This window comes from Anastrepha ludens, chromosome 3, assembly GCF_028408465.1.
Source record: "Anastrepha ludens isolate Willacy chromosome 3, idAnaLude1.1, whole genome shotgun sequence".
Classification (NCBI taxonomy): Eukaryota; Metazoa; Arthropoda; class Insecta; order Diptera; family Tephritidae; genus Anastrepha; species Anastrepha ludens.
Genome location: NC_071499.1, coordinates 47,163,587 through 47,451,944, shown reverse-complemented (window position 1 = coordinate 47,451,944; position 288,358 = coordinate 47,163,587). Strand labels below are relative to the sequence as shown.

The 288,358-nt window shown below is 37.3% G+C and overlaps 4 protein-coding genes and 2 long non-coding RNA genes across 14 annotated transcripts in view; 3 read left to right on the top strand and 3 right to left on the bottom strand.

Annotated features, from left to right (window-relative positions):
- LOC128857891 (mucin-5AC) overlaps positions 1-104,753 on the bottom strand; it is a 141,986-nt gene extending 37,233 nt beyond the window's left edge. Inside the window, exons 1-3 of one of the 7 annotated variants that reach the window (XM_054093707.1) lie at positions 103,218-104,752; positions 75,694-75,776; positions 12,943-13,023 (exon numbers count right to left, since the gene is read on the bottom strand). The gene's annotated coding sequence lies outside the window, so the exon portion shown is untranslated. Of the gene's footprint in view, positions 1-12,938; positions 13,024-75,693; positions 75,777-103,217 lie in introns of all 7 variants that reach the window. The other 6 variants (XM_054093708.1, XM_054093705.1, XM_054093706.1 and 3 more) reach the window with 6 other exon arrangements.
- A 2,845-nt stretch (positions 104,754-107,598) lies between these two features.
- On the top strand, positions 107,599-109,277 carry LOC128856415 (GATOR complex protein NPRL2). The gene is made up of 5 exons (XM_054091714.1): positions 107,599-107,826; positions 107,881-108,132; positions 108,195-108,315; positions 108,386-108,522; positions 108,595-109,277. Exons 1-5 carry the CDS (start codon positions 107,716-107,718, stop codon positions 109,150-109,152), a joined length of 1,179 nt encoding a protein of 392 aa, XP_053947689.1. The 5' UTR covers positions 107,599-107,715; the 3' UTR covers positions 109,153-109,277.
- A 4,079-nt stretch (positions 109,278-113,356) lies between these two features.
- On the top strand, positions 113,357-176,153 carry LOC128857886 (uncharacterized). Of its 3 annotated transcripts, none has more exons than XM_054093701.1 (9): positions 113,357-114,488; positions 149,757-150,568; positions 162,905-165,235; positions 165,315-165,538; positions 165,606-166,246; positions 166,323-166,424; positions 166,499-166,633; positions 166,706-167,229; positions 169,911-176,153. In XM_054093701.1, the coding sequence occupies exons 2-9, from the start codon at positions 149,763-149,765 to the stop codon at positions 170,044-170,046; spliced, it is 4,899 nt and encodes a 1,632-aa protein (XP_053949676.1). In that variant the 5' UTR covers positions 113,357-114,488; positions 149,757-149,762; the 3' UTR covers positions 170,047-176,153. The 3 variants fall into 3 exon arrangements, with proteins under 3 accessions (XP_053949676.1, XP_053949674.1, XP_053949675.1); XM_054093699.1 differs by having other exon boundaries at positions 149,757-150,829; XM_054093700.1 differs by lacking the exon at positions 113,357-114,488 and adding an exon at positions 143,499-143,781 and having other exon boundaries at positions 149,757-150,829.
- LOC128857888 (mucin-2) lies at positions 175,638-268,455 on the bottom strand. Its single transcript, XM_054093702.1, has 7 exons — positions 268,169-268,455; positions 221,231-222,472; positions 220,870-221,105; positions 194,444-194,570; positions 183,892-184,058; positions 176,669-177,039; positions 175,638-176,593 (listed from the first exon to the last, which is right to left on the bottom strand). Exons 2-7 carry the CDS (start codon positions 222,222-222,224, stop codon positions 176,419-176,421), a joined length of 2,070 nt encoding a protein of 689 aa, XP_053949677.1. The 5' UTR covers positions 222,225-222,472; positions 268,169-268,455; the 3' UTR covers positions 175,638-176,418.
- On the bottom strand, positions 202,638-203,371 carry LOC128857890 (uncharacterized). Its single transcript, XR_008453956.1, has 2 exons — positions 203,320-203,371; positions 202,638-203,248 (listed from the first exon to the last, which is right to left on the bottom strand). It is a non-coding gene; the product is annotated as an uncharacterized LOC128857890 (long non-coding RNA).
- LOC128857889 (uncharacterized) lies at positions 260,915-261,660 on the top strand. Its single transcript, XR_008453955.1, has 3 exons — positions 260,915-261,268; positions 261,337-261,490; positions 261,556-261,660. It is a non-coding gene; the product is annotated as an uncharacterized LOC128857889 (long non-coding RNA).
- Positions 268,456-288,358: the final 19,903 nt, after the last annotated feature.

Below are 288,358 nucleotides of genomic sequence, written 5' to 3'. Positions count from 1 at the left end.
ATGTAGTTTTCAGGATATCGCTAAATAACGGTTATTGGTTTAAAAACCCAGGTAGATGATAAAAATGGCTGAAAACGGGAGAATACGTTAAGCGTTGTGAATAGGTAATGTATGAAATGAAAGCTAATTGTTAAAGGTAATTAAATTTGCCATCTTTTTTTCTTTTATTTATTTATGTTTATTTGTTTATTTAATATCCAACAACAATTTTTGGCTATATTTCAACATTGAAGCTAAAATTTAAATTAAAAGTTAAAAGTAAACATTTTTTCCGATATTTACAAAGTTGAATAACAATTTTTTTTTTTTCAAATATATCGAAATGTTCAATTTATATGCATTGCAAAAAAAAAGGTTTGGAATTTTTTTTACTCATTTCTTAAGCCTAATACTCAAATATTGAAAAAATTTAAGTTATAAATAAAAAAAATCTCCAACAGACAAAACAGTTCTTCGCAAACGAATAAAAATACTGATTTTTGCATTGGCGATAAAGAGTTAGTACCAAAAAAAATTTATAAAAATTGGTTTTTAAAAGGTGCAAAATCTTATAGTAAACATTTTTCGAACTGTTGGTGAAAATAAAAATTGTTTTGTTCAATTATTTTTGATGGAGCACAAATCGAAAAATGCAAAACAACATAACTCTGAACCTGCATTTGGAGCTTTTCACTAAACAATGTTTTACGACCTGGTTGACATGATTCAGAAAAATCTATTGGTTCATTTCGGGCTAAAATTTTTACGCGTATCGTCGACTTAACATCACAGCGCAAAAATGAAAATATTGGGAAATCAAGTTTGAAAGTTTACTGCTCCCGTAAGATTAGAAGGTTCGGTTTTTGATATTACCCTATTTTGCTAGAGTATACTTTTTGATACTATTTCTCCCGTTTTTTTTTTGTGCAGAGGTCAACGAAATGCAAAAATTTAATTTTATGTTCCAGCTTGAGGTTTCCGAGTGTATTTCTGGCATGAAGAAACTTCTCATAAAAAAGTAACTGGCGCTTGGAGGCGGCATAAAACTGAAGATCTTCCATTTAGGAGAAAAAATCGAGACGCACACCACAAATCGGAAAAGAAGCTAGGCCATATACTCAAGCAAAGGGTATAGGTGCCAATTACACGATCTTTGATGCAAGTGAAATGGTTTCTATTTATTGATACCAATAAATTGAGCCTTAACACATTGAGTGACAAGCGAATTCGACGAGGACCCAAGCTGGTTTTTTGTTATTAAGTAGTGAAAAAGTAGTACAAGCAGGCGCAAATTTAATCATGGAGTTTTGTTTTTAAATAACTTTTTACTAAATAAAAACAAAAATTATTTTAACTGATGGAACCCTTTATTGTGACCTTTACGCGCTCCATTGTTTGTCTGTTTATTTACTGCAGCTGTCTAGTTCACAAGTGTAAAGTATTATTGACGTACGACGGCATTTACAAAAATTAGAAACCTTCTCCAGTGTATCCTCGCTCTGGGTAACCATTGCAACCTAACTTAACCGACAGGATGATTAATTTTGCGCCATCTTGTATACACTGATTTTGAGTGAGCCTCTCATCTGCTTTGTTGTATTTTATAACTACATACTTTTATGTGTCGCATATTTTTGTAAGACAAAGTTGGCCCTGTATACTGAACTGGAATCATAGATTATTTGTAAAGCAGAGTTAGCAAAAGTTTCTAATCGGAGTTTTTTGAGTGACCTTTGGCTTGGCAGCAACAAGGCTTGAAAAAAATAATAATTTGTGTCCACTGGTAATATAAATCGTGGTGTTGCCTGATCTCCCATCGGGCGCGTCCCAGGTGGTGGATAGCTAGCATCATAATAGTGGCCTTCCCAGCTGGGTTAGGTTCCAACACTCGTGTGATGACTCAAAGTTGGCATAGAATCAGGGTGCCATCCGCGAACCAAACTGGCTAGGGAGGAGTCTCGAACAAAAACCGAAAAGGTAATTGAAAACGATGGATTAATTACTTCAGGTGGAACCACACAAGTGGCAATCCACCCACTTCGGCGGCAGGGGCATGGATTCTGGAGGCCCCAATCATTACCCAAGTCTCTCAGCTCTATAAGCGAGAGCGCATCCTGGAGAAGACGGGGATTGATATCGCAATGTCCTCTTCTTCAGAGACGGAAAAACGTTTCCCGGTTTCGGAGGGCCTGAGTTGTGAGGCTGCTTCGGTGGCGGCACGACCACCCAAAGAAGCCGGGAAATCGAAGAGCGTGGCAAGAAGTGAAAGGAGAAAGCGGCGGGCAAGGCTCATGCGGGAGAAATCCTCATGCGGCTCTGTTGGCTCTTCTGCGTCTGTGTCCTCCAAAAGGCCTCGATCGGCGTAAGTCACACCAATAGAAGCCAACAGGTCCTCGGTGGGCACTGGCGCTCCCAAATTGTCTTGCTCTCGACGTTAGCGGAGGAAGACGGTGGCTGAAAGTAGCACACATCTCTGCCCTGAGGCTGGTGCTTCTATCCTCGCCACGACCTCACAAGGTACGAGCGTGATATCGGCGCCAGTCAATGTGGCCAGCGAGGGTTCTGCTGAGCCGCGGTCTAACCGCCGCCTCGACAACAAGTCCAACACAGCTGTCTGCCCGGCGAAAATTTCGTCAGTGGAGGATGGCGAGCTGGTTGGACTAATGACGGGCCACTTTCTTTGGGCGCAGCACATAGAAAGGGTGGACATCTCAGGCAGTGTACTCTGCCCAGCTTGTGAAGAGGAGGTTGAGAGGACGGACGACTTCGTTTCCACGGCAGTCGGCTCTCTGTTACCGAAACGACTCGGATTTATATCCGGCCAAGGATTGCCACTCCAGCAGCATTCCCCGTATGTAAGTATGAGGGATGTTTATACTGCTACAACAACAACAACTTCCTGTGGGTCTGCCCCGCCTTCGCTCGATCAAGTTTGAGGCCTTTGGCATTGATGTGCTAAGAAGTGACCACCATGGCTCCTTGGTACCACAAGATCTACTCAGATTTCTTCGGAGATTGCGTGGATTTGAAGAAAATTAAAAGGGAATCCAAGTGTAGTACAATGGACTTAATGAATGTCTGAGTGCTGCACTTGCTAGTTGTCCCGACAAAAAAAGAGAATATACATACATCGAACTATTACAATTTTTTCAAATTGAAATTTATGAAGTCTATTTTCCACGCTCACTTCTCAAAGCTTAGTTGTACACTGTATTAGATTTACTTTGCGATTACATTTAAACTGCTGACCAGTCACTTGTCCTAGCCATTCACCCAACTTAGATAACCATCGTATATCCATTTGCACCCAGCATGTGTGCCCATATGTATGTATGTATGTGTATGTATGTCTGCTTGAAATACGTTACGTAGTTGTCTCTTTTCGTAATTACCTTTACTGTTCTTCCGTCGACAGTTTGGCGGCAGTAGAAAATGTCAGACAGTTTAATTATTTTTTCAGCTGCAAAAAAAGAGCAACAAAACAGAAGCGAAAAAAAATTGAGCGTTGGGAAACTTTTCATTTTAATATCACTCGTAATGCTGTGCCGATTGGTAGTTTTAAGAGTGTAAGGTGTTGATTGTGCAGTTTATTAATACACTGATATTGCGCTATTCAACGGCAGTCAGTCACAGAAGTCAGGTTGTCTGCTTTATATTGATTGTTTTCGTAGGTTGTATTTATCTAGCAAAGCGGGGGGGACTTTAATTAAATTCTTCGTACATAAGCGTATAAACAAAAGTGCATAATATCACGACAGTGAGAGAGATACATACATATCTACAAATATATAATTAAATTAACTGTTGTCTAATTTTTTCATTCTGCAATTCATGAAAGCTTTGCCGTTCTCTTAAATGGGGCTTATCCGGGTGATTGCATGCAAATCGTGTGAACAGTTACTTACTTTAGCTGTGGAATAATTACATTAATTAATTCAATGAACTGAATTAGTAAATATTTAATTGAACATTTGGAAACTGAGTAATTGATGATTGGCTTAAAAAGCGGATATTAAATGTACAAGGTGGCGCAAAATTAACCATCCAATCACTTTTGTTTTTGAAGAACTTTTGTACCAATTTCAAAAAAATGATTTTAAGTAAAGACCTCTCCTGACCTTTACGCGCTCCACTGCTTGTCTATTTCTATACTGCAGCTGTTCAGTTCACAAGCGTCAAATATGATTGACGTACGAAGCCATTTTGAACTACATTTTTGACAGGATATGAAACATAAATGCCGACTTCACTTAAGTGCCAAGAAGGAATATTAGCTTTTTTTTAGATTAAGGGGACCGTCTAGTTAGCACTTTCAAAAAATCAATTTTTTTTTTTTTTTTTTAATTTTCGAAAGTATATGATGAAATGGAGAGTGCAGAAGGTGTTCCCTACGGCGCAGGCATTGCTGATTGAGTCGAGGTAAGATTTTTTTTCAATTTTATATTAAAAAAAACTTTAAACGCGTTTTTCTCAAAACAACGTTTTAAAAACGGTACCAAGGAGTTTACAAAAACTGTTCAACCGATTCTTTTGAAATTTAAACCACATAATCTACACATACTAAACGAGGTAGTCCACCTATAAAATATTAAAATTTTGCATTGTTACTAATTGTTTATTTAAAAAAACAGCGAAAAAAAAGTGCATTTTTTTCAATTTTTGTCCGTCATTTTGATATTTTTCGGTAAATATTGATTTTTATAGGTGGGTTAACTAGTACTTGTTATACTGAATCTAACCCACTTTGATTTTTTTGTTTCAGACTAGCCGTTCCCGAAATCTGCTTGGTATGTTTTGCACTTCGATTTTAAGGTGTTTACGCGTGGCCACCATTTTGTACATTAAAATGCAATAAAATGAATAAAAAATTTTTTTTTACACAATTTAAGACTTTATTTATTATATCTGATAATATCTATATCTGTATCTTTCATTACATACTCAAAAATAATTCTCAAAAATAGCTTTTTTTAAAGATTTCTATTTAAGATTTTTCCAAAGGATGAGAATGCAGAACTCTTATTTAGTGATTCACTTTAAACCCGGCGATTTCAGCTATTGACAATTATGATAATTTACTGATGGATATCCTGTTTATAGATTTGTCAAATGTCTGCATATTTTAGGGTTTCTCATTGGCCCCTACTCTACTGACAGTGAAGAGCGGTTCAGATCCATTATATTATTAGAAGTAGAAGTGCTTTGGTATCATCAAAGTGACATGACACGTCGTACAGTGTGTGAGATAATCAATTTAGTGCAGAAAACATTCTATGAACGCATACTTTCAAGTGATGACCCTGTTAATTTTGATCTTTATTTTGATCTCGAAGGTCGTGTAAGATCACACCAATAGGCTATTTTTTGTTATTTTTTGTGGCTATATGTAGTATGGAGCGGTGATCATATGAGCGACAATCGGAATTCTTGCGGTACAATAATTTTTGAATCTTTTTAAATCCAACAAATGTTGGGAATGAGGAACAAATTTGGTAAAAATTAAAAAGTAGAGCTTCCAATCAAATGCCTGTGGGAAAAATTATGAGGATAATCACACCGGAATGCAGCCAAACTTATAGTCTTACCAGCAATATACATGGAGCAACAGCCAAGTGACGCCCTAAGTTGATTGATTTCAGTTCTGTTCGGTTTTTGTTAGGTTGCTACATCTGTGTTTCACATTCTTTACGCATTTAGGAGTCTTCTAGGTGTCTTCGATTTTTTACAGTTTTAAAAATGGATTTGAATTTGCAACAATGAGTTTGTATTAAATTTTGCATTAAAAATGTATTCAACGGCACGAAAACTTTAGAAATGTTGGAAAACAAGTGATCGTGAGTCCTCCAAGGATGATGAACGTAGTGGCAGGACGTCGACAGAGATAGAGATAGTTAGTCCTGTGAGAATTTTCCAGATTCTTTGACAAATTTGTAAATATCCTCCAGTTTTAGAGAACGAATAATACTCATTCTCATGACATCGGAACCCAATACTCGTAGTCGCGCTCTAGCAAAGGCAGGACACTCACAGAGAAAGTGCTCAGTGCTATCCGCCTCCTCCAAGCACGACAGGCATACCGGGTCCTCGATGATTCCAATGGTGGCCATATGCTGACCCCATGGGTTGTGTCCTGTAATGATGCCGACCATCAACCGAATGTCTTTCCTTCTAAGTTTTAGTAGAAAGTTTGACAGTTTTCTGTTCGGACTCGTCACAAAACACTTTGCAGTTCTGCAGCGTTCTAGACCGGACCATCGCTCTTTATGTAGATTGCCTACATAATCGTTGATCCAGTTCTTGATTCCTGCGGGACTGATTCCGATTATTGGCTCTGGCCCCTGTGGAGGCACCGCTGATCCACGGTTGGCCAATTCGTCGGCAATTTCGTTTCCTTGAACACCGGAGTGTCCTGGAACCCATATAAGTACAAGCCTGTTCTGTTTTGCGACAGAATTAAGCTTCTTCTTACATTCTTGAACAATCTTTGAGGTTTGCTTCAAGTTCTCCAGGGCCTTCAATGCAGCCTGACTGCCACTGAAGACTCCAATCTGTTTCCCGCTCCATCTCCTCTCGATTATCCATTCGGCTACTTTTAGGATGGCAAAAACTTCTGTTTGGAAGACAGTTGCCATTCCCCCCATAGCGTAGTGATACTTATTACTATCGTTTAAGTACCATCCGGCTCCAGACCCTATTTCAGTCTTGGACCCATCGATAAAGAAAATATCCGTCAAACCTCCCTGCATGCCTCCTGGATTGCTCCATTGCTCACGCAATGGAAATCTGACATCAAATTTCCTTCCGAATGAAACTGTGGGTATCAGGTCATCTTTAGGTGCCAAAAACAGTGGATACTGCTCCGACAGCAACTTAAAGATTTCTCTGTGTCCCGAAGCTCCATCTTCGTGCCAGAAACCATATTTATGGAGTCTACACATAGCTTTTATTGCTTCCTGTTGTATCTTAAGATCCAGGGGGAGCAAATCAAGCATAGCATTTAGGGCATCTCCAGAGGTTGTACTCATGGCACCCGTGATGCATAAACATACACTTCTTTGCAGCGTGTATAGTTCCCGGATTGTGGACTTAACCATGCTCCGTCGCCACCAGACCACAGAAGCGTAAGTGATGATTGGTCTGATAAGTGCCGTGTATATCCATAGGACCACAGCAGGTTTCAGACCCCAAGTTTTGCCAAAGGCTCTACGGCATTGCTGAAAAATCTTCAATGCACGATTCACCTTCAGTGAAACGTGTGTCTCCCAAGTCAGCTTCTTATCCAAGATTACTCCTAGATATTTAACTTCGTTGGAAAGACCAAGTGTCACACCTTTCAGTGTTGGAAGACTGAGTCCATCCAATTTCCGTTTTCTCGTAAGCAAGACTATAGTTGTTTTGTTCGGATTAACGGAAAGACCTTGTCTCATGCACCAATCACCGATTTTGTCAAGAATCCTCTGCACTTTCGTGCAAAGCCTCCTTAAGGATTTATCCGATGTTAGCGCACAGACGTCGTCCGCATATGTTTGGACGTGAAAGCCGAGTTCCTGCATCTCCACTAATAGGGAGTCTACGACGAAGCACCACAGCAGCGGAGAAAGACCACCTCAATGGGGACATCTGTGCTTGGCCCTGACTGTGATTTGCTCGTCATCGCTCCCACCAGCGGTTAACAGCCTCTCAGAGAGCATGGAGTATATCCATTTTATAATGGCTTGATTAACTCCGTGTCGTTCGGCAGAAGAACATATCGAGTCGAAAGTGGCATTATCAAAAGCCCCCTCAATGTCCACGAACACGCCCATTGTGTATTCGTCAGCTTCCAGCCCAGCTTCAATCTTGCTAACAAGATCGTGTAAGGCTGATTCACATGATTTTCCACTCTGGTAAGCGTGTTGATTTCTACTAAGTGGACTTCTCGGCAATACCCCCACTCGAATATGTTTCTCCACCACTCGTTCCAGACTTTTCAACATGAACGATGTCAAACTGATTGGTCTGAAACTTTTTGCTAGGGAATAGTCATCTTTTCCTGGTTTCGGAATAAATACTACTCTTACGCGTCGCCATTGGGATGGTATATAACCAAATGCAAGAGAGGCTGTGAAGATCCTTTTCAGGGCCTCAATCAGCCTGTCTCCTCCTTTTTTAAGCATTGCTGGATATATTCCGTCAGGTCCAGGGGACTTAAAGCTCTCAAAGGAAGATAAGGAAAACCTTATCGATTCCCTTGTCACTATCCGAATGGTAGTCACGCACAAACCCATTCGGCTACGGCGTCCGCCAAACAAATAGAAACAAAAATAGATAATAATCGCAAATTAACCAGCAAAGAAGTTGAACATTGTTTCTGGATCCATTCAGGACATTATAGTTAATGATTTGGATTTGCATTGCAAAGTTGGTCCCAAAGTATATTACCTGAATTTCATGCAGAAAGGGGACCGCGTTGATATCGCCAAAGACATGATTTTCAAGGCTGTATCCGCCCCAGCTTTCTCTAAACGCATCATTACTGGAAACGAGACGTGGGTTTATGAGTACGGCAATCTAAACATCAGTTAATCATCAATTAATCAATACCATAGAACTACGTCGTTTTCAGTTGAAAAAGAGATCGATGCTTTACAACGTTGCAATTACACGGTAATGTATTCCCAAAATTGTTGCCAGAAGGTCAGACATTTAATAAGGGCTATTATTTGGGCGTTATGAGACGTTTAGGTGAAGCAATTCTTCAAAAAAGAAAGAATTTTTCGGGAAAAACTCTTGGATTTCAGACCAAAATAACACACCATCGTACGGTGCCATCAGTACCCGGGAATTTTGGACCAAGAACGAAACGAATACCATCCAATAGCCATCGAATTCACCTGATGTGGCTGCCTTCGATTTTTTTCTGCTTGATCGATTCAAAAAACCACTACGGGGAACGCAATTTAACAGCGGAAAGGAAGTACATAATGGAAAAATCGAAAATGGCTCTGATGGGCTGTACCGAAAATATAGCTGGGCAGCTCGACAGATGGATCAAACGCTGGCATAAATGACTTGCAGTTGATATCACTTTTGAGGAATAAACTTTTTTTTGAATTTTCTGAATATATTCCGGGAAGTTTTTAATCAAGGGTATTCTCTGTATCAACATTAAAACAGAGAATAGTAAACAGCTAGTACAGACTCGCATGTGTACTGCAACACTGTGTTGGAGAGGCGTGTTCCGCTGTTCATGCTATCGAGGAACCTTGCAAGAATTTTGTCTACTCGCGAGCATTGCAATTATTTTCAGTTATTCACATTTTCAAATTTGTAGGACCTGGGGCTAAAGTTAAATTTTTCAGTCCAGTTTTATTATATCAAAATAAAAAATTGTTTTTTTTTAAATATTTTTCTGGTTATCTAAATCAATGTTATTTAGTTTTTAGGTTAGAATTTCATTTTTTAGCCGTATAAACTTTCGTGGGATTTTTTTATAAATAGTACTAAAAATTTTTAATTCGATGAAACCGAAAGCAAACATTTTAATCACAACCAAAAATTTAAATGTACTTAAACCACTGCATGACCGTTATATGAGGTGTGTTCAAAAAGTATCGCGAATTTTGAATTTTCGCTGGTTACGTATATTCGAATTTCGCTTTTTTTGTGGCGATATGTTGGTACTTATACCTCTCACTCATGCCGATGAGTTCGGCCATTTTGAATGTTCAGTTAATTGTGGACAGCGGCTTTGCTTGACGTGTTTCGAAGACGAGCCGATTTTTTCCTATGTATTCAAAAAGATGGATCAAAAACCTGTATCAAGTTTTGTGTGAAAACGAAATTAAGTTCTGAATGTTGACTGTGTCATACGGAGAACCTACTTTGGACCAAAGCAACGTTTATCGGTGGTACAAAATGTTCTCAGAAGGCCAAGAAGATATGAAGGACGAAAAGCGTGCCGGACGCCCGAGCACTTCAAAAACAGACGAGAAAATTGATGAAGTGAAGAAAATGGTATTGGCCAATCGTCGAATCACCGTTAGAAAAGTTACTGAGGACCTAGGCAATGATTTTGGCATGAGACGGGTCGCCGCAAAATTCGTACCAAAACTGCTCAATTTCGACCACACGCAGCATCGCATGAACATTACTAATGAGATGTTGGACTATCCGCGACGACCCAAATTTGCTCCAGAGGGTCATAACTGGTGACGAATTGTGAGCTTATGGTTATGACGTGGAACCCAAAGCTCAATCATCTCAATGGAAGCTGACGCACGAACCCAGACCGAAAAAAGCGCGCCAAGTCAGTCGGTCGAATGTAAAAGTTTTGCTTACCGTTTTCTTCGATTGCAGGGGCGTTGTGCATCATGAGTTCTTGCCACAGGGTAAAACGGTAAATAAGGAATATTACCTGCAAGTTATGCGCAATTTGCGCAAAGTAATCCGCCAGAAACGTCCGGATTTGTGGAAGAACAAAAATTGGCTTCTGCATCGCGATAACGCACCTGCTCAAACATCGTTGCTTGTGCGCGACTTTTTGGCCAAAAACAACACACTAATGATGCCACAGCCACCGTATTCTCCTGGCCTGGCTCCCTGTGACTTTTTCTTGTTCCCGAAACTGAAGAGGCCCATGACAGGTCGACGCTACGCTACGATTGACGAGATAAAGACGGCATTGAAGGAGGAGCCGAACAATATAAGGAAACGATTTTTTGAAGTGCTTCGAAGATTGGCAAAAACGTTGGCACAAATGCATAATATCTCATGGGGATTACTTTGAAGGGGACAAAATAGATATTAATGAATAAATAACTAATTTTTGAAAAAACACAATATTCGCAAACACACCTCGTACAAGATACTCCTAACATCCTTGTTCAGAAATTGGCGCAGCCCAATTGGACATGCTTTAAGGGGTTATACGCAGTTATGAAGCAAATAAAAGACGGGTTGTCAAGGATTTATCCTGAAGAAACTTCAGAATATTTTAATTTGAAAATTTTTGGCGGTTATAAAAGCATCCTTCAAGAACGTAACAAAATTTTTTATTTATGAAAATGTTGATTATAGAGCGCGCTGCAGGCGATTTCTGGAACCTCCTTTAAAAAAAGACGATTTACGGTGTACATCGTAACTCAGGATTGGATTATCTGAAATCAAAAAACCAAACAAATTTTGTTAATACAATATATTAGATTATCTAGTAATAAATCGTTCGGCTAATCAAAATAGTGAATTTTCACAAAATGGCAGCTTTTAAAAGAAATGATTTCGATTTTTCCGTTAAAATTTGGCCGTAAATTGATTATAAAATGGAAAATAAGTATCAGATTTACAAAAGGAACGATTAATTACTAGAAAATGTATCTTTAAAGATTGAGTTAAAACGGTTGACCGATCAAACAAGCCATTTTCGAGATATCGTGTACACCGACTTGAAAAATGCCGTTTTGAAAAAAACACGTTTAAAGTTTCAATACCTACCTTAAAACGTGCCGAGGCATCTCTACATATTTAGGTATAACTCCGAAAGTATTGCTTAGATCTACTTCAAATTTCGCGCGTATACTTTTGAATATATGTACATTACAAAAATGCAATAAAAAAATCGATTTTTTTGAAAGTCATTACTGCGTATAACCCCTTAAACCGTAGTATATTATGATATTGTAAAAATAATAATTTTGTGTAATTTGTAATAACCAAGAATTATAAAAAATTGTTTTATATTTTTTTTATAATTATTTTTAAATTTTATAAATAATTTTAATTTATAAATAATTTTAAATTTTTTATAATTTTATTTTTATATTAATTTTTTTTTTTTGAATTGTGATGGTAAGCAACAAGCACCATTTTTATTTCCATATTATTATGCTAATGTGTGGGGATAAAATCACTAATCTCCTCGAATTTTTTCCTCCCCCGTCACTCATCACGACCAAAATTGGAGTGTAATAACCTGTAATGTATGTATGTATGTATGTATGCATATAAGAGATGTTTCCATGCCACACAAATTCTATTGTTTGCTTTGCAAGAAAAATACCGAAAAGTGCCGAAAGCAATTACGCCATCACACTTAACTCAAATGACCTTACTTTATTTTACAGCAATGCGTAAAAACAAAAAAAAAAGAAACAATGAATGAATGAGAAGAATAAGAAACGGAAAAAACTATCAGCTTCATTAAAGAGGGTCCGCAATAGCCGTAAAAATATGTACCCACACAAGTACAATGAACACAAAGAATAGCAGAGAAGTAATCATGCAACGCCTCCATCAAAAAATAAGAATGAAAACACAAAAGATTGTCAGAATACTAAGCCACAAACCGAAATCTTGGAGTCTGCCAGTCGGCAAAAGAATCGTCGTACTGTAAATCACTACATACTTACATATTTGAATAATAAACTTTGCATATTCCCAACCACCTTGCATTGTGTACCCTATGCATTCATGCTTTTTATACGCACTCTCTTGCATTCGCATTGTGAACCTCTTGCAAAAAAAAAAAACAAAATAGTAACGATTTTGCAATACGCAAAATGCTAACAATGAGGAACACCCAAGTTACTCATACGCCGCGTCAGCTTCAATGCAAAAAAGAAACCAAACCCTAGCCAAACGACCGCTCATTGTTTGGTATTGCGACTACATATTTCTTTTACGGAATTAAGCAATATGCCACGCCATTAGTAATTTCTAATGCTTTTATGAGGCTCATACAGCGGTGTTGGTAACATTGTTTACTAGCCCATATGCAAATACTTGTATGTATTACGTGCGATTACGCTAACGAAAGGACAGGAAGTAACTGAGGTAGAAAAACAATGGTTTCTATTTGTTTTATTTGCCGCTATTTGCATGATGGCGTGAAACTCATAATTTTTCAGTTTTCACGCTAATGACTTATATTTAGTGCGTATGCTTGCTTAGGTGTTAATTTGCATGCATATGCAAATACTTACTTACTTCTAACGAGGTGTGGATGTAAAAACAATAGCGATTCACTTGTGACAACAGCCAAGTTGATTGTGTGGAGGTGACATTAATCTGCAAGAAAGAGTAAACAAACGATGAAAACAACTGTGCTAGTAAAAGTAAATTAATACATGATTTTACTACTAATTTTCTAATACTTGTAATCGCGAAAGAATTGACTAATTGTGATACTTTTTTGGATGGATAGATTTCGAGGTAGCTCTAGAAGCAGTGCACGAAACGAGTGATATAATTCGAAGCGTTCGAGATAGCTCTAGCTCAACTGTTATGAGTGGTCTTAATTGAATTCTTTCCGAAGGTTATCCGTATGACCAGAACCATAAGCCCTTTTTTGAAAAGCTGTCTATTGAGTTATCTGTCTATTATTATTGGGCCATAGCCATAATACACTGCGGTCTCTGAAGTGGTATATTGTGCTTAGCCGCAAGCCTAAAATTTAAGCCTTCTGATGAATCTGAGTACCTCCTCAAATTTTGTGTTCCATACCACAAAATGATTTGGAGTCGCGCCAGTTAATTGAACGAATAAAATTTAAGCCTTCTGATGAATCTGAGTACCTCCTCAAATTTTGTGTTCCATACCACAAAAGGTGTTGGAGTCGCGCCAACTAATTGAACGATTCTTTGTCACATTCGCAGCGAATAGACTCTGGACTTTCATCATCCAGTTGGCAAAAATATCATACGCTTGTTTCTACTAATTTTAGTTTGCTGAAATGATAACGAAAAGAAAAGTGTCTCGTTTAGTATACAGTGAGAGCTCGTAAGCCCTCTTTATCCAGATTTAGGAGCATATTCGATGATCTTCTGGAGGGGAGCATAAACTGTTCAGCCTGCCTCTATCTTGTAGTCCCCATTCAGTCTCATATGGATTCCCTGTCCTCCCTGACTTTGACAAAATTTCTTTATGTGAGTGATATTAACCTGCTATCTAGTAAGACCGTCTACAGACGGTCATCATAAAACCCTCCTTGGTTTTATATGGAATTTTCTTTTTCGTGTGAGCCGGCATGGCTGACTTGAAACGGCTATGACGGAACCATTCTAAATCATTTATAGTGTTCATTTGTTTCATTTTGATGTTTATCGTCAGTTTAGTAATGGCCGTGGTTGAAAAAATTACAGTTGAAAAATTTCATCTTTTCGTTTGTGAAAAAGTGGCCAAGCATTGCAGAAATTTCTTCAAAAATTCAAAACAGGTATGCTTCTTCATCACAGTGAAATAATCATTCACATTCAATTTTAAATGTTACCTAGCATTACAGGTATACGATGAAATGAACAATAAAAACTTCCTCTTATTGTATTGAATTTAAAATTATATTAGTTTGCTTTAATTTCCGTGTAGACGGTCTACCTTTTTTGTTACCTGGCGAGTGAATGTAAAATAGACTCCAAATTCGTTTTTAGCGTACTAAAATTAACGTCATATGAATTTTACATAGTTTGTTGACGATTGTTTATAGTCTGCTGGATAGAGGGTTAAGTTGGAATCATCTTAGATTGTACTTTTCAGTTTTCCTGCTTTCGAAAGATTAAGCTTCAGACATCTTATAACATGCTTTGAACTAATAAACTTTTAGCTAACTACTCTGCGCTATCGCTCTTAGATATTAACCTCAAATCATACAGCGTCTCGTGAGTGTCACTCACTCCTAGTTCTTTTTCATTTAATAGTACCACAATCAGCGAATACTTTGTTGACAACCCAAGTGGAATAGAACATGACTAGGGCTAGTCGAAATTTCCAAGCACTCAGGCAGTGTTGTCCATTCTGTCTAAGATGACGAGAAAAGATTTTAAGTACAGGCAAAGAACAAGTAAGTGAGAATTCATTGCATTTATTGCAATTTTTCGAATTTTTTTTTTTTTAATCTTAGCAGTTTTTCGAGGGAAAGCGAATGTTGTAGTTCATCCATACTTGAGTATGAGTCCAACGACCTACCATCCATACTCAAGAACTGGGTTATAAGCCATACTTGACAGTGGCAGAGAAAATATTCTCTACTATCCTCATTATCCAGACAAGATGTCGTCCGCATGGGCTGTGCTTCGTAAGTAGTTCTAGCAGCGCTCGTATCTCACCCCTCTCACCCTCTTTGCAGAAATTTTACTACATTTTGCGTAACCTTTTCAGGAAACCCTTGCTTGTGCTATATGTAGATGTCAGTGCTGCATCAACGGCTCTCCAAGTGATTCCCTGTTCTTTAGGGGCCACTATCTATCCTAAACCATCCCAACGAGGTATTACAATTAACAATAGCATTCAAGTAATAATGATGCTTGAAAAGTCAAAGCAAAAATAGAGCTAATACAAGTATTTACTACGCAGTTCCATCCATTCCCATACTTTGCGCATTTCCAAAGCTCTCGCAAAGCTAAATTGTTTTCATAGCTATGCACGCAGAGTTCAGCTAATTTTTAATAAAATTAACCGTGAATGCTGTGAAAGTGAATTTTCCCATAAGAGTACATTGCCGGTATATCGCAGCGCAAATGACAGCGCAATTATTATCCAATTTAAATGCAAAGCTTGTAGTGAGAATTTTTCAAGATGAATTATTTATTGCGCGCATAAATGCATATAAAATACTATGTATGCACTTTGGATAGGTTCAGCCCCATCTAGGGCAGGTAAGTAACCACAAATGTTTTACAGCAACTTTTAGCGGGGAAAGAACAATTGTTGCTCTAAAACTTACTCATCATTATTTAACGCTAAATGACTTTGAGGTGTAATTAAAGTACAGCCATAATTCTGACTTGCTCACATTTGCTGCGACTAGCTTGCAAAGCAATGATTTACGAATTTGAAACCCAGCTCGCCACGTTGACTAAGCATCTGAGATATGTTTGCATGTAAGTAATTGCTTTCGAGAAAATTGGCTCCCTACCACGTGTTTTGTTGTTTTAAATTATTGTCATCTAATTCGTATGACTGGACAATGCAAAATACTTACATAAGGCCTGTTCTATTCGTCATTTCCCCGCCCCCTATGTTTGAACTCGATTAACTGAACGAAAAATGTTACATGCGAAAGCAACAACAAAGTTATCGAGCAAGATTCGCCGCTAGCGAGTATGGCTACAGCTTATTAGACTCACTTACAAAAGTGCAGGGTGCCACAAATATTTACAAAATTATGTTTAAAAAGAGAATTAGGCAAGTGAAGGAGTGTATGAACTTAGAAGCTAACGGGCTCATGTTTTCCAAAAAAAAACTCAAAGAGTCATGTAACTTTCGTTCTTATATCAGATTTCAGCAAATTTACAAGACTTCTGACGCCTTTAATTTTAAAATTATCGTAAAATTTTATTAAATTTTTTTGCGGTTTGCCAAGCGTACAATTGAGTCTAATAAAAAGTAAGCTACAAAAATTAATAAAAAGAATTTAAATTTTGAGACATTCTAATGGAAAATTTGTATATAGAGTTCTTTATTTATTTTTATAATATACTATTTTTGGAAAGTAGCATAATTTTTTGTTCAAAATTTGTTCGTAATAAATATATGAAAAATAAAATTCTTCAGCAAATGAATAATTTTTTTTTCGAAAACAAATATTTAAACGATATTTTTTAACCTAAAAAACTAACAAAAAATTTAAGAAAATTTAACATTTTAAGTCGTATTCTTAAAAAAATAATTACTATACAGTTTCTAAAAGTGAAATATTTTTGTGCTTTAGAATAAAAAAAAACCTTTTTTGGAAGAAAAATTAATTTTTTTCACATTTTTTCTTTGTAATATTTTTTCTTTATTAAATTTTGAGTTTTATTTTATATGGAAAACTTTCGTATATAGTTTTTATCTTCTTCTACAAACAAATCTATTTTTTTTTGTTGTTCAAAATTTTTAGGATATTTCTTTATATTATTCAGAGGACAAAAATTTTGAACGAAAAATAGTTTTATTCCAAAAAAAAAATTTTTTAAGTTTATTTTGTCTTTAAGATTTATTTTATGTGAAACATTTTGGCTTATAGATTCTTTAAGTGAAATGTCCTCGATGCTTTTTATATTTAATTTTTTTCTTCTTTTTAGGATAAAATATATTATTTTTTGAAAAAAAAAAAATAAAAAGAATTTCGTTTCAAATTTTTGGCATTATTTTCTATAACATTTGGAAAACAAAAGTTTTTTTTAACTATATTTTGTTCAAATAATTAGAAAAACAAATTCTAAAACAATATTCTTTTAGGATAAAATATACCTTTTTGGTAAGAAAATTAATTTTTCTGTTCAAAATTTTAAGTATATTTAATATATTGTAGTATTTGGGAAAGAAATTTTTTTTTCACACATTTTTTAAGTATATTTGTCTTTAAAAATTAACAAACAAAACTTTAAAATACGAAACATTTGTAGACGTATTATGGGGAAATTTTATTACAATATATAGTTTTTTTTTTTAGTAAAATATCTTCGATTATTTTTTATATTGAAAAAAAAATTTTTTTTGTTTATCTTAAAATATAGGTACCATTTTGGAAAACAATATTCATTCTTTTATACAAAATTCTTAGGACTTCTTTTTTTTTGGTTTTGGAAAATCTTTGAAAAAACAACACAATTCTGAAAAATTACACATTTGAGACTTCATGTGGAAAACCTTTTTACATGTTTCTGAGTGAATTATCTTTAGTTTATTTTTTTTCATTTAAATTTTTTTTAAGATAAAATATACAATTTAATATTTTGTTCAACATTTTTGGGTCATTGTTTTTTGTTTTCGGTAGTATTTGGAAAATAAAAATGTTTAACAAAAACGTAATTATTTCCCAAAAAAATGTTTTCAAAAAAGAAAAAAAAATTTACGAAATAAAATTCTAAATAATTAAAAATTGTACGACTTATTCTACTTAAAAAAACTATTTACATAGTTTCTTGAAGTAAAATACTTTTTTTAAATAAAACAAGGACATTTTTTAGATAAAATACACTATTTTTGAAAAACTTAATAGTACAAATTAAACTATAAAAATGTAAATGAATATAAACGTATTTGGGAAATAGTATATTTTTTTTTGATTTTTCAATATTTTAAAGACTTTTTTTTTGTAATACTTTTAAGACATATTTTTTGTAATATTATATTTGTAAAACAAGCATTTTGTTGTTTTTGTTTTAAGAATATTTTATTCTACAAAATTAACGAAAAATTCAAAAAATGTTGAAAAGAACCGAATATATCTCACTTCAAAAAACTATGCAGCAATAAACAATTTCAAAATTATTTAACCCGTTTTCAGAAAAATGTACGCCAATGCGCAAAATATTTGGATCACTTAACATGTAATCGCTTTGTTCCAACTGGCTTCGCAGTAAATCCAAACATCCAAGAACTTATTGATGGTTTTTGACTCTATCACAAAAGGCTCCGACGAAATTCGCTAAGGTCCAATATCTGCTTGAACCGTTTTTCAAAAAAATGTTTCAGTAAAGGACATACAGATTATATTAAAATATATTTATTTGCACCACTCCGCTATTTAGAAATCGCCTAATATATTTACACTACAAATTGGTGCATACATCCATTATTAAGAGTGCGGCCTCTGCTCCAACTCGTATTGCACGACTTGATCTTGTCCTACAAAGTGCGGGCGCTACGATTCTGTGCCCCTTACAAACAACAGATAGTTCTTATGAGTAGCTCTTTCATTACAGAAATGTACTAGGAGGTTTCTATTACAATTCAAAGTTTCCACCCGACTGGTGGGTATGGGCACGAGGTGCCACCAGAAGTCTTTATGTAAATACATGAATCTTAGTTGAAATTTTAATTTTTTTTGAGTCAGCAAGTTACGTGATACACAGATCTAAAAAATACAACTTTTTTTTATATAGAACTGGTTACGATGTATTTGTGTGTACCTACTGCATATTTGTATACGGCAATAGGTATAGCGGACGCTAAATCAAACAATTGAGCTAAGGTCATCACCCTGAACTTTTTGAGAGATTTGGAGTCACTGCTGACTGCCTTTATAAATTTTGAAAAATTGGCATTCCAATTGAAATCAGCGACGCCAAAAACCCCTGAGTAGTAATTTTTATGAGTTTAAATTATAGTAATTTGCAATCCGATTGCCTTAGCTCGATTTTAAAGGGTTAATCACATTTTATTCAAAGTTTTTGATTTTATAACATTTTTTTTTTTTATCTGCTTAGATAGTTTTTTATAGTGTAAGGATCAAGTTTTGAACTGAGTTAAAGTTGAAGTGTGTAGCATGTCAGGTTTTTAAGAAAGAAAGGGATAAAAGCACTCGAAACACATTTTTTATGTACTTTCACCTCCAATTTTTTATACTTCTTTTTATACGTGTTTTTTACCCCAGAATCGTATTCAGCACACGACTCTACATCAGAAACCAGTCTCATATCCACAAAAACAAAAACAAAATCTCGAGCCACTAAGTACTCTTTACCTGCCCCTAAACTCACACAATCACTCTCCCTGAATTTCTCATGTACCAAAACAAATCCACATTTACATAAATGTACATATCCATACATACATACATATGTATGTATGTATGTACGAGTATAAACACTAATTATTTTATTTTTTGTCCTACGTTAGTTTTAATTTAATTCGAATTGTGGCAATAGAAATATTCATTTTGTATTCATCGCAGCAGCCGCATAACTAGCGGCACTGCGGCGAAGTCAATGAAAGTCAAGTTCCCTTATATGAAGATGAACTTGACTTTACGCAAATGAGCTCACTGGTCGAGCTAATCGAACGCTAGTTGTTGGGCAACTAAAAAGCATCTAACTACATTTAATGGAACCAAGCCTCTGTTAATTTATATGCGACTATTTATTTTCAACAAATTTTTATGAGCAGTGGCAGTTTGTCTAACAAATGTAAGTATGATAATTGCACTTATACATATAGATTCTAATAGATTTTCTAACAGCAGACGCTCACTGAATTTTTACGAGATTGCGACAGAAGGTATTACAAATCTATATTTTTATTGCTAAACAGTAAACACCAACTGGAAATGTTTCGAGTGATGCAATAACAGCTGGTATTTTAAAAATGCCCCATTATCTTTTGGATGAAATTTCAGCAAGAGGAGTGAAAGAACGCCCTTCCTTGGGAGTGATAAAATTAAGTTGATTATTTTCGCGTTGCAAGTGCGTATCATTATTTTGGCAATACTGTGAGAAGTCGAGGCTTCCCATACAGACTGTGCTTCCAGAGTTAGTTTCTCGTCTAGTTTGCCGTCTTCAAAACTGAGCGTTTGACGTACTCATTCTAGGCAAGCTGGTGCCTGACTTAGCAAGCTCGTCAACTCTCTCATTTCTCTCTATTCCCTTGTACTCTGGTACCCAGTAAATTGTGACCTGTCTATTTTTCGCAGTGTTCGTCTATTCGTTGCACGCATACCGAGCTAGTTATTACAGGCATTATTGCTTAAATAGCAGCTTGATTGTCGATGCATAGGTTTGTGCGAGTATCGAGAGGAGCAAATTCCAACGCGTATTCAACTGCTTTGGTTACAGCATAGATCTCAGCTTGAAATATGCCACAGTGATTAGGAAGTCTGAAAGACTTAAGGCGATCAAATTGCGGGCAGAAGACAGCCCTTCTTACTCCTCCCGTCATTTCCATCTATCTGTAAACAAATTGTTTGCATGGTAATCGGATTCTAAGCCCTTCTGATAGCCATTCTGTAAATATATGCCTCTGCCAGGCCTATTGCCAAAGTTTACTTGTGGAATAACGTAGTCTGATCTTCCATTTTCCATACAGGACGTATGTTACTATGACCAAAAGCCTTTGTGAAAACGCCTAAATGGTAAATAAAATCACTTTAAAAAAGACTATCTATCGTAAATATATTTTGGTTTATGAATGTCGAGTGCGCCGAATGGTTGCTGAAAATAACGCGGAATTAAAAGATCATATTTTTGAAGAGTTCGAAAAAAATCTGCTGAAACACGCAATAATTTAAATAGATTTGGTATACATTTATAACGCTGTGAATAACTTGGAAAATTCAAAAAATCGATCCGCAATTCTACTTCTAATTTCAACCATAATGAACAGATGCATCAAACGCCGAAGCCATACTAATCTCACGCACGCACAATTAATAAAAAATATGGCACGGCCAATATGCCACATTTGCCGAACTGCTGCCTATTTCATCAATTTCTAATGATTGCCCTCTTCTTCACTATTCGATTTGCCAAATCTAAGTCTATTAGAGCTTCTCAATAAATTGAATGCAGGAAATATTAAACCGATTTCCAAATTTTGTAAAAGAAAAGTTTTAAAACCAATATTAGCAAAAGCAATTTCCCGTCCCGAGAAGAAGTCTTAATTTATAACACTGTGGGATTAGTAATACGAAAAAATGTACTCACATACATTTTTAGCACACACAAGTTCATATACTCACATACATTTTTCGATTTCAAAATCCAAAGCATAGCATTTCTGTCAAATAAGTAAAAATCTAAAAAGTACTACACATAGACAAGTTTTTTTTAACCCACTCATTCAGCTCTCAAATTTATTGTTTCCTCAATTAACTTTACCCGCTTTAGGGCCATGTGTTTACTTTCATTTTTACAATGAAGAGACTTTTAAAAGAGAGTAAATATCTGTTTACAGTTGAGTATCCAAAAATATATTGCACACAGTGTGGTTGCAACGCACCAATTCCGTTTGCAACAACGTGGCTCACCGCAAAATACATAATGTAAAAGATACACAATTTTAAATAATAACAATAATAACGAAGACAGCCTTTAAGCAAATTTTCCAGACAATACGCACTCACTCGTGAGTCACAAAAGGCTATCACTCATTTCAGCCAAGTTTAAGTGTGGAAAAAGACGCAACTTCGTGCTAAGCCATCAACGAAATTCATAGCGTGTGCAAATAAAATAAATGCGTAGAAATTTGATAATGTGAAAACAAAAATCCATTATATCTAAAAACAAAAACGCAACAAAAACCATTTTTAAGAAAAACAAATATCAGCGGCTATAAAAAACTTGAAAAATAGAACAAAAACTGTTCAAGACGAAGACAATGTCATGGCGGTAAATAGGAAGAAGGTTTTCATAAGACTTCCCATTTCTTGTTTATTGATTTTTTTTTTTTTTTTGCGGATAAAATTCATTTTTTTATTGCTTGATTGGGGATAAATTTCTGGTTTACTTGAGCTTGTAATTCTTCTTCTCCTAAACGGATTGATCGATTTCGATACAAAAATGTATTTGTACTTATGACATCACCTGGATGGCTCTTAGTTATGGGTCGACTCCTTAAATGACGCTGGATTCGAAATAAATCAGAAGACGTATTTAAGCATCATTTTGGTTCGCTCTAATGTGAGTACCTTAATTGCATATAAAATATGCCACATTAAAAAAAAAACAACAATGGTTGGATATCTCACTGAGGAGGAGATATTCTGAAAAATGGTATATGTACAGGGTAGCCAATATTCGACGGATCCATCTGGCAACTCTGTATCGTTTGACAGAGACGTTAATGACATACTGCGTTGGAAGCGTCAGTCCAAGCAGATTTTTACCATGGAACAGTACACGCCACGCGAGCGCTCCCAAATTGTTGAAATTTACATTCAACAAAAAAGTCAATTGTGAAAACTCAGCGTGCGTATAAAAAATTAAATAATTTGAAAAGTGCGCCTTCTAAGAACACCATTAAACGTTTGTACGAAAGGTTTGCGATTGGTGATGCTTTTTCTAATCCAAATCAAAACCGACCAAGGCGTCGCCAAGGACATCACAAAATCGCCATTCTCAGCAGTTGGGCATTGCTCGGACCACTTTACAACGAATTATCCGCATTGATTAGCATTTATTTCCGTATAAGATTTAATTGACGCAAAGATTGTTGACTGCGGACAAGCCTCGTCGATTGGAATGGGCCCAAAGAGTCATCGAAATCCGTCGGGTCCGTCGAATATGGGCAACCCTGTATATGGTTCAATTTAAATCGCGTTGAGAATATATATCAGCTGCTGAATTACAACTAATTATTGACACAGGAAAATAGGCCATTTTATATATGAACCGCTAGGTGGCGCTGTAGCCCAGATATTCAGAAAACTCGTAATTGTAGCCTGATTTAGAGCAAATTTACAATCTTTATGAACTTTTGTCGATAATAAAGCCGCTAACTTTCTCTGAGATTCAGTTGTTTTTAGAAATCGTATTTAGCGGATCCGAACAGAGTTTTTTTTTTGCATATTTGCGCTAGTCTTCCTTAAAACTACCGTTATTATTATTATCATATGGCTCCAGAGAGGAAGAAAGGGAAAGGGCCGCAATAAACTGCAATACTTTGCCGATTTCGTCGCCATATCGTCACGATATGTGATTTGTGAAGGGAAAAGTTATGTATAAGTTAGCGCATTGCACACTTGCAAAGCTAAAACAGAGATTTGATGATTCCCTTGAATCACTCCCACGCTACTGGCTGTTCGTAATTAGATCGCACAGCTTACTCCTACGCCTGCCCGTCTTTTGGATTTTGCAAATAAACAAATCTTACAGCGGTCAAGCTGATCATCAATTTACGTACGTGACTTTTGGCAGCTTGAGGAATGCAGCTGAGAATGCATTCGTACCAACATACAAACAAAGCTGCCGGCGCAACTACACCAACACAAACTCAATAGCTACACCGCAAGTAGGGATTTAGGGTAGATTGTAAGAATATAGTTTTTAGTTGAGATTGGAGTTTAATAAAGAACGGTCGAAAGTTGAGATTGGAGTTTAATAAAGAACGGCAAAAATTAGAAAAGTGGCGCCCAACTAGCAGGACAACTGAACCCAACTAGCAGGACAACTGAACCCAACTAGCAGAATAACTGAACCCAACTAGCAGAACAACCGAGCCCAACTAGCAGGACAACTGAACCCAACTAGCAGGACAACTGAACCCAACTAGCAGGACAACTGAACCCAACTAGCAGAATAACTGAACCCAACTAGCAGAACAACCGAGCCCAACTAGCAGAACAACCGAGCCCAACTAGCAGGACAACTGAACCCAACTGGCAGAATAACCGAGCCCAACTAGCAGGACAACTGAACCCAACTGGCAGAACAACTGAATCTAACAACGAAGGATACAATCAACTATTTGTGGAAACGAAGGAAACCTGCACGGCAGAAATGATTGCAATACGTGAAATAATAATACTGTAAGTAATTGTTCGGTTTTGATCCAGTGCAATTAAAGAAAAGTTATATAAAGTTTTTGTAAAGCGAAATACCTTCGGCTCTTTCTTACCTTTTTTTAAAAAAAAAAAAAAGCAAAACAAAATTAACATGAGTGTAACTAGGGAACAGGTAATAGAAATTTTAAGACAACAAAATGAGCAAAATAAAAAAGAATTAAAAGCCCAGTTGGATGAAGTGATGCAAACTCTTCGGCGCTTAGAGCCGCCATCCGCGGAGAGTTACATTCCCGTGGAAATAAATCCAACTGTGGTCGGGGGCAACACAAATATGGATTTAATAAAATCTATACAAGAATTTAAGGGGGATACTGCTTCTTATCCGGCCTGGCGTTCCGCAGCAGAATTCGCCATTGGCTACTACAAAGAGGGTTCAGAGCAATATTATGTTGCCATGGGGATATTTAGAAACAAGATAGTAGGCCCCGCAAATGCAACGCTCGCTTCCTTCTCAACTGTTTTAAATTTTAAAGCTATAATAGCTAGATTGGACAAAGCATACGCGGACAAAAGACCGCTACATGTTTTGGAAACAGAGCTCAGCGTTCTGAGGCAGGGCAGTTTGTCAATCTGCCAATATTATGATACGGTAGACAAGCAATTAACACTCATAACAAATAAAAATATAATGACTCATTCAAACAATACGCAGCTTGCCGCCGCGCTCAATGATAGAGCTAGAGAAAACGCATTAAGAGTTTTTATTTCTGGCCTAAAGCGGCCGTTATGCGACATTCTATTTTCTGCCAATCCTAAAGATTTGCCTTCTGCACTGGCTACTGCCCAGGAGTTAGCGAACAACCGCATGCGTTATGATTTCGCCAGAACATTTGCGGTTAACAACGTAGCAACTACCACTAGCCCAAAATACCACAATAACTATCCTGGCAATCCCCAAATGCTCAAGGACACCCCTACTCCAATGGATGTAGACCGCGGATCCTCCGCATTCCGACGTACAAAACAGTCCAACCAGAGTTATAGAAAGGGAAATGCCGTGGGAGGGCACCCCAAAAGGGATGCTAATCAATACGTGAATAAACGGGAGCACAGAAGGGGAGATTCAGTAAATTCACGGAAGCCGAAAGTGCAACGGACCAACCATTTGGAGACAACCCCAGAGGTGGATCCACAAAAGAAAATTACTGTGGACCGTGACAGTGATTCGGATGTCGAGATCGCTTCCAATTTCGCGATGGAAGACGAGGTTAATTTTTTAGTATAAGGTCGCTCCTACCTTACATTACCAAGAAGGCGTCGGAGGGGCAGGAGCTTAGGTTACTGATTGATACAGGAACTTCAAAAAACTATATCAAAAATTTGAGCTTCCTAAAGGGAATTATCCCTGTGGAGAGACAGTTTACGGTCAAAACTATAAACGGATGTAATCTCATAGAAAAAAAATGTAAGGTTTTCGTTTTGGGGAAAGTCTCAACTTTCTTCATTCTTCCTAATATAAAGGGCTTCGATGGTATAGTGGGATACGATTTCCTTAAGGAGATAGAATCTAAAATTGATACGACATCCGGATACTTATATTACGAGGGTGGTAAGGAAAAATTAAATAACGTCAAATGTGAGCAAGTTAACTCCATATATTTGGACAAGGACTCGGTCCCAGCTCTTGTGAAAAACGAGTTGGACTCTATGATTAAAAAGAATTTTAAGGCCTTTGCCGAACCTAACCGCGCTTTGCCATTTAATACTAAGGTCAAAGCTAAAATTCGTACCACTTCCTCGGAACCAATTTACACCCGATCTTATCCATACCCGGTTTCGGCGGCAGGATTCATTAATAAGGAAATAGAAATACTGTTGAAAGAAGGAATTATCCGAAAATCTAATTCGGCGTATAACTCTCCGGCCCATGTAGTGAATAAAAAAGGCCTGGATGAATATGGTAAACAAAAGCTCCGCATGGTAATCGACTTTCGAAAATTAAACGAAAAAACGATTGCGGATAAATATCCTATACCAGATATTTCTACCATATTGGCAAACCTGGGCAGTTCCAGATTTTTTACTACTTTAGATCTAAAGTCTGGATTCCACCAGATAATCCTTGAGGAGAAGGACCGCGAAAAAACAGCCTTCAGCATTAACAATGGCAAATACGAATTTAATAGATTGCCATTCGGGTTAAAAAATGCGCCCAGTATCTTTCAACGGGCTATTGATGACGTCTTGAGAGGACATTGGCCAAAGTTGCCAAGTTTATATGGATGATATAATCATCTTTTCAAGGGACGAAAAGTCTCATATTCAACATGTCGATAAGGTACTGGGGAAGTTGGAAAGGGCCGGTATGCGAGTTTCAGCAGAAAAGACTAAATTCTTTAAAGATAAGGTTGAGTTTCTTGGCTTTATTGTCTCTCGAAGGGGGATAAAAACATGTCCAAATAAGGTCAAGGACATAATCGACTATAGGAAGCCGGAAACACTTCGAGCAATACGCTCTTTCTTGGGTCTGTCAGGTTATTATAGAAGGTTTATAAGGGATTATGCGTCTATCGTCAAACCATTAACAAAGTATCTTCGGGGGGAGAATGGCCATGTGTCATCCCACAAGTCCAAACACACTAAAATAGTCCTTGATGACGAGGCCATTCAAGCATTTAAAAAGGTAAAAAGCATTTTGGCATCGGAAGATGTTTTGCTGTTTTATCCGGATTATGACAAAACATTCGAACTAACAACAGACGCTTCCTCTAGCGCTTTAGGCGCGGTCCTCTCCCAGAATGGTCGGCCCATTACAATGATTTCAAGAACATTATCAAAAACAGAGGAGAATTATGCAACCAACGAGCGTGAGCTCTTGGCTATAGTGTGGGCCCTTAAAAACCTTCGACATTACTTATACGGTATTAAAGACATCGTAATATTCACAGACCACCAGCCTTTAACTTTCGCTATTTCGAACAAAAATCCTAATACAAAAATGAAGCGATGGCGTGCGTTCATAGAAGAATTTTCGCCTAAATTTGTTTATAAACCCGGCAGAGACAACGTCGTAGCAGACGCTCTGTCCCGTCAGTTTTTGAATAATATGACTGATACAGATGCTACAGCACATAGCGAGTCATCGCTCTCAAACACAATTAAAACTATCCAGTATCCAGTAAACCAATTCAAAAGACAATTCATTTTGACGAAGGGGGATCATTATCACCAAAGTACAAAAATAATTTTTCAGAAAAAAATTCGTTATACTATAAATTACGACACAATAGTAAATTTGTTGCATAATCTTAAGAAACTCGTAAACCCTAGCGTTACAAACGCTCTTTGTTGCGATCTTCCGACACTATCAGAGATCCAGGGACCTCTTGTCGAAGCATTCCCGGGGGTTAAATTTATTCATACAGAAAAATTTGTAATCGATCTAACGAATCCGAACGATCAACAGGAAGCAATAGCAACGGAGCATGCCCGTGCCCATCGATCTCTGTCCGAGAATTTTAAGCAAATTCTATCAGAATACTACTTTCCCGACATGAGGAAAATGCTCAGGTCAGCTGTATCAAATTGCAAGAACTGTCTGGAAAATAAATACCAAAGAAAACCACCAAATCCGGAAATTGGGAAAACTCCAATCCCAGAGCACCCAGGAGAAATTCTCCACTTAGACATTTTAATTACTGGAAAGCAGCTATTCTTAACTGCTGTTGATAGGTTTTCAAAGTTTGCAATTGTTAAACCTGTTATTTCAAGATGTACCATTGATATAAAAGAAGCTTTATTAGAGGTATTAGGTATGTTCCAAAACACTAAAACAATTGTCACAGATAACGAAAGAGCGTTTACTTCAAATTTAATTAGAAACATGCTACGCGATCATTTCTCCATAGAACAGTTTTTCGTACCCACCTTACATAGCGAAAGCAACGGACAGGTCGAAAAGTTTCATTCAACCCTTTTGGAAATAGCCAGATGCGTGAAGGCACAGCAGCAGATAAGCGAGGTTAAAGATCTGATTTTGCTTGCTGCTTACAAGTACAACAGAACAATTCACTCGGTTGTAGATTCGAAACCAATCGAAATTTTGCAGAACTGCCCAGCGGAGAAATTTGGGGAAATTAGAGATAAATTAATAAGAGCCCAGAATTTAGTATTGAATAGATTGAATGAGAAAAGAATAACCAAAACATATCAGCCTGGTGAAAGGGTGTTTCTTCGACGAAATAAGCGATTGGGAAATAAATTTGAGAAGGTGTTCGTGGAAAAAATAGTAGAAAGAGATTTAGGTACAACAGTACAGATAGAAGGCAGGAAAATTCATAAAAGTAATTTACGATAAAATCAATTTCAGATTGCCGCTTGCCCTAGTCTTCGTCACTAGAGCCAATTTAATTGACTACACCTCCTCACAAGTTATCACCATCCCTCGGGGAAATGTGGCTATTTATAATGAATTCATTTACCTCGTGCACGCCACCAACCTAACAGATTATCGCCAGATAGCTTACGAAAGCCGATGGTTCACATCAAAATCAAAAAATCAGGTAGTGAACGAAAATATTTTGAAACAGCAAGGTGAGGAAATACTACACATAATTCGCACTTTGGAAATACCTAAGAGAATTGCAAGGTCAATAGATTTTCTGGGGTCCGCCCTGAAATTTATAGCCGGTACCCCGGACCACGAAGATTTTGAACTGCTCTTGACAAAGGAAAGCATACTAATAGAAAACAACAATAGGCAGATTAGAATTAACTCCGATTTACAAAATAGAATTAACGAAATTACCAACCTAATCAATACACTTCGCGGAAATCAAACGGATTGGATATTAAAAGACGAGGAAACATTGCTCTGTGAAAATTTGGTAAGAAGAAATAACCATATAATCAGCCAACTAAACAGACTAGCACTCTCCATTGTGTTGGCAAAAAGTAATATCATAAATCCACTTATTTTGGATGACGAAGAGATGGATCAAGCGTTCAATTCCGAACAATTACCCTTTAGTTTAAGTAATTTACTTTTAGTATCTAAGGTAAAAATTTTGCAAAGTTCTGATGTTATTTACTATATTCTTAAGGTTCCTAAGGTTACAAATTTCTGTCAATTCCTAAAAATCTATCCTGTAGTCCATAATAATAGTATCGTAAAGCTAGAGACCACGCTTGCGGCAAAATGTAGCGATACGTTTCAACCACTCGAGAACTGCAATGACACTCTGGTAGCTAAAGTGTGCAAACCGGCTCACTCAGATTGCTTGGGTCAGATGCTAAATAATAACACAGCTAATTGTTCATCAGAATCGGCATATCACATACCATCAGTTCAAAAAATAGAAGAGGGCATCATTATTCTTAACAACGTGCAACCAACGACAATATTTGATCAACGAAAATTGGAAATAAGGGGAACGTATCTGCTTCTTTTTCGTGACTCTATCACCATAAATGATACAACTTACGTGGTAAAAAGAGAACCGACTTATATCCAACCACATCCTCCAAAAACCGTATCCATTAATTACTTGGAACACCATACGAGTTTGTCCCTACCATATTTGCACCAAATTTATATCGACAACATCTCTCGCATTCACGAATTGAAGGAGGGTATATCTGTTCATCGTAATTTGTTCTGGACGATTTTTTCTTTTCCTCCATTATTATTGATCGCAATAGCAATTTTTTTCATCCACCGCAGAAACAAATTAGCAAGTAATAAAGTAAAAACTCAGAGGGCAGTAGAGGAAATTTTGGCACGAGTCGAGGACGGCTCGTCTTAAGAGGGGGAGAAGTTAGCGCATTGCACACTTGCAAAGCTAAAACAGAGATTTGATGATTCCCTTGAATCACTCCCACGCTACTGGCTGTTCGTAATTAGATCGCACAGCTTACTCCTACGCCTGCCCGTCTTTTGGATTTTGCAAATAAACAAATCTTACAGCGGTCAAGCTGATCATCAATTTACGTACGTGACTTTTGGCAGCTTGAGGAATGCAGCTGAGAATGCATTCGTACCAACCTACAAACAAAGCTGCCGGCGCAACTACACCAACACAAACTCAATAGCTACACCGCAAGTAGGGATTTAGGGTAGATTGTAAGAATATAGTTTTTAGTTGAGATTGGAGTTTAATAAAGAACGGTCGAAAGTTGAGATTGGAGTTTAATAAAGAACGGCAAAAATTAGAAAAGTTATATATCCAAAGATAGCTGAATAATGTGACGTGTCAGCTCTTGTACCAGGGAGGTTATTACTTTATGAAATTGCACATCCTGAACCGTACCGCCGAGATGTATAAAATTCCGGCAACTTTGCCTTGAAGTTGAAGGGAACCCAATGCATACAGGTACATAGGCTTAGTCACAGAAATCCCATTTCGATCTAGATGAAAAACCCAGTTGAACCCAAGAAGAAGTGTAATTAATTTACTTACAAAGGCATATCAGTGTTTAAATGCGATAGATGAACTTGAAATACTTCAATAATTCATCATTTTATAAGCGCCTGCGGCTCATGGGGCATAGATATATGTTTGATCTAGAAATGGACTCCTCTGTGAAAATTGTAACCGCCAACTAACACTAAAACTAATGAAATGGTCAGTGTTGTCGATCAAATTTTGTACTACTTTTACCTGCATAGCATTTTCATTGATGGCCAAGCGGCTATGAAAGCAATCATGGTTCCTTGAACTAATTCGGAATGCGTTAAACAATACAGATCCAAAATGGATGAACTCTGCGGAAATAGGCAGATCACTGTTCACTGGATATAAGGACACAAAGGAATAGAAAGAAATGATGGAGCCGATGAGCTCGCTAAAGCCCACGCTTGTCAAAATTAACAACGTCAGAAATATACCCATCACTCTCCTTTCTGAAAACGGAACTAAATGAGGAACTAGCTTTGGAAACGCAGTCGATATGGGAGCAATCAGCCTCATACAAAACAGCCAAAATTATGCTAAGGACTTGGAATACGAAAACAACAAGCTTTATTTTATCACTCTCTAGAAAAAATCTGCAAAATATTGGTTGGAGCAATGACGACGGGACACTGTCTCAGCCCACATTACGTAGCCAAAATAAGAATAGTCATAAGCGATGTAACACATGCCATGAGGCGAGTACTAAGGGTCTTTGAAATACCTACTTTATCACTTCACCACTGTGCTGCTCTTTGTAGGGCTCGGCGAATGTGCTTAATATCAACATATTTTTCATCCTTGGAGGATATTGGTAACAAAAGGATGAACGGCTTGTTAAAACTCGCGAAGACGCGCATTAAGAATTACATAAAATAATAGTTCCACTCCAAATACATAGTAACACAATAGACTATAGAGGCCTAAGATCTTTCTAAAGATCAACCATCACTACCTAACCCAACCTACCAGCATAGCCGACTTTATGACACAAATACTACACTGAATGCAGCCACTCATCACAACTGGTTTGTCATTTGTCAATAATTACCAGCTTCACGCTGTATCTCTTCGAAAATTAGTGCCGAAGTTAGCAATCGATAGGCTAAATTCTTTAGATGTTTCGGTTTGTTCCAACAAAGTGCTAATTTCACGAGCAGTATGGCACACCATCTTTCTGGAAGCACTTAGATGATTAGTATTGACAACTGGTACCAAAAAGTCGTGTTCACTTCACTTGCTGTTTGAAAAACGTATGAACCAATTATGCTTCAGGGATGCAGGCCTCAAAGAAAAAGTGACTTTGAAGATGCAATGAAGTCCCGAGTGTTGTGTAAAATTTTTTACTTACTCAAATGGCCAGGAAGCCAAAAATGAGCCTCAGCTATGAATAATTTGGCAGTTGGATGAAATTCAGGTGTATGCCAACATTTTTTCATACAGTTTAAGTAGCGAAACGAGTTGTTGGAAACGGCGTCGAAATGTGACTTCATCAGTCAGACTCATCTCTACCGGGGCGATGACTTTTTTGTACTCTGTAAGTTTGGCCTACAGAAAGCGAATTTTGGAAATAAATTTCCGCGTGTAAGCCTTTGTGTAAATGTTAACCTGAGCATAGTGAACTCTTGTCTTTCAAGGGCAAGATAGCCAAACTGCAATCCAGACACTGGATTGGGCTAGAAAGCAGATAAACTGGCAAGACGAGGATGGTCCATGAATAAAGTTCTTACAGAATCGGTATTCACTCCACTGGCTGCAATCAAGAATATCTTCGAATCGCTGATTGTAGTTAGCAGAACGTTATGGCCCACCTACAACCTCAAACAAACGTCAACATTGATAAACATGGCGCGACGGGACGTCTGGAGACTCATGGCGGTCATACCCGGCTTTTGGACAATCGGGAAACAAGCAGCCAAAATGGGCATTTCTCACAACACACACTGTCACAGGTGTAAACAGCCAGAGAAACAGTAAACAATTTTCTATTACTTTTGTGAATGCCCTGCTCTATGGAAGGACAGAGGGTCGCCCTGGAGAAACCACTGTGCGAGAGTCTTCAACAACTCAACAAACAAACAACTTAATAAGGTTCTTGAACCGCACAGACTGAATATAGTCATGCTGTAAATAATTAAAAAAAATTACTCCCCGCGACAAAAGAATAGCACATCAACATTTTGACTAGATTTGACTACTTTTCCTGTTTTTTTAATATCTGTTATTTTTGTGTAAAAGCATAGCTGATTTTCTAACTAAAACCATAGAAGCCCAATTTTTAAACTCCATGCAAAATTTAGAAGAAATCCTCAAACTTTTCAACCCAATGTCACTGTTCAAACGGAAGTCTTTTTTGCATCGATTCGTTACAGGTGATGAAAAATGGGTGTATTTCTACAATCCCAAGCGTAAACGATCGTATGGTCCGCCCGACCACAAGCCAAAAACAACGGCCAAACCAAATCGCTTCGGCCGTAAGGCCGCTTTTCTGGGATCAGCGTGGTATGATTTGGTACGAGCTATTAAAACCAGGTGAAACAGTTGACGGTGCACAATTGGCCAATTTGAACAGCGCTACAATGATGACAATTGGCCAATTTGAACAGCGCTATACACCGAAAACGCCCAGAATATGCCGATCGGCGTCACAAAGTAATTTTTCTTGATGACAATGTACCGCCACATGCCCCGCCACATTGAACAAGAGCGACCCGGGAATTGGTGGAGACGTACAATTGGGAACCGCTGGTGCATGCGACTTACTCACCAGACTTTCGATTATCATTTGTTTGCAGCGATGGGCCACCCACTTTCCGAGCAGTGCTTCAATTCTCATGAAGAAGCCAAAAAATGGCTCGATGATTGGTTTGCGGCCAAAGACGTCCAATTTATTTTGAAGATTAAATTTGTAACCATTTTTTTGTTAGTAAACGTTTGAAATTGAAAAAAGTCTCATTTCATAGGTATCTACCTAGTAAGGGGAAGTTTAAAGTTGCTGAAGAATTTCGTTAATTTTTTTTTAATTTTTTCTCCCAGACGGTGTTGCATATTTTCCCCATATAAAAATGCATCACATAGAAATTTTTATAATTTTTTTACGAAATTTGAAAATACGATTTATATAGCTTTAGTTAAACAATACAAAAGTAATGAATATTCAAAAAAAAAAAAAAAAATAGTGAAAACTAATAAAAATGTTGATATGCTATCTTTTGTCGCTGGCTGTTAGTCTTAAATTGAAGGCAACTATTCAAGTTTTATATTCGGCTAATAGTTGCCAGATGCTAGTATGTAACGCTTTCGTAACGCAGTGATTGAAACTTTAGAGAATTTCAAAATGCCTTAACAAAATAAATAATCCACTAGCAGATTAGTAACCACAAAAATGAAAAACATCAAATTGAATAACCTCCTCATTTTCGGCAGTCGGTAGATATTTATGAATAAAATGATATGGAATGAAAAGCGCACGCAGCCTAACCAACCAGCGAATGAGCGTCGTTTTGATAAGTGAATGAATGGGCGATAGAGGTGCGCTTGAAACGCATGCAGTCTCAAGTTGCTAGACGCTTGCCAGCAGAGCGTGCGCTCGCCTTTAACTTCCAGCACAACACGAACGATATTGTGTTACGTTGGTGTAACAGCAGATAAGTAAATTTATCTGGCGTGCCGTTACGGCTGTCATGACCAACGCAAAGCGTCTTCTTGCCTGATTAAGGTGTGTTCTCTGCAGACCGATAAATAAATAAATAAAAAACAAAAAAGTAGATATAAAAAAACGCATACATTTTCATTGGAACGAAGAAGAGTAAATGTTGTGGCTACCACGCGTTTTTACGAAGTAGGGCAGAAAGTGAAAACAGACCGCGTAGCAAACACACAAATGAGAACTTTTCTTCATTACATACGTAGATTAGGTTTTTGGGTAATCAAGCTACAATTTTACCAAAACAGACATGCATGTAATTCCTATACTTAGGTTCGACTCCACCCACCCATCGCTCAAGCCCAACAGTGACGACCTTAATTCGCTTTTGATATGTGCGCCAGCGTGAAGAATAAATTGAGTAGAACTTACAACCCACAGTCATACCGATACGTATTTGTGTACCTGCATAAGTATCGCATCTACACACTTAAGCACGTTGATATGTAAATTAGTGTTGTGTGACAATGTTTACAGAAACACCTTTTCAGCATGCAAAGAGGCAGCTAAGCCCAACCTGAGCAACCATCCACATTAACCTATTTCGAGTCGCCGAATATTTTTCTACCTTTTAGTACATTTCGAATGCAAAGCGATTGTACGGACATACGAATATATATTCTTGTGTGTGTGTATTATCTCCCAACTGCATGCGCGACATGTACAGGGTGGTAAAATAAAAGATCTGTATTGTTTTTTGTTAGCCGAAATGTAGGGTCAAATGCTCCTGACGCATATTTGTGTTAAAAGTGTGTAAGATTGGATTATTGATAAACAGTTGAACTGTTTTTTTTTTGCATTTTCGGGCAAATGAACGTAAAAACGAAATGTCCCCTAAATAAATGGTGAACAGCTTAGCAGCCCTGAAATGCGCCCCATTTCTTGCCCGAAATAAAACGTTAAAACTCTTTGTTGTTACTTAGTGCTATTTTCAATTCCTTTTTTTCTTGCACAAAAAAGTCGACCACTAAACGTGACAGTTTTCCCAACCGGATTTTTTTTTCCTGGGCGAATCCAGGTTATTGAAAACACAAATTACGCTCTCTATGTGGCTCTAAACATATCGAGCACCGATAAAAGAAACACTAAATGTGCAGTTTCGGACACGCGCGAGCTACCCCGAGCGAACAAAGAATTACACAGTATACTCATCGAGAAAGATGTGACTGAAGTGACTAAGAGTGTTCAATTAATTGCAAGAATATCGACTTGGCACCCATCTCATAAACTTAACATTTCCGGCACTAACCTGAGCCAATTGTAAGAAAAATAAATTTTCGCATTGGATAGTAAATTTTTGGCAGTCATGAGTTGAATAAAAATTGTCAAGCCGCCAGTACAAATGAAAAATTTTACAGCAACTGCAATCAAGAAGAAGACCAAAGAATTTACGCACAGGGTAGCCCATATAGTAATTGTTTTTTAATCCGATGTTATTTTGACAGTGGCAGCGCTTTTTCGCTGGAAATCTTAATACAAAGTCAATTTCATATTTCCGCAGAACGAAATGAATCGCTTTACTCTTGAACAAAGTTGGAACATTTTTCGACCTTATTTTCAAAGTCAGTGTTAGGTAAACTCCACGATGGGTTTTTTTAAAAGAAATCAAAATCATACTTTTCCCCGAAGCGCATTTTCGTCTAGGCGACTATGTTAACAAGCAAAAATGCCCGATATGCGGATCGAAAAACTATCACGTGATCGTCGAGAAGACGCGAATGCAACCTCAGTATGGTGCGGATTTTGGATTTTTCTTTGGGTACGCCATTTCAGGGTGCACTATAAATGTATGATAAACCATTTTTGTAGCTGAGTATTAATATGGATAGGCGGATATCTGTAGGTGGAAATTGATACGGAAATAGGTATCGTCTTGGACGATCTTTGGTTGCAGAAAGATGGTGCGCCATGCCAGACAGCCAATACCAGAATCGTTCCTCTGCCCGCTAAATTCGATAATCGTTTTACCAGCCATCTCGACGATATCAGTTGACCACCTCGGAGCTGCGACCTCATGTCGTAAGACTATTTTGCTAGATGCCTTGAAAACCGAACTACCCATTACCGATTCAGACAATACGGCAAGCAAGCCATTTGCGAGATAAAGCCAGAAACCTTCTCCAAGATTTTTGAAAACGAGCCTAGCATAAATAATGGGAATGTTTGCTGTCGGATAAACTAATAATATACCGGAAAAGATTGTTTTTCCATAAATTTTTTTGAACAGCTCAAGTTGGCTGTCGAATTTATTCAGAAAAAATATATTTTTTGATCAGACGTATTTTAAATTTGGTCGCCACGAGAGAAAATCAAAAGGCCACGTAATAAAAGATCAAAACAACTTTGAATAATAAGCTTCAGTCAAATCTCCGGATAAAAAATTCAATCGGGATTAAAATATCAGCTATGGAAACAATTTAGATTCGTGCTGTATTCGAAGTTTCTCAATTATTGTTAATATTATTAGCTGAGGATTTAGCACTGCGACGTGGAAGATCAATTGTGTCCGCTTCATAGATACAGAGTAACTCTCTGAGCCCAACTTCTTTAATAAATTTTAGTATTATTCCATTTATTAAAAGATGCCGAAAGATTGGCGTTTGAATAAATATGTAAACAAATAGCAGAAAGAGTTGGAGTCATCTACAATCGTTTCAAATGAGCTTCGAGGAAAAAGAAGTTACAGGTGCTGATGAAGTCAAGTCTACTATTTTTATTCACTCTGAGGAACTTTGTAAAAAATCTGTGCAGATACTGCGAGGACGAAGATGAGGAAGTATCGAGCAGGCATTTGCTGTGCAGTTGTCCCGGTCTAGCCAGAAGTCGACTAAACCAACCAATCATTAGGCTTAGAAAAGAAAAAGAAAAGGAAAAATATAAATATTTAATTTTGTTTTCTTGCTCTACATTTCGGGATTTTTTTTATCTCCCTTCGTGTGCCAACAAACTATGTCGTATTAGGTGATCTGAAAATTTGCAAGTGCTTGTCGGAAGCTTATACATCTGCAGAAAGTTACAATTTTGATTTAACTGCTGGTAAGCGGTTCAAGGCTGTTATTAGTGTCGTTTTTTTATTTTTTGTAACAGGCTCAATCAGGCGCACTCGACATTGTTTTTCATTTAAAGAAAATGCGAAACACCGTCAGCGGAAAAATGTATAAAAAATCAACGGAATTTTTAAGTAACATCAAACTTGCGTTGTTGAATAAAAAAATTGTTGGGCTATAAAACTTCATACCAAACAACTTATAAGAAATTCTAATTAAAGACGTGGAACTCGAATGAAAAGTTTTGGACATTTTTTAAATTTTTGGCAGTGACGTGCAACTTGAATACTGTTCTTGAAACCTGATGTATTTCACCTCTTACTGTCAATCTCCCAACTCAAATACTTCTAACGGTGAAACTTTTAACCCCAACCAGAGGCTGGGCACCTCACGAAGTGGGAAACTTCTGTGGAAGGAAAGGAAACGAAAGAACTGGGTAATCTGGCTTTACCAGAAGAGACTGGTTCTAAGGATGACAACCTCATACCAGTATTCATTGTGGCGAGTCCAGTAAAAGCAATGGCTTGCACAAGACTGGTGTGCTATTGATGATGATGACGATGATAAAACATTAAATTTGGACTTACATGGTTTTTGTTAGATAACACAGGCCGACAAAATTTAACCAACATTCAGACCCAGAAACCAGACTATATATTTCCGAAGGTTTATGATGCGCTGAATCCAAATCTGGCCTCAGAATTGCTCTATTAGTTTGAGTTTTCGAGATATCCTAACCTAAAAGTGCAAAAAACCCCATTTTTGCCCATATTTGAGGTTATGTAGCCTTGCAGATGTTTTCTTCCACCAAAATTAAAGGATGGCATCTTTAAATACAATCCTTCTTTTTTCAAATGGCGTTTTGTTTGCTCAAATATCATTTTTTTTTCGCAGATATAGCGCATTTTGAAATTTTCATGTTTCGAAATTTTCCTACACCTGAAAATCGATTAAGATAACATAGACATGATATATTCGATTACTAATTTTCTTGAATTGAGTCTTATTTTTCTTAAAATTTTGTCTCACACCATAAGTGTGCTGACTCACCACATCCCTACACTATCTAACCTTTGGGTACCGAGTCACACACAGCCCTAACCCCTAGAAACCACCCCTATCATACCGCGAGCAGGCTAACCCACATAACCGCAAGCAGGCTTTCCCACAAACTCCAAATTTGCATACTATTAATCCATATATTTCAGGCCCCCAAACCCAAGAAAATTAGTAAGCGACTATATCATGTCTATGTTATCTTAATCGATTTTCAGGTGTAGGAAAATTTCGAAACATGAAAATTTCAAAATGCGATATCTCTGCGAAAAAAAATGATATTTGAGCAAACAAAACGCCATTTGAAAAAAGAAGGATTGTATTTAAAGATGCCATCCTTTAATTTTGGTGAAAGAAAACATCTGCAAGGCTACATAACCTCAAATATGGGCAAAAATGGGGTTTTTTGCACTTTTAGGTTAGGATATCTCGAAAACTCAAACTAATAATTAATTTTAGTTATCAATCCGAATTTTGCATGGACAGAGAAGCAGATATTAGTTTAAATTATTTCGGATACTTTTCCTTGTAGACTAGTGTAATGGGCTATACTTTTATAAAAAATAATGTGGCGCCATCGTTTTGTCGCGGAGTGTGTACATACATATGTACGTTTATTACCTTCCATAGCGATTGCTCATAAATTTTCAACCTTTCAAGCATGGAATGACATAAACTAATTTTTTGATTAATCAATTTGGGTCACATTACCGACGATTTTCAGTTATTAGTAAAGCAATTTTATGTACTTTTACTTTTATGTATGGAGAGAAAAAAGGAAATAATGTAATTATCATTGCTGCAACAACTCTTAAAATTTTGAAAACAGAGAATAATAGTTTCAGAAATAAATTAGTTTTAAAGTGCAAACTTCAGCTTTTGCAGCCAAATTTGCCTCATTCTCTTTTCTCTTTTTTTTACCTTTCTACGGACGCCAATGTTGACCTTTAACTTGAAAAAATCCACTGCTTTATTCTACTTAACAATAGCAATAAAATATAAAGGATATTTTCTCAACTATACTTGGCAGTATGCCAATTATTTAGAATGAATTATTGGCGACTCAAAGTCTGAAAATGTGTATTGCCAATTTTCCACTAACTACTTGCAAAATATGTACTTAACTGTGTGACAAACAAAGCGCGAATAAGGAGAATGGCAGCAGTAATCCAAATAACAAGTGCACTCTAACTCTTAATAAATTTACTCTTAAATTTATGAGAACCTTGATGTCAAGGTTGTGGATAAGTTTAGCGGATATAAGTGGTGCGCTTTGCAAAAACCAAAAATGCGAAATAAAAAAATAGAAATAAAATAAAAGCAGAAACTTTCGCTTATAGCCGCATTTTCCAAAGCTAATTATGGTTAAGTGAAATGAGCTTCTGAACCCGGGTGAAACTTTTACAAGTAAAATCTACCAACAACAACTGATCGAATTCAGTTGTGTTTTTTAATGCGAAAGTGGCAATACAAGACGATTGACAAGGCATCATCACTCCAAGTAAAATTCAACAAGGCAAAGACAAAAACGCTCAGCTATTTAGAACTTCCCAACAGCCAACAGAATGAGATGCTCGTTCTTCAGCACCTATTTTTATTGAATTCACACGTTTTACGAAGGCAGAAACTTAACATGCTGATGCTGAAAAACCTGGGTCCATTGGATCACAAGGGTATTAAACCTGTTTATGGCCACTCTCATAATGCCTAAAAAAATGGAAAACAGGAAGAGTGGTCCCAGTACTGAAACTTATGAAACCCGCCTCCCAAGCGGAGTCTTATCGCTCGATACCTCTTCATTCCTCAATAATGAAGACTCTTGGAGCACTCTACTCCTACTTTTACACCTGACCCCAACCAATCATGGATTTCGAAGAGTTTACAGCACCACCACAGCCCTCCCTGTCATAAACACCCAATAAGCCGCGGACTTAACTAAAACAACTCCTACGCGAGGACTGTCCTAGTAGCACTGGACCTGAAGAAGGCTTTCGAAACAGTTAGCCACTTCACGCTGCTAAATGGCATTATACAGTCGCCCCTTCCGCCGGTTCTGAAGAGGTTGTCCGCGAACTATTTGAGTGTTCAGCACTCGTCAATCATCGTTCGAGACCAAAACTCGGAAACAGAGGAAGATAAACCAAGTTATTCCGCAGGGCAGAGACCTATCACCCTTGATTTTCAACTTCTACATATCGAAGCCCCCCAACCACCAGAGGGAATCTCCATTCTCTCCTATGCTGACGATTATTCGATAGTGGCGTCGGGCAATGCTATCGATGGCTTGTTTTAGAAAGTAAATGATTACCTCACTTTTTTCATTGCGAAGAATCTCCAACTTTCCTCACTAAAGCCACGACGACCCTCTTTACCACCTGAAGGAAGGAGGTCAAACTACAGCTAAAGGTCATAATCGATGACACTCCAATATGTACAGTAAACAACCCCAAAATGTTGGGCGTCAGTTTCAATAGTCTGCTCTCCTTTTCTACGCACACAACCGCAATTGCTATTACTATCCAAAACCGCAACAAGGTCCTCAAATCGCTTGCCGGCAGTACTTGGGGAAAATAGAAAGAAATGTTGATGGTGACATTTAAAGTAATGGGCCGGCCCGTTCCGAATTATGGTGCGCCTGTCTAGTCGCCTGACACTAGTCATTCGCAATGGATAAAGCTACAGACATGCCAAAATGCAATCAGGACAGACACGGGATGCCTCCTGAGTATTAAAGTATTTTTAGACGCTATTTGTGGTCAGATTCTAAAGTATGACACGTCGAAATTTTATCTCGAGAAGGCAATTCATCTTGTTTCCATATCTCAGTGACAGTAAATTAAAGCTAGCTAAAAATCATTAAACTTGTTCTAAGAAAGCCTTTCGATTTGAAGGCAACTTAGACGTTTTTTTGCAGTCTTCTTACATTTTTCGTCATATCATCGGCTTTTACAGACGATTCTTACAGTATGTGTAGCAAAAAGAAAGTAAAAAAAACGGTAATTATTTTGCGAAAATAATTCAAACTCATGGGTGTACAGCAAAATTTTGCCTTGTAAGATAATACGGAACTTATATCTAATACTTTTATTTAAAAAATTCCGGTTTCATAGTTCGGTATGTACCAGAAGGCATAACTTCAATGGATTTCTCTGCAGAGTATACAGAAAATGCACGCAAACAAATTTACATGAAAAATTCAACAAATACAACTGCACTTGCTTAAGTGTGTTGAAATGTGGCAAGTAGCCGTGTCACTGAGGGGTGCCAAATTCAAGTGAAAAGTGAGTGGTGAGCACCAACACAGTAACCCACTTTTGCTAATTAACTACTACGAAATTTCGTAGGCCCTTCGGTGGCTGTTAAATGTTCAGCAAAAAATATGTATGGCCTTTATTTTATAAATACGTAACACAAATAGTGTGCGTTATGTAAACTGTATGAGAATGCATTAGACACGATTTAAATTGATTTCGATTGCCTTCGTCTTTGCTTTTTAATTCACACTTTATTGCTTCTTTACACAAATTGAACTGAAAGAGTGTACACCAAGGTGGTCCAAGAAATTAAAAGTGAAATTATGCCTATTTTTATATACTTATTATTTTATGTTAAGGAAGCGCCGTTAAAATATTTTTTAAATGAATTGAAGATATTTTTTTAGAGAGTTCAATTTATAACTTAGTGCAAAATGTTTAAACATTCATCCAATTTCCATCAAAATTTCATACTTTTTATCAGAATTTTTAGAAAATTTTTGGCTATACAAGTTTTTAGTCTATTTAGCAGAGGTATTAAAGCTCAACTCCTTGAGGAAAAGTCGCTGTCTGGTGAAATGGGACAGATTAAAGAAACGTCAAACTTGGCTTAATAGGTGCAAGGGCATCAAAGCGGCTGGCCATGAGCCCTTAACGAGCAGGCACAGCCTCCAAGGTGCGCGAGAGTGTTGACTTTATCGGAATTGCAGAAACTAACGAACTCAATCAGTGCCCCTGTTGCTGCAAAGAGGGGTATGCTCTATGTAAAAGCAAAACGGGAAAAGCGCGCTACTCCCAGATAGTGGAGAGGTTGTCCTCGATCCCGGAAGGCGATCCCACGCCTGATGAAACGGCCTCTTTAAAATAAGCCAAAGAGGTTCTCGTCGCGAGCGCCCAAAACAAAGTAGTGAAAAGCGACGAGAAAAACATTCCCCACCCCCTACACTCCTCAATGCCGAGAGAACCGGCCTTTACGAGGCAAAGGTCTCTTGAGAGTACACAGAGTAGATCCAAGAGATCATCTTGTTTCCAAGGGCCTTCAGCCCTCCCATAATCCAGTTAGTACTAGGCAAAGCACTCCAAAGCTTTTAACGAGCACTCCAAGCTTTAAGAGTACCTGACGATGGCAATTATCGACAGGGGGTACTCTGACGCCAACATATCTTCAGATAATAGTAAGTCGATCTTAATAGGTCTCCGTAAAATCTATAAGGATAATCTTACGCGGCACCCTGTCTCGACACCGGTTAACCGAGCTGTCTACAGGACCGTGCGAAGCTTGTACCGTGCATCTTCTGTTCTGTGGGACAACTGTCACCAAGGGCAAAAATTGTAGTTGTTCATAGTGTCGACATCCCAATCTGGATTACAGCTGAACCATTTAAGCCACAAGAAGTGCTACGTTGGTTTTGTTATCAACGAAGCTGCACCCCAGCTATCGCTGACAGTGGTGGAGTAGTTCACTAGGGCTTCAACTCCATTACAATGGTAGTCCTGAAGAAAAATAACCCACCAGAGGTTCAGTCTGCGAACGCCTGCTGAATCAAATACGGCGGAAAGAGATATAATAGTCACCGTCTAGATAAGACCTTCTCCTCCTAACAACTTAGCCTCGAAACCTCCACAAGGCGCATCAGGTGCATTTGAAGATCTGGTCATCTACCAGAGGGCTTATAAGATACCGCGTCGGGCATATAAAGCGATACTTTATCGGCCATGCAGTTTTAAGTAATTATCATTTTTTTAATTTTATCGCCGTTTGCCTAATTTTACTCAGCTCTACAGGTATTATACGAAAATGTTACTGAACCTGTGATACGAGTATGAGAATGAGCCTCCAGGCGTAAGTCCGTCCCTTTACGCAATCATGGAGGTGGCATCGACAGTAATCTATCCTAACCTCTAACCTTCTATGAGCCATTTTGGAATGCAATCCACAAATTTTGGATGGCGTTTAGATCTAGACTCTGTGATGGCTAGTTGTTAACTTGAAAGTTTTGCTCAACCAGCTAGTATTAGACATTCGGTGGCGTATGCTTCGGGTCACCATCTTGCTGGAAAATTATTTCTTTCACAGAATAAGGCCTTATATCAACAAAATATAGCAAATTTGTACGAAAAGTAAGGAAATAATCCTTCTTTTTTATTTTTATTTCAATATTCACTGATGGTTCTGAATTCCAATGAAATGAAATGAAAATTGCGGCACGTAATAAAAAATAACCCCTTACAGAAAAGTAGAAGCAAGACAAATGCAAAGATGCCTCAAAAATGAAGATTCGATTTTCATTGCAGCTCCATGGCTTAGGTTTTTTGGGTATTTTGCCGAGCTCCTCCTCCTATTTGTGGTGCGCGTCTTGATGTTGTTCCACAAATGGAGGGACCTACAGTTTCAAGCCGACTCCGAACGGCAAATATTTTGTATGAGGAGCTTTTTCATGGCAGAAATATACTCGGAGGTTTGCCATTGCCTGCCGAGGGGCGACCGCTATTAAAAAAAAAACGTTTTATTCATTTTGATCTTTCACCGAGATTCGAAACTCTCTGAATTCCGAATGGTCGTCACGTACCAACCCATTCGGCTACGGCGGCCGGCCATGGCTTAGGTTACGTTAAGTTAAATGAGTTCCCATGGAGAGGGCACAAATTTCGTGCATTGTGATACCATTGAGGGAAAAAAGAGGAGAGGCAAGAAAGAAAGGATATGGGTACTCCGCAGCTTACTATTCTTACAATTTTTAAAAAGATTCACTACAGATTAAGGTTGAATACGGGTAAGCTGTGTTTTTCCTACTAAATGTTTCAATATAAGAAAGATAAATTCTGGATAAAAAATTAAACATCCACTCATAAAAAAATGTTATCTCATTTAAAAGTTTAAAGTTTATAAAAAATACTAGACTTGAAGCCGTTATTGCATACATACATATGTATGTATATTCGCCACCAATTTTCTTTTTGCCTCAGGATGATTGAAAACAACTGAAATAACTTCACAACACACTGAGTGAATTTCGAAATTGGGTGATATATTGGAAATTTATTGCTTACAGTAAATGTGAGGAATTTCTATTCGGCTCTAACACGTCCAGTACAATGCATGAAAACATTTTTTTGCCTTTACAATGATTGGTATTAAATTTATCACGCAAAGTGGGCAACGAAAAGCCATAAATAGTTGCTTATTGACTCCGCCATAGAGGCACCAAAAAGCAAAAGTAAAAACAAAAGTTATTTGCACTTGGAGACTTGAAATGCCAAATATTTGTGTTTTTTTTTTTTGTTATATTTTTTATTAATTTTTTTTGCTACTTTTTATAAATTGCTTTCTTATTAATTTGCTGATATTTCGTTGCATTTTTTTTTTGTTTTTTGTTTTTGTGCTGCACCACATGTTGTAAGTAAGCGGAAAAAATGCGAATGCTGATACAGAAAAACAAAGTAATTACTTGTAAAAAATATTATAAAACAAAAGCAAAGCGCGCAAACAGAAAGGTAGCGGAAAATGGAAACCGAAGAATAAGAGGAAAAAATTTCAACAGAAATTGTGTCAAAAAGCTTGACAAGGCTATAAATAACGATCTCGTTGAGCTTACTTACGAGTAGCTTAGCATTGAACTTGCAAAATGTGCTGCCGCTAATTATCGACTGAATTGCGATGGGAAATATGAATCGATAAAGGTCAATGTATCTGCTTATTTATGCATGTACGAATGTGTGTTTAGTCGCAAAAGCGTGTGCATTAATTGTTTGCAAATACCCATTTATGTTTATTGGTATGTACCTATGTACATATACTTGTGCGCTAAGCCACGCGTGAGTGCCATTGCGAACGTGCGCCAACGAGATTCGTGGCGGAATTCACTATGTAAATAAATAAATGCTAAAATAATAAATGAATTTTCGTTTCGAGTTACAAAAGGCTGAATTGCGAAAACTTGTACAGTTTATATTTAATTAAAAAAAAAATTCTAGATTTCCATTTGGAAATTAGGTATTTTCAAGCCACCACATGAGAACACCCCACAAAAAAACGTTGGGACATCAACATTTTGAACCGTTTTGACTATTTCGCTTTTTTTTAATACTCATCATTTTTGTATGAAACTATGGCTCATTGTGCAACAAAATCCATTTAAATTGATTTTTTAAATAGTATACCAAAATTAAAAAAATCACTAACACTTTTCATCCTAACTTCAGTGCTTTGATTTGAATTACTAGAAATATTTTTGGTATGCAGTTTCATAGCTTATTAAATTTAGGTCAAATAAAGTGCAAGTTTCAGGCTGCAAAGAAAGCCTGTAAATTTTTTATAATTATTAATTTGAAACTTCAAGTCGCATTTGCCTAAGCACTTGTCAAGGATGTATGCGTCGGACCACTAATATTACTATGCAGCACTGTTTAATTGACCAAAAGTCATTATCAAATCAAACTTTTGTGTTTTAAATTTTTTTTTTACCAGATGAAAGAAATGATTATGTTTGTTTTTAAGTCATTTCCTTTACAAATATGCACATAATTACACAAACAAGTTATTTCATGTCAAAGCACCATGGAAGTGCATATCACCACCATTGTTACGTATGCATGCAGACTATCGGCAATTGATTATACGTTTACAGACACTAAACAAATGAAAAAAAAAAACGAATAAACCATAGCATATATTTTTTCCTTAATGCCTTTTTTTCTTCTTTAATTAAACGCCACGCTATGTATAATTATTCATAATTATTGAATAACCAACATTGATGGCGGTGAATTAAGGCTGAGACATGCCAACTACTTGAAGAGGTATAAGGCATATTAGTGAATATTTATAAAGGGTGTGCTTTATTGTATTAGTTATGAGCTCTTAAAATGAAAGTGTGTGCTCGTACTTTTAAATCATGGCAGTAATCTTAAAAGTGACTTTATTGCCACACAAAGCAAAGGTGTATCAGAACTGGTTGAATTTTTACCAATTTTTCGCGGAAGTGAATCGATATGTATCGATAAACTCGGCCAAAATCGCGTAAGCGATTATCGCGCCAATTAAGAAGAAGAAGAATCGATATATATTTCATTAGCATCGGCCACAAATAATTACATAATTTTTCTTGACGCTACTCTCTAAATTTGTTCGGTTACCAAGAAGATCAAAAGCCTAATTTTAAAAAATTTTTGTGCTAAATATTAACCCATGCCACCAGGTCTTCGAAACCTACGAAACGCTCAATGCTATTTAATATTTTCTTTCAATTTCTCTTCAGAAATAAAAAGTGTTACCATTTCTTTATGAAAAAAATATCCCTTTTTTGTTGGGACTCTGTAACGCCCGTATTGGGGAAAAAAATTCTGATAACATTAAAAAAAATATTTTTCTAATTTTTTTTTACTTTTGGTATAAATTATTTGTTTTTAGGCCATTTTAATTTTTTTATACTTCTTTACTTATTTATTTAACTAAACAATAAAAAAGCAAGCGATTTCGTTAATTCTCATAGAATGTAATGAATTACAGTGAGTGACTCCAGTAAACAAAGAAATGAGGCCAATAAACAAAGATATGGCAGCATCGTGGATGCAAAATTAAGCTCTCATCGATTGTTTTTTTACCCTGAGAGATCCTTCAGTGTTCGTAAAATTAGCATCACGCGCATAACCTCGATTTTTAAAAACGATTTCTGAAATCTAAAAATGTTTTACAATTCTTCCGGCCGTATTTTTAAAACACATGGCGGCCGCCGTAGCCGAATGGGTTGGTGCGTGACTACCATTCGGAATTCACAGTGAAAACGTAGGTTCGAATCTCGGTAAAACACCAAAATTAAGAAAAACATTTTGGTAATAGCGGTCGTCCCTCGGCAGGATATGGCTAACCACCGAGTGTATTTCTGCCATGAAAAAGCTCCTCATATCTGCCGTTCGGAGTCGGTTTGAAACTGTAGGTCCCTCCATTTGTAGAACAACATCAAGACGCACACCACAAATAGGAGGAGGAGCTTGGCTAAACACCCCAAACAGGGTGTACGCGCCAATTATATATATATATATGTATAATGTTTTTTTCACAAACGAGTTTCAGAAAAATCCAATTGAATTTCAGAAACCAGATATTTATTAAAACAACCAAAATCTATCTTCAAAATCCACAGGCGAATTCCAGAAAACAGCAAAAGTGTCTCAGAATAATCCACTTGTATTTTAGAAAAGCTCAAATGTATTTCAGAAGACCAGAAATGAATTTCAGAAAACAATAAATAAATTTCAGAATGCTCCACTTGTATTTCAAAAAAACACAAATTTATTCCTGAAAACAACAAATTAATTTTAGAATACCCCGACTGTATTTCAAAAAACAAAAATTGATTTCAAATATAAAAACTTAATTCAGAAAACCACAAATAAATTTCAAATTTCAATTACATTTCATTTCAAATGTATTACAAAAAACAAACAAAGCAGAAAATTTCCATTAGATTTCAGAAAAACAAATATTTTTCAGAAAATTCCAATTTCATTTCAGAAAACAACAAATGAATTTCAAATTTGAATTATATCTCCATTTCAAATGTATTTCAAAAAACAAATAAAGCAGAAAATTTCCATTAGATTTCAGAAAAATACAAATATATTTCAGAATAGAACAAATATTTTTCAGAAAACTTTCATTTCAGTAAAGTACAAATTTATTTCAGAAAACAACAAATGAATTTCAGATCACCACCAAATGTATTCGCAAATAAATTTTAAATTTAAATTTTACAAATATGTTTCAGAAAAAAAAAAACAAATGAATTTCAGAAAAGAACAAACGCGTGTCAGGAAACTCCAATTTTATTTCAGAAAAATTTAAATTTACTGTAGAAAAAACCAAATATATTCCAGAAAACTCAAATATACTTAAGAAAATTCCAATTTTATTTGAGAAAACACAAATGTATTATTGAAAACAACAAATGAATTTCAGAAAACCCCAATTTTTTTCTGAAAGACACAAATATATTTTAGAAAGGAACACAAATGTATTTCAGAAAACACTAATTTTATTTCAGAAACATACAAATTTGTTTCAGAAACAAACAAATGTATTTCAGAAAACAACAAATGTATTTCAGACAAATATTTTTACTACACTTTTTCAAGGTATTTTTTATTAGAAATTATGGTGTCGGCTTTTTTTTGTTCCCAATAGTTGTGAAGATATGTATGAAAATTTCGGAAATCTAACGCAAATGAAGTAAATCAGTTATAGGCAGTAGCGTGGAAACTTTTTCTCAAAATATAACAATGAAAAATGCTTTAATAAAAATGGTATGAAAATAGTACTCTGAGTGCATAAAATTTTCTAAATGGCAGTGTATAAAAACCAATCGTTAAATTTCAAATCAAGCCTGTACGAAACACCCTTTACAAATATATACACGAATATAAGCCTGGTTACATAAGTACAAAAATGGGCTCCTCCTTTGCACAAATGGGTTTGCGTGCCCTTCCTACAACTTGGTGGAGGAACGAACAGAGCAAGGAAATTTTCTTATGCTCATATTTACTGTTATTATTATTTTTCCCCCTTTTTTCGAAATTACATTTTATTTTTTTAATTTGTTATTTTTTTAATTTTTTTTTAGTTTGCGGTGCCTGCCTTGCCTAAATGGCAAAATACATTGTAGTGGAAGAAAGTAAAAGTGCATAAAGCATAACCAATAATCTTCCGTGAGCAATGAGCTTCAAGCGAGACAACAATGACAAAAGCAATTTTCAAAGAAATCAGAGCACGTGTTGATTGCTATTTTATACTCGTAATAACTCGAAAGCAAGAAAAAATATATTTTTTATTTTTTAATTTTATTGTACCGAAAAAAAAATTATGTTAACCAAAGCTTAGGAGTCAAACAATTGGCAATTATTAGTCTGTAAAAGCACTCGAACTTCTTTTGAATTGTTTTTCTGGTATTATTTCATTTTCAATGAACGATAATGCCATTTGTTTGCTTCTTTTCTTATGTAAGGGCAGCTTTTGTCACAGCCAAAATATATTTTTGTTGTAAAAAGAAATTTTCGTAATTTTGCTGGTTTTTACTTTTACAACTCGCTCTTTAATATGTCATTTTACTACTTTTTATACGTTTTCCTTTTTATGCCATAGTTTTTCCGCAAAAACGTTACATCACTTTTGTGTTATGCCGGTGACATCTTTAGGCAGAAAAATTACGGAAAATGCGCAAAGTTACTAAAATGTACGAGTGCTTCCAATGCATTATTCACGTAGGTACGTAATCCAATACAGATAATTATAATTAGCGCCGAAGCATCATAATTACAATACATTTTTACACAACGCCAGCAAAAAGTTTCGTAGTTCATTCATACGTTTAGATAATGACAAGTTAATGCTCTAGTCATTAGCTGTTGTTGCATTTGCAGTGGTTTGGTTTTTGTTGGCTTTGTGTGGCTTACTGTACCGCCCCACCGTAGCAATTGGCTACTGTTTTGTAGTCGAACCATTTGACCCTTAATTTGATCTTAATTAGTATATGTAACTAAGAAATAAGGAAGTGGTAGTCAAATATTAGCAGGGAAATTATTTCATCTGCGAATGGATTGTAAAAGTAATACCTTGACTGCAATCAATCCAGTTAGGAGTGACTACATAGATTAGAGTAGGTTATGTTACAGTGGTTCCTACTCTGCATAAGCGCATAGAGCGGTCCACTTAATCCTGGAGGCTGATTGTGATACCATTTGTTTCAGCTCAAGTTTACACCCCTAATTCTCAATGTGATGAAACCACTTCTTCTGTTTAATAAACGATGAAATATTATATTTTGGCTGGATTCTAAATTTTCCAGACTTCCCAAGAAGTAAAGCTAGAGCTCCGAGAGAAGTGGGAGAGAAAGTTATCAACACTCTCTACCTTTTTCTCGCAACAGCTGCAACATAAGTCATTTGGGGGAACCCCATGCGTTTCCTATGTGTTACAATTAGGCAGTATTCGGTGATGGTACAAATGGAGGGTTTGTCGAGGAGAATGAGCTTCCTAATTTGGTGACCATTAATTGTAAGCCAAACCTGTCTAGTTATCTACTGTTTGTCCCATGGTCCATCTGACTGACGTGCAGACTTGCTACAGAGCTTGTTCGAAGATAAGAGCATGCCCAGATACTGGACAGAGTTGACTGATTGAATCAGTACTCAGTGTCTCAGACAACGTTTCGTGATGCACCACTAAGCCAGTTCATTTAGAATAGCTCTACATGAGACTGCTACTTTTTAGGAAGAGTTTTGACCTATTACAGATTTAATGTCGGTTTTATTGTCAGCGTAGTTAGCAATCGGTTGTGCTGTAGCTATTAATTTAGCTTGAAAGACGCTGCAGTAATAAGGCACACAGTACTTCTGAGTGAATGTCTCTGCCGATCCTAGTATTTAGTCTTGAGCTGTCAATGAAGATAGCCACTGATTCCAAGTCAAGATCCTTAAAGTGTTTTTTTAATTCAAGGTCCTTTGAATGTGACAAATCTTTCTGCAACTCTTATGGAAAAGTTATATTCAAAACAAAATTTTAGAGTAATGTCATCCAGCTTCCTTCATATCCCGGAAAGGTTCCTAGAATTCTTGAGTGCACAAATCTGAAATTAGGCATCCATTTTATCTGACTGCATAGCAATAGTCCGAAATTTTTCTTGGGTAGAAAGTCCAATAGAGTCTCAAGAGCAGCGGGGGTAAAAGGCAGCGCTCCTGTAATAATCATTAGTACAGCAACCCTCTATTGTTTTCCTAGTCGAGTGTCCAAGAGCACTATTCCCTATAGAAAGAGAATAAGAAACCTAAATTCCAAATTTGAAATTTCGCCAATATTGTTGATAAAGAGTTTTGCAACAGCTGATAGCATTGCCCTTCATAAGCTGGGAAGATAGCCATAGCCCTTCTGCACAACTGCGGCAACTATTCTGGCGTGGTACTCGTGTGTTTAACCTCACAGTGTGCTTCCCCGACTTACAGTGCCCCGCGTCCTTCAGTGCCTGTACCGAAGCAGTTGCTTGGTATTTGATACTTTACAATCAGGCCATGTCTTTCTGGACATACACAGGTTGGTAATCCCATACATCGTCTACTTACAATGTTGTAATAGTGAGACTGTAGTTCCACCTCTATCCGGCTGAAAGGAACTTCTACTGGTTGCATTTCGATTGAGCTTAAGGGGGATCTAAAGATAGCAAGCTCAAAAGCCTTCTTATTACTCTCGATATCCCTGTTACCTGGAATCCATACTAGAATGATGTCGAGCCAGAGACTGAGCAAGTCGAGTTACTCCTTATACTGCATCACATGCTTGGAAGTTATGCTTTTTGATTTTACCACCTTAATAGGGCACTGACTATCCGTGAGGATTGCCATCTTGTCTTCAGTTTATATGATAATGAAGGTGAATTTGCAAGTATCCCTGGATATTCTGCCTAACATCCGCCATCTTTATCTGGAACACGCATTGACTTGGATAGTTGTGGAGAGTTAGAGTAGAAACTTAGCGCGACGCCACAGCCCATTTTGGACATCAGTGTAGATGTCTACCTACATCAGAATCTCTACAATCTGCTCTAGATGGAAATACCACGGAGAAATCTTTAATGCTGCCCTTTGTACCCTTTCCAATTTTCTCTTGGACATGGGTGTGATACATTCACGTACTAGCAGAAGAGGCTGTGAGCAATTCAACTGCATATAAAATTAATTTTCAACTTTTAATAAATTCTGTTAGGTGTTTGGGCGGACTTCTCCTCCTATTTGTGAAGGGCGTCTTGATGTTTTTCAACAAATTCAGATTTAAATCGACTCTCAATGGCAAATGGTGTTTTATGAGGAGCTTTTTCAAAGCAGAAATACGCTCGAAGGTTTGCCAGTGTCAGTCTCTTCCTGCTATACCCAAAAAAAAGGGAAAAAGTGAAGTTTGAAAAAAGGAGGATTTTTTTAAAGTCCAAGGTTTTTTAAAGAGGAGAACTGGCTCAGGAAGAGTCGGTAAAACTAACTCGAGGAAACATCGCATGAGTCTGCAAAATGCTCCATAACTGCCGCAGACATTAGAAAATACTTCATAGAAGTCGACGGCATAAAAAATGTGTACAAGAACAGCTCTTCATAGAATGTAACAACAAAAAGTGGCCGAAAACGTAGCCATTAGCTAAAACAACTGACTGAAATTTATTGAAGTATATGATTTACGATTAGGCAAGGTGATTTATTCTTTATAACAACAACACAAAGTAGACAAAAGAACTTCAAGCCTCTTACACACAAGCACAACAATACAAATACTTGTGCAGAAGTGTTCAAGGTCAACTTAAATAACAGCTAATACGAAATGCGAGCTATAAAGGAAAAGATATTATATCACACTCGACTGCGAGTAAAAATATGAGAAAAAATGAGAAAAAAATAGAAACATAAAAAACTTATAATGAATTAAAAGCAAATTTTTTATGCTCCTCATAACTGCTTACAAACAACATCGTTAAAGCAATGCACAGGCATGTGAAAGAAAAAAGAAGTAAAACGATCTTATGAGCCACGTTGGTCATTTGATCGCCAGCCTTGGTACGACGTCAAGTTTAGTAGACTAATTATGTGTCGATGCTTTTCGGGGTAACGTAAATTGATAACTAATGCGTTAGCGTATGTAAGAATTCATGCTTTGCTTTCAGTTGTATAAGCATTCAAAATATTAAAGAAAAAATATCAAAAACAAGAAAATGGCACTGAGCTTTTGTTTAGCTAACGAAATTTGTTTAAGTTAACGAATCGCATTGAAACTTTTGCATGTGGACTTTTGGAAAATATTTAAAGGGACTACAGTGTACTCTCTCTTAAGCGGGCCCATAGGAAACTAAAAAAATTGTACTCTTGTGAAAGCGTTCGCTTATGCGAAAAATATAAAAAAAGATAAACTAATTTGTGACTGATCTTTAAAATCTGATCAGTTTTATTTCTAAAACTAGAACAGATACATATAAATACATAAATATTTGGAAAACAAAAATAGACTTCTTATTATGATAGAGAAACACGAGAAATGTTAAAAACGTATTTAATTTGTTATGTAAGGCATTTAAATTCATTTAAAAAGTCTGTAATCCTTTAATCAGACTTCCTTGAACTTAAATACTTTGAAGGTGAATTTGAATATCAGTAAGCAATTCAAGGCCCTTGAGGTCACTGCGATGTATCTGATATAAAGAAAGAACGTTTAGTTTTCTCGTTGCTAAACAGGCCTCTTTATAAGAAGTTAATTGCTCGTTAGTCCCATTTTGTAGTTCATCTTCAGAAAAGTTTACCAGCGAGAGTTGCCCCTTCTTCTTCTTCTTGATTGGCGCGATAACCGCTTAAGCAATTTTGGTCGAGTTTAACAAAGCGCGCCAGTCGTTTCTTTCTCGAGCTAATCGGCGCCAGATGGTACACCAAGTGAAGCCAAGTCCTTCGCACCTGATCTATTCAACACAAAAGAGACCTTCCTATTCCCCTGCTACCACCAGCTGGTAACGCATCGAAATCTTTCAAAGCCGGAGCGTTTCTAATCATTCGAATGCCATGACCCAGTTTACGAGGCCGCTCATCGTGCAAATGTTAAAAAATCTTCCGCAGAATCTTTCTCTCAAAACCCTACAAGGGACGCTTTATCGGATATTGTTATGATCCAAGCTTCTGCGCCATACGTTAGGATGAGCATGATGAGAGACTTACACAGTGTTAGTTTTGTTCGCCGAGAGAGTACTTCGATACTCAATTGCCTACTTAGTTCAAAGTAGCACTTATTGGCAAGAGAGATTCTACGTTGGATTTCAAGGCTGAGATTATTATCGGTGTTAATGCGGGTTCCTAGATGAACGAAGTCTCTTACAACCTCGAAATCATAACTATCAACAGTGACGTTGGTACCGATGCGCGAGTGCGCCGACTATTTGTTTGAAGATAGGAGGTACTTCGTTTCGTCCTCGTTCACCACCAGACCTTTCGCTTTGATTCTTCATCCAGTTTGAAAAAGGCAGAACTGACAGCGCGGTGTTTAAAGCCAATAGCACTTCAGTATATTTTTTGCAGATGTACCAATGAAACGATATATTTTCCTGGTGTTTCATGCATTCTATAATGTGGCTGTAAGAAATAGCAATAAACCCCCCGAATTGACATGTTTTACCTTAAGATTTTTTCCTTATATATTTTTTAATATTAATTATGTTCATTAAAACTCTTTTTCATTCAACAAAAAAAAACTATAATAATTCAAGTTTCAAACTTTATACAAGAATTATATTATAAAAATTCGAAAAATTTTCAACAAAATTTCAAAATTTTTAATCAGAGTTTTCAGAAAAAAATTGAGTATCCAGTTTAGCGACCCATTAAATTAATATATATCCCTATGTTCTATGACAAGTTTTGATTGGTTTTGGTTAAATAAGGTTAGAATTTTCAAAAAATCGTTTTTTTTTAATTTTTTTTTTTTTTTTCTAACGTACTTATGTATATTTAAGAAAACACACAGAAAATTTAATAGGTCTATTTATAAGTTCGTGCGGTTTTACAACAGATGGCGTAACTTGATTATTATTCCATCGATCCACATTTCCAAACATTCATTGGAGAGCTACTGTCGTAAGGCACAAACGTCAGTATAAGTTTTTTATTTGAAGCGTAAACAACAATATTTTTACCACACTTGAAAATGTCGAATTTCGTGCCAAATAATGTGTTTTTGCGGGGAATTCTTCTTCATTATTTTAATATGAAGAAAAAAGCAGCCGAAAGTCATCGTATCTTGGTGGAAGTTTATGGTGAGCATGCTCTATCTGAGCGAACGTGCCAGAAGTGGTTTGCACGCTTTAAAAGTGGTGATTTTGGCTTGGAAGACGAAGAACGCGAGGGTGCGCCGCCAAAGTTCATGGATACCGAATTGGAGGAATTGCTCGATCAAGATCCGGCTCAAACGCAAGAAGAGGTTGCAAAAACTTTGGGAGTTGATCAATCAACCATTTCCAAACGTTTAAAAGCCATGGGAATGATCCGAAAGGTAGGCCATTGGGTGCCGTATGAATTGAAGCCAAGAGACGTTGAACGCCGTTTTATGGCATGCGAACAACTGCTTCAACGGCACAAAAGAAAGGGTTTTTTGCATCGAATTGTGACTGGCGATGAAAAGTGGGTCCATTACGACAATCCAAAACGTCGGGCAACGTATGGATACCCTGGCCATGCTTCAACATCGACGTCGGCGCAGAATATTCATGGCCTGAAGGTTATGCTGTGTATCTGGTGGGACCAGCTGGGTGTTGTGTATTATGAGCTACTGAAACCGAATGAAACGATTACGGGGGATGTCTACCGACGACAATTGATGCGTTTGAGCCGAGCACTGCGAGAAAAACGGCCGCAATACGCCGATAGACACGACAAAGTTATTTTGCAACATGACAATGCTCGGCCACATGTTGCACAAGTGGTCAAAACATACTTAGAAACGCTCAAATGGGATGTCCTACCCCACCCGCCGTATAGTCCAGACCTTGCGCCATCCGATTACTATCTCTTCCGATCGATGCAACATGGCCTGGCTGACCAGCACTTCCGTAATTACGATGAAGTCAAAAAATGGATCGATTCGTGGATTGCGGCAAAACCGACCGAATTTTTCACAAAGGGAATCCGTGAATTGCCAGAAAGATGGGAAAAAGTAGTAGTAAGCGATGGACAATATTTTGAATATTAAATTTGTAACCATTTTACGTCAATAAAGTTTCAAATTTCGAAAAAAAACCGCACGAACTTATTCATAGTCCTATTAATATCGTTACGGTGAATATTTTCGAAGTTACACGCAAATTTGAAATTCGATAAATATTTTTTTATTAACAATTTAAGGCCGAAATTTTGGTCTAAAATCGATTTTTTTTTCTTTTTGAGAAACCGCCGTTTTGTCAAAAAAAATTCATATTACTTATTCCTTCGATTAATGACTAGATTTAGCATTACTTTAACGAAATCTGTTTGGTTTTTTAATTTCAGAGGATCCAGTTCAGAGATATAGTGGTCATCGCAAAACGTCCTTTGTGAGAGGAGCTCCCGTAGATCAGCTGTAGCTCCTTTCCAAATAAATATTTTTACTAATACTGAGTCTTAAAATCCAGTTAAAAGATACAACTGATACAGTGTGTACAATTTTTAGATCAATAAATTTAAGTTTACTAAGCAAAAATTCTGGACAATTCGTTTTTTTCGGCCTTCTAACTGTATATAACCCCTTAAGGGGTAACACCACTGTACACGCGTAAAATATACACGATTTTTAAAGAATTTTTTTGTATAGAAGGAAGGGGAAAACAATCACTCTGATTTGAGAAGTTATTACTCATATACTAAAATACAAAACTACAAAGTTTGATCGAAAAATGTTACAAAATGGCGGCGTTGGAGACATTTTTGTAATGTGGTTTCTCTTGAAGGAGCTCCGCGGCACGCAGCACAGAGGGTGCAAATTTTAATCTGGAACAAAGAAACATTTTTTTTCTTAATCTAGATAAGAATAGCTAGAGAAACACGTAGGGGATTTAAAAAATATTTATTTTTGTGGAACTAGCAAGCATTTAAAGGAAAAAACTCTATTTGGAACTAAAAAAACGGCACTTAAATAATCATAACAATCGTTTAAATTAAAAAAATCCCCTACGCTCTTCTCTTAAGAAGATTATTATACAGACGTAGTGAAAAACCTGATTAAAAATACTTAAGATTGTTTGAGTTATGCTGCGTGCCAATTTCAGGAAACGTGTTTTGAGAAAAACGCGTTTAAAGTTTGGAAATTTGGAGAAGTCGTTAGGTAGCATTCACTAACGCTTGGTTAATAGCTTAAAATATTTATGAAATGAACTTCGGTAATGTATACAAGTTTTTGTTCTGTATTTTAAAAGGTTCAAAGAATTTTTTAAGCTTATAAAAAAAAATCTGTTCTGAAATTTCTACAGTGGTGTTACCCCTTAAGACTTTTTAAATATTTATATTTTAATTTTTATAATTTTTTTAATAAAAATTTTAGCTCTATGTTCCACCCTAGAACCATGGGAAAATATATTTACATATATAAATTTTTGGTATACCGAAGTGCGATTTTGAAGATGCTAGAAATTCTCTTTGATTTTTGATCATTTTTTCCCCCTCAAAGTGTTGCACGTTTTCTCTATGTAACCAACCAATGCAATATTTTTTTATAGAAAATGCGAAATATCCATCGTCTGTGAAAATATTTGTCAAAAATCAAGCAAAATTTTGAGAGACTTCAAAATTTTAAGAGAATCCAAACTCAAATTTTATGGACTATAAAACCGTGTACCCATTTTTTTTTAATTCTGATTAAAACTTTGAATATGTCTAAAACTTTTTTGCTTTCATACATCAAAACTCTTGTCTATATTTATTATTTATTTGCATTGTAGAACGCCCATGTGAAAATAATAGTTATCAAATTACTCTCGAAACTCTTGTTTTCCCCAGACAACATTCCAATATTTCACTAGACACTACGATCTGGCAATCACATGCAATTGTTGTTGCATGCTACAAATGCGGCACTTCCGCACTAAATTTTGCATTCAATTTGCTCTATTAAACAATACGAGTAGAAACTACATTACGACACTCCGGCAATGTAAAGCTGAGGGCGTGGAAAATTAGATGTACATGACGCTGCAGCATCACAAAATTATAAAACAATTCCAAAACAACAGCAACTAATCGTGCTAGTAAAACTAGTAGTCAAAAAAACTGAACAAAAAAGGTATTGGCGCGCCAATTTGTGGCATGCAAATGTTTGCGAGCTGACCACTCGTATTTGAAAAAGTATCTTCTGGGCAATGGAATTTACAGAGTGTGCAAGATGTGTGAAAGAAAAAATATAGAAAAATGTTAGCATGTTTTCAAATAAGTAAGTATGTATGTATGTGTGTTCGAAAATGTTGCGTATTCAGTTCGATGATTTATTGTCGCCGCTGCTGTTCAATGTGAGCGCTCATTAAATTCATTCCGGCCATATATTCGTGCAATAAAGCCATTCAAATAGGTATTTAGCTGCACACACAAATTCCAGCATTCATTCACACAAACATACAGATGGATGTACATCAAACAGCATATCGAATGAATGCCTACAAATATCGTCACACAATACTGTTCGTCGATTGTGTCGCGCCGACAATTTACTTCCGCCGTGCATTATGTGGCAGACACAAGCGAAATGCTCGTTTGTATGTATTTGCGATAAATTGTAGTTGTATGCATGGTGCAAAAACAAAAGCGTGAAAACAAAACCATCAAAGAAATCAGCTAACAACACTCTGAACACATAATCATAACCATTAGATGTATGAATATTTGTAAGCGTATGAAAGGCAAATGACTGGCGCGCCTCCAAACAAACTCAATGCGCCGGTTAATGACTTACTTACACAAGCACACGTTGGTATGTAGGTAGGTAGTGTGGCATGCAGCAACGCCTCTGCTACTTTAACTTTTGGATTCCCAAAAAGTTTACATAAGTATAATTTCCTATTTTTTTTGTTTTTTGCCCATTTTCAGCTAACAACTTAAATACAAAAAGCAAAAACCGAAATGCAAAGAACTTCAGTATTTTTGTTTTTGGTTGCGGAAAATTCAATTAGCAGCCCGAAGATTGACTTTAATTAGCAACTGGGATGAATGAGAATTTTTGAGTATATTTTTGCGGTATGTATGTATGTATGTGTGATTTTCGTTGTGAAGCGTGATGTGAAAAGTAAATAATATAAAGTAGGTATATCAACGCAATGCACTCCACTGGAAATATTTTAGCCACATACTTTGTATTCGTAGGTTAAAGAACTTTCACCCATTGAAATTACAGAATATTTGGACGAAAAATAAATTAAGTTTGGAATATTAATTTCAGTCACATTTGCAAAGCTGCATACACGAGGTGCGGCTAATTAATACAGAAAGGATAGTAAAATTTTTATTTTGATTTCATACTTATTTGCTGCTAAACATCTTTAAATACAGAATCCTCATAATCCCTACATATTTGTTAGACTTTATCTGCCAGCTTCTTCATGCCACTTTCCCTTTAACAACTTTAAGGGGCAGATACCTGTAAAATTTCGAAACAACACATTTTTTTTTTCATAAAATGTTAATATAATCCTTTAAGAATATGTCAAAACATTTTTAGAACGTAAATTGAAGTATTTCTTATGTTATAGATCGTCAACCGTGACGACTCTATTCCATGCATTCGAGCGCTGGGAGAGGTATAGTTACGTTGCTGACTTCAGACGCGTTTTTCTCAAAACCATATTTTTCAAATTGGCGTACACGATAACTCGAACTGTTATTGACCGATTTCCCTGAAATTTTGCACACATTTTTTTATGATACTACTTTCTATGTGTATTTACAATTCGAAAATTTAAAACAAAAAATTTTTTCGTAGCAAAAATAGTAGGAAAATTCGACCCAAAATTCAAAAATGTTGGTATTTTGTATTCAGGTCACTGACGCCGATGCTACAATGCCCGCCGATTGAGAAGCCCCGCTGCGACATTCCTCGATGAATTGAATGTACATTCGCCATTTTAAATGATTAAAATAAAAAAAAAACTTTTATTATTTTAATGTATAAATAAATTGTATGCCAATTTTGAAAAAATATATTGATTTCTTCACTTTAAATAATTTTAATGAAAATTAGGGAAAATATGGCCCTTTACAGGTATCTGTACCCTTAATAGATTCCACTTTAGGAGACGGAAGAAAGTCGCTTAGCGCAAGATGCGCTAAATAAGGCGGATGGTCCAAGAATGGAATTTCGTATAGGTAGGCATATGGTGAGTGTTCTGAAAAAAAAATATAGGAAGACCTGTAATTTCGTACTTCGAAAATCTTCCGAAATGGTTATAGATGATGTTGTTCAACACCAGCAGCGTCACCAGAATTGGTAAGAACCTCTCCGAGCCGTTCGCTACCAAACGAGGTTTCAAACAGGGTGACTCGCTATCGAATGACTTATTTAAGATAATGCTGGAAAAAATCATGCGAACTAAAGGACTTAATGGCTCAGGCGATTTTTTATAAGAGCGTACAATTTCGGACGTATGCCGGCGATGTCAATCACTATCGGCCTTAACAACCGCGCTGTCAGTTCTGCCTTTCCCAAACTGGATAAAGAAGCAAAGCGAAAGGTCTGGTGGTGAAAGAGGACAAAACGAAGTACCTCCTGTCATCAACCAAACAGTTGGCGCACTCATGTATCGGCACAGTAGATAGTTATGATTTCAAGGTTGTCAGAGATTTCGTTTATTTAGGAACCGCAGTGTTAATAATGTCAGCCTTGAAATCCAACGTAGAATCTCTCTTGCCAACAAGTGCTACTTTGGGCTAAGTAGGCAATTGAGTAGTAAAGTCCTCTCGACGACGAACAAAACTAACACTCTACAAGGCTCTCATCATGCCCGTCCTAACGTATGGCGCAGAAGCTTGGACGATGGCAACATCTAATGAGGCGTCCCTTGGAGAATTTGAGAGAAAGATATTCATGAAAGTCATGAAAGTATTCGTTACAATACCAGCAGTAAGTATTCGATACAGATACCAGCTGGTAGTAGCAGAAGAAGAAGAAGACCTCCTCTACGTTGGAAAGATGGAGAAGCAGAAGGGCTTGGCTTCATGAGGTGTGTTCAACTGACGCCAGTTAGCATGAGAAAAAACGACTGGCGCACTTTGTTAAACTCGACCCAAAATCGCTTAAGCGATTATCGCGTCAATCAAGAAGAAAACGAATCACTCGATTTTTACTTTACAATACCAATTGCTTAAAATTATAATTTCGGATTCCTGATTTTTTTCAGGATATTTCAAGATTCAACATTCACGTCATCTCGTCGCTAAAAAATGTACCTAAATCATATCGAAAAATATAAAATTCATTGCAATTAAGGCAGAAGGTCTAATACTGAAATGCCTTGTATGGCTAGAGATCTCTTAGTGCATGTCCAACCACTACGTAAGTGTAGGAAGAACTTTACTGCAGTACTTGAAAAATTTCCGAAATAGTTAGTCAAGCATTTAACCTTTGATTTACAATCCTGAATATTAAGAATTAAAATTTTCGGGATACCGCAATGCTTCGAGAGATTTCGAGTTTCAGCGAATTTCAGCATTTGATTTATTTAGAAAGGAGGTATTCAAATTTAACACGAATTTATAACGGTCCAAGTATTGTAAAATGATCTCTTCCAGGCTTACATATGCATGTGGGTGTGTATGTATGTGTTATGTACACAGACTCTTAACGACTTAGAGATTGTCCTAAAATGTTTGGCTATAAATTTTTATTAGCTATAGAAACTCTTATAGGATTTAAATGGAACAATTCCTTTTAACCCCTAAATGTATGCACGCACACACACAAGCATACCCGTGCATACATACATACATGTCCAAATACACTGAAATATTTTTGCAAACCAAAAGTAATAAATCCCAGTATATACAGAAATAAAAGTTAAAAGCATAAATTTTCGATTGAATTAAGGTTTTATAGATTCGCCATATCTTCCCGATTCCCATACATTTGCTGTGCTATTTTTCGTTCAATTGTCTTGAATTGCTAATGGCTTTTTCATTGTTATTGCAATCGCTGTTACTGTACTGTTGAACTATTTTGTAAGCGTGAAATGGGTCTGCAAATAATGCAACAATGTATCTATGGGGAAAAGTTAATGAATGGCTATGTATATAGTATGTGTGTGTATACACAAAGAGCCACCGCCAGTTGTTGCCTGCAATTTTTGCATTCTGTTTTTGTTGCCTATTTTCTTTTTGTTTTTATTTTTGGTTTTATTACAGTCGCATCTTTTAATGTTGCCTCACCATTAAGTGTTACAATACAAAAGCAGATGCTGAGCAACATGTAGGTCCAGCGTGCGAGCGTATGTATGTATGTATGTATATGCGCGCTTATTACTTCACGCATGCGTACGAGTATTTTCTCATTTGTAACGGCTTGCCACATTGTGTATGAATACTTTGGCTGCTATGATGTTTCAATTATTGAATCATTGGCACACTTTTGATGAATCGATTATGATAATTCGTTCCGATACTGTCGTCAACATGAGCCATGTGCCATATGGACAGGCGAGTGTCTACATAAATGCAACATCGTGTTGTTTGTTGTAATCGTGTGTATGTGTGAGAGAGTATTTGTTATTATCTTTCCGCTGTTTGCTATTTTAATTTTAACAGATTGCGCTATCATTTTTTATCAAATTATTATTCAGTATTGCATTAAGTTGAAATATTTCAGTTGACTTCAATTCACTTGGAAATGTTTGGCCTGTTTGTAATATATATATGTGCGTATGCATAATTGTAAATTTGTATAGTTCTTCGTGCATATATAATATAATTATACCAAAGTGAATAGCATAGGACGGCATTCCATAAATTTTGAATCAATACTCTTTTCCGATGGTTTTTGATGAGCTGAACCCGAATCTGAGCTGAGAAAAGACATTTTAGGAAAACGAAGCAAAATTGACTTTAAAAATTTACAAAATAGTTATAACTAAATCATTCAACCCGAAATAGTTATAGATAAGCACTCCATCTTTAATTTACAATCCCGATTGCACTTATTTATAATTTCGGGATATTTCAAGATTCAGTATTCACGTCATCTTAGCTAAAAAATTTAGCTAGTGCATAGCGAACGATATAGCATTCATAGCGAGTGACATTCAAAATATGGTATCATACATGCTGAAGGACCAGACTTAATTTTTCCGAAGGCTTTTGATTTACTAAATCCGAGTCCGAGCTCAGAAAAAACTTAGTACTTCAAGAGAATATTGGAATATTGTTCTGTGGTTTAGGTTGCTGTGACGAGTCTTGGGTCTACAGAGGTGGCATTGAAATAAACCAATAATCATTTGAAAGTCGCTTCTTAGAAAAGCCGAACCTTCCAAAAAAGTCCAAAGAAAACCAAAAAAACAAAATCGATTCAACAGCAAGTACTTATTTTATTTGGTTGTCGTTATATGATCCACTTCGCATATCTGTCGTCAAGCCAAGCTGCAAATAAGGAACAGAAGTACTAAGACCTTTGAGGTAGATTGTTCGCTGCGAGCTACCTAAATTGTCGCTTCCTACATTTTAGTCGCAACTATTTAACCAAAAGCAAAAAAGCAACCAAAATCCTGACGTGAAGTTCAAATACGTATTCAGCGTGAAGAAATACACAAGAAATACTTTCGATTATTTTTGTAGATGGCGCAAAATTAATCACCCTATCGATAAGGTCATATATATTATTGACACTTAAACCCTCTTTGGATGTTTGGTGAGCTCCATGAGAATATTGCTAAATTTCATGTGTTTGCAAGCAGATGTTTTTTTTTCCTTGAGTCGCCTTTACTTCATGTCTTTACAAGCAGATTTTTTATACATTGTATTGCGCTCCATTAGTTTTTATATGCGTATATGTAATGGTTGTACAGAGTGGCGCAAAATTAATCACCCAACCAGAAGATTTACTTATAATTTATACAAATGGCGTCGTACGTCAATCATATTTGACACGTGTGAACTAAACAGCTTCAGAATATACAGGGATATGAAGTGTTACCTATTCAAAACACCATAACTTTTTGTGTGAAATTAGTTTTTATTGATTTCAAAGACAAAATTGTTCAAGAATGATTACAATTTTAACATATATTCACTTTAGCTCGATATAACCACCTTTTGCCTTGACTATAGCCTTCAAACGGTCAACAAATGAGTTGCATGCTGCACGACAGTGTACTTGAGGTATTTTGGCCCATTCTCGTATAATCGCTTTGTTCAGCGCATCCATACTGGCATATTTTTTAGTTCCCACCTTACTCTCCAAAATGGACTAGATGCAATAGTCCATCGGATTTGCGTCTGGCGAATTCGAAAGCCATTGTTTGGACGAAATGAAGTGTGGAAAATGATTTTTTAACCATTCTTGGTTCACACGAGCTTTATGAGACGGCTCCGAGTCCTGTTGGAACGCCCGTGGTGTACGACCGAAATGTTTGCGTGTCCACGGCTCTAAAGCAGCTTCTAAATCATTTTCCCGATAATAAGGCGCTTACACTTTGACACCGGGCTCGATAAAAACGATTGGAGATCATACATTAGCGGTCACTGCGCCCCAAACCATTACTTTCGATGGGAAATTGCTTCGAGTGGCCATACGTTGGCTCAAATTCTCGCCTGAGCGTTCGGTCAAGTAAACACGATCGTTTTGAGTGTTTATGTACTGCTCAATTGGGTAATTTTTTGCATCAGAAATCACAATGTTAAGAAATTCGCCACGTTCGTGCAAGCGCAACAACTCCTTTGCTCTTTCGCAACGAACTTTTTTTTGCTGGGGTGAAAGATCGTGTGCCTTTTGGAACTTATAAGCCTTGACCTTGAGCTCATTTTTGAATATGCGTCGAATGCTGCCTTGCGATATTTTCAGATCTTTGGCCATTTCTCTTCCACTTCAACGTGGATTTCGTTCAAGTCGAGCCTTCACTTTCCGATTTTCCATTTCTGGCGTTATTGCGTTTTTTTTTGTCCACCTCCATAGCGTTTTGCAATGCAACCAGTATCATTGTAACGTTTTATAGTGCGATACACAAATATTTTATTCACTTTGAGGTGACTGAGCTCACGAACAATGGCTGGTTGTGATTTTCCAGCCACATATAACGCAATCACATTATTACGTTTGAATTCCATCACAGAAAAACAAAATTCAACAAAACTGAGACGCAAATGCTTTTGATGGCTTAAAACAATATATTGAACTGTCATTAGAACAATTTTGACGTTGTTGTCATGAGCTGTTTTACAGATACAAGCAGTGTGAAGTTGGTAACATTTCATATCGTTCTCTCTGTATAAGCAAACAGACAAGCAATGAAGTGCGTAAATGAAGATTTGTAATACTCCACGTATATTTTCTTTGTATTTAGTAAAAAAGTTATTCAAAACTAAAATTGGCTGATTAATTTTGCGCCACCTTGCACATACATATTCAATTACAGAATTATACAATTTTTTAATGACCAAAACCATAAAAGGCAATATAAACAGAAAGTGATGGACTTAAAGACAACTATAAATATAAGTGTAAATAGTTTTTGGCAAAGCGAAAAAAAAAAGATTCATATCTAAGCACATCCACTTAAACATACATAAATGACACTTTAAAGCGCAGTCCAATCAAAATCCAAAAAGAACAGCAAAAATAACTTCATAAATATATCTTTACCTACTTCCACATACATATATCTACACACATAATATACATATATCTTTTTACGTATGCGGACATTAACAGCCAATAGCCAAGATCTTTATGAGCTAAAGCGTGAATGTATTCACATAAAAAATATATTTGTATATTTATCACTTTATTAATGTTTACTATTTTTCGCATACAACTTTATCACTCGTTTGTTTTGATTCTCGACTCATAAATGTGCATACATACTTACATATTTATATGGACATATGTGGGCATGCGAGTTCCTATATTAACGTTTTTCGTTGTATGTGCAGAAGTGTGTTTTCTTAGTCATCTGTGCGTCTGTAACCGCCTAATTGTTTTATAGTAAAGCCACACCGTTGATTCTACAACTGTTTGCCTACGATCAACAGTTGCATTGGAAGATTTTTTAGCCTGCCCATTGCAATTTGAATCGAGGGAAAGGCAAAAATAAAACCAAGTGCAACGGCACTTGTGTACTGGTTACTAAAGCTGTTAATTGTGATTGCACGAGTTGGTAATAACCGCTGTAAAATGCTAAGAAACATGGGCATGAATGTATTTGCGCATTTGTATGTATCATATGTATATGTGTGTATGTATGTATGAACAGGTGCGCATTACGACTTACTTATTTTGTACTTATGCGCTTTTTGCACGGTTATGTTTATAACAAATAATTGTTAATTTCGCGCACGTCACCTTGATTTAAGGTCATAACCAAAAACACTTTAGCCACAACTCACTGTTTATAGACGCATATAGGCCAATATAGATAAATGTGTTAAGCAAATAAGTACTTAGTTACATATTTACTCATAATTCTACGAGTATTAACAACTACTTATCAATACTGACACACAAAAATGTTTAAACTGTTAACATTTTTTTTTTTTTTAATTTGTTTGAGTTGCATGTTAGGTTAGGAAATTTTTGCCGTCGGCTAATCACTTATTTATCCAGTCAACGGTGAAGGTAGAATATACTCCATGCTTTAATTACACCTGTGTTCAAAATAATAGGAGTTGGGTATATTGAGAATTGTTTACAATTATTTTTTTTCTGTGTGAAACTGTGTGAAATTAAAAAAAATCAATAAATTTTCATCAAATTAACTAATTGCTTATAAAAATTTGGTGTATTCTACAACCGTGTGGTATAAATAAATTTTTAGAATTTTTTGAAAAAAAAAACAAATAATTCAATAAATCTTGATCAAAATTTCAAACTTTGACTTGAAATTAAATAAGCTACTAGGTTGTTCAATAAGTATTGTGGTTCGTTAAAAAAAAGTGCGTGTAGCAGTTCAAGGCAGACAAAAAAAGAGAGAGAGAGACCCGAGAGAGAATGAGAGAGAGAGAGAGAGAGAGAAAAAGAATATATATCTAAATAAATTCACAACATTTGCAGAGAATACAAATAGACAAAATTTACAAATAAATTCCCCTTCATCGCTCGACATATTAACAACTCGTACTTTTACGATAATTAGTTGCAGTGCGTGCGGACAAGCCAATGACGATACGACCCGTGTGCGGAGGCCCTAATTGCGTTAATTCCTAAACATTCTTCAAATTGAATCTGCCTTGTGAATACCTAGCAGCGACGTTGAAATAAAATTTGATTCGGCATAAGTGTATTGCTTTTACCTAATAGCACTGCTTACATGCTATTCACAATAGAGCAAGCGCATTCAACTTTGCACTAAACATCAATCGACTTTTTTTTACAGAAGTACACGGGGATAAATTTGTTTCTTTTTCGTAATATTTAAAGGTAAATTAGTTAAAAAATTCTTAATTTACCATTTATGGAGAAAAAAAGAAATACGGTACGCAACGACTTTGGATCTGAGCTTGGACGAAATAATTAAAACCAAAAAGATTGCTCGACCATCAGCAGTTAAGAAATTGTAATATATTTCACCCTGTTCAAGTCTGATCAATCTGAAAATTTTTGTTTAACACTTTTCATTCATTGCAGCAACAATTCAGAAAACCCATGTAAAAGGTTAACATTGCGAAAAACCTTAAATAAGCCGATATTTAAACAGAGCGTTGGGACTGATGCCCGTAATAAAATAATACAAAATATAAACGGTCAAATATCAGACGGTCAACAGCAAATAATCAACCGAAAATGCATGGATTTATGATAGTAAATTACTATAAAATGTATAAGGTATAACTCTCTCTATCCTTTTCCTTTACGTTATATCTTTTTTCTCTCTCGCGGAACGAAAATGCCCAAAACGTTGCATGGCCTTGAAATTTTACTCTCCATTCTCGCTCGTCCATCGACGCCTAAGAAATTTCACTTCAAAAACTTTTGTGTGGTTTGAAATACATTTGAGAGAGATTCCAATTTAGGAATTCCATGCCTCAAGTGAGAATCTGGAAGGGCTGCAAAATACGCATCCGCAGCTGTCATGACCTCATCATTTGATGAAAAACGCTTTCCACGCATGCATGTTTTAGATATGGAAACAGATAGAAGTCGCTAGCGGGCGAATCTGGTGAATACGGTGAAGGCTCCAACGATTCGAACTTTAATTTATGGATTTTAGCCATTGTCAAAATACTCTTGTGACACGGTGCATTGTTCCGATAAAAATAATTTGTTTCTTTTGCAAACTGGGTATTTTTCACAAATTTTTTGCTTCAGCTGGTTTAAAAAATAGTTTCGAATTTTCCACAAAGTTAAAAATTTTAATTTACATGGTTTTCGTTTTAAAATTAACTGTTTTTTTATAACAAAAAATTAGATAACATTTTAAAAAAAAAATCTATCGCAATGCGTTATGCACTCCTATTTATATGAACACAGGTGTACATGTGTTCTACATTGCCATTTGGTGGCTTTGAGCGCTTTGAATGCGTGCAAATAAAATATGATATTAATAATTTAATAATTTTTCAGACATTTCATTGCAAAATAATAAATTCCACTTAGAGTTGGATGTTGAAAACAAATGAGGGATATTCCATGCAAGTTCACATTTGAACTTGATGAGTATTGATATTGATTATTTAATAAGTGGTCATCAAAAATAAGTATGATTATCCTTGAGGCACCTGCATTACTTTGACTAACGTTATTCAGCTGTGCAAATCACTTATAAGCACATACAAGGACATAAAATTAAAACAAAAAAGAATAATAATTCACCAGGTACAATAGCAATAACGAGGCGCAATGGGCGTAATAAAGTTACTCCGAGCTGCCCTTGCGATTTATTATAAATATATTATATTACAAGTACTATTATTATTAACAAACTACAATTCATTTAGCAATATTCTCTTGGAGTGCCGAAGCACTAACGACATTTTGACCAGTTTTTACAATACTATTTTTCTTTGTATGTTCTTTATTTTTTTTTACGAAGTTCAGGCCGCCGCCGTAGCCGAATGGGTTGGTGCGTAGGAAGTGCGTAGGTTCAAATATCCGTGCGTGAAGCATTAAATTGTAGTAAAACTTATATGTAATAGGAATATGAATAAGTTCGTGCGGTTTTACAACAGATGGCGTAACTTGATTATTATTCCATCGATCCACATTTCCAAACATTCATTGGAGAGCTACTGTCGTAAGGCACAAACGTCAGTATAAGTTTTTTATTTGAAGCGTAAACAACAATATTTTTACCACACTTGAAAATGTCGAATTTCGTGCCAAATAATGTGTTTTTGCGGGGAATTCTTCTTCATTATTTTAATATGAAGAAAAAAGCAGCCGAAAGTCATCGTATCTTGGTGGAAGTTTATGGTGAGCATGCTCTATCTGAGCGAACGTGCCAGAAGTGGTTTGCACGCTTTAAAAGTGGTGATTTTGGCTTGGAAGACGAAGAACGCGAGGGTGCGCCGCCAAAGTTCATGGATACCGAATTGGAGGAATTGCTCGATCAAGATCCGGCTCAAACGCAAGAAGAGGTTGCAAAAACTTTGGGAGTTGATCAATCAACCATTTCCAAACGTTTAAAAGCCATGGGAATGATCCGAACGGTAGGCCATTGGGTGCCGTATGAATTGAAGCCAAGAGACGTTGAACGCCGTTTTATGGCATGCGAACAACTGCTTCAACGGCACAAAAGAAAGGGTTTTTTGCATCGAATTGTGACTGGCGATGAAAAGTGGGTCCATTACGACAATCCAAAACGTCGGGCAACGTATGGATACCCTGGCCATGCTTCAACATCGACGTCGGCGCAGAATATTCATGGCCTGAAGGTTATGCTGTGTATCTGGTGGGACCAGCTGGGTGTTGTGTATTATGAGCTACTGAAACCGAATGAAACGATTACGGGGGATGTCTACCGACGACAATTGATGCGTTTGAGCCGAGCACTGCGAGAAAAACGGCCGCAATACGCCGATAGACACGACAAAGTTATTTTGCAACATGACAATGCTCGGCCACATGTTGCACAAGTGGTCAAAACATACTTAGAAACGCTCAAATGGGATGTCCTACCCCACCCGCCGTATAGTCCAGACCTTGCGCCATCCGATTACTATCTCTTCCGATCGATGCAACATGGCCTGGCTGACCAGCACTTCCGTAATTACGATGAAGTCAAAAAATGGATCGATTCGTGGATTGCGGCAAAACCGACCGAATTTTTCACAAAGGGAATCCGTGAATTGCCAGAAAGATGGGAAAAAGTAGTAGTAAGCGATGGACAATATTTTGAATATTAAATTTGTAACCATTTTACGTCAATAAAGTTTCAAATTTCGAAAAAAAACCGCACGAACTTATTCATAGTCCATTAATAACTGCCGCTTCCGGGCTTGCAATGGCAAACCCCGAGTGTATTTCTGCCTTGAAAAAGCTCCTTATAAAACATCATCTGGAGTCGGCATAAAACTGTGGGCTCCTCCCCTTAGGGAAAAAACATCAAGACGCACAACACAAATAAGAGGAGGATGGAGGAGGCAAATAACACAACAAAGGATGCAAAGGATACTTACATACATACAGTAACTCACAGCTTATTTGATGCAGGTAATACTTTTTTAGAAAAAAGAAAATGACTCGATGTGTATTAAATTTAATAAAAAAAAATGTATACGACTTGTAATGAGATATGTATGTACTATTTACCACTGCAGAAAGAACAATAACAAAAACAAAACTTGCTGAAAAAATATAGAAACAAAATGTAGTTTGCTCAACAAAATATGCTCACAGCTTAAATGATGCAGTGTATTTTATATTTTCTTTGAAAATGTAATAACGGTGAAATGTATTATTCCTTATGTAGCGTAGCGTCTTAAATCATTCTCAAAAAAATGTCGTAAAGAAAGTTAAATTTTTTAAAATGCGAAAACGGACCTCACTTGAAAGAAGGGAAGACGCAGAAATTGGGCGCAGAAATTGTTGCTATTAGTTCCTCAACTGTCCAGCACATTATAGAAAGGTTTCGCCACGAAAACACGGTAGAAGATAAGGGCAGATCTGCGCCGAATAAAATATTTACTGATGCAGATAAGAGGTCGATTATTCGCAAAGTTAAAGAAAACCCCGATTTAAGCGCTCTAAAATTAACGAACGAAGTCGAAAAATACTTAGGCAAGATCTGTAACCCTGAAACTACATATTCATAGAGTTCCGCGCAAAGAAAATTTTCATGGAACGGCTGCCCGAAATAAGCCATTGATTAATGCTCGTAATAGAAAACATAGAATAGAATTTTGCAGACAACATTTGAACAAAGACATTTCGTTTTGAAAGTGCGTTCTTTTTGCGGATGAAAGCAAATGTAACCTTTTCAGGTCTGATGGGAAGTCCTGCGTTTGGAGTAAACCAAACACCGCGCTTCAACCATGTAATTTGCGCTCTACAGTTAAACACGGTGGGGGCGGTGTGATGCTATGGGGTTGCATGTCCTATTCAGGCGTCGGAAATTTAACATTTATCGAAGGAAATATGAATAAAGAGATATATCTGGATCTGCCAAAAGATAATTTAGTACAAAGTGCGGACAAAACGAGCATTAGGGTTTCGTTTAGGTTCTACCAAGACAACGATTCTAAGCATACATCTGGTATTGTAAAATCTTGGCTTTTCTGGAACTGCCCACATGTAATACAGACACCTGCACAGAGTCCAGATCTCAATGTTATTGAGAATTTGTGGTTACTGCTGGAAAATAAAATAGGAAACCACAATATTTCTAATGCTTCTGCGCTGAAACGGCCACTACAGGAAGAATTGGATAAAATTTGTTCCGATTATACAGCAAAACTTGTAGAATCTATGAGTTCCCGATTAAAAGCTGTTCTGAATCAAAGGGGATACCCCACTAAGTATTAGCCGTAATCATGAAATCGAAATATTTATGTGTTTATGTTTTTTGAATACTTTTAATTAAGTGCATCATTTAAGCTGTGACCTCAGAACTGTAATTGAATTATTTTAATTTGCCATATCTTTCTTATGAAGGCACATTTTCGTTATTTTTTGTTATTTAACGATAAAAAAATATAAGATTTTTTTTTGTAATGAAAATACCATAAAATATATTTGATATTTTAATAATTTTTTTGGCTGCCTCAAATAAGCTGTGAGTTACTGTATATAACTTAAGCCAACCCTATCTTGTGCTGACCCATCACATTTTATTTGATTTTATCCTCTTCTATTGCTTCGTATCCTACTCTTCTCTTCCTAATTAACCATATTCAATCATATCATCTCTTCTTATGATATTTTATGATATCCTAAGTACACTACGAGTATACTGTCAAACCACGTTGTATCTAACAATTTATAACATAAATATATGTCTTTTCCTATCTCATTCCACTCCAACCTTATCCAATCCTTATCCTATATTGTTTTTACCCATCCCATGTCAAATGCGCAAAAAAGGACTCGTGGCGGTCGGCGTAAAGAAATATTGAAGAAATTCACCCGCGGTGGTACAAAGCACGTCTATGACATCGTAACAGCAGACGCATCTTATATCTATGCACATGAGGTGGAAACGAAACAACAATCGACAGCATAAATGTTTCAAGTCGAGCTTAATCCATGGAAAAGTATTCGCCTAAGAAGAACCTCAAAGCAAATAGTCGCCTGTTTTTTCCGAAAAGCTGGTCATATTGCAACTGTACCACTAAAGAAACTTAAAACAATAAATTCTGAGTGACACACAACCAGTTGTTTGCCAGAAGTTTTCGAAGAATTACGGAAAACCAACCGCCGCAGACGAATGATCATCCTTCATCAAAGCAATGCGAGCTCTCGCGTATCGACTGACACAAGAGAATTTCTGAACACTCAACAGATCAAATTAATGGATAATCCGCCTTGCAATTTCGATTTGACAACTACTGATTTCTTTTTGTTTCTGACCATCAAAAATTAAATGCGAGGTCAACGCATGAAGAAGCTGTTGAAGCTTTTACACAACTCGCTTTGGAGGTGTCCACTTCTGAATGGCAAAGGAGTTTTGAAAATGTGTTCAAGCGAATGCAGATTGTTTTGGGTATTGACTTAGATTAGGTTAGGGTTAGGTTAAATGGCTGCCACCGTTCCTTTTCCTTCAGACAGGAAGAGCTTGAAGCAATGCCAAGTCTCACCGCATTGACACCTAACGGACAGTGTCCGGTGAAGCTACCTACCAAATTCGATAGCTGTGGCTTTGTTAGCCTTAGAAGTTCTCTCGACCAACCCGTGGCCAGAAGGATATCACCACTTTGCACATTTGCGCACTAGCCCAGCGCTCGCTGAGTTGACGCGAGGCCCATCTTTCCAGTAGCAACCTCGGTATTTGTCATTTGCATTATTATTTTACTGTATTTTCATTATTGAGCGAAAAATATGAAAAACAACCTTCTATTAACTTGCCTTTTACAGCTCGTATTAGCAAGTAATAAAAGTAAAACTCAGCGCTAAGTTACACAGTACAGTGTTTACCTACCAGCTGACGAAAAAGTACTCTTACAAGTACATAAAAGTGTTATCTTATCACACAAAAGGTATCGTTTGTTAATATTTTGAAATGAGTTTCGCTAAATTGCACTCTATTATCTTTTGCAATACATTTAATGGGTATGACTCATGGCGCACAGTGATCGAAGTAGCCAATTTAGGGGGATTTAATAAAAAAAAAAAAAAACAATTTGCCGATAACAAAATAAATACTTTTGCAACGCTGTTGAGCGCTATTAACGAACTTGATTAGGTGAGCGCCACACTTTTTAAAAGCTGATGGATAAACTGAGTCGTTAATTGTAGCGTTTTGGTAGTAAATTAGTTTTAAATTGTTTTTTTAGTAGTTTTAAAAGAAAAATTGCAGTTTTTATAATTACAAAAACATTCTTCATATTTATGTATGTAGACGTTATTTAGCTCAAACATACACGGCGGTCATACCTTTTGCCTAAGCTCACTTTTATGTAGCCAGGTTGACAGACTTGCTTTTGTTAGTTACCTTATAAAGACGGGAAATTTAACTGTTTTCAATGAACCCTCAATGCCTGATGTATCTCTGAACTTTGATCGGAATCATGAAATAATGATTATTTCTAATAATATTGTAATAAAAAAAAAAATCAATAAAAAATATCTATTTCAGAGCGAAAAAATAACACTCGAAAAATCAGCTTTATTAAAAACAAAATAAAACACGATTCATGCAGATATGCCGTTGGAGTAAAATGCAAACGATGATGATGCGAGTGGAACCACTTTTCGTCATTTCATTTTCTGCTAACACTGTAATGTATCAGGTCAGTCCATAAGTTCGTGCGAATTTTACCCATAATTTCACTTTTGTACGATTTTTGCATACAAAAAATTATTCGCGGAATATAACGGAACTATTTCTATTTTCTTTGATATATTGGGCATTCAACAAGTGATTTTAATCGCGGATAGAAGAACAGTTCACAGGCACCTGGTTCAGTTGGGAAAGGTTTCAAAGTTGGGAAAATGGGTTCCGCATAGACTTTCCGTCGCCAACCTTCAGCAGAGAGTGAATATGTGTTCTCAGCTGCTGCAACGGCGTGAAAATTAAAGTTTTTTGAACCGTGCCGTTACTGGTGATGAAAAATGGGTCCTTTACAATAATCCTGTTTGCAAACGCCAATGGTTAGATAAAGATGAAACACCATAACCGACCCCTAGAGATGGCCTTCACCCCAAGAAGATTCTCCTGTCTATTTGGTGGGATATGGCCGGTATTGTTTATTATGAACTTCTGGAACCAAACCAGACGATAACTGCTGATTATTATTCCCATCAGCTATCAAACCTGAATGAGGCACTTAACAAAAATCAACCGTCTTTAGAGAATAGACGCGAAGTTTTGTTTCATCACGACAACGCAAGACCTCATACCGCAAGGCAAACATTAGGCAAGCTGAACGTGGTCGGATGGGAGCTCCGGATATTGCACCTTGATATATCACCTTTTCCGTGGACTTCAATCCCATATGAGTAACAGGAACTACTCCTCAAAAGAAGCTATAAAAAGGATATCGAAGCGTATTTTGGCTCCAAGGACAACAAATTTTTTGAGCAGGGAATTAAAAATTTGCCTAAACGTGGGGAAGGCATTGTAAATATTGAAGAGAAATATATTATTGATTAATAAATACTTTAAACATCTGTTTTATTAATTTTAAAACCACCTTTAAAAAGCACACGAACTTATGGACTGACCTGATACACAGTGAAAGAAATCAAATCAAATCGGCCAGTCTACTGATGTCACCTTTAACAGATTTTCCTTGATACCCGTGTACCTGGAATTCCAATACATACAATGAGTTCAGTGAATAACAGAAAAAATCAGCAAATGTATTCTTAGACAAAAAAATTAAAAACTATTTTTGCCTTTCATTTTTTGTCTTTCAGGGAGTGTTTGAATATTTGTCTTAAAATTTATATTATTTTAAAAGCCTTTGAAAATATTCATAGATGTTTTCGAAATCCTAGGAAATACGATGGAGCTCAGAAATTTGCTATTATTATTTTCCGCAAATCCTACAGTCCCTGGTTGCAATTGATGTTCGAAAATATTTAATAATTTGCGGGTATCTTTAATGTGCCTCAACTCTAACGTGCTTGGATATTTAATAATCCAATCGATATTACTTACTTTTATTATTACTTTGTGTCTAGCTGCAACTAGCGCCAGCAGTCAAGCGATTCAACCGACAAAGAACACAAAAACTATGGAAGGTGAACACAAGTCAAAGCCCTCAGCGTAGAGTAACAGAAAAACGTTTAAACGCGACAAGCATCATAATACTTAAACCTCAACTCGAGTATCAACTAGAATGGAAAATAAAACAACAACAACAACAACAATTAAGGCCATGAATCATAAAGATTGTTCGAAGCTTTTGTTGTGCCAGACTTCCAGTGCTACTGATGCTGAGATTGTTAACATTTTTGTTGTTGTTATTATTGGCAGCGGTTGTGTGGTTAATGCTAATGATGAGTAAGACGCCAAAAGAGTGGCAAAAAGCAACAGCAACTTAACCACATACTTACATACATACATACTCCAACATAGATCAGAAAGAAGTCAGTGAGTTGAAGACGACAAACTCTAATGCAGCAGCAACATTGCAAGTGAGGGCAACATCATCGGCAAAATAATATTGTTGCAAACTCAACATCATCTACAATAAACAACATCAACATATCAACAGCAACTTCGACATCGACATCGATACATACTCGTATAGTGTACCTATGTATGTGTGTGCATATAATAAAAAACAAAAAAAAACTACAACAACGAATGCAAGAACAAGCGAACATTATGCCAAGTAGTCGGAGTAGATGGAGGAAACAAGTAACATTTTCCTTGCCGGCGCGTAGCAGAGCAGAACACAAAAAGCGGTTAAACCAGTTTCGGTACGATACACTCACTTTTTTCTGACGACTATGGTAAGTACCTCCATATGTATAGTTGTTTAATGCAGTTACACACATACATACATACCTACATGCATTCCTATGCGCTTGTTGTTTTTGGTTGAGTTTCTTGCCTGATTGTTCTTGTTGCTCTTAAAAGCATTTCTTCCTTTTGTTACTGTCGTTCGAGACGTCATCCGCTTTTGATGCTGCCCGTCCCTACTTTTTTACAGCCTATTACAGTCTCACGAACCAAACAAACGCCATTCTCAAGGAAGACTTAACTTGGCTAAGACACTTCCTTGTTTTGCTACTGAATGCAGTTGGAGGCTGTTGCATTCATCTACATTTCACTGACTGACTTTCCTTTGTTTTCAAGCATAACTTTGTGCTCTTATGTACACTTATGTGTATGTATGTGTTTCTCTTTATGCGAGGGAATGTGTGGCAAGAATGTTGCCCATGTTGTTGAAATGTCTTGGCTGAACTGTTGAGAAACATACTGAAATTTCGCTCCTTAACCCATTTAGAACAGAGGGTTTGGATACTCTGAAAACTGAGCAGCGAGAAATAAAGGAGAAAAAGGGACATCTCCACTCTACTTGGAGCGCATATTTTAAATTTTAAAGGCAACAGCTACTTAGATAGAACATCTCTTAGGAATTTTAGGTGTGGAGTTCTTATGGAATTTACCTTCATAAGTACACCTTTGGCGACCAGCTCGCATGCAAAGAGCTGAATTGAAAAAATATAAAATAAATCCCATATTTTCTTGGCCATCTGGCCGTAGTGACAGATATCTCGTAAATATGAATATTACAAGTGTACCTATTGGTGCAAGGTAAGATTACGAGATATTTAATATTTTAATATTTTTAAGAGACCTTTCGTCAAAAAAAAAAAATACCTCCCATTTATTCTTCGTTTTAGTTCTCAGACTCAGATTTCAAGCCGCATTTCAGCCGCAGAATATCATTCGATAGCCGTAGTAGCTAGTGTGATTACATTAGATTAACCAGTAATTTTAATTATAAAGGGTCGATGTTGAATGTGAACCGCACCTAAACGTCAACGACACCGTTGGACTTCTTTCTTTGGAGTTATTTGAAAGAAAATGTGTACGTCGATAATCCAGCAACAATTCAAGAGCTAAAACATGAGATAATTCGGCACATTAACGGCAAAGAACCTCAATTATGCCTCAGCGTCATCGAAAATTTGGACCATCGAATGGAGGTGCGCCGCGAGGCCGCAGCGGCTATTTGGCCGATATTTTGTTTTACACGGAATTGAGCTGCACCAATATTATCATAACAAACAGAAATGACAATAATTTCCTAAAAACATTGTATTTTATTCAAAATCAACACCGGCCCTTGAAACTTAACCACCCGTTAGATAAGGAACTATTTGCATTTGGTGGTCTTTGGAGGTGTGCCGCCGAGGCCGCGGCGGCCATTTGGGCAATATTTTCTTCCATACGTAATTGAGCCATACAAATATTATCATAATAAAGATAAATGAGAATAATTTAAAAAAAAAAATTGTATTTTATTCTAAACCAACACCGGCCCTTGAAACTTAAGCACCCTTTATTTTAATCAATAAAAATAATAATACTATTTATCCAACAACCGCATAAAAAGGGTTAAGTTTCGTATGTATCTATACAGCATTTGCCGATTGACTCCTTGAATGTAGAGCCAAAGAATTTGCGATCGCTAATTGGTGAAAGGCCTTGCCGCTGACGGTTAGTGAATGTTCCCTTTTACTGAGCGTCACATATGTATATATTTACTATATGTATGTAGTAGTGTATACGTATACTTGTATATAAGTATCAAGCAGCTGAACGGAAACGACCTAAATGAAATAAACTTTTTATATCACAACGCAAATTGATTCAAGACAATGTAATTCTTTTAATTACCTATTAAATCGATAAACAGCTTTCCAGTTGGAAAAAATAGGTGTGTTGCAAAAATCGTGTTAACCATTATGTATATTATAAGTTACTGGTATCTATATGCAAATGCAATTTCTTACATACATACATACATAAAATTCTACTACAATAAGTGCGCTGGAAAACCGCAACCAAATAATTGGCCTAATAACAGTTTAGCCACTGATTGTAAATTAACCGTAATGCCATGGCATTCAGCTGTGTAATTAATATTTTTATTCTTAGATGCATATACAGTGGCGGCCAAAATAATAACATGCAACTACTGGCAAGTTTGGAATTTTAATTGATTTATAAAATTTTTTTTTTTTTTTAAATAGTGTTTATAGTGCGATAAAAGCCACATAACTCCAAATTTCAAGCTTTGCACAAAACTAAAAAAAATTTGTTGTTATAAGGAAATGTATATTAGCTGGTTGGCTAAACTCCTTACAAAATTCAACAAATTTTCGAAAATTTTCAAACCTAGTTCGAATTTTAAGAAAATTCCTGGGTATACAGTTTTATAGCACACTTTATTTTATATAAAATTTGCAAAGTTTCAAGTGTCTCAGAATTTGCGTTGATTTTTTGCAATTCGGTTTTGTTGACGCTGTTGCGCATTTTCGCTTTTTTTTTCATATAAAAAAAATTTTTAGCAACGTCAAACAAAAATTGTCACAAGTGAGTTCAAATTTTGCCGTAGCATCAATTTTAAATTACAAAAACTTGCACTTTTAATATATACAAGGTGGCACAAAACTAACCATCCAATTTTTGTTTTTGAATAAATTTTCACTAAATAGGAAAAATAAAGCGGTTTTGAATGAAGAAAATCTACAATATTTATATTTTTTTAATAAAAATATAGTTAATTTTCGTACAAACCCCATATCAATCCAATTTTCCAACATTTTGTAAATGTATATTATGAAAAAATTCAATAAATTCTCATTAAAATTTCACATTTTAGTGCGTGACTACCATTCAAAAGTGCATAGATTCAAACCGCCGTGAATGAAACACTAAATGATAGAAAAGTCTCAAATAGAGGTCGCCACCCGACCGGCATTGGCAAACCCCAAAGTTTATTCTACCATGAAAAAGCTCCTCATAGAAAGCTATCTGCAGTTCGGCTTAAAACTGTGGGTCCGTCCACTTTTGGAACAACATTAACCTCTAATAGGAGGAGGAACTCGGCCAAACGCCCAATAAGGGATGTAACTCAGAATTTTTAGAAAAAATTCGAGTACACAGTTTTATAGCCCATTGAATTTCGATACAATAAAGAGTAAGTTTTCTCATCCGAGGCTTTGTTTTAGTTTTCATTCGAAGGGGTATTTTACGTGACGGATCCCAAACCCAGCGCACAACCAGATATCCCGGATTGCTTCGCCTTCTCACATTAGCTCACCCTCGAACGCATATTCGGAAGCTGCCCAGAAGATATCATACTTGAGCGAAGCGCGGAAGTTGTGAGCTGTTTGAACCATATGCAGTGCAGAAGAATCGTGCTAGTCACTTGTGTGAACTTCTACATATGGAATCATCCTCCTCTGTAATGAGAAATACGACGACATAGACATTCATAGCGAATAAAGATCCAGTGGTTTCGTTGGTAAGATCATACCATCCGAATGGATACACACGCTCCGGCTCTGAAATTATTCGATGCGGTACCAGCTAGTGGTAGCAGAGGAAGATCAAGGCCTGTTGGAAATATTAGGTGGAGAAGGATTTGGCTACACTTGGTGGATCCCACTGGAGCCGGTCAAAAAGGAGAGAAAAAGTGTAAATTTTAAGTGGCTCAAAAATCGCGTCGGGTTTTCGCAATTTTTTTTCCTCATGCTGTTGTCGGGTGTTTTCTTGTACATAAAAAAATTTGGAGGAAGGGCACAAGACAGCAAAACAAAACTAATTTTATTTTTACAAACAATTCATCTCCAGATTTGATGAATTTAATTCAAATACTATTTTAACTGTTATTAAATTATTCATGCTATAAATGCTGAAATGGCAAGAATAGCTCGAGTTTTTTCATTCTTTCCTACACGAAGAGCTATAGAATGCTAGGCTGGAAAAGTATTGAGACACTAAATAATGGCAAATAGGAGCATACAAAACTAAATGATCTTGCTTCGTATGCTACCACCAAGAAACCAAAAGGAAAATATTAACAAGGGCACTGTGTAATCAATGCCAAAAGCTTATTTGTGTCGAGACAAGGCGAATCTATTAAAATCAGATGAGTTGTTTTTTTCTTTCGCCGTATCCATGTGGCTGTCAGCTCAGACTGAAACAAGGCGAATTCATTATTTGCTTTCTAGTTTCTCAATACTTTGCTTTGACAAACAAACGTACAGAACAGTGTTGTTGGTCTAGTGCCATCGCCTTTAATGAATGCGCCTTGTGTCGAGCACAACAAAAGTCGAACGGAGTGAAAAAATTACTCAGAAATTAAACAAAATAAGTATTTTTACTCATATACACCCGCTATTTATTTATTTATTTATTACTTTATGACAACAAAGCTAAACTCGGACATCGATTCTCCCAAAATATTGCAATACTTACAAATATATGATAAATAGTGCTAGGATTAGGTCGGAAAACGATAAATTTCAACAAAAAAAAAAGAACAGGTTCAAATTTCAGGAGAGAAAACACAATTTTGGTCACTGAAATGAATTAAGTTTTACATGGCCTAAAACTCTATGGGTTATAGCTATCTGAAATATAAAACCTTTACGCATGTATAGAGTGCTCATCCCCTCGTCAACGGATCAGTGTGTGCTCTCGCTTAGTCCAAGCGGAACTTTCTACACCCATATTCCACAAAGGGCAGAGTGGACCGGGGACAATACTTGGGGACAGGGCCTAGTTAACCTGTTCACGGATGGCTCGAGGCTGGACGGTAGGGTTGGAGGAGGAGTATTCTGCAAAGAGCTCTCCATCAAACTCAAATTCACGCTACCGGATCACTGCAGTGTGTTCCAAGCAGAGGTGGCCGCAATTAAAGAAGCAGCTGACTGGCTACTTACTTGCGTAATAACTATTAAGATAGTAACAACGATAGCCAAGCGGCAATTAGGGCCCTAGGCTCTATTGGGGTGCATTCGAAACTGGTCAGGGAATGCCTGGTCTCTCTCTCGATTGCATCAGAATTCTACGATATAAAGATAATTTGGGTACCTGGTCACAGTGACATTGCTGGAAACTGCGAAGCCGACGAGCTGGCCAGACAAGAGACCTGTGAGGTAGTGTGCCCGCGAAAGGAGATAATCGGTATCCCCTTGACAACCTGCGCTATACTCCTGGAAGGATGGGCTTTGCACCAACTCAGCGAGCGCTCGGCAAGTACACAAATGTGTAAGGTCACGAAGTTTTTCTGGCCACGTTTGGATGTGAGGCGTTCGAGGGATTTTCTGAGGATAACAAAATCTCATCTCTCAAATTTCGTGGGCATCCTCACGGGGCACTGTCCGCGGGGTATACATGCCGTGAGACTCGGAATTACTTCGATTCCTTTTTGCGTCAGCTGTATGGAGGAATCATCTCAGCTCCTGCTCCTTAGCTGCCCAGCTCTCGCGGGACTAAAATTCAAGCTTCTTGGTTCTCACTTCTTTTCTGCGCCTGCTGATATAGCAGATCTTGATAACAAAAATCTGATGAACTACATCAACAGCATAAAGAGGTTAACACAACCGCAGACTAGTCACCGTTCTTAGTCCACAAACACTCAATCCTCCCGATCCTTTTCCCTTGCGTCCTTTTTTCCTTCATCTTTTTTCCCCCTCTTGCAATGGTATCACAAAGGATGAACCAAACTTCTTTCGTCCAAGTGGGCCCACTCCCTGGGCAACCATCACTACCGAACCTAACCTATGTATAGAACGCCAAGATGAAGGTTAAAAATTTTAACTAAAAACTTTGAAATTTTTAGAAAAACTTGTTGGTTGATTTTATTTTATTTTCTTAAATTTGCTCAAAACGTTGCAATATGTCGCGCTGCTATTATTTTGTACTATAAATGCATACCTGGCAATATTAACACATAGGTACACAGCAAAGGCCCAAGTTCATATTCGTACTTAAGCACTAAAAGCCTAGACTTCGCACACCTACACATCGAATTTATTTATATCTACGTGTGAATATTCAATAAGTACATATTTATGAGGTATTCAGTATTTAACTGATTTTTAACGAGTATCTGAATTAGTGCATGTCAATCTGACAAGGTGTAAATGATTCAGATTGATAGTGGCGCAAACAGTACACACGCACAGTTGGCTCAGCTACGTACATGTCATAAAACAGTAATGAAAAGCAAAAAAATAAATGCTACTAACTGTAAAAACGATAACTAAGTACCCACTTGGATCCCTCTTTCCGCCTGCCGTAGCCAGCCTACCGACCGGTAGTTACCGTTCATTGTATAATAGGCTGCAATTAATTTTCAGTAATGCATCCGTAGCCATTTATGTATGTAGACCCATATAAGTATACTTCCATATCATGTAGTGGCGTGCATGTGTGTATGTATCCACATACATACAAATGTGTACTCCCCAGAGAAATGCTCTAGGCTTGAAGAAGATCGGGTAAGTGCTGGGGCAATGCTCATTTATTGCTAAGGTGAGTGAGTAAGTGAATGAGCTCAGCTTCTCAAATAACGAGGCTTCTTAACCAGCGCAATTTGTACGAACAACATTTTATAGTTACTCTATGAGGTGCTTACAATTTATTTATTTTATTTACATATGCATACATACATACGTACATAACCACATATTCATTGCTTTTTGTACGCACTCTATGTGATTCATACGAGTACTTGAAGAATAGAAATAAAATAAAAAAATATTGTTTCAAAGTAATTAAAATGGCTTCGACTCATGTAAGCCCGATGGAATATGAATAGTTTAACTAATTCTTTTAGTGATTTTTATTTGAGGAAAATTGTTGACTCACGTGATGAAATGATGACCCGAAAACAAGGAAAAAAATGTTCCTGATGCTACCACTAAATCTTTCCTATTGGTAAATATAATTACTCCCCTACGTATATACCTAATATATATATTTTTTTTATATATTTACTCTGTGGCGCCACCGTTTTCAATTGTACAACTAAATTTGCATAGAAAAAATGCACTGATATAAAATGTTATACAAAACGAACGGCGGTCATCATAGACGAAAGGTTTGGTGCGTTACTGTCCCAGGTTCGAGTCTCCGTTTTAGAAAACGTTTTTTCTAATAGCGGTCGTTCCTCGCCAATCAATGGCAAACTTCCGAGTGTATTTCTGCCATGAAAAAGCTCCTCACAAACAACCATTTGTAGGACTCATGAAAGACCGATGAAGTGTAATGCGGAGGTAGTCATGTCTCCTTGAAAATATTTTGCCATCTACTTGTAATGCTGCGGGGCGATGGCTTGCTGCCTAATGCTATCAAATAGTGAAGTTGTATAGCGAAAGCATTGCTAATAAATTGGGATGGAAGTATTAAGGGGGTATTCTAGTCTAGAAATTTGAAAAAATTGAAAATTTTTTTTTTCAAAATTTTATAGTTTAACTATTCAAAAATATCTCCCTAAAAGGATTTTTCAAAATTCGAATTATTTTCGAAGCTGATGCTTTCCATTTAAATTCAACCGGGCTATTCGGGTCATGTTCTTCGATTTCGATGTAACTCAAATATGTTGTTCTCTGGTCAAAATAATGAGACACGTATTTTTTTGTTCGCCCGAAAAAAATTTTTTTCAAGATTTATCAGCCATTTTGTTTTTCGGCTGAAAATCGATTTTTTCAATTATGTAAGCAAATTTTTTTTTTAAATGATCATAACTTAGTCAAAAATGAACCGATTTTAATGATTTTGGGCTCAAAATGATCGTAATTACTTGCACAAGCGACTTCATGTACAAAGAATAGCAAAAAAATATTTGACAATTTTTTTATTTTGCAAACAAAAAAAAGTGAGAAATTTTTTCGAAATTCAATATTTCAAAAAGTGTATTTTTTTTTTTTTTTAACTTTTTCCAAATTAAGAGGACACCTCAAACTTCAATTGAGCTGAATGCCCAGTAGCTAAAATGAGTTGTTTGTCAGTAATGAATTTTTCAGTAAAAAACCTGTTTTTTCGGCACAAACGTGAACTGCTCGGTAAATATTGACAAAAATAATATCCACACTGATGCTCTTAATGATTTTATTATTAACTATTAAATATTGTGATATCAACTTCTAAATGCGTTTAGAAAAAATTGAATTCTCGCGCTTTTTTTGAACTTCCGCAAGCGTCCTCTAGTGTCCTCTTCGAGTCTGTTTGTATAGTCTCATTGCCTTACAGACTCGATGACATCAAACATAACCTTCGTGTATTGATTGACATCGTAAACTGTGTTTTGATATATATTTTCGAATGTATTTACGTCGACAATAAATAATCCTCAAAGTCGTTGTAACGACTTTATATTGACAACTTTTTCTCAAATGACGTAAACCCTTGTATTTCAGATTCACCTATAATCGATATTGAGATGCCAGCCAACTCATATTTTCAAAAACAAAAATGCAAAGATTTTCAAAGCAATCATAGAAAACATGTTTACGAGAAAACAAAAAATCAATTCAAGAAAGTGGGGAGTATGGCGCAAGAACTGCAATCATTGTTCCCGAATACACCTGTCGACCCTGAAGACAAAATTTGCAATTATTGCTTCTCTAAGTTGCAGGACAAAATTGAACAAAATAAAGCAGAAAAACTACAACCGCAACCATCCGAAGACTTGTTACCATATGTGCTAGCGCAGAACAGTGGCTCGTCGCTATTCAGCAGCAACACATCTGACGTATCGTATGTCCCTCAGGCAGACCCACAAGGCCTAGAGAAATTAAACGCTGAACTTGACATTCATAAATCAACGGTGTCACCTCTGAAAACTTTGAGCGAAGTGGACATTAGGTGTCGTTTAAAGTATGTGGCAAGAAAACACACGGAAATAGCGGAAATACAAAATTCACGGCTTTTATCTAAATTAAAAAAATTGTATGACGTAGCAGAAAATGAAAAATATGAATTGTCGACGTTGGAGGTTCTGGATTGTGAACTTTGTGTAAAATGGTTCGAGAATTTTGGTTCAAGTCTCGAAAATTGTTCGTCATACTTGGAAAAGGTTAGACTGTTGTCAATCGCGCCTATTTGCCAAATTCCTAAGACTCTAGTTCTATCGAAATGGCCTCAGGTTACTGATTATATGCTAAGAAAAGCAAAGAAAATTGTTGATGACAAAGGGAATTATAAATTACCTGATCCATATTTGGGACATTCAATTGATGAAAATGCACGAAAAGTAGCGCTTGACTATTATTTGAATGATGATCTTGACTGCTCCACTCAAAGTCCGAATAAAAATGATACAATTAATGTCTATGAAAATTGTGAAAAAGTTGCGAAGGTAAAACGTTACATGTCTCGTACTATAAATGAAGCGTATCAATTGTTCAAGCGCGACAATCCGGACTTTAAAATCGGCCATTCCAAATTTTACACTCTCCGACCGAAATGGGTTGTCCTTTCACCTATGAAGCAAGTTTGTTTGTGCATTTATTGCACTAATTTTGAATTACTATTAGTGGGCCTGAAGAATTGCTTAAATAGGTATGGTGTCGAAGTTTTGAATTTGCGTAATATCGTCCTTTCTGCCGGAGTCTGTTCAGTAAACAGCGATGCATGCGTATTTAAAGAATGCGATGAATGCCCGGGAGTCAATGGAATAGTCGAAAAAATTACCGATTATTTTCAAGACGAAGTCCAAGAAGACATAACTTTCGCTGTGTGGGAAGGTAATGATCTCATCAAAAAGACAACTTCAATAGAAATCTTTATCAAAACATTGTCTCAATGGACGTTAAAAGTAAATACTCACCTTCAGTGCAAAAAAATTCAACAAAATGGAATAGCACAAGAAAAAGAACTCTCAAAACAAAATGCATCTCATTTAATATTACACATAGATTTTGCGGAAAATTGGTCGGTGATTGTTAAAAATGAAGTACAGTCATACCACTGGAAATCGAAACAAGTTTCTATTTTCACTGCAGTATGCTATTTTGGCCAAAGCACCGAAAGCTATGTCGTCATTAGTGATGATTTAACTCACGATTCAGTGCATGCATTGTTGGCAATTGACAAAATTTTACATGATTTGAAGAAAAGATTTCCAAAAATTATTACGCGGAGTATGACAATAATTTCTGATGGAGCGGCTAGTCATTTTAAGAATCGATTCCAGTTTCATGAATTTAAAACATCGAAGCTTCAAATGAAATGGTTGTTTTCTGCGACAGGACACGGCAAAGGCGCGTGCGATGGCATAGGGGGACTAGTAAAACACTTTGCGACGAGGCACAATTTAAGTGCTGATGAAACACAGTATATTCAATCTGCAGAGACATTCATTGAAATCGTTCAAAACAAAACTCCGAATATAAAACATCTTATTATACCAAATGAAGAATTAGAGAGTTTTCGGATTGTAAAAAAAAACATCTGGAAGAAAGCGCCAGTATACAAAGGTATTCGGGAAACTCATATGTGGAAAAATGAAATTGGAAGAAACAAAAAAAATAAAATGTACATGGCAAGAACTTGTGAACATATGTGGAAAATTGCCAAATAACCGTTATGATTTAGGTAAAGTTGATATTCACGTGATTTAGTAAGTTACATATAAGCGATATTAAAATGTTTCTTGTTTGTAATAGTTTTTCTTTGTACACTTATTGTACGTAAAGTGGAAAATATTCCTTTTCGATGACTTATGTGGATGAAATATTTTTAACAATACAGCATCTCAGAATAAAAAAAACTATAAAACACTTACTGTACTTTGTTATATCACACAATATGAACAGTTCGAGTCGATATTCACCGAGCAGTTCACGTTTGTGCCGAAAAAACAGGTTTTTTACTGAAAAATTCATTACTGACAAACAACTCATTTTAGCTACTGGGCATTCAGCTCAATTGAAGTTTGAGGTGTCCTCTTAATTTGGAAAAAGTTAAAAAAAAAAAAAAAATACACTTTTTGAAATATTGAATTTCGAAAAAATTTCTCACTTTTTTTTGTTTGCAAAATAAAAAAATTGTCAAATATTTTTTTGCTATTCTTTGTACATGAAGTCGCTTGTGCAAGTAATTACGATCATTTTGAGCCCAAAATCATTAAAATCGGTTCATTTTTGACTAAGTTATGATCATTTAAAAAAAAAATTTGCTTACATAATTGAAAATCGATTTTCAGCCGAAAAACAAAATGGCTGATAAATCTTGAAAAAAATTTTTTTCGGGCGAACAAAAAAATACGTGTCTCATTATTTTGACCAGAGAACAACATATTTGAGTTACATCGAAATCGAAGAACATGACCCGAATAGCCCGGTTGAATTTAAATGGAAAGCATCAGCTACAACTATTTTAGTGACGCGACAGCTGGACTGGTTTGAGCGGTCGGCGAACTTTAAACGTGTTTTTCTCACACTTGCCTTTTTTACGGTCGGTGTCCACTGTAGATTCATATCTACTGCACAGATTCTTTTCAAATTTGGTTTTTTTGTTTCTTTACTTTATTCACGAGGTAATGACGTCGAGTTTTTTTTTTTTTTAAATTTTGTCATATTTTAAAACAACAAAGTTTTCAAGTTTTTTTTATGAAAAATCGGTGTTTTGACTTCAAAGCGCTTTAAAAAATTTAAAAAAAAAAAAAAAAAAAAAATTCGACGTTGTTACCTGCGAAACTTTATTAGCTGATGAAATCAATTTGGTTTTTTGATTTTAGTTGATCCAGTAATGAGTTCTGAGGGACACCGCAATAAAACTTTTTTATGAGACGTCCGCGAAGATTCGCTGCCACCAACTCATTTCTTCATAAAAATCAATGAAAATGTCACACAATATTCTTTAAATATGACTTTATAATGAAGTAATTTTAAAATTTTGAATAAATCAACTGTGTCGACAAAAAAAATTTCGAAAAATATGCTTGTTTTACACCGAATTAACCATACTACCCCCTTAATGCGTACCAGGCAATTGTCATTTTTAATGCAATATAAAACTTTTATCGTCGAAGGTTTTCAAACTCAAGTTTTACATATGTATGTGTGCCTCTACCACAGCCACAAAAATATATATCTAAAACTTATTTAAATTAAATCAAAATATATATAAAATGTCTGTTAATCTGCAATAATAACCCAGTTCGAGTAGTTTGAAGCCTTGGAAACATGTTCTTTGGAGCTAAACAAGGAAAACTTAAGGCCGACAATGAAGCAAGGCAATGCCAGCCTGTCAGTCGCCTGCCGACCGGGAGGTTGGCCGAGTATTGTCCAATCCTGGTTAATATACAATTTCCCACATTTGACGACGCTGCTGCCTCAATCACCAGACATTTTTTTCTGCTTGTTTACTCCTCTCGGGAGCATAGGGCCTCAACAAGACATTTGTCTTGCGTTGGTTACGTTAATCCATTTCATTTCTGACAGGGTAGGTGAGTAGCCTACTAACGGGTGATCAATTAAGAGGAGTTTTTTTCATTTGCGTTTTTTTTACAGATCGCGCGCGAGTTGTGGCAAACTGTCATCGTGGATTTGTTGAACAGCGTTTGGCATTTCATCATGGAAAGACTCACACCGCAACAACGTCTACAAATTGTTCAACTGTATTATGAAAATCAGCGTTCTGTGACAAATGTTTTTCGTGCGCTTAGACCGCATTATGGTCAACATAATCGGCCTGCCTTAAACACTATTCGACATACCATCAACAAATTTGAATCCGAAAATTCATTGGTGGATAATTCTCGACCGAATGGACCACGTCCAGCAAGAAGCATTGAGAATATAGCGGCAGTAGCAGAGAGTGTACGTGAAAACCGCGATGAATCGATTCGGCACCGTTCTCAGCAACTTGGACTGTCGTATGGAACAACTTGGTCAATTTTACGGAAGGATCTTCATTTAAAAGCATACAAAATACAGCTCGTACAAGAACTAAAGCCAAATGACCTTCCTGCACGTCACCGTTTTGCTGATTGGGCTCTTGAAAAGATTGAAGAAGATCCGCTGTTTTCGAACAAAATTTTGTTCAGCGATGAGGCGCATTTCTGGCTCAATGGTTACGTAAATAAGCAAAATTCAAGAGCTACCTTTACACCCAGAGAAAACAACGGTCTGGTGTGGTTTATGGGCTGGCGGAATCATCGGTCCATATTTTTTCAAAAATGATGATGGCCGCAACGTAACTGTGAATGGTGTTCGCTACCGTACCATGATATCGGACTTTTTGCTACCTGAAATTGAATCTAATGATCTCTACGACATTTGGTTTCAACAAGACGGAGCCACTTGCCATACAGCTCGTGAAACAATGACCTTATTGAGAAGTCATTTCGGAGAGCAGCTGATTTCACGTTTAGGACCTGTGAGTTGGCCACCAAGATCTTGTGATATCACACCTTTGGACTTTTTTCTTTGGGGATTCGTGAAGTCCAAGGTCTATGCTGATAAACCAGCTACGATTGAAGCTCTGGAAGCCAACATTACGCGTGTTATTCACGACATACCAGTCGAAATGCTCGAACGAGTGATTGAAAATTGGACCTTCAGAATGGACCACCTTAAGCGTAGTTGCGGCCAACATTTGAATGAAGTCATATTCAAAAAGTAAATGTCAAAGAATGTCCTTTCAAATGATAAATAAAGGTTTTGAGCATAAGTTACATTTTTGTTTTTTTTTAACTATTGAAAAAAGCACCTCATGATTGATCACCCGTTACTACCAGTTCTAAACTTAGGAACAACGCCTTCTTACTGCTTGGAGCGCCATCTGTGTTTTACATTTTTCCGCCGGAAGGATCGCACATATGGAGGAGGATTTCGCTAAAGTTGATGGGTCTGCGCTATTACCGCGGTTTCCAGCTTCCTCTTGCTGGCGACATTGATGCAATGTGTAACTGTGTGTTTTTCTTTGTTTTTGCTTGTTTTAGCAGCCACATGCAAATAATGCGCAGACAATTGTGGGGAGTGAGCGTGGAAAGGATAAGTTTGGGTTTGGGGAGTGAGTTTTTGAAAATGTTTTTTGGGATGGAAAATTATTAGAAAGAGGGAAAGTAGGCAAACTTGGAAAAGTGCGTGGACCGCGCTTCACGTGGGATTTGAACCCACAATCTCTGAGATGGCAGGCACTTACGCTAGACTACCGAGGTCACCAGACATTAATGTTATTGAAAATTTGTGGTCTACTCCGGAATATAATATCCGAGAACACCAGATATGTTGCAAAATTGGCCTCAAGCAAGAGCTGAAAAGGCGAGGGATGAATTTTTGCCTGTCTTTACTCGAAAACTGATGCCGTCAATGCCAAATTGCTTAAAGTCTGGACTTCATGCCGAGTATTAAAAGAACTCAAAATTATATTTATAAATAAAATACCAGGCATAACAAATTCAATATCTATTATAGAGAAGAAACAGCTAAGTTGTATGTGTAGTTCTTTTTTTTTTGTGGGCACAGGAGCATCGATATCAAAGCTATTGGGATTCTAAGTAAATCAAATATATGGTGTGCAACTAAGTTTTAAAGAATTAGTAATACTAGTGTCAAATTGTAGTGAGTATTTGTGTAACGAGTTTCATGTGAAAGCGTAATCATTAAGTGTCGTTTCTTAGTTTGTGTCATTTCGTCGAAGTGTAAACAAAAAATTTTTTTATACAAAGACTATGTCAGCTTTTGTGCCTACAAAACTTCATTCGCGGGAAGCATTGCTATTTTGCTTCCATCTGAAGAAAAGTGCAGCGGAAAGTTATCGGATGCTGTGTGAGGCTTACGGTGAGAATGCTCCATCAATTTCAACCTGCGAGTACTGGTTCCGACGATTCAAAAGTCCCGGACCATCGACGCCAAAGCCAAATATCCATGGCAGCAAGGTAATGCTCTGCGTTTGGTGGAACCAGAAGGGAATCGTTTACCACGAACTACTGAAAAGTGGTCAGACGATAAACGGAGCACTCTACAGACAACAACTTATGCGATTCAAGCGAGCAATTGCGGAAAAACGTCCGGAATGGGAAACCAGACATGAGACATTGATCTTTCATCATGACAATGCTCGGCCGCATGTCGCACAAGTGGTCAAAACCTATCTCGATGGTAGTGGATGGGAAGTTCTACCCCACCCGCCTTATAGCCCAGATCTTGCACCATCAGATTACCATTTGTTCCGGTCGATGCAGAATGCCCTTACGGGAGTGCGTTTCACTTCGGTTGAAGGTATCCAAAATTGGCTTGATGAGTTCTTCGCCTCCAAAAGCGAGCAGTTTTATTGGGACGGAATCCATGCATTACCAGAGAAGTGGGAAAAAGTTATAGCTAGTGATGGACAGTATTTTGGATAAAATAGGTTGTACCAATTTTTAACAATAAATTTTTGAAATCGAAAAAAAAACCTTTAAAACTTAGTTGCTCACCCATCTGAAATCTGAATCTCTTCATAGAAATATCTTAACCTTTGGAGCAAAAATTTACGGGGCATGGAGTGCGTGCCCCCGATGTCCACTTCCGAGTAAGTTTGCGAGTATACCTTCCTGTTCTTCTTAATTGGCGCGATACCCGCTTACGCGATTTTGGCCGAGTTTAACAAAGCGCGTCAGTCGTTTCTCTCTCGTGCTAACCGGCGCCAATTGGACACACCAAGTGAAGCCAAGTCCTTCTCCGCGAGATTCTACGTTTGATTTCAAGGCTGACATTGTTATCGGTGTTAATGCGGATTCCCAAATAAACGAAGTCTTTTACAACCTCGAAATCATAGCTGTCTACAGTGACGTGGGTGCCGATACGCGAGTGCGCCGACTGTTTGTTGGATGACAGGAGGTACTTCGTTTTGTCCTCGTTCACCACCAGACCCATTCGCTTTGCATCTTTATCCAGTTTGGAGAAGGCAGATCTAACTAACGAGTATATGGTACAAGTTTGCAGTAATCAACAACCTTCATCTCCGCCTATAATTTGTTCTGCTATCTCTAAAAGTTTTATTTGTTCATAAAGTTAAACAACAAACTACGTTAAATGAGCTTCAGAAAAAATGCTGTTGCACCCGAGCTTAGCCTTCCTTAGTTGCTTTGTTTAGACTCGTCATTTTTCGTGCATTAAATTTAAAAAATTAAAATAGAAACAAATGAATGAAAGGCACTCACTCAGTGTAGAGATATTTACAATTTTTTTTTTTGTATTTATTCATTTGCTTAAATAAAGCTTTAATTTGGTTTTGCAACACATTTCACATAACGTGTTATTGAATTGTTTCTGGATAATTTTAGATTACTCAGCACTGGCTTATGTAAAAGCTTAAAATATGTTTGTAATTGCACTACTTGAAGAAAAGCTAATTAAATAAAAAAATTTAAATGCGCTTTTAAAGCGGAATAAAATGAACTTATGGCGATTTGGGAAAGATTTAGCGTTTCAGACACAAATACATTTTAAATTAAATAAATGGCAAATATTATAGTGACGAGGACGAATAAAGTCACATTTTTCAACTTTTTTCTTGGAAGAATAAAATTAAAAAATCATAACTTATTTTTCCTCTATACAAAAGATACGCAGATACGCTGTCTCAAATAACTATAGCACAGGGTATAATAATAATTTAGTATCTGTAGTGTTCCCAGTGATACAGCAAGTCGTTCCAGCTTTGTGTATATGCAGATGATACACTTATCATGGCGAAAAGCAGGAGTGAATTACAGAGTGCGTTTAAAAAACTAGAAAAAATTGTACGAACTACTGGGCTAAGAATTAATACAGAAGAAATGAAGTTTATAGTCCGGCTTAAGGCATGATGACCTGATGCTCGGTGACTATGCATTCGAGAGTGTGCAAGAATTTACCTATTTGGGTATCGAAATATCAGCCAATGAGGGTATGTCATTGACAATTAATGACAGAGTTTTAGCAGCAAAGAAGTCTTATTACTCGAATTTGAAGCTGCTTAAGTCAAAATTATTATCGCGCGACCAAAAGTTACGATATACAAAACCTTGATCCCCCCTGTGCTTACCTAGGGTTGTGAACAATGGACGCTAAAACCTACTGACATTAATCAGCTAATAGACTTCGAAAGAAAAATTTTGCGAAAAATGTATAAACCAGTAAGACTGCAGAACGGTTCTTATCGAATAAGATATAATCATGAGATGGAACTTTTAGCAAAAAACGAAATTATGATAAGATTTATAAAATCTCATAGTTAAGATGATTTGGACAAGTGTTTAGAATGCCCAAGGAGAGAACATCTCGAAAGGCAGTTGAATTGCGCCCTGTTGGAGGCCGGAGAAGAGGTCGCCCCAGACTGAGATGGCTCGAAGACATTGAAGATGACCTTGCAAAGCTAAACGTGCGGCAGTGGAAGGAAATAGCCTTAGATAGAGACGGGTGGCGAAAGGATGTGAATGAAGCAATGGTTCACCAAGAACTGTGATTCTAAGCAGAAGAAGAAGTGTTCCCAGTGGCCGATACTTTGACCTAAAAGATCTTTTGTGTTCTGCTACATGTTTCAGAAGTAGTATTGAATGGCGTTTCTTCTTCTTCTTCTTAACTGACGCGATAACCGCTTACACGATTATGGCTGAGTTTAACAAAGCGCGCCAGTCGCTTCTTTCTCGTGCTAACCGGCGCCAATCGGACACACCAAGTGAAGCCAAGTCCTTCTTCGACTTGACCTTTCCAACGTAAAAGAGGCCTTTCTCTTCCTCTGCTACCACCACCTGGTACCGCATCTAATACTTTCAGAGCCGGAGCATTTCTATTCATTCGGACGACATGACCTAATAAACGAAGCCACTGGATCTCTATGCGTCTTTATCGTCGTAAAGCTCATACAGCTCATCGTTCCATCGCCTGTGATATTCGCCGTTGCCAACGTGCAAAGGTCCAAAAATCTTACGCAGAATCTTTCTCTCAAACACTCCAAGCGTCACTTCATCGAATGTCATCGTCCAAGCTTCTGCGCCATACGTTAGGACGGGCATGATGAGAGTCTTGTGAATGTTAGTTTTGTTCGTCAAGAGAAGACTTTACTACTCAATTGCCTACTTAGTCCAAAGTAGCACTTGTTGGCAAGAGAGATTCTACGTTGGACTTCCAGGCTGGCATTGTTATAGACCCTTGAATGACCCTACTATTATTACATTTATTACAACAGGTTCTATTTAATCTAGATGTTTCCTGCCTCTGGCTAGGAAGTGGTTGAAAGCCAAATACGTTCAGTGAGTTTTCTGCATTGCGGACAAATTTCAAAATATCTGCAACTGGAGCATTCTTAATTTCATTCGGATCCATTTCACCTCGATTATAGACGTGCAGTCTTGTTTTTGCCAAGACAATACAATTATACCAGATATGGCCTGTGATCTCATCATTCTCCAGGCAGTGTCTACACTTTGTCTCATTGCCAATGTGAATTTTTGAGAGATGGTAATTTAAGTAATAGAGAATTTTTAGAAAACCTGCAATTTTCCTGATGTCTACTTTAAGTAAGTAAAAGTTTTTAGAAGCCTTTTGGCTTCCCAATGGGTAATTCTTAGAGTATTCTCTCAATTATTCATCCTGCATTTAGCTATAGCTCAGGGGCTTATTGTCAAGTTTCGACAATTTGTTTGTCTCTTATTCATTTTTAATATTTTTTTTTTAAAGGATATAGTCAATTTGCCGACAAATACCATATAAATTCAAGTAGCAAAGTTTGCGGAAAATTAAAAAAATTTTAATGTACTCACTTTTATAGCCCTTTGAATGATAAAGCGCAAGTTGGAAGTGGCTCAAAAGTCGCTTTGATTTTTGAAAATTTGTTCTTGTTCAATTTCTCCAGATAACGATTACTTGAATTGTTTTATATAAAAAAAACACCGTCAACAGGAAAATTGAGTCTTTTGAACTAATGTTACTGCCCAAAAAAAAATTTTTCATGCCCTTATTTCTGTGTCGAGCTGCAGGCATTGGTCGGAAGAATATTATATTATATTATATTCGTATTATGAAAGGTCACACATTTCGTGCTGAAAAGAAAAATAGGCTCTCCATTAAGGTGGTCATTGCTTCACACTTCTTCTTTTGGTGATTTGCTTACACTCAAATTTTCTTTTCTTCTTTCTGTCAAAAATCGCAACCTGACCTCCTTCCCAAATAAATTTTCTTTACTTATTTTTCAGCTTAGCGAAATTTACACATAAATTTTTCCAAAACAAAGTTAAATTCTGTTTTTTAACTCGCCTTTTGCTTTACGTAGCTTCTACATCCATAGTAAATTTGCATTTGCGATGCATTTCAGGGACTTAAGCAAATATGAAGCAGACATCTTAAGGACCTGCACTTCACCGATGACATCTTCTCCTCTCTCGCAAGTCACGTTCACACGCACTGTCCGACTGGAGGTCAACATCGACAAAACGAAGGCTGTGAAAGTCAACCATAATAAAACTAAACATATAATGGGTGCCCGGTAGAATTTGTCGAAAGCTCGGCTGCATTATCACGGCATACGGCGGAACAGATGAAGATGTCAACTGCAGGATAAACAAAGCGTGGGTGGCGGTCGGGCGAATGGATACACTATGGGCGAGTTCGCAAATCTCTAGGCGCTCTAAACTGCGAATATACAGCTCATTGTGAAGTAAGGATTGTTGTACGGAAGTGAAGCATAGTTGGTATCTAACACCATCACACGGAGGCTACAATCTTTCATCAACAAGTGCCTCCGCATAATCTGTAGAATATTCTGGCCGAACGCCATCATCAACCACGCGCTGTGGAGATCAACGAATGAGAAACGAATCCTATGGCAAATCAAACGCAGAAAGTGGCGATGGATAGATCACACTCCTGGAAAACCGCCAGATAGCATCACGAGAATGGCATTGGACTGGAGTCCGCAAGGGAGTAGAGGTCATGGTTGGCCAAAAAATATGTGAAGAAGGTCGATATTGCGCGTTCCAGCAGATGCCGATTTTACATAGGACGGTGCAAAAACAACAGCCAATAACAGTGTACTATAGAAGAGCCATCCATTCGAACAGTCCAATTTTTGAATACTTTTTGCAATATATGTAAATAATGAATCCCAATCCCAAAGCCCAAAGAAGCCCAATCAGCAAAAATGCGACCTAGCCGATGGTTACTTAGTTTCAATTCTTCCACGAGCTATATTTTATAGTAAAGGGTTTTTAATAAGAGGTGTTGTTGTGATATTCAAAGAAAAATGCTATTTTTTAATATAAATGATCGGATTTTTATTTCATTATAAAGAGGAAGGTATGCCGTTAATAGTGGAAAATAACATCAGGCAAATGACCACCACGGCCACGCTTACAGGACAATATTCTTTTCATGAAATTTTCCATAACCGAATTGCCAAGTGACTGCCCTGTGTCCTCGATAGCCTCACGAATTCCATCTTTGAGGTCTTGAATCGACCCTGGGCTGTCGGCGTACACCTTCTCTTTCACGTAGCCCCAAATAAAAAAGTCACAAGGTGTTAAGTCACAAGATCTCGGTGGCCAATTGTGATCACCTCTTCGAGAGATAACACGGTCCGGGAACTTTTACCGTAAAAGATCAATGGTTTCGTTGCTTGTGTGGCACATAGCGCCGTCTTGTTGAAAATAAAAGTTGTCCAGAACAATACCATCCAATTCCGGCTATAAATAATCGATAATCATCTCTCGATAGCGCAACCCATTCACCTGTAACACCTGTTATTGGGAAACCCTATAGATATTTACGTAAAGTTTTCCACGTAGTCGAAGGACAAAGGCCAACAAGTTGAGAGGGATGATGAGTCGACATTTCGGCGTCTTCTTTAACACTTAGCTCTATGAACTTAGTGAAGATATAAAGTAAATTTCCAAAATTTAGCGTTGTTGTAGGGTTAAACGATTCATGATGACGTGCCAAACCTTACTGAACAGAAACATACAGTTTGCCATTCTCAGCTGTCAAATCATAGTTATCGATATCGACAGTTCTTATGCAGCAAAAAAAAAAACACCCGATACAAAGCTTAAATATTACTTTGGATTCTCTGATAGCTTTGTTAAGCTTTCGATCAGTTAACTTGCGTGAGGTGATAGGCAAAGCTGCCTCATTTAAATCTTGCAATCTTTGTCTACTAAAGGACAGTCACTAGTCGGATAAATGTAAATCCGAGTCGTTCCGGTAACATAGTCGTGGGAAAGTTCAAAATGTGCTACTTACTTCTGTGAAACGTTAAAAGGGTGAATTTTTTTTCTATAAAAAAGTGGCTGCGCAAAAAATTAATATGGTGTATGAGAAAAATAAGTGAAACTACCTTCTAAAAGAAATCTTATCATTAGAGTTCGGATTTTTATGCAAATTGAATATTTTATTATGATGAGTTTCTACCTAGGTGCGAACTTCATGTGATGTTAAACAAAAATATGCACTTGCATAAGAATCCGATCTCTACTTATCTTTAACAGGTCAGGTCTATTGAAAACTACACTACAAACTTGCCACATTAGTTTGTTGCATGCAGCATATGAATGCGGTAAAAACATCTTAATACATTTTATTTTCTTTGATGCAAAAAGAGGAAATAGGAAGCGACAAAACAGCAAACATTGTAAATACTTTTGCCGGTCAAAATGTTAACAGCAAATACTTAAATATAGAGCAGGTAGAAAATATATAAAAACCCGTAATAAATACATTTTCAACACACAGCGGGTAAGGCGACGTTCGTGCAGTGCACGGAACTGCCACTTGACTATTTCTCTTTGTTTTGTTTTTGTTTTTGCTTTTGTTTTTTGTGCTATGATTTGCTCTCATGCATGTTGTTAATAAGGCAAACGCACTTAAATATATATTTATTCACATTTCGTTCACAAAATACGTATATTATTATCTTTGTATCAACGTAATTATGTGTTCAACAACATTGTTGTAATTCCCAACAGCCCAACAAGAGCCCAACATAATCTCCCAAACGTTTACATGCGGCGTAGAGTTTGTGAAAAGGCGAATGTGCGAATATGCGAACAAAATATTAAATTCGTTAATTACATTGTAATTTCAACAAAATATAGCAAAACGAAAAGTACACCGTAGTTTCTACATCGTTTAAGCCCGTTATTGTGTTATTACGGTTCAATTAATAGTAAAAGTCTCGGTCGCTTAGGCCCACAAAATCGCAAATGAGATGTGAAGTCCCGTCAAATTGGAAAAGTGTTGTAAATTTCAATGTATCGATTTGGGATACTTCGAGGGGAGTACATACTCTACAGGGTGGTCCGAAGCAGCGCGAACCAACGCGCAACGAAGTGAATTGCTATGTGCTTGAATAATAAGGCGAATATCGCCAACTTACTTCCGAAGAGTGTGCTGATGCCACACAGAAAGAAAGAAAGCATTCATTGAAAATTGTTGGTCGTCTTGAGGCATCCGCCACGCCTGCTGTAAGTAGAAAAAAAATTTATGTGAGTTGAGCTTATTTTTTCTGGTGCGTTCCGAGGAAATTTTTGCTTTACCAACTCCACATTTCCCAAACCTGTTTGATGAAAGTTTTCAATGATCAGCAGTTCCCTTGGAACAACTTGTACTGTGGCCTTGATTGTGGCTTCAAAATTATTTTTTCTGATGAAGCAAATTTTTATCTCGGTGCTGTATAACATGGACACATGTTTAGGGTAGGGTACAGTAATTGAAACTCTTCATAAGAGTATGGAGAGACCCATTTAGGCCTGGAGATGCACTGTGATACCACTACTTTGGATTCAACTTCCTCATCTAATTTCCATTGGGGTGAAGCCACTTAGTCTCTCGGCTAAACAATAAAATACTAGCCGATTCCAAGTCTGGCAGACATCAAAAGAAGTAAGAGTTTAAACAGCGATTTCGCATTCTCTCAAAGTCGCATAGTGGGAGAGAAAGTGTTCAAAAACTCTCCATCTTCTTCTCATTCCCGCAGCTGCGACAGAAGTCATTTGAGCGAAACCCCACACTCTTCCCATATGCTGCCATTAGGCAGTGCCCGGTATTTATACTAACTTTTAACACTGGATAAGGATATGGAAGACCGGTCTAGATAGATGGGCGACCTAGTTCTGTGATCATTCCTTACAGGTCTAACCTGTCTGTGAGATAACTATCTCACAAGTGGGCTCCGTGGTCCATTTACTATTGGCTTGCGCGATGTAGACTAAGCAAGTCAGAGCTTGTTTGAGGATGGTTTAAGGGATGGTCACATATTTAGCAATACCTACACACAGCTCTTCCGCGATGCCATTTCCATGGATGTATCTGTGTCCAAAAACCCAGACGACGTTCGTGGTGCTTTGATTAGCCAACTCATTAAGAGCAGCTCTGCATTACATTACTACTTTGGAGGATATAGTATTGCACTATAGAGATTTTATGGCAGCTTGATTGTCCTTGATCGGTTATGCTAAAACAGAAAAGTGCTTAACCTACAACGCAGCCTACTCTATACCTATTAACTCTACTTGCAAAGTATCGCTTAAGTGATCAGGTAGCCGTAGACATCAGTTCAACTGCAGCACATCTGAGTGCAGGCCACTCGCGGCCTTGATTGATTCATTCCGAAAGTTTTCGAAATATTTGCATATACATACAATATTATATTAAGTTGTTGGGAAAGTATTGTATCATAATTGCCGATTTTACATATAGACGGCGTTGACAATTGTTTTGAACAGCTTGTGACTATTTATTTTAATTTTTTCTTTTGACAGTTATTAGCTGTCCATTTTAGCTTGCTTTAGAAAAAAAGTGCGCATAAGTTTGTTTACATTTGGTAATTTGACGTTAATTTTAATATCGAGCTCTCAAAAGAGAATTGACGTCATATTTTACTTTATTATTTCCATAAAGGAAAAAGCGCAAAGAAGTTGGCTAAAAAGTTGCTGATAAAGCCTTAACAGAAAGACAGTGTCGAAATTGGTTTATCAAATTCCGTTCTGGAGATTTTTCACTTAAAGATGAGTCGCGTTCAGGTCGGCCAAGTGATGTCGATGAAGACGTTATCACGGCTTTAATCGAATTGTATCGTCATGTAACTTTGCGTGAGATTGGAGAGAAGTGAAATATACCAAAATCAACCGTTCATGAGCATATAAAGAGTCTTGGACTGGTAAAAAAGCTTAATATTTGGGGACGACATGAATTGAAAGAAATTCATTTAACAAACCGAATCAACGCTTGCATATGCATCCTCAACGCAATGAAGTCGATCCGTTTTTGAAGCGGATTATCACTGGTGATGAAAAATGGATTGTTCACAATAACGTGAATCGAAAACTATCACGGTCCAAGCATGATGAAGCGCCACAAACCACTTCAAAGGCTGATATTCACTAAAATAAGATTATGCTGTCAGTTTGGTGGGACTGTAAGGGTGTGGTATATTTTGAGCTGCCTCAGAGGAATCAAACGATTAATTTGGTTGTCTACTGCCAACAATTGGACAAATTGAATACAGTCATCAACGAGAAGCGACCAGAATTGATCAATCGTATACATAGGTGTCATATTTTATCAGGACAACGCTATACCGCATATATCTTTGATCACTCGCCAAAAACTAAGAGAGCTTGGCTGGGAACTTTTGATGCATCCACCACATAGGCCTGATCTTGCACCGTAAGACTACCATTTGTTTCGGTCTTTGCAGAACTTCTTAAATGATAAAACTTTCGGCAATGACGAGGCTATAAAATCGCACTTGGTTCAGTTTTTTGCAAATAAAGACCAGAAGTTCAATGAGCGCGTAATAATTAATTTTCGGAAAGATGGCAAAAGGTTATCGAATAAAATTGAAAATATATAATTGATTAAAGTTAATTCTAAGTTTTAGTAAAACTGTATTTACTTTTTTTTTTAAAAATCGGCAATTTCTTTGCGGACTTTCTTTCTTGTTTCAAGATATAATCGAAAGAACTCTATCAACATTTCCCTATTTTTTCATGTTTCTACCTCTGAAGATTATTTATTACAAATTTTTTTTAATTACTGCTAAGGTAAAGCTCAGCCTTTTAATTTATAAAACCGGCTCAAAATCTTAAATCGGTCCAAATGGACGGGCAACAATGCCAAAATTGAGCAAAGTTATCAAATTTTTAATGGAACAAGCACCAAAAAACTGGTTTTGTAACAATAAATAAAGACTTTGCGGGTATATGGAAAGTTTAAAAAATGAAAAAGTCATTTTAAAAGTATTTGATATATATATATATTTTTTTTTTTTTTTTTTTTTTGGAAGAAAAAATATGCTCACAAAGTTTATATAGCAAAATATTGAAGAAGACGCGTCGATTCGTCGTCATTTTCAACTTGTTAGCCTTTATCCTTCGACTACGTGGAAATATTTACGAAAGGATCTAGGCTTCAAATACAGACCGTGCAAGAATTGAAGCCAAATGACCATCGTGACCATTTAGATTTATTAGTCAGATTTATTCGTAATAGTAGTCAAAAATTGGGCTGATCAAATGGACAATGTAACTTCTAGCCGTTACGGGCATATGGCGGATATAGTATTCAAAAAATAAATGTCATGAAATTATCTAGTAGATTGTAATAAAAAAATTTATTCCAACAAGATTTCTGTTTTGTATTATTATTATCAATTTGAATGCTGCGATGGGCATCGGGTGAAACCAAACCGGATAAGATAAGCATTAAACACATCAGAGGTAACTGTCGTGTGGCTTCAATAATTGAGAAATAGAGAGAAAATCGCCTGCAAGAAAGAAATTGGTAACACATCTGCTACCATTAATAGGGCGTGGCCGACCCTTTAAATCCGGCCAAACCCTATTAAAAATGATATGCAGCAAAGCGAAGACAACGAAGGGACAATCCAGGACCGAGTAACCTGCAGATGACGTACGAGGAAGTCTGACCCCAACTAAGAAACGATGGCGAGGACGCAGAAGAAGATTATCTATTTTGAATTTTAAATTATCAAGGTCTTAAAAACACCTTTTATATTTGAATAGTAGAACCTTTTTAATATATCGATTTATTTATTTAATGAACCCAGAAACCATCAAAAGGTACTTGTAAGATTAAACGCACAGGAAGCGCCATTGAAAACAAAGAAAACCATAAATGAAATTGCTGCCACAAATAATGGGAATCGACACTCTTTGTGTTTAATCAATATTATATGATAAATTTGCTTGACACACCCTTTACACAGACAATACATGACAGAGACACATTAGAATATAAGAGTATAAGCGCTTAGCTTCACATTTGACTTTCATACTTACAATGCGCTATAATTTCTGGGCTTGGCTCTCAAAATTGCATGTAGCTTCGTATAAGCATTCTTCCTACTGGAATACTGACCGCCTTACTTTCGGTCTGCGAACTGCGAACGCTTTCCAATACACCAGCAGTGTAGAGTCGGGTATCCTGTCGATTTGCGTTGCTATGCACTTACAAATAATTTGCACTAAATTTCACTTTCCCTAAAATACAAAATAAGCGCACAGGCTTACTTGTACGTATTTTTTATTGAAATTCATAGGAGTATATATTTATTACGGTCGTTTCGTACTCTTCACATGCAATTTAATTTTTTTTATTTTATTCGGCACGTGATCTTTTCACTTTCTTTCTTTCTTTCTAGCAGACACCGCCTTTTTGTAGCTCAGTATGTCTGAATTTTCACACTGCGGATACAGAAGAACAACAATGTAATGCAATCCTGATTTTCTTTTATATTTTGTTTTTTTTTTTTTTTGTTTTTTATAAGAATTTACTTTGCTTTATTGATTTTTGCCAGCGCAGTGCATATTCTTTTGAACTGCCCACATTTATTTATACTTCTTGGCTTACAGAGCTCATAAGGCGAAAATCACTACAAAAACCACCCTCCCTTACTTGCACATGCACATACATGTTTATACATGTACGAGCGTGTGTGCAATCAAAATGTAGTATCCCTTGGATACTGAAAAGCGAGCTAACCACATAACATAATACAACGCCAACAACAAACACATACTATATATTTACACCTGTTATGCCACTACCAAGAACAACAACAACAGTTAAGACATATGAATGAAAAACAGTCAACTAAAAACAACAAACACAACAAATGGCACAATAAAAGTGAAGCGAGTGCAATTCGCCTATGACATCGAATGTCAATTGCAGATATCAAGCACACTCACAAGTGTTCAGACATTCGTATATGCGTATGTATGTATAATGCACGACGCACAAATATGCATGCATATGCAGCTACTCAGGGGCAGCCGTGCACAGGTACTTAAGGTCGTCAATTATAACATCTGAAGGCTCGGTGTCACTTGCTAACGTCACTGACTTTGGGTTTGTTGTTATTGCAGAATTTATTGCTATGACTGCTGCTGATAGCTGATACGATAGGTAGAAGTCTGTTGTGTGTGTTGTTGCGGTTTACGTTTAGTATCCCCTAATTAGCATGCATTCGCTGAGGAGGCAATTTGTGTATTTTTCTTTGTCACAATAGTTTTAATTTCAAATTTTCTTTTGCTTGTATAGCTAATCCACCTTAATTTGGTATTTTGTGTGCAAACTTTATTCAGAATATTTCCTTTTAAGCGTATGTATACACAGTAACTGGGCACAGGTGTTTTTGTTATTGTACTGTTTTAACTTTGTGTCTATGTGCGCGCGCTTTTCCACTTCCGTTCATTCAATAGCCGTCGGACACACATTCATATCCGCATTCAACGGTCCGTTCACAACACACTCACTTTATTGAATGTTGGTATTTGGCAGCTCTTCGCGTTTGTTTGAGCAATTTTTTGATATGCGTACGTTCTCTTGCATTGATTTTTAGTTGAGGGAAATTTTTCTGAATGTCAACTGGCAATGCTGCAAGTATGAGTGAGTGCGAAATGCAATACTGCGCTCAGGAGTTGCCAGCATAAATAATTTTTGAATAGGGGAGAATAACAAAATGGGTAAATTATTTTGGCTTCTACTGTATGGATTGAATTGGTTGTTAAGAGCGATCTTTAAGTGGCTATGAATTAGAATAAAAAAATTTAAAAAAAACAAATTTGAAGTATATGAAAACTATTTTTAAATGGAAAAAGGTTGTCATCATTAATAACATGGAAGCATGACTACGACTTTCTACGTGGGATGTATGGCACGAATATAATGCTCGGCACTGGTTTCCAACATTCAGTTGTTGTTCCCTAATTCCAATGAATAATAAATAAAGACAGATTGAAGATAAAAAGAGGTTGTCTATAAAGTCGGTTTACTGACTATAGTTTAACGTGACAATGTCATAAGAAAATACGGATGGAATGGTTGCATTTTTCAAAAGAAAATTTTAATTTTATTCGTATAGAGAAGGAGGTAAATGGAATCGCAATGGAATTGATCAAGTTACATTTACACAAACGTGAAAAATGACGAAACATTTATCAAATTCATGAAAGATATGTTCAATTTCGATTGTGCATCAGACGTTAATAAGTCAACAACACTAAGAGGCACCACCATCGATTTGGCTTTTTCAAGACACTTTACACTCGAAACACTCCCTTTCATTTCCTACTTTTCCTATCATCGTCCTATTCTCAAAAGAGAAATGGTTCATTGCCATGCACAAAGGAAGAAGGCATGTGCAAATAAAAAAATTTGAATTTATATACATATGCGCATATCCATACATACACATGCCCCACAAAGTCTGCGTTCACCCTACAATAACTTTTTAGTGAATGAAACACACAACCTGATTTTATAATTTTTATAAATTTGTACAATATATATAATATTTATATGTTTTTTATATGTTTAAGTTTCAAAAACAAAAATAAATTTCAAGATTCCTCACATAAGTTTTTAGATAACGGTGAAAATGGCTGTAACAAGTAAATAAAGCGGCCATAAAGTCCGCGTTCAGTCTTAAAGTCTAATACGCTGCTTCAGGACTTCACTCAGCCTATTTGGCATTGAACTTACTAGTTTCTCTGTTTCCTCTGCTGTTATCTTCCTCCATTCTGCCTGCATGACACTCCGCAAAACTTCTTTACTAGTAATCACTTGATGACGAATTCTTTTTTCCAATAGATCCCACAAATGCTCAATGGGGTTAAGATCTGGGGACTGTGGCGGTGTTTTAAGCTGTTTTGGGGCGTTGTACAAGAGCCAAAGCTTAACGATCTCAGCTGTCCGCTTCGGGTCGTTATCTTGTTGAAACCAAAATGCTCCTGATAAGCCGAGTTTTTCTTCACTTTGCTTGAAATTCCGTTTTAGTATGTTCAAGTATCCTCATTTATCCATCGTCGAATCAATAAATTCTAACTGACCCACCCCATTTGCCGCCATGCAGCCCCAAACCATAACCCCGCCACCTCCGTGCCTAACCGTGTCAAGAGCAGTTCCAGGTTTTCGCCAAACAATTTGACGGCCTTTTATTCAGAATATACAAAATTTACTTTCGTCTGAAAATATTACTTTTTTCTAGAGGCTTTTTTATGTACTCATTAGCAAACTGAATGCGTTTACGTCTGTTTACAAGAGAAATGAAAGGCTTTCTTCGGGCGACTCCACCATGGTATCCAGCTTGACGTAGAGCTTTTCTGGCAGTTTCAGCGCAAACACTTTTTTTAAATGTTTGATTTATGTTTTCAACTAATTTTGAGGATGTGATCCGGGGGTTAACCTTTGCCAAGTTGATTATAGAACGCTCTTCCCGGGTCGATAATTTTTTCGGACGCCCTGACCTGGGCTTAGATGTAAAAATTCCAGTTTGTCGAAAATTTGTTACAACTCGCTGAATAGAGGAATACGTTCTCCCAATAGATTTTCCAATATTTCGGAAACTTTTTCCGTCTTTCCACATTTTTATAATTATTTTCCTCTCAGAAACGCTTATTTCTTTTCCCTTTCCTTCCATGTTCTTTAATTATCACCTAAGCTTTGTTAACATTCAGTCAGTAATGCGCAATCAAAAATTAATATAAGCAAGGAAAAATATCTTAAAATTAACGGTATCATTAAAATAAACATGCTGAACGCAGACTTTTTGGTGCCACATTTACATGCTGCTGAAATTATTTTCCCGTTGTCTAAAAAGGGAATTGAGGAATCTTGCTATTGCTATTGATATTTGAAATCGGCAAGCTGATTTAGATTCAACGAAAATTTTTTTCACTAATTTATTGCACATTATTGTTTTTGAATAAAAGCACCGAAATGAGCCATTTAAACTCACATGCAAAATTAGTATTTATATTTCTTTTAATTTAGGTAGGTAGGTACGTGAAATGGTTAAAGTGACAGTCTGACACTCCTCAAGTAACAAGCGCCGTAACACTCAAGCGCCGTTTTGATACCATTATGAGGCCTCCAACAGGCAGATATCTACAGCCAGCCAGAGCTGTTCATGTAATGGAGAAGATTGATGGGATTTAAGTTGGCGCACTGCCGCAGTCTGTCGAAGAAAGGAGGCTATAATAAATGGTTGCATGCTAGTGTTAGCCTTGTAAGCAGGACTATAATTATTAATAAATAAATAGTAAACTCTATATATTGCCTCTCCAGGTCTTATTTGAAGCAAAAAATATATCTTTATACAGGCAACCCTGCCCTGATATTTGATGTAACTTGGCCGCACTTATGTGTTTCCAATAACCACTCACAACTGTCAAACGTATTTTGTAAACAAAAACAATTGCAAACAAATCAGAAGGAAAATTAATAAACCAATTTTTAAAAATATACCTTTAAAGCAGCCAAATACGGGCCAAAATGCAAGTTAGCAATCATGACTACTATGAGGGCTGTGGTCGGGAAGGACAAATTCGTTGCATTTTCCTTAGTGAATTCCATGCGACCGCTGGTTGTAAAATCAGCTGCCAGGTGAGTGTTCGTAGAAGATTTCCACAAATTTATTTGCTTATTTCACATCCTCAGGTGCCTGCTGATTATGTGAGTAAAGAAGTATTCGATGCCATCAATGTGTACATCATACCAAAGCCACATCTACAACGTTGTATTCTTACTGTAAATGCGATGGATGTGAAAATCGTTGGCTATCCAGTGGGTATAGAGAATCAGCAGAAATATGCGCGTAATGCCTTCCTTTTTAATCTATGCTTCGTATGCGACTCCTGCTCTCGATCGGTGCAATATGAGCCGGTGGTCAAGAAATTATCAGAGTACTTGGTAAGTTGCATATTTGCTATTAATTATAAAATCTAACTCGTACACGTTTGCTTCCTGCGTAGATAATGATGGAAGAAGAGTCGTGCTTTTTGTCAAGAGAAGGCGATAGCAAGCTGAAGTTGCAAAAGATATTTGAGACTGTAATAAAAGACTTAAACGAAAAGAAAGTTACTACGATAGTGGGTTAGTTAAGCTATTTGCTGGATATATATAATTTTGAAATGCTTTTAATGTGTTTTCTCAACTCAAATAGAAGGCGATACTACTATTTATTTAAAAATAGTTACTCATAAGCCAGACCCGCCTGTCGTAAAAGATCACATGGTGCCTTTACTTTTAGTTGATTTTAAAAATACACCTTTGGACAAATGGGATTTAACTACGCAACAGGTAACGAATATACAAACATACTGAAAATAAAAACATTTGAAAAAAAACAACTTAACTTTTCTATTTTTCAAGATCTTCCCTTACATAAATGGCATCAATCATATTGCACGCATTGCTGCCGAGGCAGATGTGGAAACGAATCTGGTAAAATCCTGCATACAAAATTTAGCCTATTACGGTGTGGTGCATCTACTGCCCATACTCAAATACAGCAATGTCTATATGTGTACACAACACTTGAAGAGTTTAGTAAAAATTCCATCATTAAGCCATGCTTGTCAGAAATATGTGGCGCTAAATCCGGACAAGTCACATCCGTCAATACAAAAAATCTTCCAATTTTACGCTTCAATGATACATGGCGTAACCCTACGTGCCATATGCCAACGTTTGTGTCCACAAAATTACAATATAGATGAAAGGAAATTGGTTATCTTTGGTTTGCAACATAAATTTATACGTTGTATTCACAAATACCCAGTGTTTACTGGCTCTGTGCCGTCAGGTCGACAAAAGATGTACACCGGACTTTCGAGCTTCGATGAGATTTGTTGCAAAACGGGATTGTCGCCATTTAATATTGAAAAGGACATCGATAAGGATACAAATGTGACGGTGATATGGAAGTAAAGGCGCGCAATAGATTTGCTTTAGTTATTAAAGTGAATGGTTCGTTGAAAGGGCATTGAAAATTGATAAAGTTTATTGTTAATTTATGTCTGTATTTTGAAAATTTTATGATTTTTTTTGTTAAATAAATATTAAAAGTATTTTTTTTATAAATTTTTTCTCATGCTACGTAGCTGGGGATGGGCGTTGAAACTTCATTAGATATTTTTCAAAGTAAAAGGTGATCAGAATGAGGTAAGTAGGTGAAATGGTTGCAGTGCCAATCTGGCACTCCTCAAGTAGCACTGAAGCGCCGTTTTGATGCCATTATGAGACCTCCAACAGGTAGATATCTACAGCCAGCCAGAGCTGTTGATATAATGGAGAATATTGACGGGATTTAAGTTGGCGCACTGCCCTAGGCTGTCGAAGAGAGGAGCACCCAGTGATCTTAATCGTCTAGCTGCCAAACCCGGACATGTACAGCGAAAGTGCTCAACTGAATAGCGAACCCTATCGCCACATAATAAACGACTTTTTGATACCGGACATTGAAGCCTATGATCTCCACAACATTTGGTTCCAAAAAGACAGGTCTACTTGCAGAGAGTCCGGTAAACAATGGATTTACTATGTATTCGTTTGAGTAAGCAGTTTATTTTTCGTCTCGCACCAGTGGATTGGCCAACAAGATCGTGTGATACCACATATTGGGACTTTTATTTGCGGGGGTATGGGTTTGTAAAGTCTAAATGCTTCATTGATAAACCAGCGTCGATTGAGGCATTGGAAGTCAACATTACTGAAGTAATTCTTGTTTACGGAAGACCGAATTACAGCGAAGTTGCGGCAAACATTTTTGTATATATTTTATAGCGGTGAGGTAGGATTTAAAACGACTTCGCATTTACAGCGTCCGTCGTCTGCTGCGTCGACTGGTGTGCCACTACAACAATCCCTCCTCTTCCTCTCCCTGGATATTTCCGCTGCCTCGGAACTACGGTAGCATTTCATTGAAGCCAGAGAAGATCCAAGTAGGCGTTCTGATAAAGACTGCCTCTTTTACTCTCCCTGCGTCCAGTGTTGTCAGTTTTGGAGCCAGCATCGGGCTATCGGCTCATCTTCTAATTAGATAGGTAGGCGAAGATTAGCATATTGATAAAGCATCTCTGTAAATTTTTGGCGTGCAGGACTCGCTCTAAGTACGTACCAATAAGTTCCAAATTTTCGCGCTTTCTACCATTTTTTCAATGATTTTGTCTACTCTTAAGGGACTCAGACTGAGTTCAACAGCTTCGCGATCTAATTTCCATCTCTCACATTTCAAGAATGTGAGTTCTGCATCGTCAATAAGATCATCTCCCTAGATGCATTCAGTACTTTTCGTTTTCCCTATTTTGTTTAGATAATTTCGGTTCTTGGGCTTTAACAAGAATCCTGCGGCGACAATTAACTTTAAGTGTGTCTGCCCATACTTCACGTCCGTAGGGGAAAATAGATAACGTTATGTCCATAAGCAGCTTCCGCTTGCTTGCGATGGGGCCTCTCATATTTCAGCAGCGTATTTGGATTTGTGCCCAATGAGCCTGCTTATTGACGAGTCTGATGCCCAAATATTTCAGCATCTTTGAGGTCGTTATGTTCGCTGTGTAAATCGGCATTGGAACTTCTAGAGGTATGCGCACCCTGCCCTGTTTTCCGGGAGCCAAAGGTCGTGCGAGTCGAGCCATGTCTTGATCTTTATCATCGTTTGGGTAAGTTTCCGCCTTGTCGCATCTACTTCACATACAGTAATAACTGCTGCAAAATCATTCGCGTATCCTAAAAGCAAACAATCGTCGGGCATGTCGATGACATGTTATCAAGTGGAAGTGGGAGTCAGTTCGAGCTTTCGCAGCAAAAATCGCAATGAGTTTCCACCATACCGATATTGGGAGCGCAAGACACGGCAGCAGTCAATAATAGCAGCACCTGTCGCGGCATCAGCATTAGGCTGAACGAAGTTGACGGATCGACATCAACCACAGACCCTTGAGTCATTGACTCGCACTCTCGTGCTACTTGACGCAGAACCACAAGGAGACGAGCCTATAGTATGAAAGCTGGTGGGAGAGGTAGCGTTCAAAACGTCTTCGCACTTACAGTGACCGTCCTGTACTGCATTGTGTGGTGTGGCTACAAAAACCTTCCCTCCTCATCTTCCCGGGACTACTTTCTACATTAATTCGGCATAGCCCAGAACGACGTGCATGAAATGGACCTGTTCTATTCACCCACGCCTGGATCCATAATGCCTGCAGCTTCATTCTATAGGCTCGTCTTCTTATGTCTCTGTCCGTGAGGCTTCTCTTTGTTATACTGCGTCGAGGTATATCTTTTTCTTTCGCAATACGCCTTTGACGTATCTTTTAACCGCAATCCAGTTATCCTCTCGACTAAGCGTTTTGCCGATCACATTGGTCGGCGTGATGTCGCCAATCGGCTTCCTCAGTTCACCTTTTTCTCCGAGCCATTTGTCACGTGTGTCCAGGTTCATCACTCGGCGCTTCGCAGAGTATGCACTGGGATTGCTTTCCTTACCCATGTAGTATTGGTATTTCCGGAAGTAACAGTGGCCCGAGAGGAACTGAGTCCTGAAACAGCCCACTTCCCCGAAGTTCCTTAAAACCCATTAACCTATTGTAGAAATCAGCTTCGCCGTCCATCTGCCATTCGATTCAGCGACCTTCAGTGGTGGCGTGTTTTGCCTTAGAATCTCACGCTGATCACAGTATCTCCCCGCTGATCACAAAAACTGCTGCGTCTGAGACAGTGCGGTAGGCTGAAGGGGTTAGGGGTAGTCAGAGGCCCGAAAAATGATGGTTTTCAATAATTTTTTTTTGCTAGTCAGTTGCTTTATTTTACAAAAATAAAAACACAGTATTAATACATCATGTTTCGACTTGACTTTAGCGTTTCTGTTTGTGTGGAGCCCGTTTCTCCAGAAGTCCCTTGCGACAATCATCACAAGTCCTTGGAGATTCATCTAAAATCAATCGAACAAAAGAAATTAGTTTTATTAATAGATAATCTTGTGCCTGATCGGAGCTTTTGTTTCAAAATTAACAATATGGCGGCATCAGGAAATATTATTCAGATTTTAGAGAAAAAACCGATAGTTAATTGTTAAAAGAAAAAATCGAAATTTTTGAAAAAAAATCGTTCAATCAGGCACGTATTTTTTATGAAGCAGTATAAATTTATTGAAAGCGGTCTTTAAGTCACAATGATCACCATTTCAAACACATAGTTTTGAGAAAATCGCATTTAAGGTTTTGCCACCGATCTCCGGAGCGCCCGAGGGCCCTTTGTTAATTGTTAAATAACTCGAAAAGTATTTGTCGGATTCACTTCAAATTTTCACACAATATTTTTAAGATATTGTACTTTAAGAAAATGCAAACAAGAAAATCCAATTTTTTGAAAATTCTGACCACCCCTAACTCCTGAAGCAACTCTGTGTGCCGCTGTTCGCTGTACAGTCTCCAGTGCTTTGCGCTTGGTTTTACAGTAAAGCGAATCCCCCTCCATATGCCGATTTGGAAAATTTAAAACAAATTTTATTCTATTGTAATTACCGAATTTCTGAGTGGTACTTTTATTAATAATTTTGCTAGGAGAACTGTTATTATTATTTTTTTTTTTGTATTAAATTGTTATATTTAAATTTTTTAATTTTTATAAATATTTTTTTAAATTTTTTTTTTATTTATTATTATTATTTCAAATTTTTTCGTTTATTATTAGCATTAATTATTATTAATCTTTTTTATTATTATTTTTTTTTTAATTTTTTTTATATTTTATTATTATGAAAGCAAATTTTATTCTATTGTAATTACCGAATTTCTGTGTGGTACTTTTATTAATAATTTTGCTAGGAGAACTGTTATTATTATTTTTTTTTTGTATTAAATTGTTATATTTAAGTTTTTTTATTTTTTATAATTATTATTTTTTTTTTATTTTATTTATTATTCTTATTTCCAATTTTTTCATATATTATATTAGTATCATTAATTATTATTATTTTTTTATATTTTATTATTATGATTGTTTCATTATTATTATCATTCATTTTCCCTTTGAGTGCAGAATTTCCCCCGCACCAAAAAAGGCAACACTGTCGCTTGTGTGAAACGAGTGGCGATTCACATCGAAAACGCTTGCGATTGGAAGTATCTGCCAGTAAACACTTCTAAGTTGGCGGATCGTAAGGTACGGGTGTTGTGGTTACGGAAGAATCAATGCCGGTTTTAAGGCCTTAATGGACAATAGAGATTTTAAAATGCAAATAAATATAAATTACGATTCGTAAACCAAAACCTAAATGCAAGAATTTTCAAAAAGTTTCTAAATAAATGCAAAAAAAAAACACAAAAGAAGATAATAATTCTTCAAAGTGCAATAAGTGCCGTGTATTTCATGGATATCTTTTAGTTTTGCATTTATTAAAGTATTTGTGAGACGTAAAACGATCGACGGTGCACACAAGCAAACACAACAGCAACCACCACAAGCGCACACATACATGCATACATACTTGTAACAAATATAAATAAATTTTTGTTGGTGTTTTGTTGATAAATCGAATAACCAACTAGCGTCGAGTACGCGCAAGTGTGTGCGTGCGTGCCTTTGGAGCGAAAAATTGTATTGGTGTGAGAGAGCAACTGTGCGACATTGCTGCGTGAATCATCTGTGAGTGACATAGAAACTGCAAATTTAACAAAAGAGAAAATAAATAACCAAAATAAAAATATAACAAACAAATGAAAAACAAAAACAAAATCAACGAGACGAGTTTAAATTTAAAGAAATAAAATAAAAATAAATGTTTAAAAGAAAAACAACACCACCGCTAATAACGGCAACAACAAAACGCACCAACTACAATAATTTTGCAAGAAAACCACAGCGTTGACACACAATTGTTGTTTTATTATTATCATTGTTGTTGTGAAATAAATTAAAAAGCGAAAATATGTCTACATACACACAAACAAGTACTGTTGATGTGTGTTAAAGCGTTGATTTTTAATTTTTTATTTATTTTTAAATAAAAAAGGGTGAAATTTTTTTGTGTATACGGAAATTAACGCGACAAAGAGTGGCCTGAGTTTCTTTCGCCACAGTGCAATTAACGAAAATATGCGAAAAACTGGATGGGATGGATAATATATAATAAGAAAAAGAACAACAACACAAAAACAATAAGGCTGTCTTTCTTCATTGCTGGAAAGTTGAACAATTAACGCTTGTATCTGGACCGAGCCAAGAAGTATTCAAGTTAATGGAGATTTGTGCCATTTAAAAAGGTAAACGAAAGAAAAAAAAGTATTTTGTGTCACAGCAGCGAATGCATAATAAACAAGTTAACAATCGTCACAAGAGTGTAATTACAAGAAACCAGGTGGGGAGTGGGAGTGGGAGTGGGTGCACAAGCTAAATGTTTGCGCCAACATTACTTGGATGGATGAATTTGAAGGGTTAGTTGTTTGTTGCTTCATATGCTATGCCATTCATACATGCATCCATACATACATATGCATACAAGCATTGCTTCTGCTGCTGGCACGTTTCTAACTACTTGATTATGTATTTATGTACAGACATATAAATGCACATACAAGTACTTACATACCTACATACATACATCCATGCATGCATATTTTAATCTTTTTCTGACATTTATCTCGTGTCTTTGTGTGCATTTCAAGCAGCCGTCTGGCGACTTTCTGAAAAGTAAACATCGATCACAAACACACATACACGCACTCATGCGCTCAGAAAAAAACATTAGTTGGAATACTGCAGAGAACCTCATATTGATCAGGTAAATGTCAATACAGACATCTGTGAGTAGAAATGTTAGAAAAATATGCCGCTAAGTAATTTGTGTAGCAGTAAATACAAAGGGAAATGAAATTAAATAGTTAGACGAGTCTTAGAAAACTGTATTGTGAAAGTATCTCCTCACTATCGAGTAGTATCTACTCACTATTATCAAAGAACGCTTGTAGATAAGAAATTGAATATCAATGCGAAAGAAAGGCCGCCAGTACCCATATATTTTTGATACTCAATTGTTTATAATAAATATATATGCAATGAATCAGCGTTATCAGGTAGTTTAATAGCAAATTACTCACTCAAGCTGGTATCTACGTACATATATACGAGATTTTGTTAAAAAAAGTGACTTCAAATTTCACCGGTTAGGCCTCCTTTTGTGTTTTTCTTGTACATTGGTGACCATATCTCCAACATTTATTGACAATCGGGCGGGTTCTGGAATCGCACGGAGATCCACTTGTATGTGAATTACAAAATCTGACAGATTAACAACTTTTTTTCTTGCCAAAACTGCAAAGATGCACGGAACAAAAGATGTTCTCGATCCCAAAGATGAAATAAGACAATTCAGCAGGTGATAAAAAGCCTCTTTGCTGCAAAAACGTACCAATTCTCCTTTTAGTATTTTAGTGATTTGCAGGCTTCTCTCATTGCTAATAGTTCTGCCTGGAACACGCTGGCATAGTCAGCAAGTCGGATTGATTTGGATACGTTGAGCGACTCCGAACAGAGGCCAGCTCCAATACCACAGTTCATCTTAGAACCATCAGTGTATGTAGATTTCAACGTCGGATGTACCAATCACTTTTCCCTTCCTCCATTCAACTCTCGGTGGAAAACGTACCGTAAAGTCTTTCTTGAAGTTAAGGTCGGGAACTGTGTAGTCTGGTTTGTTTTTGAGCAGTGGCAGTCCCTGTAGGAGGATCTTGCTGTGACCGTACGATCTTGTTGTCCAGCTTTCTATATCTCTCAGTCTCACCGCGTTGCAAGTAGCGATCGTTTTTATATGTAAGTCTAATGGTAATAGATGTGTTAGTACATTTTTTTTTTTTTTTTGGCGGTGAGGTTGGGTTAAAAATGTCTTCGCACCACATAGTAACCGTGCTACATCTCCGTTTACGTTCTTGTGCTAGAATATCTATAGGGATGATTCCGCTGATAACTAACACAGCTGCTTCAGATACTGTTCTCTATGAAGAAGCCACTCTGAGAGCGCGGATTGCAGAGTTTTCCGCCGGCACTGCACTTTTATCGAATCTGCCCATATTTCGCATCCGTATAAGAGAATCGAGTTCGTTGTGTCCATTAAAAGTTTTCGCTTGCTCTGCATTGGACCTCCAAGGTTTGCCATGAGCTTACTTAACATGCCGCTTACTTTGACAGATCTTGTGGCTGCATGATTTATGTGCGCCCAGTAAGTTAGTCTTGAGTCTAATTGCACTCCTAGGTATTTTACCATTCTTTTTGTCGATAAAGTGGCATCGAGTGCTTGTATATCTACTTCGAATGGGATATGTGTGTTGGTTAGAAGGATTAGCTCTGTTTTCTCTGTGGCCAGCTTTAATCCATGGTCCTTTAGCCATGTATGAACTCGGATCATCACCTGATTCACCTTCCTTTTGGCTTCGTCAGTGTTTCGAGCGATTATTACAGCTGCGATGTCGTCTGCGTATCCCACTAAGTGCACATTCTCAGGCATCTCAATTCGAAGGATTTCATCGTAGTTTAGGTCCGAGTATTGATCCTTGGACCGCACCTGCTGTTATTTGTTTAGTCTTACATCCTTCTCGCGTTTCGTATGTATAAGAGCATGCGATTGCTTAGATAGCTACAAATAATTTTCAGTAGATTATTCGGGATCTTGAATTTTACCTTTAGGGCTTCAATTACGTCTTCCCAACTTTCGTCAGCATAGTCGAGGTCTTCCAGATGTTCCGTACTAATAGGACTCCAGAGAATTCGTCTTCCGGGGTTTGGTATCAAGGGCGTTATTTATCACTTTATCAAGTACCATTAAAAATAACAGTGGCGAAAATATACAGTCGTGCTTAACTTTTGCTACTGGCTCGATTGGATCGAATAGAGCACCGCCATGCAGAACTTTACATCGGAATATGGAAAACTGAACTAGTCCATATGAGTATCTTATCCGGAACTTCTTAACGTTGGAACGACTCCCATCTGCTTTGATGGCGCAGTCTGTCGAGAGTTTTCTCAAAGTCGATGGAGACAAAGTGAAGAGCTTGTTGCAGTTCGTTTACTTGCTCAGAAGAGAGTCTCGTTTATAAAAGTCATGCTATAATATAACTGTTTTACCTATTTTGAATAAAAAAATAAATTAATAATTGGCGCGCACACCCTCTTTCGGTGTTTGGCCGAGCTCCTCCTCCTATTTGTGGCGTGCGTTTTGTTGTTGTTCCACAAATGGAGGGACCTACAGTTTTAAGCCGACTCCGAACGACCGGAAGCTTTTCCATGGCAGAAATACACTCGGAGGTTTGCCATTGCCTGCCGAGGGGTGACCGCTATTAGAAATTATTTTGAATAATATTCCTTCAAATATGCAATACAAATTAGATTTTTTGTGCAAATTTTAAGGGGACAGATACCTGTAAACGGCCATATTTTCCCTGATTTTCATTAAAATTATTTAAAATGAAGAAGTCAATATATTTTTTTCAAAATTGGGCACAGTTTATTTTAATCATTTAAAATGACGGATGTACACTCAATGTACACTTCCAGGAAGGTCGCAGTAGGGCTTCGCAATAGGGGGGCATTGTAGCATCGGCGTCAGTGACGTGAATACAAAAAACCAAAAAATTTGTTTGTTTATTAATGTCATAATTTCTATATGAGTTAACAATAATAGAAAAAAATGCGAAAAAACGGAATAAAATGCTTAAAAAAATGAATTTTGGGGCGAATTTTCCTACTATTTTTGTTCCGAAAAAACTATTTTTTTGAAAAATTTTCAAATTGTAAATTCATATAGAAAGTAATATCATAAAAAAGATGTGTGCAAAATTTCATGGAGATCGGTCAATAACTTTTCGAGGTATCGTGTACGCCAATTCGAAAAATATGGTTTTGAGAAAAACGCATCTAAATTTTGAATACAACGTAACTATACCTCTCCCAGCGCTCGAACGCAAAGAATAGAGTCGTCACGGTTGACGATCTATAATATAAGAAATACAATTACGTAAATTTACGTTCTAAAATTTTTTTTGCATATTCTTAAAGGATTATATTAACATTTTATGAAAAAACAAAAATATTTTCGAAATTTTACAGGTATCTGTCCGCTTAAGCATAGGGAAACGCGTCAAAGCGAAAATAGAGGAAAAGCAAAGAAATAAGAAAATCAAAACATTGTAAATATGGACGATAGAAAATATCGTGGGTGCAATCGTGTTGACGTGCATGCTGCGTAACACCATCTAAACTGCTTTGAAAACTAAATTAAATCCTAATTTTTTCCTAACTCTTTCGCATATCACCAACACAATGTCAGTTTTTGCTGAACTCTGTCGTAAACAAATCGCTGTCATAACCCCTGTTACGTCAGCAAAACAGCTGATTCCTGATGTACACATCGAACAGTTGGGTTTCCAAAATTCCTAAATGCATTACTATAAAATTATTGATTGGGTATTAACAAATTGTCTGAGAAGTTTAATCGAAAAATTTGAAATCATAGTCCCTAGAGTTGAAATTTTAAAGTCCAAGTCTTCCTGTGTACCATAATTAGTCCGTCCTTCAGTTTACGACAGCATTAAAAAATACCCGTTGCGCACATTTCATTTGACTTCGAAAATATTCAATCAAATTTAACGACATTGAATAAATCACAATATGTAAATTTTTTTTAAACATTTTTTCAGTTTTCTTCTTATTCGTACCAACAAATAAATCAATGTTCATTAAAATGTAAAGCCATCTCCAAAATACTTGGCTCACTAGACACGGAAACGCGTCAAAGTAATCGCAATACATTCCCAAAATCGCTAAACAAACCTGCGGCAAACAATGGACGAATTTCCAACTAAATTTCAGATAACTAACACTTTTCAGCGGCTGAACTGCATTGTGTAAAACAATCACAAATGTCTCCCATGTAACTTCATTGCACCGCAGCCGGCAGAGCAATGCGACTGGCAAACATACAATCACACACACCAGCCCATTTTATTCACTTCCATTTATGTACACCAAAAAACACTCAGAGTGCATGCACACACAGGCAGGTTCACCAGAGCTCTTAACAGCCGAAGCACGACAGTGTGCGAAATGTAGATTAAATGATGTAAAAAATGTGCCGTTAACGGAACAAAAAACAAAAAAAAAATAATAATAATGATAAGAGTGAACATTTGTATGTTTATAGGTGGTGCAGTGATTTCTTTATCAAACTACAAAAATATGTTTTATCGCGTCGCTTATTGGTATTGTTCATACCACCGAGCTCTCAAGGGCGGGACGATGTGAATAGTGTTTTGAATAAACACTGCATTACAGTTGCTGGTGCGCTGCTGGTTACTTAAGTATTGCGGTCGTGCCTATGGTGAATTCATTTAATAACTCCATTGGTTTTGATTGTTTAAAAGCTTTTAGTGGTCGCTGTAGGATTTTCTATAGCAGTCACTCATTCATTGATTTAAAGAGACATTTGTTCGCTTATATGTATAAACACATGTGTATGTATGTATACCTATTATGTGTACGCATATGTGTGTATGCATGTAATACCTATTTGGGACAAACGTATAAACAAATTTGAATTTCAAAGCTAGTCTGCCACCTGCTAATTTGTGACGTAAATTTGTGTCTGGCACTTTTTACACCAACTTTCGTGTGACTATGCAAGGCATGTCTTTTTTTTTAAAGATATTTCACCAATTTTGCCATTTTCATTTCACAAGTAGAAAGTGGCAAATATTTACATTTATTGTCACCGATTATCAGCACGTGTCCGAGAACCATTTCAAGTACTGGGCAATCAATTGATTGTTTAGCTTTTAAGGAAATATTATGAAACGAAGTCAATTAATTAATGACCACAGCGCCAGTTATAAATAGAAAGTAATTAAAAGCTGAACAAAATGCTGGATTTTTTCAGTTTAGTTTGGGCTGCGTTCGCTGCGCTCTTCATGCGGTGTAGACAGAGGCGGAGCAACTCTAGTACAATTTTTAGGGGAAGTGTCTCTCCAAATACACCGCTTAAGTGTTCGAGTTACTTAAACTTTAGGTGCTTTAAATAATTTACATACAAACGAAAGAGATTTCGAAGCAAGGATGATAGATTACAAGGTTCGGCCCTCTGAAGCAAAATGCGATGAATTGCCCAACCGTAGATCAGCGGTTCCCCCACAGGGACCAGAGCCAATAATCGGAATCAGTTCCGCAGGAATCATGAATTGGATCAGCGTTTATGTATGCAATTTACATAAAGAGCGATGGTCTGGTCTAGAACGCTGCAGAACTGCAAAGTGTTTTGTGACAAGTCCAAACAGAAATCTGTCAAATTTTCTACTAAAACTTGGAAAGAAAGACGTTTGGTTGATGGTCGGTATCATTACAGGACACAACCCATGGGGTCAGCATATGACCATCATTGGAATCATTGAGAACCCAGTGTGCTTGTTTTGCTTGGAGGAGACGGATAGCACTGAGCACTTTCTCTGTGAGTGTTCTGCCTTTGCTAGAGCACGGCTACGAGTTTTGGGTTCCGATGTCGTGAGAATGAGTAGGTAATATTCGTTCTCTAAAACTGGAGGATATTTACAAATTTGCCAAAGAATCTGGAAAATTCTCACAGGATTAACTACCTCTGCCTCTGTATCTGTCTCTCTCTCTGTCTCTGTCTCTATTCTTTCCTATCTCTTTCTCTGATACTTTTCTCCTTTTCCCCTTGACTATCTACCCTCTTTCCAGAGCTCTAAATACAATGGTCTTTTTAGCCTGAGTTTTTAGGAGCCACCAAATCTCTTGGTGCTCCTTGGCTCGATCAATTCAAATTTCAAATTTATTTTTCACCCATTTTAATGGCTTACTTACCACATTTCTTGATTTTTTTTGTGTGTTTTAATTGAAAACGGAAAAGGAAAATCAATAATGAAACACCCGTTACATATAAATTCGTTTGCACAGATATAAGAACAATTGAGCCATTGAACATCCGTACATGCTTTCAACTTGATCGATTGACGCCGCGTACACGCCCAATTCAACAAACTTCATCCAGAGGCGACGATGAAAAAAATGCAGTCAGACTGCTTTGCCATAGAGCTCATGTTTTATGTTAACATTTATATATATACATTCAGGTACTTAAAATCATATTACATGAATTCTATAAAAATACACATAAACACAACCACATATACATATGAATGTAGACTTGTAAATGTATAAAAAGCATCGACCCTGCAGGAAAATCTTGAACTATGCAAACTAGTTTCTGCTTCAGCTTACAAGCGTTGACAAATACTCTGGAACCATATCCGGTAAATTACCTTTCGCATTAGGTTGCATTTCATTTTGAAGTACCTGAACGTTCTTGACCGCATCCCTACTACAGGGTTCGGCACTCGAAATGTAACCAATTAAAAAGGCCATAAATTTAGTTTGGAAAATTACTTTTATTCAATTCAAAGTAAAAAATGTGTGAAAATAATACAACATTAAGAATCATCACCTGTAATCAATCACCTGTACCATCGTACCGCTCTCGATGTTTATTGATTGACTTAAAACCTCTTGATAGCAGACGATCTATTCTATCGTGCTCATTTATTATTCGTATCATTTCTGGATCTATTGATTGTCCTTCCCTTTTAAGTAAAATTCAATTTAATATACCCAATATGAGGCTCCGACAGTACGAAACCTTTAAAATTGGCTTCTCGAGAACCAACTATGGGGTGAATGCTCCGATTCCTAGGGCATGTGCAGATTTAAATATGTTTTTCAATTCTTCCGATGCTGATTTTACTAGTAACTACTAAACTATTGTACATTAGCTTAATATAGTCTGTAAGAATGTATCCATTTAAAGACAATAAATAAAGACAATAAAGACAAATTCACTTTCGCTCGATATGACCACCTTTTGCCTTGACTATGACCTTGAGATGGCGCAGAAACGAATCGCAAGCTGTCCGAATGTGACTTCCAGGTATTTTTGCCCACTCGCGAAAAATGGCTTTTCAGCGCCTCGAGACTGGTGAATCTTTTAGTTCGAACCTTACTCTCCAAAATGGCCCAAAGAGAATAATCCATCGGATTTGTGTTTGGTGAATTTGAGAGCCATTATGTGGACGTTATGAAGTTTGGAACGTTGTTTTTTAGTCATTATTGGTTCACTCGAGCCTTGCGAGGCGGTGCCGAGTCCTGTTGAAACGCCCATGATCTGCCACCGAAATGTTTGTCTGCCCATGGCTTCAAAGCAACCTCCAGAATACTTTCCCGATAATATTTTGCATTTACTTTGACGCCAGGTTCGATAAAAACGTTTGCGGAGGTCCCATCTGCGGTTACAGCGGCTCAAACCAAATGACAACCGATGATTCAAATTCTCGGATGAACGGTCGGTCAAATAAACTCTATCGTTTTGGGAGTTTACGAATTGCTCAATTTGAAACATTTTTTCGTCAAATATTTGTCCACTGATTTTGAGTTCTGGATATACAAGTATGCTCTCGAGCAAACTCAATTCGGCGTTTTTGTTGCGATGCTCTTACCAATGGCTTCTTACGTGCCAGTCGACTGGGACGCCCTGCTTCTGGCAATCGAAGCGCAACTGTTCTTTTCGTTATTGGCTCTCCCAGGTGAACAAAAATTTCTTGATGGATGTCAGCAGCACTCTTCTTGGGATCCTGTGTGGACAATCTAACGATCATCCTTTCAATCTGGCTCATAATCTTTCGCGCTTTATGTTTTCTGGAAACGTATTTTGCTGTTTTATACACAGAAAAAGTTTCAGAGCTGTGCATTTATGGTTGCCAACGCATCGTTCTGAAGTAGTTTTCAACGTTCTTAAGAATTTTTCACTCGGAGGTTAGCCATTGCCTGTCGAGGGGCAACCGCTATTAGAAAAAAACTTCTCTAGAATTTCGTATTTCATGAACGAAGTTTCGAGTCCGGGCACTAATGAATGGTAGCCACGTATCAACCTATTGGGCTACGGCGGGCGCTGATATCATTATATATATAATTGGCGCGTACACTCTTCTTGGGTGTTTCGCCGCCCTCCTCTTCCTATTTGTGGTGTGCGTCTTGATGTTGTTCCATATCTGATATCATTAGTCCGAATAAATTTTAACAAAATTCTTTTTTTGCTACAGAAATATCAATTTTTTGACATCTTCGAAACTCATCGTTATATTGGTGGTGGGAGCGGTTCTTAACCGACCTTCAACTTTTCAATGGACCGGCAACTTTCTGCATGCTAGAAGTTTAAGCAAATGAACACAAAGTTACATTAAGAGACACCTTTTTCAAATTTGACTTATTGAATTATTCGTTTCATTCAATTATTTCGTTGGATGGATTTTCAAAGTAAGATCTAATGCGATTTTTGTACTCACACAAAGTTTAATAGACTTTCTTCGCTCCCATGACAGTCGTTACCGTCAGTTTACGCTAACGGAAGGGTCCGGATTTATATCCATCCAAGGACTGTCGCTCCAGCAGCATTCCCTAACCATTTAGGGGGATACAACAACAATTAATATTTCTTAGATTTACGTATTAACACAAAAAAAGGCGGTGTGATGCCTATTTTCCAAAATTTGTATTACTAATTACTGAAATATCACATTTTTTTAACTTTTGAAAATTACATAGCAAGTGAGAGTAGTTACCACCCGATCCAGCTTACTTCCAATCACAAACTCACCAACCAACCTTGAGATATTTAGATATTTAAATTTTTTCTAGAGTTAACGAACAGACAGCGGGGGCCCTCTTCATTTTGCACATATGAAATGAGATTTTTTTTCAATTTCAAACGTTTATTAACAAAAAATTTAATCTTCAAAATAATAGCCATTGCTGGCGACACATTTTTCCCATCTCTCAGGCAATTTGTGGATGCCGCGCCAAAAAAATTGGCCGTCTTTGGGCGCAAACCAATCATCGAGCCATTTTTTGGGTTCTTCGTGAGAATTGAAGCGCTGCTCGGAAAGTGCGTGGCCCATCGATGCAAACAAATGATAAACGGAAGGCGGCAAGTCTGGTGAGTAAGCCGCATGCACCAGCGGTTCCCAATCGCACGTCTCCACCAATTCCTGGGTCGCTCTTGTTCGATGTGGCGGTGCATTGTCACATTGTCAGTTCATGCGGCACCCATCTTCCGACCTTAAAAATCATGCCCATGTCTTTCAAACGTTTGGAAAAGGTTTTTGAGGTCACTCCCAACTGCTCTGCCATCATTTCTTGCGTTTGGCCATCATCTTCATCCAACAATACTTGCAATTCGGCGTCCTCAAACTTTTTCGGTGGCCGGCCACGGTCCACGCTACAATCACCATTTCGGCATTTTTCAAACCACCTGAAGCACTGTTCTCTACTTAGAGCATGTCCACCATTAGCTCCTATAAGCATGTGATGAGCTTGAGAAGCGTTTTTCTTCAATTGATAACAGAAAATCAAGGATGTCGGCAAATCGTAGTTCGAAGGCACGAAATTCGACATTTTTAAGAGCGACAAAAATGCATTGTTGTATGAAACGTAACAGACAATGAACTGAATATTGTTGACAGATGACAGATGACAGACGAAAAAAACAAGATATTTGGGAAGGTTTAAAAATACTCCTAGCGACATCTATGGACTAATAGCTGAAAGTCTCATTTCATAGTTATGTATATTACATATCTATGTTTATATCACCTTATTATGATTCCCTTATGTACCAGTACGCTTCGGTATAAATAGTGTAGACAATTTTTTGTCTTTCTGGGGAATTCAAATAAAAAGTGAAGGGACGTGAAGTAGCCCTGGTTAAAAATTCACCGAAATGGCGCCAGTTCGATACTAAAGAATTTTCCTGCAGGGAAGCACACATTAACACACACATACATAAAAAATATGTGACACGTACATGGATGTATTCATTACTAGCAAATATGGGCTTAATTCCTTTTCAATTTATCTTCGCTGCTATTTTTGCTTTCTTACATCTGAACCTCGGCAGCTGTGAAACGACTTTCAAAACAATCAACTGGCTTAAATTCAATTCCAGCGTTTGTCAAACCGCTACTTTCTTTACTAAAATCATTCCAAGTATCTTCACTAACTGTATTTCATTTTTCTATTTTTTTGATAAACTGAGTCTGAATCACTCCGCCACATTACTGATAATTGACGAGTGGCTTCTTAGACGTCTTCAATTGCGCCCAGTGTCTCTGATTTTCATTTGGTTATTGCATTTATTGCTATCCCGCGTCGAAGCGGGTATGAAAGTGTTTTCACTTTTTATTGGATATACAATAATATTATATTGCACATACATACATACATACATACATATATATATACGTACTTAATTTGTTTTACGTTTAATTTGTATTTGCCATGCCAAACTCTCCTCGCCTACAAAAAAATCCAAATACTCAGGCTTTGGCTTCGGCACCTTACGACGACAAAGCGTATGAAAAATGCTTAAATGATATATTTGAGATTTTTAACTGCAAAATAATATTACTGAATTGATATGTGTAGCTCTTAAGATTAATTAGCTGGTGCACAAACTGTCCAGCCATGCTGTGTAAATCATTTTAGATGATTTAAAAAACTGACGTTAAGGCAAACGAAATGATCATTTTTAATAATTTGCATAATTCAGTCTCCTCACCGAAATCTCTACGAACACAATAAAAATCGGTATAAGAAAATGTAACAAATGCTCCGGCTGTGTTGAGGTCAAAAGTAAGCTTAGTAGGAGAGGAAAAAGTAAAGAGAAAGTACAAAACTCGAGTTAACTGGTTAGAAGCTGTAACCGAATCGCATGGAGTACAGAGGTTCGACAGATCGATATAAATGAAGAGAGTCCGAAAAACTTATTAGAGCACACTTGAGAAACATCAACTTTACCAGAAAGTTCAACTCAACTGACTTCAGAATTTTTCAAAAATTTCATCATTTGGGGGCGGGCATAAGTTGTAGAAGAAGCATCTCTTTGCATTAGTCAGAAATGGTGGTAAGTACTGGGAATATTGACGTCAATCCTATTGGACTTGGTTTTTCTTCCATCCATCAAATTGCCAAAGCGCAGCGCTTGCTTTACTGGACGCTTAGGTATGATATTTTCGTTGGATTTACAGCAACCAAACATAGGTAAAACTCTGAAGCAACGAAGAGACGAGATCGGTGTGAATACCTCTACTATATTTGTAAATATCTGTTGTTTGCTCTATCAAAAGTGAAGGCTATCAGTCGAAGTCTTTATTTGCTTTCACTTATATTAACATGTGTATATGTATGTATGCGCTTATATGTAGTTAATGCAATGCTATATTTAATATTGGTCTTCTTTAAAGATACTCTCAAAGGAAGTGTTTATTGATGTTTTATACAGGGTTGCCCATCAGCTAGCTTCAAAAATGCAATACAAAATACTGTTGATAATTGTCAAATGATTTTTGCTTAAAACCTTTGCAAAGCTTTCGTTTAATTATGACCCGTAGACCTCTGTTCAAAATAACAGAAACGCGGAGTATTACAAAGTTTTAACGACTTTTTTTTTGTATTAAATTTTTCTTATGTTTAAACTTTGTATACAATTCACAATAAAATTAAAAAATTTCGAAATTTCCAAATTTTCAAGTTTTTGTTTTGCTTTAGTCAGTGTTTCTAGAAAACTTTAAAGTGTGCACTTTTGTAGATCATTTAATTTTAGTGTAGTAAAGTGTAAGTTTGAAGTCGTTCAAAAATTGCCTTGATTTTTGACAATTTGTTTTTGGAAACGCTGTTGAGAATTTTCTTCCAAAGTACAAATTTGGAAGGCTTTCATATGGAAAAAAATACAACACCTCAGGTGGAAAAACTTTTCAAAAATCAACGATAACTTTGAGGTATTTGAAACTTGTACTTTATCATACCAGAATGAACGGGCTATAAATCTCCGTACCCAGAGATTTTCTGAAAATTTGTATAAAAAGTTGAAAACTTTGTTTTTTTTTTGAATTTATTAAATATTTGAAATGCCTGCCTCAATCGGCCCTGAAGTAGGCCATCCCGTCATACAAAATGGACAGCACATTTCCGATCATTTTGAAAAACGACGAACAATATTATAATATTAAGTGCCTAATTGCCTGAACTGTCAGCATAAAACCGGTAGTAAATAAAAAAAAATTGCATTTTTCAAAATAAGCTATCGCACTTAGTGTACGAAATAAAGATTTTTGGAAAACTTGAATCTGGCTAAAACCAAAGTGCTGAAAAATAAATTGCTTATAATTCCTCTTTAGCACTTTTCGTTGACCGTAACAATGCTGCCATCTACATTTTCAAAGATGAATGGGCTTACAGTACCGGCCCCGCAAAAATCGCACCAACGATCGCAAACGCAAAATTTATTGGCATCTCTAAAACTGCGCCTAGGTTTTCCGAGCTTCAATTTCGGCAAATTTGCTTGTTAAGGAAGTCGCCGAAATGAAAATGTGCCTCACTAAAAAAATTTGAGTTTGCTACGAAGTACTAACAGAGAAACGATATCGTAGCTCGATTGTCTTTAACTTCTGAGCTAAGTGAAACTTATAAATGAATAAGTCCGGGTACTTAGCAGCAGTTTAGTGCAGCTAATGGCGTTCCATTGAACAAAATTCCTTTCTAAAATACGGCAAAGAAAGGACATGCAGATATTCGAGCGCCAAGATGCGATACTGGGTTTCTGATCTCTTTTTGAACGCAAAATCACAAATGCGAGTACAAGAAAAACTCGCCTGATGTTCCACCCTTTACTTTGAATAGCTGGAGAAACATGTTACATAAACCAAATTTGATAAGACTTAACAAGTGAAGCGTTGAGTGGTGAACAACTCATTGTTCAAGAATACCAACAACTGTATTTATTATATGTAGAGCAAGTACTTCTGGCCTTACATTAGGGTGCATTACTCTCCATACAAAAATTTATTATATACTAAGACTTCCTCCAAAATATTTCGGCAAAATATTCAGACTTATGTGAGTTGAATTGATTTGAAAGTAACTCCAATAATTTCATTATTTTAATTTCTTTGATAACATTTTTTTTGCGGACCTTTTAAGTGAACTTAATTTTTTGGAAAAAAATATTTTCAAAACCTAATCTTATTTATAAAAAATCTCTTTTTTTACATATTTTCAAATCGGTCCAACTCACGTAAGTCTGAATAGGTTTTCGAAATATTTTGGCTGAATTTTAAAATGTAATAAATTTCATAGTTTCTTCGGAAAGCCCGCAAGGCACCCTACCATACATATATACTTAAATGCATCTATAGGTATGCAGATAGGAAAAATTGTGAATTACCCATGAAAGGACTAGCGATTTAGTATCCATTTCATCACTATTTAAAAACAGGGCAGGTAGGTAGGGCAGGTAGAAGTGACAGTCGTTCTTTAAACCTAGGTGACCGTTGCCGATACATTATGATACCACAGTAGCAGTTTGTCTGCTACTCTTCGTTAAACCATTGCGCTTTAAGTGGAAACCCATTGATCTGATCCCTAAGGTCATCAGTGTCGTTTAAGAACAATGAGCCAAAGTATCTAAACCTAATGGCATGCCACGTGGGACAGTAACAGAGATTATGTAGGGACGTTATTCCTTGACCGATTAAGTAGCTCCTTTGAGCGCCTGACGTCCCGTTTTGGCCAAATAATTTCTATAACATTACATGTCAGACTATCAACCCGTCTTGTGATAGCTGAACCACGCAGTTAATGACAACCCGACCAAGGGTTTTAAACGTCGTTGACTGGCGGAGTAAATATAACTTTAGAAGTCTCATTGTTGCCTGCCTAATTAGACAGCTGCCGAATAATTAATATCAATCTGAAATACGCTACAGTGATTAGGAGACGAGCCGAAACTTAAAAAGTTGCTCTACAAAATTTGAAATTGAAATTTGTTGAAATTTATAGAAAGTTTGAAACTTTGCATTAAAAACAAGTGTTGTATTTATAAATTTGCAACGGGGTGTGTATAAGAAGAAATCGTAGGATATGAATAAACAAGGGTTAGCAAGTATAAGGTGGCGCAAGATTAATCACCCTATCGAAAGATTTATAATTTTTCCAAATAGCGTCGCGCGTCCATTATATTTCACACTTGAAACTAGACAGCTGCGCGTAAAGGTCACAATAAAGAGTTCCATAAAGGGTTCCAAGGGTTTAATCGAGATTACCGACGCAGTTAATTTTATTGGGTTGGCAACTAAATACTTGCGGACTTTTTTAGAAAATAAAGTACAATTTTTTCACGGAACTAAATAACTTGCGTGCGTTATATATTGCTTGCAGACCTCCCGGAAGGAAGTTTAGTGTCGCATATAATGCTTTCGATGGTGTGGTTGACATGGCGCCGGTTATCAAAACAGATGCTAGTCTTTGAACCTTGCCCTTCTGAAGCGCATCCATATTACAATACCATAGTAGAGAATTGGCCTATCCACTGCTGTGTAGAGCCAATATATCATTCTGGGTTCCAATCCCCATTTCTTCCCAATAAGCCTTCCGCAGGAGTACATTGCGCTCATAGCTGTGCGTGCTCTGTCTGCGACTGTGAGCCCCCAATTTAGCTTCCTATCTAGTACCAGTCCTAGATATTTTGCCATTTCTGTTACTCTAAGTGGTTTCCCTCCTAGGAATATTTGTTGAAGAGCAGGTGTTTTGTGTTTCCTACTAAACAATATCAGATCCGTTTTTTCTGGATTTACTTCTAGTCCTCGACCTTTATACCAAAGTGATAATCTGTTGAGAGATCTTTGTTGGAGATCACATAATGTTGGAAGGTGATGATTCCCCGAGATTGCCATTACAATATCATCGGCATATGACAATATTTTACCTCCCATTTTTTCAAGTTCTTGTAGAAGATTATTGACAGTTAGGTTCCACAGAAGTGGAGATATTACCCCACCTTGGGGTGTACCCCTGATCTGAAATTTTTTAATGGATGCATCACCCAAATTTGCGCTGATCGTCCAGTTAGCAGTCGTTCTATAAACGAGACTAGTGCACTGCTTACTCCCATTTCCGTAGGGAAGTGGTAATTGCTTCCGGATAAATGTATATTATTGAAGGCCCCCTCGATGTCTAGAAAGGCAGCGAGGGTATATTCTTTGTAGTGAAAAGATTTCTCGACTGTGTGAACTAGCTCATGGAGCCCTGTTTCGACTGATCTGCCTTTGTTGTATGCACGTTGGGAAGGTGATAGTTTGTCGCTAATCCTTCCTTTGATATGCACATCTAGCAACCGCTCTAAAGATTTTAACAAAAAGGATGATAAGCGAATTGGCCTGAAGTTCTTCGGTTTCGTATGTGTGGTTTCCATTCCTTTGGGAATGAATACCACTTTTACTTCTGCCCATTTCTTGGGGATATAGTTAAGACGTATCGCTGCCTCAAAAATTAAGGCGAGTGTAGGTGCAATCATATGTTTTGTGTATTGCGAATCAGAAGGGATGATTCCATCAGGTCCCGGTGATTTGTAAGGTTTGAAGCTGCCAATGGCAAATTTTATGTTATCCTCCGTTATAAAATCTATTGGGGGATTCTCGTAGTGAACTATAGGGTGGGTTCTACTGTCTTCGTTGCAGAGACAATCTGGAAAGTGCGTCTGCATTAGTGAATCTAGTGTTTCTTCACTGCTGGTTGTCCAATTGTCATTCTCTTTCATGAGGTAGCTAGGATGTGACAATGGCAGGTGTGACAATGGGAACATTTTTTTTTTTTTGAAAAATAACAAAATGGCGAACTTTTGAAAAAAGGTATGTTTTCGGGAATTGAAAGGGATGCGTAAAATCCCAAAAATACTAGTTCTCCGGTAAATACGGTCAGCTGAATTGCGCTTACATACATTAACACAAACTTACATAAATTTGTTTTGCTTGAGTACGCGCAAGAATTTATTTTTTTATTGACTGTATGACTAATAACATTCGCTGCCCGATAGGGTTATTCCATTTGTGACTCTCACTGTTGTTGTAACACAATAATTTTCGATATAAGTTGAGGCTTGTAGACACACTTATGGTACATATGAGTGTACATATGTATATACAGTGTATTCTCTCTTAAGCGGACACCTAAGGGACTGAAAAACTTGGCCTCTTATTGGAGGCGTTCGCTTATGAGAAAAGGGTAAAAGAAGTTAAAATAATTTGTGACTGATCTTTAATATTTAATCAGTTTTCTTTCCAAAACCAGAACAGATATACACATAAATATTTGACAAAATAAACAGAGTTTGTAAACAAACGACAAATTTAAAACAAATTTTGTTTTGCAAGGTATTCAAATTCATTTTAAAAAGTCAGAAATTTTAGTTTCGCGAGTTTTTCCTTTAATTTTAATACCTTGATCAAGCAATTCAACGCCTTTGAAGTCGCTGTGATATAAAGAAAGAGCGCTTAGTTTTCTCGTTGCTAAAGAAGCCTTTTTATAGGCAGTGAATTAGTGTGAATCCCATTTTCTATTTCATCTTCAGAAGAGTTGACCAGCGAGAGTTGCCACTTTAGTATTGATATTTTTGGGTTCTTCATCGTTTATGAAGGCTTGATTAACTAAATTAATACAGTTTCGACATGAACGTGAATTTATTTCTGAACTGGATTAATTATGTTAGTGAACTGAGCAACTGCTGATAGTGGAAGCTCATCCTCTGCTGTATGACAGTCCTAACGCCATTGGGGGAGTTTGTTTTCTTATGGTAAAGTCAGCTTCCCCTTAACAATTTTTCACTGTCTATGGACTCACTTCTTCCCACACTTTTTGAATGAAATAAACAACATGTAACAAATTTATTGATTTTGATAACTCCAAGGCAGAATTTTTGAGCTGTCCGCTTATGAGAGAATTAAAATAGTTTTGGTGAGGAGAAAAAGTGTCCGCGTCCTGTTATGTGGGGGTTGTCCACTCAAAAGAAAAAAGTTTAAAAAATCCCTACGTGTTTTTGCGGTACTGAAAAAAATGTACGCTGAAGGGAGGTGGCCGTTTAAAAGAAGTTTCCGTTAGAAGTGTCCGTTAGGAGAGAGTTCACTGTACATAAATTAAATTGAATCGTGGTATAATTAACAAGTAACAATAGCAATTCAATTAAGGCTCTGCGTGGACGATTTGACGTGGCAAAATAGCTGAAACGGAAATGATTCAGATTTTCAGACAAAAAAAAAAAAACAAAAAAAAAATTTTTTTCTTCAATACCTTCCTACTAGGAATATTTCTGCGAACAAATGTTGGCACTAATAATGTTTTGAATTTGGCACTAATAATTTCATAGTCTACTTACACACCACCTTTATTAACACCTTGACCAAAAAGCTCCGGGAATTTTACAAAAAAAATTAAAAAAATTCCCCTTTATTAACACCTTCATCAAAAAGGTCCCGGAATTTTACTCAGAAAATTCAAAATTCAAGTTTATTCCTCAAAAGTGAAAATATCGCCTTCAAAGTACTCACCACCAATCGGAACGAACTTATGGGAGCACTGGATCCAGCTCTCGAAACATTACTGGAACTGTATTTTCGGTATAGCCTACAGAGCTGTCTTCCATATTCCCATTACTGCCTTTCGACTGTTAAAACGCATTGCCCGTAGTGGTTTTTTGGCTCAATCAAAGTGAAAAAAAACCGAAGTGAGCCATAACAGGTGAATTCGATGGCGTTCTTGGACAAAAATTCACAAATTTTGATGGCACTCGCGCGACAGTGCAAAATCGACGAGTGCTTTTCTCACAAATCATTTCTTTTTTGACAAACTGCTTCATATAAACGTCTCACAACGCCAAACAATATTCCCTATTAACTGTCTGATCATCTAGTAAAAATTCTTGGTATTGTACCGTTGTACACCATAAAAACTGCGAGCATCGTTATCTTTTTTGATCGAAAACGGGGTGGTTTATTTGGTCTTGGTTCATTCGGAGCTCTCCTCTCACTCGCCTGATGTTTGGATTGCCGTACTTATAAACCCACGTCTCGTTTCCAGTAATGATGCGTTTGCTGAATTTTGGGTCGGATTTAGCCTTGGAAATCAAGTCTTTGTCAATATTAACGTGGACTCTTTTTTGCATAATCCCTTGTTCCTTTGGGACCAACTTTGCAGCAACGCGATGCAAACGCAAATCATTAACTGCAATGCCCTGAATGGAGCAGTTCAAGTTCTCTGCCAGCTCTCTGTTAGTTAATTTGCGATTATTGATCAACTTTTCTTTCACGTTGTTGATGTTTTCATTAGTTTTCGATATCGACGGCCGGCCACTACATTCGTCATCCTCAATGGACTTACCATCTTTTCTGGATATTTCATGCCACTGCGTTCCTTGGCTGTTTTCTTTAGAACATCATTAGCTAAATAGTTTCGAAACATTTCTAAGGTTTCCGCATCATTGAATCCATTTTTCATGCAAAATTTAATACAAACTCATTGTTGCAAATTTAAATCCATTTTTAAAACTTTAAACAATCGAAAACACGAGCAGTGGTAGTTTTACTCAAGACGACGTAACTTTAACAAATGTCAAGCAATGGCGATATAATTTTGGTAACAATGTTAATGACAGATGTGGCAACCCAAAAAAAAAAAAACTGAACTCAATTCTATTGACTTGGAGTGTCACCTGGCCGTAGGTGAAATGGTTGAAGTGCCAGTCTGGCACTCCTCAAGTAGCACTACCTGGCCGTTGTTCCGGGAACTTTTTGTTCCAGGTGTTACATTCGATTACTTGTTAAAGATTACTCATTTTTTTGAGTATATGTATGCATGTATATGCTTATCTGCATGCTCCACATTGATATAATATTTATATGTATATTGTATGTAGGTCAAGTTATATTCACATATCAAATTCGCGCCAAACATTTAGAGTTTCAATACTGGAAGCTTTGATTTGAAGTATAATCAGTATTTTGAGAATTTGAGCCATTGAGGTCGCAACCTGAAAACATTAATGAGCACAAATTCCAATTTTAATATATAAAACAAAAAACCATGCGGGTATTGAATTGCATTAATCGTTTTGCAAAATATTTCTTTCATGTTAAGACTTACACTTTCAAAAGTAGACCAATTCCACATTTTACGAAAATATGAACGATGTATTGCAATGAAGGCCAAGTAGATAATTCAACTCACAAACTGGTGCCGTTAGTTCAAAAGGCGTGCAAAAAAAAAATCGGCTTAAGAGGACCCGGTGGTGTAGAGCTTGAAAATTTAGGGTATTTTCAGCATTTTTTTTTTACAATAAGAAAATTGAAAAACGAGATTTGAATTTTTTAGGCTTTTTATTTAACTTTTTTTACATATATTACAAAACTCAATATAAAAAAATGTTATTTAATTTTAATAATTTAAAAAATGGCGCTAAAGTTGACGCTCCGGAAAAATTGGACCTGGACGGTGTTGTCCATTTTGGCTCTTCTATTTATGTGAAACACAAAAACCAGAAAAAATGTTAATCAGTATGACTGTAGCTCTGTCCCGTACTAGAATAAAGAAACAAATTTGACAATACGGTGCGGTTTTGAATTTGACACTCTCAAAATCGGCTTTTTTCAGTTTTTTAATAAAAAAAAAAAAACGAAATGATTGGAATTACAATATAATTCTAGCACAGGCGATAGACATTGATGTTTTGAACAACATATTAAAATTTCATTCGACTCGGTTGAATAGTTTTTTTTTTTTTTGGCAACACCAGCCCGAAAAAGTACGAGCTGTGTTAGAAAAGTATTCGACTTTGTTTTTTATTTCTAGCACCAGACAAATTTGAATTACGCGCGCCTGCATAAGCAGACCTGTAACCTTCCTGCACATGTGTGAATTTTTTCCCGCCTGTCGCTAGCGTCAGTTGCTGTCAAGCAGTGTGAACGTAACATAGTATTTAGTGCTCTCGTCGGTTTTTGAATACATCTTGGTGACGTGGAATACTTCTAATGTGACGACTGCTTTTTGGTTTCCGGGTCGTACCCGTACAACCAGGATTCATCATCAGTAATAATGGTGTTCATGAAGCCAGGAACACTGTTTATGGAGTCCAGCATGTCCCGCGAGACTTCAACACGAAGTTCCTTTTGCTCCGCCGTCAGCAGCTTCGGCACAAATTTAGCCGCCACTCTCTTCATGGCCAAATAATCGGTCACAATGGAGTGAGCCGAAAAAGTGCTGATATCTACTTCTTCTGCAATTTATCGGATAGTCACCCGACGGTCCCTCATTACCACAGCGTTCACTTTGGCAATGACATGCTCATTTCGGCATGTTGATGGCCGACCAAAGCGTGGCTCACTCCACCGATATGCGACCGTATTTAAACCGATTGAACCACTCCTTAATCTGTGTGATGCCCATAGCATCGTCCCCGAAAGCCGTCCAAATCTTTCGAGTGGTTTCCACCTGGCCCAGTTTCTGATACAGTAGCGCTGCTTCAATCGTTCCGTCATTTTGCTTGTATTCAAAAACCGACGAGAGCACTAAATACCATGTTACGTTCACACTGCTTGACAGCAACAGACGCTAGTGACAGGCGGGAAAAAATTCACACAAGCCCAGGAAGGTTACATGTATGCTTATGCAGGCGCGCGTAATTCAAATTTGTCAGGTTGATCGAACTAAGGCGACCTAAACTAAGGCGATTCCACAGTAGTTTTGTGTACACGTAATTGTGAGTGGCAAAAGTCCCTGCTGGATTGGGTTCCAACGGCGGACATTAAATATCGAACGACATGTAAAACTACAGGAGTGTCTTTCTGCCTTGAAATTCTTGTCATAATTTGTATATACACACTTATGTATATACCATATACTTGTATGTAAATATGTGTGTATATACATACCTATGTATGCATATAAACGTAGGTCACTTTTTCGTAAGAGGATCGGTCAAAACCTACAACCCCGATTTTCACATTTTCACACCTTTGGTAAGCCTATAGTTAGTAGATGGTTGGAGTGTAACACTAATTTTAGGTGAGTGTTGCCACCTGTTTGCATAATAAAAAAATTAAGTGTGTATTAAAGCATGGGAATAAAAGCAAGTACTTTAGAAGAAAGTTTTATACCAAAAACAATTTTTTGGCAGCGTTGCCACTTGATTTTTATTACAAAAAAGCTATTTTTCACACATTTCTGTTGAATTGTGGTATCAAATATAAAGAGTTTTACAAGCTTTAGTAAAAATGTTTGTGGCTGGAGTTGCCACCTATTTTTTTGTAAATTATGACATTTTTTTCAAGAATTTATTAATTTTAGAAAAAATAGATATATAGACATATGTATACCCATGATGGAAAGAATAATGAGATGGCGCCTATCGTGGTCCCGTTACTTTGCGCTCAGCGAATTTGACAACTAGTTACGTGATTTTAGCTCCAGTATGGCCAGATTACCATTTTCGTAACTTCATTTAGCTTTTTGTTTTTGTTATTTAGTCTCGGAGTTTTTGTTCTTTCTTCATGACATTTTTCTAGCTGTTCTAATTAAAATGTCATATTTATAATTTTGTAAAATATAAATTTTTTAATAATTATTTAAAGAATTCACTCAGTTTTATTTAGCTTTACTTTTTTTTAACATCTGGTGGCATTGCCCGCGATTGCCGGTGTTGTTGGTGTTCTTCTGCTTTCGGCAGTTAAATCTCTCTCTCGCTATTGCAGTGTTGCCTAGCTTTGGATATAAAATCGCACTAAAATGCCCATTCAAAGAAAATAACCCAACAAATTTTTATTGAATCACTTAAAGAACTTTGTATGCGTGACAAATTGTCTTTAAAATGCGCGTTTTTTTAAATAAATGTGTTATGCTTATGTACAAATTAATTTATGAGGTATTTTTGTTAAGCGAGACTCTTTTGTTAAGGGAATGACTTTTTTGCTATATTTGAAGTTATGTAACTAGATAAAGTACTCTCTTTGTAAAAATGTCAGTATGGTTTCTTTAGTATTTTCTGGTATTTTGTTGTTTATTTTTACAATGAATATAACTCTTAATGTCCTATGTCTCACTAAGGATTGATGACCGGAAGAAACGATTACACCTCTATGGTTTTAATTCGCATTCAATAAATTCAAAGGCTATTTAAAATGTGTAAAAAGGTTTTCAATCTTAAGAAGAGTTGAGAGAGGAGCATTTAATATTTTTGCATAACCTTAAATGGAGCCAAAAATTAAATTATTCAAAAAATTCAAATTATCAATTTTTATTAGAGTAAAAAAATTTTCTTTAGCACTAAAATCTTCTCAGAGTGACCTTTTTTAACCTTTTTTTGTTTGATAATATAGTTTGTTTTTTAACTTAAAGTTTCGGTAGCTTTAAATTAAAAAAAAGAAACAAACACGAAACTTAAAAATTTTTGCATTTTGGGTATAAAAAAGCACTAAATTTATTGCGAAGAGCAAATCGTTGGCAATACTGCACAACTCAGCAAACGTGACGTTACGTACGCTCTGATGGGCGCAATCTTCTTTCTATCATTCTTGTGTATACCAATATAAAGTGAAATATAGCTTTATTACCTTAAAAGGCGTTGCCATCTAATTATAAAGAAAAATTTAAATTAATAACAAAATTTAATTAGTGGTTAGGATATAAGTTTGTAGCTAAAAAAATGTGTTTAGAAAAATGAACGAAACTTTAATTAAAATCATTCATGTGTAGTGTTGCCACTTAACTTTTTTAAGGCCCAAATGCTAAATAGTACTACAGAAGGGTATATCGCAAATTAAGTTCTAGAGCATTTTAATTAAAATATATTTTGTGGATGGAGTTGCCACTTATTTTTTTCCATAAAAAATTATTGGAATTGCCTTATAAATTAAAGTATGTACATTAAAATGAAGATCAGTCAACTGAAAATTTTATTACTAATACTCATTGAGTGCTTCCAAATAAATGTGATTTTTGATAGCTCTTTCCCAGTGCTGCCAACTTATGTTTCTTTATACCAGTTGCTTCATCTATTCGCCACTTGCTAACGCATGGCGAATGCGAAACCTCTAATATTTTTATATATTTTTCATTGTTATATTCATATATAACCATTTACAACAATAAATGCATATAAGAAAATATGCGGTAATTCATCTCCATTGTCCTAAATATTATTTCAATTACGTATTGAAAATTCTCTTTGCAAGTGCAGATTTGGATTTCGTTCGATATAATTGATCGTAATGCGAGTTGCCACGACTCGGCAAATCAGCAAATTAAGAGGTGCAGCAGAAATCAGAAATTGCAATGAAGCAGGAAATGTGTATAACTGTATGTATGTATGTATGTATATGTGCAAGTGCATTTTATGAAGCAAATATTCGTACTCGTTGAGCCCTTTTTAATTTATTTGACCGAGCCTAGCGCGCTTGTTGCTGATTTCTGTTCTTGTTCTTGCAAACATGTGCATGTACATACTCAAATGTATGTATGTATGTACATATATGTACATATTTATATTAATTTGTTTGTTTACTGGCTTGTGGATGACTTTTGTTGATAAACAAAATTTGCTGATTTTACAAGTCGAATGAACTCTGGTTGCGAGCAGCGCAGTCAGGCTAGCATAATTCGTAACTATCAATATGTATGTATGTGTATGTACATACATACAAATATGTGAGCGTATAGCGTATTAGGGATGTTAGCTTTGCTAGCTACGTAATATTTGCATTAACCATTTGACGCTCGGAAGTTTTCTTTACACAAAAATGTGACCAAAAATGTCAGAGGTTTTTATTTTGCATTTAAAAAGTTTATATGGTTTAAAAATAAAAATAATTAAATATTAAACAAAATATAGTTTTATTATTTTAATATTACATATATAAAATATAAATAATATAACTAACCCTAGAACACACACCCGGGTACAAATGTATCCACTTCAATTTTGAAGTGTTGTAACTTTTGAACCGCTATACCTCTATACCGCTAACTTCGGATCTAGGAAGATTATTTAGTTTTGAGTTCAAATTCAAAATTTGAACCAGATCGGACCATTGGTTCAGGAGCTACAGCCTTCCAAACACATTATATACGTAAACACACACCCGGGATACGTTTGTACCCCAATAGTAAAAATCCTCATAATAATAAAAAAAAACATTTTTTATATTATTTTTTTATTTGAAAAATTAAAAATATTCATTTCACACACTATATTATTGACTTTTATTATAAAAATGCATCTTATATCTAAGGAAAATCATGGCAAATAGAGCAATTTGTTGATGTGACCGAATGTTCAAGACACATTGGCTTTTTACATTTGGCGCACAGCTTTCTGGTTTTTCTACGGCGTTTTTCCTCTTGTGCGTAACATAAATAACAAGATCCGGACACAGGCGTGCGCGCTGCGGCAGATGTTGATGCTGCTGTTGACGCCATCGATTCCAGCGGTCGGTTGAAATATGCTTCAATAGCAATTTTAGTCGAAAAATTTCGTGTCACTTGACGATTTATGGCTCTGGCTTCAATAATGGGCATACACAATGCTTCAGCCAAGCTGTGCAGGATCTGCTTACGCTTGTTGTTTGTTCTCCAAGGCAACATAGGGTTATTCAAATCGTAGACAATGTAGGCTGCAAGAGCTGTAATGTCCAACATGTTGAAAAACATCGCTAGTGGCCATCGTTTTGTTTGTCTTTGTGTTGGATATTCCGCAAACATTTGGTCCATTCGATCAACACCACCTTTGATACGATTATAATATTCAATTATTTCAGGTTTCCCACTGTCAGCTATTTCAGCATCATTATGCATGGTCGAAAGCAAAATTACTGCTTTATTTTTTTTGGGAACATAAGAGCACATTGTCACATTATTTTTGAAGTCAAATGTCGTTGAACCAATTGTCCTGTTTTTGTTCTGCTTCATTTCTTGAGGAATATATGATTTGTTTTTGCGCAAAGTTCCAACGATCGTGAGTTTCCAGGTGAGAAGCAGTTCTGCAACTGGCAAGGTCGTAAAAAAATTGTCCATTGTAATGTTTCGGCCACTTCCTTGGTATTTGGCAGACAAATCCTTCACCACTCGTTCGCCTTGGTTCGTTTTCCTACCAGTTTCTGCTTGGCCAGTATATATTTGTCCATGCAGTGGATATGCATTTGTGGCATCGCAAATCCACCAAACCTTGACACCATATTTAGCAGGTTTTGACGGTATGTACTGCGTAAACCGTGTACGTCCACGGTAAGGAAATAATTGTTCATCAATCGTCAAGCATGAGCTGGGCTTGTAATGTGCAGCAAGATTATTGTTCATCATCGTCCACAACTCACTGATCGGTGCTGCTTTATCAGTTAGTAAGCGTGTTGCACGAGTGTTTTTATCGTCAAATCTTAGGAACCGCAATATCGAACAGAAACGGTTGACTCCCATTGTGGCGCGATATAAAGGATAGTTTTTGACGCTCCATCAATCTCGAACATGTTCTCCATTGCTATGGTTCGCACCAGTCATAATAAGTATGCCAAAAAATGCATACAGCTCTGTTATTGACACAGGCGTCCATGACTTAGGAGTTGTGTTTGAATGCGCATTGTTGTAAGCATTATAAGTTTCTTTTGCTAACTTATTTGTGTGGCGCATAATTATATCAGCCATTTCAACGTTCATGAAACATTTGAATGTTTGCTCTATTGACAACATTTCAGTGCATCTAGCTGGTCCAGAACGTTCTCTTATAATATTTTGTCTGAGTACCTGACGACTTACATTTGGTTCTTTCATCCACTCAGTACCATCACGTGCAACAAATTTTTCGCCACTAGCAGGTAATTCATTATTTTCTTCTACTTCTTCTTCTTCATCGTCTTCTTCATCATCCTCATAGTCCGCATAATCAGGTAATACTTCTGCGCCACTTTGCGAAACTTCAGCATTGTCATCAGCAATTTCAATGTCATTGAATTGAATTTCTTCTTCATCTTCTGAGTCAAAGTCATAGGGAGCGTCATCGTCACAAATTTCATCAAATAAAGATTGTATATATGATTCTCGCTGTTCCTCAGTTAGCCTGCATAATAAAAAAAATTAGTATATGTTTACATTGTTGCTTATTTTACATTTTTTACCTTCTATATGCTGCACTTGATAAATATTCGTTTCTTCTTGAAGTCATTTCGTATCCAGTTATTTATAGTTTCAGTTATATTTATTTTCACTTCTTACACTTTTGAGCACCAAAACAATAATCAAAATATCAACAGGCAGCATTTATAACAACACCTCGTGTGAAAACAACCCTTACAGCTGCATATAAAATACGAAAACCAGTTATACCAGTGTATTTGCTACCTACGTACCCATACCTTGCCGTACCTTTTTGCACATATCTTTTGAACCAGGTAGAATATTTCAATGAAATAAAAACCAAAATGTGTATTCGTTGTTACTCTACAAGTATATTATTATAAATTATATTATTTTGTTTTGCATTTATCAGGACAACAACAAAAACAAAAATCCACTGTTGCATGTCCTGACTTTATTTGCCCATATCGCTGGAACCAGTAGGAATATTCGAATGAAACAAAAGACAAAATACTTGTTATATATTAAAATATACATTTCAAAAAAAAATCATAGAAATCGGTTGAATAAGCATTAAAAAACCGCAAAATAAGGTCCCGGGTACAAACGTATCCCGGGTGTGTGTTTACGTGGTATTTTCTGGGTGTGTGTTCTAGGGCTAAGAAAAATTAGTAAGTTGATTATGTATGGCATATATAAAAACATGGCTCGAAACATAACCCAACTTCACCACTTTGCGTCATAAAATATAAGAAAATAAACCATAGGCAGAAGCCTATACAAATGACAAGCAGCGATTGGCAAACACGATTCGTTAAGGTGTCGTATTTAACACAAACATGTCGAAACCTGCGAGCACCATTCAAAATCATTAAGCGGTCAAGGCAGTAAAATTACAATTTTTCGGCGAACAAGTTCAGATAGTTTCAGTGCGAACGGAAGATTTCTCTATTCTCTTATCTTCCCTTCTAATTGAAGCAATGACTATTTTATTACGCGCAAATAAAGGGTAGTTAAGTTTCAAGGGCCAGTGTTGATTTTGAATAAAATACAATTTTAGGAAATTATTTCTTTTCTCTTTATTATGATAATATTGGTATGGCTCAATTACGTATGGAACAAAATATGGCCCAAATGGGCGCCGCGGCCTCGGCGGCACACCTCCATCCGATGGTCCAAATTTTCGATGACGCTGCGACATAATTGAGGTTCTATGCCGTTTATGTGCCGAATTATCTCATCCTTTAGCTCTTGAATTGTTGCTGGCTTATTGACGTACACCTTTTCTCTCAAATAACCCCAAAGAAAGAAGTCCAACGGTGTCGTTGACGTTTAGGTGTAGTTCACATTCAACATCGGCCCCTGAAATTTAACCACCCTTTAGTTGCGAATGTTCAGTGAGCCTATGTCTAACTATCAGAATTTGCTCTGTAGCACGAATTCATGTAGCAAAACTTTCGATAAATTTGTTGTCCAGAAATACCGGACTTCCCTAATACTCACTGCAATATGTTTTACACATTTTTATTTTAATTTTTTTGTTTTTTATGTTTTTGTTTTTTTTTTTTAAGTATGTGCATACTACAGAGTTGCATGCATTCATATTTGCTCTTACATTTAGATGACTGAATGCATTTGTTGAGTGTGCTTTTGTTTTCGTTGTTTTCTTTGTTTACTTCTGCTCATTTTTGTTGTGCCAATTCGTATATTAAAATTATGTCGCCAACTTGTTGACATGCAAATGCGAATATTTCTTCACTTGTGCGTTTTTATGTTAATCTTAAATGCCGGACACTTTGCTGTTGCTGTTAATGTTAAGTAATACAAATACATACATATGTATATGTATATATGTATGCACATGTCGTTGAAGGAAGATGTATGTATGTATGCATGCCTGCTTAAATGAGTATTTCTAATGATAGAAGGCATTTAAAGCATGAAATTCGTCATTCCACGTGGCAATCGTTTGGGGAACACTGGCGTGTAATACGAGAATTCGCATCAGGTACATACACATGCATACTTACATACATACATATTATGTATGATCAGCAGTTAAAAATCTTGGTGTACGTTTTATTAAATACTGCCAACGCTTAAATGCTTAAATAAATACATAGTATACATACACACATACATATATGCATACATACATGCATGCATACATTTCTAATGAACTGCGCCTGGCAATGTAAACTATTTAAGAAGTGCTTATTTTTGTCGCCGATTCGCTATAAATGCACACAAATGACACGATGAAAATTTATTTGAAATAAATTTTTAGTTATGCTTTTATTTTTAAGCCAACGAGTTATTCGAGCGTGAAGGGCACGTTTGTGTAGATATGTATGCATGTGTGCATAATACGTACCTACTTACATACATATATTGGGGACTGGAATAAATTCTCGCCGTTTGACGAGAGTCAGTGTTGTTTGGTATGTCTAAATAGTAAAGGTTATAACAACATCTGTGAAAAAGTCAGGACAGTAAATACAGTTAGTAACAGAAGTAAGTATACACCGGACACGTTTTCAATTTTCCCCCAATCGATTCCTTCAAACAACCTAAGTTATAACAAAATTGTGTTTTATTTACATGAGTGAAATACAAAAATCATATTCAATCCAACTAATGACAAAATTTTAAAAAGGAACAAAATATAGCTTTTTATATTAAACTTTATAAAAATTCATGTCTCAAAAGTAAGTATACAGTTCATCATATTATTAATTTGTGAAATCAAAAACATCCTGGTATTCCTGGTATTTGGTAGGATAACCATTAGGCTTTATAATCGCTTTAAGTCGTAAGGGCATTGATTTCACCAAGTTTTCAGTTACAGCTGGTGGTATTTTATTCCATTCCTTTTGAAGTACGTTTTTGGTTGTTTCTTATTTCTATCGGATATGTATTTGCCGATTTAAATGTTCCCATAAGTGTTCGATTTCCATGCTTCACAGTGGCGGTTATATTGTTTGGATCCAATTCCGCGTTAACTTTTCTCCAAACTTTTTCACGGCCATCAGATCCACAGATACTGAATTTACACTTATCAGAAAGTATGACTTAGTTCCAAAACATTTGGCCATATTTTTCATGATCTTTTGCGAATGAAATCCGTTTACTCCGATTGATACTACTCACGAAGGCCTTTTTCCTAACACTGCCCCCATGATAACCAGCACTATGTAAAACCCGGCGAATAGTTTGGGTGCAAAATTGTTTTCCAGTCTCATTTTCAACTTCAGATTTCAATTTGGGGGCACTTATTTTGGGGTTTGTCCTGATTTTCCGTACGACTAAGCTTTTTTCTCTGGGACTTAAGAGCGGCGGACGCCCACAACGCTCTTTATTAGTGGTGCTTCCCGCACTTTTATATTTATTCACAATCTTTTGAACTGTAGCAAAATTCCTATCTATCAAACGACCGATTTCTCGCAATGATTTATGTTTCTTGTGATATTTTATAACCAGGTTTTTTAAATCATCAGAAAGGTCTTTTCCTCTTGGTGCCATTACTAAAAATGTCGCAAAAATTAATACAAAGCGTAGTTCCCTAAATTTTTACACTCACTTTAATTATTTCCTTGTAATAGCATTTACTTTTTTAATCAATACGTAAAAATAAATGTTATGCTAACTGAACAGTCATTTGCTGTATACTAACTTTTGTGACATAAATTTCGCTGGCATCAAAGACAAAGCAAAGCGTGGATAACGGTACGTAAAATTTACAGCTAAATTAAGGCGCATATGAAAGCTTATCCCACTACTCAATTACCATGTGTAAAATATTTTGATTAGATATTAAGGAAAGCGTTAACGTCAAACGATTCCACAAATCAGGCTCAGTAAATATCACATCCTAAAAAATTCCAAGAAAAGCACAAATAGTAAACGTATCAGATAGTTAAGTACTAATAATGTTTTACCAGATTAGTATTTTGTACTATATCCACCACCAAGCCGTCGCTTCATGCTTTCTACAAGCTTGTAGCATCTTGCCTTTGGAATCGAGTACTTCGAGCCTTCTCAACTGTAGCCCACAAATCATCAACATTTTTAAAATTTTTCTTAGCGATTTTGACCTTAACGCCATTCCACAAATTTCCTATTGGATTGAGATCAGCGCTCTGCTCCGGCCAATCCAATACATAAATTTTTTCTCTTCTGAGCGATTGCTTCACTGTCCTTGTTGCAGTATGCTTTGGATCATTGTCCATTTAATGGCATAAACTCAAACAGAAATGGCTCTATTTTATTCTGGAGTATATCCAGATACTGAAATCTATCCATTTTATCAACCACGCCAACAATCGGCTGAACACCATGCCAGGAAGAAGCTCCCCAAACCATAATGCTTCCGCCGCCGTGTTTAATCGTTCTTTTTTGTGAACCTAGGACTTAGCGCTTGATTTTTTGGACGGCGTACAATAGTTTTCCCTACTGGTCCCATCCTATTTATTCGGGTTTCGTCGGGCCAAAGTACGTTTTTCCAAAACTGAATAGATTTTTTTTTTTTGGGCTTTTGCAGAGGCAAGCCGGTGTTTGATATGTTTTTTTGATAGGATAGATTGTTTTCTGCTTATGCGGCCAAACAGCTGGGCTTCGTTAAGTCGCCTTCCTGCAAGCTTTCTGGACACCTGTAGACCACATTCTTAGCTCTAAAAGGTTCTCATCATACCCGTCCTAACGCATGACGCAGAAGCGTGGACGACGACAACATCCGATGAAGCAAAGCTTGGAGTGTTTGAGAGGAATACTCTGCGGTAAATTTTTGGACCTTTGTACGTTGGCGACGGCGAATATCTCAGGCGATGTTACAATAAGTTGTATGAGCTTTACGACGATATAGACATAACGCAGCGAATAAAGATCCAACGGCTACGTTGGCTGGGTCATGTCGTCCGAATGGATACAAATGCTCCGGTTCTGAAAGTATTCGACCAGCTGGTAGTAGCAGGGGAAAAGGAAGGTCTCATCTGCGTTGAAAAGATCAGGTGAAGAAGGACTTAGCTTCAATTGGTGTGTCAAACTGGCGCCGGTTAGTACGAGAAAGAAACGATTGGCGCGCTTTGTTAAACTCGGCCAAAATCGCGTAAGCGGTTATCGCGCCAATTACGAAGAAGAAGAAGTTAGAACGATTCCCCACGAATCTGCCCATTTTTGTTTCTTTTTTACTTCATCCTTAGATATGTGAATCATTCTAATGCTTTCTGACTCTTGTGACTTGAGACACAGAAAAAACTTGAGTTCGACTTCCTTATTATACTAAAAACGTAAAAACACATATCCAAGATCTATACATCTTCTACATACAAACACACATTGGGTATGTCATTTGTTTATCAAAAGAAGAGCAAGTCAACGAATTTCGGGTTCCGATGTGTCATGAGAATGAGTAAAATTCGTTCTCTCAAATTCTCACGGGGCTGGCTATATCTGTCTCTATTCTATCTTATCTCCCTGTCACTTCTCTCCTTTCCTCGTTGACTATCTACTCTTTTACTTTCCAGTGCTTTGGATACAATGGGCTTTTAGCCTGTGCGTTTTAGGAGTTACCATTCTCCCGGCGCTTACTGGCTCGCCTTTTTTAAATTTCAAAAGAATCATCCTTCGAAAAATATTTTGAAATATATATAAAAAGATCTTAATTTCAAATGAAAGACTTAAAATTTTTTATCTTTAACTTTAAATATATTAGATATTTTATTTATTTATTTAATCTTTAATATTTACTACATACATATATTACATTTTTTATTGAAAATATTATCACTCATTACTTACATTTACAAATAGCTTCGCTTTTTATTCTATGCATTTCTGCATTTCTCAATCAATCAAATAATCGACGCCGCGCACGACAATTATGTTTTACCGGCTTCTTGTCGCTATCTGCATACGCTGGGGTTTGCTCCACACTACACTCGTAAGTCGTTAAAAGCGGTGGGGAATCCGGTTGCCCGCCATTCGTGCCCAATTCCAAGCACTCACATTCGTCATCGCTCTCGAAATCAAGTAATTCATTGCGAAATTCCTGATCACTCGATGCTTTAGTTAATTGCAATACAATACAACCCATCACTAGAAACAATAGAGCTAAGCCTGTATTTGGCTGGCGCTCATTGATAAACAGCTCCATTCTTTTGAATTTGGTTCGGCGCTTATGTGTGGATGAGAAATTTTCACAAATTTCGTACGATTGTTACTGAATTATGGATTGCGTAAGTTATAAATACACTTTTACTTTAAAAATCACTGTGCATGTGAGCAACTGAGAAAAGTTAAAGACTAATGAGGAAATTTTGCTTTCACTACGCTATTTAAACAATTTCTTAGCCAGCCGTTCGCTCGCCAGTAACAAGCATAGCAAGCAGGCCTGGCCAGCCGAGAGATGTACGTGATCTGCATACTAGAGAACTGCAATGGGCAGTTCTCTTACTTTAGTTGGAAAAGGGTGTATCCTTTGTAGTTGTTTTGAACTTAATGAAAACTACCTGAATGGAGAGTAAACCACCGTGAGAGTAATAATGGATGTGTTGTTGCAAGAAATCAACAAGAAAGAGAACCGCGTTATGGGGAAAGTTTCCCTGTGAATGAAAAAAAAAAATAAAACACAATAAAATAATACAACAAGAAAATGCATACAAATAATATATAACTATGTCAGCAATCAGCTGATTCTATAGAATTTTATGAGAGCGCGACAGGGGTTCGCGGATGTCACTAATCCTGCATTGTTTCTACCTTTGAAAAATACGGCCTTTGTTTTTGTTATTGTATCACAAATAATACAATGGAAGGGTGTTTTGGTTCTTGGGATACTGACTTTCACGACTATAAAAAATCTATTGTTCTACTTAAATATAAGCAATTAAGTGGGTAATGCCCATATTTTCAGAGAAATGTGTGTTCGAACACAATTTTTTTTTGTGTACTGAATACTTAAGTAATGGTAAAGAGCAGGTGTAAAATTGTTTCAGCGGTGCGGTCGCTATCATCTATTACTTTTAGGTCAACCCCGAGAAACGGGAAATTAGCAAGTTTGATGAATGAAAGAGTATGAATAAAGTAGATGTAAGCAATACTTGGCGTTTACACGGAACAGTTTTGCAAGGACAATAGCAATAAATTCACATTCAGTATCTCATTGTCTTCATTACTACCTACAATTTTTCAAAGAATGTAAATTTGGCAAATCATTTGACTTAATTGGCAAATTCGGCGAAATTTCGTGGTAATTCGTAAAAGAACCGTAGGCGGAGCAAGTAATTTGTACGAAACTAGACTAATGGCGGTTGCTTAAAAGTGAATTGTTTTTCTAACTGCCTGGATACCTAGGCTGTACAAGCAATTTTTCTCTTTTTGGCAGCCTTTCAATTGCCTTCAGAGAATTATCTTGGGTAAACCCGCTATTAGCGGCATTAAATTAAAAATTAATTGTTTTGTTTCACCACGACAACGCAAGACCTCATACCGCAAGGTAAACATAGGCAAGCTGAACGAGCTCGGATGGGAGGTAATGCCGGATCCACCATACTCTCCGGATATTGCACCTTGTGATTATCACCTTTTCCGTGGACTTCAATCCCATATGAGTAACAAGAACTACTTCTCAAAAGAAGCTATAAAAAGGGATATCGAAGCGTATTTTGGAAAGAAAGGAAAAACCATTTTTTGAGCAGGGAATTAAAAATTTGCCTGAACGTTGGGAAGACATTGTAAATAATGAAGGAAAATATACTATTGATTAATAAATACTTTAAAAATTTTTTTATTAATTTTAAAACCAGATTTAAAAAACGCACGAACTTATGGACTGACCTGATAGATCTCGCAAACCGTTGCGGTGAAACTGTTCATCTTTTGAGGCTATCCACGGATCAAGCCATTTTTTGATGTCTTGATATGAATGGAGCTGCTGGTCAGCTAGACCATATGCCATCGATCGGATCAGGTGATAATCGGACGGCGCAATATCTGGAGAATATTCGATTATGGAAAATTTCATGAAAAGGATATTGTCCTGTAAGCGTGGTCGTGGTGGTCATTTGCCTGATGTTATTTTCCACTATTAACGGCATACCTTCCTCTTTATAATGAAATAAACATCCCATCATTTATATTGAAAAATAGAATAGAATAGAATTGAATATCAAAATAACACCCCTTATAGGAAAACCCCTTATTTAACTCATAATACCTGTCCCTCTTCCGAACTTAAACAAATCTAAAGCACGAAATATTTTCATATTACTTTTACTAACACCAACGAAACTTATATAACTCTTAAATATTCTAATTTCTTTCAAAAATAAGGGCATATTTTATGCCATTAGCATCTCTTGTAAATAATACGACTCAAATGTCCTCAATGCACTCACCTCCATACTTACACATCTACAAGCTAACATGCATACAAATGTGTGCCTGTAAATAAGCATTAATTCTAGTGATACCCGTTTCCTCTCTCATTTCAGTGCATCATGGAACAAGAAGACTCTTGCCGACCCGTTCCCGCTCCACGTCGCCTCTATCCCGAGTTGCGCAAACTTGACTATGAAAACGTTACCGTTGAGTTGATTAACAAAAATCTCAACATAAACTCAGAAAACATACACACCATCACCAATTGCACCGAAAAGGTGCCGAATAATAAAATATTTTTCGGCTCACTTTCCGATCAGGAGGACACAAGCAGCGCGCGCAAGTCCATACTCACCGAAACAAATGATCTGTACGGTCCCAATGCAAATGAAGCGGTCGATTCGTCAGCGCCCATCTATTCAACACCAACACCAGCGCCACGCCCACGTAAACCACAAAATACAGATATAGAAAATGCGAACAACATCTACGAGAACACAGAAGTGTTGAGTCGCGCAACGCCACAAACAACTACAACACAAACACTTTACCCCGAGCTACCGCACAATACGGGCGCCATCAGCAAGGAAACCTCACCCAACACATCGACGTCCTCATCACCATTGAATAGTCGTGCAGCGTTGCGCAAGGCCCCCGAATTGCCGCCAAAGTCATATCTCAGTGTGGAACGTGAACGTAGCCAACGCGCCCAGCGCTATTCCATCGGCAGTGAAGTGTCCACCACGAGCAGTTATAATGTGACGATCGCTGGTGGTGGCGGCGTTGGTGGTGGTGGCGGCTTGAATGAGCGCACATTTGGCAACAGCTACACACAAAAATCAGCCTCGAATGCAACACTCAATTCGTCGGTGGAAGATTCAAATGACAGCAGCGATAATGCGAAATTCAAATCACCTTCGCCAGGGTATGTAGGGGATGCGGGGAGCAATTGCAATTTGAACAGCTACGTATTGAATGATGGTAGTGATGTTAGTGTTCGTGATGATGAAAATGATGTTGATATGCAATTTGAAAGTGACGATAGTAGCCGCCGCAACAACGCCTACGACAACAACAAAAAGTTCACTTGCATTGCTGCCAGCAACCAAACGAACGAAAAATGCGCATTCACTGTAATCACCAATGCCCCTGCAACTGCATTTGCGTGCAATCAAACTGAAGACAAGTAAATTTGCAATGAAAATAAAATTTTTGTATTCTAATCGGTAAATAGCATTTTTTGCATGCTTACTGGCGCTAACATTTATATATTTCAATTTATTGGCAATTAATTGGTGTTTGTGTCTAATTTCATGACTGCACACGTATGTATGTATATATGTATTTATGTACGTGCAGCTGTGGTGGCGATAATAGCAGCGCAAAGTTTTGACTATTTGTTCATTTTTAACAACATAATTTTTTTTTTTTGAAAATTAAATTTTACTGCAACAAAAACCATACAACTTAAAGCTTCAAACTTTGTGCAAAAATGAAAAAAAAATTCAAAAAATTTTCCTCAACATTTCAAACTTTTCAATCAGAAACGAGTTGCAGCCCATTAAATTTTGATACAACAGAGTATAATTTTGAGGTAGCTCAAAATTCTCGATGATTTTTGAAAATTTTTTTCTTGGCGCTCTTGTGCATTTTCTTCCTATAAAAAAATTCGAACAGTCGTTTTATGGAAGAAAATGCCTTCCATAAAATACAGGGTTGGCCATATTAAACTGACCCATGTGATTATTAAAAAAATATGGAAAAAGAAACATTTTTTTGTGTTTCATTGTGAAAAACATTTAATTTAGTTCAAGGAGATTCGTTTACATCACTTTTTGAATATGATATCGCGCAAGTGGTCGCCCTTAGCTCGTATAGCGTAATGTGCCCGTTTTTCGGCGTTTTCCATAGTTTTGGCCAGCGTCTCGGCCTATATGGCGGCTATTTCCCGTCGGATATTGGCCTTAAGTGCGCCTAGTGTCTTTGGCTTGTTGACGTAAACCTTAGATTTCAAATAGCCCCAAAGAAAAAAGTCCGGTGGCGTCAAATCCGGTGATCGTGGCCGCCAGTCAAAATCGTCGCTTTTTGATATCAAACGGCCAGGGAACAAAGTCTTCAATAAGTTGACGGTGGCTCGTGCTGTGTGTGGTGGTGCGCCATCTTGCTGAAACCAGAAGTGCTCCATACCATTTTCACGAACAATCGGCATCACAAAATCGGTTATCATGGCCCGATAACGCTCTTGATTGACGGTCAATGGTTGGTGTTGACCATTTTCAAAGAAGAACGGCCCAATGACCATATCAGCGCAAATGCCACACCAGACTGTAACTTTTTGGTCGTGGAGAGGTACCTCTTCAATAATTTGAGGGTTTTCAGTGGCGTAGAAACGGCAATTTTGCTTATTTACGGTTCCGTTCAAGGAGAAATGGGCCTCATCACTCATAATGATTTGATGCCAAAAATCCTCATCAGTTTGGTCCATTCGGACGACAAAATTGGCATATTCCAAGCGACGAGGCTTATCGGCCGGCAACAGTTGTTGATTTAGTTGTATTTTGTACGGGAATATCCCCAAATCCAAACGAATGATACGTCGTAGAGTGGTCCGAGGGATGTCCAACTGAGCAGAACGACGATTACCTGACGTTCGCGGCGATGACTCGATACTGGCTCGTACGGCCGCGATATTTTCGTTAGATCGTCTTGGCCGCTTTTTATTTGGACGTCGGGTATTAGCCACAGTGCCGGAAGACAAAAATCTTTTGTGCATTTGCTTGATTGCGTTCTTTGACGGCGCACTTTTCACTTTATTTTTTTTTCTCCACGCACGTTGCGTTTTTACAATCGAGAAGGAATTTTGAATGTACAGCTGAACAATTTCAGCGCGTTCTATTGGGGTGTACTGTTTCATGGTATACATCTCCTTCGACTGACGCTTCCAACGCGGTATGTCATTAGCTGATCTGAAATTACAGTAAAAAGTTATAGGGTTACTCAATGGGTCAGCTTAATATGGCCAACCCTGTATTATATAAAAAAAAAATATCGAAAATAAAGGCGAATTTGGAGCTACTTTAAACTGGCATATTTTATACTAAAATTGAATGGCGCATAAAACTCTCTTCTTCTTCTTAATTGGCAAAATAACCGCTTACGTGATTTTGGCCGAGTTTAACAAAGCGCGCCAATCCTTTCTTTCTCGTGCTAACCGGCGCCAGTTGGACACTCCAAGTGAAGCCAAGTCCTTCTCCACCTGATCTTTCCAACGCAGAGGAGTTCTTTCTCTTCCTCTGCTACCACCAGCTGATGCCACATCGATCACTTTCAGAGCCGGAGCGTTTATATCCTTTCGGACGACATGACCCAGCCAGCATAGCCGCCGGGTCTATATTCGCTGCGCTATGTCTATGTCGTCGTAAAGCTCATACAGCTCATCGTTCCATCGCCTGCGATATTCGCCGTTGCCAACGTGCAAAGGTCCAAAAATCTTACCCAGAATCTTTCTCTCAAATACTCCAAGCGTCGCTTCATCGAATGTTGTCATCGTCTACGTTTCTGCGCCATACGTTAGGAAGGGCATGATGGGAGCCTTGTAGAGTGTTAGTTTTGTTCGTCGAGAGAGGACTTTACAAAAGTAATGAATGATGTGAATAAATGAACTTCATCAGTTATACTAAAAATAGTGTGGCCCCAAATATTAGGCCTCTCGCTTCGCCAAGACTTAGCAAGTGGCGAATAGATGCAGCAACTGGTACAAATGAAGATATGTCGGCAACAAGTGAAGAGAGCTGCCTTAAATTACATGTGTTGGTAAGGCAGTGCGGGCTAATGAGCTATACCCATACTGACTAGCGGCGAATCTTACTTGATAACTTTGTTGTTGCTTTCGCATGCAAATTTTTATGGTCAAGTTGTTTTTTAGTTACTTGAAATTTGCACTTTGCACTAAAATTTAATGAACTATAAAATTGCATACGCAGAAAAATTCTGAAAGTACCAGTTCAATAGTTGAAAGTTTTAATAAAATTTTCAAAAATTTTTCACAAAGTATTATAAAAGGATTTCTTTCAGCAGATAATTTGTTGTAGTATCTCTCTGCTTTTTCTAAAAGTGGTCGCCCCTCGACTGGCAATGGCAAACCTCCGAGTGTATTTCTGCCATGAAAAAGCTCCTCATATTATATAAACCATTTCGGCTTGGGCCCCTCCATTTGTGGAACAACTTCAAAACGCAAACCACAAATAGGAAGATCCGCTGGGCCAAACTCCCAACAGAAGTATTTTTTTTTTTTTTTTTTATCTCTTCTGTTCACTTTTGTTTGATTGACTGTTGGTCAGTTCCATGGTAAATACATTTTTCATCTCAATTTTATTTACAGAGAAGTAACTCAATCTAACTAAGTCAAGGTTGCAGGCACCGCACTTCCTTAATTCATTCTCTTTTTTTCATTTACTTCCATGGATTTTCATTATTCATGTCGGCAACAAGTGAAGAGAGCTGCCTTAAATTACATGTGTTGGTAAGGCAGTGCGGGCTAATGAGCTATACCCATACTGACTAGCGGCGAATCTTACTTGATAACTTTGTTGTTGCTTTCGCATGCAAATTTTTATGGTCAAGTTAATCGAGCATAGAGATAGCGAGCGGGGAAATGAATAGAAGTGGTATGTTATTTGGAATCATAACAAATCGAAACTACCGTTATTTCGCGCATTGGCTACTCCAAAGTGCGAGCGTATCAACACTTTTGCTGTACGAATTTCCTACTTACAGTTACATTTTTGCTCTCCGTTGTTGATGCAGCAGACAAAGTTGATTCTTTCTTTTTTTTTGATTACGAACGAGGACAAAGTGTATTTTTCATATATTAATAAAGTTTTTCAGAATCTATAATAATGTGTGAAATTTCTTAAAATTATACTTAGAAATGATGGGGTATCAAGATTCATGCTGTACGCTGTACATGGTTTTTGTTGTAGTATAATCTATATTTCCATATAAAAAAAATATAAAAAAAGTCAAAACATTGTAATGCATCGCGCTGCTATGAACACAGGTGTATGTATTGGATTATCCTTAAAAAGCACTTTTAATGAGTTTTAAAGAGGCACATTTTTAGTTTTTATGCACATTAACATATTTTGAACTTGAAAATTTCCTACAAACACACACTTGCATATCCTGCAGTAACCAGGTACTTGTACTCGTAGTTAGAATCAACCAGAAGGGGGTAACTCCACTTGGACACAGGGCTTCAACTACTAACAATGAGGCGAAAAACAAGTTTATAGAGTTTATATATAAGAATTTGGGCGGTCCTTTCAGAATATATCTGTGTTTATGTTCTGAGACTCATATAAGGGTATTTTAAAAGTGACGCCTAGGTGTCAGTAGATCAGCAGAGTCCTAAATGGTACTTTTTTTATGTCATCTTTGACAATATGAAGGTTGATACCGAATTATAATCCATCTCGTGAAGAAATGTACGGCTTTTATATTCGATCCAAACGCTTAAATTCCTGGCTGACTGACCACTCTGTCTACTGAGACAGACATACTTATACATATTTGTGTACAGCTACGATTTCTGCCTGGAATTCAGGGTGGGTGAAAAAGATCGCAACAAAATTTTTCGAAATTATCATCTCTAAGTATTGCGAGTGTCGACTAGACGGATGTCATCGACTATCGATGGTATTGTGAATGTCGAATTGTCGTTGAATTATCGATTACGAACAACTTTTTTTAACTTTCCACAAAGTCTATTCTACTGTCAGTCGACATTCACAATAGGCGTCAAGGATGATATGGTAGATTACCAGGTTTGCTATTTAGCTACGGTGAAAAATAAAATTGTGTGGAAACTTTGACTGCCACGTCTCTTGGGGATCATTTCACATGTATTCACACACTCGTCCATTTAGTCGGTTTTCAGGTATCAACGAGGTGTCATTGGTTGATTTTTTTTTCGTATATCACCAACACAATCACATCTTTGTTTTGTAGACACACCCCCAAGTGACGTCAGCCCATCAGCTGATCCAGTGAAATTCGCTCAGAATCGAATAACGATCTCTCAAAGAGCTGACCTTTGAAATCTTTTCACCAGAAAAGACGTGTACTTTTTTTATTTTTAGTCTATGACATTTATAAATCCATTAAATGCCCACGACTTCTCTGGCAACACAGGCTAAAAAAAAAAAATTCCATGACTTTTTGGCGTAATTCAGGCTCTCAATAATTTACAACACATATGGTTTCATTCTTCAGCTCCGGACTTATTGACACAGACCATCCTTTTCATATAGTGGTAGAGAAAAAAATCCAATGGTGCCCAATCGCAAGTTCTTGACAGCCATTTCACCTCGCTTTGTCGTGAGATAATGCGTGCAGGGATCCTTGTGGTCCAGTTCTGTTGAAATCACATATTGTCAAACTCCATGCAATCTGATGCAGGCCTTAAAAAGTTTGATATCACGTCACGATAATGTTCATCCTTCACAGGATTAGCGTTACCGGCATCATTTTCGAAGAAGCTTGGTCTGATGACTCTGGCATCCCCAAAACCACCCCAAAAAGTGACTTTGAATTACTTGAAATTTGCAATTTATTATACCAAAATATAATAGACTATAGCATATACAATATTTTCTAACAATTTTGATTAAAAAGTGTGAAGTTTTGATGAAAAATTTGCACGTAATTTAAAACTTAGTTTTATATAATTTTTGTAGGAGAATTAAATATGAATACCCATAGAAAAAATTATTAAAACTAACTAGGACACAAACAAATTGTTAAAAGTTACTAATAAATCCCTGGGATATATAAATAGTTTTTCAATGCGTTATACCTTTTAGAATATCGAGGAAAATGTGCCATCAGTAGAGGACAACTTTGGCAGATATTTAGTGCGAGTTTTGACATCCAAACTGCTGCAATTTTATTGCGTAAACTATGTAATAAAAAATATCAATGAACTGACGCAATTACAATAATGGAATTACATAAATTTCACTTGCCTTTCGAATCTATACAAAATAAAACCACATCTGCAGCGATGCCATAGTGGCGCTTATGAGTGAATGTTAAGGCTTGACCTACAAACATTCGCGGTAGCGTTTGAGTGCACCCTGTAGGGAAGTCACTGGTTCGAAGATTCAATACAACAGTGTTCTACAAAGAGACATTAGATCTCATGACTTTATTGTTAATACCTGATTCGAGATATTAATCAATTTCTCTACAATTTTTCGAATTTTCGCAATCTATAATGGCAACTCTGTGTCCCGTGTACATATTTTTCCTAGCGGGTGTATTATGTTTTCGTGCATTTGATATTATGAAGCGCAAATGGTTTCCTCGATAAATGGTACAAATGTTGTAGTGCTCAACGCACGCACTATTTGATTTTTTGGTACAATAAATTTTATCTTTATGATTCAATTTTAATCATAAATGCATATACCCTTGAGCCCAACTAATTATTTTGATCAATTTTGGTTATTTTGTTTTTCATTATTATTTTTTTATGAAAGTTAAGGTGATTATATAAGAAACACCATATGGTGAAATCCAAGTTTCAAGCTTTGTGCAAAATTTATATTATAAGAATTCGACAAATTTTCATCAAAATTTCACACTTTCTATTAAGAATTTTTATAAAACTTTTGAGTATGCAGTTTTGTAGCCCATTGAATTTTGGGTCAAGTTGATGCAAGTGCAAGTTTCAAGTGACTAAAAGATACCGTTAATTTTTGGCAATTTTTTATCGGTGATGCTAGGCTTTTTTTACCATACAAAAAAATTAGAGCACGTATTTGAAAGACTACTTCAAGCTCTGCTCTGGTTCGTCTACCACCACTTGACGCTTTCATCCAAGAAGAGGCCTTGAAGGCCATCTGCAGGCTGAAACACAATGGGAATTGGTACGGCCCCTGTCCGGCATTGGAAACAGAGAAGGCATGGACTTCGATCTAACGATTCTCTCCATGCCCTTTGACTCCATGCCATCAAGAGTCGTACTTAAAAATAGATACAGTGTGGTTCTGCCAGAGATACATTTGTAATCAAACTCTGAAAATGCGCCCGGCAAACACTGTTTTCGCATTTTCACGGATGTCTCCAGGACCGAGCACGGCTCCGGCTCTGGGGTCTACGTGGAGTCCACCAGGACAAAACTGTACTTTGCTCTTGGAATGCATGCATCTGTGTTTCAACCGGAGTTGTAAGCAGTTCTAGAAGCGATGAACTTTTTTGTGGAAAACAGATGGAGAGGCAGATCTATATGTGTCTGCAGCGGCAGCTAAGAATCGCTCATGACCTTAGACAGCCCCCTCAACCACTTCAGGGTAGCCAAGTCCTGTAAATCCAGGTTAAACTATTTCGTTAGACATAATTTCCTGATGCCAACATGGGTCCCGGGACACGTGGGTAAGGAGACCTCTGACTCCTTAGCTAGTATGCGCTCTGAGGCTAACTTCCTTGGTCCATAGCCTGTTCGGCCACTCCCTACTGCAACCATCACAGCCACGGTTAGCAAACGGGTTACTTCAACCCACAAGCGAGCTTCGCAGGCTGAGAGAGGCTGCAGATGGATTAAACTGATGTTACCTGTCATGTCCGACCGACTGTCGCAAATCTTCTTGTCACTAAGTAGAACGGACTGTAGGCGGCTGGTTGGACTGATGAAGGGCCACTTTCTGTGCGTCTGCCCGGTCTTCGCTCGAATCAGGTTTGAGGTCAGTGCCAAAGATATTTTAGATTCCATCGGAGGCCGGATAGATTTAAAGAAAATGAAAAGGAATCCGAGTGCCGTTCAATGCACTTACTTGTGTCTGAGTGCTGTACTTGCTAGTTGTCCCGACAAAACAAAAAGAAAAGTATTTGATAGAAAAGAAGCGATAACTCGGCGAAATTGTGAAAAATCAACGGTGTTTTTTAGTTACTTGAAATTTGCACTTTGCACTAAAATTTAATGAACTATAAAATTGCATACGCAGAAAAATTCTGAAAGTACCAGTTCAATAGTTGAAAGTTTTAATAAAATTTTCAAAAATTTTTCACAAAGTATTATAAAAGGATTTCTTTCAGCAGATAATTTGTTGTAGTATCTCTCTGCTTTTTCTAAAAGTGGTCGCCCCTCGACTGGCAATGGCAAACCTCCGAGTGTATTTCTGCCATGAAAAAGCTCCTCATATTATATAAACCATTTCGGCTTGGGCCCCTCCATTTGTGGAACAACTTCAAAACGCAAACCACAAATAGGAAGATCCGCTGGGCCAAACTCCCAACAGAAGTATTTTTTTTTTTTTTTTTATCTCTTCTGTTCACTTTTGTTTGATTGACTGTTGGTCAGTTCCATGGTAAATACATTTTTCATCTCAATTTTATTTACAGAGAAGTAACTCAATCTAACTAAGTCAAGGTTGCAGGCACCGCACTTCCTTAATTCATTCTCTTTTTTTCATTTACTTCCATGGATTTTCATTAGGCGCATTTCTGATAATAAGAAACACTTTGGCCTCTATTTTAAGTTACAGTTCCCTATTTGAAGTTCAATCGTGGGATTTACTTTTTCAAGTTCTTAGTTGACGTTTCTTAAAATACATTTTGAGCATGTAAGTGTGCTCATGTTTATGTAAGTATGCACATGTGTATACACCCTGTAGGGAAAAGTACTAGTCCCGAAATGGTGCGTTTCTGCTTGCTCATACGATAAATAGTATAAAAAACCACCATATTGAATCTGCTCAGTTTCAGAAAAGGGTTCCATTAATTTGGGAAAAATACTGAATTAAAATTTTGATCATCTCTTTTATGATGATGAATTAAAAAAAATATAAAATATTTTTACGTTTGAAACATTTAGATGTAGATGTAGTCAAATGGTAGCCCTCGTCTTTCCTGCGAGAAGTGCACATAGAAAGGAAAATCCATGTAGTGGTTGATTCCTCTGGCTTCCCAGTAGCGCATCCTTTTAATCAACTTTTCCAAAACCTTGGTATCGGTTTCTGGTTCTGTCTAACCAATGGCTTGCTCGATATTCGCCTTAAGCGCCTGAGTTATTAATTGATGGTTCCCATAATACCAGTCTAACAAGGCATTCTATAAAAAAAAAGTCTAACGAGAAATCGCAGCTCCTAGGGGACAGGATGGCGTGCAAAAGATCGTTTATGGCATGAGCTGTGCGGCATCGCGTGCCATTCTGCTGAAACCAGAGATCGTCCAAGTCCAAGTCCATGCCTTCAATTCAATTTCCGGCCATAGACAATTTTTATCATGCCTCTGTAGCGTTAACCGTTTACCGATATGGCGTTTTCAGAAGCATTTTCAAAGAAAAATGCGTTAATGATGCCACCGTTTCGCAATCACCAAGCTGCCCTAGCTGCTCTGTAAATCATTGGTTCCAAGATCGCGTGCGCGGTTTTTGAACCCTTCAGCTTTGTTTGTTAACCTTGTCGCCTGGATGAAAAGGTGCTTCGTAAGAAAAGATGATTTTGACTTCTTTTGAATAAACGCACTCTTAGGCTCCACAACACTCGAGTTCGGAAATAAGTTTGCAATATTTCGCAATGCTGTTTAGGCGTAAAACGACAGATAAGAGCAGCCTTTATCAAACTAATCAACCAACCGGGCAACCAGGGCCAACCTGAATGTAAAAAAATAAATAAGTAAATGGCGCGTATACTTCTGTTAGGTGTTTGGCCGAATTTCTCCTCCTATTTGTTGCGTCCGCCTTGATGTTGCTACACAAATGGAGGGACCGACAGTTTTAAGCCAACTCCGAACACCAATAGTTTTTTATAAGGAGCTTTTTCATGATAGAAATACACTCGGAGCTTTGCCATTGTTTGCCGAGGTGCAACCGCTGTTAGAAAAAACTTCTTCTATCATTTTGGTATCAACGATTCGAACCTACGTACTCCTGCATGGTAGTCATGCACCAATCCATTCGGCTACGGCGGCCGCGTATACTGAATATGCAACTTCAAATATCAAAGTTATCCCGTATAGCAGCCCACTCACTATTATTAACCCATAGTTGGACACCTTTTATTAAAACCATCGGTTGAGTACCCGTCCTGTTCGATGAACCTTTTTAAAAGGTAAAGAAATCAAGTTCGCTATCAAAGAAATACTTGTACCGGGATTGCTTAAATAAAAAAAAACAGAGCTAAATTTCAAGCAAATTTTTTTTATCTCCTTCCAAATATGGCCCGCCTGAAGCAACACACATGGGCCAACGCTTAATCCAGTCCTCCATGCACCCCTGGTAGGCCGACGAAAGGATGGCCTTCAGCTCCTTCGTCGCATTCTCTTTGATCTCCTCTATCCACTGATATCTCCTTCCACGTAGTGGTAACTTCAACTTGGGAAACAAAAAGAGTTCTCAAGGGGCCATATCAGGTGAATACGGTGCTTGCACGATGGTATTTACTTGGTGTTTGGTCAAGTAATCAAGTACAATTTGGGCTCGGTACGATGGTGCGTTATCATCCTGCAAAATCCAAATATGCATATAACAAATATGTTAAAAATGAAAAAGTAAAAAGTCTGTCTGGCCAGATCCGGGTGCCGAACGGAGGGGTAGGTAGTAAGTATCCTTCTAATGAATGTTTGGTTTATCATAACCAGATCTCACTTCATGTTTTTTGTTTTTTTTCTATAAACAACTGATAAGTTGTATACGGCGATATGCAACGAAGCGTTAGGTCCTCCTCGCTGCATTCCATTGGAATTTTTCGAAACTCATTAAATACATATATTAGACGGGCACATCGCTGTATCTTTTGATAGAGAATTTAGATCGCTAAATGACATACCGCGTTGGAAGCGTCAGTCCAAGCAGATTTTTACCATGAAAAAGTACACGCCACGCGAGCGCTCCCAAATTGTTGAAATTTACATTCAACAAAAGAAGTCAATCGTAAAAACTCAACGTGCGTATAAAAAATTAAATAATGTGAAAAGTGCGCTTTCTAAGAACAGCATTAAACGTTTGTACGAAAGGTTTTCGACTGGTGATGCGACCAAGGCGATCGGATGAGAATATTGCTCTTATACGGGCCAGTGTCCCAATACCGCCGTTCTCAACACTTGGGCATTGCTCGGACCACTTTACAACGAATTATCCGCATTGATTTGCATTTATTCCCGTATAAGATTCAATTGACGCAAAGATTGTTGCCTGCGGACAAGCCTCGTCGATTGGAATGGGCTCAAGAAACACATGGGTCTGTCGAATATGGGCAATCCTGTAGTAATCGATGCGACACATGAGCTCTAATAAGCCCTGCTTCCCTTTCCCGAAAATATCGCACCAGTAGTAAATTTGATAGATTCAGTCCACTAGACATGAAGTTATGTTCGAGATCACCCAACTGTTGTTGCTGCAATAGTCAATAGAGTACAGCACAGTTATATCACCATTCAGGTTCGATTGCTTGCAGAAAAGCTCCAACAGTCTGAGGACAGATGTGGCCGAGCATGACATGGCTAGCCAAATGACAGATTTTCCCTGCGGGGTTATCAACAACAGCGGAACAGATGTTGAGATTTTGACACCCGACATTATATTTATAGGTACATACATACATACTCGTAAGTACATACTCGCATGGCTTTGTGTACGCCGCCAAAGAATTCTAAATTTAGTGGCATTTCCTGAAGGCGCGTAGAAGTCGTGCATTGCGTTAATTAGGCGCATATTTTGGGGGAATAGAGTGCGCACATCTGTATGTATGTATATAGAAATGCATATATGCATGTATGCTTGTATGTGTGTATGCAGATATGCAGTTCCTCCTTGCATGAGTTTTTAGCTATAACACATCCATTTCTCTTTTCTCTTCGGTTGGGTGCATGCCATGGGAATGGAATGGAACTTCATGAGCGATGTGTTTATGTACTTGAATTGTTAATGTTTGAAGTCAAAACAGCCTGCTTATTTGTATTAGCTTGAACACACGATGTCGACTCTATAAATAGGGATTGGTCGCATGCTCACAAACTTCAGATCCGTTTGGTTGGTTACAGTGAACACAACAAAATACACTAAGTTCAATTTTAATTAGTCATTTAAGAGTATTTATACAGTTTAAAATATTGCACAATGAAATGTTGTAGCTGTTGCGGCGGAAGTAATTAGGTGATAAACGTGGTTAACGGGCATATACACATACATATGTACACTTACTTCTGGCATACACAAGAATTTCTTCAGTTCTTAATTCATTTCCCTGCCTCTTTCTTACAGCGAGCTCTTGAAGTCGATCGGTTCTACTTCCAAGCTTCTCACCGAATCCATAGGCGAGCGTGTGGCACTCAAAGCCAAAGGCGTGAAAAATAAATTCGATAAGAATTTTAGCAATATTAGCACTGAAACAGCAAATCGTTTACGCAGTGTTGGAAAAAATTTCAATGCTAATTTTACGCTGACCAAAAAAGACAAAGAAAAGCAAAGAGCCGAAACCACAGCACAGTTTCACACTGACCGCCCGCAAACATTGCCGCCCAACGATCAAGTCTTCGGTTCGATATCATTTACCAGTCCGTTGAATCGTAAAGCAGACGGTGTTGAAGATCTTTCCGCCAGCACTGCCGATTGCTCATATGATTTGCCGCGTAACTTGAAATTAGCGCGCAGCGATTTGGATTTACCTTCACCGCCATCGTACGAGGACGCTTTGAGAGACGCCCCGTCGCAGCCGACATTCACGCGTAACGCACCCATGAGTAAATCGCTCATGGTGCCTAAGCACATTGCCGCTGAGGCGGCTAATGTGGCGTTGAAGAAGCAACGCAGCAATGCGAGCTTGCAAAATGTTGCCGAGGAGGAAGTGCATGCCACGAGTAATAGCTCAGATGCAGTTTCACGCGAATCAGTAGACTTGCCCTCGCCGCCCATGCCATCTTTTCCACCACCTGTTCTCCCCAAAGAAGTTGTGGCGGACATATCGCATGGACTTTATGGCAAACTCAAGCCAATACAGCCGCCACAGAGGTTGAAACGACGCAAGAACTATGAAGAAATACAATTACGACGTATGGGTGACAGTCCGTCGCCTGTGGGTGGCGCTTCGCTGCGTCCGAATGTTGACTCTGCTGAGCTACACCAACTAAATATGGAAGTAGCTGCGACGGAGCGCGAGGAATCTTTGGTACTGCATAAACAGATACTTGAGGCGGAGAAGCGAGCGCCAAAACCGGACCGTAGTGAGTCGTGGGAGTACTTTGCGGATAGTGTGGAGGAGAGCGTGTGCTCAACACCGGAACCTGTGTATGCAAATGAGGAAGCAACTTATGGTAGGGTTTTCGAAATGGCTACCAGTAACAAACAGGCTTCTTCACAGGACCAAACTAACGCTTTGCGATCCATACAAGCAAGTGAGGTTACAGAGGGCGCAGTTGGTGGCTGTGTGAAACCGCCTGTAGAAGTTATCAAAGAATTCGATCCACTTTTGAGTCGCAAAGCCGCAACTATCTGCAATTCGGACAAGAGCAATCAGCTGCTGCTATTAGAACATCTGCTAGAGGAGGATATCTATGGCACAGTTTCAGGAGACCAAGTCAAATCTGATGATGATGTCAGCATGTGCACATCGGAGGAAGATAATCAGACTGCCGCTACCGGCACTACAACGGCCATAGTCTCGGAAGAGCCCAAACCAACAACCGTAGTTTTACCCACACCGAATACAAAGCCCTGCAATAGCACGGCTCAAGCAGCTACTCAGCTAAGAATTGTGCATCAAAATGCGCAGCTACTGTCGGAGAGTATGGAAAACGTGCTGGATGATGATGAAGAACGCGTGCGTCCGTACTTGAGTCGAATCGATGATCAATCCGCCGCTTGTGGTAGCAATATTGATTTGGCGCGCGCCTCCGCAAATCGTACTCACTGGTTTGTGCAAGACACTAAAGAAAACAATGAGCAGCAGCGTCAAAATCCCTTCAATAAACTGAACATTGAAGGTGACGGACCACCATCCTACTTGGAGGCTATTGGCGCCGACGGTCGCCCACCACTCACACCTAACGAACAAAAATCGCGCGCTTCACGTTTCATGAACAGCGTAAATGTATTCTCTACGAGCGTCAAACAACGTGTTGGTGCCATCACGCGCAAGAACAGCTTCAAAATAGCCGCGAAATCCGATTTGAAGATGACACTGCAAATGGTGCCGCGCCCAACACTTTCGCCTTTGCTCGTGCGCTACGAAGGACCGCTGATACGTTTTCCTTCGGGTGTTGTCGAAGACATACTCAAGGAGATGCAAAATCGTAAAGCTATTTTGCGTGATCGTCAATTCCAAACATTCCTCGATCAGGAGATGAAAACGCCCAAGGAAAACATTCCACTCGATTACATTACGACGTTGCAATGTGTGAGTAATAATCGCGTAACAGATAACTCGACACATTTCTATTGCTTCGAGATAACCTCATCGGTGCCGAAGAACCAATCAAGCTCGAGCAATGTGCAGACCATGTCGAATCCAAATCTCGTTATGACGAGTACTGCGTCGGGCAACTGCAAGCATCAACGTGTGGCACACTTGTATGGTGTGAGCAAGGAATCGGAGAGGTAAGTTAAATTGCATTTTTATTATTATTGTATAATTTTTTTTGTTTTTGGTTTGGGATTAATTCATGTCATTTCGCAGAGGTGTCTGGATGCAAAAGATTTTGGAGAGTCTGACCAATACTATACCACCGAAATATGCCTGCCATTACTATCGCGCCGGTTGGTGCTATCTGAAGAATTCCATAACCTCTGAATGGAGCGGCACTTGGTTGGTGCTGAAGAAGAATCAAAGACGTTTAATATTTGTCAGTGAAGCGGCTGGTAATGTAGAGAAAATGGATCTGCGCAAAGCGCGCTGCTTGGGTAAGTCTGTGGCCTGAGACAACTCACTGTGAGATTATTTTTCATGCCCATACTCGCTCACTTTCAGTGCTCAAAGACAGCGATGAAACGATACGCAATTTACACGTGGAGTCTGGTCCTAGCCTTATGATTGACTGTCCGCCATTTACGGTCTATATGATTATGTCTTCACCACGTGAAACCAAAATTTGGCGCCATATCATACGCGAAGTGGCGCACAACAACGGCTTCTCACTGGTCGATCAGCAATTGACCAAGTTCAATGTACCCGTTATTGTGGATAAGTGCATCAATTTCGTCTATATACATGGATCCATGTCGGAGGGTATATACCGCAAATCGGGCTCCGAAAATTCCATTCTAAAACTCTTATCCGCCTTTCGCGCCGACGCCTTCAATGTCGAGATCACACGAAACGAATATAACGAACACGATGTGGCGAATGCTTTGAAGCGTTTTATGCGCGATCTGCCCGAACGTTTGATGGGCAAACTTTCCGAGAGTTTTATGTGTGTGACTGAACTTACGAAATCGGCAGAGAAGATTCAGGCCTATAAAGAATTACTGGCACGTTTAAGCGTAATCGAGCGGGAGACCCTCAAGAAGATCGTGGGACATTTGGCATTTATAAGCTCGCAAAAGACAAAGAACAAGATGAGCACGAAAAATTTGACAATGATCTGGGGCCCAACGCTACTGCAAAATCATGTAAGCGATTAACGAAATTTGCTGCTTTGATTCACTCATTTATTTTGTTGTAATTTGTGTGACTGTGAAATTTTAGCATCAGCAGGAAGAAATGGTTTACTCACAAAAGGAGGCGGATGTCTTAGCTGACTTAATAACGCTCTACAAAAATCTGTTTCCCTTATCGCCAGAGGAAGTGGTAAGTGCTACTTTTCATATACAAATATTTAGGAAATAATATTTAATTTAAAATCCCCAACTCTGCAACTTTAGAAAAAAGAGCAAGAAATGCTGATGTGCCTGCAAAAGTACTACGCGGCCGCTGAAACGCTGACAGATTCGGTGAAAAAGTCGGGCGATCTGAAAATGTGGGTTGTGCTCAACCCCAGGCCGGAGAACACCAAAGAGGTAAATTTCTATGACAAAAAAAAGACACTCAACCCAACAAAAAGCTACATTTTATATATCTTCCGCCAATAGGAAAAAACCCAGGTGAATATAACCATCAATCCGACCCGCACTGCTTACGACATCTGCCGCGAGCTAGCGCCCAAAATGCAATTGTCAACCCACCAAGTTTCACTGCAGGAAGTCATACTGAACGACAGTTTAGAGCGTCCACTGCATCACGACTTAAAAGTATTCGATGTTGTGCTCAACTGGTCCTATTGGCCAGAAGCTGATCGAAAAAATAATTATCTCGTTGTGAAACCGATCGACACTTTGCGTGAAGTGCAGCGCGCAGTCAAGAATTTGGCAACGGTGACACCTGGCAAGGAGCTAAAATTCGCTGATAATCGCACGAAATCCTTCAAATCCTTTTTATGTGAATTGCGCGATGGTAAAATTGTGATATCGAAAAAAGATAAAAATGACAAAACGACCATCGTACGCGAGATCTTCCTACACAGCACCACCGCGTACTTGGGTTGTGAAAAGAAGCGCGACTTCCCGTGGAGCTGGGCAATTACATTTGTGGAGCGCACACAAACGCAGATACTGAGGTAAGAAGAAATGAATGCTGGTCGAAAGCATTTAGTTGTGGCCAAGAAAGTAATTTCGGGTTAGAAGTGTGAAGCAAGAGCCCTTACCAGAAGAGCTATGACACAACCCATGGGGTCAGCATATGACCACCATTGGAATCATTGAGGACCCGAAGTGCCTGTCTTGCTTGGCGGAGGCGGAAAGCGCTGAGCACTTTTTCTGTGAGTGTTCTGCCTTTGCTAGAGCAAGGCTACGAATTTTGGGCTCCGATGTTGTGAGAATGAGTATTATTCCATCTCTAAACTGGAGGATATTTACAGATTTGCCGAAGAATCTGGAAAATTCTGACAGCACTAAATACCTTTCTCTCTGTTGTTGCTGTTGTAGCAGCATAAACATTTCCCATACTTACATACGGGGAATGCTGCTGAAGTAACAGTCCTTGGCCGGATATAAATCCGGGTCGTTTCGGTAACGTAGAACCGACTGTCGTGGAAACGTCTCTGTCTCTATTCTTTCCTATCTCTTTCTCTGAAACTTTTCTCCTTTGCTCTTTGACTAGAGGGTAGTTGGAAAGGGGGTAGTTTCCAGAGCTCTAAATACAAAGGGCTTCTTAGCCTGAGTGTTTTTGGAGGCACCGAATCTCTTGGCACTCCTTGGCTCGACCCTTTCAAATTTCAATTTATTTCAAAATAAATAAATAATTGGCGCGTACACTTGTGTTAGGTGTTTGATCGAGCTTCTTCTCCTTACAACAACTAAGGAAGGCAGAATTCGGCCTGGACGGCATTACCCACCCACATTTCAGTAAAATTTAATTTTAGTTTAGGAATTCCTGAATTTAAGCTTAGAAATTAAACAACTCAGTTAACATCAGATAAACATCATCGTCCCTCCCAATTTGGGAAAAATGGGCGTGTCTTTATCCGAACTCAATAATGTTATTTCGGATCTAAATGTGATGGGGGGCAATAGATGTACCAAATGGGCAACCGAGTGGACAGTGGAAGTCGATGCACGCATTTACCCAAAAGTGGGCGGGGCACCGTCACTTTTTCTTTTTTTAAGTTGATCGTTTGAGTGTTTTTTGTGAGACTTTTTTATGTGCGTCTTGCTCTTTGAATATTACCGTTACATGGCAGGTGGGTGTGGTTTTGCCTGATTTGGTCCATTTTCAATACCAAACTACTTTAGTCAAGTTTCATTGAATTATATAAATTTTTGCTCCAGTTCTTGTGCGTAGGGGCGGACAGACGGACGCATGGAAGGATGAACGAACTCACTTATAGGGTCCGGCACTCGCAGTGTAACCAACTTCAGACCGTTCGCGCTGCTGATGCACGGGCATGAGCTGCCTGTTAGTTGGCTAAAGGACAGTCCAGAGTATTGTTTACAAGCACGCGGAGGCATTTTGCCGAGAGTAAACGCGGAAAAAGAAAATCAGTAATGGTTTTCAAACGTTATAGTGCGATTGCATTACATTTGGCTGAAAAATCTTAACCAGCGATTGTTCGTGAGCTCGAGCACCTTAAGGTAAATAAAGTTTTTATTTATCTCACCATTACTCGTTGCAATGATACTGGTAGCATCGCGAAACGTCATTGAGGTGGTCATCAAAAGACTGCAACGTCACGTGAAATGGTTCAAAAAGTGAAGAAGCGACGTGAGCGAAATCCCCGACGAAGTGCCAATCAAATGGCGAAAGAATTGAAAATATCTGACCGTAGCATCCGCCGCATACTGAAAAATTATCTCAGAATCAATCCTTGCAAGATCCAAAGGCGCAACAAGTCAGACTTGAGAGAGCAAAAGAGGTTCCTTCGCTTGGCCGAAAGTGGTCAATTTCCGAACATTGTGTTTTCTTAGGCGCAATTTTTCCAAATTGAGCAATTCGTTAACTCACAAAACGATAGGGTTTATTTGGCTGACCGCTTATACGAGAATTTGAGTCATCGGTTGGCCACCAGGAGGCAGCACCCTACACAGGTAATGGTTTGGGCCCGCTGTAACCGCAAACGGGCGCTCTCCAATCTTTTCAACGAGCCTGGCGTCAAGGTAAATGCGAAATATTATCGGGAAAGTTTTGTAGAGGTTGCTTTGAGGCAGGCAAACATTTCGGTGACAGACCGAAGACGTTTCAACAAGACTCGGCATCGTCCCACAAAGCTCGAATGAACCAAGGTTAGCTAAAAAACAACGTTCCGAACTTCATAACGTCCACACAATGAATATCAAACTCACCAGATGCGAATCCGATGGATTATTCTCTTTAGGCCATTTTGGAGAGCAAGGCCCCGAACTAAAAGATTCACCAGTCTCGAGGCGCTACAAAAAGCCATTGCCTGCGAGTGGACCAAAATACCTGGAAGTCACATTCGGGCAGCTTGCGATTCCTTTGTGGACCGTCTCAAGGCCATAGTCAAGGCAAACAGTGGTCATATCGAGCAAAAGTAAATTGATTCTTAATTTTTTATTATTTTGAAACATTTTTTAATTTGAATTGAATAAAAGTAATTTTGCAAACTAAATTTATGGCCTGTTTAATTGTTTACACTTCGAGTGCCGCACCCTGTATTGACAGAAGTCCTTCCAAAACAAAAACAAAAATGCGAAAATTTAGAAAAACGAATTTACTTTCTTTAAAATGTAATAAAAAAAATATTTAAATGTAAAATATAATAAAAACATTTCCTCGTTTCAGATCCCGCGACTCACCCTTCATAGGACATGTGTTAGCTGGCAGCGAATGGGTTGATCGTACGATATGGTACTCCAGCATTTGGTATAGTTTGTATGGCGATAGTATACTGCCACCAGCGGAAATAATCATGAAGTGATGAAAACAATGCAATTACACGGACTTTTGACAAAAATCACTTTTTGACTTTGCCTGTCTTTGCTTTTGGCTTAGTAAATCCTGAACGTGCATTAACGAATCCCATATTGAGAGCGCAACTTGAAAATTTCGTTGTAAATTTGTGCCAAATACGCGTATTTCATACAGACGTTACTTTTTACTTTATGACACTTAACGAGAACTTTTAACAAGCATATATTTCATGGTGTTGAAAATGCCTATTTGCGTGCCAAAAAATTATATTTTCGAAAATTTGACTTAACATTTACTTCTTGAGCAGAAGTGACGATAGAAGGCATTGAATACTTGTGGAGGATTTGTTGTAAATACTTTTCAATTAAACTAATAGGCCTCTTCTATTCGCCACTTCTTTGCTCGCTATCTCTCTGCTCGGCTTACGTGACGAAAAATTTGCATTTGAAAACAAAGTTAACGAAAAAGATTCGCCGCTAGCGAGTTTAGTTATAACTCAAAGATCATAGAAACCAAGGCGCATTGAATACTGAAGCTGGGGTCTTTCCAAAGCAATCAATTTATTTTTCGCGATTTTGAAAAATCTGACAAACAAATGTAATTTTATGAAGATCTATTCCAGCGCAGTCAAGATATATTGATTTATACCAGTGGCTTTATCTATTCGTCACTTGCTAATGCTTGGCGAAAGTAAGAGGCGTCATATCCGGCACATGTTTTGACCGTTTTAAAAGTAACCATTTGGGGTAAGAGTGTTCCTGGCGTTAAAACGCGCTTCGAAATACTCTAAATAGGCTTCCTAACCCATCATCTTGGTATTACAGTCCGGGGTGGACCATTGTCTCCTCTACAATACGCTTCCATTCTTCTCGACAATCCGTTTTCGCTCTATGTTGTGAGATTCTCATCTTTCGTGTATCGTCTTCTATGTTTTGCAACCATCATCTCCTTGGCCAGCCTCTCTTTCTTGCTCCTACAGGGTTTGCTTCAAATACTTTTTTGGTATTTGGTCGTTCTTTCGCTGCTCATTCTTAAAACGTGTCCATACTGCCACAATCTTTGGGACTTTATAAACCGCGATACATTTCCTCCCGCGATTAAAACACTGAGCTCGTGGTTATACCGTATACGGTATGTACCCTCTTCGAAACGTATAGGGCCGAATATTCTTCTCAGAATTTTTCTTTCAAATCGCATCAGTAAATTCACATCATTAACTTTAAGGACCCCTGTTTCACAGCCGTAGATGAGAACCGGTCTTATTATAGTTTTGAACATCTGGAGCTTTTGTTCCTTTGATATCAATGAATACTTCATAATTTTCATATGGCCAAAGTATGATCTGTTAGCTGCCTGAATACGGTCTTGTATAGAAAAGGACATATCCTCATTTATGCTGAGTGCTACGCCTAAGTATTTAAACTCTTGTATGGACTCAAAAGCATAACTTTCGATTCTGATGTGACTATCATGAAAGGATCGTGTCATGTACTTCGTCTTTGCTTCATTCATATTGAGGCCCGCTGGTCTTGCATGCCCGCTTGCATTAAACGCATGATATTTCATCTGTCGATTATTGGCTGCGTTGTCCCAAGCAGAACAACTTTACTGCTCACCGCTTCTCTTCTTAAAAAAAAAAACTGAAATTATCCTCATTTCATGCATTGTCTCAAAAATCAAATAAATTTCTTTTCACAGTTGCTTGAGAGGCGTACAAAATTCATGACTAGTAATGGAAACCGATTTCAGAATACCTCCAAAAATGGAAGTTTTTTACATAGAATTAGTTTACAAAAAAAAAAAACCAAATTCCTGGGGAACACCTCAGCCAATAGAAATGGTTTAAAATTTTATCAAATTAAGCAAACGAAATTAATTAAACGAAGGTGGCAAACACAAAGATATACTGATCTGGCTGAAAATTGGTGTGTATTCCTCCAAGAGATGCCACTAATTAAACATAACCTCGATACGCTTCAGTAGTGACATCTCTTTGACTTTGCGCTGGCTTTTCAAACGACCCTCGCCAATGGCAAATTAATTAATTTTTTTTGAGGCTTTTTGCACTGTATTTCCTATAACAATGAGTTTCTAGTGAAAGAATATGGGCGAGGCCATTTGCAACAAAAAAAAATTTAAAAAGAATCAGCTCCAGCTTTTATAAAATGCATTTGGTATAAGGAAAAAACCTCAAGAGCCATCACTAAAATTTTTTTTTTTTAATCAACGCAATTTTCCTTTTTTTCTTTTTTATTTTGCGGATGCGGCTTAAAATGCCGAATGCATCATCAAAGTTCCCGTCGCAGCCACTGATGCTGGTATGTCCAGAGACTAAAAAACTCCCCCTTTTTGGGAATCGTCGCGTTCCATCTCCCTCATCATAAACGATCCCCTGAAACCGCTGATGATTTCTCACGTTTCATCACTGCTTAGCATCTTGTCGATTACATTTTTAGCGGTTATGAGACCAACCGATATTATTATCGGTATTAATGCTGATTCTTAAATAAAAGGAGTCTCTTACAACCTCGAAATCATAACTGTAAAAATGACGTGGGTGCCGATACACTGTTTTTTATTATAACAGGAGGTACTTCGTTTTGTCCCTGTTTACCACCAGACCCATTCGCTTTGCCTCTTTATGCAGTTTGGAAATGCGCGGTTTTTGAAGTTGATGATTTCAATATCATCGGCATACGCCAACAATTGTACGCTCTTACAAAAAACTGTGCCTCAGCGATTAAGTTCTGAGGCTCGCACGATCTTTTCCAGCATCACCTTAAGGGGGGCCTCTTATCAGTGGCTTCAAAAAAAGGTGTTTTTTCTCAACTTTTTTTGAGGCGAAAAAAGCGACACACAGGAACAATCTTGTGCATTTATTTGAAGGCATGATTGAAGAGTAATAAACAATTTTTTAACATAAATGAAAAAATAAAATGGCGGGCATATGAGGAATCTCGCACAGCTTCTCGTTGCGCGCTAGTAAAACGGCGTGTAAGATTGCGGTCGTAGTTTTCACCTGAAACACAAAAGAAGGCTTACCCGCATATAATATACTACTCTTGTATAAAAATATGAAAAAATTTACACACAATTAATTATTCAAAAAAGTGCTTTTTTTCGCCATTTTTTTAAAGAAGGTGTTAAATAACATTAAAAAGTGGATATTTTTTTGGATTTTGTTAGTTAATTACTTCTTTCATAGCGTTACAACGCGGGGTGCGTCAAAGCTTCCTTCAAAATGCTCCTCCAAAGCGGTCTATCTTGAGCTGTTGCTTCGTAGTCACGTATTCCCAGCTTCTTAAGATCGTGTTCCACTGCGTCTATCCAATGGTTCCTCGGTCTGCCTTTGGCCTTCACGCCCATTAGCTTTCCTGTCAGGGCTTTCTTCACGGTACAGTCAACAGGCATACGGATCACATGACCTAGCCATCTTATGCGCTGCGCTTTAACAAAACGCACAGCTGTCTCGTTGTGAGTTAGATTGTTCAGTTCAGAGTTCAATCGAATTCTATAGGTACCATCATCCATTCTTGTTGGGCCAAAGATCTTTCTTAAAATTTTTCTTTCCATGCGAGCAATCTAAGCACAATTATCAACCTTAAGAGTCCATACCTCACAACCATATGTTAGAATTGGTCGAATAAGAGTCTTGTACCTTGTGAACTTTGTAGCTTTAGACAAGAGTCGGGACTTGAACAAGTTAAGGTGGGCGTAATGCGCTTTGTTGGCGGCGTTGATGCGATCCCTGACGGCGGAAGTTGAATCACCGCTATCGGTGATTATCGGCTTCAAACGATAACTTTCGTCGTTTTTTTTAAATCTTACACGCCATTTTCAAAAACATGGTTTTGAGAAAACGTGTTTAAAAGTTTTCAGAAGGTAGATAGTATACTCACACGAGGGACGGCACACAAGCCTGTAACTCCGAAATCACTTTGAATTCCGCTATAAAATTTTGAGGGCATATTCTCCTATAATATATCTATCGATTGTAGTAAAAAAAAATCGATTTTTTGAAGCCGACTGCTAAGAGGCACCTCTTTAAGAAGTCACACGACAGAGAGTCACTCGCGTTTCTTTAGCCACTTAAAATTTGCACTTTAGACTACCAAAATTCTATGCGCCTTTTGAAATGTGTATTTCAAATATTGGGTAGTCGAAAAAGTCTTTTCGTATTTCTAATCAAACTTCAACTCATTTTCTTTTATATTTATAATGAACTTTATTAAACCAAATATGTACCATTTTGGTCGACCACCTTTTGTCATTTTTCTTCTAGAGACATTATTCCATCAGTGTAAAACTTTTGTGGTTTCTCGGCGAAAAACTGCGACAAGTGATTTTCACAGGCTTCTCTTGAAGCCAACTTTACTCCATTAAGGGAGTTCTGCATTGACCGAAACAAATGGTAGTCCGATGGTGCAAGATCAGGGCTATATGGTGGATGCATCAAAACTTCCGAGCCAAGCTCTCTCAGTTTTTGCCGAGTCATCAAAGATGTGTGTGGCCTAGCGTTGTCCTAATGGAAGACGACGCCCTTTCTGCTGATCAGTTCTGGCGTTTTTTTTTTCGATTGAATGCTTCAATCTCATCAGTTGTTGACAGTAAAGTGTAGAATCAATCGTTCGAGCAGGCTGGAGCAGCTCATAGTGTATGATTCCTTTCCAATCCCATCAAACACACAGCATAACCTTTCGAGGCGTCAATCCTGGCTTTGCGACCATTTGTTGAGCTTCACCACCCTTGCACCATGATCTTTTTCACACATTATTGTCGTATTTGATCCACTTTTCGTCTCCTGTTACCATTCGCTTCAGAAATGGTTCGATTTCATTTCGTTTCAGCAAAGAATCGCAGATGTTAATTCGGTCCATTAAATTTTTCACAGACAATTCATGTGGTACCCAAACATCGAGCTTCTTTTTGTAACCAGCCTCTTTTAAATGGTTCAAAACCGTTTGATGATGAATGTTTAGTGCCTTGGCGATGTCATGGCAGCTTATGTGACGGTCCTGGTCAATCTTTTCCATAATTTCATCGACTTTTTCAACGATAGGTCGACCGGAGCGAGGTGCATCTTTCACATCAAAATTTCCAGAACGGAAGCGAGCGAACCATTGTTGTGCTAAACGAACTGATACAGCATCGTCTCCGTAAACTTTACAAATTTCATTGGTGGCTTGCGTGGCATTCTTCTTTTTTTTATACTCAATTTGAACAGCTATAACTTTTTTTCAACTTCTCCGAATTTAATTTTTTTTTCGTTAAATGAAGCTTAAAATGTCACCTTTGTAACAGAATATGATATGACACAATGTGATTGGTAGCACTGGAGATAGATGATTCCAACGACATCTATTGACGAAATACGAAAAGACTTTTTCGACTACCCAATATTTCATCAAAATCCAGCAATTTGGGGTATAACCGGCAAAAGGTGCCAAGTCAATTTGAGTTATTTGTCAAAAGTTCACGAATTTAAGTTTCTTATTCATAAGTTTTAATTTCATAAAAATATTTGTAGTGTAAGCCTAGTTTACTTGTTTACCCATAACTCATTAGCGATTCAGAGAAGTGAAATGTGAATACCATCAGTTAGTATCTGCGCATCATTTTCAGTTTATTGAGCATTTGAACTTGCATTTTTTTAACTTTAGTTTTATAATATCAAAATGGTTGGTATCGTATTGTACTTGCCATGCATTGCATTACAACAACAAAAACAAAAAATAGATATGTACGTACATGGATTTGTATGTGAGCTGCTGTCTTCGAAAATTTACAAATGCGTTTTTTTTTACATTTTAACTACACACGTACATGTGTGTGTATGTATGTATATCAAGTAAGAAACAAACTGAAATATTTTGTATTAAAGTCAAGGTAGTTTTAGCAGCAATTATTAATTTTTAAAATATATATCGAACTACATATAAAATATTGTATGCAGAAGTAATTATTTTTATAACCGTAAGTGTATTATTTCAGATTTTTAATAAATATGTTTGTATGTCATATTGAAATAAATAAGTGAATTTTACAAATAATGCAAAATATCTGTCTTACCGTTACAAGGTGAAAGTTAAGAGTGTTAAAACTTATTTTTTAAAAGCGAATTAAGTACAAAGCGCCACCGTCCTATGTAACTGTACATATAATATACATTTGTAAGTATGTATATCTAAAATTGTTTCAACTTTAAAACGAAAACAAAATCAAAATCAAATTAAAAAAAAAAAAAAATTACAAATCATAAAACTATTTATAAGTAAAATATCTATAAATATGTATCGCATGTACATATGTTTGCAGGTCTATGGTTAAAAATACTACAGGTATGTGCGTGTGTGTGTGTGTGTGTGTATTTGCACCTCCGTTAAAAGGTACTTGTAGTTTGGACGGATGAATAGAACGGACGCTGCTCGCCATGTCGACAACAAAACAGCATCACAGCATAGGCGCACGCCAGCACAAAGCCAATCGAGTTCAGCGCAGTGGACAATACGAGGATGGTTATCCATTCGCCGCGTACTTCTTTACAGCTTAGATCCCTACAAAAAATATCAAACCACGATTATCATTACACCTCCTTTTCGAGATGTCATCACTTATTATTTTGTACTCACCGATATTCCACTTTGTAGCTTTGATCATTGAATACTTCCGGCACGACTTCTTCGTCCAGCAATCCATTCGCCACTTGCGCCGCACTACTATTCGTTGCCGATGCCGTCACTTCGTCGTCCACATTGAAGGTGCATGTGCAGGATCCCAACTCCTCCAGTATGTTTGTTGGTGCGCAGCGCGTATCGTCGGCGCAAAGACGCGCATAGTGCAAGGCAGCGCAGAATAGGGCCACACAGCAGAGCAGGATGGCCAAGAGTGCTAGCAAATACGAATTGGCGCGCAAAAATTTGAAACAATTCTCGCGTACTTTGTGACGTTTAATACGCTGATAGCGTACAAGCACAAGTCCAAGAATGCCAGCGAGTAGGAGCTGTGGAAAAGCAAAGGAAAGCAAAAGAAAAGAAAAACGAGAAATCAAAGAATGTTTGGGTTTTTCAAATCAGTTTAGCGCTGAGGCTGGTATTCTAAGCTATGCTTTTTTAAAGGGTGGGTAAGTTTTAAGGGCAGGTGTTGATTTTGAATAAAATAAATTTTTTTAGGAAATTATTGTCCCTTCTCTTTATTATGATAATATTGGTATGACTCAATTACGCATGGAACAAAATATCGGCCAAATGGCCGCTGCGGCCTCGGCGGCACACCTCCAAAGACAACCAAATGCAAATAGTTCCTTATCTAATTATATTTCTGAGTTACTGTGCACTTCGTATCCCTACATATTTCGCTCATTTGCGGCAAGAGTGTCTCAATTCCAAAAAAAAAACTAAAATTTCGCTTTTAATTTAAATTTTCCAAGTTTTAAATTTCTTATGACTTCTTCTTCTTGATTGGCGCGTTAAACGATTTTGGCCGAGCTAACAGAAAAAAAGTGCCTCGGGTGAAAAGTGGCAAGTCTCAAGTCTCAAACCTAGCGTGCAACAAGATTCACTGGGCTGCTTCATCTTCTCACATTCGCTCGCTCCCAAACAGGTGTTCAGAAGCTACTCAGCCAAGTATCCTTGGACGAAGCGCGGAAGTTGTGAGCTGCTCGAACCGTATGCAGAAGTATTGTCCAGGCAACTCCCAGGTGAATGATCATCAGAGACTTGCCACATCAGAGTGGACTTGCCACCTGCGTGAACTTCTATACATGGAACCATCCGAAACTATGTCTTCCTAAGAAAAAGTAAACATATTTTCATATAATGAGATGCTGTTAATTGCTTTCGCCGCGAATTTTTTACACCAGAACAGGTTTTTAAGAGAAGAGGTGGTGCTTATATCTGCATGTTTTCCAAAAAAAAGTTGTTTGTCCAATATAAAAAAAATGTGGTTAAAAAATTGCGACGGGGAAAGTACTAGAAAAATTTCGAGATTTTAAAAAGTTCGCTGAGTAACAAAAAAAATTTGCTCAAGCAATTATATAGAATAAAACAATAAATAAAATACAACAAAATACTTATAAGAAATAAATACAAAAAAAAAAATTAAAAAGTAGTTAAATTTTTAAACAAATTAAATTAAAGAAAATTGTATTTTTTTAATTGCTTTTTAGCTTATTAATTTTTTATAAATTTTTGTTTTTATTAGAAACGTTTGCTGAGCAAAAAAAAAATTATATACAATAAATAAAATAAAAAAATTTTTTTTAATTCTTTTTAAGTTTGCTGAGCAACAAAAAAATTGCTTATTATAAGTTAAAAAATAAAGTTTTTGTTTTATGTTTTTAAATTTTTTTTTTAATTTTATTTATTATCTATAAAATTTTTTTTGTTGCCCAGCAAACTCAAAAAAAAAAAACAAAAACAATTCCAAACATAAAATAAAAAATTCATTTTTTTTCATTTCATTTATTTATTTATTTGTTTGCTTTATTTTATTTTATTTTATTTTTTTTTTTTCATTTTATTTATTTTTTTCATTTTATTTTTTTTTTATTTTGTTTTATTTTATTTTGTTTTATTTTGTTTTATTTTATTTTATTTTATTTTATTTGAGCTTAATCCATCTCGGCTATTGCCGGAGATTACACATCCCGGATAAAATTTTCAAGGGATTGTGCTCTGGTGGAGCGTAGTCCAAGTTCTACGCCCATGCGATTGCTATTGCTTAAATATTTAAAAATCTACGAACTATTGCACATTGCGTCCAGTACGATCGACTTCTGCATGTCTTCTAAGAGGTGTTGGCAGTCATACTTCTTCAAGTTTTTTATTAAATGCTTAGGCACTAATCCAGTGGACGATATAATTATTGGAATTATATTCACTTCCCTCGCTTTGTACATCTGTTTCAGTTCTATGGCCAAAGCTGCATACTTCGATACTTTGATGGAGTATGTGCTTTGGATGTTGCGATTAAGGGGCACCGCTATATCGATTACTTCGATCGTTTTATTTGTCTTGTCGAACAAGATAATGTCAGGTTTGTTGGCAGCTGCTGTTTGATCTGTGGATATAAATCTGTCCCAGTACAGTTTAAAATTTGCATTTTCCAATTTTGGCATTGGTTCATATTTAAAATACAAGACTTCTGCTTGTACGAGACCGTGTTTTATCGCAAGTTGTTGGTGGAGGATCTTTGCTATATTGTTATGTCTCATGACATATTCACGGGGGGCAAGTACGCTACATCCAGCAATTATATGGTCGATTTTTCACCGTAAATGCCGCACCTTCGGCATCTATTTTCTATTGCCTCGCCATGTATCGACCTTCGGAAATTTATTTTATTTTATTTTTTAGTATTATTATTTTTTTTTTTATTGCATCCCAAGAAAGGAGTGATTTACATTAATGGGCGACAGCTGTGCTGCAAGCCAATAATTTATAACAGGTACAAAGATTACAATTAAACAATTAAATATATGTATATAAATATTATATAAAATAGTTAACAATTTTACAAACAAGAAAACGTAAAAAGTTTCAGACTATATGACAAGAATTGAGTAAAGCTGCTTTCTGCATGTCGAAAATTAAATATTCTTGGAGTTGAAGAGTTCTCACGTTGTCAGCTAAGTTTTTATGCACTAGTCCGTGGGCTGAGATGATAATTGGTAGTATGTGCACCTTCCTTAGCTTCCACTGGCGTTTGACATCAATGCCTAAGTCAGAATATTTGGATATTTTTTCGTCATATGTTTTTTGCATGTTTTTGTTTAGAGGAACAGCAATATCAACTATATAACCAGTCGTTTGAGATTTATCAATCAGGAAAATATCTGACCTATTGTGGTCTCTTGTGGCATTTGTTAAAATTGTTCGGTTATAATATAGAAGGTAGTTGGAGCCTTCTTCAACAGGTTCTGGGGTGTATCTGAAGTATGGTATTTTGCTTTCATTGGAGTTGTACATCTGTGTCAGGTTTAGATGGATTATTTTCGGGTCCATAAAGTTTGCCAGTGTGGTGCATCCCGCTAGCACGATGTCTAATGTCTCACTCCGTCTATTGCAAATCGAATCGTTCAGGTATTTTTCAGATGATAATTGCTTGCCAGTTAATTATATTTAATAATATAATTCATATTATGAAAAATTGTACCTTCTGTATTCTCTCCATCACGGTACGAGAGTTGCCTTTTACATTTCGCGACATTGCAATACTACGTGTGATGAGTTGTATTTCGATATTTTGATCAAAATGTTTGGTGTTTTTTACCATAAACTTTCCTAAAACGTTTACACTTACGTGCAATTGAGCACTTTTTTAGTTAGATGAAGAATTCATCTTGACAATAAAGCCAATTTCATTATTATTGTTATTACTGTTTTTATTATTGGGCGCAAAATATAAAAGGCAAACCTCGTATTAGGTCAGAACGTTTCTAAAAGCAACTCTGATCAAATGCCTGCTGAAAAGGTTATCAGAGTTCAAGTAGAAAATAGTCAATAAGAATTTGATTACGATTTAGAAAATACAAAGGTGGCGTCATTTATAGCACCGCTACTTTGTTCGCACAGAAAATAATCAAACCTTTGTGTGCGAGTTACAATATTTTGATCTTTAAACTAACAAAAATAATAAAAATGAAAAAGGTCATGCGTTAAATTGTAAAAACACGAATGACAATAAACGCGTCGAATGCAATTGTTTTCCTATTTTCTATTGTACGCCTGCTTATTCTTCTTACTAGGGGCTGTGATACCAGAACATGAAGACTTTGTTTTAGGCCAGAGAGAAGTGAAAGGCGACGCTACTTACGTAATGCTTCAGAGCATATGTCTTCACACACGGCGCTACAAAAAAAACTTTTGAGTAAGGCAAGGGGTGTGTAAACCATAACCACCTTGAGTGTAAGCCTAAAAGTTACCTTAATTTGGGTCCCGGGAGATCGGAACATTAAAGATAGCGAAAAAGTAGATGAACTGGCAAGTGGGGGTCTGCCATCAATAACATTTTTGCAGAATCAGTATTCACACCCCTGGGTGCAATCAAGAATGCAATGTCCTTATAATATCTGCAATTCGCGGAATGCAGATAGAGAGACCAGACAAGATGCAAAGTTAACCGAACGTTATGGCTCACCTACAAACACAAACAAACCTCAATACTACTCACGGCGCTGATAACTGGCTTTTTCCGCTCTATCGGGGTGCAACCAGCTGAAATGGGCATCTCTCACAAGACACACAATCACAGTTGTAAAAAACCAGATTTCCCATTTCCTCTGTCTTATGGAGGAAGAGCATGTCAACTCTTCGTCAGCCTCTTTTCGATAGTCTCGAACAACTGTCAAGTTCAGACGTCAACAACCTAATAAGGTTCTTCAACCGCATAGACTGGATAAAACCACGCTGTAAATAACATTGAACCAGTTGGTAGCGAGGATGTGGAAACAAAATGGTGCGGAAGCGCTAGTTGAATTCTGGGGGAATCACGACTTTAACCAACCAACCAATCAGGGCGAGCGAAATCTATCCAGTGGGTCCCCATATCGAAAAGTTTATGTGATTACTGTGTTTGGTAAGCGTTTTTCAGCTTTGCCATTTGGAATTTAGTTCAGTAATTTTATCCACAGACCAGTGTCTATCCCTTGCACGGTAACTCCAATGGTCATATCAGGCATTATTAAGTCAGCGCAAGGAGTAGCTTACAAACATACAAAGTTCGTCGACAAATCGCTTCACTCTGATTTGGCTGCGTGAGCACTGAAATATTCATAGTAACGAAACGACCGATGAGCTCTCCCCGCGCATGGTGCGAACCTTGATACCTTAGAGTGAGAAGAAATTATTGTGCATCAAGAGATCGTATCTCTCAATGTTAACTAGGTATATCTAAATGAAGATGGGAGGATCTAAAATTCCTTTGGAATCTTCCTTCCTCCGTCAAATAAACCTTAATCATCATTAAAATGGAGGCAGAGGGTATATCTCCACCAACTGCTGTTGTCACAAGTTATTGGATATTTGACATTGGATAGCACATCCTGCTGCAGCGAAATTGGGTTAGGTTAGGTTACGGTCCATGAGAATGTAGAGCGTCCCACTTGTTTGGCGTCAAGTCTCTCCTCTAATTTGCTTCGTGAATCTGCTTCGTTTCTCTAATAAACAATGAAATATTATGGAAAATTACAGATTCCAAGGCTGCCAGGCATCCAAAGAAGAACGATGTTGCGTTCTGACAAGAGCGACACAGTGCCAAAGAAAGTGTTCAGCAGTTTAACCGAATGGTAGCGGCCGTCGTAGCCGAATGGGTTGGTGCGTGACTACCATTCAGAGAGAACATAGGTTCGAATCTCGGTGAAACACCAAATTTAGGAAAAACATTTTTCTAATAGCAGTTGCAAACCTCCGAGTGTATTTCTGCCATGAAAAAGCTTCTCATAAAAATATCTGCCGTTCGGAGTCGGCTTGAAACTGTAGTTCCCTCCATTTGTGGAACAACATTGAACCTTTGTGTGAGGAGGTTGAGAAAAATAAATAATTTTGGTCATCCGGAAACATTCTTCGATATCAGGTTCATTTGGGTTCCCTGCTGGGCTGATGAGCTGGCTAGACAAGGAACTTTGGAGACGATTTCGTCGAAAATGAGAGGGTTGGGGTTCGCTTAAAAACCTGTGGTCTGCTCCTGGAAATATAAGCTTCGATTCAACTCATCGAATGCTGGGCTAGTGCGCAAACGTGCTAGTTCGCGAGATCCTTCTAGCCATGGGTAGATCGGGAACGCTCGAGGGAACTGCTAAGGCTAACAAAGCCGCAGCTCTCGGGTTTGGTGGGTATCCTTACCGGATATTGTCCTTTAGCTGTCCATGCGGTGAGACTTGGGATTGCCACAAGTCCGTGCTGCAGAAGTGTCTCAATACTCTCGTCTCAGCTGCTCTGCTCTCGTCTGGCAAAGATTTAGACATGTGGGCTCTCACTTTTTCGCTACACTTGCGGATATTGTGGGTTTAAATATCACACTCCTGCTAAAGCTCATCAGTAGCTTGATGCGGCTAATTACAAACGTAAATCAGCCACCGTAGGTGTCGTCGTAAGTGCATGGTCACCATCCGCTAATCACAAGGCTACTTCTTCCTTCCCTTCTCCTTTTTCCTTTACCCTGAATGGCACCACAACTGACGAATTTTGATTATTTGTCCAAGTGGGCCACAAGCAAGGAGCAGCCATTTAATCTAACCTCATCTATTTACCAAAAAAGCAAAGTCACCTGGTTCAAAAATTGTAAGTTGGATCTAAAAAAATATAAAACTTATCAACAGAATATTGGTTGGCCACACTTACGATGGCAGTTATTTGCACATGATTCGTGCCATCGACTCGGAGCTATGGGAGTGCGGAGAGGTAAGTTCTTCATTGTGTCAGACTTAATCCAATAAGGAGGGAATATAAACTACACGATAACTATAAAGACTTTGAATACGCGTTTTCACATGCAATCGAAAAGTTCAGAGTAAATTTGAGTTCGTTCATTAATGAAGCTAACATTGAATTTCGGCATTGCCTTACAGTGATCAGTGATCTTACAGACGGTGGAATACTTTGGATTTCCATCCCGCCATTTAAATAAAAGTTAAAAAAAAAAATTGTGTTAATTTCTCATTATATTCACCATCAGTTCCTACTACTCTTAAACCCAATTTGCAATAATTGGAAAACTTAGCGTCAGTAAAAACTTTTCACTAATAAATATTATGTAAATGATCTTAAAAAAAAAACTGGCTAAATAAACCAACCAGTAAATGTAACAGTGTTCACGCAATTTTAAATTAAAAATAGTAAGTAAATTGTTTGCTCACCACTAAACCGCTCCAGTAGGGATTATATTGTATGGCCGTATTTGGCGCCAAGCAGAATATCCAAATTGCTAGGAATGATATTAGTAGACCAACTATTATCTCCAGTATGAGCAACCAGCGGGCAAGATTCGGATATTTAAAATTCATTGGATTCGGATGCTGAGTGGCTGTGTACGAAGAATGAACCATTATAGAAATTGTAAATGCAAATCACTTTCAAATAGATAATTTTTTTTTTTTTTCATTTAACAGAAGTGATGTTTATTCTGTAAAAGTAAATTGTCTACTAACCGCGCTCACTTGGGTGGATGCCTACGAGACCGACTACGATAAAATCTGGTTAGTTACATTGCTGTGTACGTTGCTACCGAGTTTTACATACTTACATTACTACAAATTACAAAAATAAAATAGCACTTGATTACGCTTGTCAGTTATTAAGCTACTACGGAAACAAATTGAATATATCCCACAGTGGAATTACAACTAAATGTCAATGAGCTTAGACAATTTTTTTTTCTAGCAATTTGTGTAACATGTGCCCATGTAGGGATGCCAATATTAGTAGAAAAAGTAGACAATTTTGATCCCGATTTTTAAAATATTTTCAAAGGGATCCCGGAATTTGACACGGAACATAACTTGTAACCCTTTGAGGACGGAACCGCTCGACGGGCGAACGTCGCTGAGGACGAGAGGTATTGGAGTGCGCACTAAACTAAGGCTTTATTTCACACGAAAAATTATTCATAAAATCAAAAAATAGTTATAAACAAACTGCTATCACTGCTAATGTTGAAATGCCTGAGTGGATTCCATTTTGCACGGATTTCACTTCCACTTGACGAAGTAACGCCGTCATCTTCCATTTTATCAGATTCAAAGTAATATTCGTCAGACTGTCACTATCGCGCGTAGGATAAAATATATATTAAAATATAATATATAAAAAGCCTGCTGGTTCCTCTGGCAGTGACAGTGGGAAAACTCAGAAAATGAGCCCGGAAAATACTGTTTTCGCATTTTTACGGATAGCTCCAGGACCGAGCATGGCTCCGACTCTGGGGTCTACGTGGAATCCAGCGGGACAAAACTGCAATTTGCTCTTGGAACGCATGCATCTGTGTTTCAAGCGGAGGTGTATGTACTTCAAGAAGCGATGAACTTTGTTGTGGAAAAGCGATGGAGTAGCAGATCTATATGTGTCTGCAGCGACAGCCAAGCTGCGCTTATGGCCTTAGACAGCCCTCCAACCACATCAGGGGTAGTCAAGTCCTGTAAATCCAGGCTGAACTATGTCGGTAGACATAATAGCCTGATGCTAACATGTGTCCCGGGACACGTGGGTATCGCGGGTAACGGGACCTCTGACTCCTTAGCTAAGATGGGCTCTAAGGCAAACTTCTTTGGCCCAGAGCCCATTTTGCCATTCTCTTCTGCGGCCATCACAGCCACGGTTAGTAAATGGGTAACAACCCACAAGCGAGCTTGGCAGGCTGAGAGAGGCTGCAGATGGGCTAAACTGATGTTACCTGTCATGTCCGATCGACTATCGCAAACCCTTCGTCATTAAGCAGAGGGGAGTACATACGGCTGGTTGGACTGATGACGGGCCACTTTCTGTGGGCGAAGCACTTGGAAAGGTTGGGCATCTCAGACAGTGTACTCTGCCCAGCTTGTGAAGAGGAGGATGAGACGGCGGACCACTTCCTGTGTGTCTGCCCCGCCTTCGCTCGAATCAGGTTTGAGGTCTTTGTCACTGATGTGTTAAGAAGCGACCATCTTGGCTCCTTGGCACCACAAGATCTACTCCCATTTTTTCGGAGATCGGGTAGATTTAAAGAAAATTAAAAGGGAATCCAAGCGTAGTACAATGGACTTAATTAATGCCTGAGTGCTGCACTTGCTAGTTGTCCCGACAAAAAAAAAATACACTGAGTGGCTGAATCGAAGAACAGAAAGTCGTTCTGACTCTACCGTCGACTCACATCGTAAGTTTATATTATAAGGAAGATAAGACTTCATCGCTAATGGCCTCTAATGTCTTTGAATGAAATCGTGACTTTTTTATTATACCTATGCGCATCTTATCGCTCAGAATGACAGTCAAGCTCGCGACAGCCTTGTAGCTACGAACTTATTTTGGGCGGCTACATGCCGTCACGTGTCCGGAACGGTAAATCGACTTGGGCGGCTATATGCCGACACTCGTCCCCAAAGGGTTAATATGGGGAAAAAAATTCGAGAAGTGAAAAATTCAAGTCTCGGGATACACCTTGGGACATAACTTTTTTTAATATGAGTAGAAATGAAATAATTGAAAACATTTAAATATACCATGAAATAATAATTAAAAATTTAAGAGTTCAAAAAGCACATTTTTTCTTCCTCAGTTCGACTGAATGAGTTGATTTATTTATTAATATTAGGTTGTCGAAAAAGAAATCCAGTCTTCAGCCACGTTAGATGATCGATATCTCGTAAAGTATTGATCAAACAATTTAAAGTTTACGCTCGTTGTCAAGGTGACATTTCTTTTTCTGTTTTTTGTTTGCTCTCTTCAGTTGTGAGTTGCAGGGTGTTAACAATGGACGCCAACAGAGAGAAAATTCTGTACATTTTACAGTTTTTCTTTGATAAAAGTCAAAATGCGAAACTGCAAGCCAAGCCCACCGAAATTGTGAATGGTGTTTATGGTGCCTATGCTACAAAAGCTAATTACAAGCCATTTTGCTTTCATCGATTCCGTTCAGGCATTTTTTCAATGCTAAGCTGCACTTCGCACAGGCAGGCGACAGTTGTGGAAAATGTCGATGAAATCACAGAAATAATCAAAGTTAACCGGCAAGTTAGTGGCCGTAGCATCGATCACGAGCAAAAGATCGATCATAAAACCGTTTGTAACCATTTACGCAAAAAATTTTCGCACCAAAAATGGATTTCTTTTTCACCAAACTAATATTTTTGATGCAGTTTTCAAATCAAAACAATTTAGTCCGCATTGCACATTTAGACAGTAGCAAAATTGGAACCATTTTCATGGAAATTGAAAAGCTTTTAATGCAATAAAATTTCGTAATGCGCAATATTTTACTTCTTTCATTTCCACATTTCAAAATTTTCGGGATCCCGAAATCTGAAACACTTCCGGTCCCGATTTTTTTGAGATTCGGGATTATCGTCCCAGATACGTAGTAGTTTGAACTGTGTTAATAGGTATATAGCTGGTAAGTTAATTTGCTTTATGTACTTATGAATATTAAGGTGGTAAAATTTTTATTTAGCGGATCTAACAAATGTTGCAGTCAAATTCCAGTTCAGAGCAAGTCCTCGTAAAATATTATAAATAAAAACACTCTTCTTCTTTCTATTTTTTTGACAGCCGTTGGAGTGTGAGTTTGATAGGCACCTAAGTGTGTCGTGGTGCGAGTGCTTAGTCTTTTTGTTTGAGCCTATATGCGGGACCATTGCAGGAAATGGAATTGTAGATGAGATTGCGAAAAGTAATCGAATTGCATAACATAATTACATGAGACGAAAATAATGGAGTGCTGCTAAATCACAAGCATCATTGGATTCAAGGGAAATTTTTGTTACTACTCGTTAGGTGATTGGTGAATCGAAAACAGTTACCGCAACGTTTCTTATTGTCATTTTGGTCTTATTATTTTACACTCGTATTAACACTTCTCCGTGCCAGTTAGCTAGACGAAACTCGGGTCCAAGTGTTAGGCGTCAACGCGTGGTAAACAGATCAGACTGATGCGCGAGAAAGGTCACAATACGAGTCAAAATGTAAATGCCTCTGATATAGACACTCTGCACAATACTGCTGTTGCTGAAATAAACTCTAATACCTTTTGTATTCATTATTTATTTGAAATCGATTCATTACGATATATTCACGAGCCTGGCTCGTCATATTCATGTTTGGGTCAAAATTTTCACCACGACTCAGACTCGGTCAAAGCACGACAAGGGGTTAGGAAAGACCTGTATGTATATACGAAGTATAACCCTTAGTATTAAGGGAGATTATTTTGAAAACTGAGCTAGCAGTAGAAAGGTCAATATTCTTCGTGGGGATATTCGCGAATCGTCTGCACCCATTGTCTTAAATTTACTTTTAATTATATTTCTTCGACTTTTGTTCTTCCATTTGGTGTGCCATGGAATCCACGTACGGTATAATAAAAAACATCTGGTGAAAGGTCAATGAATAAAGTTTTCAGTCTCTTATCTGTCTTGGCCGCCTCTTTAAAGGTTCGGTGGTCGGAGGATTGTCTACTCGGTATGAAAGTTAGGAGAATGGGCTTTTCGTCCAATAAACTAGAGAGGGTTGAGGATTGACACTGCTTAGCTCGCTTTACTCTGGCCAACCCGAGAGGTCGTTATCTATAAAAACACTGTACTGCATTAACATTTGGTGGACAAGGAAATTTGTTCTCGGTACCGTAAAATTTGATAATTGCCCAAAAAGGACTCATGCTGTTGAAGAAATTCAGACGCTATGTTAAAAGCATGTCTACATATAACAGCACACTAGGCGACGAATCATGAATCTATACTGTGGGCAAAAAGTAAGGTGAATTTGGTTGTAAAATGAAACATCTTTATTATTCTTGTAAATCAATTGCATCCCCTTCAAAATAATCCCCACTCGATGAAATACACTTATGCCAACGATTTTTCCAATCCCCGAAAAATGCAAAATAGTCCATTTCCGGTATAGCCATCAGCACCTTCTTCGATTCAACTTTTATCTCCTCAATCGACTCGAAACGAGTTCCCCGGAATGGTCTCTTGAGTTTTGGGAATAGCCAGAAGTCACACGGAGCCAAATCAGGCGAATACGGTGGTTGCGGAACGATATGCGTGGAATTTTTTGCGAAATGGTCACGAAGTGCAGTGTGAGACGGTGTATTATCGTGATGCAAAAACCAAGAGTTGTTGGCCCATAATTCTGGTCTTTTTAGACGAATTGCTTCACGTAAACGACGCATAACGCTTAAATAATATTCCTTATTAACAGTTTGGCCAGGTGGAAGGGATTTATAGTGCACCACACCACGAAAATCGAAAAAACTGTCATAACTGACCTTTATTTTTGAACGACTTTGACGTGCTCTTTTCGGTCTGGCCTCGCCTTTATCACGATATTCGCTTGATTGCTCGGTTGTTTCAGGGTCGTAAGCAGAAATTCGAGTCTCATCTCCCGTAATAATGCATTTGAGCTTGTCCTGATAGTCTGAAAGCATAGTTTCACACACATCAACACGACGACTTTTTTCCAAGAAATTGAGAGTTTTCGGTACCAAACGAGATTTGACTTTTCGTAGGCCCAAACGGTTGTTCAAATGGTTTTCATATCAGTAAGGTCTTTAACAGTCAATCGACGATTTTTGAGCACTAACTCCTTCACTTTATTGACGTGTTGGTCATCTGTTGACGTCGATGGTCGTCCGGAGCGCTCCAAGTCATCAACACGTTCTCGACCCTCTTTGAAGTCTTTGTACCACTTATAAACATTTTTCTGCGACATGGTCGAATCACCAAATGCCTTCTGCAACATGCTAAATGTTTCCGCAGCCGAAATTTCATTCCGCGAACAAAATTTGATGGCACTTCTCTGCTCAATAAAATCAGACATTGTAAAAATCGAAAAATTCACTCTTGGTCGTTTGGTAAACACAAGCGTAAATATATTACTGATAATGACATTCACATGAAAGTTGGCCCAGATGTTATTAACAAATAAATTCACCTTACTTTTTGCCCACAGTAGTAAGTACATATATAATATGAGCCGAAAAAAATGGCAGTACGCAGTATGGGTGTTCCAAAACGAGCTTAATCCAACAAAAGTTGTTTGCATAAGAAGCAAATGGTCGCCGGTTCTTTCGGAAAATCTGATGATGGCGCAGCCAAGCCACTAGAAAAACTGAAAACAATAAATTCTAAGTGATACAAAACCAGTTGTTTGCCAGAAGTTTTGGGAGAATTAAGGAAAACTAACCGCCAATCATCATCCCTCACCAAGACAATGCGAGCGCTCACTTATCAGCTCACACATGAGAGTTTTCGAGCACCCACAAATAGTGGGTCATCCGCCTTACTGTACTGATTTGGTAGCTCTTGATTTTGTTTTGTTTCCGAACATCAAAAATAAAATGCGCGGTCAATGTTTTTCAACGCCTGAAGAAGCTGTTGAAACCTTTACACAACTCGTTTTTGCGGTATCCACTGCAGAGCAGCAAAAGTGCTTTGACAGTTGGTTCGAGTGAATGCAGACTGTATTGGGCATTGACTTCCAAGGAGAATATTTGCAAAAATAATACACCCATTTTCATTATTATTTTACTGTGAATTCTTTATTGAACTCAAATGTAAAGGCAGCTCTCCTTTTAGTGAAAAATACGCTTTTTGACGCCTCTCGACTGCAATTCGCAGACTGATTCAAACGATTTTGAAGCAAAAGGAACCTTTCTAAAAACTTGTTTTTTCTGTTGTTTTGACAATTTTTATAAACTAGTTAAATTTCTGTTGAAAAGTTTTGTGAAAAGTTTGAAATTATGATTTATAAGATTTTTGCTGTGCAGTGAACTATATTTTTATAAAGCATAAGCGAGAAAAAAATTTAGCATGAAAAAATATTGCAAATATCGTAAAAATATGAAAAAACTTGTGTATGTAATTGCTTTATTTCCAAAAATTTCGTAAGATCTTTGAAACAGATCTTCTTCATCGTTTCCAAACAGTTTCGTTTCACTAATTCGAAAAACAAGGACGCTTCTTGCCTTCAACGCTAAATTCGGAAGCTTCAAAGCAATGGAAGTAGTTGTCAGAAATTTCAGTAATTAAAGGAAATATTTTGGCAGCATTTTTCTTCTTAAGAAATGGCTGAAATAAAATTCGCTGCTAGTGCTAATTTTTGAGGCAGGGGAAACCAGAAATAAACTGTAAATATAACTCGCTGTTAATTCAGACAGTTGACAGTTCACAGATGTCAAATATTTCTTAGGAACATAAAATTGCATCACTGTAAAAATTGACTACAAGAGGAGACAACTATTATTACTTGGTCATACAGGTGAGGCTCCATGTTTCCACACAGGAATCATCATCATTCACAGCATTACAACGCGGGGTGCGTCAAAGCTTTCTTCACAAAACTCCTCCGAAGTGTTCTATCGCTTGCTTTTTCTTCGTAGTTGCGAATTCCCATTGCTGTGAGATCGCTTCCTACTGCGTCTATCCATCGGTTTCTCGGTCTTACCTTCGCCTTCGCACCAATTACACAGTGCGACATCAAAAATCAAACTGCACCGGACCTTTTTTTTCTGAAAATATACCTATTCAATAGCAAAACCCTCGCTGGGTTTTTAAAAGTTAGCTCGATTTTTTTTTTATTGCGTTTTGAAGTTATCTATTTTCATGAGATTTTGGAGTTTTACCTGTACGCTAAATTTGACTTATAAATCGACCTTTGTTTGATTTAATCGATTTATTTTGTCATAGCTTGATGCAGAAATGTCGTACATGTACAAATAAACTTATTTTGAGAAGAACCTATATCTCAATACGCAATTTTGAATACCAAAATTCCGAAAAATTGTATGTTTTTACCATTTTTTACTGTAATTATGAAAATAGTTTTATACGTAACCACCCGTTATACACATTTTCAGATTTTTCTATTTTTGCTAGTATTTTTTCCAGATACGGTTTTCCAATGAATATTGGATGTAACAAAATGTGATCGTGAGTAGTGATAAGCAAGATTGGCCTCACAAGACTTTAAGCCTGTTAAGTACATAGAAAAGTGGCTAGCACACATTCCAAAATAAAAAGTATAAAGAAGGTTGTAGTCTGTCTTATCAGGAAATGTTTGTTTTAGAAATTCCAAAATTTGTTCCCAACGATTTTACCTGTTCTAAGATCGCAGCAGTCTTGCGAGATCAGGTTCGTGCATAACAACTCCTAAAACACAAAATTGGGGTCCATATGTCGCTAAAAATTCACTTTCTTCACCAACATTTGGACTATTTTAGTCAACAATTGTCGACAGAATCAGATGAGCAAGGAGAGCGCTACCATCAAACTGCGATGCCATTTGAGTCAAGATACCGAGGAAAACGAGCTCCAGGTGCCATACTAGCCGAAATATGTTGGTGAAGTAAACATATTTTTCAATACGACCAGGAAGAAAATGAAGGAAAATGGAGTAACCAGGAGGAAAAAGAATATGAGGTAGAAGAAGAAGAGACAGGCATGGAATTCTTTACTGATGAATCTGATTACTCTGATAATGATGATGTTGAAATTCAATCATTGTCGAAAAGAGCTCGTCTCTAAGGTTTTAGTACGTAAAAATTCTTTATTTTAATAAAAAAAAAAAAAATTATAAGAATTCAAGTCTATATTCTTTTTACTTAATCTATTTAATATTTTTACCTACAGAGTTTTTAGATATTTAAAAAAAAATTTAAAGCAGAGTATAAAAAAATTATTTTTATGAAGAAAAATCTTGTTAAAAGTTTATTTTTTTAGAAAATAACAAACTTAAAGTTCAGTTTTATGTTTTTATCTTATAAATGACTTTTTTAGTACATTTTGCAACATTTTTGCTAGAATAAATAGTGAGAAATTTTAATTATTTTCATAATTACAGTAAAAAATGGTAAAAACATACAATTTTTCGAAATTTTGGTATTCAAAATTGCGTATTGAGATATAGGTTCTTCTCAAAATAAGTTTATTTGTACATGTACGAAATTTCTGCATCAAGCTATGACAAAATAAATCGATTAAATCAGACAAAGGTCGATTTATAAGTCAAATTTAGCGCACAGGTAAAACTCCAAAATCTCATGAAAATAGAAAACTTCAAAACGCAATAAAAAAAAAAATCGAGCTAACTTTTAAAAACACAGCGAGGGTTTTGCTATTGAATAGGTATATTTTCAGAAAAAAAAGGTCCGGTGTGGTTTGATTTTGATGACCCCAAAATTGTCGCACAGTGTTATCTTTCCAGTCATGGCTTTCCTTACAGCGGATTCAGCAGGCATACGGAGCACGTGACTTAGCCACCGCATATGCTGCGCCTTTACAAAACGCACAGCTGTGTCGTCTTGGATAAGTTCGTTCAATTCCGAGTTGTACCTAATTCTGTAGCTGCCATCTTCATTTAAGAACATAACACCTAGATATTTAAGTTGTTGTACCGCTTCAAAAGTATATGCACCTACATGAAGATTCAGCATGTATTTCGTTTTACACTCGTTAGCGAAGAGGCCAATATCGTTGGCAATTGTGCCAATTTTTAAAAGGGTTTCATTTAAGTCGTTCGTGTTCCTCGAAAGAATGGCGATATTGTCTGCATAGGCACATATTTGTGTTGTTTTAATTAGTAATGTACCACCTTTGTTAACTTCTTTTATAACAAAATGCAGCATCAAATTGAATATGGCAGAGGATAGTGCATCACCTTGTTTGACACCAGATTCAATTGCGAATGACTCTGTGAGCTTCCCTTGGATGATTTCTTTTGCTTTTGTATCCGTGAGCGTAATGATGATTAGCCTTATAAGTTTTGCTGGAATTCCTAGGCTGCTTAGCGTAAACAATTTTATCTCTCCTGACACTATCAAACGCTTGTTTGAAATCTATAAAAAGGCAGTGAATATCCTTTTCATATTCGTGGTGGTTTTCAAAGATTTGACTGAGGACTGGTCGATTGGGGATTTTCCCTTGTGGAATCCACACTGATAGTCTTCAATAATGGTCTCTGCATATTCATTGATACGATGGTAAAGGACATTAGTAAAGCAGGGTTAAGTAGTGAAATACCACGATAATTTTCACATACTCTCTTGCCTCCTTTTTTGTACACTGGGAAGATAATGCATCCCAGCTAATCACAGGGTATAGATTCTCTTTCTCATACAGGAATAAAGGGTTCAAATATACAGATACATTTTAGGATTCTTGGAATCATAACTCACATGTATGTATGTATTTGTCGCCTTAAGTTTTATTCACAATTTTCAAATTAATAAGCAGCCACTTTTAATGCCACTGATACTTCAAACTACTTGCAGAGTTTCCTTGCATACTCAGCCAAATTGTTTATAGATATAAAAATAAGACCACCCTAATATATATATGTATGTGTGCATGAACATATGAGTAAAGTCTATTAATTTCTAGTTAGTATTAAATAGTACACAACAACCCGCTAAGTAGTAATAAAAGGATTAATGAGGCCAAGTAATTAGGTTATTAAGGATGTATTTTCGTAGTAATAATTGAAGCAAAATATTACAAAATCACACGAGTGTGTAATTACCATTGGAAAAACATACATACATGCATATCATATAATATATACATACATACCTATGTACTAAGACGAATGTATAACAGTACTACTACAAAAAACAACAATTAGAAATAAGTAAGCCGCCAATCAAGTTGAAAGCGATTAATAAGCTCTACTTTTCTTTTAAATTTGTTATTGTGCTTATATGCAATCAAACACCTTGCCACTTACCTGGATATGTTTTATTATTTACAACTAGCATGCGACTGTGCCTTAAACTATTTCTTGTTGGAGTATGTCTGCCGGCGATTTTACTACCTTTTATATTCTGCGGTACTGTGGTGGACATGTAGACGGCCTGTAACGAGCAAGAAAGAGGAACATTACACATTTTGAAGGAAGTATAATCGTATGTGAATACTATACATACATACATATGTATGTATTAAGTTGGGAAATAAGTTCATAGCGTTTTTATATTTGCTTCTATTTTACAACGAATTGTTTGCTGTTTGGCAAAGGGTAAGTATTTATTCGATGGAACTCTTTCAGCTCTACAAAACTATGTTAATTGTATTTTTGAGTTATTTAATTTTTTATTAGCTTTGAGGCTTAGAAATGAAATAACCAGGAGGCAAACATCAACATTTTCGACACCTGCTCTTCTTAGCTTCTCATCGAGGTCAAAAAGCTGCCGAAGCAACGTGGTACATTATCGACGTTCATGAAAAGGTGTCATAGCCAAGTGTACAGCACGAAAATGGTTTCCAAAGTTGAAAAATGGCGACCTTCACGTCGTGGACACGTCCCGCAGCGGAAGGTCGTCTAAGTTCGATGAAGGACGTTTCAAATCACTTTTGAAGGAGATCGGTTGCCGAACCAGTCTTGGATTGGCGAAAAAAGGAGGTGCATTCATAAAATTATTCTCAATCACTTTCATTTAATGGGGTTTACTGAAAAATTGGGAGCCTGGGTGCCTTATGTGCTCAACGAAAAAAACAAAGAAAGACGCCTTAAAATTGCTTCTCAGAATTTCGCCCGCCATCGAGCAACACGCGGTCATAAACAGCACCGAATCGTCATGGGAGATGAGAAATGGTGCCTATACATCAATATGAAGCAAAGAAAAGAGTGGTTAGCTCCAGGAGATACGCCGCCGAGAGCCAATCGGGATCTTTATCCAAAGAAGACCATGATATGGGTTTGGTGGGACTCGGTGGTCATGGTGCACTGGGAAATGCTCGAAAAGAATACCACGGTCAACAAGGAGCTCTACATTGCCCAGCTACACCTCGTGCATGAGGTTATTTGAAAAGACCTGATCGACATGGAAAAACCATGCTCCCTCACGACTACGCCAGGTCCCATGTTGTACAAGTAGTCAAAGCGGCACTCCAAGAGATCGAAGCTCGAATGGGAGGTCCTTCAGCATCTGCCGTATTCTCCGGACCTTGAACCTACCGATTACCATCTTTTTCGTTTCCTGTTAAACCATATGAGGGTGTTTCCTTCTTCCTTAAACGCTGGCTCAAAAACTTCTTTGACACCAGAACAGTCGAATTTTGGCGGAACGGCATCAACAAATTGGTCGAGATGTGGGAAGAGGTTGTAAAGAGCAACGGGAAATATATAATTGATTAGCTAATTCAAAAAATATTGTTTTTTGTTTAAATAAAAGGAAAAACACTACGAACTTCTTCCCCAACCCATTATCTATAATTAACATAGTTTTTTTCTCAAAGTATAAGTCAAATCTTAACAACAGCGGGTCTTCACGGTGATCGTATGATCGTAAGGTATAGTAGCCCGAAATACATAATTTTTGTAACCTTAACCTTTGGTAGTTTCCCCAAGACAATACCCCAAAATAACAAAAGTAGCGTCACTCTTAGCACAATAAATCACGAACTAATGAATAAAATATTATGCCTGTCTTTTTAACCCTTTCGGTCCGAAAGGGACTTATATGTCCCGGCACATGTTTGAAGATACCTAGCCTGGAAATTAAGCGAATTTAATGGGCTTTATTTATCCCATTTCTTAGTTAATGCCATTCTTAACGATATTTCCTTCCATTATTTGAAGTTATATTAAATGGTAAACACCTGTTCATTACAGTACAATTCCTCTTAACCGGTCACCTCAGGACTGCATACCTGGCCGGTTGCCGTTTTGGCCGGTTAATCCGAAGTGTACTTGTACAATATATTGTAAATATGTATGATAATGATATTGTATAATACATACATATAAAAAAATGGATAATTATTTTTTACATATTTATGTATTTCATATTTACATATGTTAGTGTGTTACATCAATAAAATATAAGTGTAATAATTATTTTTTGAAAAAGTCTGTGATTTTCTTCTGTTTTTTAACCTTCAGTGAATTTCTGAATGCGACATCCCTCCATTTTCTAATCACCAAAACGTCTAATGCTGTTGACTCATGTTGCTGCTCAATGTATTTCAATGCAATTTCCATCACATTTTTGGCTTCTTCATGAGAAACTGTTTTCTCCTCTTCAACGTCACTACTCTCATAATCTTCCTCTTGTTCTTTGTTTGCTAAATCTATGATTTCGTCATCATTCAAAAATTCATTTTCAAGGTATTCGTCACACTTTATCATCCCATTTTCCACATCTTCTGCCTGTAATGATTCGTTACCCGATAACTTTTGAAGGTCTTGTAAAGCAGAATTGTTTTCTTCTTCTTCAGTCCCTGCAATATTCGAGATCACAATTAGATTCTCACATCTGGCCAAAGTTTTCTCCAAGACTTAACATACGTTGAAGAGGGCATTTCTTGAAATGCTGTAGCTAACATATAGATAACATCCTTGATATTGATCTTTTTGATGACTTCTAAAAGACCTTTGTCTTCACTCTCCGAATGTTGCAGAATTTCAGAAACAAGTTTACGCCTGTATCGTCTTTTTAAGCTTTCGATCACTCCTTGGTCCATTGGTTGCACTAAGCTTGTCACATTAGGAGGAAGATAAACTAATTTTATGTCTATGAATTGTTTTAATAGGCAAGTTTACACTTTTTAAATGTTTTTTAACTTTTGGAACAAACTCCAAATTAAACCTCTCTTTAAACAAGTCTGAATTCATCCACGCTGATTTTTGTGACTTATAATAAACCGGAAGGGAAGATGGATTCAAGTTTTTGAATGCCCGTGGTTTAGCAGACTTGCCAATAACGAAAAGAGGAATTTTATGAGTCCCTGCTGCATTCGAACAAACGGCCACTGTAATACGTTCTTTGTTCTTTTTGAAGCCAGAGGCAGACTGTTCATGACTGCCTAGAAAAGTTGTTTCTGGTAACATTTTAATGTTTAGCCCGGTCTCGTCCACATTATAGACTTGTTCTGGAAATATATTAGTTCCTCTGTTTTAACCATTTCACCAAACTTAGTCTTGAATTCTGCCGCACCAGAAGTATCAGCAGACATTTTTTCTCCGCTTACATGTGCGAAATGAATTCCGTGTCGCTTCTTCCATCGATTAAGCCAACCATCACTTGCCACAAAGTCACCTCCATTATTAATCTTCTGGTGGTTAGCCAAAGCTTTTTCTTTCAAAATTGGGCCGCCAATCGGTGTAAGAAACCAGATCCACAAAGCTTCATCGACGACCTCGCAAATCGGGTTTTTTCTCGTACAACGGCTACCAAGATTTCTATCAGATTCCATTTTCGAGCAAAACTCGAATGTCCGTACCCACAGCAAAAACAAACCAAATTGATCAAAACGATAAACGACAAAGTACTATCTAACATCGTTTATAGTTTACTTCGCCGGGATCTCCCCGTAATATAGGGGGAATCCCAGCCGCATCGCCTCGCCGGTGAATTTCTTGGAAAATATTGCATTGCGCTCGGCTGTTGTAAACAGGCCGGTTAATCCGTCGACCGGTTAATGCGAAGCCGGTTAAGAGGAATTATACTGTAGTCAAAAAACAAACGCAAAAGTGGACGCGAATTTTGCAAGTGGTAGGTTTTTTTGCGATTTTTCGTGATTTCTTATCTTCAAAGTTTACTGAAAATATATTTATTTAATATATTATGCTAGTGCTCTATTATTATATTGAGGTAAGTAAGTAAAAGTTTTTGTGTTATATAAAAAATTACTGGCATTTTTATCCTGGTGGGATGTATGTGTGCCATCAGTATTCTTGTCGGGCTCAGAGTGTCCCAGTCAGGATCAAATATGCTTTTTTTTGGATATTTATTGGAATAATTTAAAACAATTTTTTATTTATAAACTCTTATTGCTACTTTTGTACAGACGCATAATGCCTAAAGTGCTTGATAAGGATGCAATTCCTAGAATTTTGGAGTCATCTAATGAGGAAGATGATTTTTCGGACGGCAGTAATGATAACTATGAGCCTTCTGATAGTGAGGTTTTATCTGCTGATGATAGTGAAGAGGATGCGGAAGAGGCTTTGCCAACAACGCACTCCACGGATTGTGCTCAAAACACCATATGGTCGTCTCCCAACCCAGAATTTGTACCAAGGAAAACTTTAACCAGTTATCGACTTCCCGATATAAGCCAGCGCTTTGATAGGACTGACACTCCTTATAATTTATTAAGGAAATTTTCCCAGAAAGCCTCTTTATGCGTGTTACCCAGTGTATCAAAGAACGAATTGAGATAATGCGAAAATCAAAACCAGCATACAAAAACGTAAAACTAACAGATATTGGCGAAATTAAAAGTCGTCATTGGTTGCATGATAATTATGTCATATAATCGTTTGCCACCGTAGCCGAATGGGTTGGTGCGTGATTACCATTCGGAATTCACAGAGAGGTCGTTGGTTCGAATCTCGGTGAAAGCAAAATTAATAAAAACATTTTTCGAATAGCGGTCGCCCCTCGGCAGGCAATGGCAAACCTCCGAGTGTATTTCTGCCATGAAAAAGCTCCTCATAAAAATACCTGCCGTTCGGAGTCGGCTTGAAACTGTAGGTCCCTCCATTTGTGGAACAACATCAAGACGCACACCACAAATAGGAGGAGGAGCTCGGCCAAACACCTAACAGAAGTGTACGCGCCAATTATTTATTTTTTATTTTTAATCGTTTGCCATCTGTGAAACACTATTTGTCGAAAAATAGTTCTATGGGAAACGATGCTATAAAATTGGCAATATCGCGGGATAGATTTCTGTTACTGTCATCAAAAATGTATTTTGCTTCACCTGAAAAACCTGAAGGAGCATCCGAGCTGTATTATGTGGAAGATATTGTGGAGTGCCTAAAGTCTCGATTTGCAAGTGCAAGGAACGAAAGTCCTTACCAAAGTATCGATGAAAGCATGACGAAGTTCAAGGGCCGTTCTTCCCTGAAACAATACCTACCATTGAAGCCTACTAAGCGCGGTATTAAAATGTGGCTGAGGTGTGATGCTCTTACTGGCTATACTTACGATTTTAACATCTACTGTGGGAGAGAAGAAGGAAGTGTCGAGGGAACCCTAGGAGAGCGCGTCGTAAATCAATTAGCTGCAACAATTCGAGAAACAGAAGTCACTTTGTGCTTCAGTCGGTTCTTCACAAGTATCAATCTCCTAGAGACTACTAGTTATGCAGCGTTGGGAACCGTTATGTCAAACCGCAAAAAAATGCCAATTATCGACGTAAAGCTGAACAAAGGTCAATGCGATTTCCGAGCAAGCAACACAGGTTTGATGTATACCAAATGGCATGACACCAAGGAAGTAGTCGTTGTTAGTAATTGCCATTCGTCTGAAATATCGCAGATAGAAAAGAAATTGAAAAACGGTCAAAAAATGAATGTGGAGTGCCCCGAAATTATTAAGTTTTACAGACAGATAATGGGTGGAGTGGACAGAGCTGATCAAATAGCAGGTCAATATGAGCTGGATCGGAAATCTAACAAATGGTGTACAAGTATTTTACCGATTATTGATGATGTCAATGGGAAATTGTTGGGTAATCAGTTCCCAACTTGGACGGAGACAAAATCTACTCTTAGATTTTATGATCGTTCTGGCGGAAAATATGATAGCCGAAGGTAAAAAAAGAGCTGCTGTTAGTCGATCTGGTACATCTGGAAGAAAAAGGAAACTATCTGCAGGTCATCTTCCTGTTCCCATTGCTAAGCGAAGGCGTTGCACAGGTTGTGCACAACAAAATAGAGAAAGGCGAACAAAGACACTGTGCGAAGAATGCCAGATTCCTCTATGCAAGAACTGTTTGCTCCTTACCATAAGTAAAAACCATGTTTTTTATACTGTATTAGTTGCTCATTGTTTTCTTCTTTGCACTTTACTGAAACTAAATATATGTTGAATTCATAATAAAACAAACTTTTATATAAAACCAAATGGTATTAATATTTTAGATATTTTATCATAAAATACTAAACGGGACAAATGCGTCCATAAAAATGCTGACGGGATATATATGTCCCAGCTCCTCCCACCGCCCCTTTTCAACCGAATATAATTTTGATGGGACAAAACACTTTTATTTCACCCATTGCAACTATTAAATATCTATATATATAAAAAGAAGTTACATTTCCTTGGTAATCTTATAACTCAAGAACGGGCTCACCTATCCAAACCAAATTTTTAGGCTTTGTTTGGACTATTCAGTAGATGGTTTACGGATTCAAGGTCAAATATACCATAGAGCTGGGTCTTTGCTACCATTCTCAGATGGTGACCATCAATTTTTGCAAATATATTTTATTGGTGATGAGAATCGTGAATTAGATCAGCGCTGTGCAATTTCGACGAATACGAGAAGATCAATCGTGAATGAATTGCAAACAATGTTCCATCAACACAATGAATTGGTGAAATTGTTCAAAGTGGCACTCGATCTGATACCCACCGATGGCCACAAAATCATAATAAAAGCCGATAAAACACAAATTGGGAGCACGCCAGACGATTCAATGTACCAACGATTGATGAAGTAGCCATTGTTGTGGTTGGTGAACAGTTTCGGACACGAGATATTGTTTTGTATCGTAGAAATGAGCAATTACAGCGTATTTCAGAACTCCTTCGCTGTTATGATGCATTGCAATACCCCATTTTGTTTTGGAGAGGGGACGATGGCTATCATATCAACAAACAAATGATAAATCCAACAACTGGTACATACACATTTTATTTTTGTTTAAATATGATTTTTAAATAATTTTCATACGCTAATTAATTTTTGCATCGCAGGTCAAAAATCAACGAAAACCATCAGTGCGATGAATTTTTATTCGTATCGATTAATGATTCGCCCTCAAGAAAACAATTTTATTTTGCGATGCAATCAACTTTCGCATCAATTTTTTATCGAATTGCAAGTCATTTTGGACGCAAATATAATAAAAAATTGAATGTTCAGGAGGAACTGGAAAAGCATTTTTAACTTTATTTATTTTAGCATAATTTATTTAGCGTAAAAAATTAAAATGGAAATTAAAGAATCGAAGTTTAATTACAAGTTTTTATCGGCTCTTTCACCTTACCTGTATATATGTAGGTGCCCACCACAATCAAATTTTAAAAAAGTACAGAAAAGGCTATTGTGACATCTTTAGAAAGTATGTTGAATGAAAAAAATCAACTAATTCAACTGTTTAAACATTTTACGAGTTCTATAAAGAAAACTTAATATGAAAAATTTCTTGCGATATAAAAAAACATTTTATGTATGGTGGTGCGAAGCCCACTGGGTAATGCTAGTATAAAATAATTTGTCTTTCCGTTAGCGGATTTCCGTACCGAAAGGGTTAAGGTTAGCCCTAACTGAAAAAGAGGTGAATGCAATAAAACTAATATCAATGTCAGGCCCGAAACTCAACCCATTTGTTGTATTTTCTCGTGGTTCTCAAGCTAAACATTTTATTTGTCTCCACGAATAGCTTGCTTTCTGCGCTTCTGCATCCATCTGTTACCTCCAGATGTTGACTGGTCTCCCACGTCTGCGACTCCCTTGGCGATTCTAATCCAACGCAGCTCTTGTGTCGGCAAAATGGTGCGGAAGCGCTAACTGGATTATTGGATAATCACCACTTAAACCAATCAATGCACAAGGTCATTGTAAATCTTTGAATGCCTTTCAGGCGCGAAAAAAATTAACAGGGTCACAAATTGGACGACAAATTCAACCGGAACCTGCCAAAGTTATTATTATGATATCCTTATACAAGTCAGAAAGAAAACAACTTCAGTTTAATGTATTTAAAAAGGCTTACCGCACTTTTATTTATTTTAAATGTATTATTTATTGCATACTTTACCCTATTACACTGGCTTTGAGCCTTTTATTTGTATACTATATTAATATTATTTTAATTTATTAATATTAATAATATTTAAAAATTAAGTTTTCTTTTCGCTCTCTCGAAACGTTGACGAGTTCTTTTTATGCTGCTCTTAGGTGTTTCTTGGTACCCATCGTTTGGCGTTGGCATCGTTTCAAATAATTTTTTAAAATATCGACGTACGGCCATTGGTGCGTATAATTTCATCAAAAATTCTGGTACCCCAAAGTTATTCAGGAACACTTGCTTGAAGTACGAACCGCTCACTTTCGACATTTTCGGAAACTTAAAAAATATTCGTTAACTCGAAAACAAATTTAGAATGCAACTGATATTTTTTGCCAAAGGACGCGTCCTTTTATATCATATTTTGAAATACTCATACTCGCATGCCAGCATGCACATGCAGGTAGATGTGTGAGTGTGAGTGAAAGTAAAAGTATCTATGCAAATGGGGGCTAGCGAATCGTTGTTTACACTGCTTATCCCTTTCAGGGTACTTCGTTGTTGTTATTGCTGTACACTTGATCGATACAAAAACACCAGGTAGCTCTGTTTGTTTGCACTTGTTTTGGCAACTATCACACTTACACATGTACTTATGTATATGTACATTAGTAAAACATGTTACGACATGATATGTTATTGTTTTTGCAAAAAGGTTGTCAATGAAATTTTTGCGAGAAATCCTGAAATCCCAGTAGCCGGAGGTTAAAAATAAATCTGCGGATTCGGATGTGCTAAATTTGTTAATTTCTTTGTTGTTTGTTATAGATTTAGAATTATGTACTTACAGTTGCGGACAAAACTCTCCGTACGATCCCTTTTTTCTTAATTTCTCCCGATCTAAAGCATTTAAAAGAAATGTAATGATGCAGTTTTGTTTTAAATCTAATTTATAACAAATGTAAAAAAAAATTATTATTATTATTATCATTTATTAGAATAATATGAAATATTACACTAACTTAAAATCAAAAAAAAAGAGCACACTAGCTCATTGGGCCTTCGGTGCTTAAAAGAAAAAAAATGTGATTTTCAGTATTTACTTTAAAAGTTATTCACGAAAAACCAAAAAAATGCAAATGTCAAAGTGTACATACGAATTTAGAAAATAAGAATTATCTAGGAAAACTGATTAAATTTGTGAAAATGAATATTTTGTTGGGCCACCACCAGCATCGATGGTTGCTTTTAAACGCCTGGGCACTACTGCTAAATTTTCAAGCTCGGTATATTCTGCCATTCCTCCAGCAACTTCTCTTTGCGAATTGGAGCACTAGTAATAGAGTGCTTCCGAATCTTTCGCTCCAAAATTTCCCAAACATGCTCAATAATGTTTAAGTCCGGGCTTTGTGGAGGTGAATGTAGATGCCGTGGAGCATAATACAGCAGCCAGTTCTTCACAATTTGCGCAGTATTTGTATTGGAAGCGATCCATATTTGCTTCAATGAAAACGAGGTTTCCAAATCCTGTGATTGCAACTGCTCCCCAAACCATGACACTGCCACCACCATTCGGTTTTTCTCGCTTATAAGGCGCTTCTTGCGAGGAGTTCTGCAATTGTAACCTTCATTATTAAGGGTCCTGCTTAGTGTACGTGGGTGGACAACAATTTGATACCTCTCGGCTACCCCCTGGGCCAAATCAGTAGCATGTATTTTCGATTTTTGATTCACTGCTTTGCAAATAAAGGAGCCGGTTGAGCTTCTTGGGCCGACCATTACGCGGTTTACTCTCCAAAGAATTGGATGTTTCAAAGTTTTTACAACTAGTTTGTACCGTGGAATTGCTTAAATGCAATAAATCAGCTATTTCACCAAAGGATTTCTTATTACTTCTGTACTCAAGAACTAATTTTCTCAAATCAGTAGAGATTTCTTTGCGGAGCGACATTATTCCGATCGTACACTTTTTCAAAAGACAGAATGCAAAGTAGAACCACAAAATAAAACAACGGTACTTTACTGTTAAGTTTTCGCAGAAAAGAAGAGCAAAATAAGTGTCTTAATATAACGTATGTACACTTTTGTTAGTGCATTTTTGTGGGTTTTCGTGAATAACTTTTCAAGTAAATACTGAAAATAATTTTTGTTTTTTTTACATTTGTTATATAATTAGACTTAAATCCAAACTGCATCATTACATTTATTTTAAATGCTTTAGATCGGGAGAAATGAAGAAAAAAGTGGTTGTACGGAGAGTTTTGTCTGCAACTGTATACTCGTATTACTATAGATGCTTTCCATTTCAATTCAACCGGGCTATTCGGGTCATGTTCTTCGATTTCGATGTAACTCAAATATGTTGCTCTCTAGTCAAAATAATGAGACACGTATTTTTTTGTTCGCTTGAAAAAAATTTGTGTCAAGAGTTATCGGCAATTTTATTTTTCGGCTCAAAATCGATTTTTTTTTAATTATATCAGAAACATTTTTTTTTAAATGCCCATAACTTAGTCAAAAATGAACCGATTTTATTAATTCTGTTGTTCTGATGTCTCATTATTATGATTAGAGAGCAACATATTTGAGTTACATCGAAATCGAAGAACATGACCCGAATAGCCCGGTTGAATTGAAATGGAAAGAATCTATAATTATCCTGCAGTCAAGAGCGAAACTCCTTAGAAAAATATTTCAGTTTGTGTTCTTTGATTGCAGAAGTCATACTAATTTCTGAGTCACTACAGTTGGATCCCTTGCAAAATGACTAATTAGTGCAACTATTCTTCTAATCGGTTTGTTCATTTTATAACTCTACTATATTTTATAACTTTTTCATAAACAATATAGTCACAGACTCATGCGCCCACTACCAACAACACACACTTCCTTACTCATTCTTTGCTTACCGCTCCTACTTACGTATATTCTCTCATCTCTTCTTCACGTTTCTTAATTTGCTCCCGTGCCAACTGACCTTTTCTTTAATGACATATTTGAACCCATCTATTTCTCTTTGTTACATAACAAAAACAACAACTTACATTTTGGCTCTCACTATTAGTTGTTAAGCTGATATCTGTCAACTTAGTTGTAAGAACTACGTAACCTTGGAAATTATGGATGAAGTTACCTTCGAAAAGAACGGATTATTCTAGCTCCGATTAGTGGTGCCCTACCTTAGCCATAACCGTAACCACAGCAATCAGCTGTTCTGATCAAACATATAGGCATTACTGTAAACGATTTACATATATTCTGTAAAAAAAATCTCGGGAATTGTTCATTCAAAAAGGGCGTGTTACACGTACATACATATATCTAAATTTTGTTTGCTGGAATGTTGGTACAACTGCCTTCTATATAGTCGCAGAGTTGAAGCGTTATCTGTCAATTAGTTTCATTTTGGCATTTAATTAGATCAGCCAACCGCATGTGTGCTCTGCGATTTTCACTATGGATAAAAATATCGAACAAAGAATTTATCTTAAGTTTTGTGCCAATACCGTACGATATCTGGGGGTGATTTTTGATAAAAAAGTATCTTTTTGTGATCATGTAAAGTACATACAGGAGAAAGTAAATTTGGCGATTAAAATGTTATATCCCCTAATAAATAGACGCTCAGGCTTAAGTGATGAAAATAAGCTAATAATTTATAAGTCTATATTTCAGCCAATAATATTATATGCCTGTCCAGCCTGGAGTAATATCGCAAATTCACATGTTAAGAAACTGCAAATCTGCCAAAATAAGGTACTCAAAATGATGCTACGACTCCCATGGATTTTCTCCACCAGAAAGCTTCATGATGAAGCAAAAACTAAGATTTTCTCAGATCAAATACAAAATTTGACTAAAAGATTCAAAATTCGTTCCAGTTTTTCGGACAATCTGCTAATAACTAAACTTTCTTAATGTTCAATTAGGCCGTGGTACTTAAATGCGTATAGATTAACCCTAGATTGTAAGATGTAAAGCGGAGGTTTTTCATAGTAGTTTTTTCCTTCGAAAAAATAAAAAATCGTTTAAAAAATCGAAACCTGTGATAAATACATAAGTATAATGATGTAGAATTAAGATTTATATCATATTCTGGAAATTGTGCGATAACATAAATATTGTAACGCTTTTCTACTTAATAAACTCTTATCTTTCTTCTTGTGCTTTGAATGGGATTTCGTGTGCCGAATAGTTGAAAATGTTGCAGAAAGCCTATAGCGAATTCGCTTTATCAAAAACACGGGTCTATAAGTGGTATACGGGTTTTGCAGAGCGCTGAGAAGTCGCCCAACAACGTCTTTAAAGGATAAAAACGTCGACAAAGTCAAGGAAATGGTGCTGGAAACCATGATGTAAGTTTGAGGGAGATGGCTCCTGACCTTAGCGTGTCTCATAAATCAATTCGCAACATTTTACACCATCATTCGGGCATGAGACGTATGGCTGCTCGTCTTGTTCCAAGAGAGTTGAATTTCCTTCAAAAAATTCCTCGGAAGAAGATGGCTGAAGACATGAAGGTGGCTGAGCTAGGGAATTCGGACCCAACGTTTATCTAGCGCATCCTAACAGGTGATGAGACGTGGGTATACGAGTTAGACAAGCAAAGCAGTCAACCCGTCAACAGGCGGCTGAATGGCACTATCCACAAGAGCCGAAACCCAAAAAACCATGTCAAAGTTGGTCAAAAGTTAAAGTCGTGCTACTCGTTTTCTTTGATTGTCAGGGCGTTGTGCAGTCGGAAGTCATTCCAAATGGTTCTACGGTAAATAAAGAATACTATTTGAGAATATTATTTGGAAGTTACGTGGCGTTTGAGAGAGAATGTGCGTAACAAACGGCCCAATTTGTGGAAAGAAAACTCATGGATTTTGCACCATAATAACGCACCGTCACACAAGGCTCATATTGTGAACACTCTTTTGACCAAAAACTCGACAAATATCATCAAACAACCACCGTATTCACCGAATTTAGCCCCTTGTGATTTTATCCTTTTCGCAAAACTTAAATTGCCACTTCGCGGACGCCGCTTTGAGTCGATAGAGGCCATTAAGGAGAATTCGCGGAAGGAGCTGAAGAATATCTCTTCAAACGCATTTGAAAGCTGCTTTGATGACTGGACTTGTGGCTGGATGACTGGACATATACTGGCACGTGGGTATATGAAGCCGTATGTGTCTATTGAATTTTGGGGTTTCCCATGCCCATAAGCAGCTGTGAAATACTTAACATTTCTTTTGATATTCGCGATAAAACTTTGAATATTAGAAATGCATCACGAAAAATTATGACTAATCGATAAATGAAATAAAAAAATATAGGAAAGTGTAATGAATATTACTAATATATATTAAAGAATTATTTAAAAAAAATGTGTAACTTTTTTTCTTCATATCAAAACATTTTACATATTACCACTTTTTTATTTAATTTGCACTCATAATAACACTGAAACATGTTGAATATTGCCTAACTGTCCTCAATAACCTGGGAGCAAGGAAAGACGTATTGCTGAACCGGTTACCAGGGAGTAAGGGCCATAATGACAACAAACAGGTGGGCCAGGCGGACTGCGTGGCGAAATTGTGGGCTTACCAAAAATCACATAACTGAAGTTATCAACGCTTGGGAAGATACGGTAGCCATGCGACGCTGGATGGAAAGTTCAGGCAGAGAAAACAGTTCATCTTTTCTGCTAGAAGAGCATCAAGTGAGCTCTTAAACTTGCATAGAGAGCACTTACGAACTCTAATTGGATTTTTAAAAGGCACATTGTAGTCATAGTTTGCATTAACTGCTTCGTAGCAGCAATATTAACGAAAACATTGCTCGGCTCTCGCTACAACTCTGAACTTGAACAAATGAGTAATGGAGCAGGTAGCGTAAAATGCGCGCTCAATTGTTTTGCTCCGCTCCAAGCTACGTTTCATTACTGCTAGTAGCTAATATTTACTTCAAACAATGCCTCTATTTTATAACTTTAAAGTACAGTCAGACAACAGAAATCTAAATTTTTATTCTTATAGTTTCCCTCGCCGCTGATCGATCGTTTTGAACATTTTTTCCATTTTCGCGAATTTTAGCAGGTAGGCGAGTGATAATGCGACAACAACAAAGGGTTGAAAATCTTGAAAACCCAGGCTTTTAACGCAGTGGAAAAACCTGGAGAAATGAGAAAACTAGTGCAGCTGTTACCTGCCCCAAATATAAAAATAGAAAATGTTCAAGGCCACTGAAAAATTTAGATTTCCGTTGTCTGACTGTACTTTAAGGCTTTAAAATAGATACATTGTTTGAAGTAAATACTAATCACTGGGCGTATTCCTGGAAATATACTCCTTATTTGCATCTACAACCTGTTGCTGCTTGCTCCCTATTTAAATAAAAAACTATTCGATAAAAATTCTGAACTAGAAACATTATGTACAGTCTATGTCAGCAGAGAAGAACCGTTTTTTTTTCTTGCAACTTCAAGATATATGTACATATTTCGCTCTGCTTTTTGCTGCATAATAGTCCCACTCAAAGGCTACGACGCCAGTGCTAACCCAGGTTAGTGTCGTTCGAAACCTTCCCGTAAGCGCAACCAAACAGAAATGAGTGAGAAGTACGCGAAGCATTTTGAAACGGTAGTTTTATGCACGCATTCGAGAGGGTCGAAATTATCTTACGCCGCGGCTGCAAAAGTGATTAAAAAATCAAAAAGTTTTTTGTGATGTGGAATTAGCGGTATGAAGTGTACAAAAATGTTGATGACTTTTCCGAGCTCGGCTTGAAGCGAGTGACGACAAAAAAGCAGGACAAAGAGATTGCCCATCTTTTTAAGCAAGATCCTTTTTTGTGGCTTCGCCAAGCACGATCAGTTCTTGCTAAAAAGGGAGTAGATGTGAGTATCAACACCATCGAACGTCTACTTAAGGAGGTGAACGTATCCTACCGTCCCACATCATCAAAACTACTGATCTCGGAAAAACACACTGAGAAACAACAAAACAAGAAAATGGGGTCCCAGTATTGGACTGACCTTCCCAGTCCCCAGACGCCAACCCCATTGAAAATGTGTGGGGAATTATGAAAACGGGAAATTATAGGAAATGCGGTCCATGATTTAAAGCAAGGCGTGCGTCAAGTTCGTAAAATCTGCACGGCATATCGAGTAATTGCGTATATTTAGTGTAACACCGCAAAACCGCATACAATATGCATCTACACAAAAACGAACATTGCTTAAGTAGCAGCTATGGGAGTAGTAGTAGCGTAACAGAAGTGAGAGTAGTGGCGATAGCTGCAGTACATATGAATAATTTCGCAAACAGCGCTCCGGCCGATTACAAGTTTTCTTCATTACTGGGTTGCCCATATTCGATGGACCCTTGGTTTTTTTTTTGTTTTTAAATCAAAGAAAAACACAATTTTTTTGATGTTGACGATAATAATCATATTATTTGGTACAAGTAGATTTGTTCACATCACTTTTTGAAATGGCCGCCTTGAGCCTGTACGGCGTATTGTGCCCGTTTTGCAGCATTTTCCTTAGTTTTAGCTAACGTTTCGGCTGGAATAGCGACTATTTCCTCACGGATGTTGCTCTTGAGCTCTTCTATGATCTTTTGGCTTATTAATATAAACCTTTAATTTTAAATATCCCCACAAGAAGAAGTCCGGTGGCGCTAAATCAGGCCAGTCAAAATCGCCATTTTTCGACATCAAACGACGAGGAAACAATTTCTTCAAAAAATCGATTGTGGTGCTAGCTGTGTGTGGTGGAGCGCCGTCTTGTTGAAACCAGAACTGCCTCATACGCTTTCGAGGAATAATTGACGAATAATAACGCTCCTGATTGACGGTAATAGCTTGACCATCTTCATTTTCGAAGAAAAACGGCACAATAATCGTTTTCGCACTAACGTCGCACCAAACAGTGACTTTTTCGTCGTAAAGAGGTACCTCTTGAATTTCGTGAGGATTTTCAGTGGCGTAAATATGGCAATTTTCCTTGTTTACCGTCCCATTCAATAAGAAATGAGCCTCATCGGACATAATGATTTTGTTCCAAAATTGCTCGTCATCTTCAGCCATTTCGATGACTTTTTGGGCCCATTCCAATCGACGTGGCTTATCCGCAGCCAACAATCTTTGCGTCAATTGAATCTTATACGGGAATAAATGCAAATCAATGCGGATAATTCGTTGTAAAGTGGTTCGAGCAATGCCCAACTTCTGAGAACGGCGGTATTGGGACACTGGCCCGTATAAGAGCAATATTCTCATCCGATCGCCTTGGTCGTGCCTTTCGTACAAGCGTTTAATGGTGTTCTTAGAAGGAGCACTTTTCACATTATTCAATTTTTTATACGCACGTTGAGTTTTCACAATTGACTTCTTTTGTTGAATGTAAATTTCAACAATTTGGGAGCGCTCGCGTGGCGTCTACTATTCCATGGTAAACATTTGCTTGGACTGATGCTTCCAACGGTATGTCATTAAGCGATCTTACGTCTCTGTCAAAAAATACAGGGTTGCCAGATAGGTCCGTGGAATGTGGGCAACCCTGTCCTGAACATTTTTTTAACTAATACTCTGATCTACGGCTGTCGTCCTGGGTAGTCTAACGTAAGTACACTAGCCTACCATCCCAGAGGTTGTGAGTTCAAGTCCCACGTAAAGTATGGTCCTGCACTTTTCCAAATTTACCTACAACAAAAAAAAATTTCATTCCTCAAACCCAAAAGCTTATCCTTTCCATCCTTCAAATTCTTACTCCCGCACAATAGTCAGCGCATTATTTGCATTGTGGCTGCTAAAACAAGCAAAAAAACAAGAGAAAAGCACACAGTTAGAGGAAGCGGGCAGCCGCGGTAATAGCGCAGACACACACCACTTTAGCGAAGACCTCCACCATCTGCACGATCCTTCTGCCAGAAAAATGTGACACACAGCTGGGATCCTCTTTGATGGCGCAGTAAGAAGGTCTTGTTAGTAAGCAGTGACAGGTGGGCATTCCCGCTACTTAAGACTGATAGCGGTAGGCTAATCAGCTACCCTGTCAGAAATCAAATAGATTAACGAAACCAATGCAAGACAAGTCTTGTCGAGGCCCTATGCTCTCGAGAGGAGTGAACAAGAAAACAAAGAAAACAACTCCGAGCTACTTGCAGTAACGAAACGTAGCTTGGAGCGAAGTAAGCCAATTTCCTTTACGCTGCCTGCTCCACTACTCATCTGTTCTAGTTCAGAGTAGTACCGAGAGTAAACATGAAAACTAGGAAGTAGCGAAGCAATTTCAATTCCTGATTGTAGTCCCGTCATTATTTCTGGAAACTGCGTAGAATTATATTAGTAAAAACAAGCGCCAGCCATTTTTATGGGCTGGAAGATAAAGCGTCAGAGCGCATGCTCTACGATGCAAGATGAAGACTTCTGCATTTAAATGGTGTGACTGAAAATCCATTAGTGATTTGGGAAAGAAAGCCTAAGTGCTCAAATTTATTAAAGTTATGCAGTGATTAACAATAAATCCACAAAAATTAATCTACCCGTTCACATAGGGCAATAGCTACGAAGTTGACAATCAGTTGTCAAGACTTCTTTGAGAGGTCTCCAATTAGAGACCACTTTTCCAACTCGTCCAAAACCACCAATTGTTAAAATATGATTTTCACTTAGCCCGACAAAGTTGGGGTTTTCTGTTATGAGAAATAGTAAACGCACTTTAAAACAACAACTAAATCATGGTAATTTGGAAATTTAAATGCGATGTTGAACTACTAGACAATGGATTATTAAGGCCGCCATAGCCGGAAGGATTGTTGCGTGACTACCATTTGGAAGAGCACAGGTTTGAAATACAAATTGGTAGATAGGAACCTACATTTACATAGGCAATGGCAAACCTCCGCGTGGTTTTCTACCATGAAAAAGCTCCTCATAAAAAACCATTTGCCGTTCGAACAGGCGGCGTAAAAGTATAGGGTTTTTCAGTAAGAGCGCTTCAACTTTTGAACTTTTTTGAATAAAACACAAACGGTTTGACTTTTTAACTAATTTTTTTTTTATTATCGAGTTTGAACATATACATTTAAGTATGAAATTCGATTTCTTTTGCATGACCACCGCGTGCACGTTTTACGAAGTCCAATCGTTGAACCCAATTTTCGACCACTCTTTTGCATAAATCGGCCGAAATTCCAGCAATTTCGCGTTCAATATTGGCTCTGAGCTAACAAATCGTGGCCGGCTTGTTACTGTAGACCAATGACTTCACATAACCCCAAAACGGGACGGCTTGTTAAATGGACTGTAAAATGGCCGTAATGCTCTTAAAGTAGCAGCAACAGAACGATTATTTTCATAAAAAATTTGCACGATTTGCAATCGTTGCTCAAGTGTGTAGCGTTCCATGATGAAATGTATACTAATGAAGTTTACAAATGACAAGCGAAAAATAAAAAATATTGCGTCGTTCGCCCTCCCTATCGGAAAAAAGTTGAAGCGCACCTATTAAAAAACCCTATATAAGTCCTGCAACTTGCAGAAAAATAACAGAGAGTGCATCATGCACTTACTCAATAGGGCATATCTATAAATAAAGGGGGATTTCAAGGGCCGATGTTGAATGTGAACCACACCTAAACCTAAAGCTTTTTTCTGCATTTCATTTGACATTTTTCAATTTCAGACTAACTCAATTTGAACCATGGAAAGATACACAATCGAGCAACGCGTTAAAGGCTTATTATGAAAACAAGCGTTCAAATCAAAATGCATATCGCGCACATCGTGAGGCACTTTTCACCTCAGTGGATTCGTCAATAAGCAGAATTGCCGTATTTGGGCGAATGATAATCCAAGAGTGATTGCCGAAAAACCAATGCACCCACAAAGAGTGACTGTTTGGTGCGGTTTATGGGCCGGCGGCATGACTGGGCCGTATTTTTTCCAAAATGAGACCGGTCAGGCAGTTACTGTGAATAGTGTTCGCTATCGTGAGATGATAACGAACTTTTTATGGCCCGAATTGGAAGATACGGATGTGGACAATATGTGGTTTCAACACGACGGTGCCACTTGTCACACAGCTAACGAAACAATGGCTCTTTTGCGCGAAAAATTTGATGCCCGAATAATCTCACGTCGCGGCGTTGTCAATTGGCCGCCAAGATCATGTGATTTGACACCGTTGGACTTCTTTCTTTGAGGTTATTTGAAAGAAAAGGTGTACGTCCATAAGCCAGCAACAATTTCAGGGCTAAAGAATGAAATAATTCGGCATATTAACGGCAAAGCACCTCAATTATGCCTCAGCGTCATCGAAAATTTGGACTATCGGATGGAGGTGTGCCGCCGAGACCGCGGCGGCCATTTGGGCAATATTTTCTTCCGTACGTAATTGAGCCACACCAATATGATCATAATAAAGAGAAATGACAACAATTTCTTAAAAAAATTGTATTTGTTTTCAAAATCAACACCGGCCCTTGAAAGTTAAACTCCCTTTACATGAATAACCATAGACCATAAAATCTGCGTACACTTCACAAATATTTTTCGAGTTGATTAAAAACGGAATATATTGTGCATTTATAGCTTCATAATGAATTCGTAATTTTCGTAATTTGATTATTTAAAATTTATACTATTAGGAAGTTGTTAAAGCAATCCATTGCACGTAAACGTCATGAAAAATGCAATTATCTAATAAAACTGGTGCAACAGAAGTTGTTAAAAAATGTTATAGTTCATTAAATAATAATTAGCGTATTTAATAGTGTTTGAAAAACTAGATTCAAGATCAAACAAATGCAAGATTTTATTGAAGTTTGCATTACACTTTCGTTACGCCCCTATGCACCTGTTAATGTGAATTTAATAACACATTGGCGTCAGTTTATTCTAATGCCTTCACATTGCAAACACCATTGGCATCTGTATTGTGGGATTCTAGAAGCATCCCATTCAAATAATAACTTCTCGCTACTCACACATTGGACATAGATGTAGCATTAGTAATAAGAAAAAGACTAAATTCGTTGAATAAATAAATTTAATTGGCTTTTTAATTCTCTGCCTCGGTTAGCGGTATCGCAAATTGGTGAATTCTACTCGAAACAAAAACTAGCCCCTAAATGCAGAAAGTGGGTCAACTGATTATATTTAAATGCTAAATGATTATAGGTATGAAGGTAATAATGCCCGTATTCTATAGTATTTTAATTGCCAAGGGCTGCTATTCTCAGAACTGGTGTTACAGCTAAAATGCAAATTGACAGGTAGCAGACACAATAACAAGTCTCAATTAAAAATAAATAGCACATTAATCGTACAAGCATTACGATTGAGCAATAAAAACTAAACATGAAATTATAAAAATAAATAAATAAATCAGTAAATTTATTGGTATAAGTATCGTTCGCAGCAGCAGGTTTGTACTTCGAAACATCCATGATATTATGTGGCTATCACTGGATCTGGAATTTGCTCTGTTATTATGTTTTACTTAACATAGGGGAAAAGAAAGCTGTTAATTTGGTATCTGTAAGTTCCAAGGCGGCTTCTATCAATGGTGCCTTAACGCGACTTCTCCCTAATATAGGAGGGCCCCAGGGAAATCGCAGTCGGCTACTGTCATTGGTTGCTGACTCTATAATTCTGTATGCAGCACCTATCTGGACGGGGACCAAAAAGTCTAATCTACGGGAAGTCACCCAGACATACAGGCAAGGCGCGCTGCGTGTAGCTTGCGCGTATAGAACGATGTCTGATGATGCAATCTGCGTAATAGCGAGAAAGATACCCCTAAACCTCTTGGCAGATGAAATGTTTCGGCTCTATAACAGACAGGGAACGCGGCCCACACCTGGAGAAAAAGCAGCGGAGCGACTGCTGACAATAGGCCGGTGGCAGCAGCGGTGGGATGAGTCACAAAGCGGATGTTGGACCTACAAACTAATACCACGTGTTGCTGAGTGGTTAATGAGAACACATGGAGACACCGACTATCACCTTTCACAGTTGCTCAGCGGACATGGCTGTTTTCAGGAATACCTGCACCGTTTTAAGCTGGCAGACAGCCCTTTCTGTCCAAACTGCCCGAATGCAGACGAAAACGCAGAACACGTCATGTTTTATTGCGACCGCTTTAGAGAGGAACGAGCTATACTGGAGCAAGCCCTGGGTCATTAACCGTCCTCCAGCACCCTCATACGAGATATGTGCGCAACCAGCGGTAAGTGGGAGGCAACGCAAACGTTTGCAGCGACTTCGCCATATTGATTGGGAACGCAAAGCGTTTCAGCAACAGAGAAGGCGGACAGTCTCTGACGAACCGACAACAAGCACAGACGTTTGAGTGAAACACTCAATACAGTATCATACAGAAGACAAGACGGTAGTGAGTTACGATAACACTACTGCAAGCTTTCCGATGCCTCCTTTACTTTGGACCTCCTATAAACATAGTGGGAGTAATTGAGACTATCGACGGTGTATAGCCTTCATACGCCTACAGGAGAGGAACCTGGACGCGAGTATCTGTTGTGTCTTCGGACATAAACGCGGCTCTACCCAGAAGTTATACTTTTGTGGTCCCAGGGTAGAACTAGCCGAGGTGGAGGATTGTTATAGTATTAGTGGGAGCGTGCCCCACATACCATTATGGGACGACACCTTTGAGATGTTTCTGACATTTTGATTTCAACCTCCTTAAAAAAAACAAAAATTGGTCTCTCAGAGCACCATTTAATAGAACGTTTTTAGTTTCTTTTCTCATGTAAAGGCCAAAAATGGTGATATTTTGAAATGATTGTATGGGGAACCCCCCAGGGGAGCTCCAGGGGGTGTGCCGCTGGCATGGGTAGATCGGCCGTCCAAAGTTAGTGGGGGTCGGTCATATATTTGGACTCGATTGGAGCACTCTAAATGGGTCACAGTGGGATTTTTCGTTCGACCCAAATTGGGGGACATCAGAATTCGTTTTAGAGGTATTATTCCTTCGGCAAAGTTTCTTATTTTGATCCCTAGAATACGATTTTCCCAGAGCAATGAGCGATTTTTAAATCGACTCGCCCTAATGTATTTGCTTCAGAATGGATGGAGAGAATGTTGATTGGATCTGCGTTAGCCAGTGTTGTGGTGAGTAAGGCGGAGATAGATGGACAATAGGAATGTGACGTATGGTTAAGCGGTTCGCGTTGCAAAAGTTACACATTGGCTGCGGATTCTTTGTTAAATGGTATTGGTGTGTTAAAAGGGTATGGCCTAGCCTTAAACGTACAAAAAATTGGTTCATCCAAGTGGTAGTCGAAGTTGGCAGTATGGTAGCGGAACCATGTGGATTTACTTCTTTGTATTCATGCTGGTAGATATACCAATTGGCATCCAGCTGAGACTTTAAAGCTCTGGAGTATATGGTTTAAATTGATGTTGTACTAAGTGGGTTATAAAAGTGCAAACACGAAGGCAAGATTTGCGGCATAGTCAGCATGATGATTGCCGAGTATGCCCGAATGTCCACGTATCCACATTAGTTTTGTGTTTGGCTCTTTCTTAATTAACAATTGTTGCATGTGATATATTGGGCCTACATCCATTCGAATGTTTCTTGCAGCATTGAACACTGATTGGCTATCTGCGCATATTAAAACCTTTTGTTTAATCTTTAAAAGATTTAATGCTGAAATTATCAGCTTCAAAGATTTTGCCGTCCTGCGGTAATAGTCCGTGAGAAAGGGTTCGCCCAGCTTCATATGTAACAGCAACCATTGACTTGCTTGATGCCATCAGTGAAAAGGAGATTCCAACCACTTCGTTTCAGAGGGTGCACTATACTCCAGAAAATTTGCTGATATGTTGTGTTGTTGGTGCACTGTTTACGTAAAAAGCATAAGTCTTCTATAAAGCTTTCAGAGTTTCGAGCCCAGCGTGGTAGCTTGGTTTGAGGTATTCTCATTGGAGATATCTTCAAGTTCAAATGATCGGCGACCTCTTTTTCCTCGCATAATGTCGGTTTATGTGAAAGAGGTCTTCTTTTATTCAGTAATCGAATTTCATGGTGAAGAATATGAGTGAAATCGCAGAATAATTTGTATATTATGCGACTTCTGAGATATTTCGTGCGATCTTCAAGTGATTCAAAACTACCTTCCATTAGCATATTTATAGTAGGTGTTATCCTAAAAGCACGTTAACTCCTAACGAAGAAATAACTCTTACAATTCTCATAAAGTGTGCCTACTACCAATAAGCAACAATAAATCGAACAGTGTGTAAAGTGAGTTCTAGTGGTATATCCGAGAGTATTATTGAAAATTCAAAACAGAGAGGAAACATATTAAGAAAAAAAAGAGAAAATCTAAATAAGTTAGGAAGCTAGCCGAGAGGAAAATCGCATCGAAATTCCGGCTAATTACAGCTTGTTTCTAAAAATGGGCGAATCCTTAAAAGTGACATTTAGATCATCTAATTGGTTGAATACAGAATTTTTAGAAAAAAACATCCCCCTACTCAAAAGCTTGCTGTTTAACAGATTAACGTGGGCAAAATATGCTATCTTTGCAGCCCACGCATATTCTTGGACAGCAATCGTTGTGTCATCCGTTCTACTGGGAAACAGTCTTAGATATTTAAACTGATCCACGCTTTCAAATTTATGATCAATTGATCAATTGTAAGACCCGGTGCCTTTCTCAGCGTAATATGTAAGTATTGCGAGGTATTTCGTTTTGCTTTCATTGATCCAAAGAATTTTGCTTTTATTTGAAGTGCTTGGAATAAATATTTTAGATGATTCATATTCCTCGCGAGGATCATCAGCAAAGCCACATATTTGGGAAGTTTTGGTGAATATACAAGGCGAAGTCCAAAATAACCAAGACTGAGCTAAAATAGTAACGACGGGAGCTGTTTTCTGATAGCTTCGATTCTCTGGCATCGATACACTGTTTTGTGGGATCTAAAAGCTTTTTTCATATCACAGGGAGCCATATCAGGCGAATACGGTGAGTGATTGATGGTTAAAATGTGATGTCTAGTAAAAAAATCAGTCACAAGAGTGGATCGATGAGGTGATGAAGTATCATGCAAAAAGCGCCAGCTTTCTCCTTCGCGGTATTCAGGGCGAATTCGAAGAATGTGATGCAAGAAAAGCGCAGATAGAAAATTGCATTGACGGTTTGGCCCGTTGGCATGAAAACAAATGAGCATCGACTTGATTTTTGACTTCTCCAAAGGCGATTTTTGTGGTGGTGCCTCACCTGGGGCTTTCAATTCGGCGCTTTGACGCTTGGTTTCAGATTTGTGTTGGAAACACCATGCGGAAACTATGGCCAACTTCCTTTCTGTGATAAAGTACCAAAAACAATAACTCGACTAAAGAATATCAAAGTATGGAAGTATGGATACTAGAAATGGAAATCCACGGACAACCATTTGATTATCAATTTTCTACCGAATTCTAAGCTTCTTCTTACTAAACTGCAAAATGAGTTACCTTTTAAGTAAATGTGCTACCTCCACTAATAATAACCTGCTCTCTAAAATGAGTTGGTGCAAAATTGGAAGATATCTCCGAGACGTTAGCTCCTAAATAAGAGCTCAAACAGATTGAATTTCTGCATCGCGATTTATTTAATCTAATCTTTTGGAAAATATGGTTCGAGCTATATGGAGATACTATTTTAAGTTCCTCCAGTATCAGGCTATGCTGACGATAACGAAATCTCATATCTATCAATAGCTAATAATTTCTGCTTCGAACTGATTAGACTCTCATTGGACTGACGCTTCTCTCTCTAATCATGTTGATGCTATTAAATATATGACAAAAACGCCTGTCTGTTGGCAAATGAGGCAACTCAGTCAATTTAGCCATGAGTTGTTCGAGTTATGCATATCCAACACAATATTTAGGCGACGCGAAGGGTTGTAAACGCTCCAAGGCCTGAAAGGATTTAATGCGTTAAATGTAAGGAGGAAAGCCATACTTCGTGCTGGGAAAAAACAATTGCACAAATAATAGGCTTTATTTGGTGTATGCGTTAGCTGTGCAAAGGCTTAGATTATTTTCAAAATTGACGCTTATTGTAGGTAGGTAGGTAGGTATAGTGGTTGTCGGTTGGCACACCTAGGCCTGCTGTAGGCCCATTGTGATACCACCGGAGCTGTTCCCTCTCCTCACTCTACATTGTCCTCATTGAGCCAACCTGTGGCTTTAATATATCTAACAAAATTTGTTTTATATTGGCTACTTCTGCCAAGTTATTCAGGGAACTTTTTCCTAAAATATTGAACCTTCTTCTATGCAGAGCCAAGCACCCGCATAGCAATTGTTCTATAGTCTCTTCTTCTTCGATGTCGTTACAGATTCTGCAGTAGTCGCTCGTTACAGCTTCTGCTCCCAGTCTGCTGGCATGGCTGCCAATCAGAGAATGCCCTGTTAGGACCCCGAGAAGATTGTAGCATCATAAACATTTCCTACACATGTACGGGGAACGCTGCTGGAGTGACAGTCCTTTCCCGGATATAAATGGGGGTCGTTCCGGTAACGTAGAACCGAGTGTCAGGGGAACACTGGCGTTTGTAATTGGTGTTGGTTAGTCCAATGAAACAAAAGTAGATTGGCCAAAGTCGCTCAGTCGCCAATAGCTGCATACACTTAAGAAGAAAAAGGAAGACGTACCAGTCGAGTATGGTTGAGAATTCTTTAGTAATCCGAATGTTGTAGTTTTGGTACGTTTTTGAGACATAAAACAACAAATTTGCTAAGAGCTAAATGTAAACAAAGTAATGCGCGAATTTACTTAGAAACAATTTGTGCTTTTGAAAATTATGAAAAATTGGCTTGGTCGACCCTCTCCTCCAACTTGTGGTTTTCGTCTTGATGTTTGTTCTTAAAAGGAGGTACCTACAGTGTATGTTGCTTTGTTGTTCTTGTTGTCGTTGTTGTAACAGCAAAAACATTCACCATACATGTACCTGGAATCCTGCTGGAATGACAGTCCTTGGTCGGATATATAGTAAGTCCGGGTCGTTCCGGTAACGTACAACCGACTGTTGGGAGAACGAATTTGTTATTATAAACTAATTTTCCTGCTAGAAATCATTAAAAAAAACTAGTTTTGGGTTTGAATCTGTAAACAATCGAGTGGCAGTAATGCACAAATTGATTGGGCTAGCGCAGGATTTTCGAAAGTTTCGCTAACTTACTGCAGTGGCAACGCTCAGAGAAATTTAATTGCGTGAGTTGCCGCTAGTGGAGCTTAAAAATGCTACCTAGCTTTGTTGTTGTCATATTTGCTGTTATCGCCTTAGTTTACATACTCATACTATATAGGTATATGGATCACTAAAGCTGATGGTAGCAAGCGATAAGTGGGCATATGGATTTTCCTTTTACTCACTTGTGATGGCTGCGTAATATCAATATCATTTAGCGGTATGGGTTTGTATGCGGCATGTGAATGTGACAACGAAATCTTGGCTCCATCCAGTGGTGACGTCGGCGATGGCGATGGGGTATTCGAATGCGCCGAGTTTGAAGAAAACACTGCTGAGTTGGGTGATGTGGACACGATGCCATCAGGCTGGGTGGGCAGAGTTGTGGCGGTCATTCTTGTCGGCGTTGCAATTGCTTCCACTACACAAATATGTATGTACATAAAATTATAATTAAAAGATAAAATTCATAGACACATACATACATACGTACATACATAGCACATACCAAATCGTAAAACTTTACGACGGCATGCACTAACTCACCTGGCTTTGGCGGCCGTTCAGGTGGCGTTGCTTTGCTATTACGGAATATGGCGCTATTTTCCGGTATGTTCTGATATTTGGGCGGAGACTTTGGTGGCGGTGTGGGTGCTGTAGTCACGATTTGTACTTTAGGATATTGATTGTCGATGAGTAGGCGTGGTATGGCTGTTTGTTGCTTTAGCCGGGTTTCGTTACTATTGTTGGGATTGGGAGAATGCATTAGGTTGTCGATATTAGTTTGTGGCGCGTTGTGTTGATGGTCTTGAGCGTAACCATTTAAACCGAAAAATTTCGATTTAGCATCATTCAGTGCTGCTTTCACCGCGGCTATACTCTGACTGGCTTCGTAATGCTCCGATTGTGAATGTTGACTAAGCGGTCTTTGTGTTGGAGTTGCATTCCGAGCCGCTGTCGTGGCTGTCGTCGGCGTAGCTGTCGCCGTTGCATCAGCTGTTATTGGCGCCAATGTTGGCATTGTAATTAACGGATTCGCCTGCGCTTGTATTGAGCTGTTGCTATTCGATGGTGGCGTTGTATTCGCTGCAAACTGCAGTGTAGTTGGTGTTGTTTGGTCAGTGATGTTTGACGCCACCGGTTGTAGTGCCGGCTGTGGTGGGTATTGTTGACTCGCGCACGGAAGCGTTTGCTGCTGAGGTGTTGATTGCAGTTGTTGTTGCTGCTGCTGCGGCTGCTGCTGAAAAAACGGTTGTTGTGACTCTTGATTTGTTTTCAGTTGTTTACTCTCATTAAACTCGAATGAAATATCGGTGTAAATGGGTGAGCTGGTTGCTCTATTGGCTGTGATAGTTCCAGTCGGTGCTGCTGCTGCTGCTGCTGCTGCTTCTGTTGTTGTTGATTTTGGTAAAGGCGATTGAGTTGATGTCGGCACCGTCTTACCACTTTTTACTACTTTCGGTGTGCTAGTCTGTATGCTGGGCGGCGGCGTTTTCAAATTGTCGTAGACACTCACTGGCCTGTCGTCATGCACTTCCATATTGTGCCGACGTTGTATGTGTAATCGTTTTGGCCCGTTTTGTCAGGTTCTCATCAAACCTTGCACATACATTTGTATGCACCTACTTATGCATGTGTGTGTATATGTATGTGACTTTAGACGCTGCTATGTGTGTGTGCAGTAGTGTACGTATGAGTTTTTTACGAAAAGTACTAATTATCTGAGCACGCCAATGACACCGATCTATGAAGCGCATAACAATTGTCTGTGTGTGTGTGTGCGTATTGCTGGAATAGGAAAATAACGCAAAGCTATTTAATTGATTACTTTTTTTTCGGAAAATTACAATACAAATAATAAATAATATACAATAATTATTCCTAAAAAGCGAAACTAAGTTTCAGGCACGTTCACCCATACATGCATACATACATACGTAATTGCTTGGCGTGCAATTGTTCACAAATGTATACCACTCTAGAAATACCTAATTGGGCGGGAGAGTGGCTGAATAGCATTGCTATAATATGAACTAAATATTTTAGAACACAAACTTCCAGGTAACAATATTAGGTGCACACATTAGGGTGCGCCTTATTTTGCTCAATTGATATTTATTATGTTGACTTAGTCCTTTCCTTAGCCGTGCTCGAAATTTCGAACGTAAATAAAGATATGGTATGAGATCGCAAAATCGCTACCGCTAGTAGAACTGGTTAACACATAAAGAAGAAAAAACAACAATAAACCCCTGACTAGGGACGAAGAATAATACACCATAACTTATTGCCACGTTCTCACAGTTTATTTGTTTCGAATTTTTTTTATGAAAATATTAGGCTGGGCAATAAGTTCGTAGCGTTTATTACCAAAGGCTTTTATTTAAACAAAAAAAACAATAATTATATCAATAAGGAATCCCCAAGAATTTCTGAGTCTTCCGTATATTGTAGTGTACCCTTTACCCGATTTTCAATGTGTAGCTTCCAGTGGATACCTAACTTCCAATGAAAGCGGAAGAACGTGGTTGTTTAAGGGGGGAGCCTGGTTTATAAGGTCACAAAAATCAATGTTTTTTTGTTTTAAGCGATTCCTAATATATTTCAGAATATTGACACAAAGTTACAGAGCCTAATTCTCAATATTTCCGTAGATACAAAGCCAAAGGTGGGCGAGCGTTAGGTTGTTACGCTGTGACCGGACAGCTATAGTACAAACTTTACCTTCTTTTCTCGACTTCTCATTTTTATGATTTCTTTGTATTGGGGTACATGAATGAAAAAAAACTAATGAACCTTTTGAAATGAATCATAGCTTGTTCCCTTCAGTATTAAATTCTCTTCTATTTGAACTAACAAAATAGATAAAAAAAAATTTCAAGATTTTTATGCCAAGTTTAAGTGAATTTTTTTTTATAGAAAGGTATTTTTTTCTTTAAAACCTCCAAAAAGTTGAAATTTTGGAATTTCTATCAGTTTTCTTAGTTCATCTAGAATAAAAAATTATGATAATTAGAAATCCATTTGAATTTTTTGCTTTAGATAATAACTAGCAACCCGCCCAGCTTCGCACGGGTATAAAATATATACCCTATGTCACTCACTGAAAAAATGATTAAAATCGATCCAGTAGTTTTGGCTTATTCATTACTGTCCGTGGCCCGCACGCGTTAAATTTGGAGTAAAACAATTCCCCTTTCTTTATAGCATGAAGATTTCCTGCTATCTTTGGGATATCTAAATTCATACCCTACATTTTTGCATATTAACTTTTTGCATTTTTACATATGTATTTATTTTATTTTTACAACAATTACTATATTACAGAATGTCTTTATATACAACGTTCATAGCCTTCTTGTCATTAGACAATACAAACATGTTTTCTCTAGAGGTTACTCTTGAAAGAGCGACATACAGTTGGCCATGTGAAAAACAGTCAACACTCAAATCTAAGCCTGCAACGTTGAAGGTTTGACCCTGAGATTTATTAATGGTCATTGCAAAAGATGTCTTTACCGGAAATTGTAAGCGTTTAAATTGGAATGGTAGATCCGATGGTATCAGAGGGATTCGGGGAATCAATACATCTTCTCCGGTACCACATCCTGTGAGTATTGTACACTCTATTATGAAAGTTTTCAGTGATTTTACCATCAAACGCGTGCCATTGCAAAGTTTAGGTGGACTTAGGTTTCTTAATAAAATAACAGGACAACCTATTTTCAGCTCCATTTTGTGAGGAGGGAGTCCAGACGGTTTCAAAAAATTTAGAAATTCTGTAGGAAATTGAACAGCTTCTTCCAAATCGAGAACAGTATCGACCGAGTAGTATATTTTCGTCGGCGCATCAATCTTTGAAATAATCAAGTTATTTACTTTATCTACTTGTTCGTTAGTTGGTGACAGAATAGCTCTTTCTTTAAACCAAGATATTGTCTTATAACTTATGTTATCAATGTCTGGATAGACATTGTTGACTAACTCTTGGATGTTGTCTATCAAAACACAAAGGTTTTCTAGGTTAATCCTTCCCTCACTTTGTGTTAATTCTCCATTGCCAACTTTTAGCAGCATCTCTGGAAATAGCCTGTTCTCACGTGAAGATGACGAAATCCTCATATTAGTTTTAAGCTCTAATTTATTGACATACGACTAAAGGTGGGATCTTTTCAGCGAAGCATTTATTTCGTCAGCACGTGTTCCTCGAGTCACAACTGGTAGGATTTGACGGAAATCTCCTGAGAACAGAATTGTACATCCACCCATAGGTGCATTTTTGTTGCGCAAATCGCGCATTGTCCTATCCAGTGCTTCCACAGACGTCTTGTTTGACATGGTAGCTTCGTCCCAGACTATTAATGAGCAGTCACGCATCAATTTTCCTGTATTGCTCTGTCTAGAAACACTACAGACGCTGTTATCATCATCGGTGGCGATTTTCAGCGGGTGCTTCATTGTAGAGTGTGTGGTTCGGCCTCTTTCCAAAAGACTCTTTCCAAAAGAGTAGCGGCAATGCCGGATGACGCAACAGCTAACGCAATTTTTCCGGCAGATCTCAATTACTAATTACTGTTGTAATATCTTGAAAAATATTGTTTTTAATTATATGCTGTAAAGAGCCATATATATTACATAGATCTATATGAAAACAACAATGTATTTAAGGTATTTAATTGGATAAGGATTAATGTTGTACCCATTTGTTGAAATCGCTTCGAAAATAAGCTATTAGTTGTCGTAAAAAGTAAATGACAAAAAATGTTATTGTATGGAATCGATAGCAAACTAAACGCGCTCCGAATCAATAAAAACTATTCAAAAACTGTATTTTAATTATGTGCGATTTACTAATATAGAACCTGAAAATAGCGTTTTATTTCGCTGTAAAATTGTATGTACATATAATTACATGGAATTCAGTACATACATAGATACATATGTACATATGTCCGAAATGAAATAATGCGAGCGATTCGTAAATACATACATACATACGTCACCATACGATGTAATTCCACGTTAATGAGGTGTGGTGAGATTATCGCTTAACGCCTGTTGCTTCATTCGGTTGATAGCGAACACACACACAAACAGCTTTTTTTGGAAAAGAGCTGCTTTTGTTTAAACAATTTTGGTTAAATAACAAATAAATCAATTATTTTTTTGATGCAGAACGAAAGTAAATATTTCAAAGTTAAACTTCAAGAAAGTTTCATTTTAATTGGTTGATTCGTTTATGATTTATGGCCGTGAAAACAAAAAAATTATGTTTTTTTGCCACATTTTGACCGATTGCCACGCCCCCTTTATATATTTCTTCACATTATATAGATATAAACCTTCCTCTTCAATCAATCTATCTTTAAAAAGAAACCGCATCAAAATCCGTTGCGTAGTTTTAAAGATTTAAGCGTATAAGGGGACATAGGGACAGAAAAAGCGACTTTGTTTTATAATATGTAGTGATTACGAGCTGTATCTTGTACGCCAGTTGGAAACTCCAGCGGTGCAGCGCTCTACTAATTTCTATGTTAAACATTTTTTTCAACTTATTTTAACCAGTACACAATTTTTTTATACTTTTTAAATGTTCATTAAAAGATAGAAAAACCTTTGCAGTGCTAAATTAATTTTTTTCTTAAAAACAAAAATCGCAAAGAGATGCAATTTTTAGACCTCATAAACCAGGCTCCCCTCTTAATTTGGGAAATCGAAAGGGTGTAGGTTTATATTTTCTGGTAAATAGCACCAGCTCCGTTTTGTCAGAGTTGACTCGGCGGCCGCAAGTGGCAGCCCAGCGACTGAGTACAGCCAGTGTGACCTTTCCAAAATCTCAGCCATGACTGAGGGAAACGGTCCCAATACCGTTAGGACCACGTGATCGGCGTATGGTACCACCTTAACCCCACCCTTATTTCATATTTTCAGAACATCGTCAATAACAACTAGCCAAAGTAGGGGCGAAAGTACACCCCCTGCGGCGTCCCTCTTTGCACGAATCTAGTGACTTTAGCCCTCCCGTGCCACCGCATTCACTTTCCTGCAGCCAAGCAGGGATGAGATCCAGATACAGATAGGTTTTTCCATCTCTAGTCTGTCTAATACAGTGACAATTGACTCCGCCCTGATGTTATGAAAAGTACCCTCAATATCTATGAAGACCGCCAAGTGAATTGTTTGCCTTTCACAAATTCTTCCACAGTCTCTACGACCACGTGTAAGCATGTTGCGCTCGAGATAATTTGGATTCATGTGCTCTCGGCTATGATAATCAATGAATATTTCAAACACCTTTAGGATAAATGAGGTAAGACTTATAGCTCTAAAGTCCTTGGCCGAGTGGAGACCCCTCCTCCCCGCATTAGGTATGAAAACAACACTCGTTTTCTTTCAGTTGGCGGGAACTTGATTTCTTACAGGACAGAAACCACCAAGGTACTTGTTTTCTGAAGCATCACAGGTAAGATATTGTCAGAACCAGGAGATTTAAAGGGGCAAAAACTAGTAATTGCCCACGTGATTCTGTCAACTGGCAGGATATATTTCGAGGAAACATCGAGTAGCCCTACCTGTCGACTCGTGTCGACAATGTTACGTGGGCTAATAGAATTTTCCGGAAAGTGATTATTTACCAGGTTAGTCAAAGATTCTTCTGCAGGTTCAGCCCACTCCCCATCCTCCCTTTTTAAAAGAGTTCTACAGCCTGGCAAAATCCTTCACAGATTCAATCGATTCGCAGGGTCGAAAAAGGTCACATATTGACTTCAGTGCGCTTGGATGCCGCGTGTGCTAGCACCGCTCGACAAGTGGCATCGATTGGAGTTGCATCAGAGTTATTTGGACAAAATTTGCATCCACAATTTGAACGTTGATGAAACCTGGATGCGGTAGTATGATTCGGAGCCCACGCAAAAGTCGATGCAATAGAGTAGAAAGGCCACTAAAGACATTCAAAGTCAGTATTGAAGGCTATTGCTACTATTTTCTGGGATAGCGAGGGAATATTATTACTTGATGCGAAACTTATGGTTTTCGGTTTCTGGAATATTTATCTAAAGAAACTGCAATAAACGGCCAGCTCTGTGCATATTTACTGTGCCGGGAATGCGAGGCGTCGCTCAGAAGAGATGTGACAAGTTGCCCCGCGGAGTGTCGTTTCTGCAGTGGCAAGAAAGCCTTCTATTCACGAGCCGAATAGTGTAATTTACTTAAGGGCAATTAAGCTGAGAAATAAAAAAAACATAAAACTATAGTTTTCATTTATTAAGCACCTGAGACCACAAATTCATTAGCCATACTTCGTATGTGAAAGTAGTATGTTAAACGTCGATAAAAAAGCTTTTCTTTATTGAGTCTGCATATTTTTCTTACACACTGTACGTTTATACCAGCACATACCAGACCGAATGTGAATGCGTGAAAAAAATTGTATTATTTGGAAATTCAAATTTTCCAATTACTTACTCGTATTTGGAACACACATAAAATTTCCAGCATGTTTCACTCACTAAATTTGTATGGCATAACTTGTCGACACAGTTTCAGAGATTTGCATGAAAAACATTAATTTTTATTGAAAATTCTATCTACACCAGCAAAACAAAATTACTGAAATAAAAAAAATTATTTTAATTAATTCCGGCGCAAAATTATAGTAGCAAAGAAACAAATGAAACCATAATAAATGTCTGTATACACTTATATGCCCGTACATACATATGTATGTATGTATGTGGTGGTTGTCCGTTCAACTGTTGTCGATATCGGAGCGGCCAATTCCGCGCACTAAGCCGACTGACTGGCGTATGGGCTTTCTTTGCCAAATAATTCTTAAACATTTATCTAATTGTTTACCGCAAAATCAACGATAATGCAAAGCGAATGGACTCACACACTCACATGCACACATTAGACAATAGAATACGAGCCGATGTAAGCGCAAGTGCATAAATTTACTTGTGGCGAATAGACCCTGTAGAAAAAAACTGGGCTGAAAATATTTATCACTCTTTATTTCCATAAAATGCATTTTCTATACTTTTTCTTAAAGTTCCGAAGTTTTTACAAGGCTCTATTAAGATCATAGAAAGAAGTAAGAAATAGTCAACTACTAGGTTGGGGAATAATTTCGTAGTGTTTTTACCAAAGACTTTTATTTAAAGAAAAAATATGTTAACTAATTATATATTCGCCTTTGCTGTTTGCAGTCTCTTCCCGCCTCTTGACCAATTCGTTGATACCGTTCCGCCAAAAATCGCCTGTTCTGGTGTCAAAGATGTTGTTGAGCCTCTTAATAACCTCTTTCTTATCGAAGGAAACGTCCTTCGTATGGTTTAACAGGGAGCGGAAAAGATAGTTTACCGTCGGTGGAAGGTTCGGAGAATACGGTGGATGCTAAAGAACCTCCCATTCCAGCCCTTGGGGTGTGGCTTTGACGACTTGTGCAACATTTGGCCTGACGTTGTGGCGAAGGAGTATTGTTTGACCATGTCGATCAGGGTTTTTCAGTCGAACAGCCTTAGATTAGATTAGATTAGATTTGTGGAGGGTTGGACAAGTCCACGCAACTCAGTCAGGAGACCATTGTACTACACCCGGATAGATATTAGTAGAAAGAATAGAGATAGGAAAGATAAAAGGTGGATGGTAAAATCGGATAAATTAGTTTGAGGTCACTCTTCCACAAATCTCTTGGATTCATTGATGAATTTTAAGAGCTCTGGAAGAGGAAGAGTATGAACTTTGTCCATACTCAGTGTATCGCAACCCAATAGCCTAAGTCTGATTCAGGAAAATGCAGGACAGCTATAGAGAAAATGCTCTGCAGTGTCGTCATTCTCAAGACAGGATAGGCATATCGGGCTGTCCACGACCCCCATGGTAGCCATATGCTGACCACAGACGTTGTGCCCTGTGTTTACACCCACCAGTACTCTCAGGTCCTTCCTGCTGAGTTTTAGGAGAAAGGTCGCTCTTTTCCTGTTTTGTTTTTTCACAAAGCACTTGGCTACTCTGCACGAGTTCAACGCAGATCAACGACCTCTGTGGGTAGGCCTCACGAAGTCGTCAACGCATAGTTGAATCGATGCGGAATTGGCACCTAGAAAGGGTTCAGTGCCTAGTGGCATACTTGCAGAGCCTTCATTTGCCAATTTATCAGTTAATTCGTTCCCTGCAATACAACAATGTCCAGGCACTCAAAGAAGACTAACTTTGTGGTGTTTTGCAACACTGTTCAGTTTTGTCTTACATTCACCGTCTAACTTCGAAGAGCAGCGTGGGTTAGCAAGAACTTTCAGTGCAGCTTGACTGTCACTACAAATTCCAATACTGTTGCGCCGCCACTTTTTCTCGATTAGCCAGTACGCCACATTCAAGATGGCATAGACTTTCGTAAGGAATACCGTGGCCATCTGTCCTGTGCCATAGGAGTACTTAGTGTTTTCGTCTAAGTACCATCCAGATCCGCTTCCATCACTGGTTTTTGATCCGTCGGTGTAGAAAGTGTGCTGGTATCCCGTTAATAGGTTCTCTGGACTTAACCATTGATCTCTATCTGAGATTAAAACATCATACTTCCTACCGAAGGTAACGACAGGCACTCGATTGTCCACCGGCATCAAGAACAGTGTGCCCCGCTCCGACAACTGATGGTATATCTGACAGTAGCCAGTGCTTTCTTCATTTCCCCAGACTCCATTTAACTTGAGCCTGTACGCCGCCTTCATCGCTTCCTTTCCATATTGAAGATCTAGAGGTTGCAAGTTCAGAATGAAATTAAGGGCATCACCAGTTGTCGTACTCATAGCACCTGTGATACCCAAGCACACACTTCTCTGTAGCCTGTTTAGGGGTTTTACTCTGGAATTAACCATTGTGTCGAACAGCTTTATTCACGAGGTGTAGCTGGGCAATGTAAAGCTCCTTGTTGACCGTGGCATTCTTTTCGAACATTGCCTAGTGCACCATGTCCTTCCACTCCCACCAAACACATATCAAGATCTTCTTTGGATGAGAATCTGACGTAACACTCGGCTTTGGCGTATCTTCTGGAGCCACCCACACCTTCCTTTGCTTCGTATTGATGTATATGCACCATTTTTCATCTCGCATGACGACTCGGTACAAAAGGTGCTGTTTATGACCGCGTATTGCTCTATAGCGGGCATCGAAATCAGAAGGGCTTCCTATGCGGGACATGACATCAACGTCAAAGTCGCCATTTTGAACTTTGCAAACCATTTCCGTGCTGTAGACTCGCCTATGACACTTTCTCCATACACGCCGCAAATGTCTTGGGCTGCTTCGGCACTTTTTGACCTCGATGAGGAGCAAAGAAGAAGTGCAGGTGTCGAAAATGTTGACTTTTGTCTCCTGGGTATTACATTTCTAAGCCTCAAAACTAGTAAAATATTAAATAACTCAAAAATACTACCAGTTTTGTAGAGCAGAAGGAGTTCTATCGAATAAATAAACAAATCGTTGTAATATAAAAAAATGTAAAAACGCTACGAACTTATTCCCCAACCTAATACATTTTATAATAAGCATTAAGAAGCCACGACACGCCCTTTTTCTGTATTATTAATGCATAATTAGTAATATCTAACACAAATTTTATAAGAATTACGTCTACAAACTTCTTTGTTTTTGGTGGCGTCCAGTTATCTAGTTTTCACTTTTATGTTTCTCCTTAGATCGGAAAAAAGAGTTCAATATTACAGAAAACATGGAAAAAGGTATCTTTACAATCTCAGATTATTTTACAATCTCGTATATTGGGAAAGAAATTTTGTATGTGTAATCTCGCCATTTAATTACGGATTGGGAGCTAAGCTCGAAAGAGTAGATGATATAATTATAGGCGAACCTGTTACAAAAGAAGTAGCTGGGTTCGACATTTTTGTACTTTTTTCACGCAATGTACAATTTTTATTAATGATTTTCTCTGAAGCCACACACCCAATAGCACAAAGTATTTACAAACTAGTTTATCTCTATAATAGGCTTCTCTTCTCCGCTACTCTGCTCGCTACCTCTCTGTTCGGCTCTCTAGACGAAAAATTTGCATATGAAAGCAACAACAAAGTTATGTAATAATAGAGAGGTTCTCTGCTGGCTACCTCTCTGTTCGGCTCTCTTGACGAAACATTTTTATGTGTTAGCAACAAGAAAGTTTTCGAGCTAGATTCGCCGGTAGCGAGTTTAGTTATGCCTCATAAAACGAGTATAACTCACTATTTTACAAACAAATGTAATTTTAGGCAGTTCTATTCCAGCGCTACGCAGAAGAAGAGGTTTATATCAGTTCTTCATTACAGGCGACTTGCCTACAGGGTATATGGCTAACGCATTGAAAAGTGCCAAACAAATGTTTTTTGCCATGCTAAATTTAAGTGGCACAAGACGTTTGCAATTTGCACAATTAGAAAAGCTACACAAAAATGCTAAACAGCGAATTAGAAGAAATAAAAACAAGCAAAGAGCAAAAAAAGAAATCAGTTGAGGAAATTTATCTTTAGTGCTGTTCAGAAGAAATGTGCGGTCGAACGCCAGCGACTACTCACTCACGCGTGTGAATGCATTCAACCGCACTTGCTGACCTTAACACTTTTTTTCTTCGTTATTTAAATTTGCGATTTCGATTTAAATTCGTGAATCATGCATCGGAATAGCTTAATCGCATTTTTATAAGCGAAATTGCCACAGAATAGTAATTGGGCACCGCACCTGATTTGTGATCGTTTTGTTTCTCAGCAGTTTTTGTTTGTTGTCTTAGTAAGCGAAAAAGCGAAATTATTGATTGTTATTTGCCACATTTAATTGAGTTTTTTAAACTTCTGTGCATATGGCCGATTATGTACGCGTATGTTTGTATGATCGAATACTTTTGAATTAATGCTCAAATGTGAATGTGTTAATAAATAGCGGAATGTGTTTATTAATTGGTGTATTTGGAAAAATCATGTTGACTCGCGCATGGGCAACTAAGCCTACAAGCATTTTTTTCCAGTTACTGTTGCCATTCGAAGATTGTTCAAGAACTTTGCTTGTGTATGCTGAGATTTTCTCATATAGGTAATATACATACATACATACATACATTAAGGTGGCACATTTTTCGATATTTGAAATTTACATTCTTTGATAGTACAAATTATGTGTATCCACTGAGGCAAAAACAATACAGTGGACGACACAAGTCTACATACACCCCTCCTTTTCGTTGTTTATGAAGTACAAACACTTTGCTTTCCTTTTCTTATGTTTGTCGCTTTGCTAATATTGATTTTAGTGGCAATGTGCTGAAGTATTCACATCTACAATGCCTCCTAGAAAAGAAATATCAGTTGACGTTAGAAATTTAGTTCTTCAGCACAGTAAAGAGAAAAAATCATATGGCGAAATTTCAAAAATCTTAAACTTAAGTCATGCAACAGTCCAGACCATTGTAAAAAACTTTAAAAATAGTGGTTCCACCGAAAATAAACCGCGCAGTGGCCGCACGAGCAAACTATCTCGCCGATACGTCAGCTTGATTCTAAAAAAAGTGGACAAAAATCCAAAAGTTTCTGCTCCGAAATTGACGGAGGATACAGCAAGCTCATCCAACCAGTGTGTTCATCCAAGAACAATTCAAAGAGTTCTGAACAAAAACGGCTTTCATAGTAGAACTCCACGAAAAAAGCCTCTTATTTCTGAAACAAGAAAAACGTAAACTTCGCCTGGAGTTCGCCAAAGCACACAGGGAAAAGGGAATGGATTTATGGCAAACAAGTTTTGTTTACAGATGATTTGAAGTTGAATATATTCGGTAGCGATGGAAGAGCAAAAGTGTGGAGGGGAAAAAGTACTGCACTGAGTCCGAAGAATTTGGTATCAACAGTGAGGTACGGTGGCGGCAATGTAATGGTTTGGGGAGCTGTTGCTGCATCTGGAGTTGGAAGATTAGTATTTATTGAAGGTAATGTGGATCGTTATAAATACAAATCACTATTTGAAGTCAAGCTGAAGTCTTCGGTGGATGATTTGGAGCTTGGTCCAGGTTGGGTCTTTCCACAGGATAACTATCCAAAGCACACAGCACACATTGTGAAGGATTGGCTGTTTTACCATGTGCCAAGGCAATTAAATACACCGCCGCAAAGCCAAGATTTGAATATTATTGAACATATCAGGGAAATTTTAGATCGAAAAATTAGAAGAAATCCACTTTCAAGCGCTTCAGTACTCAAAGAACGACTAATAGAAGCTGGGAACTTTTGCAGAGTTAACAAATTTAGTCACCTCGATGCCACGACGACTTCAAGCTGTAATTGAGGTTAATACTAAGAACTACTAAGAAGCGATATTACTTAGAGTTAAGTGAAGTTTTTCACACTGGAGTAAGATATTTGTGTACTGTATGTAGGCGTTTGTCAACGTCGGTTTTAGGTGTTTTTGCCATAGCTTTGCTAATTTATTGTAATGCATGGATTTTTGAAGTTGATAATGATTAGAAAAAGCTTTCAAATAAAACTATGTAAAGACATTTTTCAGTAAAGTTTTTGAACTTTCAATCCAGTGGAAATGGCGGGTGTATGTAAACTTTTGTCGGTCACTATATACTATATATAGCTAAAATAAGCCAGTAAAAATATTTGGATAAATGGAGCTAAAACAGAAACGACAGGAGATTTCTGCTGATAACTTCGAATTTATTTATTCAAAATAGTCCCCTCTGGCCTCGATGCACTATTTTGTGCGATCTAAAAGTTTCTCGAAAGAGTGTTTCAGGTCATTGACCGGAATGTCCTTCAGGATGTCAGTACAAGCCTTTTGATGGCCTCCACAGATACAAAACCTTTTCCTTTCATGTCCAAATGCAATTTTCCGAATAGGTAGAAGTCACAGGGCGCCAGGTCAGGCGAATACGGAGAGTGATTGATGATTAAAATGCGATTTGTAGTCAAAAAATCAATCGCAAGTGTGGATCGATGAGATGGTGAATTATCATGCAACAAACGCCAGCTTTCTCCTTCGCGGTAATCAGGGCGAATTCAACGAATGCGATGCAACAAACGCTGCCCGGTTTGGGCAGGTGGCATGAAGTCCTTGTGGACAATTTAATCGTAAAAACTAATGAGCATCGACTTGATTTTTGACTTCTCCAAACGCAATTTTTTGGGTGGTGGCTTGTTTGGAGCCTTCCGTTCGGCACTTTCACGCTTAGGTTCAGGTTCATGTTGGAAACACTACGTTTCATCACCAGTTGCAATGTTGTAAAGGAAGTTCTCGCCTTCCTCTTTAATGAGATCTTTCGAATGTTGAATTCTGACCGATTTTTGGTGCTCAGTTAACTTGTGCGGAATGAAACGTTCACAGACTTTTCGTAAACCCAAATGATCAGAAAAAAATGCTATAAATGTTTTTTTTTTTTTTGAGATATTCAGCTCCGATTCCATGAGTTTTAAAGATGATTTCGGTTTATTTTTGATAAATTTACGAAGAATTTCGATGGAGTTTTCGTTGATTACTGATTTTGAGCGATCCGTTTGTTCATTGTCATTTATGTCCCCACAACCATCTCTGAAACATGTAAACCACTCATAAACTCTGGCACGAGATAGACTATCATCGCCATAAATTTTCTTCATCAATTCAAATGTTTCGGTAAAACAAAATTTGATATTAGCTCTTTGATCGATACTCATTTTTGTACCGATGTCACAAACATACTGACACTTTAGACGCAATAACTTCGCTTGCACTGCACCGAATGTCAGCTAGCTTTCACTGGAAGTCAGCTGGGAATGTAACTTTCAACGCAAAAACTGATTAAAAGGATGGCGCTATCAAAAATATTTTTATGATGCTGGTCTTTTTTAATTTAGACTTCACCTTTATTTACTACAAACAAAGGTGCTCTTTTGAAATACGAAAGTAGAGAGAGAGAACAGAAATCTAAATGTTTATTGGTATGATTTCCCTCGCCTGTGATCAATGGTTTTGAACCTTTTCCATTATTGCGAATTTTAAGTCATTATGCGACAACAACAAAAGGTTGAAATCTACAAGCACACACTAGAAAAAGTGGGGGGAAATGAGAAAATTAGTGCAGCTGTTACCTCCCCAAATATAAAAATGGAAATAGTTCAAGGCCACTGAATCAACGGCGAGCAGAACCAGTAAAAATGTAGATTTCGGTTTTCCGACTGTACTTTAATGTTTTCAAATAGAGACATTTAAATTGAAACTTGAAAAGGTCGAGCCAAGGAGCACCAGAGATTTGGTGGCTCCAAAAACACTCAGGCTAAAAAGTCCACTGTATTTAAAGCTCTGGAAAGGGAGTAGATAACCAAGGGGAAAATTATCAGAGAAAGAGATAGTAAAGAATAGAGACAGAGATAGAGATAGTTAGTCCTGTGAGAATTTTCCAGATTCTTTGGCGAATCTGTAAATATCCTCCAGTTTTAAAGAACGAATATTACTCATTCCCATGACATCGGAACTCAATACCCGTAGTCGCGCTCTAGCAAAGGCAGAGAAAGTGCTCAGGCAGTGCTATCCGCCTCCTCCAAGCCCGACAAGCTCACTGGGTCCTCAATGGTTCCACTGCTGGTCATATGCTGACCCCATGGGTTGTGTCCTGTAATAATACCGACCACCAAACGAACGTCTTTCCTTCCAAGTTTTAGTAGAAAGTATGACAGTTTTCTGTTCGGACTTGTCACAAAATACTTTGCAGTTCGGCAGCGTTCTAGACCGGACCATCGCTCTTTATGCAGATTGCCTACATAATAATAGAGACATTGTTTGAAATATTTATCAAGTGATGTATTCCTGGAAGAGCAGAAGGGAAGGAACCAACCAGGTGGAAGAAAACGAAGAAGAGGCTTTGAGTAAGAGTATGACGACCAACACTAGCGATTTACGTTTATATTAATCCCTTCAAGCTCCTGCTGAATTTCACCAGGCGTGTGATATTTACAGGTAAACCCGCGGGTGTAGCGAAAAAGTGAGACCCCAGGTATCTAAACCTTTGCCCAATAAGAGCACAGCAACTGAGAAAAAGGTGCTGCGATGATTCCACTTCGTCTTCCAGACAGCTTCTGCAGAAAGGTCGTCAAGCAAACCCAAGCCTCACCGCATGGACACTAACGGGTAATGTCTGGTAAGGATACCTATTAAATTCGATAGTTGCGGCTTTGTTAGCCTTAGAAGTTCACTCGAGCGCCCGTGATCTACCCGTGGGCAGAAGGATTTCACGACTTTGCACGTTTGCACACTAGCTCAGCGCTCGAGGGCCATCTTTCCAGTAGACCACAGGTTCTCAAAGGAACTCCAATCCTCTCATTTTGCGATGAAGCCGTCTGCAGGGTCGCCTGCCTAGCCAGCTTAAATTTAGCAAATAAAAAGAAGAATAGAGTAAAATTTCCAACTTTTTATTAAGAATGCCTAGAAGAATTCTGGGTTTACAATTTTGTAGTTCATTCAATATTAGTGACTGAAAATTTGCTTTGATTTTTGACAATTTTTTTGCGCTGAGTTGTTGAGTATTTTCTTCCATATTCTTCGTAAAATACCTCCGCAAATGCGCTTTATATATATTTTTTAATTCTCAGCGTCACATGCAAAACAATTTTCAAAAATCAAGGCGATTTTTGAGCCACTTGAAACTTGCACTTTTTTATCCTAAAATTTCATGGTCTAAAAAACTCCTTACCTTGAAGTTTTCTAAATTCTTAGTAACAGGTTGAAAAATGTTGATGGTAATTTTTTTTTTTTGTTTGTCAAAAGTTTTTGAATTTTGTACAAAGTTGGGACTTTCATTTATATGATTGTTGTTGTAAAATGCTTTATATTTTGACAAAAACATAAACAAGTTAAATACCTAAGAATAGTTAAAACTTAAAAACTCCTAATATTTTGATAGGCAGTGTACTCTCACCTAACGAACACCCCTTTTAAGCGGACATCTCTCATATCCGGACACTTCTTTCAGTACAAATCACAAATTCTTAAGAAAATTAAAAAATGTTTTCAAATTTTTTTCTCTTCAGCGGAAAAGACTAACATAACACCTTATCCCTTTCATAACATATTATTCACTTTTTTTATACTTTTCTTATAAGCGAACAAATTTTTCAGTCCCTTAGGTGCTGCTTCAACAAAGTAGGTGGAGGGGTCTACTCCGACAAACTCGGAGTATGCCAATCATTTCGCTTACCTGATCATTGCAGTGTATTTCAGGCGGAAGTCACTGCCATAAAAGAGGGACTTAAAGAAATAAAAACGAGAGTATTATCCACAAATGAAGTCTTCATTTACTCGGACGGTCAAGCAGCAATAAAAGCGCTTGAATCAAAAACGCACTCGTCAAAAACAGTTCTAGAATGTTTTAAACTACTAGATGACGTATCTAAGTGCTACAAGGTTCACCTTATCTGGGTACCAGGCCACAGGAACATTGCAGGAAACTGTAAGGCAGATGAACTTGCAAGAACCGGTACAACGCTCGATCTCGAACCGGATAAGGCGCTGATACCCATGCCCATAGCCACTTGTAAATTACTTAAAGACAGGGAAACCATCAAAAAGGTAAATACAAGCTGGCAAAACCTCACAGCATGCGAACTAAGCAGACAGACATGGCCGAACTGGAACAGCGGTCGATCGAAGATCTTGCTAAGATTCAACGGAGAATCTATAAGAAAAATGATAGGGGTATTAACTGGTCATTGTTTAATAGGCAGCCACGCTAGAAGGTTAGGACTCCCGTACTTCGATTTCTGTAGATGGTTTGAAAAGGAACACGTAGAGTAAGGATAAGCTCCAGTTGTATCACAATGGACCTGCGGAAGGTCTAAGTGTGTCTTATGACAACCACCCTACCTACCTACCTACCTAGGTGCCCCTTAAAAGAGAGCACACTGTACATATATCTGTTGCGAATTCTAAAATAAAAATCTTTTATAAAGAGACACCATCCTAATGTGGTTAAGATCATATCGAAAGCGTGCCTACTTAAATATATAATGAAAATATTTTTGTTTATCCGATTATTTTTATGTTTTGAATGAATGTTTTTGAGTTTGAACTTCGGCCTTGAGAATTTGGCCGTAAAAGCGGAAATGAGAAAGTCTTTTTGTGTTTTTTTTTTTTTTTTTATTGAAGACCATTTGTTTTTACAGAAATATTTTAATGTGAAATATGCTCGAGCAGATGGCTAGAAATCAGCGCTCATATTTATTTAGGAGCATTAAAACATTTGTATTAAAAGTTTAGTTAGCCTCCATTTAGCAAATGGTGCACACATTTTTTAGGTATTTCGCTTATGCTTTCAACTATGGAAATTATACAGGCCTACTTCCCACAATTAATTTTGCTGACTCAAAGGCAAAACTTTTGAAATGAAAATTCTCGGCGAACTTTTCAGAATCGAAATGCGGAAATGCTTTTTAGAAATCTCAAGAAAAGGAAATGCAGCATTTGGATCCAATATTCTTTAGTACTCAAGTTGCCCGCACTGAAACGTATTTTTGTTTTTTTTTGTGCACTAATATTTAATTTTTAATGGGTGGCTAAATTTCAAGAGCCGATGTTGATGTGAACCACACCTAAACGCCAACGACACCGTTGGACTTCTTTCTTTGGGGTTATTTGAAAGAAAAGGTGTACGTCGCAGCAACAATTCAAGAGCTAAAGGATGAGATAATTCGGCACATTAACGGCATAGAACCTCAATTATGCCTCAGCGTCATCGAAAATTTGGACCATCCGATGGAGGTGTGCCGCCGAGGCCGCGGCGACTATTTGGCCGATATTTTGTTCCATACGTAATTGAGCCATACCAATATTATCATAATAAAGAGATATTACAATAATTTCCTTAAAAAATTGTATTTTATTCAAAATCAACACCGGCCCTTGAAACTTAACCACCCTTTACATATAAATGTAGGTAAAGAGATTTTACAAAACTTGGTTTAGTTGTACAAAACAGTTGCGCACCCTTCCCGGCTTTAGCGAACGCAAAAATGTGAAAGTTTAATATCTTGCTGCCAATAATTATATTTCATTTTAGTTTAGTCATCATTTTAATTAATATATATACTTTTTACATAACAAAAGTGTTTGGGTAACACAAAACGTGCGAAATTAAAAAAATGCACAGCACTTTGCTTAGCCCTAGCAAATTTTTCTGCTGAGTCATATTGCTGATTTTTTTTTAATATGTAATACATTTCCACTCACACTTAGGCCAAACTCTTTCCTCAAGTCTAGGGATTAATTTATTGAAAATATTAATATAATTTATTGGAACTAATAAATAAAATTCAGCAATTTTGCTTTGAAAGATGATTTAGGCGAAAGTTGTTTGCATTCGCTTAGAAAGTTTTTTGATAATTACTATGTAGGCAACATGTATAGGAGAGTTTTAATACTTTACAACTTAGGACGATTTCGTTTCTCAAATTTTCTCACTCCTCACTTTGGCAGGCGAGTTGGATACCCTCAAATTCGGCTGACTACTTAAAACGCTAATATTAAGAAATGCGTGTGCCAGACAAAGATAGATACATATTTGCAGTGCTTTGTGCTGTTTTTTGAGTGAACGAAACACATGCCACATTGCAGTATTGAGTGCAACATCGAATAATTGGTACACTATCATATACTTAGTCTTGCCATAAATTTTGTGACAAATTTTACAATGCACACAGCGAAAACAAGTTCGCCGAAAAAATTTCCGTTATTTTTGCTTTCGTTCGTATGCGTTGGGCCCAAGGCGAATTTATTGCAGGATGCCAGCAAACACATATAAGTAAAACCCTACATGTATTTGTTGTTGCGTTTGGTCCAAGCATCACGTCAAAATCAGTAATCAAATGTTAACATACGAATGTGAACATACCAATACATACAAACAAAGCATATCACTTTGACGTAAGCCATACCTACGGCGAAAAATTCAGCTGGGTGAATGCTGTCACCTTAATAAATCCACCTTGGTTGGGCCTCTTCTTTTCGTCATTTCTCGCTCGCTATCTCTATGCTCGGTTGACTTGACGAAAACTTTCCATGCGAAAGAAGCAACAAAGTTATCGAGTAAATGACGATTTACACACGGAGACGTCCAGAAGGAAGATACTAGAAATTCTCTGTTCATGTCTCATTCGCGGTGACACGGACAAAATTGTTTTCGGCAACATTTTGACGTTTACCTCTTTAGCATCTTCTGGTTCGGATATATTCTACAACCCGCTAACATGTAAAGCGGAAAGCGTACTAATATTCTTGAAAATAGGACCCTTGAGCGTAAATACGCCGCTGGTAGCGGTCCTTCCACTGCAGTACCATTTTTTAAACTCATCCGCCGGAATCGCGTTCGATTCGGAGGTCACAGTTTTCTGGCTCGCCTCGATGGAGACGAAACGCCTCCCCTTCAGCTTTCTTTTCAGGCGCGGGAACAAGAAGAAGTCCGGAGGGGACAGGTCTGGGCTGTAGGGAGGGTGGGGAAGCACCGAAACCTCCATCTTGGCCAATGCAGAGGTTCAGAGGAAGGCGGTGTGTGCCGGCACATTGGCGTGATGAAGGGTCCAATTGTTGACGTGGTCGGGCCGAACCCGGGCGACGCGGTTTTTCAGCCGAAGGAGCACTTCTTTGTAAAATGCCGCGTTTACAGTGCTTCCTGGAGGTACAAACTCCTTGTGGACGATGCCTCGAGAGTCGAAAAAGATGATCAGCATGGTTTTAACTTTGGATTTCGACTTGGGTTACCTGAGCACTGGACAGAGATTGGTCCGCGTAAGCCTCCTTGAGTAGCCCAATGGTTTCGGTACTCGATTTGTTTAGATTCACGCAAAATTTGATCGAGTAATGTTGCTCCAACGATCGCTGCATTTTCGCCACTGCAAAATCCTAACACACTTTTAAAACAGCTTTCACGCGCGGAGCGATGTTGACCGGTTCTAGTGAAAGGGGAAGGTCCAACGATCATTTTCCCCCACCAGCCGATTCGGTTGATCGCTTGGCAGACGCTCCGCGCGGGAAGGCTCATTACTTTTCAATCAAACCCTGTACTTACGATTAAAGAAAACTAACCTCATTAAAAAAAGTATTACAATTTCGTATCTATAAGGGACTTAACTTGTAACAGAACTTATGGCAGGATTATGTATATATTTCATATTATGTTTAAATTTTTTCTGTTATTGAATTTCTACTTCCTTACCCCGAAAAAAGTTATATTCCAATGTGAATCGTGTTATCCCGGGATTACTTTAAATATATCCCCTAATCCCGGGATCACAATTTCACGCAAATATTGGCATCCCTATTACTTTCTCATTTGCTTTAAATGTCAGGATTTTCTATTCGGTGATTTTTTGACAAAAAAAACATCTGTCTAAAATTTTTTAACTTAAAAGTTGAAAGATTCTGTAACACTTTGCACCTCCAAAAAAGGTCATTAAAAATGCTTGTTTGTTTTAATCAATTTTTTTCTAAAACTCACAAAAGCCTCGTGCATTCATTGCTTTGATTAAAAAAAAAAAAATCAAAAGCATTTCTAAAAAGCAAATAATAGCCAACGAGACAATTGTGGGCGGTCGATTTGATGTCCGTAATTTACTCTTCAGCGCACTTGAATGACCTCCCCATACATACACATCTACATATACACACACACCTACGCATAAGTGCATAAAACTACAAACGAGCAGAGGAAAGCTTTATTTGGCCGACCGAAACCACAAACAAATCTACGCCCAAGCACGGTTTTGAATGACAAAACACTTCAATCGAAACAAATAAAAAATGCTTAGTTAGGTATGAAAATTGTTGGGGGAAAAACACAAAAACAATTTTTGCAAGACGCTGCCGACCACTTATCGAGTGCTAACTGGCACGCGCTTCCCACTTCATCAAACACGTTTGGCGTTTAAAAAATGGACTTCCTACAATTTTATGAATATTTGTTAGTAGCTACATACACATACACAGGCACAATTGTGCATATGGATGTGTACAAGGCACGCATTTATACGAATACATGCGCGCATATGCATTTCCAGCTGCGATTTCATATGCCGGCTTTAAACGGGATTTTGCAGAATAACTTACATACGTTTGGCTTGATTTCGGGTAGCGGAAGTCGCTCATAAAATAATTTTTTTAACTTTTGACATAAAGTGTGCGCGCTACGTATTTAGTAGTTTACAGCGAGTTAATGTTTGCTAGCTTTGATCAAATATCGGCGAACTGAAGATTCGACGATCCCACGGCAGGCGGTTCTACGTTACCTGAACGACTTGGATTTATATCCGACCAAGGACTGTCAATCCAACAGCATTTCCCGCTTTTGTATGGGTAATGCTTATGCTGCTACAACAACAATAATAACAACAACGGAAGCTTAGTAAATAAAACCAAGTAGACCTAAATAGGTTAACTTTTGCACAAGAGGATGGGAAGTTTAAAACCAAAACCTCAAGAAAAGATGTAAAAAATTCAAATGCCAATAAAATACAATATTTCAAACTAAAATTTGTTTAAATTAAAAACTATGCTGCAATCTGGTTGAGTACAAGCTTCTATTTTCACAATCTAATGACGGTCGAGAGTGGGTTGATGAGTGATTACCGTTCGGGAGTGCGTAGATTCGAATCGCACAAGAATATAGAGGGTAAGGAGACAGCAGATAAGCTAGCAAGAAAAGGTTCGGCACTAGACATAGCAGAGGCGGTGGCTGTTGCTACCCCATTAAATACAATAAAAACATCCATTGCGTCACACTGCCATGCTTTAGCCGAAAGCAGTTAAGGGGTTACATGGGTTTCGTCGGGTAAAAAAATGCCAATTTTCAATATTTTTTTTTTTCTATTTAAAAAATTATTTATTTAATTCAAACTTTTTTCTGTCTTATAGATACATATTTAAAGAATAATTTCTGAAATTTTCAAACAAAAAAAATTAAAACTCTTCCATTGTGACGTCGTTTCCGGTGACCCCTCGAAAAAAAGGTGCGTCCGCGTTGTCAGCATAACTCCTAACAGGATCATCAAAGATGAAAAAACAAAAATTAGTGCTTTAGTTAAGACCATAAACTCGAGCTTGAACGAAGGAAAGAAAAAAAAAGTAAAAATTGGAATTTTTGGCAGATTTGTTTGCAAAAAAATGAAAATTTCGGTCAAATTTGCTTGACTTTTTTTTTTTAAATAGTTGTATTTAAAAAAAAAACAAAATCCTTCGTTCAAGCAGGAGTAAATTGTATTTCGAACACCTGTGTAAAATTTCATCAAGATCGGTTGAATAGTTTTCGAGAACATTTGACAACCGACTTGGAAAACACGGTTCCGAGAAAAACGGGTTTAAAGTTTTGAGTAACAATAAAAGTGGCTTAGAGCGCACACATTCCAAAGGCTGTATCTCCGAATTTATTATTCGGATCGACTTGAAAATTTAGGATAATATTCCTGAGATGTTGTAGAAATGAATAAGCCAAAAAAAAATAAATCGATTTTTTGAACCAACGAAACCCATGTAACCCCTTAACTACCTGCACTACAACAAAAGCATGGCCATCGTTCAACATCCAGTGGACGAATTACCTGTTAGGATGCTCTCGCTCAAACATTTCATGTATTACTGCAAGTCTTACAGGTCACTGGAAGGTAGGAGATCATGCAGCAAGACTCAGGAAGGTTGAGTCATTCCCATCTGCAGAAGCTGTCAGGCGGAGGGGATGAAAGAAAGTCTTTTCCACTATTCATGCGAGTGTCAAAGTTTAGCCAGAACAAGACTTTGCTCTCTCGCATAACCTTTTCCATAGCAAATTAATGAAATCTCAAACATAGAGAGGAAACATTAAGGAGGGACACCACTGTCAACGCGTGAATATTAAGAGATTTTCATGATTTTTTTTTTATAAGTAGGGATTATTATTTGAGAATCGGACAGATTACAATTTATTTAACATATATTCTGACACAAAATATTATTAAAAAATATTGAAAATTAGAATTGTTATTAATATTAATGCAATGACGTCATAAAAAACTGATGCACCCTGTTGGCCACGATACAGCGGCGAAAAATCATCTGAAAGCAATAAAATAAAAAAATCTTAATCTATATATACATTTTTGAGAAAATGGTGCAAGTTTGGTAAATGAGTGTGTTTTTGCCCTTTTTTTGTTTTCGAAAGGCTTGGAAAAATATAAATTTTTGGAATTTTTAAAAACGGCTATGTACGACTGTAGCCACTATACGTATTAGGGCGGGTCGATTTAAAAATCGCTCATTGCTCTGTAAAAATCGTATTCTAGGGATCAATATAAGAAACTTTGCCGAAGGAACCATACCTCTAAAATGAATTCTGATGTCCCCAAATTTAAAAATATCACCATTTTTGGCCTTAACATGAAAAAATCAGCTAAATGGCTATGTTTTTTCTTTATTTTTATTTATTTATTGTATAATAATAATATCTATTTTTTCTCTTAAGAAATTTATTTAGTCAGAACATATGTAAATGAAAAAATTAATTTAAGTGAGTTATAGAAAAGAAACTAAAAAGTTCGACCCAAATTGGGGGACATCAGAATTCGTTTTAGAGGTATGGTTCCTTTGGCAAAGTTTCTTATTTTGATCCCTAGAATATGATTTTCACAGAGCAATGGGCGATTTTTTTGCCTCCCCACAAATCGACCCGACCAAATATGTATGTACAAAAATTAAATTAAAATCGGTTCATAAGTCTTCGAGAAATCGAAGCCACCGTGTTTAGAAAAATCGTTTTGAGAAAAATGCGTTGAAAGTTTTCATTGGCCGTTGTAAGTCACTGCCTTCACTTATTGTATTGGGTATAACTCCGTCAATTTTCAAGACTTTAAGTGAACATTTTTTGAATATTTCTACTTTAATAAAATGCAAAAAAAATCGATATTTTTGACAAAACAGAGTGGTGTTTCCTCTTAAAAAATTTACTCTTATATCTGGACCTGACTAAAACGTAAAAAAACAAGACATCTTACGAGAACAATGGTAATAAAACGGCGTTAGTCGCTAATTAAGATTAATAGCAGCCGCCCCTCGACAGGCAATGGCAAACTTACGAGTGTATTTCTGCCATGAAAAGCTCCTCATAAAAAACCATTTGCCATTCGGAGTGGGCTTAAAACTGTAAGTCCCTCCATTTGTGGAGCAACATCAAGACGCACGCCAGAAATAGGAGGAGGAGCTCGGCCAAACATGTAATAGAAGTGTACACGTCAATTATTTATTATTTTTATTTTAAATCCTTATTTTGTACTAAATTATATGACAACTCTGTCCAGAACACTTAGACTCGCAAGCCTCCATTGTTTGAGATGTACACTCTGCGAGAAAAGCATATCACCTCAACATTTTGACCAGTTTCGACTACTTTTTTTATTATCCATTCTTTTTGTATGAAAGTATATTTTATTGTCTAACAAATACCATATTAATCTAATTTTAAAACTTTACACACATATTAGAAAAATTCCACAACCTTCTCATCCCAATTCCACGTTTTTTAATTACAAGTTCTAGAAAGGTTTTGGTATACATTTTTATAGCTCATTAAATTTTAGTAGGTACGTAGGTAGGTTGGGTGGTTGTCGTAAAGACACACTTAGACCTTTTGTAGGTCCATTGTGATACCACTAGATAAATTTTAGTTACTTAAGCTTAACTTTAAGCTAAAAGTGGGCGAAAAATATATATGTTATTTTGATATTACATTTTTCCCTCTCTGAATTGCGCCTTTTCCCTACATGCACCTAACAATGTCCAATTTTGCCCTTCTACTCATAGTTTCTAAGAACACTGTTTGATATCACGATACAGTGACGAGCAATGGGAGCATAATCTTGCTCGTTTTCGCACCGAAAGTGAACTTAGTAAAATAATAAGGTGAAAGATGCTTCACTAAGAAGAGCACAGCTTATAGAACTATGCTACGTTCGGGCACAAATCGGGTTCTACCTACCTACCTACGCTACCTTCTTTGAACAGAGAAGAGAGAGAAGAGAGGCCGTCGCTTCTACGTTAACGGAACGCCCCGAATTTATATCATAAGGACAATAGATTTATATAGATTTCTCACGTTTGGCCAATAACTATAGCGAAAAACAAACTTTTGAGGGAACTTCGGCTGCCACGTGACAGGGGATTCATCAGCCGAAGTCTGTACGATAATTTCACACATATTCACACACTTGTCCAACAGTCGTTGTTCAGACGGCAACGAAGCGTCTTTGGTTGATTTGTGTCGCATATCACTAACACTATCTTATTTTTTCGGAAACAAACCGCTTCGTGACCCCTGATTTTGTCAAATTCGCTGAGAGCCGAATAACGGTCCTTCTCAATTATTTTAACCGTGTTTATTTATATCGGTACAAGTATGGGGAATGTTTATGCTGCTGCAGCAATATCAGCAACAAGAACAACAACAACAAGAGAAGTGAAGCTGAGAACAGCAAAGAAATGCAGAAAATCTTAAGTGAAATTCAAAGATTTTATGAAGAAGAATATTGAATTATTTTATTTATTATATATCTATTAGCAAATGTACCTCTGTTCCTCTCGTAATTAAAAATGCACCTATATCTACGAAATTTTGCGAAATATGAAAACTAAAGAGAATGTTAAGTTAGTCCTATGATTGCTCTATCACCGAGCTCCATTTTGGCATCAAGCATGACTTATGAGATTTATATCCTTAAAAAAAAAATAACAACAAAAAAATTCCTTTGTAAAAAATTCAAAATATGGCATAAATTGATAATCACGAATACATACTCCCATTTTATATATTTAAATGTACATTTATGTGCACACGAATGTAGTTTGTCATGGTTTTTGATAGGTTTTTTAATGTTGCTTGACCATATTCGTTTACCGTAACGTGCCTGTACGCATACGCCTACACGAAAAATGCATTTTTATTTTCATTTCAAACATTTATCATGGAATAGCGACCACAACCGGACTTCGTGTGCAGTCAACCTCGCATTGGCTATAGCCAAAACTGGCTACACACAAATATAGGCGCACTAAAAGATAGTGAAATAAAAAATAGCCAGTGTTGCTGCAGCGATTCGTTGCTTTGTTTGGATTTTCAACGCCACTTCCCACAATAAAGCAGCACGCCGACGTACAGTGTCACGAGATGGATTAATTCATCAGCGGAAATTCAGTTCGACACATTCAATTTAATGTTCCCAGAAATGTTCTTCAATGCAAATCAAACAGATAGATTGTGAATTGCAAAAGAGAATTCTAAGAACCCCAATGCTTCCAGAATTAAGTTGCCAGAGAAATGTTGAGAAAATTCCACAGCTGCGTAAAACTCAAATTTGATAAATCATCACGAGTGGGAACCCGGATGTGGGTGAGCTTGTGCGTAAATAATGTTCAGTAATCCCTTGAAATGCCAAGATCGAGGAATGCTAATGCAAATAGTGACCTCTTTCAGACATTTTTGCCAGACCAAGGACTGTATGCAACATTAATAGTCTTATTATAGTCGTATAAGTTCTACCAAAACACTCAATTTAGAAGATCAAGTATTCCTTCAGCTTAAAAATTTCAGGCAAGCCAATCGTCCGACTTGTGCTCTTGATGTCATTGCAGCCATATACCTCCATTTCCATTTTTAATGAGACTGAAACTTGGTTTTGACCTTTGTCTACCATTATCTAATAATAGAGGGTGATCTTTTTGAGTATCGCACGAAGATTTTTTAGCTATTTCTTTATCTCCTCATCATATGCTCGGATACTATGCTGATCATAAATACTGAAAGAAATCATTGTGAGGCGATGATAAAATGTATGGACACAGTATTTAAAGTTTGGCCTAATAATGGATCTAAACTGTGAAATGCGAATAATGCCACAGTAATATTCAGACCAAAGTTAAATCTGGCGAGGCACTCAACTATCTTGCATTATGACACACTACTATTCTAAAATACCTCCATAATTGATGTTTTTGGCCACCAATGTCTTGGGCCAGACTTAAACTCAGATAAAATGAGATCGAGCCTTCTAAACGGCAACAAAACTTTTTCGAATCAACTAGAAAGCCTTAAAAATGTAGAGTAGTAGTGGATTCTGGAGTATAAAGAGTTGGGAGCCAACGACGTCTGCATTGGCCAGAGCCTTTCCACGTTTCGTATTGTATATGCTGCTACAACAATAACGAACTTTTACTTGCAGCTACCTGCTAGAGGCTGAGCCACTACCCAACCGAGTCAAGAGACATCTCTTCGACTACTTTATTGGCGTGATCCAGGACTAGATGGGACTGAAACTACTGGATCAGACCGTATACAGACAGCTGGAGAAGTCTTAATGTGTCGGGGCTTCTTCAACGTGCTCGAGTTGCTGGGTGGGTCGTCCGACAACTGACGTTTTGGGTTCGGTTCGGAACTCCGGCAGTCTCTTACCACTTTCGTAAACTTCCGGCCACCGAATGCCGTCAGCGGAGTTCAACCACCATTCATCGCAGATGAAGAGCTTGAGCTGCCTCGTGGGACCGCATAACTTTGGCTAAATGACATTCTGGATATTGCAACAGGCTAAATCCTACTTATCCAAAATTTACACCGACATACCCAATATATGTATGTCCGGAATGTGAAGTTACGATGCACCTATTCACCTGCTCTCTTAAACCCACTCACCTAACACCCCTCTTCCTCTGGATCCAACCCGTCGAAACAGCATGTTTCCTGGGAAAAATGCTAGATGAGATAGACGATGACGATCGTTGACTATACCGCACTGGTAGGGTTGGGTTAACTGTTACAACAAGGACAACAACAACGAACTTTGACTGGTTTTCTGCAAATTATAGCAGTAAAATGGAACTTACTGAGAAAATGCTAGAATATACCTTATGTGATTACCCACTTAATATAAATCATACACCCATACAAGTTGGTGATAACCATCCATGTAAGCTTTTGAGTAGACGTATTTTTAAGAGTTAGCACAAAACTTTTGTTTATATTACAACGCTAGTATTCCGTTCATAAAATATTAATGATAACCAAATCTCAGCAACTAATACGTGGAGTTCGTTGGCCTCAATTATCATAGCGGCTGTGACTGAATTCCCATTTCGCTGTGTTATTCTCATGAATTTTCCCCACAACATAAACATAAATATGATACTGTTTGCCAATGGCTATTTGATACTTGTTTTTATTATAGTGAACCGACCAGATTTAAAAATAAGACTTGAAAAGAGAATTATGTTTAGACATGAATGCCATAATAAATTGCTGGAGTTGTAGCTGTAGCGCCGCTAATGACGCTTTCAGTGGGCATGTGTATGCACGTACATAGGTACATATGTGCCGCCCACCCAAAATCAGTGGTGCGGTTGAATAACTTTGTGCGTATTGATGTAAATGCCTCAGCGGAAGACTTCAGATTTTCGATTTTTCTATTCTCAGTTTATTGTTGTATTATTTTTCCCGATTGAAGGTTTGAATTGTGAGATTCTGTTCTTTGCGCTTGAGCCATGACTAATTTAAAACAGCTCAGTTATAATAAGCAATACTCGTACATACACATATACGTATATGTATGAACTCTATGATTTTAAGCAGTCTTGCTTGCCCCTACTTGCAACAACATTTTTTGTAAATCTATGTTGAGTACATTGGCAACAACCATTGCAAGTCCGATAGCCTACAAATTACAAATTCTCTCCCTCTCTCTCACTATCTCTCACTATCTCTTACTCTCCTAACGCTTTTCGTACGTGCCTGGCCTGAAGCCGTGAAAAGCTTGACGCCAGCCAGCTGTGCGCAATTCGAGAAACACACACACACAAACAAATACTCGTATAAATGCAAATATAGAGAAATTTATTCCACATATTCCACATTTGTTGGCTTCGCTCTCGCCTCATTTGATTGCTTGGCTGATCGCACCAAGTATGCAACACAAACACGTACGCATACCCACGCACGTTATTTGAAACCGCTTCGGCATCTTAAATTCCAAGCATTTTACAATTAATGCTCTCAGCGGGCTTTGGCATAGTGTTCTACTCTAGAAGCCACTTTCCCTGGGTATTTTCTGTTCTACCAAAGAAGAGCGCAAACGCCTACTGCTGTTATTAATATTGCGGTAAAATCTTTTTGTTTCAATATATTATTTGCTCATCTCTCTTGTTTGCTCATAAAATACAATTTAAGAGGTAAATCTACAAACACAAATACTAAATAATTGCGTATGTATGCTCAAATATACGCAGACTATCCTATGTTTTGTATGTTGACTAGCGGCTAATTTGCATAAATTCTTGGCTTGATTTGATGACTTCGTGTTGATTATGTTGAATATGTCTTGGAATTTTTAAACTAGCAAATTTTTTTAATATTCACGTATAAATACGTATATAAATGTGTATGTATATATATTTTGAAGTAAGCTCGCTCTTGTCGCTCATAAAAATATGACCCAAAAGTGGAAATTGCATTTTCACAAGCATATTCAAGGCGCCATTATTTTTAGTTGCAGACATTTGCAAACGTGTTAAGTGATGACTGATGCCATTCGCTCACTTCTCTGACTCACGGCTTGACTGATGATTACTTGAAGTTTGTTTCAAATTTAAATATTAGGAATGACAGGTGTTATGAGATATTGCGGCGTTTGTTGCACGTGGCTTAAGCCACACCCTCCTCTGTGAGCAAGTGCTATAAATTTCATTAAAGAAGAGGTTGCCAAAATTAATTTTTTTTATTGTTGTTGTAGCAGTGTGAACATTCCCCATGTACGGTGAATGCTGCAGTCCTTGGTTCAGGTAACGTAGATTCGTAACTACCTAAAAACTAAAAATGTAATTTTTTTAAAGACAAACCTATAATATTCACCGGATTTTTGTTTGTTTATCGAAGGCGACTAATAATGAATAGTCAAAATGCATGAATTTTCCATAAATCTTTAGCTAAACGATTATGAGAAAAGCTAATTTGATCGTGAAGCAAATAAATAATTTGTAGGAATTGTTACAAATGATCAAGTTTTTGCGTACATGAATCCAAAAACCTTGCAAAGTAGGAGAAAGGGAGAGCGAAAAATTACATTTCATTTTGAGGGAAAGTTGCCACTTTTTACTGGATACATCTTTATTTGGAAGAATTTGCAAGTGAGAAAAAGAGCCGATCGCAAAGTAAGAATAAACACGAATTAAAATTTGCTACTTGAGTAAAAATTCTAAATTTAAATAAAAATCGTGATTAAAATGGAGAATAAAAGTTATTATTTCGTAGATAAAATTTATAAAGTTTATTTGAACTCATATATTCAATAGGAATCGGCCAATGTACTTCTGAGCCATAGCCTCCAGTCACCGTTGCTGCAGATTCCGAAAGCATTGAAGGCAACTTTTGTGTTTTAGGATTCTACTTTTCAGTTATTAACTAATTTGGTAATATACAAACACTTCCATAGACCGAAGCAAAGACGATATGGAGAAAGCTGCGACTACCACAACAATGCAATTGCTAAAGGAATGAAGAATAGGCAGCGATGATGAATTGGAGCAAATTATTGTGGACAAAATAAAAGCATGTGATGCCTAAGCTTGTTATTTTTCATTTTATATGCATTATTTGAATTATTATTATTATTTTTTTGAATAATAAATAATTTAATACGAATTAATTCAACTGAAATGTTTTTTTACTTTTAGTGATTTTTCCCGCCAACAATTTAATCAGCTGCTCGTAAAACCTACAAAATGTTATAGTGCACTTCCCAACATAAACGTATGCCCGTACGCCCGTATCAACTGACACGATGAAACAACGATCTACGATACTACGGATCGGAACGGTGGTGAGAATTCTTTTACATGGGGCTCTCATTAGTTTCATCGTGTCAGCTGATACGCGCGTATGTTTCCATTGGTGAGTGTGAACACCATTACTGGTTTCACGTTCATCATTTTTTTTTTTTTTGATATTTTTCTCTTTGAGAGGGAGATCTTGGAAATTAACATACTGACAAGTTACTGAATAATTTTTACACGAACAGATCTAATACCAGATTCCACAAACAATAAATTCGTTTGTTTACAAATATTTAGTTCAACCAATCATATGCTTTCCGATCAAGCATGAGAGTGTGTGACGTCACGTTTGCCAAGTTGTGCAGTGTTGCCAAACATTTGTTCTTCACAATAAATTTAGTGCTTCTTCATACTCAAAACGCGAAAATTTGGTGTTTGTTTATTTTTGTTTTTAATTTAAAGCTACCGAAACTGTAAGTTAAAAGAAACCGTTTATTAAACAAACGAAGGTTAAACAAGGTCACTCTGGGAAGATTTTAGTGCTAATGAAAAATTGTTGATTGTTATAAAATATGATATTTTGAAAGCGAAAATTTAATATTTTGCTCCTTTCAAGGTTATGGAAGAATATTAAATCTTGTTCTCGCAACTCTTCTTAACATTGAAAATCTTTTTACACATTTTTTAAAAACCGTGTGAATTTACTGAATGCAAATTAAGAGGTGTAATCGTTTTTTCCGGTCCTCAATCCTTGGTGGGACATATGGCAACAAGAGGTGTATTCATAGTAAAAATAAGCAACAAAATACCAGCAAATACTGAAGAAACCATAACGACATTTTCAAAAAATATTACCTTATCTAGTTACATAAACTGAAATATTGCAAAAAAGTCGTTCTCTTAAGAAAAAAGTGTATCTTAACAAAAAACTCATAAATTAAATTGTACATAACCGTAACTCATTTATTGAAAAAACGCACATTTTAAAGACAATTTGTCACGCATACAAAGTTCTTTAAGTATTTCAATAAAAATTTGGGGTTTTATTTTCTTTAAATGGGCATTTCAGTGCGTTTTTATATCCAAAGCTAGGCAACACTGCAGTAGCGAGAGAGAGATTTGACTGCTGAAAGCCGAAGAACACCAACAACAACTGCAATCGCGGGCAATGCGACCAGATGTTAAAAAAAGTAAAGCTAAATAAAACTGAGTGAATTATTGTACTAAAAAGGGTGTTTACTTTGCGTCCAATAGGAGGAAGAAAGAGAGGCCGACCAGAAAGAGATGACCAGATGACGTAGAAGCAGACTTAAAAGCGATGAACGTTCGTAATTGGAGAAATGAAGCAAGAGAAAGACTGAATTGGAGGAGGATTGTTGACGAAGCTATGGTCCACCACGGACTGTGAAGCTAAGAGAGAGAGAATTATTGAACTAATTAAAAAAAATGCATTTTTTACAAAATTATAAACATGACTTTTAATTAGAACAGGCTCGAAAAATGTCATGAAAAAGGAACTGAAACTCCGAGACTAAATAACAAAAACAAAAAAAAAAATGCTAAATCAAGTTAGGAAATGGTAATCTGGCCATACTGGTGCTAAAACCACGTAACTCATTGTCAAATTCGCTGAGTGCAAAGTAACGGTACCACGATAGGCGCCATCTCATTATTCTTTTTTTCATCATGCTTTCAGATCATATGCTTTTCTGTCTCTTTGCTCTCTAAATTTTTGAGTGATGGATAATTGTATGGCGTTAACGAACGCCTACTTGCAAAAATTAGGAATAACTGTTATACATTTTTTTTTCGAATACGACTAATAATAAATTGTAAAAATGCATCAAATTTCACAACATTTTTAGCTACAATGCTAAAGCGATCACATTATTGGGCATTTCCTAATTGGGGATTTTTTTTTCTGAAATCTTAGCTGTTAAAATCAAAGCCAAATCCATTTATATTTCTATTGCTTAATTGCTTCAAAGTGGCTCCGCTATTTCCTGTTAGAATTTTGTTAAATTATGTGACCTTTGCTGTTGCATGCATATGGATATACGAGTATGTATGTATGTATGTGTATGTAAGTATGTATGAATGTATATCTAATCGCTCAACACAAAATCTCATCACTGATCAATGGAAAGTTGTAACCAATTCCCGGTAGTAATTAGTAATTTCCTACATTTAAACAGTTTTATGTATATTTCACTTGGAATTTCATCTAATAGCTGGCAGCAACTGTTTAGAAAGACAATCACCGTTATAATAACTAACTAACCGAGCATCACACCATGGCGTGGAAGAATTTTGTTGGCATGCAAAGAGCAATTTTCCACGAATTCTACCTGCATACACACATACGCTCACACACATACATACATATGTGAGTATGTATGAATGTGCATTCGTATGTATTTACTTTAAAAACTCATTGTTCGAAGTTGCATTTGGTGAAAACTTTTCAACTTCACGCATCAAATGCATTAACTGACTGACGCTCGCTTGCCCCGCCTAACCGCCTGCTTCTTTCTTTGGCAGTTCGTCTATATGACTGATGTTTACAGCGCTGCAGATCACAAAAGCGCACAGCTGTGAAATGCCCGCAAGCACATAAATTTATATACACACATACATACGTACATACTTATATATGCTTACTCGTACATACATATATATATTACATATATATGTAAGTATACTATAAAATTTAACTACAAAGAGTAGCAAATCACTAGAAGAAAACCACATAAAATATGTTTTGTGTACAAAAAAACAAAAAAAAAAACGAAAAAAAGTATTTAATTCCAGGCAATTGACCTCTTTTTCGCTTTTCCATTGTTGTTTGAATTGTTGCTTTAATGGCATATTTCGAACGCATGACATGCCAAGTTAATGCCAAGCACATAATCACTGCGGCGAGAGAGTTGAAAATGCATCAAGCAAAATAATATGAAATAAAGCTAAAAAAAACATCAGAAAAAGTTTTAGAAGAAAATAGTTGTTTGTTGGTCATTCAACGACGGCGAGATATTTGTTTAATAGTTTTGGTTGTTTATTCGTTCCCTACATAACTGAGACCGCAAAAACTTTTTAGCACAGAAATGCAAATTTCTTCGTTAACGGTTCGTCAATAATTGTTGTTTTGTTGTGTCCGTTTAAAAGCCTGCTGTGAGTTTGTTGATTTATCAGGTCCGTCCATAAGTTCGTGCGTTTTTTAAAGGTGGTTTTAAAATTAATAAAAAAAATGTTTAAAGTATTTATTAATCAATAATATATTTTCCTTCATTATTTACAATGTCTTCCCAATGTTTAGGCAAATTTTTAATTCCCTGCTCAAAAAAATGTTTGTCCTTGGAGTCAAAATACTCTTCGATATCCCTTTTTATAGCTTCTTTTGAGGAGTAGTTCTTATTACTCATATGGGAATCAAGTCCACGGAAAAGGCGATAATCACAAGGTGCAATATCCGGAGAGTACATATGGTGGATGGTAGCTCCAATCCGAGCACGTTCAGCTTGCCTAATGTTTGCCTTGCGGTATGAGGTCTTACATTGTCGTGGTGAAACAAAACTTCGCGTCTATTCACTAAAGACGGTCGATTTTTTTTAAGTGCCTCATTCAGGTTTGATAGCTGATGGGAATAATAATCAGCAGTTATCGTCTGGTTTGGTTGCAGAAGTTCATAAAAAACAATACCGGCCATATCGCACCAAATAGACGGTGAAGGCCATCTCTAGGGGTCGGTTCTGGTGTTTCATCTTTATCTAACCATTGGCGTTTGCGAACAGGATTATTGTAAAGAACCCATTTTTCATCACCAGTAACGATACGGTCCAAAAAACTTTCATTTTCAAGCCATTGCAGCAGCTGAGAACACACATTCACTCTCTACTAACGGTTAACGACGGAAAGTCTATGCGGAACCAACCCATTTTCCCAGCTTTGAAACCTTTCCCAACTGAATCAGGTGCCTGTGAACTGTTCCATGCGATGAATTGAACCTCTGTGCTATCATATCGACTATCAAATTTGGCTCAGCTTTCACGAGTTCGAGCAAGGCGTCGGAGTTAAAGACTTCAAGATGACTAGCGTGCGGTCATTGTGTTTAAAGTCCATGTAAAACTTGTAAAACTTTCAAAAACTCGATTGTTTTTCGATATTTCGAAAGTATACAGTGAAATTTTCATGCCGAAATTCCTAATATTATAGCTTTTGTAGCCCATTAACTCTGTAAAGAGCGGTCCGCGCGCTCCTGTACCTCTAATTTTAGACTCATTTATCTCGAAACTCTATTTTTAAAAAGTGCTCGTGCTGTAACTCAAAAAGTTATCGACCGATTTGTTTGAAGTTTGATAAGGCCTTTCTCTACATTACTATCGGAAGGATAAATTTAAAAATTCAGATATTTTGCGTTGGTAAATTACTTTTTGGGGGCTAAAAATGTCAATAAAATAGCCCTAAATTCTGCCTTTTTTTCAAATGCTCACTTTATAATTAATTTTATACTTGTTCTTTAATTTTATTGGTTCATCCTTTCCGTTAATATGTTATAAAAAAAAAACAATTTCATTTTTTTGTTTCAGATCGATGGATTAAGGGTAATAAATAGAGCAGTTTGGAACCACGCGCCGTAGGCAGCCGACAAGAAATGATTCTGAGCCGCCGTTTTGGAAAAAAAATGAAAAGAATTTTTTTTGTACTCTCGAAAGGTTAAATGAAGTTGTGTTAATCCTTCAAAATAATATACTTATTTTATCACCTTTAAAAATATATTTATAAATGACCGATTTTGAGGTTTCTACATGGACTTCCCCCCTAAAAGAAGGCGAATTCATCTAATATCCTAGACAGAGGGTGGCGTTAATCGGGATTAACGACTTTATACGGAATTATCTCAGAAATTCAATACAACCAATGCGGTTTGACAGGTAGACTTGATTCTCATATTTTAAGCGGTTAAGGTGAATTTTCGATGGCAACATTGCACAACATTGTCAATAAAATAACGGTTAATATCTATTTTGAATGAAAAATAATGAAACTTTTAAAAACAAGAACAAAAAAGACCGGATGCAATGCTAGTTTGCACTAGGTTAGGTTAGGTAGTGATGGTTGCCCAGAGAGCGGGCCCACTTGGACGAAAGAAGTTTGGTTCATACATTGACACAATTGCAAGAGGGGAAAAAGAGGTGAATGAAAAGGACGATAGGACGTAAGGAAAAGGGGTGAGGAGGGTTGAGTGTTTGTGGACTATGAACGGTGACTAGTCTGCGGTTATGTTAGCCTCCTTATGCTGCCGATGAAGTTCATCAGATTTTTGTTATCAAGACCTGCTATATCAGCAGGCATAGAAAAAAAGTGAGAACCAAGATGCTTGAATCTTAGTCCCGCGAGAGCTGGGCAGCTAAGGAGCAGGTGCTGAGATGATTCCACCTCATCCTTCATACAGCTGATGCAAAAGGACTCGAAGCAATTCCGAGTATCACGGCATGTGTACCTCGCGGGCAGTGCCCCGTGAGGATGCCCACGAGTTTGCACTAACACTTTCGAAATTACATTAATTGTTTTGATAATTCGGAGCAGTTTGAGTAATTGCAAGACACTATATTTTTTAAATAAATAATTATTTCTTAGTAACAGGCCAGCTGATTAATACCCGTATTTGTTGACTGCGATCTATCTTTGGCTGACAAAACTAACCAACAAGCAAATTAAACGGGTTACTAAACCGCGTAAGAATCGTCTGTCACACAACAATTTTAATCACAATGAACTGCGCCGGTAATCCCGATTAATGAGTTAATCGCGATTAATCAATATTTTTTTATTTTTATTTTTTTTTTTAAATCACTTTTATTCCAAGCTGTATACATTTCGGCCGCCGTAGCCGAACGGTGCGTGATTACCATTCGGATTTCACAGAGAGAAAACGTAGGTTCAAATCTCGGTGAAACACCAAAATCAAAAAAAAAGTTTTTTCTAGTAGCGGTCGCCCCTCGGCAGACAACAACATCAAGACGCACACCACAAATAGGAGGAGAAGTTCGGCCAAACACCCAAAAAGGGTGTACGTGCCAATAAAATATATAATATTATATGACACAATCAAATCTCCAGCCAAATTCCCCTCCATCAGTGGAAACATATTCACATACTCGTCCAATCAGTCGTTACTCAGACGGCAGCGAAGCAACATTGGGTTAATTCTTTTCGCATATCACTAACACAATTTTAGTTTTTTCGCAAAGAAACCGCTTCGTGACCCCAGTTACGTTGGCCCCTTAGCTGATTTTGTCACATTCGATGAGAGCCGGATAACGGTCTGTTATTGGCCACAATTATTTTCACCATGGGTGAAACCATGATAAGACCTATAAATTGTAAGTATATTCTCAAGATGGACAGGTTGAATTTAGTACAATTAAGGACATGAAATTATGACCATGAAGCCTGATGTACAACTTCTACGTATTCCCATGTTAGGTCGAAGGGCGAGAGTTATAAATACATACATACGTACATACATAACAGATGGACAAAAGTCACCGTCATTTAGTATCTAGAAGATTATAACATCTCCCGTGCCCAGAATATAATGGAAACATGAAAAGTAGCATATTTAACAAAAACTATGATTTATTTAATTTCTATTTCAGTTTAAATATCTTTCTCTTACTAGCCCATTTGTGGGAAAATGAAAAATAAAATATTTTTGTCACCTTTTTGGAGGACAAAATTCACCGTCACGTCAGCTCGGCTTGCCTTTTAAAATAATTTTAACAAAAATTTAAGCCAATCTGGCTCCTTTTTTTAGTGAGTTCGTTTAGTATGGAAGCTTTAAGACTGATCTGTATACATTCTATAACGGTACTTAATTAAAAAATTTTACTGACACCGCGTGATTGTTAAAAATGAATCAAAAAAGGAGAGAAACCACAATTGAAGAGAGAAAAATTATTTTAAATGCGTACAATCAAAGCAAGACCATTCGGGAGATATGCTCATTAGTAAATCGTCCACACACCACTATTGCTGGAATAATAAAAAGATTTAAAGATGAACCAAAGTGCAAATATTTGGCAAGGAGTGGACGACCGCCGGCACTACCTGAACGAGAAAAGCTTGAAATAATAAAAATAGTTAAAAAAGAGCCAAAAGCTCCGTCAACAGAAATTGCTGCATCGATAAAGGAAAGCACTGGTACAGTTGTTCACCCACGTACTGTGCGCAGGGCGCTGAATTCCGCTGGTTATAACACCAGAGTATGCAGAAAAAAACCACAGATCAGCAAGGTCAACCAAACGAAGAGTCTTTCCTTCGCATAAGAGCATTTAAGCAAGGGAATAGATTTCTGGGAAAAAGTTATCTTCTCTGATGAAAGTAAATTTTGCATATTTAAATCAAACGGACGTGTTTTAACGTGGAGAAAGCAGCGCGATGCATTAGCAGAGAAGCATATACAAACAACTGTGAAACACGGTGGTGCTGGAGTCATGGTATGGGGATGCATGTCGGCGGCTGGTGTGGGAGAGCTCGTCTTTATCGATGAAATAATGGACAAAGGACTTTATTTGAATATCCTTAAAGAAAATCTCCAAAAAAGCTTAGCATTGAATCAGATTATTATTTTCAACATGACAATGACCCCAAGCACACCGCAGAAATAGTTCGTTTGCGGGTCTTGTACAACACTCCCCATACCTGAAAACTCCGCCACAGTCACCCGACCTGAATCCAATAGAACATTTATGGGACAATTTGGATCGGCGCATTCGGGAGCATCACGTTACCTCAAAAAAAATGTTTAAGCAAACGCTGCTACAGGAATGGCAGAAAATAAGCCCAGATGTTACCAAAAAACTGGCTCATTCGATGCAGAAACGATTGCAAGCTGTCATCAAAAATAACGGCAAACACACATCATACTAAAATAATATTAGCACTTAAATTGATTAAGTACTTTATTAAATGACGGTGACTTTTGTCCACCAGAATTGCACACAGCAACCATTATATGCCATTTTTTTTATAAATACTTCTTGAATTAGCCTTATGTTTAAACTGAAACAGAATTTAAATAAATAATAGTTTTCGTTAAATATACTACTTTTTATGTTTCCATAATCTTCTGGGCGCGGGAGATGTTATTGTATAATCTTCTAGATACTAAATGACGGTGACTTTTGTCCGTCAGTGTATATAGATACATACATCCGTTCCATATGGAAGTTCACCAACTTACAATTGTCGGACGAATTGAGGGGAAATAATGGGGAATTTCCTCTAAAATGTGTTGTGTTTTTAGTGCACAGAGTGAAGTCATGTACGAGTATGATGAACCCAATACAACTTAGAAACTACATATGTATATATGTGTGTCTGTACTTAGCTCAAATGTCCTAATTAGCTGCTATAACTAATTTTATAGTTATTCTATTCAGTTTTTTATTGGATTTCAAGCAAATCACTTTGTACTAACACCATTTTGTTTACTTTACCTTCGTTTTTAGGTCGACCGCAATGGAAAGTGCACATCTGTGTATGTGTGTGTAAATATGTATGCATGTCGCTTTTAAGTAATTTTGACAGTGATGTGTAAATATTTACAAACAGCACAGAATGGGAGAGCAATGAACGTTGGAAGAGGCGGCCTACCAAAACAAGGTCGTTCCAAATTCATAAATTATTTTCATTGGCGGAGTTATTTATACGCGGCGACGATAAAGGGCGAAGCTAGCACATTAGATGGTATTTTTAAACTAAACGTCTTGTTTATTTTGGTTTTTATTTAATCCTTTGTTCAATCTACTTTTCAGCTTAGACATTGTTAGGAAATTTATTTGTTAATTAACGCTGAGTTTTGATGATAAAGAAAGCGCCCGCAATGCTGTTCTATAGAAAATTGATGAAAGTGTGCCAAGCTTCCTTTACTTTTACCTATTTTGAGGCAATAGCAAAAATCGTCTTTATGTATGGTTAATATTTTTGGTGTTTTACTGCTAAACATTTCGTTCTAGAAAACCTCTTCCTCGCAGAAAACTTAGCAAGGAAAGGAACCGCAGCTTAGTGATTTTTACCTGGAATGAATAGAAGTCCTGACCTATGATACATCGAATATCAATGTAAGCGCAAGTCGCAAGTGGTCCATGGAACCTACTGTGAGCGTCAAAATAAAGTGTACAAAGCATTTTGTTATAATATGGATTTTATTTCAGTCTTTTGTAGCAAAACAATATATTTTAATTTAATGTTTTTTTAAATTAGTATTTGATTCTCTACCTAATAGTAGAAAACAACAAAAAATAAACAATAAAAGTTTTAAAACAAAAACAAAATTTAGTGCATATTTTACGCGTGAAAATAAAGTGTACAGCATACATCAGTAGCATTTTAGCGATGTTGTATCGTAAAAAATACTGTTATATTTGGTTGTTCACTTCCTTTTTCGTTGCATTGAAACTTTTTTCATATTGTATTTAAACTGGTACGGATCGGCAGAGTGATTTATTTGATTTATTTTTTTTAATAATGGGTAAACAAACTTCGACTGATGTTAGAGAACTGGTACTAAAGCTTCGCAATGAAGGTAAAATCTTTCGTGAAATTGGCTCTATTATTAACAGAAGTCATAATACGGTGAAAAAAAGTTGACAAATACAAAAAGTTCGGGAAAGTAGAAAATCGCCCAGGTGCAGGCCATCCAAAAGTTTTACATGAGACTGAAGTAAGGTCTATAGTGCGTGATGTGAAGAAAAATCCCTTTAAAAGTGCGGTCAAAATATCACAATAAGTTTCAACTGCATTAGATACTAGCGTAAGTGCCAGCAAAATACGTCCTACGTCCATACGGTGTAGGCAACGCGAAAAAAGCCGCTAATATCGACAGTTAATAAAAAAAAGTCTTGATAATGCAAAAAAAATACGAAAATCGGGATGTTTCTTTCTGGAATAATGTCTTTTTGGCGATGAAAGTAAGTTCGAGGTATTTGGGCAGAAAAAAACCGATTAAAGTCTGGAGAACCAAAAATAGTGAGTATGTCAACCAAATTTGATAACCACAGTTAAACACGGTGGGAGTTCGCTGATGGTGTGGAGATATATGGCGGCAAGCGGAGTTGGCAATTGGGTTTTTATTGTAAGTTCCATGAACAAAACAGATTATCTGAATATTTTACAAAATAATTTGCTAACCAGTGTGCTGAAATTAGACTTGCAGGGATCTTGGATCATTCAACAAGATAATGATCCCAAGCACAAAGCAAAAATTGTAAAAGAATGGTTGCTTTATCGTACTCCTAAGGCACTGGATCATCCTCCACATTCACCAGACTTAAACCCTGTTGAACATTTACGGGAGCATTTAGACCACCAAGTCCGGAAAAGGTGATTAATATGTGATTGACTAATATGGATATGCTGAAACTCGTTATAACGGAAGAGTGGGATAAAATTTCATCTGACGTGACAAAAAAAACTAGTTGAGTCGATGCCCCGAAGACTGTCTTCTGTTATCAAAGCAAAAGGGAAATCAACAAAACACAAAATGTATACAATTTTTGTAAAATATATCTCTGCACACTTTATTTTGACGCTCACAGTACACACGAGTACATTCGTAGAAATCTTACAAAAGGTACGTATATGAAAGAGGATATAACTCACCGCAATTAGAGATTAGTGCCATAACATAAATGGGCCTTTTTTTAATTTATAATATTTTATAATTTTATTATTTAATAAAATTAGGATTTCCGTTCGTTCTTTTCCTGCCTTTGCTAGAAATATTTCCAATAGTTTGTTCTGTTTCTCGCAGGGGTAGTTTTCTTTTTAAATGATGCCAACTACAACAATAATTGACAGTTAAAACGGAACTAAATGCGAAAGTCGGAGTAGAGTAGAAAATGAGAAATATTCTTTCCTTCGAAGTAAGAAACACGCGTTTCCAATATGAGCACAATTAAAAACGAAAACAAAAAAACAAAGGCTATTCTTATTGTAGTTTAACAACTGTTACACCCAGCGCATTGTTGCTGCTCCCAACATGGCTCTCAGCGGGGTACTCCTGAAATGCAAACGCAAAGGTGGTGGTTGATCTTGAAATGGAAATTTTTTTCGTAATTTGTGGAATTGAAAGACTTTTTGATGAAACTCAATTGCCCAAAAAGATGAAGATGAGTGTTAAGAAGAGAATACTAGAATACTACATGGGGCGTTGGGAATTTGAGTAGGTTAACACATATTTTTGTTGTACAAGCAGCACTTCATGTGCTTGCATAGGAATGTATGCATGTAACATTAGAGATGGTTGATTTGTTCTTCAAAAATATAACCGACTTTGTTGCGGCGACTAAAGTATTTTATCCCCAGTTCTCACGACTTTTGGATTTACGTTAGCGGAACGACCCCAAATTGCAAGGGGCTAAGGACCGTTACTCCTGCAGCAAATGTTTATGATATTACAACAACAACAAATTCTTTAAAAGCATTTCCCTAAAATGAGTTTCGAGCCTTCTTATTTTATTATTATTTATTTAAAAAATTAAATAAATTTCAAATTCGACTTTTAATTTCTAGCACTAGCAGCTGAAAGCCTTCGGCTTGACTTCTTTTTTAAATTTTGGTTTTTAATCCCCAATCAAGTTTTTTTTTTAATTTGTTTGGTACAATCAATTCACTTTTAGGTGTTTATTTACGAAACACTCTGCTAGAGTGCGTAAAATTGCAAAATTTGTCTATTTGATTACTTTCAAAAGGGAAGAAAGTCTACTTGCCTTAATTTTAAATGATAAAAAAAAAACACATTTATTTTTAATAATTGAAAAATTTATAAAAAGTATAAAATCACTTGCAGCTTCACGTTGAATGATAAATAATAAAATAGTAATATAATAAATAATAATAATAAAGAAATTCTGGCATTAAAATGTGCCAGAACAAATTATATTCTCACGAATTCCACATATTTTTCAGTACAATTTTACACTGCGCGATAAAAAAAGTTCTAAATGCTAAGAAAGCTATATTTTTTTTCATTTTGAATTACTATTTTGTGTGGACCCAACCTCTTGAAATAGTATATTTCCTGGGCCTACCCGTAGATGATGATGATCGCAGACTAAAATGCACAGGAAGAGTATTTGTGAACTGCTACAACACCAACAACAACAACAACAACAGCTATTTTGTGTGTTTATATATAACATCACAAGGTAAAGTCCAAAATAAAACAAGACTGGCATCATAGAAAGGTTTTTGATGGCGCTTAGTTAGTGCGTTGGAAGTTACATCCCTAGCGGACTTCCAATGAAAGCCTGTTGACATTCGGTTCAGTGGAAGCGAAGTTATAGCGTCTAAAGGGCCAGTACGTTTGTGTCATCGGTACAAAAATGAGTTTCGAACAAAGAGCTAATATCAAATTTGGTTTTAAAATCGGTAAAACCTTTGCCAAAACATTTGAATTGATGAAAAAAGTTTATGGCGATGATTGTCTCGTGCCAGAGTTCATGAGTGGTTGACACGTTTCAGAGATGGCTGTGAGGACATACATTACAATGAACATATGGGCCGCCCAAAATCAGTAATCACCGAAAACTCCATCGAAATTGTTCGTAAATTTATCAAAAATGAACTGAAATCATCGTTGAAATTCATGGAATCGGAATTGAGTAGCTCCAAAACATCGATTTATCGCATTTTTTTCTGATCATTTGGGCTTACGAAAGGTCTGTGCACGTTTCATTCCGCACACAAGTTAAGTGAGCGCCAAAAATTTTTTAGAATTCAACATTCGAAAGATCTCATTAAAGAGGTGAGAAGAGACGAGAACTTCCTTTACAACATTGCAACTGGTGATGAAACGTGGTGTTTTCAACATGAACCTGAAACTAAGCGTCAAAGTGCCGAATGGAAGGCCCCAGACGAGCCACTACCCAGAAAATCGCGTTTGGAAAAGTCAAAAAACAAGTCGATGCTCATTTGCTTTACTATTCCAAGGGAATTGTCCTTAAGGAGTTCATGCCAACGGACCAAACCGTCAACTCAATTTTCTATCTTGCGGCTTTGAAGCGTTTATTGCATCGCAATCGTCGACCCGCCCTGAATACCACGAAGGAGGAAACTGCACCATCTCATCGATCCACTCTCCGACTGATTTTTAAACTAGAAATCGTGTTTTAACCATCAAGTACCCACTGCATTCACCTGATATAGCTCTCTGTGACTTCAAACTATTCGGGAATTGCGTTTGGGCATGAAAAAAAAAAAAGTTTTATGCCCGTAGAGGCCATCCAAAAGGCTTGTACAGACATCCTGAAGGACATTCCGGTCAATGGCCTGAAACACTCTTTCGAAAAGCTTTTAGATCGCACAAAGCAGTGTATCGAGGCCAGAGGGGACTATTTTGAATAAATAAGCTCGAAGTTATCGGAAGAAAGCTCCTGTCGTTTCTATTTTAGCTCAGTCTTGTTTATTTTGGACTTCACCTTGTATATGTGAATAAACTACCTTTAATTCTGTCTTCATAAAATTATAAATTATGAAAATCCGCTTAGGCTTAAGATAATTTGGCAATTTTCCTTGAAATAAACCACAAAACTATTTGTTGCAAGATTCTGCTATATGACTTTTCAAAATTAAACTTGCACGCCAGAAATAAATTAAAAAGATAAACGTGGTTATGGCTTCCGACGAAAAAGAGCCGTTAGAGACAAAAACGGCTCATTCCCACGGCGGTCTTACATCCGGCCAAAGACTGTCACTTTAACAGCATTCCCCGTATACGTATGGATGTTTACCTGCTACAACAACAACAAAAAACTCATCTGCTTATATGAAGTGGAGCTGTAGCCGAATGTGTTGGTGCGTGACTGCCAATCAGAAGTGCACAAGTTCGAAACCTCGGGCATGAAACACCAAATGACAGAAAAAGTTTTTCCTAATAGTGGTCGGGCCAATCGGCCTTCACTGAGCGCATTTGTGCCATAAATAAGCGCCTCATAAAAAAACCATCTGCCATTCTGAAGCGGCGTAAAGCTGTAGATCCATCCATTTCTGGAAAAACATCAAAACGTGCAGCACAAAAAGAAGAAAGAGCTCGGCCAAACACCCAAACGAAAAGAGGGTTAATGTGAAAAACTGGTACTAAACTCTCTGGCGGAAGGCTGTGAGCAAAATAGGTATTAAAAAGTAGTTTCTTGTACCCGAAAACGGGATATATTTTCTTCGAAAAAAATGCTGTAAAATAAAAAAAAAATTTAGGGATTACTGCCTACAGCTAAAGATGAGCAGGCTCGAAATCCATTTTTTAGCTGTGCTTCCATGGACTTTTTAGTCCAGAATTGGAATACTTCAGCAGAAACAAAGCAGCATAAAAATGTGACCCGCACTAATGTGCATGCAGGCAGGCGCTTTGTATTACACTGCGCTTGTGTAGAGCCATGTTGATATTGTTGCTTTTATTTTTGTAACTCGCATATCAGATTACTTGTTTTACACCAGCTGCCTCGATTAGTAGGTTTACGAGTGCACACTCGCACTTTTATGCGCTATTATTATTGTTGTTGTTGTAGCAGCACTTTTATTTGCATTTGTTCTTGCTTATTGACTACTGTTTTTGCAGCAACAGTTGCTTTTTATAGCGGCTTTGTTTACCCTGTTACACTTTTTCGTTATACTGCAATTAAATTTGCAAATTTTTTATTTAGTTATTTAAATTATGTTAAAATATGTACTTGTGTTTGTGTGTATGTGTGTGTGTTTGTATGTATGTATGCAGTTTTGTGACAAGTTCATCACGCAGATCTGTTGTGCAGAAGTACTCAAGTACGAACGAAGTGCAGACGGTGGTTAACGGCTATGAAATTACCAAAGTATGCGCATGCGCACGGCAGACTCCCTGATTCGAAAATGTACGTACATACGTACCGTACAAAAATATATTTAACAATTATGTTCCTACTTTTTTATGCCTCAAACTTTTTTATGCATTAATACTTTGTTCACAAGGAAGCGAAAAATGCCAACAATGTTTACATTGTTGCTGCTTTGGGCAGAGCGGGCCATAAATTCGATGGTTGGTAGTGTTTTTAAGTTATTTTAATTGCTTTGCGCCACCGTCACAAGCCATATATGAAAAATAAACAAAAGAATTGTGTTATGTACACACACACACACATACATACATACACACATGCACGCATACATATTCCGTGTCTGGTGGGAAGCGCAGAAAGCCAGCGCGCAAGTGTCAATGTACGTACAAAAATAGCTTTGATAGCAGCAACAACAACAACAACAACAACTAAAGTCAAGAAGAAGCTACTAAACCAAAATCCCAACATTTCACGATAAACAAAAATGCTAAAATGCGAAATCGTATTTACTTTGAACCTTATTGTATATCTTTTTATTATTGCTTTCGTGTTTTCCGTTAATGCTTATTTCTTGTTTTTTCTTTCTTTCTTTAATGTAAAGTTTTTGTAATGCTGCTGCTTGCTTTTTATTTCCCCTTATAATTTTTTTTGTTTCAGCTCAAATATTACTTGAATAAACACACGCATACGAATACACAGCTTCAAACATTTTAGCTATTAGACATACACGCAAGAACACAAAAACAATAAATTTATGTCGCAACACACACACACATACAAGTTACAACACCAATGGAATGCCTCCTTCTGCCGCTTCGTATGTGATAATCAGCGGCGGCTCTCACGTTCTGGTTCGCACAGAATACACAAATCACGCACGCACGAATCAAAATATATAGTTAAATAGCGTCAAGTTGAAAAAACGAAAATCAATTAATTAAAAGTTCTATGTATGTACATATGTATGTAACGCGCCCGCTCTAGTGGCCAGTACAAGTTGAATCGCGCGAAGACACGAGAAAACATGCGAACACAACGAAAAGCTAAAATCGACTAAACTTTGTCGAACCGATCGACATGGAAAGGTGCAACGAAGCACCACTAAAAATGTGGTAACACGATGGGAAAGTGGTAGAAGTGTTCGTGTGGCTCTCTGGAAAGTTTGTTTTTCACTTCCAATTGGTGTTTGGCTCAGAGAGTGTAGCGCTACACACAAATGATAGGCTGATAAAGTGGTGAGAAAAGTAAAACAAAATTTTATTATACTTAAAAAATTTATTTAATTGTTTATTGATTTATTGCAGTAAAAGTTTCTATTATTTTAATTATATTTTTTATTTATTCAAGTAAAAATTAATCGACACAAACAAAATGTCTCACATACCAATACAGGTAAAAAAATATATAAGTATAATCTTAATATGTAAGAAGAAAATATAATTCAACATAATATATAAATATAATAACGGGTTATTTTTTAGCTTTATCTTCTTCAACAGTTGGTTTAAACAGCTGACGCACGTTTCGTGTTTTGCTCCACTGTCAAACATCTTCAGTTTGGTCTATGACTTAAGGGGGTCTTCTGGTCTCGAGGCCCTGAAATGAAGGGTTTTTTTGGGGATTGATTGTGACAAATCCTGTGAATATTTAAAAAAAATTTTTTTTTTATTTTAAAGGTACATGTCTTGGCTTTTAAAAAATGGTTTTGACTTTGAAAAAAATTAACACCCGCGACCTTGAAATGGCGCTGAAGACGTCCACCTCCAAACGAAACAGGTCTCCATTTTGGTCACGGTTTTTCCACCTGGGTAATCAGAAAGCAAAAATTAGATATGCGTTGTCTTCAGAGTTGCCCTGGTTAAGTTTTCCCGTGACAGATTTTTTTTTTTTTAATTTTTTTCAAAAGTTATGCAACAATTTGCAAAAAAAATTTTTTTTTGCTCATTTTTTGAACTTTAAAAGGTTATAAAAATGGAATGAAAAAAAATTTCAAAAATCGTACACGGGAAACGCGTTTAAAGATAAAGTTTATGATGAAAACGGCCGGAGGAGGGTACACTTCGGTGCCCAGAAAAATGTGAAAAAATGCGATTTTCAAAAAATCCTTTCTGTGGCGTATTCTCGCATACACATACAACAAAATTATGCAAAAAAAAAAAAATCGATTTTTTTTTCGCTGGAGACCAGAAGACCCCCTTAACCATAAATCGTCTTACAAACGAACAACGCTTACCAATCATTGAATTTTATTATAAAAATGCGTGAGCTGTTAAGAAAGTTTATCGCGCGCTTCTTCCATTTTATGGTCAGTTTAATCGACCAACTGAAGCGGCTATTCGAGCTATTGTGACTAAATTTAGAACCAAATTTACATTATTGGACATCAAACCACCAACACGCTTACGTAGAGTGCGAACTGAAGAAAATATAGCAGCTCTATCGGCCAGTGTTAATGATGATCATCAATTATCGATTCATCGCCGTTCGCAGCAATTGGGCCTCTGTTACTTAACAACTTGGACAATTTTTCGAAAGGATTTAGGTGTGAAGCATTCAAAATACAGCTGGTGCAAGAATTGAAGCCGAACGACCTACCGCAACGCAGAATTTTTGGTGAATGGGCTCTTGGAAAGTTGGCCGAAGATCCACTTTTTTATCGAAAAATTGTGTTCAGCGACGAAGCTCATTTTTGGATCAATGGGTACGTAAATAAGCAGAATTGTCGTTTTTGGAGTGAAGATCAGCCAGAAGAATTGCAAGAGCTGCCAATGTATCCAGAAAAGGTCAAAGTTTGCTGCGGTTTATGGAGGTATCATTGGACCGTACTTCTTCAAAGATGCTGCGAATCATAACGTGACTGTGAATGGTGAGCGCTACCGTGAAATGATATCCAACTTTTTTTTGCCCAAAATGCAAGAGGTTGACTTGCATTGTATGTGGCTTCAGCAAGATGATGCCACATGCCGCACAGCACGCGTAACAATGGACTTGTTGAGAGGCGAGTTCGGTGAACATTGTATTTCACGTTCGGGACCTGTCAATTGGCCACCCAGATCGTGCGAAATAACGCCTTTAGATTATTTTTTGTGGGGCTATGTTAAAGCTCATGTCTATTTAGACATTCAGACAAGCCTGTTTCAATTAACGCATTGGAAGACAACATTAAAGCATTTATATTATATGTGAGATACCGGCCAGAACATTGGAAAGAGTATGCCAAAATTGGACTAAGCGGATGGACCATTTGATCGCAGTCGCGGTCAACATTTGCATGAAATAATCTTCAAACATGGAATTATATGGACTGTACTATCAATTTGAATACAAATTTTATGAATTTTTCTGAATTTTACGTGTGTTTTTTTGAAATACTTTCCTAAAGCTCTTAAAAAATTGCCCTTTATAATTGGCGCGTACACCCTTTTTGGTGTGCGTCTTGATGTTGTTCCACAAATGGAGGGGCCTATAGTTGCCGACTCCGAACGGCAGATATTTTTATGAGGAGCTTTTTCATGGCAGCAATACGCTCGGAGGCTTGCCATTGACTGCCGAGGGGCGACCGCTATTAGAAAAATGTTTTTCTTAATTTTGGTATTTCACCGAGATTCGAACCAACGTTCTCTCTGTGAATTCCGAATGGTAGTCACGCACCAAGCCATTCGGCTATGGCGGCCGTCCGTTGCTCTCAGCAAATTTGACAATGAGTGACATCGAAGTAGCACCAGTAAGGCTAGATTAGCATTGTTTTTTTTTATTATTTAGTCTGGGATTTTTTTTTAATTAGTTCAATAATTCTCTCTCTCTCTCTCTTAGCTTCACAGTCTGTGGTGGACCATAGGGTCGTCAACAATCCTCCTCCAATCCAGTCTCTCTTTTGCCTCATTTCCCCAATTACGAACGTTCATCGCTTTTAAGTCTGCTTCTACGTCATCTAGCCATCTCTTTCTTGGTCGGCCTCTCTTTCTTCCCCCAATTCGACGCAAAGTAAACATCCCTTTTAGTTCAATAATACAGTCAGGATTATTTGGCTTTACTTTTTTTAACATCTGGTCACATTGTCCGCGATTTCGGTTATTGTTGTAGTTCTTCTCCTTTGAGCAATCAAATCTCTCTCGCTACCGCAGTGTTGCCTAGCTTTGGATATAAAAACGCACTAAAATGCCCATTTAAAGAAAACAAAATACCAACTTTTTATTGAATTACTTAAAGAACTTTGTATGCGCGACAAATTGTATTTAAAATGTGCGTGTTTTAAATAAATGTGCTATGGTTTCGTACAATTTAATTCATGAGTTCTTTTAAGAGAAACTCTTTCCTTAAGTGAACGACATTTTTGTTATATTTGAGGTTATGTAACAAGGTAAGGTACTCTATTTGTAAAAATGTTGTTATAGTTTCTTCAGTATTTTCTGGTATTTTGTTGCTTATTTTTACTATGAATACACCTTTTGATGCCCCACGTCCCACTAAGGATTGCGGACCGGAAGAAACGATTATACCTCTATGGTTTTAATTCGCATTCAGTAAATTCAAACGCTTTTTAAATTACACATTTTTCAATGTTTCAAATATTTTTGCGTATCCCCAAAAGCAGCAAAAAATTAAATTTGCACTTTCAAAATATCAAATTTTATAAGAATCAACAAATTATCATTGGCACTAAAATCTTCTTAGAGTGCCCTCTTTTAACCTTCTTTTGTTTAATAACATAATTTTTATTTACTTACAGTTTCGGTAGCTTTAAATTAAAAATACGAAACAAACACCAACCCAAAAATTTTCGCATTTTGATATATAAAAAAGCACTAAATTTATTGCGAGGAGCAAATGGTTGGCAACACTGCACAGCTCGGTAAATGTGACGTCATGCACTCCTTGATGGGCGCAATCTGTTTCTATCATTCTTAGGTATATTCCTTGCATACAGAGTTCTTATGAAGCCAATATGCAAAAAATTAAAATTATTTAGTGCTGTAGATGAGATGTTAAGATAGAACCGCTCAAGAAAGGAGGCACATCTCAAATTAAGAATGATACAATTCAAGATTTCGCCTTCCGAATTTGCTGCGACGTCATGCTCCGAGAATATACCAACAAAAGTTATTGAAATTACTTGTTTTGTGAAGGAGAAGAGTAGGCGAAAGTAATAGAAACTACCAGATACAAGAAATTTTACCCTCACACACACCCTTTCTTGCCACAGCGTCATCCGCATAAAATCGCAGAAAAGGCCCTTAGGGAGGTATTTTTATAAGTCGAGCTTTTACAATTTAACTCGTGGGACTGCCTTTTCGTTAGTGTGTTTAATTTAAATATCATAAATCATAATATTATCAAGCTATTCAATGAATCTATATATATAAAAAGAAGTTACATTTCCTTGGTAATCTTATAACTCAAGAACGGGCTCACCTATCCAAACCAAATTTTTAGTCTTTGTTTGGACTATTCAGTAGATGGTTTGTGTTTTAAAATTTTAAGAATCGGATACCAGGGTCTCGAGAAATAGGCCAAAACGTGAACCCGGGTAACCCTAGGATGTGTTTGTACAATATGGGTAGCAAATGGAAGCTGTTGATGATTGCTATAGTATAGAGTATTTTTAATGCCCCTCCGTAACTAGGGTCTCGAGATATAGACCAAAACGTGGACCTGGATAACCCTAGGATGTGTTTGAACCACATGAGTATCCATTTCGGCAAAAATGTAAAGCACTTATGGATTTAATTGTGAAATTATATGTATTTGGGGAGGTGCGTTGCCATATGTACTCCATCGAATGGCAGAAAAGCGGATTGCCGCACGCACATATACTAATTTGGCTGGTATATTACATAAAATAACTCCGAATCAAATCGATAGCCTTATATCAGCTGAAATTCCTAACCACACTGCTGATCCTGAGTTATTTCAAGTTGTCGTTATATATTACATTTCCTTGGTAATCTTATAACTCAAGAACCGCCGAACCGATTGACACAAAAATTTTAGAGTTCTTTTCTATCTTTGAGGAGGTGATTTGTGTGAAGTTTGATTGAAATCGGTGCAGCCGTTCCTGAGTTATGACATTTTATGTGAGTAATGGTTTTACTTTCATACGAAATGCCTGTATGGGGAAAACAATAACAAATACACAGCCGCTTATGAGCGTTTCTGTTGTACTGTTGTGGTTGTAAGTGTATTATGTTAATATTAATTTTGGGCGAAAATATAATAAAAACTGGAGCATTCAAGGAACTGGAAAAACATTTTTAACTTTATTTATTTTAGCATAATTTATTTAGCGTAAAAAATTGAAATGGAAATTAAAGAATCAAAGTTTAATTACAAGTTTTTATCGGCTCTTTCACCTTACCTGTATATAGGGGACCACCACAATCAAATTTTAAAAAAGTACAGAAAAGGCTATTGTGACATCTTTAGAAAGTATGTTGAATGAAAAAAATCAACTAATTCAACTGTTTAAACATTTTACGAGTTCTATAAAGAAAACTTAATATGAAAAATTTCTTGCGATATAAAAAAAACATTTTATGTATGGTGGTGCGAAGCCCACTGGGTGATGCTAGTTTTATATATAAATTTACTTGTTTTTGTTTGTTTTGTTTATTTGCTTTGTATTATTATGGTGCATGACTTAAGCCTTGTCATAATTGCGGTTTTCGGAAGGCGCCACCTTCTGTATTCAATTCACCGTGACCTTCAATAGTATCAAAGACAAAAGATACAGACAGAATAGATCGTCGAGACTGCAGATATTTCAAATTGATAAGCACGCATCTAGAATGGTATGCGAAGGGTACGTAGAGCAAAGTCAATGAGAACTTTTTGGATACGTCCAATTCGAGTTATATGACTGGCATGATAACAAAGCGCTGTCATGACCTCTTCCAATCTGCTGAACCATTCGTTCAAATTTGCTGAGAGCCGTTTAACGGTGTGAACTTGGCCACACCTGTAACATCTTTTCACAATGTTTGTAAAGTTACGCTCATTTTTCCACCTTGATCTGCGTAATCAGGGAGAATTTATATCAGGTAATATTTTTTCATCAGTTAATTGGTGCCTGGTGTTGCCTTTTCTTCCTATAGCTGAAAATTGGCAATAGCTAACCAAATTGTAATATTTTATCCTCCTTATATCACCCAGACAGAGCGTTTCTTTCGCTTCGAGAATAAGCAATTTCTGAAGCTTTCTGAAGCATTTGGTGCGCTTCGGTAAATATTTACGAAATCTATCACAAAATCTAGTCACAGCTGCCTATTTAGCATTAAAATACATACCAGTTCTTAAAATAATTTGCAGAATATTTTACATACACTTTTTTCTAATGAAATAAAGAGGGAAATACTTAATGAAAAACCGTTTATTCAAAATTTTATTACTTACTTACACATTTGTAGGCGATCAGAGATTCGTTATTGCCTAACTGATTGTGGTGGAGTAAATTCAAAGCACGAAGCTTTTTTATTTGGAGCTTTATTCACATTGAGCTTTTCTGCGCTTGCGATCTTAATGTTGCCACTGAACTCTTATTATATTTTATATATGCTAACAATTCAACACATTTATGAGTGTTGTTTTCCAACATATTTTGCCTTTCAGTGAACATTGCATTTGTAATTGACTTTCGCTTAGCAAATGATCGAATACATTTTTTTTGTAGCCAAAATTTTTTGGAACGGCAAATGGTTCGGTAATTCCAAAATACCAGAACTGAGTGATATGAGTCTCGAACTAAGCGGTACTTTCCAAAAAGGAAAGAAAGAGAAATGGAGTCTCCCATGATTATATTTGCTTATGCCGAGTAAGAGGTGTCATGGACAACTTGTCCAGCCAGGATTTTTCGTTTGAAAAGCAATTAAAGCATCATATGCGAGTGCATTGTCTTAGTTTTACGGGGCTTTGATTTCAATTTAATTATACGAGTACTGACAATAGCAGCCCGATTCTGTGCACTTGATAAATTCACCATATTTACTAATTCCTTAATTGCCAATAATTGGCTTTCTGTTGCTGAAAACAATAGCTTCCGTATTGATAAACTGTCAAAATTGCATTTGCTGTTGAAAGCTGTTTACGAATTAAAATTTTAATAGAACGAAATTAAAGAATTGTGTATGACAGCTATTTTAGCGCTCCCTGAAAACAAAAATAAAGAAAAAAGAATTAGGAGATATAAAATTCATGGACTTCGTGATAACAGTAAGTCCTTTTCTTTGAGAGAAGAGGAATTCATGCTAACTTTCGACTCACACTAACCTTGTGCAGTCGGCTGATTGAAAATTTGGCTCCGTACGATACACAAATAACATCTTCCTTCACCTTTGGCTATTCGCGTTCTAGCGGCATTACATACTCGTACGAATCCTATCAAAACTGCGTTGACATTCATTCATCTCACGATGTATACCTTCGGCAGCCAAACTTATAATTAAAGCGACGGGTTGCGTAAAGTTTCCCAGTTCAGTGCAGGCACAAAGTATCATTAAAACAGGGTGTGAGTGATTAACAGTAATTTTTGATTTATTATTATAATATAATATTTTCCTGCAGCTATTTTGTGCAGTTTGGCATAAAAGGCACAGTTGGAATCGATGGCACGCTCGTGGCAATTCTTGCTCGTTCTTGGAATATGTACATATGTATGTACCTATATGAATAGAAAATGGTATTTTCAATCGAAATAAAAAAATGTAACAAATAATAACGACTTTGTTTTCTATCCGATATTCGTTAGCATCTCATACGTAGTCATATTGGCAGATTATATTGGCAAGAAAGTTGGTTGATAGGCGACTAAAGTTATCCTCTCGAGCCCTGGTTATTAACATCAGTTGCTAATCCAAATACTCCGGAAGAAATCAAATTTAATAAAAAAGCCGATAGTATAGGGGTTTCCAATAACAGGTGTTATTATTTACCAATTGTCAATTGCGCTATCGAGAGATAATTAACGTTTTATATGGCCGAAATTGGATGGTATTGATCTAGACAACGTTTATTTTGAACAAGACGGCGCAACGTGCCACACAAGCAACGAAACCATTGATTTTTTACGGTAAAAGTTTCCGGACCGTGTTAGCTCTCGAAGAGGTGAACACAACTGGCCACCGAGATTTTGTGATATAACACCTTGTGACGTGTTTCCTTAGGCCCAGAGTCGATTCAAGATCTCAAAGATGGAATTCGTGAGGCTATCGAGGACATAGGGCAGCCACTTTGCAATTCGGATATGGAAAATTTCTTGAAAAGGATATTATCCTGTAGCGTGGACGTGGTGGTCATTCACCTGATGTTATTTTCCAGTATTAACGACATACCTTCCTGCTTGTAATGAAATAAACATCCTATCATTTATATTAAAATATAACATTTTTCTTTGAATATCAAAATAGCAGCTCTTATTAAAAAACCCTTTACAAGAAAGTGCGTAGGTGGAGTGTTAGGTGTTATGAATACAAGATTTAGATACTTCCTCAAGCATCGAGTGCTGCATTACTCTCGTGAGACTGTGAGTGATATACTAGGTTGTTTAATAAGTTTTTCGGTTCGATAAGAAAAACACAATTATATGGTTTGAAATAGGCTGTATTATTCAGTATAGCCTCCCTGAACATCAATACGCTTATTCCAACGAGATTCCAATTTATGAATTCCATCCCTGCAGTGAGAATCTGAAAGGGCTGCAAAATGAAAATACGCTACCACAGCTGTTATGTCTTATCATTGTATAAAAAAAGGCTTTTTCCGCATGAATTTTTGTAGATCTGGTAACAAATGGAAGTCGCTAGGGGCTAAACCTGCTGAATACGATGGATGTTCCATCCATTCAAACTTTAATTCATGGATTTTAACCATTGTCAAATTGCTTTTCTGACTCGGTGAATTGTTCTGATGACAAATAATTTTATCTTTTGCAAACTGGGTCTTTTTTCATGAATTTTATACCCCAGTTCGTCCAAATGGTTACACTAATATTTAGAATTTATTGTTTCACCAGTTTGCAAGTTATCCACAAATAAAATTCCTTTCACATCCCAAAAAACTGATGCTAACACCTTCCTGGCTGATTTCTAGGCTCGAACTCGTTTCGTAGCCGAAGCACCAGGTTCAGACTACTCTTTAGCCCCTTTATTTAATTTAGGATAATGGTGATAGGCCCAAGTCTCATTTATTGTGATTAATCGATGCACAAAATCCACTTTATACTTTCGAAAACGCTCTAAATGTTGCTGGGAAAGTCGCACTCCAATGTGGCTTTGTTCCATTTTTCAACACATCTTTCTGACACCCAATACTTCAGTCAAAATATTGCTTACACTGCCCAATGAGATGCCTAGGGCTTCTACTAAATTTACTTTAGTCACTCGACGATTATCCAATAATTGATTATAAAAAGTCTTTATAAAATTTCCTTTGTTTTTAAACCTTCCAAAAATATAAATTCAATCATTTCTCGATACAGATTCAATTGAAACTTCCCATACGTTCATATGAAGAGTGTCCCAACGTACCAAAGAAGTGTAGGCTAGTAGCAAAGCCCTCTCTTATCGAACCGCAAAACTAACTAAGGAACCTAGCATCTGAATCTGTGCGGCTGACATTGCAGTAGAAGGTGTTATGGAAAACAGCGAGAGGATTGTCACGATTTATTTATTATACCAACGAAGGCGCGAGAGAAAAATGAAAACAAACTCCTCTCTAATTGGTTTATTTTATTCATGAACGAATGAATTTTTTATACATTTTGTACAAAGTTCGCACCTCTGAATTATACGGATTTTATCATTAGGTGCGCAACTAGCAGTGTGTGCTAGTCGATTCTAACATAACCTAAACGCCTAAACCAAGCTTAGACATATGGTAAACAAACTGTTTCGACACATTTGTGATTTTGTTTTGGTATCATATACTTTTGGTTTTGCGTAAAATGTCTGATTTTGTGCCGAATAATCGTCATTTGTGTGAAGTGTTGATTTTCCTCTTTCATTCGAAAAAAAGGCGGCTGAAGCGCATCGAAAGCTACAAAAAGTTTATGGAGATGTTGCTTTAAGTGAAACAACGTGCCGAGATTGGTGCCGTCACTTCAAAGACGGTGATGGTGACGACAGTCCGCGTGAAGGAAGGCCAAAAACCTTCGAAGACGCTGAATTGGAGGCATTGCTTCAGTATTAGGAGTTACCCGCCATACCATTTCTAAGCGATTGCATGCTTTGGGAATGATTCAGAAACAGGGGACTTGGGTTTCTTATGAGTTAAAATCAAGTGATGTTGAACGTCGTTTTTTCGCCTGTGAACAACTGTTCCAGCGGCAAAAAAGGAAGGGTTTTCTTCATCGCATCGGGACGGGTGATGAAAAGTGGATTCATTACAGCAATCCAAAGAAAAGAAAGTCTCGATGCGCTTCAGCCGCGGGTTCTTTCGAGGAAAGAGAGAGGACAATCAACACTTTCCGCAAATAACGATTGTTCGCCCCAAAATCACACGTTTCCACAAAACCAAAAGTATATGATACCAAAACAAAATCACTAATGTGTTGAAACAGTTTATTTACCATACGTCTAAGCTTGGTTTATAACGTTTAGGTTATGTTAAAATCGACTAGCGCGCATTGCTGGCGGCATCTATTGACAAACAGCGGGAACTTAGTTGCGCGCCAATAATTACCTTAATTTCGTCCCTCTTACAAGAGGACTTGAAGAGCTTAATCTGCTTTTTGAAGTCCTGATCCTGATTTTACGATGAAAAGATCTCTGTTTAAGTCACGTATTGAGCCTTACTATTTATCAAATGGACTATCTATTTAATTTTAGTTCTTAAGTAACCCGGTAAATCTAGTCAGTAAGGTTGATACGATTGACTTAAATAAACAAAAAAAGAAATATTATTTACAACTTGGTATCTGTAAACTTTGTCAGCTCACTTCTTATAAATTTCGTCAGAATGTTTTACTTAGTATTATTTTAATGTTAACCATAAAAATAGATCTTTTGTTAGTTAAATTTTGGTTTTTCATTTAAGAATTGATTTAAATATGCATTCAGTTAAAGAATAGAATAATATTTTAAAACCTTTCAAATCATACCACTGTGGGGGGTCAAAAAATAGTCGATTTTTGGGGATTTTTTTGTTTTTGTAAGTAGGAATGATTATTCGAGGATCGGACAAAAGGCAATTTATTATATATGTATTAAACTATGTGGATGTAAATTTTTATTACAAAAATATCGAAAATTGGCAAATTTATGTAAATAAACAAACAAAATAGTTATTTTCAAAATTTTGAAAATCGGCTACGTACAACGATTGCCAATACGATAACAAAAATTTTGAAAAAAAGAAAATTAAAATCGGTTCATGAGTCTTCGAGAAATCGTTGCCACCGTATCAAAAAAAGTCGTTTCGAGAAAAAGACGTTTGAAATAAAGCATGGTATCGTAAGCGCTACGGGGCCGAACCGACGGCCGCTCACTTAAGTGCACATAGAATCGGGAATAAAGCTACTTTCGGGTTCGCAACTGTATATCTGTGAGAAAGATTATTAACGTTAGCGAATTTTTCGTGAAAACCGAAAAAGGCAGTGTATTGGAACCATCTGTCATATCAATATTTCTATCAGAGAAATACCAATTATTGCTCTGTACACAAAATGGACTATAACAATAAAAGTGGAGTAATGAATAAAATCGGTGCGATGGAGGGTTAACTTTTTCTCCACGATTTCAAAATAACTGAAAGTATTGCCAACTGAAATTTATGCTTTCGCTGATGCAAGTTTTATGAAAAGTCTTCTGCCTTTAGCTTTTCGTTGAATTATATTAGCTTTAACAGCGCATTAACAGCAGTTGTACCAGTTGTACTAACATTCTCTCATAAGACTTTGCTGTTGCGCTGTAAAAGCAGAGAATGTTAATGGCATTTATGTTATTTAACATTTGCGCGTTCTCATTTCATTAGCATTCTCTGCTAAAAGCTCTAACACACATTTGCATGGGTATGCATAAGATTTTACGAGATTTTACTTCTTGCAAAGCTGCTGATGTTTTAATTAGCTTTTTAGCCTTTTACGAGTACTGTGCGCCATAAGCGATCGCCTAAGATGCAGCACCAAGAGCAACAATACTCGTGAAGAACAGCCGTAATGAAAACAATAATATACTGGTTTTAGCCTTGAGTTAGGTTAGTTCAGAGGCACGATGGTATTGTTATAGCTGGCCAATAAGTCATTTGGCGCAAGCGGCGACCACAATGTAGCAGCAGTTCTTTCAATTGACTTGCATGCATGACTATACATACATACACACATACATACATACATGCAAGTATATAGGTGCATATGTACATAAATTTGTGTGCTCGTATCTCTATTTGTTAAGTAGAGTATTTGTATTGCCGCTCTGGCACGCGTGTGACCCAATTTCTAATTTTCCTGTTTCTCCATTGTCAATATCTTTACGATAGGCGCTTCTTCCATTTGCCAATTGTGAATGGTGTTGCGGCCGCATTGTTGCAGGTAAACAAATGTGGCAATCATTTTTTGCAGAATGTTTTTATTTCCCCATTGTGGCTTGGCAGTGACGTTTGTGCATTTTATTGGCTAATTTATACGAATATGTTGCAATAAAGAAAGCAGGAGCAGAATCCCACTTAGCCATTCAAAGCGTTGCCCAAGCAGTAACTCCAGTTTGTAAGTTTGCTTATTAGTTGTAATTCTGTGCTTGTTTTTGCTCTTGTTTTATGTGCTATTACAAATTGAGCCCTAGTTACTTTGGCACTCTAACAGTTCTGAGCAACTGTTGTTGCGACTTGCAAGCGGCTATGTTGGCAGTCAAACAGGTTAGGCTGGTAGCAATTTTCTGCAAGCCTTCGCAGCAGTGTTTCGAACTGGTGACCCTTTCGCGTATTTTGGTTCCCACATGCAGGCGAATGCAATGTTTTGACTTTGTTGGTGTGCACATTTCAAAGAGTGTACTTGTATACATACATATGCAGATTACACTCATTTACTCACACATACATACATGTGCGCATGATTGCAATAAGGAAATTATACAAAACCACTATTGTTGTAATTAAGTTCCTTGTAATTGTGCAAATTATAAATATTTATGCATTATAACGGTCGATTGCGAAAACGTCCACAAACAAGGCAACGTTCTCGCACTTACTTATTTACAATACATGTGGATATGTATGTATGTATGCATGTTTGTGTGTATGCGCATGCAAACTTCTACAGTTGACTTTTCAGCTCAGCATTTAATTGCCACAGATTCTTCTCAGGTGCAGAATCGTTTCTCAAAATGCATAAATGTGTAGGGTTGGCTGGTGGCAAACGTCTTGTGGATGTGTTGCCAGGTGTAAGTACTTTTTTTTGATAATAAAGAAATAACTGTTGTTCTGCAACCATTAAAAATGCAATTCCGCTTTCCACTTAAGATAGATGAGATGAGATACGATATTTGGTTGATTATTATTTAATATTATTATTAAAATATTTTGTATCTCGACACATCACAGCGCTGACCCCCAATATCGAAGGCATCTTTAGACTTTTTAAGGTAGACTAAGAGGACTGGTAAGTCCCTGAAAGTCGCATGCCTAACAGTCATAATATCAGCTATACTTTGTTTTTAAAAATTAATATAGGCCCAGCCAAGAGCGGCTCTTCACATAAAATGCATGAAGATGTCACCGCGTCTTCGGGCATAGAAGGCATTCTGCCATAGCACACAGAGACAGAGCCATCCAGCGCAGATGCGAATACAGTCAATTATAATGTTCTTGTTGTTGTAGCAGTACACAAATTCCCCATACGTGCACGGGGAATGCTGCTAAGCTAAAGCTAAATTTTGTGAAACACAAAACGAATGATTAATCACTAAGCTAAAGCTTTTTTCCAGAATCCAAAGTTCTTCTCAAAAAATTTGTTTTTTACACCACACCTTACGAGCAAACCTGGTATCTATTATTCTTGGCTGGATATAAATTCAGGTCGTCCCGCTAACATAGAACCGACTGGCATGGGAACGAGTCGATTATTTTCGGTGAGGTTATTCGTAAACAATAAAGTTAAAAGGTATTGAAGACGATACCTATAGAGAAGTACAGGGTTGCCCATTTTCGACGGACCCATCGGGCAACCCTGTATCTTTTGACAGAGACGTCAGATCGCAACTTGTAAAATGTTGAAAAAAAAAAATTTTTTTTTCCCATAATATGTTAGTATAGACCTTTCAGAATATGTTACCAAATTTTTAGAACATAATTCTCAGTATTTCTCATATTATAGAGCGTAAACCGTGACAACTCTATTCTTTGCCTTCGAGCGCTGGGAGGGTTATACTTCAGCGGCACTTAAACTTTAATGCCTTTTTCTCAAAACTACATTTTTTAAATCGGCGTACACGATAACTCAAAAAGTTATTGACCGATCTTCCTGAAATTTTGCACACATCTTTCTAATGATATTACTTTCTATGTGAACCTACAAGTTTCCAAAAATTTTTTGAGAAAATAATTTTTTTAGAGCAAAACAACATGAAAAATTAGGGCCAAAATTCATTTTATTTTTTTTAAGCATTGTATTTCGTGAATTTTTAATTTTTTTTAATTTTTTTAGGTTCACTGACAAATTATGACATTAATAAACACAAAAATGTTTGTTTTTTGGTTTTCAGATCACTAGAAACGATGCTAGAATGCCCGCCGATTAAAAAGCCTCGCTCCGACCTTCACAGGAAGAATTTCACGTATACCCGCCATTTTAAATTATTATAATCAAAACATTTTTTTTGTATTATTTTAATATTTAAACAAAATACATGCCAATTTTTAAAAACATATAATGACTCTTTAATAAAAAAAATAAATCACAAACATCAAGGAAAATTTAAGCATTTACATGTATCTCCCCCCTTAAGGGGTTATACGCAGTTATGAAGCAAATAAAAGACGCGTTGTCAAGGATTTATCCTGAAGAAACTTCAGAATATTTTAATTTGAAAATTTTTGGCGGCTATAAAAGCATCCTTCAAGAACGTAACAACATTTTTTATTTATGAAAATGTTGATTATAGAGCACGCTGCAGGCGATTTCTGGAACCTCCTTTAAAAAAAGACGATTTACGGTGTACATCGTAACTCAGGATTGGATTATCTGAAATCAAAAAACCAAACAAATTTTGTTAATACATTAGATCATCTAGTAATTAATCGTTCGGCTAATCAAAATAGTGAATTTTCACAAAATGACAGCTTTTAAAAGAAATGATTTCGATTTTTACGTTAAAATTTGGCCGTAAATTGATTATAAAATGGAAAGTAAGTATCAGATTTACAAAAGGAACGATTAATTACTAGAAAATGTATCTTTAAAGATTGAGTTAAAACGGTTGACCGATCAAACAAGCCGTTTTCGAGATATCGTGTACACTGACTTGAAAAATGCCGTTTTGAAAAAAACACGTTTAAAGTTTCAATACCTACCTTAAAACGTGCCGAGGCATTTCTACATATTTAGGTGTAACTCCGAAAGTATTGCTTAGATCTACTTCAAATTTCGTGCGTATACTTTTGAATATATGTACATTACAAAAATGCAATAAAAAAAAATCGATTTTTTTGAAAGTCATAACTGCGTATAACCCCTTAATGACATACCGCGTTGGAAGCGTCAGTCCAAGCAGATTTTTACCATGGAACAGTACGTGCCACGCGAGCGCTTCCAAATTGTTGAAATGTACATTCAACAAAGGAAGTCAAAAGAAGAAGAAGAGGAACAAAATCATCATGTCAGATGAGGCTCATTTCTTATTGAATGGGACTGTAAACAAGCAAAATTGCCGTATTTACGCCACTGAAAATCCTCACGAAATTAAAGAGGTACCTCTTTACGACGAAAAAGTCACTGTTTGGTGCGGCGTCAGTGCGAAAACGATTATTGGGCCGTTTTTCTTCGAAAATGAAGATGGTCAAGCTGTTACCGTCAATCAGGAGCGTTATCGCGATATGATGACCACTTTTGTGATGCCAATTATTCGTTGAAAGCGTATGAGGCAGTTCTGGTTTCAAAAAGACGGCGCTCCACCACACACAGCTCGCACCACAATCGATTTTTTGAAGAAACTGTTTCATCGTCGTTTGATGTCCAAAAAGGGCGATTTTGACTGGCCACCGCGTTCGGCCGATTTATTGTCACCTGACTTCTTCTTGTGGGGATATTTAAAATCAAATGCTTAGATTAATAAGCCAAAGACCATAGAAGAGCTCAAGAACAACATCCGTGCGGAAATAGCCGCTATTCCAGCCGAAATGTAAGCTAAAACTATGGAAAATGCTGCAAAACGGGCTCAATACGCCGTACAGGCTCAAGGCGGCCATTTGAGAGATATCATATTCAGAAAGTGATGTCAACAAATCTACTTCTACCAAATAATATGATTATTATCGTCAACATCAAAAAAAATTGTGTTTGTCTTTGATTAAAAACAAAACACATGGGTCCGTCGAATATTGGCAACCCAGTAATATTTTATACACCACCTTATTATCAAATAATAATAATAATAAGTGCACATAAAAACAAAAAAAAAAAAAAATAATTATTTCGATCTGTCAACTCATTCTTTATTCTCAAGCCATTTAAAATTCACGTACCAGTTTTTTTTTAATAAGAGATTTTATGCCAAGTGAGCCAGGCAGTTTTGGGCATTCTCGTAAAATTGTCTGGAAATTGTTTTTTTTGATATTTCAGTACAATAAAAAGTAAACTGAAACAAAATTTGAAAAAAAAATTTATTGAAATTTATTCAATGCGGAATATTTTGGTATAACGGTTTTAGATAAGATAAATATTTGGCGTTTACGTTCTTTTCGGGTATTTGGCCGAGCTCATCCTCCTATTTGTGGTATGCGTTTTGATGTTGTTCCACAAATCGATGGACCTACAGTTTTAAGCCGACTTCGAACGGCAGATATTTTTTATGAGGAGCTTTTTCATGGCAGAAAGACTCTCGTGGGCTTTCCATTGTTTACCGAGGGGCGACCGGTATTAGGAACATTTTGGAATCATTTTGGTGTTTGACGGAGTTTCAAACCTACGTTTTCCAAATGAGAGCGACGCACCAACCCATTCCGCGAAGGCGGCCGGCATCAGCTAAAACATTTTTTTCCCTGTTCCCTCCTCTCGGGAGCATAGAGCCTCGACAAGGCTCAGTCTTGCGTTGGTTTTGTTAATCTATTTGATTTTTGACAGGGTAGCTGATTAGCCTGCCGCTATCAGTCCTAAGTAGTGGGAATGCCCACCTGTCGTTGCTAAGGTACAACTTGGAGTGCCATCTGTGTGTCACATTTTTCTGGCATAAGGATCGCACAGATGGTTGAGGACTTCGCTAAAGTGGTGTGCCTACGCTATTACCGCGGCTACCCGCTTCCTCTTGTGGCGCCACTTGTTGCAATGTGTAACTGTGTGCTTTCCTTTGTTTTTGCTTGTTTTAGCAACCAGACTATCGTGCGGGAGTAAGAATGGAAAGGATAACTTTTTGGGGTTGAGGAATGGTTTTTTTTGTATAAATAGGGTAAATAGGTAAATTTGGAAAAGTGCAAGGACCGCGCTTTACGTGCGATTCGAACCCACAACTTCTTGGGTGGCCTCTTTCAAGAAATAAAAATTAAAAGAAGGATTTTCTAACAACGTTAAACTTGCATTTTATATAGCAATACAGACACAGGTACGCTAAGCTGGGAGGCAGATGGTAACAGGTACCGGCTATCGTCTTTTTATATGACACACGGAGATCCAGTACCGTCGAAGCTGCTAAAAGAGCTCATACTGGACAGCGAAGCTTGCGGCACCAAATTACTAATGGAAGACGACGCAAATGCCCACCACACTACCTGGGCCAGTTCAAATATTAACGAGCGTGCTGAGTCACTCTTTAATTTTATTAAGGGAACCAAATTATTGCTCTGAAATTGAGCCTACTTTTATTGTACGTAATCGTCAGAAAGTTCTTGATATTACGTTAGTTTCAGACTCAATTGTAGATGGAATAGTGAATTGGAGGATACACAATGCACATTCGCTCTCTGATCACAGATATATAGAATGCACGCTCCAGAAAGAGGTCATTCATCCTAAAGCACTAAAATTCAGGAACCATAGGCAAACAAACTGGCTAAGATATTCTCAAGAACTAGCTAAACGTGTGCCCATGGATCCCCCTTTCAACCCTTCTAGCATAGAGACATTAGATAACATGGTCAATATGTAGACTGACTAATTGCTGCAACCAAACCCTGCATAAGGCTTGTCCAGCAGCTAAGCATAGAGGGAAGATAAGCCACCCTGGTGGTCACCCGAACTGGAAAAGCTACAAAAGAATTGCAGGAAACAATTCGACAGGGCCAAACTCTCCCAAAGCGAAAGTGAATGGGACTTGTATGATGACAAACTAAAACTATATAAGAAAGAAATAAGGAAAGCAAAAAGGTCTTCATGGAGAACATTTTGTGGGGAGATCGAGATTACGGTAGAGACATCTCGACTGAGAAAAATTCCTAACCAAGTTTGCTCAGCTGGACAGAATCCATCGAAGAATCATTAGATTTAATACTAAATACTCACTTCCCAGGTAATTTAGAGGAAACGATAACCACCAATATTCCAACTTCGGATGCGGTACTATCTCAACATTGCCACAGAAGCCAATATAACTTGGCCTGTAGAAAACTTCCAACCATATAAAACACCGGGACCAGATGGGATAATCCCTGCGCAACTACAACAAACATTGGGCAACATTATGAAATGGCTGATAACCATATTCAGAGCAACATTACGACTAAATTACGTCCCCCTAAGGTGGAGGGAAGACAGGGTTGTTTTCATACCAAAGCTGGTAGGAGGTCGCATACGAAATCTCAAGACTTCCACTATACCTACCTACCTTCCTTGTACTTTATTATACTAAAATTCAATAGGCTATAAAACTGCATACCAAAAACATTACTAGAAATTATAATAAGAAACTGTGAAATGGTTGCGAACAGTTTGTGGAATTATTTTCATTTTTGCATAAGTTTGAAAAGTGGATTTATATGATTTTTGTTCGACAATTAGCTACACTTTTTTCATTGACCACCGCTTTGCTGGATCAGTACTTTGATCTGATTTTTCAATAGTTCAATGCGCGTATTTGAATATAATTCGCAACTTCCAGAGATTACTGAGCCTCTGCTATTAATGAAAAAATTGAAAATATTGTGAGGTGGAAGTGGTTTTCAAAAATGGCAAAAATTAATGATTCCCAAATATTTCAAAAAAAAATTAAGAAAACTTGTTTTTAGTGCTGAAACAAACCAAGTAATTCCGAGGTCTGCGATGCAATAAAGTGCCTGAAAAATAATAAATCACTTGGGGCCTATAATATTTACTATGGAACTACTACAACCAATTATCGCAAATTTTTAGAAAACACGGAAGTGCCTGAGTGAAGAAGGAATAATTGTCAAGCTTCGCTAAAACAGCGACTTGCCCGAGCGAAAAAAAAATAGCGGGCATCAATCATACCGCATATCCTGAGCAGACGTTTAGTCGCAGTGATATTGCCGAATATGAGGAAAGAGCAAATCACAAATCATGCATGGTTCACGTCAACAGCTTACGCATCATCGTCAAACAACTGGACACCACTGGGTGCAATCATTTCATCAGCAATTTCCTTAAAATACCTCGAAATCGTGGATTGTAGATGGAGACACCAGATGACAAGCAAAATTAGCGGAACATTTTGGCCCACCTACAATCTCAAATGTATGTCAATACTGATAAATATGAAACGATGGGACGCTTGGAGGCTCACGACGGTGAACAAGCAGCCAAAATGGGCATCCCTCTCAACACACACAGTCACAGTTGTAAGCAACCAGAAAAATGAAACGAACCAACCATACTTTATTTTCC

Bases quoted from the DNA above. Each gene is read 5' to 3' on its own strand.
- LOC128856415 (XM_054091714.1), top strand. From the start codon at position 107,716: ATGCAAGTTAGCAATCATGACTACTATGAGGGCTGTGGTCGGGAAGGA. The intron at 108,133-108,194 runs GTAAGTTGCATA...CTTCCTGCGTAG, and splicing joins AGAAATTATCAGAGTACTTG to ATAATGATGGAAGAAGAGTC. The intron at 108,316-108,385 runs GTTAGTTAAGCT...CAACTCAAATAG, and splicing joins GAAAGTTACTACGATAGTGG to AAGGCGATACTACTATTTAT.
- LOC128857886 (XM_054093699.1), top strand. From the start codon at position 149,763: ATGGAACAAGAAGACTCTTGCCGACCCGTTCCCGCTCCACGTCGCCTC. The intron at 165,236-165,314 runs GTAAGTTAAATT...GTCATTTCGCAG, and splicing joins GTGAGCAAGGAATCGGAGAG to AGGTGTCTGGATGCAAAAGA. The intron at 166,634-166,705 runs GTAAATTTCTAT...TTCCGCCAATAG, and splicing joins GGCCGGAGAACACCAAAGAG to GAAAAAACCCAGGTGAATAT.
- LOC128857888 (XM_054093702.1), bottom strand. From the start codon at position 222,224: ATGGAAGTGCATGACGACAGGCCAGTGAGTGTCTACGACAATTTGAAA. The intron at 184,059-194,443 runs GTAAGTGGCAAG...CTTCGTACACAG, and splicing joins AAATAATAAAACATATCCAG to CCACTCAGCATCCGAATCCA. The intron at 176,594-176,668 runs GTGAGTACAAAA...TATTTTTTGTAG, and splicing joins AGCTACAAAGTGGAATATCG to GGATCTAAGCTGTAAAGAAG.